Genomic DNA, 288,358 nt, shown 5'->3' with positions numbered 1-288,358 from the left:
TTCATCATCAGAATCAGTAATGCCTTCCTCATCCGCTATGTAGCATGATTTGTCTCTATTTTTTCTGTACTTATACTTGTTCTAGTACTAGGGTTAGGCTTAAAAGATCTTATAACTCTTTCTTCAAATCTTGAATTCCTTTCAGGACATCTAGATGCAAAATGACCAATCTTATTACATGCAAAACATTTAAAAGGTGCTTTTCCTTCATACTTATTTCCTGCCGGTCCTTTAGGTACTCTTCTAGCAAATAGTGCTTCAAGTTGCTCAAACTCATCATCTTCTCTCTTCATATCATCCAATTCCTTTGCATATAAATCTTTCCAATCTTTCATATTGGTTGATGATGTAGATGCATGAAAAGCAGGTTCAGACTTCACAGCTCCAGAAGGTCCAAATTCTTCAAGCTCAAAAGCATATAATTTCCCAACTAATGTATCTCTATTGATAGATGTATTAGCCATTCTTCTCAACTCATTAATAGTAGTAGTCTTCATCTTGTAAGCAGGTTGTAGGGCTCTCAAAACTTTAGAAACAATTTCATCTTCACTCAAAGTTCTACCACAACATTGAATTCCCATAACAATCTCATTTACCCTTTCCATGAATGCAGTAATCCTCTCATCTTCTTCCATCTTTGGGTTTTCATATCTCACCTGGTAACCATCAAGTTTATCAATCTTCACTATAGGCTCACCTTCATTAAGAGTCTCCAACTTATCCCATATAGCCTTTCCAAATGATTTGTGAGTCAATCTCATTATTTGTTGATCAGAAAGCGCACACAAGAGGGCTTCTCTTTCTCTACAATCATTCTCAAGCTCCTTATCTAGGTTTGCCAGAGGAGGATTGCCAAATACCAGATTATGAGGTGTAACACCCATTCTGTGTGATCTCCCAAATCTCCTTGTCGAGATATATTTAGTGAGTCTCCATCTGAATCTTCCATACTGTGTAATTTATTCCATCAAGCCTAGGAATATCTCTTCGAAAGATAGCTCTAGATGAACTAGATGAACTTGAACTGTTAGTTGCCATAGGATCTTCCTTAAGAAGTTAAGATTTCTGCAAAGAGGACCAATGCTCTGATACCAATTGTTAGACAGTTCAAATAATTGAAAGACAACTGAGAGGGGGGTGTGAATTAGTTGTCACAAATTACCAAAATATTTAGCAATTAAAACTTTAATACCGGAACCCAAAACATTAATACCGGAATGCTTAAACCAAATACTTGAATAGCAGTTAAACCAATTAAGCATAAACAATAATCAGAGAAGAAATATCATCCACATGACACCAAGATTTATACAAGGAAAGCCCAGTAAAGGGAAAAACCATGGTGGGAAGCCTACCCATAGTCAGATGATACTTGCAGGAAGGCCAACAGCCTAGAGCACACTGCTCATCACAAAAGGAGCCTCACTGAATACATAGAAATACAGACTACAATCCAGAGAAGGGTTTGAACTGTAAAGATATCATCTCCTATGCCTGAGTACACTTCTAGTTAAGCTCTATACCAGAGGACTAAATCCTCTTACATAAACCCAACTCGATCTCCAATGATTGACCAAATCCTTTGCTTGAATGATATTAAATTATTCATACTACATATCCATATCCATTCCCTGACCTTTTACCTATTGTTGATCTACAATGAGATCTTATATTATATATATACAAACCCTTGACCATAAACAATCAGGTCGGCTACTAGAAAATAAACCAATTACATAATTACAAAGCATGTTGGCCTTAGACTAAACAAATAATATCCAACACATAAGACATCCTGGAAACACATCGAGAGGTCCAATCCACATGTTACATTAAGTCGGTCCATAGCCTAGATCAACTGGGATCCAATATAGGTCCACACGCTAAGGCAATGATCTCCATCCACCAAGTCTCAAACATGATCACCAACAGCATCTTGAATCTCCACCAAAAGCTGCACCAACACCACTTATGCATATCACCAAAGATCTTCAATAATGCTCTATCGGTGAAACCCTAACCAAAACCACAAGCCAAGCTTCCAAGCAAGCATGATAGCTTTCAATCACTAGACCAAAACCAACTTACTGAATATGAACATGAGTATCATGAATAAGACAATTCCATTACCAAATCATACCGGAGCCTACCGGATCATGTCGAATCCAAACTAACCAGAAACTACTCAACCTACCGGGACCAAAAGGGTGTCGGTAAAGCATCCAAATAGCTAGTGTTGACATCAATGACAAAACATCAATCCAACACATAATCAATTCCTCCAAATGGCCAACAAATGGCACTTGTATTGTTACAAAAAATAGAAATAGGCTTACCATACTCATTTTTTATGTCCTTGAGGATCTATTTCATCCAAAATACTTGAGCATAACATGAAACTATTGTAACATACTTCACTTTTGTTCTAGTAGAAACAAATATTGAGTTATGCTTTCTTGCTAAAATATGGTACAAGATTGTCACCAAGAAATAATGCACAACCACTAGTTCTCTTCTGGTCATCAACACTTATGGTCCAATATGCATCCGTATATGTTGTCAAACTAAAATTCCTTCATTTAGGGTACGACAAACTAAAATCCAAGGTAGCTTTTAGAAATTTGAAAAATATTTTTATTGTATTCATGTGGTTCCATAGGTGCTACTTCAAATTTTACCACCATATATACTACTTGCTTTGTATTTGATTTGGAAGCAATCACATATAACAAACTACCAATAATTGATCTATATGATTTGTTGGAGAATATTCATCATCTTTGCTCAACTTGCATCTTGTAACTTTAGGTGTGCTTATTGGTTTGCAATTTTCTATTTTCAAGTTCTTCAACATCTCCTTTACATACTTTGTGATATGAATATGCCTTTATCCAACTGAGAGATTTGTAAGTTGCCAAGAAATGAAGATAACTCACTAAGCATCAACATCTCAAATTATTTTTCCATTTCATATATAAAATTCTTCCACATTTTATCTCTACTATGGCCAAAGATAATATCATCAACATAGACGAAGATAGATATTGATGATGAACTTTAATTTTGATATAGAGGTTACTATCTGCAATACCTTTTTTGAATCCTTCTTGTTGTAGATACTTTTCCAATCTCAAATACCATGTCTTGGGGGATTGATTGAGTCCATAAAGGGATTTCTTCATTCTGCATACAAAGTTTGGATTCTTTAACAATTGAAACCCTTCTAGTTGCTCAATGTATACCTCTTCTTCTAGCTCACGATTTAGAATTGCTAAATTTGCATCCATCTGATATACTTAGAATTATTTGAATGCTAATAAGCCTAAAAAAGTTTTAATTGTCTCCAACCTTTCTACTGGAACAAATATCACTTCAAAATCAAATCCTTCCACCTATGCATGGTCTTTGCATACTAGTCCAGCCTTGCTTCTAATTACTTTTCCATCTCCATCCATTTTATTTTTGAAAGCTCATTTTGTGATAATGACATTCTTATTTTATGTCTTGGAACAAGTTCCCAAGTTTCATTCTTCTCAATTTGATTTAGCTCTTATTATGTTGCCTCTAACCAATTCTCATATTTTCTATCTTCTACAAATTTACTTGGTTGATTTTTTTATAATAAAGCAAAGTGTGCATGTTCATCTACTCTTGCTAACCTTCTCTTGGTTTGGAGTCAAATATTTTTGTCTCTAAGAATATGGTTTTTAGATTGATTTTTCTAAACATAGTTAGTCGATGTGATTGTAACTATCTTATCCAGTTTACTTTCAATGGACTCTTCATTATTGCAATATGATCCATCATTATCATCATCATCATCATCTAAAAATTCTTCATTTTTCATATTACTATTTTCACAATCATCTACAACCTCTTGTTATAACATCTATATGCCTTAATTATAGTGGAATAACCAAGAAATATACCTGAACATCAAATCTTGAGTCAAACTTACCCAAGTTGTCTTCATCACTTTTGATGCAACATTCGCTTCCAAATATCTTGAAGTGTGTGACTAATGTTAATCTATCTTTACACAATTCATATGGTGTCTTGGTGTGTTTTATTATAATATGTCCTTTATTTAGAATGTAGATTATAATATGAGTTCAACTTCTCTCCAATATAAGTCAGGTAGCTTAGCTTGGATCAATATTATTCTTGCCATCTCTTGTATTTTTATGTTCTTCCTTTTCACAACTCCATTTTGTTAAGGAGTCCTTGTACCAGAGTATTGTATCTAAATTTCATGCTTCTCATGAAATTATTCAAATTCATCAGAAGCAAAATCTCCACCTCTATCAGATCTTAGACATTTGATAGTATGACCAATCTCATTCTTAATCAAATCTTTAAATATTTTGAACTTCTCTAAAGCTTCACATTTCTTTTAAGAAAGTAGCCCATGATATTATAGTAAAATCGTCAACAAGTATCATGATATACCTATCACCTCATAGACTTTTTTTCCTCATTGGTCCCCTACATATGTATGAACCAGCTCCAATAGCCTTGTCGTTGAATACTCCTTTGTTGGAAAATTTGCTCATGTCTACCTTTCTTCTTGACATTCCTTGAAAATTGTGCATAGAGTTTTGTGATTTTAGGTATGTCTCTTACTACCTCCTTCGTACTAATCTTCAAAAGATGATTAAAATTTATATGTCTCGTCACTTGTTTCCATAGCTAACTCTCTTATTTTTGTACAAAAATCTATTTCTTTCCATTTACTTCACTAAGATTATATACATCACTTTTTGTCCTTATTTCTTTGCAACTAGCTTAATAATGCTTGCTTTTCTAATCTTGCAACCATTTGCATTGAATGGAATACTATACCCCTTGTCAAACATTTGACTTACACTCATAATATTGTGTTTCAAACCTTCCATATACAAGACATCATTGATCTTAGTTTTCTCACCATGAAGACAAGTAAGATACCTTTTCCAAAAATCTTTGCAACTAATTTATTATCGAGTCTTATTGTTCCACTTATTCAAATTGTTGAACTTGTTTTTATCTCTATTCATATGACTAGAAAATTCACTATTAATTATCCATAAGCTCTTCTCACTTTGTGCATGAATGTAGTTTTTACAATCATTAAACTTTCTAACCTATATTCATTTTCTTTTCTTTTCCACAATTTCTCAATTTCACTCTTATGATTTGTTAAAATATTAGTATTTATCTCTGACTTACGTGGATTCATAAAGTCACTTCTACAATGTGTTGAAATATATCCAAAATTATTGTACTTATAACAAACAAAATTGAAATCAAACAAAGGTGCAAATGTATTTTTCCCCACAAATTTATTCCTTCTTCTAGGTAACCTTCTACAATCTACTGCCTTGTGAATAAATTGATTGTAATTAAAATAGTACATAGAAAAAAAGAATAATTGAACCTGGTATTATATGTTTGTCCTCCTAGATTTTGTCTTTAATATCTCCCTTTTTGTCTATGAACTTAGATGAAACCATCATCTTCTTTCTTGTTGTCTACAACCATCTTGAACTACTCAGATCTTGAACTTTTGAAACCTTTCTCATTTTGAGTTTCATTAAATACAATATTAGTCTCAATGTGTGGTGATATCTGACTGTTTATAATCTCATCTAGAATGTTTTTCCCAAACTTCAAATTATTGCCTAGTTGATTATTTACTTTCCCCAAATCCTTTTTCAAGGATATCACTTCTACTTCAAGATTTTCACAATCCTTCTCTTTTTCCTTTAATCTTTTTGTCATGAGAGCCTCCATCTTCTTTGCTTCTTCTATTTGAACTTTTAGATCTATGATTAGCTTCTTATATCTTTTAATATTTTGTGATAGTTTATCTTTGGCTTTTATGTTCACAACTCTTTTCTTAAGTCCCTTGATTTCCTTTATTTATAATATAGTTCTTTCTCAAAATCCACTTCTTGATAATTGTTGCAAGATTCGGCATTTATAAGAGACTAGAGAGAGGAAGAGATCAACATGACATATCTAGAGCACTATGTGGAAGAAGGAAAATGATATTTACTTTATAAGTTAAAAAAGTCTTCATATGGTCTCAAATAATCTTCAAGGGTGTGGTATGAGAAGTATGATTTTTTTTGTGTTGAGTTTGGGATTTTTTAGACCAAAATCAAATCATCATATATTATAAGATGGGTGATTTGTAATTCCCTGCCAAGGAACCCCCAAGGATGTGAGATAAAATAACATAATAATACATGGAATATATATTTTAAACATTTAAGGATAAAACATGCATCTTCTGGAAGAACAATATCCCATATCTCGAACTTACAACAACTTGTTGACATGCACAATGCACAAGCAAAAGACTTAAACACATTAAATACCAACCAAGCACAAAGATAGGTCTCCAAACACATGCTAAGGTCAACAAGGTGATTAGATTCCCACAAGACCCTCACAAAATTTAAAAGTGTCAACTCGACAAACTAGACCTTCTACTAGGTCCTAGGTGTCATCGATGGGCTTAACAAGAACTGAATCGCACCTAAATGCCATCGACACCATCAAAATCACTCTATAAACCTTAGAGACATTTTATAGGTTCTCTTGACACTACAAATCATGAAAGACACCTTTGATGAGGTCAAATTGACCATTTAATCTTCTGGAAACACTATTAGACAAGCAAACTAAACAAGGGTGCCAATGAATGATCCAAGAATCTTGTCAAGACACTAGTGCACTCGGAGGATACTAGCATGAGGTTCCATATTCCTCCATATGCACAAGTGTCTTCAACTTGTGTTGGTGTCCACTTTCTTTGTAAATATCCTCTAATGACTAGTAAACCCAGAATATTGTCCTCCAGATGAGCATTTGTCTAAGGCAATGAGTGAACAAACTCAATGGTATGACATGTCATTGTGGTCTAAATAAATAAATGACACTCGAGGATGGATAAATTTATAGAAAAGGTGTGGGGATGGAGTGTAAAATACACCTCTGATCACTATGTGACACCCTCAAGCAAAGTTGAAGATCGAACGAACCCAAACCATATCCAATCCATCCTAGACTCCCAATAAAGTCTGAAAAGAATTAAGGAACATAAATAACCATGAGAAAAATCACTTGTACACTTAAAAAGCCTTCACAAGGCACATCTAGTGGGCCCCAAATAAACTCAATCAACTTGAATCTACTCAAGTCTAATCAAGATCACTAAATGACACCCTTTGTGATGGCATGAGACACTAATAGATTCCTTTTAATCCTAATTGAAATATTCCTAACATGTCTTCATGATACCACTTGAAATACAAAGAATAAAAGCATATAATCTCGCATCTAATATCAACATGAACACACATAAAGCTACTCTATTTATTACATAACAACATGATATCATCCCCCATGAGGAGTGTCCAATTTACATATACATCATTAAATAATTTGGATTTAAACATCCATATAAATATATCTTCATCAACTATGAAAGTACATTAAGGAATAAGAAGGGAGGAGAATAGGATGAGCTTGATGCCATTCTTGAAGCCATGACCTCTTGTCCCTAATGGTGGAACTAGCAATGCCACCCAACCATGTGGAAGTTGAAGGTCCATCCCACCATGCTCATGGAGATAGAGATACAACATAGGCACTCAAATAAAGTATGCAAATAAGGATATAGGCTTGCATAGATGCCATATATAAAATATACACATCAACATGATAGAAAACAACAATCCCAACTGGGAGAAATATTGTACATCTCAATTGCAACCCAATAAGAAAGAGAATGATATAAACACCAATACAAGTATGCAACACATGAGCATCAAAGTAAGGAAACCACTTAGCATCCAAGTACAAGTAATATATGACATCATAGGCCAACTCTCATGGAAATCACATGATCATCAAAGAATTAACACCAACAAAGAAGGTGGAATAACTTCCAAGTTATACTCAATTCTATAGGGTTAGATGTTAGAGAGCAATATTGGGAAGTGTCATAGTGCATCTCAAAGGGATGGCTCACACAAAACCGAGATGTCCTCTCATACAAACAAGGAGACTTGATCATGCCAGTTCAATGCCCCATATATGGGCAAGCCTTCCCAACTCATTCTTAGCCTTTACGACAACTTAAGGCATGAAAGGGGAATCCATATTATCTTGGTTCATTTTAATTAGGTGTCATTAGTTTTCACTTATTAAAAAAAATGTCCCAATGAGTTACCCTAGTGCCCCTTTGTGTCTTGACCCCCATTGGATGCCACTTCCATCATTTTACCTAATACCTACCCTAGGATCTGTTGGAAATATGGATGAATTGATTATGTGTTGCATTGATGTTTTGTCATTGATGTCAACACTAGTTGTTATGATCGGTTACCGACAGACAGTTTTTGGTTACTGGTAGAAGATCTAGTGTTATCGGTAGAAGAGACTATCTGTTGGACACTTCCAACATGTTAAGATCAGTGAAGTATGTTTGATTTCATGTGTTATATGCTCCATGAGCATGTTTTGGTTAGTTGGTATTGGTTTGGTAATTGGATACTATCATACACTCTGGTAAACCCTTACCGACATTGGTTTAAGGCTTTACCGACAGAGCTTTCATTGAGGAATCGTGATAGGATGCATAATTGGTGTTGGTGCAACTTCTTCATGGATTTCAAGATGTTGAAGATGTTCTTTAATTGTGCTTCAACTACTTGAAGACATTGCTTTGGTGTGGTGGACCTAGAATAGGTCTAGTACCTATCTAGGTTATGGACTAGTATCATGCTAACGTGTACTCTACATGTTACCGGGATGCTTCGAGAGGATTTATGGATTTGTTATTATTGTTTTGGTCTTAAGCCGACATGACATATCATTGTAATGTGGAATTATGTAATGATCTTATTGTAATATCTTTTAGGTGGCCAACCTAATTGGTTTAGGCCTTAGGGTTTGTATAAATAAGAGATAGAAACTCTTTGTAGAGTATCATGTTTATGAAAAAGGTCAGGTCAAGGAATGTAATGAGATAATATTGTAATATCATTCAAGCAGAGGAGTTGGTCAATCATTAGTGATCGAATTGTATTAAGAAGAGGATTTTAGACCTCTGGCACTGAGCTTAACAGGGATAGTAATCAGACGTGGTAGATGTTATTTTTGGCAGTTCACTCTATTGGATTGTTGTCCATTTATCTTGAGATGGTTGTAGCCTCTTTGTAGTTAGTGAGACTCTTTAGTAATGAGCAGTACACTCTAGGTAGTGTGCCTTCCTGCAAGTGCAGGCCCCTCATTGTATCACATACTTTTTGCAAAAGTATCATCTAACTGTGGGTAGGCTTCCCACCATGGTTTTTCCCTTTCTGGGTTTTCCACATACAAATCATGGTGTTATGTGATATGGTTTCTTTGCATTGATTATCTGGTTAATTGTTAAGTTGTATTGTTTACCGGTATCTCATCCTATTAGCATTTGTATGTGCTTTACTGGTACTTGATTTGTTTAAGGTTGTATTGTGGATTAAAATTTATAATCTGTTAACAACTAATTCACCCCCCCCCCCTTAGTTGTTCACCGGTTATCCTAACAATTGGTATCAGAGCTTTGGCCCTCTTTTGCAGAAGCTTAACCACTTGAGGTAGATCCTATGGCAACTAACAATTCTAATCCACCAATAACTATTTTCAGAAGAGAAATCCCTAAGCTTAATGGAATAAATTATGGGATATGGAAAATTCGAATGGAGACTCATCTTATATGTCTTGGCAAGGATATTTGGGAGATCACTAAGAAAGGATACACACCTTATGATCCTGCATTTGGCAATCTTGCTCCTGCATACTTGGATAAGAATATTGAAAATGATTGCAGAGCTAGAGAAGCTCTCTTATATGCACTTATTGATCAACAGATCATGGGATTGATTGATAAATCATCAACTAAGATTATGTGGGAAAAATTGCAAACTTTGAATGAAGGTGATCCTTCTATCAAAATTGCTAAACTTGATGGTTACCGGGTAAGATATGAAAACTTGAAAATGGAAGATAATGAAAGAATTGTTGTGTTTATGGAGAGAGTAAATGAGATTGTTATGGGAATTCAATGTTCTGGAGGATTTCTAAGTAAAGATGAAATAGTTTCCAAAGTCTTGAGAGCCCTTCCACAGGCTTACAAGATGAAGGCAACTGCAATTAATGAGTTAAGAACAATTGCAAACACTTCAGTTAACAGAGACATTCTGATTGGGAAATTATATGCTTTTGAGCTTGAAGAATTTGGATCTTCTGGATTTGTAAAGACTGAACCTACTTTTCATGCATCATCATCATCATCTACCAGCAAAAGTGATTGGAAAGCCCTATATGCAAAAGAATTGGAAGACACGAGAAAAGAAGATGAAGAACTTGAGCAACTTGAAGCCTTCTTTGCTAGAAGAGTACCTAAAGGACCAATTGGAAGTAAGTATGAAGGAAAAACACCTTTTAAATGTTTTGCATGTAATAAGATTGGTCATTTGTATTTAGATGTCCTGAAAGGAATGCAAGGTTTGAGGAAAGAGTTAACAAATCTTTTAAGCCTAACCAGAAAAGATATAGATTCAAGAAAAGTAAACAATGCTACATAGCAGATGAGGAAGGAGTAACTGATGACTCTGAAGATGAACCGGCAGAAGACTCTACTAGTGGATCCGGCAATGGAAAATAATGGGTGTTCTATGCTTTGAAGGAAGATGAACCGGAACTGGCTATCAAAAATGAAGAAAAAGCCCTAGCAGAAAAAGTTGAAGATAAGGATGAATGGGTAATTGATAGTGGGTGTTCACATCATATGACTAGAGATAAAAGGAAATTATTGTCCTTGCAAGAATACAATGGCGGTCAATTCAAATTTGGAGATGAAAATGCATGTATGATCAAAGGTAGAGGTATTATTTCTTTGGATGGAAAGCATAATACTGATAATGTATTATGTAGAAGGTTTAAAGCATAATCTTTTGAGTGTTGGTCAATTGGTTTTCTAAGGGTTTTCAACTTCGGTTTAAAGATAGGAAATGCAAAATCATTAACAAGACTGGTTTGGAGATTGCAACCGGTATTCAGACAGGAAGTAATATCTTTCACTTGAACACTGGTAATAAGACATGCTTGATTCCTCATATTGATGAGAGTTGGCTATGGTATAAGAGGTTGTGTCATGTTAATTTTGATTGTATTGTTAAGATCAGTTCAACTAAGGCAGTTAGAGATATACCTAAGATTATGAAGCCTCATAATTTGGTATGTAAGGAATGTCAATTGGGTAAGCATGTCAGAAGTTCTTTTAAGAGCATACATGATAAATCTAATGATGTACTTGATTTGATTCACACTTACTTATGTGGTACAGCAAGGACTAGAAGCTTTCAAGGTGATAGGTATTTCATGTTTATTATTAATGACTATTCTAGAATGATGTGGGTGAATTTTCTAAGGGAGAAGTCTGAAGCTTTTGAGAAATTCAAGATCTTTAAAGTGAAGGTTGAAATAGAAACTGGCTTGAAAATCAAATGTCTAAGATCAGATCATGGCGGTGAGTTCACTTCTCAAGAATTTAACAGTTATTGTGAGACAAATGGAATTAGGAGACAGTTATCTGCACCTAGGACTCCTTAGCAAAATGGAGTAGTTGAAAGGAAGAAAAAAACCATTTTGGATGCAACAAGATCTATGATGATGGAAGCCAAATTGCCTCTTATCTGCTGGAGAGAAGTAGTGAGTACAGCAGTCTACACATTCAACAGAGTTCACATCAAAGGTGAAACCGGTAAGACCCCTTATGAACTATGGTTTGAACATACACCTATTGTTAAGTATCTCATAGTTTTTGGAATTAAATTCTATATAAAAAGAGATGATTCAATTGGAAAGTTTGATCCTAGATGTGATGAAGGGATATTTCTTGGTTATTCAATTCAGAGCAAGGCATATAGATGTTATAACAAAAGATTGTAGAAAATTATGGAGAGTGCTAATGTGAAAGTGGATGAATAGTACATAAATCATTCTATATCATATGATAGGAAACCGATAGTGGAAATGATCATAACTAAACTGGCAATGCCTCAACTGGTACAAGAAGTTGAAACAGTTACACTGGCTCAATCAAAAAATTCAACTATGACTTATGATTAGAGCACTGAACTTGAAGTTCAAAAGACACCAAGGTATGTAAGATTAAATCATTCTAAAGATCAAATTATTGGAGATAGGAACAAGGGAGTTATGACAAGAAGAAAACTAGAAAATGAAGAGGTATGTCTTATTTCTCAAGTTGAACTGGCAACTATTATTGAAGCTTGTAAGGATAAACATTGGTTAAAGGCTACGGAAGATGAATTAGATCAGATAGAGAAAAATGAGACTTAGTCTTTAGTTCCTCGGCCTAAAAATAAGAATGTTATTGGAACTAAATGGTTTTAGGAATAAACTGAATGAGGATGGTCAAGTTGTAAGGAACAAAGCTAGATTGGTTTGTAAAGGATATTATCAAATGGAAGGAATTGATTATGGTGAGACATTTGCACATGTAGCTAGAATTGAAGCTATTAGACTATTTCTTGCCTATGAAGCTTATAAGAACTATAAGGTTTATCAAATGAATGTTAAATGTGCATTTTTGAATGGTGAGCTTGAGGAAGAAGTTTAGATTGAGCAACCTGATGCATTTTCACTGACAGATGATAAAGGTATGGTTTCCAGATTGAACAAAGCTTTATATGGATTGAAACAGGCTCCTAGAGCTTGGTATACAAGGTTGGATAAATATCTTTTGAAGCTTGGTTTTACTAAAGGTAGTGTTGATAGTAACTTATATTATAAGATCACTGATAATGATATTCTGATTATTGAAGTATTTGTTGATGATATCATTTTTGGAGGAGAAGATAAATTGTGCATGGAATTTGCTAACAACATGAAGAATGAATTTGAAATGTCCATGATTGGTGAGATGAAATTTTTCTTAGGTTTGTAGATTAATCAAACTAACAAAGGCATTTTTATCTATCAAACTAAGTATCTAAAGGAATTGTTGAAGAAGTTTGGTATGGATAATTACAAACCGGTAAGTACTCCTATGATGACAAGTGAGAAATTATCTATCAAGGATACTTCTACACCAGTAAATCTGACAAGGTATAAGTCTATGATTGGTGATCTGTTATATCTAACTTAGACTAGACCTGATATTATGAATGCAGTAAGTATTGTTTAAATATATCAAAGTGATCCTAAAGAAAATCATGAATGTGCAGTAAAGAGGATATTTCGGTATTTGCAAGGAACAATAGAATATGGCTTATGGTATTCCAAAAATGATGATTTCACTTTATGTGCATATACTGACTTAGATTGGGAAGGTGATACTAATGAGAGCACTTCTGGTGGAGATTTCTTTCTTGGAAAGAAACTGGTTTCATGGATAACCAAAAAATAGTCATCCATTTCTTTATCTACTGCAGAAGCTGAGTATGTTGCAGCAACAACTAATTGCACTCAAGTCTTGTGGATGAAGCAAATGTTGAAAGATATCAGGGTAAATTGTGGTGAATTGGTAGTTATCTACTATGATAACTCTGTAGCTATTGACATGTCTAAAAATCCGATATTTCACTCTAAAAATATTTAAATAAAGTATAACTTTCTGAAGGACAAGGTAGAAGCAAAGGAAGTCAAATTGGTTTATGTGAACACTAAAGATCAGATTGCAGATATATTCACTAAACCACTATCTAAGGAATCATTTGAGCATTTGAGAGATAGGTTAGGGGTTTTTGTCCCTCCAGATAAGACTTAATTGATGAAGTTTGTCATCAGTTTGACATGCATTATCAGAGACATTATTCATTTCAGCACTGATGAGTTGTGCTTCTACTCAGGGGGAGTAGTTTGATTTGAGATTCAGAGGTTTTTGCTTTGATATTTTTGTCAGATTTTTGGCATTGATGTCAAAGGGGGAGTGATAGTAATGTGAAAAATCATTCAGAACCTTATAGAGATATCATTCACAGGGGGAGAGATATTGATATTCAGGAGATTGTTGGTTTTCTTACACAGGGGGAAACTTGTTTGGCACTTCTTGGTACTTAGATGTTTTTCACATCTAGTGTTGCCATCAATGCCAAAGGGGGAGATTGTTGGCATTATGGATGAATTTATTAGGTGTTGCATTGATGTTTTGTCACTTATGTCAACACTAGCTGTTATGATTGCTTACTGGCAAACAGATTTTGGTTACCAGTAGAAGATCTAGTGTTACCGGCAGAAGAGATTATCTGTTGGACACTTTCGACATGTTTGGATCAGTGAAGTATGTTTGATTTCATGTGTTATATGCTCCATGAGCATTTTTTGGTTAGTTGGTATTGGTTTGGTAATTGGATACTATCATATACACTGGTAAACCCTTACCAGCATTGGTTTAAGGCTTTATCGGCAGAGCTTTCATTGAGGAATCATGACAGGATGCATAATTGGTGTTGGTGCAACTTCTTCATGGATTTCAGGATGTTGAAGATGTTTTGATCGTGCTTCAACTGCTTGAAGACATTGCTTTGGTGTGGTGGACCTAGAATAGGTCTAATACCTATCTAGGTTACGGACCAGTATCATGCTAACGTGTACTCTACACGTTACTGGGATGCTTCGAGAGGATTTTTTATTATTGTTTTGGTCTTAAGATGACATGGCATATCATTGTAATATGGAATTATGTAATGATCTTATTGTAATATCTTTTAGGTGGCCGACCTAATTGGTTTAGGCCTTAGGGTTTGTATAAATAAGAGGTAGAAATTCTTTGTAGAGTATCATGGTTATGGAAAAGGTCATGGTAAAGGAATGTAATGAGAAAATATTGTTATATCATTCAGGTAGAGGAGTTGGTTGATCATTGGTGATTAAATTGGATTCAGAACAGGATTTTCATCCTCTGGCACTAAGCTTAATCAGGACTGTAATCAGGCATGGTAGATGTTACTTATGGTAGTTCACTCTATTGGATTGTTGCCCATTTATCTTGAGATGGTTGTAGCCTCTCTATAGTCAGTGAGACTCTTTTGTAATGAGTAGTACACTCTAGGAAGTGTGCCTTCCTGCAAGTGCAGGCCCCTCATTGTATCACATACTTTCTACAGAAGTATCATCTGACTATGCGTAGGCTTCCCATCATGGTTTTTCCCTTTCCAGGTTTTCCACGTACAAATCATGGTGTTATGTGGTATGGTTGATTTGCATTGATTATCTAGTTAATTGTTAAGTTATATTGTTTACTGGTATCTGATTCTACCAGCATCTGTATGTGCTTTACCAATACTTGATTTGTTTAAGGTTGTATTGTGGATTAAAAGTTATAATGTGTTAACAATTGATTCACCCCCCCCCCCCCACTCTTAGTTGTTTTCCAGTTATCCTAATAGGATCAATGAAATACAAATCAAATGCAACATCCAATGATATCAACTTTCCAAATCATAATTTTCACCAAAAGAGACAACTTCAAAACAATGTAACAATTCACATAATATGCAATTTGTCATAATAACATGAAAATGATTCCAAATCAACCCAAATTTGAAACATCATATCCAATTTCCATCATTCCACATAATAATATCCCATCAAAATAATAAAAATCCACTATTAAATCATATCACAAAATTTCCCAAAAACTAGTGAATAGTAATATCCACCATTAAAGAGGCTTCCAAAACTCATATAAATTCAAATTTTGAAAAAATCCAAGAATACCCTTTTGAAATGTAAGTGCCTTGCACCACTCTTCCACAATAAAATCATTAATTATCCATTCAATTAAAAATTGGGCATGGTAGGTTTTTATATATATGGTGGATGGAAATGGTGTCGTGAAGGAGACTGGGCCTGCATCCCAGGGAGTTTAGGGATTTCAGACAAAATGACAGACCAAATTTTTTCTTGAATCTAGGATTCAGAACATGATTGAAACCGAAGTGGCATGATAGAACAGATCTGTAGGATTTGGGCTCGATGTCAGAAATATGGATCGATGGAGGAGAGATTTTTCTAGACCTAGAGGGGATCATCGTCCTAACCTAGGTGATTGCAATACCTTTACGGCTAATGCCAAGACAGACTGGCAAAGGGTACGGGAAAAAAATGGAGACCTAAGAAGATCCCAAGATCTGGGTCGGCTGAGAAGTCTAAACCCACTCTTGATGACAATCACAAGCTGTCGTTCTTTCTGGATAGTAAAAGTTGGAATGATTCAGTGGCTTTTTACAAAGATAGAGGCTTTTTCCTGAAATGTTTTGGAGATTGGCCAACATTTTCCCATGTTAAAAAGTGGTGTGAAGAAACATGGCCCTTTAAGGTTGAGATTAAGTCTATGCCAAATGGTTATTTTCTTGTCATAATAGAAAATAATAGAGACAAGAATTGGGTCCTACAAAATGGGCCCTTTTTCCTGGGAGGAAAGGGAGTTTCAATAAGAGACTGGGAACCAAATTTTAACCCTATCAAAGCCTCAGTGGAGGAGGTTCCAATCTGGCTATGTTTATATAACCTACCTAGGGAATACTGGAATGAGGATGTCTTTCAGATGATTGGAAACAAATTAGGATTTTACCTTAAATTGGATGAAGCCATTTCAAAGGAAGATTTTAGCTCGTATGTGAGGATTTGTGTTAGCTGGAAACCCAATTTCCATCTCCCGACATGGATAGAGATCAACACAAATGCGGGGAGTTGGGTGTAGTAGGTTGAAGTTGAGGAGCTTTTGGAGAAATGTTTGGTCTGTAACAAGGATGGTCATTCGAAAGAGGTTTGTTTGAATGTCCTGAAAGGAAAGCGAATTGAGGACCCATTAGAAGCTAGAGTGGAGCATTTTGCCAAGTTACAACAAGAAGATGGGCATTCAAATTCTCAGAAGGCAGGGAAGTTTCCTCTTTCAATGCCAGAGTTGGTGAAACTTGGGCCTCCACTAGAGGACCCAAAGATGGATGATAAAGCTGGAGGGACCTATCCATCATCCCATTTCTATGCCACATGGTTAGTGGAGGAAGCACTCAATAAGATGGAGTTTTCTATGAATGTTATAGATGCGAGTATGGGGGGCTCCCAGGGGATTCACCCCGCAAAGGGAGAGGAGTTTCATGCTCAAGAGAAATGTGATAATCTGAACACTGGTGCGGAAACCAAGTCGAGAAAAGAGGATGGTGATAGTCCTTGAGAGGTGGAAGAGGAAGATTGGGGTGTTTTTGATGAAGAGGACATATTAGAATACCAAACTATTTTGCAGTCGGATTCTCAAACTAACAAAGCGACTATTAGAGAAAAGAAATCCAGGGGTCGTAAACCCAATAGAATCTAGATAGCAATGGTAGGGAATGCAAAAGGTCAGTCTAAACTATCAATAGGGAAGGGATTCCCCCTTCCTGAAGGACAATGAAAATCCTTAGTTGGAATGTCAAGGGTTGCAATGCTCTTGACAAGCGTTGACTGATCAAATGAGGGCTTCACTAGGTGAAACCAGACATTGCTTGTTTGCAAGAAACTAAGCTTAGTAGGGAAGATATGGCGGTTTGGTTGGGTGATGGGAGGTTTTGGGAAGGAGTTTTTTCAAGTGCAGAAGGTTCATCAGGTGGGTTGGGGATAATCTGGAACCCCAATCTCATCAAGGTTGAAGAAAACATTAACTTGCATGCATGGCAGGTATGTAAAGTCCATTCTTTTGGTATTAATTATGATTTTTTAATGATCAACGTTTATGGACCTACGAGAGGTAATCTACACTTGGATACTTGGAATCAAATATCTACTATTCTAAGTAATTTTATTTAGGACCTGGTTGTTCTTGGAGGAGATTTTAATGCCATCTTGGATTCTGGTGATAAGAAAGGTGGTAGATGGGGTATTACTGCATCCCAACTAGGCTCCCAAAACTTTATTTCTGATAATGGCCTACGGGAAATTAAAACCAACAAAGGGTCTTACACTTGGTCGAATCAGAGGGCTGGTAGGGAACACATAGCTGAGAAGTTGGACATATTTTTCCTGAGGGGTAATTAGGCTTCTAAACCCCTTTTGTTTGAATTAGAGGTCCTACCCTTGGCAACTTCTGATTATTTTCCTATTGAGCTCCTCATTTGTCTAGATTGTGCTCTGATTCGATGTCCTTTTAAGTTCAAGAAAATATGGTTTCGGGACTCGTCTTTGAAGGATTTTGTCTCTTTAACATGGAAGGAGGCCCCTGTGAGAACTGGTTTGTGGGCTTTTATATTCTTCAAAAATTTGCAATATCTCAAAGGTAAATTAAAGGAATGGAATAGGGTTAAGTTTGGAAATGTCTTTGATAATAGAAGCAGGGTTGAAGCGGAGCTTAAGGACTTAGAGTGGTTTATTTTGAATCATGGTATGACTTTGGATGCTTTTAACAAGGAGAATCTTTATAAAACAAGGCTTATTAAACTGTTGACTAGGGAAGAAGTTTACTGGAAGCAAAAATCAAGGGAAGGCTAGTTAAAGGAAGGTGATAATAATACAATGTTCTTTCACAATTCAGTTAAAATTAAAAGATCTTGGAATAAGGTGATGAGTATCAAGAACGGGGATAATGATGTTTTGTATGACTTAGAGGAGATAAACAAAGAAGTGGTGCAATTCTTTATGGAGCTGCTATTTAAGAACCACAACTTGGACTCTTGACACCAAGAAACTCTTCTGAGTAATATTCCAAAATTAATTTCAAAGAATCAGAACCACTTTTTGTGTAAACCTGTTTCAATGGATGAAGTGAAACAAGTTGTTTTCTCGATGGTGGGCGACAAGGCTCCAGGACCAGATGGTTTCCCTGCCCTCTTTTATCAACAATTCTGGGAAGTTGTGGGGCACGAATTATGGCAAGTGGTGGAAGAAGTGAGAGTAAATCTAAAGGTGGAGAAAGAACTAAATTGCACATTCCTTACTCTAGTCCCTAAAGTGGAGAAGCCATCCTCTTTTGGAGATTTTAGGTCCATTGCTCTGTGTAATGTGATCTATAAGGTGATCACCAAAGTTATAATGAAATGATTGAAACCCTTAGTCAAATATATAATCTCGGAGGAGCAAAGTGGTTTTGTATCGGGAAGATCAATTATGGAAGGAATTATAATAGCCCATGAAGCTATTCACTATATCGAGCAAGAAAAGGTGGAACGAATGCTTATCAAATTAGATATCAAGAAAGCATATGATATGGTAGATCGGGAGTTCTTGTTCTGTGTCCTGGAAAAGTTTGGTTTCTCAACTCACTAGATAAATTGGGTGAAAGCATGCATAAATGGACCGTGGTTCTCAGTGTTAGTCATTGGTAGTCCTCAAGGTTTTTTCCAAGCTTCTAGGGGACTAAGACAGGGGGGTCCTCTTTCTCCATTTCTTTTCATTATCCTAGCTAAAGTTTTGGGAAGATACATCCAGAAACTGAAAAAATGAGGATAGATGGAAGGGTGTCCGGGTAGCCAATGGTGTGGATCCGATTATACATCAACAGTTTGCAGATGATATAGTACTGTTTGGGGACTCTTTTTTAAAAGAATCCTCGACATTTTTTGTGAGGCATCTGGGAAACAAGTAAATTGGAAGAAATCTGATATTTTCTTTTTTTAATACTGATGTTAGAAAGCAAAGAGAAATTCTTATGATATTGGGTGTGAAATCTGGCACCCTCCCTGGGAAATTTTTGGGAACACCCTTGTTTAAGGGCCCCAATAGGACTCATTTGTGGCAGAGATTATTTCACAATTGTGTGAATAAGTTAGAGGACTGGAAATGCAAATGGTTCACCTCTGCGGGTAGGTGGTTATTATTGAAATCAGTCATGTCGGCAATGCCCATCTACTCTATGATGTGCTTTAAAATCACAGACAAGATTTCCAGTAGCATCAACCAGTTTATGAGGAAATGTTTTTGGAATGGGAAGGGTGGTCAAAATAAAATCCCCCTAGTTGCATGGGATAAAGTATGTCAACCTTGTCAAGTGGGAGGTGCTTTCTAAACGAAGCCATGGGAGTGAAACTTATATGACAATTTATGTAAAATCGAATCATAAGTGGGTTCAAATCCTCAAACATAAGTATCTAGATTCATTAGATGATGAGAGGATTCTTACTATTCATGAACCTCCTCGAGGTTCAGCAATCTAGAATTTTCTGTTATCTTGCAAGAAACTGATCACAAAACACATTACTTGGCAAGTAGGAAATGGGGAGAAAGCCAAGTTTTGGACAAACTCTTGGGATGGCAGACCAACTTTATATTTGAGGGAGAATATTGATATTATTAAACAAGTTACTGAGGACGTTTGGGGCATAAAAGTTAAGGATTATGTACATGCGGAGGGCTCCAATGGAATTGAGGTTTGGCAATGGAAAAACATGGATGAGTTGCCTTTATCTCCACAACAGAAGAGATGCTTTAAAAATATTCTGGATGACTACTCCCCAGCTCTTAACATGAAGGAAGATGTCATCAAATGGTGTGGGTCAAAATCAGGTGCATACTTAGTTAAAATTGGCTATAATATTATTGAGAATGCAGAACTCTAATCGAATTGGCTTTCCCAGTTATATTGGAGTTCTAAGTGTCTCCCAAAGGCGGAAGTGTTCACTTGGTTGGTCTTGAAGAGGAGGATTCTGATAGGAGATAGGATTTTGTGTTTGGGTTTCAATGGGCCTTTTCAATGTGTCATGTGCAAAAGACATGAGGAATCATTAGATCGTCTTCTTTTAAATTGTGATTTCACCCAGGGAGTGTGGAGGTTTGTTTTGAGCGAATTAGGATGGCCAGTACCCCTTCTAGACAATATCACTAATTTCCTTAAGAGTTGGTTCGCAGAGAAGAGAAAATCTATTTTTTCGAGTGCATGGATAATCTCACCTTCCACTGTGGTCTAGGAAATGTGGAAAGAGATAAATAGGAGAATCTTTCAAGATAAGTGGGAAGGGCTTCACAGAGTGTGTGGGAGAGTGGAGCAGGCTATTTCTGAAATTATTTCTTTAGCAACAGTTAATCATAATTTTGTGAAATATCTGTATAGTTTGATAGATAGTTCCATCCTTGCCATTTGGCCTCTTATCAAACTCAGACCCATTCATGGGTTCCCTAGGGTTAATCATGTGAATGTCCCTATGGATGGGGAGACGGTGAAATGGTTAAAACCAGAGAAAGGGTGGGTGCAAATAAATTTTGATGGGGCATCAAAAGGTAATCTAGGGATTTTAGGCATGGGATGTGTGGCTTGTGATGATGAAGGGAAGATCCACTGTATGGGTGCAAGAAGGCTACAAGATGGCACTAATAATGAGGCAAAGGCTCAGGAAGCCATAGTAGCAGTTGAACTAGCAATAAATATGAAGGTGATGAAGGTACACTTGGAGGGTGATTCCCAAATTATAGTCCAAGCCTTGATTAAAGGCAACACACCGTGTTGGAAATTGAATAAATATGTACATAATATAAGTGAAAAGATGAAATCTTTCCAAAATTATTGCATCTCACATGTGAAAAGAGAAGGAAATGTTATTGTGGATGGGTTGTCGAATGATGTGTGTGAGCTCGCGCTAGGGGAAGTGAGGTGGCATGACTGCAGAAAAGAAATAGGTAGTTGGAGTTAAGACTACTTGCCAAGTTTGTACGTCAAACAATTCAAATTTCTTGTCAGACAACTGGCTTTTGTTCTATGTAAGGTCGCTTTCATGATCATTTATTGTGAAATGCTCTCTAAAATGGCGGCGATGGTGGAGTTCTTTGCATTGAATACTAATTTCAAAATGCTCGTACATTTAATAAAAAGAGTTGGTAAGTTGGTGAAGACAATTTTTGGACAGAGTTCATCGGAATTATTTGCAACTATTTAGCAAGTACAAAAATGGAAGCCAATTTCACTCTGGAGTCTTCCAATCTTATGTCAGTTTTTCGAGGACCCGTCCCCCTCAAGAAGCTTGAGAAGATATTTCTCGCAAAAGATCCAATGTTCTTGAAGGCAATTCAACTGGTTTTGGGAGAAGAGGTAGCGGTTATTAGTCACCGATATAGGTGCAAAGCTTATATTTACTCGCTTATCATGGCATGGGGACTAGAGTTGGGATACACCTATGAGGAGGTGAGAAAAGTGTTGAAAAAAATCATTCCAAAAGAGTACTTGTTAAATTTAGAGTCCCTACTGAAATGGCATGTGTCGGGATGGGGTTTCCATATTGTTGAAGGCATCCCTGAGGAGAATAGGGAGTTGCGAGTGAGGCATTCGTGAATCCAATTCCTTCACCGTCGTGAGGAAGCTAGAGCCCACTTTATAGATGATGTGAAGCGAGGATGGGAAGGATTGACAATTTTTGTCTAGATTATGGATATTGAAGATGAAATTTGACAGGAGGGTGCGAAGAGAGTGGCAGAGGAGTTGAGATAAAGGAGGTTGATCATGCAAAAATTGTCTGCAGAATTGGCAAAACAGGGTGCAGTGGGTGGTGCAGAGGGTGGAAGCGGTGGTGAGTTAGAAAAACCAGCTTCATGAGGGGCAGTGGCCAAGGATGCAGAAGGAAGAACTGGAGATTCACATGCCTCTGCAGGAAGAAGAGAATCTCGCTGAATCAGGGTACCTCTGGGCACATTTTTATTTAGATGTTTTATTTTCAATCGAAAAAACTTATATCTTTAATTTTGTTAAGTGATGAACTTATCGACCAACTTTTGGCAAGATGTAATTTTGATTTCTGATAATGTGGGGGTGGGTAGGGTCTGAACAGTAAACATTTTGGAATACCATGGTATTAGATAATAGGACTGGATAGTGGTTGGGGGTGGTTTGAGGGAGTGGCTTCTCTTTTTTTGGAAGTGTGATGCATATGTATATTTTAGTTTAAAGAAATAAAATATAACTATTACCGATCAAAAAAAAAAATTGGGCATGGTATAATTTTAAAAAATAAGGGTTTTCTGAATCTACTCATAACAAATTGAATACTCAATGAAAATGTTTTATCTCAAAATGAAAAATACTCTAAATCATCCAATGGTCCATTTGAAAGCAACCAAAATAAAAAAGATAAAGTGTAGAGAAATTTATGAGGTTCTTACCCCAATAATTGAAAAGAATAATACTTAAAAAACTTCATGAAATACTTTGAACCCAAAGAGAAGCAATAAATTGGTCCCATTCCTATCCCAATGAAGCAATACCCATAAAATTTCTCTCAAGAAAACCTCCTCAGATATCCATTTCAAAAATCAAGTGTAGAGGGAGTTTTGAACTCCCAAAATGCAAAAATAAAACTAAGTATAAAAATCAACAATTTACCCATATAAAACCAATTTAACTTTTAGAAAATAAAATAATTAAATAAATTTTGATTCCCACATTCATAAACTCACCCCAATGAAATGCATAATAAAATGAACATAAAAAATCCCCATAAAAACATTCCCAAAACATCAAATAATCATTAAACCACCAAAATTCATATCAATATAAGATAAATTAATAATTAAAACTTAAATTCCCAAAAGGTTCAAATTTAACCCCAAAAATCACCCATACACTCAATTGGACAAATGCCAATTAAAATGAATACCCATAAGGTATATTTAAATCTAAAATACTAAGTTACAAGCAAAATCATAAAAAACCATTTCCACATTAAAAATTGATGACAATTACAATTATACCACATTAAGCAAACACTCTTTACTGGTCAACCACAAGAGAGTCTTATGGTAATCCAGACATTACCAACATAGTGCTTGGTTCTTTACTAGCATTCACATGGGGAATCACACTTAATTAAGTACAACAAGTAAGGTTCAGCGATTCAATGGCCAATGTGCTATCTCTTATTTAACCACCATGAGGGAAGGGTACGCTTAGACTTGTGGAGCTAAATAGAGTCAATACCTAGTACCTGCAACCACCTAGAAACAACAAGGGTACTTGTGCATACATATATATACTAGTCGAAGCACATACAATTTCCCAAACTGGGTAAAAAATATCATAATATTAATTAATTGCATTAAACTAATTTAAACACAATTATTTAACTTTAACATCAATATCAATGTCTCAAACTAAGCAATCAAACTACATCATTATTCCATCTCAAATGAATTTGGATGTCGAAATCACAATAAATTAACATTTAAGTCAATATTAAATGCGATTGCAACATGATTAATAGAAATCATATCAACACCACATGGAATAGCATACATAAAAGTATATTCGTCCATCTCAATGAATTAGGCATGGAAGAATACATACACACAATATAATGCAATCATAATGATGACTAATGGTCCAAACATATTTATTATCATCAATATTAACATTGGGTAAAATTGAGGTAACCTCCACAAATTTTTGGCTTATTTGTGGAATTCCAGCTCTTTGCATGATTTTTTAGATAATTTTTGTCATCACAAGCGTGATTGTTCTTTAGTTTTTTCCCTTTTCTCACAAAGTGTGATTCCTAGGTGTCAATTGGGTTTGTAAACCCAATTTACACCTAGTGTGCTTCCTAGGTGCAAATCGGGTTTACAAACCCAATTTTCACATCTTTTCTACCTTTTTGCCCCCATAGTGCAAATCAGGTTTGTGAACCCAAAATGCACCTTGGCAAGTGAAAATTGGGTTTATAAACCTGATTTGCACCTATTTATGGCACTTGAAGTTATTAATTACATTTTTGTGCAATTTGATTGGGAATCTATTTCTTGGTTTTTAATCTATTTTCTTTGCATTTTGGCTTCGATTTTTCATTTCAAGCCAAGCCAAAATTGTGGAGGAGAAAGTTCATTTTGGATTTGATAGATTTTTTTCCATCATTTTTCAGTTCAGATTTTTTCCTTTTTGTTCTTCCTTTTATGTATCTTTAAGGGTTTAAAACCCTTGTTCTTCATCTGTATTTTTGATTGTATAATTAAACGCATTGGTGTTTTTGTCTTACCAATCATTTAACAGTATCCCATACCCTTTTTGTGGTGTCATTCAGATTCATCAATTTGAACAATGCCACATTTGTGGTATTGCACAAATCATATCATATCATTACCAAGCTTTTTGTTTTTTTGCAATATTTTGAACTTCCAATATTGTGGTGGAGTTTGGGTTTGTGAACTCGAACTGCACCAATTTTTGGTGAATTCAGGTTCATTAATCCATTCTCCACCTTTTCCCCTTTACCATTGTTCTCTATAATGTGTAGAAGGATCATAGGCCCATCATGCACCTTGGTTCTTTGGTCCATGGTGGGTCTGCGATCCTCTCATGCATTCCACCTTGCTCTTGTGTTTGCACATTTTTGTGGAGTTCGAGCTCATGAACCTGATCTACACCAATCTTTGGTGGAGTTCAAGTACATCGACCCGCACTCCACCTCCTTTGCCTTTTTTCTATTTTGTGGATGACATGTGGCGTGGCCATAGGTCCACCATGCACCAAAAACTTTACTTGGTGCATGGTAGGTCTGTGACCCCATGTTACACCTTACCAATCTCATGCCATATCTTAAGTGTTTGATGGGTTTCTGAACCCACCTTACACCATCTTTTGTTTTAATTTTTTCCTTTCTCAAGTGTATGGCAGGTTTGCGGACCTGCTTTACACAATGATTCACTAATGTAGGTGTATGGCAAACCTATAGGTCCAATTCACACCTAATTTACACCTTTGTTTTTCCTCGAGTGCAATTTAGGGCTATGAACCTGAATTACACCTATGAGACACACTTTTCCCAAAAACGTAAATCAAGCCTAAGAACCCAAATTACGTCAAATACACACATTAATTGGGTTCATAGGCTCAATTTATTTTGAAATTATTATGATACAAGGAGAGTTTTTGGAAACCCTAATGGCTTCAAATGCATCACATTCAGGAGTTTGTTCAACTTCGAATGAACAAATGGTTGGTCAATTGCACTTCTCCAAGTACTGATTATTCTTCTTGTTATAGTGTAGCTATTGTACAAATGACAGAAGCTTCTCCAAGAAAGAAGGTGGTGAAGCTCAAAAAGAAGGACCCCCATCCAGTTTTCCTGCCTTCTTTAGTCTCATCAAATATAGACCATATAAGGGACACTAAGATAGGTCATGTTGACCTAATAGAGTTTCTCAAAAGAGGTGAGCATCCTCCTTCATATTACAAAATGGAGTCCATTATCAATAGTGGTATCCATTTAGTTGTTAATTTTCCCATGTCTGCTCAAGACCCTAAATTTGTCATGGTAGCGACAAATCACTTTGATCCTGCTAACAAGAGTGTAAAGGATACCACTAGTAAAAAGTTGATCAAACTGGATGAAGATTTCTTTAACACTGTTTTCAAGTGTCCCAGTATTGAAAAGTACTCAGACATCACCATGCAATCAACTCAAGCCTACTATGGTAGAATCTGAAAAAATGTAGGAGGAACATGAATGATAATTGGTTGAAGACTCTGAGGCCTACAATTTCCAGGTGGCTAGAGACTTTTCCTAGAAGTGATTTCATTGAAGAGGTAAATGATTTGGTAACTCTCCTAAGTAGGGTGAAAGGGCTTCCCACTTCTAACACCTACTATAAATGGATGTATTAATATATCCAAGTTATCAAACAAAATAAAGAACATATATTTTGGGGTAAGGAAATCAATGATGCTATATGTGAGTAGCTTACCAAAGTACCAACCACTCTCAAGTTCTACATGACCTATTATTTGGTATATGTAATAGCTTCAATGAGTCATTTCTCAAGAGTTTCTACCACAGGAGACAAAAGACAAGTTGTTGTGCATGAATACTACTCCCAATTGGTGTTGAAGAACAATTTCAATGATTGTTGAAGAGTAAATGATGCCTTTTCTAGGTATCATATGTGCATGTTGAATAAGGATTTATATAATAAGTGAGTATAAAATCATGCTTGGGAGGTGGTAAATTAAGGTGGATGCATGTTCCTACAATTACCAACCTTCACATATCTCAAGGTTGGGTGTTTCAATGGTGAGCCCTTCATGCTCCCAAGATACCCATGACATAAAATTATTTTCATGGAATTGGCATGCCAAATGGTGGCGGTCCATAAAGCTCAATTAGGTTCTCATAAAACAGGTTTGAAATTCTCTCTAACTATTGGTAGATATTCTATTAGCTCAATCTTCAAAGCCAGAGAAATGGGGGAAGAGATGAGAAGAGTAACTGTGAGGTTCTTCAAGGTCGGGAGAGATTTTGAGTACAGAGGAATGACAAAAAAAATTTAAAGGGCATGTGTTCACATCCATTGTATTGAAGATGTTTGGGCTGATTGTAGAAATGAACATGATGTCAAGATACTTGATTATTGTTGGTTCACAATTGATCAAATTAGGGAGTTTGATCTTGTTGATATTCCAGATGACATGGAAGAAGATGATAAATTATTGATCTTACCTATGTGATAGAAAGTTTCATCAACTCCCTTGCCCCTCATTAAATGGTCTCAGAAGGAATCAACTTTCATCAAAGATAGATTTCAAAATATTCTTGTGAATACTAATGTATGGCTCTCAAGTAAGGGCACTCAATTGAAACCCTTCTCAGTCGACTTTGATGATGATATAGTTGGACCTATTGGGAAGAGATCAAAGATCATAACAAAGAACAAATAGTATCATGCCACTCCTTCAAAGGCTCCCAAGTTGAAGTCCACAGTTGGAACCAAGAAAGGAAAATCCCAAGGAGACCCATTGGCCTCTAATGTTCATGACACACACTCCAATTTGACAAACAAGAGGAACAATTGGAAGATGGACATCCTGATACAGAACTTATTGATATTGAAGAGCATGAGGAATATGATGAGGAAGGACTGCCACAAGTAAATAAGTCTCATACAGTTTTATCCCAGGTTTCTACTTCCCCTATGGTACATGCTACTATTCTTACCTTTGAATCAAAACCTTTTGTTGTCACATGTGTCTCTCCTAGCATCGTTGTTCATATTTATTCCATAAGTGCTAGTGAATCTGCCTTAGATACTCTCCATGATAATATTGAGAATGTATTCTCTACTTTTCTCAATTTGTTTGAAGTTTTTGCTTCCATGTTAGATGATTTTGACAAGTTTATGACCTAATCTAGTCTTAGACCCAATTATTCATCCTTTGAAAATATTCCTTTGGTTATCACTACAACGTCACCTATTATGACTACTACCCCTCAAGAGACATTAAATCCTTCTCAAGATTTATCTACAGGTGATGATGGTGATGCCTCTTTTCCACCATGTTTATTCTCTAATGCACCAAAGAGGAAGAAGCAAGTGGTGTCTCCCAATGACTTTGATTTTAGTTAGCTTGTCTCCACCAAACCCAAGATCACCAAGAAAGCTAAAATCTTATCAAGGGTAAAAGTGAACAAATCAAGAAACAAGTATGTAGAGATTACCATCCCTCCTCCTAATAAAAATATTGATCAAATTCAAGAATCGGATTTTATAATCAAGAGGATTGTGTTAGGCAAACACACTCATGATTATGCTTTCGGTGATTCTATATCGGCTTTAGATGCTCTTATATCCAGATATGATGAGGACAAAATTAAAAAGGATCAACTCAAGGCACAAGTTGAACTTCTCACCATGGTGTTACTTAAAGTTATCAAATCTTCAAAGGCCATTGAGGTAATAACTTCATCATTGGATGAACAAGTTATGAAAAGAGCCAAGCAAGTAGTGTCACAAAGTAGAGCAGTGGGAGAATGGATGGACTAAATGCTAAGTCAAGGTACAAGACTCTTGAGCTCAATGTTTACTATTGTCATTAATCTTGATGTTGCAAGGATAGAGGTGAACAACACTATGGAAATCTTCTTCCAAGAATTGGAAGCACAAGCGAAATTTTTTGAGGCATGGTTTAATCTTGAAGACTTTGATTCAAATGATCTTGTATAGAATGGTGTCATTTCTTCTCACCAAATATATATTAAGCAACAATAAATGTTGGAGCATCAAATGAATATTCCAGAGTGCCTTGTTAAGTACATGCAAAAAGATCAAAAATAATATACAGACAAGAAGAAGGAGATTGTTGATAAAATCTCTGAGATCCCATGTGCTATCCTTGATTAAAATAAAAAGGTTCTTGATGTGAATGTGGTCATCAAAGAATTCAGCATGTTGGTGACTAGTGAAATTGATAGAGAAGACTTCTCCTTGTCCTCTATTGATAAATTAGTTGATCTACAATTCATCTTGGACTTTCTAGATTCTCTTATGAAGAAACACAAAAAGTGTTGCTTTGACTTAAAAGAGTCTATCACATGGGTTAAGATCATCACCAACCATACCCAGGGACCCGATGGAGCTCAGATGAAAAATATCCTGCGGAAAGTTGAAGAATTCTATAAATAGGAGTCAACATGAAGAAAATGAGACTGAGTCATTTTTGTGATTTTCTAGTGGCATTTTGTAATGTCAATTGACTCCTTAAGTGTCTTTTTGTATATACTCTAGTGCACATATAGGATTGCATGTGTTCTAAGTTAAATAGGTAGATATACTTTTGACTTAGTCGCAAATTAGTTGCATCTTTCCTAGTTTCATGTTGCACCTCTCCTCTACATATGAGGATTTTTTATTGTAATAAGGATCTTTTTCATCATTATTTTATGCAACAAAACTCTGCCAAAGTGAAGAGCAAAGTGAGACTTGGTGTTCATATTGTGAATTTTCAAACTTAATCAAAGAGAAAATAAGTTTGGCTTTCAAACTTTGTGATGGAATCAATATTGAGTATGGTATAAATGTTCTTATGTTATTTATGTTATATGTTCTTGGAAGATCTAAGTCATGTATTGTTATTGCTACAAAATATTGAGGAGTAACTTAAATTTATAGAGGTACACTTTATGTTACTTTAAGAATTCAAGAAAAGGAAATTGGTGTGGATAATATTGGAAATTCTTTGATCTTTTGTTTATTGTCTTTGAAGTTTGTATTAAGTGAATAAGGAGGTAAAGTCTTTGTGCCTTACTAAGTTGTCTTGCTGGAGTATAAAGTCTTACAATATATTTGAAAGTCTTTGAGCTAGCAATATATTAGCATTTGGGTCACAGTGGTTGATAGGACTTAGGTATTTAAGAGAAACGTTGACATCTGTGTATACATAATGCTCGTCCCTAAGTCATCTTCACAAAAAAGGAAGTAACATAAGACTTTGTTCTTTCATGGACACTTTACTTCCTAATTAGCATAGTTTTAATATTACTGCAAGTTTGAATCATTTAAATTGAAAGAAAAAAAAATATTCTAAACAAAGAATTAGATATAACTTGTTCTGAAAAAAGAGAACAAAGTTGTTGTGGCATCCTGAATTAGTGTAAAGTTAGCAAGTAGAATAGAGAAAATAGAAATTGTTGTAGAAAGGGGGAGCCTTGCCTTATAATTAGGAGAGATTGTATTTTGCCTTCTGAGAAGTATTATCTCATGTAATGTCATGAAATTCAAATATTGTAACCCTTCACTACTTTATAAATGTTTTGCCCAATAATATTATAAGTGGGAAAGAGCACCAAATGCACACTAAAGTAGATCATAGAAAAAACACTCAAGAACAAAGCATATACATAGCTCAACATCTCCAAGATAAAGGTCGAAACATAATGATAGATCCACATCTCCAAACTCCAAATGGGAAAAGTATTACATGATGATTGATTGTTTACTATTACATTAAACTTTGATGATATATATTCTTTTTGGTAATAATAAGGATGCGATTTGTGAGTTGAAGTCTTAAATTTCAACATAGTTTGAGATGGACTTAGGGGTAAACAAATCAAATCAAAGTTTTAGTTAGGCTAGATTATGTAAGTGAGCTTAGTGTTTGAGGGATTCAACATGATAACTTTAACACCATTCTATATTCCTATCTTAGTGGGAACCAAATTATCTATATAGAAGTGTTCAACTTTACCTAATGAGATAAAGAACTTGTCTTGAGTACCTTATGCTTGTGTTATTGGGAGATTGATGTATGCTATGGTATACACTAGACTAGACATTTCCCAAGTAATGGGAGTCCTTAGTCATTTGATGGATAATCTTGGATGATTTGGTTGGGATGTAGTTGAGAGGGAGACCATGTCTCGATTACATTATTCTTGTTCCATTGGGAGCTTGATGTATGCTATGGTATACAATAGACTAATCATCACCCAAGTAGTGGGAGTCCTTACTCATTTCATGGCTTATCTTGGATGATTTGATTAGGATGTAGTTGAGAGGGCCTTTAGATATTTGTGAGGTAGATATGAGTGTATATTTTTTATCATGGTGATTCAACATGAGATTAATACTAAGTAGATATTTATGGATTCATTTTAGATGGGTAATATATTGATAGTAATAAATCCATTAATGGTTAAATTTCACTTTTTTAGTGGTATTTTTAGTTTGATGAGTAAGAAACAAGTTGTGGTTGCTTTGTCCACTTCATAAGTTGAGTACATGATAATTACTTGAAATCTTGTAAAGAATCCAACTAGATTAAGAGATTGTTTTTAGATATGGGGATAAGTTAGGGAGATATTATAGTTTCATGTGATATCCAAAGTGTAATATGTTTAGCAAATAACCTATCCTTTCATTCTAGGATGAATCAAATTGATTTACAATATTTTTTTGTATGACATGGCAAAGAACATGAGGGTAATGATCAAGAATTTTGACACTCCAAAAAATGTTATAGATGATTAGCAAAGCCAATGAGCATAAAATGTTTTAGGTGGTGGTGTGAATCTATGGGCCTCTTGGCCCCTTATAATTAGTTTATAGTGTTGGTACTCCCTTTTATTTTCCCTTTTTATTTTACAAGGTGTTTAAAAAGTGGGAGAACATTAGGAAAGGTGTCTTTGTTGGCAACAACAATGTAGGAAAACTGAGAGGGGGGGGGGGTGAATAATTTTTCACCAAACTTAGAGAAATTAACCTCAACTTCAGATCTGATCAAGAAAAGAAATACCAAAGGTAAACGCCACATCAACAAAACACAAATTTTTGACATGGAAAACCCGATTAAGCGAAAAACCACGGTGGTAACCTACCCACGATATGATGATACTCTGTAGTAGTATGTGTAAATATTACAATGGGTAATGCACATGCATTAAGGCACACTTCCTAGAGCTCACCGCTCAAAACAACAAAGGGCTACAACCCTGGGAAGGCTCACTACCTTACAAAGATCAGACAACAATCCAAAATACATGAACTAAAAGAATGGCATCTCCAAATGCCTGATCATAGTTCCGGTTAAGCACAATGTCTGCACTGCAACACTTCTCTGCTCTCCTACATACTTCTGAAATATCAATTTGCTTGTTTACAAATGCAACACTCTCAAAGAACACATACTCAACTGTAGACACACATCTTACATGATTACAATACTTATTTATACAAATCATCAACCTTAACCTCAAGGTCGGCTCAACACATAAGACCTAATTATAAAATTACATCACACGATACTTAAATCAATATGCAAACCAATACAAAACCTCAAACACGCAACACCGCTGAATATCTCACCAAAATCATATTTAACACGCAAGAACCATCAGGTCGACCAGGAAAGTTGTATAACACAAAGAATACCACCAGACTAATAAAATATTCAATAACATGCACCACGATAAATGCGGACCACCAAAATGCATAGAACGTGATCAAAGAACATCAACAAGCAATGTGAATTCCTTCACAACAACTTGGATAACTAGAATCATCATTATTTCCCTTCTGAAGCTCAAGAACACCAACATAACTTACTGATAAACTAAAAGATACACTTGTGAAGTTCCAAATCATGAACAACCTGAATTGAGGACACACATGAATGCCTCAAACACTCTCCAAAATCTGTACAACATAAAGAATCAATTGCGGAGCAATACAAACCAGAAATCACAAATCTGCAATACATGACCAAAAGAAAAACCAATCATCACATCGGATTACATAACTCGATCAAATCACCTTCCAGAACACTAAAACTCATATTGAATCATCTAGAGATAAGTATCTCAAAACCCATTAATTCACATCATCATATCTACAACCAAACCAACTCTCTGCAATATCGAAGCACAAGAATAGGAATATCTTGACATCAATGACAACAACACATTCCAACAACTCTAATATCCAACAATCTCCCCCTTTGCCATTGATGGAAACATATGAATGTGAAAAACAATTAATAAAAATAAATAAATCAACTCCAACAATCTGCCCCTGAGATCATGCACACATAGCTTTCTACCTTAGATAGATAAGACAATTTTTCACATGCATCTCTCCCCCTTTGACATCAATGCTAAAGGCATATACAAATCATTAGTCTCTCTCCCTTAGAAAAAACTCACAAATCTAAACAACTGAATTACATACTGACTACTCCCCTTGAGTAGCAACACCCACTCATCAATCTGAATAACAGGATAAGACTATGAAGTCCACCATATTGATGCATCTCAATGCATCTAGTTCACATCAAGAGTGGTGATCACCCCTAACTTCTCCCTTATATATAAAAATGTATCTACAGGCAAAAGCTTCGTGAAGATATCTGCAATCTATTCCTTTGTAGATAGATACTCCAATCTGACTTCTTTCTCATTCACCTTCTCTCTCAAGAAATGAAACTTGATTGATATATGTTTTATCTTCGAATGCAACACCAGATTATTAGAAATATTGATAGCACTAGAATTATCACAATATATAATAGTAAGCTCATTATAAACAACTTTAATATCCTTAAGCATCTGCTTCATCCAAATTACCTGAGTGCAGTTGCTAGCAGAAGCAATGTATTCATCTTCTGCAGTAGATAAAGAAATAACATCTTGCTTCTTGCTTGCCCAAGAAATCAACTTCTTTCCCAAAAATAATGCTCCACCGGTTGTGCTCTTCCGGTCATCAGCATCACCTACCCAATCAACATCAGTATAAGCACTTAAAATGAAATCATCATTGTTTGGATACCACAAACCGTAATCAATTGTTCCATTCAAATATTTAAATATCCTCTTCATAGCAATAACATGACTTTCCTTAGGATCAGCCTGGAATCTTGCAACAAGAAATACACCATTCATAATGTCAGGTCTAGTTTGAGTCAAAAGCAGTCCACCAATCATAGATCTATATAGGGTCTGATTATCCTTCGAAGATTCATCATCTTTTGTCATCTTGCATCTAGTCACCATAGGAGTTCCAACAAGGTTGGAATCATCGAACCCAAAATTCTTCAACAATTCCTTCAGATACTTTGATTAAGATATAAAAATGACTCTATCAGTCTGTGTAATTTGCAATCCCAGAAATAATTTCATCTCACCTATCATAGACATCTCAAAATCTTTTTGCATATCATCAACAAACTTTGTACTCAAATCATAATCTCCTCCAAAAATAATGTCATCAATAAAAACTTCAACAATCAAAATATTATCATTGTAAATCTTGAATTATAAGTTATTATCAATAGTACCTTTATAGAATCCCAACTTCATAAAATACATGTCCAATTTGGCATACCAGGATCTAGGGGCATGTTTGCGTCCATATAATGCTTTCTTCAATCTACATAACATGTCTCCTTCATCTGTCAATGAAAATCCATCTGATTGCTCAATGTAGCCTTCCTCTTCCAATTCACCATTCAAAATGGTTGATTTCACATCCATCTGATATACCTTGAATTTTTTATGAGCAACATATGCAATAAATAATCTAACAACTTCAATTATAGGTACCAACACAAAAGTCTCATCAAAATCAATACCTTCCATTTGTGAATATCCTTTACATACCAGTCTTGCTTTGTTTCTTACAACTTCTTTATCTTCATTCAGTTTATTCCAGAACACCCATTTAGTACCAATTTACATTCTTATCTTTATGTCTCAGAATAAGTTCCCATGTATTGTTCTTCTCAATCTGATTTAACTCTTCTTCCATGGCTTTTACTCAATTTTCATCTTTACAAGCTTCAACAACATCTTTAGGCTCAATTTTGGAAATCAGACATGTCCCTTCAGTAGCAATTCTTCTCCTAGTCATCACACCTTTATTTTTATCACCAATAATATAATTCTCTAAATGATTTAATCTTACATACCTGGGGGTCTTCTAATTGTTCTGGTTTTCAGTCTCTTGAACTTCTTCACCGCCAGCAACATCTAGATTTACTGACTCTTCCAGATTACTCTATTTCATGCTCGAAGTCTACACTTTCTTTGAAGTAACATCCCGATCATCAGATTCATATCTGCATGCTCTGATTTGCTTCTCATCACACTCATCAACCTTCACATTCACACTTTCCACTATTTTTCTTAGTATTTTGTTGTAACACAGGTAGGCCTTGCTCTTAGTAAAATATCCCAAAAAGATTCCTTCATCACATCTTGCATCAAATTTTCCTATATCCTCATCTCTTTTGATATAACATTTTCTTCCAAAGATTATGAAATATCTAACTATAGGAACATGACCAAACCATAACACATAAGGGGTCTTACCAGAATCACCTTTTATATGCACCCATTGAATGTGTACACAACAGTGCTAACAACTTCTCTCCAATAGATATGCAGAACATTTCCTTCAATCATCATAGTCCTAGCAGCATCCAAAACAGTTATGTGCTTCCTTTCAAAAACTTCATTTTGTTGAGGGGTTCACGGAGCAGATAATTGTCTCCTAATTCCATGCTCTTCACAAAAGGAATTAAAGTCACTGAAAGTGAATTTTCCTCCTCTATCAGACCTTAGACACTTCAACATCAATCCTATCTTTGTCTCCACTCTAGCTTTGAATATTTTGAATTTCTCCAGTGTTTTAGATTTATCTCTTAGAAAAGTGACCCACATCATTCTAGAATAGTCATTAATCAGCAACATAAAGTATATGTCACCCTGCAAGCATCTCACTCTAGAAGGTCCACATAAATTAGTATGCACAAGATCTAACAACCCATTAAATGTATATAGTTTTCTCTTCAATGAAATTATTGTTTTCTTTTTTCCCAATTGACATCCTTTACACACCGGATTAGTAGGCTTCTCTATCTTAGGTAGATCTCTAATAGCTTGGGTAGAACTTATCTTAATCATGCAATCAAAGTTAACATGACACATCCTCCTATGCCACAACCAACTCTCATAAATCTAAGAAATCAAACAACTTTTCTCACCAGCATTCAGATGAAAGATATTACCTTTAGTTTTAGTTCCTGATGCAATTTTGATATCGGAGCTATTCAAGATCTTACACTTCCCATTCTTGAATTGTAAATCATATCCCTTATCAATCGTCTATCCAACACTCAAAATATTATGTTTCAAACCCTCAACATATAAAACATCATCACTATTATGCTTACCATCAAGAGAAATAGAACCTCTACCACATATCACACAAGCTTTGTTATCTACAAATCTTACTACACTGCCATCATACTTCTCCATATTTAAAAATTTACCTTTATCACCTGTCATGTGATGTGAACAACCATTGTTAATCACCCATTCATCTTTCTCTTCAATCTTAGTAGCCAAGGCTTTCTCTTCAACTATGTAGCTCATAGAATTAATAGGTACCAAATCATCTTCCTTGATAGCAATGAACACAAATTCATCTTTTGATTTCCCTTTCTTGAACTCATCATCTGTCACACCTTCATCAATAGCATAATAACACTTCATTTGATATCTATAGTTGTGTTTAGGCTTGTAAGGCTTATCATACTTTGACACTCTTTCCGCTCTTTCAGAACACCTAGAAGAAAAATTACCTATCTTATTGCATGAAAAACATTTCAAAGGTAACTTCCCTTCATACTTACCGGCTCCCTTAGGCAATCTTCTAAAAATAAGTGCTTCAAGCTCTTCCAATTCTCTTTCCTGTTCTTCCACCTCTCTCATTTCCCTTTCATATCTAGAAACCCTAGTTAAACTCTCTCCCAGATCATACTTCTGCTTCCCAGATACAATAGCTTTAAATGCAGTCTCATCTTTGCCATGTGATTCACCAAGTTTGCTTAATTCAAAAGAAGCAATCTTACCAATCAACATGTCTCTTGTCACAGTTGTCACAGTCTGAATCTCATCAATAGCAATAACTTTGTGTTTATAAGCAGGAGGCAAGGATCTCAGCACTTTAGCTACAATCTCATCTTATTCAATGACTCCACCGACACATCTAATGTTCAGTACAAGATCATTCACTTTAGCCATAAAGGAAGAAATATTCTCTTCTTCTCCCATTCTCAGTAACTCATACTTTCCTTTCAAGCTTTGCAATTTAGCAACTTTCACATGTTTATCTCCTTCATACAATGTTTCTAGTTTCTCCTAAAGATCATGAGAAGTTTGCAATCCCATCACATTAGTCATCTTTGCATCAGTTAGGGCACTCAGCAATGCTTCTTTAACTCGTATATTATGTGCAACATCCTTGATCTCAACTGCAATAACAAGACCATTCTAAGGAACATTGTAGACATTCTTTGTGATCTTCCAATAATCTTCTCCAAGATACTTCAAGTGACAATCCATCCAGCCCTTCCATATAGTGTAATTAGTTCCAGACTCTCCTTCTTGAAAACAATAGTTTCCATCCTAGATCTCCTCAAGCGGTCAACTTTTTTCTAGAGGATCTAGCTCTGATAGCATTTGTTGGCAACAACAAAGCAATAAAACTGAGAGGGGGGGCAGGTAAATCAGTTTTCACCAAACTTAAAGAAATTAACCTCAACTTTAGATATGATCAAGAAAAGCAATACCAAAGATAAACACCACATCAACAACACACATAACACATAATTTTTTTATGTCGAAAACCCGGTTAAGGGAAAAAACATAGTGGGAACCTAGCCACAATATGATGATCTGCAGTAGTATGTGTAAATATTATAATGGGGAATGCACATGCATCCAGGCACACTACCTAGAGCTCACTGCTCAAAACAACAAAGGGATACAACCCTGGGAAGGCTCACTGCCTTACAAAGATTGGATAACAATCCAGATTACATGAACTGAAAGAATGGCATCTCCAAATGCCTGATCACAGTTCCAGTTAAGCACACTGTCTGCATTGCAACATTTCTTTTCTCTCCTACACACTTCTGAAAGATCAATTCCCGTGTTTTCACATAAAACACTCTCAAAGAATGCAGACACACATCTTACATGATTACAATACTTATTTATACAAATCATCAACCTTAACCTCAAGGTCATCTCAACACATAAGACCTAATTACAAAATTACATGACACGATACATAAATCAATATGCAGACCAATACAATATCGACAAGAACATAGCATGGACCCAAATCAAAACCTCAAATATGCAACACGACCAAATAGCTCGCCAAGATCATCCACAACACGCAAGAACCATCGGGTTGACCAGAAAGCCATATAACACGAAGAATACCATCAGACCAATAAAATCTTCAATAACGCGCACCACGATCAATACGGACCACCAAAATGCATAGAAAATGATCGAATAACATCAACAAGCAATGGCTCCGCAACAACTCAGATAACTAGAATTATCATTATTTCCCTTTCAGAGGTCAAGAACACCAACATAAATTACTGAAAAATTACAAAGATACGCTTGTGAAATTCCAAATCATGAACCACCTGAATTGAGGACACACGTGAACATCCCAAATACTCTCCAAAATCTGCACAACATAAAGAATCAATTGCAGAGCAATACAAACCAAAAATCACAACTCTGTAATAAAGAACCAATAGAAAAACCAATCATCACACCAGATCACATAACTCGATCAGATCACCTTATGGAACACTGAAACTCATACTAAATCATTTAGAGATAAGTATCTCAAAACCCATTAATCTGCATCAACATATCTGAAACCAAACCTTCTCTCTGCAATACCGAAGCATAAGAAACACAGGAATATGTTGACATTAATGGCAACACATTCCAACAACTCTAATATCCACTAGTCTCAACCTTGCTCCTAATGTTAAGAATACAAAAAATGTATTTTTCAAATTTTATGAACTTATAAAAGTCTATTTTAGGTCTATATAGGTTGTTTCATTTCCTATAAATATTTCTAGGTTGTTTGATATTAGTTTCATAAATTCTTAGGACATAGATCTCTTTGCAATCTATAATTTTAGAAAGGGGGTCTAGTTAGCTTTGTGGATCAAAATTTATGGTCCCTAAAAGAGAGACTCCCATATTAAAATTGTAAAAACATGTATGACACATGAAAGATATTTAAGAGGAGGCTATACTTGTTCACCAACTCATAGTGTGTATTATGACATGTCAGAAGATATGTAGATGAATGGAGATAATAAAACACCCAAGTTGGTGAGTATATTATGGTGAAATTATTACAAGTGTGTTATCTCGTCATTTATCCTCCATAGCAAGAGTAAGTCACCCTACAAAATTTTATTTGAAGTCCTTACCTTTCTTGAATTTCCTTGGTTCAATCCTTAATCCATTTGTAAGTTGTCTTTTAATCTGTAGCACCAAGTTTTAATGGTCTGTTTGAACCCGGGAACTCTTTGAACCATTTTGAAGCGAGTTCATGATGTTCACTTAAGTTCTGCAGGTTCTAAGGTATCTAAAAGGTTTTCATGCTAACATTCACTCAAAGTTTTTTGTAGCGGTTCTTTTTCATGGTCATGTATGTTGTGCTATATCCTCTTTCCCCAAGTCGTGAACCCTTTGAACCTCGTTCAAATAGTTCAGTGGTGTTCAACATGTTCAATGCAGTTCAAAAGACCAGCGACACTTAACAGAGCTAATCTTTTCAAAGAGAATTTTCCTGGTGCAGTGTACACTTTGAACTACTTGAACTCTCGTGAAGTCAGTTCAGATTGTTCATGCATGTTCAAATCAAGTGGGTCCCATGGGTTAAAGACATGATGGTGCATTTATTGTGAAGTATGATGAAAAATGAACCATATCTTGGGTGACGTCAACTGGTTGAGTTTTCAAGGCAAGTAATCATTTTTGGGAATTGGCAGTTTCTCCAAAAATGTCGCCATGCATTCAATACACATGTGTGATGTCCAATCCCAACGCTCAACACATTTGAGTTGACAATTGGAATTAATGCACTAAATAAGTTCGCATCACTTCTTTTTCTATAAGGTATGAAGTGGTTAATTTCTGCAAACTTGTTCTTCATTGCTGCGAAGTTTTTGGATTGAATTTCTGTTTGCTAGTAGTCGTCTGATTCATCTCAACTATGAAGGTGAGTTTGTTTCTTGTCCTCTCCAGTGATTTTTACCTGCTTTTCCTCTCTCGTAATAAGATTTGCTTGGAAAAATAAGGGTTGTTATTTATGAATTATGAAGTCCACATTACACCTTTTCGAGAATATCTTCAGTCTTGCATGCATAGAGCCCATAGTCAGTGATACAGACTTGAAAGGAGAAAATCTGGAAGTTTTAAAGGAAAGGGTGTTCAAAGGAATTGATGGTTCATTTGGTGTAGAACTTTTGAGTAGTGGTCTCATAGAAGCGGTGGCCTTTCCTCCTGCTATCCCATGCCCAGAACTAGTTAGAGAGTGTATTGCGAGGTATGATCCTATTTCTGAAACCATCAAAAGAGATAATGGTGAAACCCTCCTTGCAATTAACTGGGAAGTTATTTCCTCTATTTTCAAATTACCTGATTATCAATTCTCAAACTTTTCTCCCGCCCAATCAATTACTGAGTTCAATGCAGATAAAACTGGACACCGGAATAATGTAGTGAAGTATCGGTTGAAGGTTCCTCAGAGGGGTGGCTCCAGATTACCCAAGTATCCCAACAAGAACCATATGCTTCCCCACATTCATGATGTCATGTTATTGCTACACCAAGTTAGAGGTTCAGCCGAGGCCTATAGTTTCGATGATTGGATTTACTACTATGTACAACTGGCACTGGAAGGAAAGCAGTACCTTGATTGGGCAGAGCTGATTGCCGATTCCATGAGGGAGTAATTGAGCATGGCCAAACAGTTCAAGCATAATTTCTTCATGTCCTCGTATCTAATATATTGCTTGGAATGTGTTAAAGAGATAGTGGGTATACCTAGGTAGCTCGCTGAGGGAGAGGTTTTTGTGTATGATTTTTACCCTATGTTATAGAAGGATAATGCTTTGCAAGACTTTAGGAGAGTGAATTATGCCTTCTTGGGAGATTTATGTTATGAGTTAAAGAACATGAAAACCAAGAGGATGTCTGAGGATGCACAGGCATTAGTGAAGAATTATGGTAGTTTCTTTGTTCAGTTTCCTCACTTTTGTTACATAAGAGTAGGCAGTATCAAGGAATATCCTTTCAGGCTTCCTCATTTTTGTTCGGATTGTTTTCTTCTGGCTAAGATCTGTAGGCAGTTGGCTACCGTGAGTTAGAAGGCTCAACCCAGGGATAAATGGGAGGATCATTTTCCTATTCAATTGGGTATTTTATCTTGTATTCAATGTCAGATACTTTAAGCATTGGAGCCGACTTGAAAAACTTCAATTTTCCAATCACACACCTGGAAGACTTCTGGGAAGATTGCAATGATGAGCTTGAGGTGTTCAAAAGGGAAAACATGAGAATGGTTTTGGAATAGGTAGTTTCATTGTAGGTGAAGCTTGACATAAGTGGGCTTGAAGAGGATTATCTAGAGCTTTTTGAACCTGGATACTTAGACCAAGATGAACCTGAAATGTCCTGCATTAATTGGGATGTAGAAGGAGAGGATGACATACAACTTAAAACAAAGAGAGTTTTTGAAAGAACTACACAATGGGTTATTAAGAGAAGAACAATGAAACTAAGCAACAAGATTGGTCCTGCAAGAGGTAGTGAGGCTGCTCTACGTTCCCCAAAACATTTTTCTAACCTCACTTCTATGCCTATTCATGAAGGTAAAGATAAGAAGCCATCTTACACCAAACACCAGTCCAATCCGGCTCTGGACTTTATTGCTCCTTGATATACCAGGTCACGGAGTGCTGCACAGAAGAGAATGGACCAGATCAAAGATACAAAGACAAAGGACAAAATTCTTGATGCTTAGATTTTCAAAGTCGAGGATCTTAATAGTGACATTGTCAACACCATGGATTCTCATGCGGTCACCGTAGCCATGACGTCGCCCCCTAAGGTGATTGGAGGAACAGCTAGTTCAAGTGCAACTCCTAAGTGGCTAACCACTTCAGTAAGCAAAAAATGGAGTTTCATTCTTGTGACCATCCCAATTCAGGATATGGTGGTTAAGTACACGGATAAGGGTCCCAAACAAAAGAAGTTCAAAACAACTACCAGATTGGATAATGATGAAGGAACTGGAAAGTGGGTTGCCGAGGTTTCTTCTTACAAGCCCAAAGATGAGAATAAGGAGGTAAATGCAGAGGACTTTGAGATCACCAAAGTGGAGCTCGGGAACATGAGTAGGGATTCGGATAACCATTTCTTCCAAGTATCGGCTAAGAAGATGCTCACCAAGTCAGAAAAAGATGGGCAGGAGAAAAGGGAGCTAAAGTGGTATATCAAAATTCTTTCTCAATTCATTGATAGCATCGGCTGCTTCAGAGCACTTCCCATATCCCATGCTTTTGAAAGCTTTGACCCTATTTCACCAGAGAACAAGAAGTTGATGGGTCAGGTCCAGCGAGCCAAAAGCATCGTGGGGGTTGTGGAGAAATGGATTGAAGGAGTGATTAGAGATGGTGAAAAGTATATCACAAGCTCAAGGAAGTTATGTAACGAGATGCAGAGCCTCATTGTAGAGATTCAGAACCAAATTTTTCCTTGAGAAAAAGAAGAACATAAATGGGAAGATGTCTTGCCCATGCTCACCAAGATAGAAGAGTACGGAGCCACCAAATTTTTGACAGAACATTCAATCAAGTTGGTAACTGATGAGTGCCAACTCTTCGTATTGAAGAAGACTATAATGTGGCAGGTACTCACATTCAAGTCTATAATTTATGATGCCAGGACTTTTGTTAATGAGCTTCATGACTTTCAGTGCAGCTTGGTTAATGACAACAAAGTGGTTAATCTAGACCACGATTGGCAACTAGGGATTTGTGGAATGAACACGCAAGATGCAATAAAGGATTTTAGGCTATACATGGAGAAAGTTAAGGCCAAAGGCAATTTCACTCCCAAAGATATAACACAAGTCACTCGGATCGAGTCCATGACTTTTATCGGTAACGATCGGTTACCTAAGCATGCCGAGAAAATGGTGAAGCACATATGGGACAAAGAAGCTGCAAAGCGAAGATCAACACCATGAAAAATCCAAGCCAGTCTATAATTTAGGAGCTCGCAACTGCCCACGATGCCTGGAAAAGTGGAGGGGAGGATAATGATGGAGAAGAAGCATAGCATGATGATAGTGCTCCATTTTTATTTTATGTGTTTATCATAATCTTGCAAATGACTTCGGGACATCTGTCCCAAAAAATACTTTGTTGGTTTTTTTAACTGTTTTGGAGGAGGTCGAGTTTTAAGGGAGACCTCCTCTATTCTAAAAGACTACTATAAATTAGATTGAGATGGATAGAAAAAGGGTTAAAATAGTTTACTTAGATTTTGGGTTTTTAGAAGTTATGTTTTTGTTGGAAGGAAGTCATCAGTTTTTCGAAATCTGAAATTGGAAAGAACATATACATGTATTGTTGTGTCTTTATTGCATGAAATATATATATATATATATATCTGTGTGTGTGTGTGTGTGTGTGTGTTTTGGAGAAGAAAAACCTTTGAGTTTTGAATCTGTGGGATGGTATTTCTTTGCAAATATTAATCTAATTAAACGACTGTGATCACCTTTCCAATGGAAAATGTTGTTATTATTCCGGACTCCTTTTTATGTGTTTTTAAAAGATTTGTGTTTTGAAAGGAGATTTTATTTCTCTTACCTATTTTTAATGAAGTGCTAAATCGGTGTTTCTGAACTTTGTTTCGATCACTTACCGATTTTCATGTAGAAACGTTTTGAAGAATAGTGTCCTCTGAAATATTTGTAAAACCTTAGCCTCTTATCCAAGAATGAAGTAGGCAGCCTTGTGTGCTTTCAAGTTAAAATCATATCAGTTTAATTTAATTAGATTATTCCTTGAATAACTAATGGAGGGAGTTGTACCTATCAAAAATTTAGAGGGAAGTGGTGTATGTCGCACTTGCCCAACTGTTTAGTTGAAATTTTGTCTTTCAAAGAAGGCAACAGAGTTTGAAATAATTTAATTTGAAGAAAAGAAAAAATATGTTCACTAACAAGGTGGAATCAATGTGCTATTTTTAGTTCATGGAGTCATCTTGAGCTTTTGGGATTGGATTTTTAACTAGGGATTTGTGTGCCACATTTAGGTGGTTTTAGCTAATGGTTTTCTAATTTACATTTAATGGTTTCATGTATAACTTATCCTATTTGTTGGGTGCTTAAGATGAGGGTTTTTATAGTGAGTTTTGAAAGTACTATTATGATACTAGAATTACTCCAAATCTTTTATTGGTAATACTCCTAGCTCTACAAGTGTATTATATCTTTTAATTATTGAATAATACACAACAAGTTTCTTTAGAGTGTGAGATTTTCTCTCAATAGAGTTTTCCCCATGTAAATCATTGTGTTTTCATTAAAGTAAAAACAGGTTTTTGAAAGGAACCCGGACCTTTTACATAGTAGGAGAGTCAAATAACTAGAAAGGACTGTGTCTGATCACTTCTGAAACAAAAAATGATGTCATTCGAACAAAAAGGGATCCCAACACACATAACATGAAGAACCAAAAAAAAGACAGCGAAAGGAAAGCAAAAAGATAGCACAAAGACAAAGATCGGGACTGAGACCGAAACCAAGACAGCTAGATATTTTTCATGATATCTTCAGTGTGGACCACCATCTATTTCATGTTGTCTATAGAGGTCTTTAAATCATCTAGCTCATGACCTTTCATGTCGCCCTTATTCCTGGTATTAGCTTTGGTCCTCTTCTCGTGACCTTTTTTGTCTAGCTGATCTTTGTCGCCTTCTTTCTCTTTGATGTTGTCAAGTCTATTAATTAAAATGTTCATGTTATCCACCGAGGCTTTGAGAATATGGAAGTTCTGTTTAGCTATCTTCTTTACAATGAGTTCCATTCTGTCAATTCTGCTGCCCAGATTTTTCATAGTAATTTCCATCCCTTTCACCTCCTTATTCTCTGCCATCCCCTTAACCTCATTTTCAGTTGCAATAATTTTACTCACCATGCTTTCAATGGCTTCAACATTATTAATTGCAACTACCAACTCTCTGAAATTTTCAATCAAGGGTTTGTTGCCTATCGTAGCTCTTTTGACAACATTCATATCTTTCTTCAGGCTGCCAATGTCTTTCACCATTGTGTTGACAGTGTCGTAGAAACCCTTAATACTCTCATTTTCTACAACACAATCCCTAGATTTACCCCTTTTGTCCTCTTGATCCTCTTTCTGCATAATTTGAGTATTCAAATCCTCTTTGTTGCCCACAGTCGGCCTCTCTTCCCCCTCCTTATCCTTCCCATCATTATTTTTATTCTCCTCAGCCTCTTCATTAGAATTAATCAAAATTTGATTAATATCTTTGTTCCCTCGCTTGCTGATGGTCTTCTTCCCCTGGGTTTTCTTGCCGGCGCCTTTCCCTTTCTTATTTTTGATGAATTTACCTTCGAAGGATTCGACCTCAAACTCTGAAATATTTGAATCCACCACAATCCTTTTCCTCTTCGCCTTATTCCTCCCCTTTTTACTTGGCTCCTCTGAATCGCCTTCAGTCTTCGAGTCGAAGTTAAAACCACTAACCTCACTCTTTGTTTCCTCATCTCTTGCATTTTTACCTTTAATAGGTTTTTCAATGCATTTACCTTTTATCACTTTATAAACAAGAGCCATAAGACCCTGGTGAAGAGCATGGTTGCCCTTGGGATCTTTCTGTATCTCTTTGATAGTATGGTCCATGGAACATGCAAGATAATATGGCAAACTCACCTTTTCCCCATGACAAAAATGATTGAGCAAGACAAAGTGGTGTCTGTAAGCTCTCGTAAACCCACCATCCAAAGTTATACAAGTAATTGTAGCAAATAAGATGAACCTCCATGGCCTACATATACGTTTTGGGGAGTGATAGGAGTTGTCAACCTTCACCATTTTCTTCTCACCTTTCGTGACAAGAAATTTGTCTACTGCCTTATCAGAGATGCTACGATCTCTATAAAATTTCATACCCTTTGTCATCATTCATGTGGCTTCAGCAATAATCTTCTCGTCCACAGTCATCATTTGGGTCCCCACCAAAATTTTGTCATTCTTCCAATTCTGGATAAAGTGTTTAGTGACCGTTGGATCCTTCCCACTAAGCCTCTCCATAAACACACTCAGGCCCCCCTCCTGAAGAATTTCCCAAACTTCCCTATTCTTCCTACATTCCAGGCAAGAGGTGGGTTTGAACCTTTTTTTGTTCCCTCCCATTTTACCTTCGCAATCCCTATATTTCCTTCTCTCGGCTCTGAGTCTTTCTCTTTGGTTTCTTTAGTTGCCCTGAAAAATAGCCCTGAATCCATGCCAAACAATTATGAAAAGACACTTAAATAAATACACATCACCTCCGTTATAAACTTGCTTTATAATGAGTGGAAGAGGTATTTAGAAATTATGGTTGATGGTGCCACGTTGCCTCATCTGGATACGGTCCAGATCAAGCAAGGATTTCGCTTCACATGCAAGTTTTCTCTCACCATTAATAATTATGATTTCCTTCGTTAAACAGGCCAGGTTGGCGGCCCAGTCAGCGCACGAGTTTGCTTCCTTGTACACGTGTGTAAAAACACACATTTCAAATGTCTCACTTATTTTCTTAGCTACTTGTATAGCATTGTTTATTGTCCATGATGGCAGTAACTTCTTGTCCAAATAGTTGATTATATTCAATGAGTCTCCTTCACACCAAACTCTGGTGCATTTAGCTTCCTTTGCTAAGACCATCCCGTGATAGGCTGGCATAGCCTCAGCAACATGATTTGTCTGATCTCCTATAGGTATGCATTTAATAATTTTGTATTTTCCCCATTCGTCCCTTAGGATCACACCACATCTCGCAATACCAGGATTACCCTTTGAGGCTCCATCAAAGTTGATTTTCATCCAATCATTAGGAGGACATTCCCATATCACACCCTCTCTAGGATTGGTCTGAACATGATCACTCCCTTTTAGTCTCCACTTCTTGAAGATAATTTGATCATTCTTATCTTGAGGCTTATCAATACCACCTATGATATTCATATTTTCCAATATACTTCCTTTTCTTTTCTCAAACACAATTTTATCCTTAGACACCTTCTCTCTGAATACTCTTTCATTTCTCTCTTTCCATATACACCAGCACATATGGGGTAAAGCCAATTTCCACAATAAAATAGTGGATTTATTCCTTGATGGATGCTGCCAAGAATTAAAAACCTCTTGAACTGACTCCAGGAAACTCCAACTGATATTCAAGAGATCCAAACATCTTCCCCATACAACATTAGAGAAGGAGCAATGGAAGAGCAGGTGGTTGATGATCTCCTCATTCTGCATACAAAGAAGACAAATACTAGGCATGCACATACCTCTTTTTCTGAGGTTATCAATAGTTAGAATTTTAGCTTGAAGGGTTGTCCAGAAGAAAATATTAATTTTAGGGGTTAGGCCTTTTACCCAAGCCTTAGCCCAACAAGGGCTCTCCATTTTAGAAAACTGTTGATAATAAAGAGAGGCCACAAAGAATTTACCATTTGTTGTGAGTTTCTAGATTAACTAATCTTCTTCTTCCACCACCACCATGGAGTTCATAATTTTGTTCAAACTTCCCAAGGAAGGATCAATTTGAGATAAATCCTTCCACTGTCCTTCTTGCCAGTAGTCACCCACCATAGATCCATATTTTTCCTTGTACTGGTTCTGAAATCTACTCCACTTAGGACTTTCACTCAAAGGGGACTCGAGTAACCAGGAGTCTTCCTAGAATTTGATAAGGTTCCCTTTCCCCATCTTCCATTTCACACCTTTGGTAATAAGATCTCTTGGTTTAGACACATTTTCCCAGATATTGGATCCAATTGGGATATCTTCCGCTTTGAGGTAACTTAAGAGAGTAGGATAATGCCTTTTGTACTTTTTATCCCATATTACTTTCCATTCTCCCTGGTTATTATACCCTCTCCAAATCTACTTGGCCATAAGGAATTCATTCATGTCTCTTATTCTTCTTAGACCCAAACCTCCCTTTCTTATAGGCTTACAAACCTTGTCCCATGCAATCAGATTCATTCTCTTCTTCTCCTTAACCCTAGTCCACAAAAAAGTTATTTGGATCTTTTCAATAGCCTCCACATACTTGGCATGAATTCTAAAAAGACTGATGGCATAAAGAGGAATAGTTTGAAGAGTTGATTTTAGCAGCTGAACCTTACCAGCTTGGCTAAGAAGAGAGCCCTTCCAACTAGCTAACTTCTTGTGGAATTTGTCCACCAGAGCTCCCCAAAAAGTTTCAAGAGGATCTTGGCATAAGGGGAGCCCCAAATAGGAAGTAGGAAGACTCCCCAGTTGGCACCCCAAAATATTTCTTATTTTTATCTTTCTTCTCTTTAGAGTATTGATGAAACAAACAAAGCTTTTAGACCATTTAATAAGTTGCCCAGTAGCTGACCCATAACTGTCCAATGCTTTCTTTAAACTCCTAGAATCCTACATTGAAGCCTTCCCCATAATTATAGAGTCATCCACAAACTGCTGATGGGAGCAAACTTGATCCACTGAAGATGGTTTCAATCCACAGAACTCCCCCTTCTCAACCAACTTTCCAATGTATCTCCCCAGACACTCCGCCATGATAATAAAAATAACCAGAGATAGAGGATCTCCTTGTCTAAGTCCCCTTGAGGACTTGAAAAAAGGAGAAGGAGACCCATTAATTAAGACAAAAAAAGAAGCCGAAGAGACTAATTTCCTAACAAGACTAATACTTCTAGAGCAAAAACCAAAAGCCGAGAGAACTTTCATCTTTAAATCCCAATCCACTCTATCGTAGGCTTTGGATAAATTGAGCTTCAAAAGAAAGCCTTCTTTTTTAGCACTGGATAAAGAATGAATGTTTTCATGGACCGAAATTATTGAATCCAAGATTTGTCTTCTAGGGACAAAACCACTTTGCTAAGGAGAAATGATAGAAGGAAGCAACTTTAGGATTCTAGAGGTCAGAACCTTAGATATTATCTTGTATAGAGAATTGCACAGGCTTATGGGTTTGAAAAGATCCATGGAATCAACTCCCATCTTTTTGGGGATTAGAGCAATAAAAGTCCCATTTATCTCTTTCAAAAAAAATTTAGCACCAAAGAACTCTTTCACAACTCTAGAAACATCATCGCCAACAATATGCCAATAGATTTGAAAAAAGAACATGGGAAAACCATCGAGGCCTGGCGCCTTATTACCTTCAAAGGAGTTGACAACTTTTAGAATCTCATTATTGGAAGGGATAGCAATTAGGTAAGAGTTTTGATCAGCCTCCAGAATAGATGGAATACACTCCATTAGGTTCTTTTGAGACTGCAAATCCAAATTTTGGTCCTTAGCAAGGAGATTAGAGAAGAACTCCATGGCTTTCTCATAGATTCTTCCTCTTCAACACTTCTACCATTAACTTTAATCTATGATATTCTATTGATGGCCTTATGTTTTAAAGTAGACATATGAAAGTATTTAGTGTTTATGTCCCCTTCCTTCAACCATACATTTCTAGACCTTTGTTTCCTAAAAGTTTCTTATTTTGCAATAATATCATGATATCTCATAAGGATTTCATCTTCAACTTCTCTAGAAGTATTAGTATATCCATTATTTTGAATCTCATCCTGAATATCTTTAAGCTCATAGAGAATAGTTGCTTTTGAAGCAAAGATATTCCTGAAGCATTCCTTATTCCACCTTTTTACATTTTCTTTCACAAATTTCAACTTTTTAACCACTCTATACATAGTGTTACCTTCAATTCTGACCTACCACCATTCCTTGATTCTGCTTTCCATATCCGGGTGTTTAGTCCAGATTCTCTCAATTCTGTAAGGGAAGTGTCTTCTTCTATTCTTGGCATCAGTCATGAAGCATATAGTGTAGTGATCCGATCCTGCCCTTATGTGAGCAGATAAAGAACAAAAGTAAAGATTAAACCAATCCATAGATATAAGAGCTCTATCAAGTCTGACCTGAATTAAGTCCTCACCGCTCCTTCTATTAGTCCAGGTATATTTAACTCCTTGCAAATCCAAGTCATGGAGTGCGTTATTATTGATAAAGTCCATTAAATCCAATATGTTGTCCAGATTGGTTTGACTCCCTCCCTTTTTCTCACTTTCCTTCAAAGGGGTATTGAAACCCCCCATAATCATCCAACCTGTTAGGGTTTCAAGAAAATCTGAAGCAAATATGAACTAGCAATCATATGCAGATTTAAATACAAAAGATAAAGAAATAAAATAGGACACAAATAACACTGAGATTTAATGTGGTTCACCCAGAATGGGTTACGTCCACCATACACAGCCGTCCAATCTTTCTTATTATCCAACAAAAATAGTACATCAACCTTGCAATGCCTTAAGCATCCCAACCGCTTATAACATGCATTTTTAGGGCAAAAACAAAGTCGGCCTTTTTAGGGTTTTATTACAATGTCGGTTTTCATCAACAAAAAAAATACCCAAAAAAAATTTTCCCCGAGCCCTGGCAAGGATACGTGCTGAGTGTACAGTACTTTGTTGATCAGTCGCCACATTTCAACACAACCATCTTCAACAAACCTACTTCTTAACAAGGTTAATTTTTTCCAAAAATCAATTCTGCCAGTCTTTGTGTTAGGAGCATACACATTAGTTAAGACCGATGATGTTCCATATTTCAAATGCTTAAATCTGATACAAGCCAGATTGTTGTCCTGAATCAATACTTCTCCCTCTATAGTATTTTTATTATAGAAAGTAACAATACCTCCCGAGGCACCTTCTGAACTACCACCACTAACTCCTCCATTACTAAACATTTTCAATCCCTCTACCTTATCTTTTGGCATTTTGGTTTCTTGAATCAAAAAAATATCTGGATTTTTGTCTCTAATCATACTTTTTATTAAATCATGTTTGTGAGGATTGTTCAATCCTCTCATATTCCAAGAGATGATCTTCATGGTTTTTTAGAAATACCTACCTCAAAGATGGTTCTTTGAGTCCCATCTACTATGTTCTTGCTTGTTTCCATAGTCCTCTTCTTTACATTTGAATATCTTCCTGGAGAAGTATGTTGAGCTCCCACATCCCCAAGTCGCTTCTGGTATTTTTGGTTGATGTACTATTGTTGTTGTTGTTGTTGTTATTCTTTTTATTGTTCTTAATCCTCCTTTTATCCTCCATTGCTTCTTCTTCTTCTTGCTTTCATTCACTCTTTCCCGGTGCTTTTTTATGTCTTCCTCATCTCCCCATTTTGGCTCATTTTCCTCCGAAAAGATCAACTTTACCTTAGCTGGAGAATCTAATGAAATCTCTGATAGCCATTGATCTAGGATGTTATTAGGTTGTGCATCTCGGATCCAGTTTGCTTCCTTATCTGACTCAAATGAATTTGATTCTAAATTAAAATTGTCTCCTTCCTCTTTATTGTCTTTGGATTGATTAGCTCCCTTTTCCTTATGACCGTTATTGCTCTTCTCACTATTGTCTGAGTTTTGGTCTATCTTATCCTTTTCCTTTTCCTCTTTTTGGCTACTGACTTGTGACTCTCTTTCTCCATCATCTGACTCCTTGCCATTCTGCTCCTTTTCCTGATGGGCGACATTTTCATTATCTCCTTTCTTTGTTTCATTTCCTAACTCTATGACTAACACTTCCTCTATCCTTCCAACCTAAGATTGTTTTTCCTGATTCAGATCATCAGAATGCGAATCTTTCACAGAGTTGTCAACCTTTTTCCATACTTTAGCTTAGTATTGAGGTTTGACCACATTACTTGGGCATTTTTTAGCCCAGTGTTCGACTTTCTTACAGTGAAAGCAAGCAAAAGGGATTGTTTCGTAAACAATATTCTGCTTCCATTTCCCAAGCTTTGATTCTATCTCTTTTTCCTCTGGCATATCCATTTTGGGCCCCATTCCTATGCAGATTCTGGCATAGATAAGTCTTCTTCTAGATGTCGTTACTGGATCAATGGCAATAAGCTCCCCAAAGGCGTTGGCTATTCCTACAAACACATCTTTCTCCCAATATTCCATTGGGAGTCCAGGTAACTTTATCCAAACTGGAACTTGGACCACAATTTTTTTTCTCTTCCCGCATTAGGGTACCATTTTTGGATATACATTAAATATTTACCTATCGCCCAAGTACCGTTGCAGAGGATGTTCCTGCGGTCCTCCTCACAAGAGAAAGAAAAGGACAGGCATCCTTTGTTCATCGCAACCACATCCACCTGCCCTTTCAAGTTTCATTTCCTCTTGACAAACCCACAAACAACTTCAATGTTCGGTCTTGTCCCATAAAACTTGCCTATCAAGGTATTTTCCATTCTAGCAATATTATGATCTATAATTTGGTCAGGAATAGAAATGGAGAACTTACCCTGAGACACATTTGAGGTGTTTTTGACTGGGGGCAGGGATGACTTACCTTTAGGTTTGACCCCAAACAAAGAGGACCATTTCCCAATGTGTCCAATCAATCTGGGTCCCCCCTTTATCTCCCCCTAATTCGGCAGTTCTCGAGATCCTTCCCATTAGGTTCTTTACCTTCCACTGTGTCCTCTGAACCGCTTGCCACATGTTGTCCTGAAATTGCTTCAGGTTTACTGCCTCCCAAGTTTGAATTTTGAACCTGATCATTCCCCTTACCTCCTACTATCTACTCCTCACGTGATCTGGGGCCCCCACCTAGGTCCCCCGAGTCCAAAGGAACATCAGGTTACTTACCATCTAAACTCTCCCCTTCTACAGGACTCCCTGAATCTCCTTCTGCATTCTGTCCTGCTGCCGAACTAGTGCTCCCACCCCAAAAAATTGAATTTTGGGCCCGACCGCTCCCCTTCTCCTCTCCGCTCCTCATCCTTCAATTTTATTAAAGTTGTAAATCATTGTGTTATGGCCTTATTAATCTTGTATTTTTTCCTTTTAATTGTATGGTTAATTTAAATTTTGCACATATCCCCTCTCATAAATTAGTGTAAGAAATGTATTATGCATCTTTGCTTCCTTTCAACATAAAACACTTATAACATTTTATTTACTACTTGGCCCAATATATGGTAGTTGTATGGAGATTGATTAAAACTTACACCTACTTTTGATAATTTCTTAGTTGATGATTTTCCACTTTTAGTTGTAAACAATATGGCAATTCCTTAGTTGATCATTTTCCACTTGAAGTTGTAAACAATATTACAAAGAATTATCATCCTCCTCTTGTTACTTCTATAAAGATCACCTCTTCTTCGAAGGATTCTAAAGGATCTCTTTGGTAGGATCAATAATGTCTAATAAATACACATCATTGGAATGGATATTGTAGACACCTAAAATTGTCTCATTAATCATGTGCTAATTAATGGTCCTATTAGTTAAATAAATTCTTTAATAAATTAAATAAGCTAATTATTCTTCTGAACTAAACCAATCATCACCTTCACATTATTAATTATTCAATTTATATCTTTTCCATTAATTCATCATTTAACCCTTTCTCAAATATTAATTATGATTGATTTCCTTAATTAAATAATCGTTATTATTTAATTAATGCTATTTCTAATGATTGAATAATTTCATTTAAATTATTTAATTAACTAATTCATCCTCTAAATCCCCAAATTCTAATTTTAATTAATTTCATCAAATTCACATAACACCCAAATTCGAATTTCACTAAATTCTAATTTGGTCTAATTTCATCTAATTCCCAAATTCCCAAATTCGCATTTCACCACATTTCATTTTCATCAAATTTTAGATGAATTTGCATTTCAATTTCAACATTCAAAAATCATAATTCATGTTAAAAAAAAATGAAAATGAATTTCAATTCAAAAGTCCTGCAACACATGTTGAAAATCAGGACTGATCAATCATATCGGTTAACTAATTAATTAACTCTCCAATCTTCCCTTTTCACTCTTAATCACCTTTTTCTAGTAGATCCATCAATTCAATCATCTAATCAATTAATCGAATCGATAGATTAATTTATCTTGTTAACATATCAATCAATAGAGTTAACTGATCAATCAAATCAGTTAACTATCAATCAACACTTTAGTTCCAAATCTCACCCATCTCCCAAAAAATCTATAAAAGCAAGATCATTTCCTCTTTTTGAACAATCACAATCTTTGAAATTATTGTGTCTAATCTATACAGGAATCCCAGTGCAATATTTGAGAGCCACACACAACACAATTTTGGAGAGGGACAATGGAAGCCATGATGCAAAATAGGGAGTTTTATATAGTTTGATCATTTGAATTGCATCTATTTCATTGATTTATGTTTAGGATTTGCTAGATTAGTTTAGGAATCTGTGATTTTCCTATTAATCTAATTAGCTCTATTTCCTGTAATGATTTTAAGAATAAAAATAACGGTGAACCCAATGTGAACAACAACTTTTCTAACCTTATGGTATGACTTTTTGTGTTTTGTAGGATCTATACAAATGCATAGGAAAACACTACGCATTTGATTACACAGTAATCCACAATCACTCACAATGCTACACAATTGTCTATACAAAAATTTGCAATCGCTCATAACAATTTCCAAACACCTTAATCTATCATTTCTCTGATTTCTTTTGTCATTCTGATTTCCAATCTGATTCCGTAGTTAACCCATCATTCTTTCTTAATTCTAGAAATTTTTATTTCTCTACATAAAATGCATCTAATATCATGGCAGGGAAGGTAAGATTCAAAATTTCAGGTACAAGGAAGAGATCATAATATAGAAGACAACAAAGAGCTCATCGACAAATGCTCAAAGCAGAAAAAAGACTCCAAAACCTAGAAGAATTGGTTGCTCTATCCAAATACTATCATCTTGTGCATAAATATATGGAGAAATTTGACATATTCAACGACATCGAGGTCATAGGCAATATCATTATGGATGAATCCTCTATCTTGTAAATTCTTATTTTGTCTTTTAAATTTTTTCTTATAATTGATTCCCATTCAACCAGACATTCCACCGTATTCACTCAGACAGTGAGCTGCAATCGCTATGACATAAATTCACATTTGATGTTACATAAATCCGTAATTGACTTGATGGTGATTCACATTCGCTAAATGTTTTCAAAAGATTTTTGTTATATCATTTTATTTATTTCATTTTGATATTCTGGTCTTTAGTGTTCTGTTTCTAGCAGATCATTGACAGATAGCGAGCAGATTCTTGTAACCCAAAAGAAAATCTAGGCTTGTCAGCCCACAATGGTCAACTAATATTTTAATGGGTTTTGCAGGTATCGATGGACTTAGAATAGCTTACATTTCTTTTGGTGCTATATAAAATGAACAAGACACATTTTCTCATTACAATTTATTGGGTTTAAAAAGAACACTCACATATTGCTATCTGGACTAAAAAGAACACCACGTTTGATTGGAGCAATATCTCCAAATAGCAATTAGATCACATTGCAATGATGGGTTAAAAAGAACAATCTTTGTCTACCATGTTTTGAAAGTGATAGGAATATGCTCTCCTCTTAATTGGGTGATCAAAAAGCCAAACTCACTCTTTAAGCTTTCTTCATTTATTGCAATTAGGCTAAAACCTTTAGCAGGCCTGCCCTCCCAAGAAGCCCATAAGGTCGGTGAGAGGGGAACGACCTAGGTGGCAATGACTAAAGCCAAGTAATCTAAGCCACTATAAATAAATGTGTTTGTGATGAAAGTTGCAAGCGACGAGTGTGATGAAAGTTGCAAGCGACGAGTGTTACCTGTTGTCATAACGACGTTATGTCTTCCTTAGTGCCTATATGGTGCATGAAAACTTGTAGAGTGTAACCTCTACAAGCTGGGAGACCTCCTTTAACAGAGTGGAAAACGTTGTTGATTATGACCACTCAAACAAAACCATTACTAAAAGCTTTAAGAATTAGCGGCCAAGCTGAGTCAATATCCAGACACTTGTAATATTATAGTGCATTGGAAAGGTTCTCTCATTTGCCACCAAAGATAACCTCATGGGGAGAACTAGTAGAGTTGTTAATCATAAATTTTTCTCATAACATTGACAACCCAGTAACCCTGATAGACTTATGTAGTACAAAATAAAGGGAAAGTGAAACCTTTGCATCATTTTTGCGTATCATCGATACCCGAGTCACATCCCAGAGGTAGAGCAAGTGAATATTTTCAGTGAAAATTTGATTCCTCAAGTAAAGTACTCATTATAAATGCAATTCTTAAGTACTTTCAAACAAATCACTAAAAAGGGGTTGAAATGTGAGAAAGGGTTATTAGAACAAGGCATTCTCAAGAATAGTAAAGATAATGGTGTACCTAACACGACAAGTGTAGAAAAACCAAAGTTCTTGTCTAGAAACAAGAATGTCACTAATGATGGAGTTGTACATGCTCGTGTTGTCAACAAAGCTCAACTAGCAATATCACTACAAGGACCAGTGAATTCTCCTTCACCAAATACAAATTAGTTTCAGGCTAGTAATGCACTGTCGACTAGCACAAATGCAGTTCAATCCAATAACTTCAGAACTCAAAGGAATACTGCACCAAGAAGGAATTACACACCCTTGGGAGAACCAATTGATTCAACGTTAAAGAAGCTAGTGCAAAGTAATGTGATAGCATTTCCTAAGGTATGACTGTATGAACCAGGTTCGTTTAAACTAATTTGGTGGAATGACAATGACTTTTGCGAGTACCATTGCACAAAAGACCATAAAACATAGAGTTGTTATAAACTCAAGAACCTAAATCAAGATTTGATAAACCAAGGGGATGTCACAGTGGATGCCAACAAAGGAACTACGAATCAAACTCATACCATCTTCAAGGACCCTTTTGTTAAGCATTATCAAGGTCAAGCTTATGGTTCTAGAACACAAGATAATATTGTTAACTACACAAAAGTTGCCTATGATTACACAATCAATACACAAGCTGCCTATGATTACACGATCAATACAATTAGTGAAGGAGAAATAGTAGTGGCTACTATCAATATCGATCCCAAGAACATAGATTGTGCGGTTGTGACCCAGCGATCTAAGGTCACATTATAGGGAGTACCTTTTAATACACATTTCACAACAAGCAACTTCAATGTGGTAGACTAGTTGAAGAGGATGCTGACACAAATATCACTCTTTGAATTGCTTCGTATTTCACCAAATCATAGACCAATCTTAGACAAGGAGCTACAAGACTCTGTTGTCTCTAGAATTATTGATGAGAATACATTTCAGGCAATGGTGGGAAATATAACTGCTTCATCTTAGGTTTCTTTCACAGAAAGAGATGTCCCCATAGATAGATTCATGCATAATGATCCCTTGCACCTAGAAGAATATATACATAAGAAAAGAATTAGAAGGGTGTTTATAGATGGAAGAGAAGGATTCAATGTATGTACGCTCAAACTAATTAGTGCACTAGGTTATTCACACCTTCACATATATCCTACAAAGAAGATCAATATCAAGGCTTATGATGATGAGGAGCATCCTTCAAAAGGAGTGGTCATGTTGCCAGTACAAATTGGACCTGTCACCACCAATGTCAACTTTCAAATATTAGACAAGGAACTGGGATACAATATGCTATTGGGTCATCCATGGATACATGCTATGCAAGCCATGCCCTCGACATTTCATCAATGTATCAAGTTTCCATTTAATGGCATTGCGATCACAATACAAGGTGATTTAAACCCCTTTCAACATTGCAACTATCTTAGAGCAAGCACAAAGAATCAAGTCCCAATCAATCTTATAGCTCCACTCACCATGCTGATGGAATCTTTGAATATTTTAGATACACCAGCATCATCCTCTCGCACACCTACAACACCACCCCTCCAAATCAGAGATGAAGGATGCGGTGAATATTCATGTTATGGAATAGTATTTGCACGCCAATTGTCTCCTAGATCCTTTGGGAGAGCTTTACCAGATCCCACGAGTAAAAATAAAGGGAAAAAATAGCTCAATTTTCAGATAATTGTTCCTTAATAATATGGGGAGAGCTAAATGAGGAATTATTAGAGGAAGATACAACAAATGGCTCTATAAAAAAGAAAATGAACATCCAAATGTCAAACTCCCTTTAGACCAATACGGTAACATATTCAAATTGCTACAACAACATGGCTATGATGGCACAACAGGATTGGGGGCACATGCTCAAGGCATTATAGAACCTATTTCACCATTAGAAAATCCAAAGAATTGGAGCTTGGGATATACATGCCTAATAAGAGGAAGGAGAAGATCTTGACCAGATACTCCGATCATCCAAAATTTGCCAATAACAACACAACTCACAAACGAAGATGAAAATCTTAGGTCACCAAGATAGAGAAACACATCAATGATGGTCTTTGCACCAAGATCACATGTCAATACAATAGCAAAAACATGTATTGCACCAACACCTCATATCAATGCAGTAATAGAAACAAGAATTGCATCGACATATGAATCAAGTAATGTTTCTACATCATCATTATCAATCAGTACATTAAGGGAAACAAGAATAATGCTAGCTAGAGATGACAATTCTATATTACCTCTATCTCTCATTCCCCTAAATGAAGCCTCTATCACAGAATAAGGGTCTACAAGTCATGGAACTCTCCCATTCATCGTCAACACTACTAAAAATTCTCTCTCCAATTGAAGAAGGTGATGAAAATGAATCTGACAAAGAGACATATATTGAGAGTATAATCGATTCCCATGACTATGAATTCTTATCTATTCAAAGTTGTAGCATATTTTTCAACATTTAGAGCCTATGACAACCAACCACTTGTGGATGATGACATTAAATATGAGGACATACCAGTTGATCCAAAGTCAGTCAAGTATGTATTTGACAACAAAATCTGCATGATATCAACAACATCTCCTCCTAATGAAGACATATACCTTTATCTTATGTATCCTCACCTGATAGACTAGGGCCAAGATGACAAACCACATTTAGATTGGCTCCAAAATGATGAGGCTATAGCTGAATTTTTAGGTGCTAGGGATGGATTTCCCTATGATGATCACAAAGTCGGTTTTGATATAGATCTGGACAAAACTGCCTACTTTGGAGAACCAAGCTCCTCTTCTAATCCAGGAGATGCCAAAGAAATGGTTAATACAACTAAAAATAGACTAGATACTCTCCCCATAGATAAAGAACAATCAAAATTATTGGTAGAGGAAACTGAAGAAATCAACATTGAAGAAGCTGAAACAATACACAAGATACACCTAGCTAAATCCCTAAATCCCATGGAAAAAGAAAAGTTTATTCAATTTTTTACATAATGACCAATCAATTTTGCATGGTCATATGTTGACATGCCAGGATTGGACCCAAAATTGATCCTACATCATCTACCATTGCTACCAAGAACAAAGCGTTTCAAGCAAAAGTCAAGAAAGATGCATCTACAAATAGCCATTTTAGTCAAGATTGAACTATATAAATTATTAGACGTGGGTTCTATAAGACCCATAGACTATGCAAAATGGATCTCAAACTTAGTACCAATGACCAAACACATTGGGGGCATCAAATTTTGCACTGACTTCAAGGACCTCAATAAGGCTTGTCCCAAAGATAATTTTCCACTTCCCAATATTGATATGATTGTAGATCTGACAACGAGAAATGAAATGCCTTCACTCATGGATGGTTTCTCTAGTTATAATTAAATTAGGATTGCACCAGAAGATCAAGCTAAGACAACATTCACGTGTCCTTGGGGAATGTTTTGTTGGAATGTCATGCCATTTGGTTTGAATAATGTAGGTACAATATATCAACAAGCTATGACAACATTATTCCATGACATGACATGATACGGGATACCATGGAGGATTATGTTGATGACATACTAGCTAAGTAAAAAACTAGAGAGATCACTTGGAAGTTCTGGCCAAAATCTTTGACAGATTAGAACAATATAAGGTAAGGTTTAACCCAAAATAGTGCGTATTTGGTGTAACAACTAGAAAGCTTTTGGGCTTCATTGTATCAAACTGAGACATTGAGGTAGATCCTACAAAGGTGAAAACCATCTTAGAAATGCCAACACCAACCACACTCAAGCAACTGAGAAGTCTACAAGGCAGACTACAATCCATAAGACGCTTTAAGATAATATATGTTGACCACACTAGTCTTAGTGCCACCAATCCATGTGAGACCTTTATTATTATATATATCAACAACAAACTCATCTTTGGGAGCTTTGTTGGCAAAACATGATGAACAAGGTAAAGATAGAGTTATATATTATATCAATAGAACACTCATAAGATATGAGATTAACTATATTTCCATTGAACGATCATGCTTGGTAGTGATCTTTGCATACCAAAAGCTTAGACACTATATGTTGAGTCATAAAGTTCATCTTATTGGACACTTTGATCTTCTCAAGTACCTTTTAAGCAAAGCAACATTAACTAGAAGGTTAGAAAAATGAGTCAAGATATTGAGTGAATTTGACATTAAATAAACAAAATACATATCAAAGGTCAAATAATAGCATATCAGTTAGCAGAGGCACCGATACAAGACAATCATCCAATGTTGATAGACTTTCCCGATGAATTTGTGTTTACACTCACAACATCCACAAGTTGGAAATTGTAATTTGATGGGTCACACACTATTCATGGAGCAAGAGCGGGGATCCTCTTTATCACCCCTCAAGGTGACTCTATTCCCAAATCATTTAGGATAAGCTTCCCATGTACCAATAATATAGCTAATTATGAAGCAGTAGTCATAAGACTTCGGACTGCTATATAATGAAAAATCAAGGAACTACAAGTCTATGGTGATTCCCAAGTCATCATCAACCAAGTGAATGATGATTATACCACCAAGGATGAAAATTTCACACCTTACAAGCAAGTGGTAGAAGAACTCAAGCAACACTTCTCTAATATCACTTTCGAGCAGATCCCCAGAGTACAGAAGAGAGCATTCGACACAATGACTACTGTGGGATCTCTCCTTGATATGCCCAATAATGGAACTCAGTTTGAGTTCATAGTAGAGCAGTTGATGGTGCCATCCTATGAAATACCCACTTCTAAATATGTCTATGTTATAGCAGGACCTAATTTCCCATGGTATCAAGAAATACATGCATATCTACATGATCAATATATGCCTCCTGACCTTTCCTCAAATCAATGAAAGAATATCATACGTCAGGCATCCAAATACACACTCATTGCAGACACCTTGTACAAAAGAAGTTTGGATACCACCCTGCTTAGATGTCTTAATTCCGAAGAGGCGCATATGGTACTAAAATAAGTTCATGATGGGATCTGTGGTGCTCATGTCAGTGGACCAACACTAGCCAAGAAACTATTGAGAACATGATATTACTGGCCAACGATGGAAAATGATGCTTACAAGTATGTTCAGAAATACAGATAGTGCTAGATATACAAAGATCTAATTCACACACCTGCACTAGACCTTCAATCCATCACATCACCATGGTCATTCTCATAGTGGAGACTTGATCTAGTAGAGAAAATCAACCCTACCTCCTCTAATGGACACAAGTGCATTATCACTACCACTGAATGTTTTACAAAGTGGGTTGAGGCAATCCCTATGACCTACACTACTATCAAACAAATAGAAAAATTCGTCCTAAATTATATTATTTATAGATATAGAGTCACAATGTGTATTGTGATAGATAACGAGTGTCCCTTTAAAAACCAAGAGGTCATGAAACTTTATGAGCAGTTCCACATCCAACAGTGCTTTGCAACCCCATATTATCCTTAAACTAATCATCAAGTAGAGGCAACACATAAAACAATCTTAAAAATCTTGAAACAACTTGTCAATGAAGAAGGATGTGATTGGCACATTCGGCTCAATCTCGCTATTTGGGTCTATAGAACTAGTGTATGCACAACAACAATCGCTACACCGTATTTGTTGGTGTATGTTGTTGAAGCTATCTTACCTATTGAGGTAGAATTGGCGTACCTACGAGTATCTCTAAATAACATCATATTTGAAGAAGATTATAGAGTTGCAAGATTGCAAGAGCTAAAATTATTGGATGAAAAGAGACAAACTGCTCTAAATCACCTACAAGGTTACCAAAACCGAATGTGAAAAAGAAATAACAAAATGGTGAGGCCATGTTGCTTTGAACTAGGGGATCTTGTCCTTAAAGAAAATCAGAGAAACCTAGAAGAATGAGAACGACCAGGGAAATTCGAACCTAACTGGTTGGGACCTTTCGTGGTAACAAGGGTTGTTGGTAGTGGAGCCTACTATTTAAGCACAATGGAGGGAGACCCACTCACTGGCCTTATAAACAACATGCACCTAAAAAGATATTATACCTAAGGTATGGGTTCGTTTTTAAATTTTAAAACTGCATTTGCATATTTCTTTATAGCATTGCATCGCATATCTACATTTCAAGTCACATAACTTGTAGCTACATATCATTACCGCATTCTCATATAGTTACATCAATAAAATGAGGCAATTCTCAAAATTGATCATATGTTTGCATTCAAGAGAAGAAAGGGTCATTTCCTTTCTTAGATATTCAGACATGAAGTTGTAGAGATCTTTAGGTCAATCATTTTCAATATCACCCTATGATGATGCTTTGTCTTTGGCTGGGAAGAGGTTTCACTATGTGTGCTTTGTTAACCAAAAGTCTATCAATTGCTATATCTTGCATATAAATCAATTGCTCTAATTCATTCTAGACACCTAGTTGATCATATGGCTAGTGAAAAATCTAAAATTCTGCTTCAACATCATTGTTATTATCTCACCCAAGCAGGTTTCATCACTTACAAGCCAATGAAAATAAAAAATGAAAGAAAATAAAAATAGCTATGCCTAATCACGACATCAAGGCAAATATAGAAAAATGATATATAATTGAAATATCATGCACACAAGTGCGATAAAGCTTGGCTATGGGAACATACGAGTAACTCCATCAGAGCTATAAATGTCTGGCTGCCAATGGAGCAATATTCGAGAGATTACAATGCATAACCTCATCGGAGCCATTAAAGCATGCTGGTAATGAGGATCTATCCAGGATGCTTTTGAAGTTAGAATAATCCACATAGCTATTCATATAGGATGCCAAGTATCTTCAATGAACACAAGAGTCAAAATTAACTCACTTGCACGCACATGGACAAAAGAAGACCAAAGTTTCAAGAATCAATGGGGAAGTTTCCCGCATCTCCATTTACAAATCCTAGTCACTAAGTGTGTTAAGTTGAATGTTCCAAGGGATCTTGAGGATCAAATGATCGCTTATCTCTGAAATGTTTTGCACCTACAATTCAATTGGTGTATTATAATTTGATAAACAAACACAATTGTCCTTGTTCAAATCAGGAATCACACATTCATTTTGAATATTGCATTAGCCTAAGTTCATGCCTAATATCATTGTATTCATGAGCATTCTGTTAATCATCATATCATAATACGTCTGCATAATGGGGGCATAGCTGAAAAAATCTAAACATCATAAAAAGTCCTGAAAAAATCTAAACATTGTAAAAAGTCCTGAAAAAATCTAAACATCGTAAAAAGTCTTGAAAAAATCTAAACATCGTAAAAGGTCTTGAAAAAATCAAAATATTAAAAAATGGCATAAAAAACTTAAACATCAGAAAACAACAAAATCAAAACAAAAGCATCCAAAAACAATCCTGAGAAAATCAATAAAAAATATTCAGATATGATCCACAAAATCCAAAAACATAAAAAAAAAATCAATCAATCAAAAAACTTGCAATAAAATGTCTCACAAAAAACAAACACCCAAGCAAATATCCAACAAACACGTTGCACGAAGTTAAACAAAGGATATGACTATCTTAACAAACATCTACAACCGAACTGATCAAACTATCTTATCACTCTAATCAATATCAACGTGATCAATATCATGTCTTACATAGAAGAGGATACACTCGAAATCAGACAGGTCAGTCTTAAACGGGGTCCAATATTTTATGAGATTAGACATTATCAACCATCACATAAAATAATCAAAGCAAAGGAACAGTCAGTATAACTGCTAAGTTTTGTCTAATTTGGTTTTTATCTTTTATCAATTGGTGAAGATCATGTTTCTATGCTACTCAAGGATGTCCAAAAGTGACTAGAGGAATCGTGATGAACATGATCCTTTTCTTTGCTTGTTGTTTGCGGTCTAAACCAATGAAGTTCTAGGGCAATGATGTTATGAGTGTCTGTGATAAGTACGTTCACTTTATGAATGCCGCACATACCTCGACTCCTAGCATCATTCCTAGAATGGAGGGTTCACTCCTTGTTTGCTACATGTTTGTTTCTTGGAATGAGATATCTTTACATCTTGGTTCCTTATACCTAGATGTATAGAGCTTCATTGTTACATAATAAGACTCAGAGATGAATATGTATTGCACTATGAATAAAGACACAAAATATCATGTATCGTTATCAATCATATCTTTTTATCTTATCGAGTTGATTCCATCTTATCGCTCAATGTCTCATCTAACATTTCTTTCATCAAATCTGATCTTTCATTCTTACTAACATTTCTTCTTAATTGAATCAAGGGGTAAAAAAATTGAAGTAATCTGGCATGTTTCAATAAAAAATATTCATAATCATATAGTTGCATTATTATGTAAGTTCATATAAACTTATTTTAGTTGCATTCATTATAAGTTGCATTGTCATATAGTATCTGTAGACGTATAAAAATGACCATATTCCTAAATGAATATTTTATGTTCATTTCTCTATTTAATTAAATCCAATTTAATTAAATTACCCGCATTCCTCTATTTAATTAAGTAAATTATTCAATTTATTTAAATTAAATTCACTATACCCATTTTATGAATAAATTATTTTATTCAATTAAATTCCCCGTATCCACTTTTAATTAAATTCAAATTTAATTAAATAGTTATCCTAAATTGAATAAATCTAATTTATTTAATTTCCCCAAATTACAACCAAATTGAATAAATCATTTAATTCAATTAAATCCTATTATCCCTCCATCCACTTGCAAAATCCTACATCTCCCACTTGCCTTCCTAAACCCCTTTCTAATCCCTTCTAGACTCTTCTAATCGCTTCTAATTAGCCTAACCCATCTTCTAAACTTTGTCACATCCCTGAGCAAGGGGAGGTCACTTTTCAAATCCTCAAAGTCTTTGATAACCATTAAAGGCTTCAAGCCTTCAACCACTTAAATCCTCAAAGTCTTTGATAACCATTAAAGGCTCCAAGCCTTCAACTGCTTAATTCCCCAAAGTCTTCATAACCATTAATGGTTAACTCAAACCCTATTACATGGTTAAAGAATTTCTTTTAACTCAACCTTTATCCAACCCAAGGGTCTCATCAAGCATTTAATGCTTTGACCATGATTATCTCTTAATCATTTGCACAAGGGTTTATCCTTGGATTAACTCTTAATCCAATGGGTAATCTTAATTTAGACTTGACCCTTACCTTCTAGATAACCCTAAGGTCTTCTCAGGCATTTAATGCCTCCAACCCCTTCTCTTAACCCAACCCTATGTTGACACTTGTCACCATTTCATTGGTACAAATTGCAAACATGGATCTCCAACTTTCAAACTTAACCCTTGATCAACTCTTTCAATCCTGACCATCCATTGCCCTGTTTTTGTTATAAATAGAGCTCTCATTCCTCTGTTTTAATCATCCTCAAAATTTGTAGTATCACACTTATGCTCAAATACATTCAAGCTTTCATATCATTTTTATTTTCATCATTTTAGCCTCTTTGAAATCAGGAATTAGTTTAAATATGCCTATTTAGAATAATTTCTTTATTATATAGCTTAAATCATTAAACTAATATAGTATGTTAGGATAGTATTTATACTAATCTTGTCATCTTATAGTTAGTTTATTGCATTTCTAGCATCATGCATAGCTTAGGATGCATTTCATTCTAAAATCTATCAAAGCATCCCTCATTCTTGCATTTGCCATCCCTAAACCATTTTGCTCAGTGATCTTAGAGCAAAAACATTGGTTTAAGGGACATTGTAAGATAGAGAACCATGGGACCAACCTTGGGAAGCTGAGTAATACTTCATTACTCCATAGCTTGCATCAAGAAGTCCTCTCTGTGTGTGTGGACAAGTATTCTAGAACATTTTCACATATTAAGTTCTATCGACCCGCTTTTCCCGCATACATTTCTAGCGCCCATCGTGGGGCTCAACCCCATATATCAAATCGGTTTTTAAAATTAACCACTTTTGCAGGTCCGCGGGAAACAAGAATCAGCGCATGGGAAACATTCCCTAGCACATCTGGTTAACAGTCTAGCGCATCCCGCTTATTGTTTAGTGCGTGGGGTCTCTACTTTGGCGCGTAAAGTCCTTTTTTTAGCGCATGACTTCCACTAATTTTTTCCTATAGGTATCAACGCGGAAGAAAAATAGAGTAGCGTGTGTGAAAACTAGTTTGGCACGTCGGGTCTGTCAAATAGTGCATTCAGTTCACAGTCTAGTGCATGAAGTCCATCTTTTAGCGCATCCAATCTTTACTTTTCCTGTAGGTTTCAGCGCGGGAGAAAAACAGAGCAGCGCTTCCGACGCACAGAGTAGCGCATCCAACAAAAGAGTGTAGCGCATTTAGACATAATTTTAGCGCATCTAGGTTATATTGTAGCGCATACAGTCCTTTTTGTAGCGCATCACAGACAGAAGGCAAAAATTAAAATTGTAACCGAAATTAAACTTAGACTTGTAGAAGTCCACCAAAATCCAGATTTTTCTAACTATTTGATTGGAATTTTGCAGGACTCTGACAATTTCTTGCAGGTAGAGCTGGAAATTTTCTTTTATCGATTTCTTTTGTTGACCACCAAAGATCGAAATTTTGCTTTGTTGATCAAATTATTTTCTTAGATTAGAAAATCATCGCTATGAAGGGTTAAAAAGAACATCATGTTTGTTGGAGCAACATCTCCAAATAAAAATTAGCAAATCATTGTCTTAAAGGCTAAAACGAACAACTTGATTGCCTTGTCTCGAAAGTGGAAGGAATATGCTCTCCCCTTAATTGGGTGATCAAAAATCCAGACCACTCTTAAAGCTTTCTTTACTTCAAGCATAAATCCTTTAGCAGGCTTGCCTTCCCGAGGAGTTGAAATCAACTCTTAAAGTCGTTTATGGCCGGTGTGAAGGGAACGACCTAAGTGGGGAACGACTTTGACGTCAAGAGTTCCAACCCACTATAATCAAAAGTAGAAAGTGACGAAAGTCCTTTTCAACGGTTGCGCACAGCTATTAGCCTTCCCCTAGTATCCTCGAGATACGTAAAGCCTTTGTTCTAAAGGTTGGGAAGCCTCCTGAGGGAGTTTATCACTGACGACCAAATAGGAAGTCTGATTACGAACCATAGAAATAGAAGCTTTGAACCGAGTCAGTAACTAGACATTTATAACATCATAGTGCAAGGGTCGGGAAGAATCCACCCCCAAGATTACTCACCATATATCTCCCAAGATAACTACTCAACTATGAAGCAATTCACTTTGGGTTAATTTCTGGCAAAAGGCAAAAAAACGGGCCCCCTCTAAGGGGTGACACGGCTGTTTGACTGACGGAGTATCGAGACTAGTGGGCTATGATGTTATTTATGACCCTTGACTAAAAAGTCATTCTGAAGTGTATTATTCGTATCAAAACCTGTTAAAACATTGGGGATTTGAACACATCCTCGCAGAACATACACTTTTTGTTAGATTAGGTAAAATGGTTGTGCTTTTTGTGTTGTGCTTGCATTTACTACTTCAGAAAATCATTCATCAAACTTAAAAAATTTCACAACAAAAGTTCAAAATTTGAAAAAAAATCAACTAAAAGAAAAATCATGGCAGTTTAGCGCATAAGAGCAACTTCTTAGCGCATGTAGACTTTTTGTTAGCGCATCAAAACATCAAAATAGCGTGTCGGTTCCAAACAGTAGCGTTTCATCTCAAGACAAAATAGTGTGAAATAATTTAGCGCATCAAAGAAACAGTCTAGCGCGTGGAAGCATCAACTTAGCGTGTAGAGGCTAAAAATTAGCGCATCTGGTTCACAGGTTAGCGCGTTGTAGGCCCAGGGTAGCGCATAGATTTTTCAAAACAAATACAAAAAAATTTGACCATTCAAAACTTTAGCGCATGTCTGGGGGCAGCCTAGCGCGTGTGGTCATTGTTTTAGCGCTTGAGGTAAATTTTGTAGCGCATATAGTCTCTGTTTTAGCGTGTGATCCAAAACACAAAAACAAAGGGCAAAACAGTGAGGAATTTTAAAAATTTCAAAAACATTTTCAAAAGCCTTCTCCATCAAACATCATTTTTTATCCAAAAGAGTAGCGAAAATAAACCGTTAAGACTATTTCTTAAGCTAATTTGTGTCGAAACAAACATTGTAAAATCCTAAACAAATCGCACGATAAAACATGTCTATGTTATCATAATCTGGAAACCTCATCATTAGTATCAACAGAATCTTTTACTGTCTTACAGATTTTATCTCACAAAAATACTTGTTTAAAATTTTCAAGTTGTCAAATCAAGTTTCCATATCGGGAGGCTTTTATCCATATCATTTGACACACTTTGTCGTGAAGGGGCATCTAAACCTTCACTTTGATAAAGTAAGATTTGAAATTTTTCAAACAAGATCAACTAAATCCAAACAAATTAAAAGGAAACCATTGATTACTCATGCATGACTAATCCTCATATTCTGAGAAGAAAGAACCTTTATCGTAACATCATGTTGAAGAAACAACAACCTAGTTTTTCCAAATTTCTCAAGAAAAACAAGTTCTTATGCATCAATCGTCAACTCTTCAAATCTCATCAGGTATTCCTTCATCGCGTCAAACGTTATATCCAAAACAAATCCAACGAATTTGACAAGGAACCCTTGAAGACAAGAGCCTACTGTCAAAAGTCTGCTTTTAATCAAACCATAAACCACAGCAGAAAAATCAATCCAACATTCTTGCCCGACGAGTGTATCACTTATAACATATCTCGACCAGAACCACCCACCCCCGAGCAACATATCAACGAGGCTTTTGTCCCTTTCATCACTAAGAGTTTCTACTAAAATGCCTGTTAGTCGCTCTCAAAGAAACAAACAAAGTGAGACACACACTGAGTGTAGTATGAATCGAAGATTGTCAAATCCTTTTGAAGTTCCACCCTTAGAAGAACCTGAAATTACTGAAGCACTTCTTCAGGAATGTCAGGAAAACCCCTCATTTCAAAATCTTGTAGAAAGGTTCATGGAAAATGACAAAGAAAAATATTTGCTCATGCTTACAAGTAAAGGCGTTAAACTTCCCGAAGATTTAGACTCAAACATCTTTAAAACTGGATCTCGACAATATACATATCAAGAGCACAAAGAGAAGGCGAAACTCATAACTTTGAACAACACATACCTGAGCAACACATTCCAAAACAACACATACCAGAAATGCGTATACCCGAACTAGAAACACTAGAGCAAAATATACCATTTACCACACCTTTTCAGCTGAGAACAAATACAAGGGAAGAACTTTTCTCTCAACAAGACAACATACCTTTGGCTTCCCTTACTCAACAAATGCAAATGTTGCAAAGGCAAATACATGATATGCAACAAGGAATAACAATGTGGTACTCTTTAAATGAAATCTGTCCTTATCCATTTGACAGAAGATTAAACATGGTGCCTTTTCCTCCAAACTCAGACGCTCCCAAATTTGATAAATATGATGGAAAAAGTGATCCTCGAGATCATGTTCTAGAATTTTGCACAATGAGCCTTGAATTTGCTCATGATGACACCTATTTGATGAGGTTATTCCCAAGAAGCTTGGGAGGGCAAACCATGGAATGGTTATCCAAAATTACACCACCTATCAGATCATTTGATGAATTGGTTAACAAATTCATAACTCAATATTCCTACAACATCCAACATGCCATAACCATGCTAGATGTTTGCAATACCAAACAAAAGAACAATGAAACATTCATGATATTCCTTCAACGTTGGCGATGTATGGTATCCAGATATCCTTGAGATATTCCCGAGAAGGAGAAAATGGAAATCTTCATCAATAACTTGAATAGTGAAATGAGTTACAGACTAAAACTTCAATGCATACCATCTTTCACTAAATTAATTGAGAATGACATTCAAGTAGAGGAAGCATGTGTCAAAAAGGGAACACTCAAATTCTACAAGGAAGGAACAAATTCATCAAACTACAATAACCAGAACAACACCAACCTTGACAAATCTCGATTTTGGACTCGAAACAAAAACAAAGGCAATAATGAATCATATGATCCCAAATCTAAACAACCAATGCTCGCATTATCCGGAAATCTTCAAAACATGAAAAATCCTAAAACTGCTAATCCAAATGCTCACACATATGCACCAAACATCGATCAAGGACAACTCAACACAAACAACACCAATGATACTCAAAGCAAAAAAATGAATCCAGGACCTAGCAACAATTCACACAACAACACAAATAATTTTCAAAAGCGTATCTTCACACCACTGGGGCAATCACTAGAATCAGCATTCAAAGAACTTTTGGCACACAAGATTCTTTCTTTGCCTCCAATCAGCAACTATGAACCCCAAATCAAACCACCTTGGTGGAATGATTCACACTATTATGATTACCATCGTAACAAGGGTCATCAGAAGAACGATTGCATGAGGTTAAAACACATGGTACAAGATATGATTGATCGAGGTGACTTAACCATAGATGGTCTCAAAATAAATAGTGATCATGGAGCCTTTAAAAATCCTCTTCCAAATTACAAAGATGGAGCTTCAACCTCGAACGATACACGCGGAGCTCGTATCAACCATATCTACAACAACACCATAAATCACATATCAGCTGAAGATCATCAAGTAAATGTCATCACCATTAGAGATAAGCGTGATCATGAATCTATCAATGTAACAACCTGAACTCATAAATATGTCTTGAAAGGACACACTGCACCTACAACTATCACACCAAAAATCCAATATGACTTGGTTAGCCAACTACGTAAAACTCCAACACAGATATCTATACTAGAATTGCTGAAACTATCACCAAAGCACAAAGACATATTAGAACAAGCGTTATTGGAAACCAATGTACCTCAAAATTTGGATACAGACAAATTTCAAGCCATGGTTGCCCATATGACTAGACCTCATAACCTCACCTTCTCAGAGCATGACAATGCTTCCTTAAGCTATCCGCATAATACTCCTCTCCATATCGAAGTCATTGTTTGCAAACACCGAGTAAAAAGAGTCCTAATAGATGGAGGAGTCGGACTTAATATATGTACTTTAAAGCTTATCCGTGCATTAGGCTTCTCAGAAGAATCTATTGATCCCTGCAAGAAGATTACCATAAAGGCATATGATGATGAGGAAAGGTCCTCTAAAGGAACTATGATATTACCCATTCAAGTAGGACCAGTGCAAAAAGCTACTATATGTCAAGTCTTAGATATTGATCTCACCTACAATATTTTGTTAGGACGACCCTAGATACATGAAATGCAAGCAGTACCTTCCACATATCACCAGTGTGTCAAATTTCCTTATGACGGACATGAAGTCTCCATATCTGCTGATCACAATCCATTTCAACATTGCAACGCAATGGGGGCAGCCCAAGACAGTTTGGTTCCTCATAATAGAGAAAAGCAGCGATCTTCAAAATCAGATCAACAAACAGCAAAATCCAACTCCTTATGGGGAGATTTCAAACAAAAAATGTAAATCAAAGACCAAGGCATAGGAGAATACTCTTTGGAGCCTTTATGTTTGGCCAAATTGCCAACATCACCTAGATCTCATGGATTGCCTACTACATCAACACATCTGGTCACTCAGCCCATCACCAAATTTGATGGTACCTTCATCCAATTGGGCACTCTGGCACATGAATCAGAAGACAAGGATATTCTTAGCTGGTTATTCAAAGATGAGAAAGAGGATAATAGAGCAGCTGCTCTGGACATTGTTCTACCTACACACCTATATGGAAAAGGATACTTAATCATGCAGCAAATGGGATATGATGGTAAAGGACCTATTGGGAAACGCAAGGAAGGAGTCACTGAACCTATAAATCTTCCTTCACAACCCAATAGAAACAAAGTAGGCTTGGGTTGTGAGCTCACCTTCCTATTAAAAAGGCCACCCCACCTAACTACAAAACCTCAATGGAAAGTAAAGATGAAGTACAAAGAAGAATCCTGGCAAGAAGCACTCTTTGAATCAACGGAAACAATCCGCAAGGCACGGGAACATCAGGATCGGAAGTTACATCAAGAAAAGTTTCTAAAACACAAAAGGGCCATGTCTATAGCAGTAGCTCACATTCAAACACCAATATCTCAAGAACAAATAAAATCATCTCTGGATACCTTTGTTTCTCCCCGAAGAAGCACAGTCTATGAACAAATATAGAAAATAGAAGACAGATCTGACACAAAATCAACAAAAACTATCAAAATGGTATCTATCATCAAAGATTCATTTTCACCATACAACATACCAGTTTACAACACTAATAGAATCTGGGATGATGCCTCGGAGACTGATTCAAATGAATATGAATGGGGTACCTGCTCCAATACTACTACAGATATCCCTAATGATACTGATTCTATATCTCTTTATCAAGAAGAACATAACACAAGAGATAGACTTCTTGAATTTGGACCGCAGAATATCTATGATGCCAAGGAAAGCGAACAGAAATATTATGAACAAGTCCATGCAGAAGATAATACCATCAAAGACCTCGACGAAATCCTGAACTTTTTTTTAAAACCAAGAACAATCATGATGAAAACTCTATCCTAACACTCACAGTAGCCGAACTTAATCCACCTAACGATTCCTTACCGCTTGTCTTTCCTGACCTCATCGACTGGGATGAACCGGAAATCCATGATCTACCAATTTTCCCAGATGATGATTCTATTATCCATTACCTATGTACCATAAATCCAGAAACAGACTCTACTAGTGAACAAAGTAACGATGTCTGCAAACCAGGGAGTGCCAAGTCTCTCAGTCGCAAAAATGAACCAAATAAAGGATCTGATGCTGAAAACCAGTTAATGGCAGCTCTAGATCACAAAAAAGTAAAAATAAAGGATGCATCTGAGGGTGAAAACCTTTTTAAGGCACCTAACGATGGGAGACTTGACACTCTTCCTGAGCACTTTCATGAGCGATCACCCATATTGATTGAGCCCACTCAATCAATCAACATTGGTACCACGAAAGCAGTCAGAAACCTACACCTTGCAGAATCTCTGACAAAGGAAGAAAGATCAACATTCATCATTTTCTTTAAAGAATAGCAAATTAACTTTGCTTGGTCATATGTTGATATGCCTGGAGTGGATCCACACTTAATCATGCATCACGTGTCCATCTCTTCAGGAGTTAAACCAGTCAAGCAAAAGCTACGAAAAATGAATCCACAAGTGGCACTCATGGTCAAAACTGAACTAAAGAAATTATTAGACGTCGGATTCATCCGACCCATTGACTATGCAGAATGGATTTCCAACATCGTTCCAGTATCAAAACCAGATGGTAGTATCAGAATATGCACTGACTTCAGAGACGTCAACAAAGCTTGTCCAAAGGACGACTTTCCTCTGCCCAGTATCGACATAATTGTGGATCTCACAACAGGCCATGCAATGCTATCACTAATGGACGGTTTCTCAGGCTATAATCAAATCAAAATAGCCCCAGAAGATCAAGATAAAACCGCGTTCACTTGTCCTTGGGGAACGTATTGTTGGAATGTTATGCCTTTTGGCTTAAAGAATGCAGGAGCCACTTATCAAAGAGCAATGACCACAATATTCCATGACATGATGCATACATTTATGGAAGACTATGTGGATGATTTACTCATTAAATCCTTCACCAGGGAAGAACATCTCAGCATCCTAACAAAGATCTTTGATCGATTGGAGAAATTCCAAGTCAGGCTCAACCCTAAGAAGTGTGTCTTCGGGGTTACATCAGGCAAGTTACTAGGCTACATTGTCTCAGCTAAAGGGATTGAAGTAGATCCAGCAAAGGTACAAGCCATTATGGACATGCCACCACCAAAGAATATCAGTCAACTCAGATCTCTACAAGGACGACTTCAATCAATTAGGCGATTCATTGCTCAACTAGCAGATAAAAGTCTACCATTTAACCATTTACTACACAAAAATGTACCATTCAAATGGGAGACCAAGTGCGCAAAATCTTTTTACCAAATCAAACAGTACCTGATGAATCCACCAGTTCTAGTACCACTAGTCGCAGGAAAGCCTCTTATCCTATATATCTCAACAACAGATATATCGTTGGGGGCCCTATTGGCACAAGAAGATCAACAAGGGAAGGAATGTGCCATATATTACATCAGTAGGACATTGAATGGCTATGAACTTAACTATACATTCATTGAAAAGACTTGCCTAACAGTGGTCTTCGCATCTCAGAAGTTCTGACATTATATGCTAGCACACACCATTAAGCTAGTCGCAAAAATTGATCCTCTCAAATATCTACTCAGTAAAGCAGCTCTTAGAGGCCGATTGACTAAATGGGTCATGATTCTCAGTGAATTTGACATCCAATACATAGAAAGACGAACAATCAAAGGACAAGCAATTGCAGATCAGTTGGCTAAAGCACCGCTACCAGGCAAACACACCATGGAGATTGAATTTCCAAACAAGGACGTTCTTGTTCTTTCTACTAGACAATGGACCCTATATTTTGACGGATCCTATACGCAACATGGTTCAGGTGCTGGCATTCTATTCATCACTCCTGAAGGACACACTATACCAAGATCATATAGGCTTATGTTTCCATGCACAAATAATGTGGCTGAATATGAGGCATTGGTTATAGGCATCAAAATGGCCGTAGAATGGAAAATCATAGAGTTAAAGGTCTATGGAGACTTGCAACTGGTCATCCATCAAATCAACAACAAATATCAGACAAAGGATGACAAGCTACTACCCTACAAACGAATGGTGGATGACTTCAAACAATATTTTGTACACATCACCATCGAGCAAATACCGAGATTGAACAACAAAGCAGCCGATGCAATGGCTACTATCGCTTCATTACTACAAATTCCAGAACAATAGAGTCGTTACGAGTTCTTGGTAGAGCAATTGTTCTCCCCAGCCTATGACCACTCTGAATCCCAGGTTATCTATGCCTTGACTGGTTCAGATTCTCCGTTATATGGACCGATATATGACTACCTCAAGCACAATATCTTACCAATTGACCAATCCCGTAACCAAAAACTTAACTTTATCCGACAAGCTACCCGTTACACCCTTATCGTTGATACTTTGTATCGTCTAGATCTAGATGGTACTCTTCTTCGTTGCCTTGATCGTAATGATTTCAATTCTGCTTTACACGAGCTTCACGAAGGTATTTGTGGCACACATTCAAGTGGCACTACTCTTGCTAAAAAGCTTCTAAGGATGGGATACTACTGGCCTACAATGGAGAAAGACTCATATCACTTCGCTAAGAAATGTCCTAAATGCCAGATCCATGGTAATCTCATACATGCCCCAACACAGGTTCTGTAGCCATTTACAACATCCTGGCCCTTTTGTTAGTGGGGACTGGACTTAGTAGGAAAAATTCATCCTTCATCTTCAAATGGACACAAGTTCATTATAACAGCAACAAAATACTTTACCAAATGGATAGAAGCAGTTCCCATGACCACAGTGACAGGGAAACAAATTGCCTCTTTTATCCTCAATTATTTGATCTGCAGATATGGTATTCCAAGTTCAATCATCACAGATAATGGACGGCCTTTCAAAAATCAAGATGTCCAAGAACTATGTGAAAAATTCAAAATCCAACATAGGTTTTCTACACCATACTACCCATAGGGAAATGGTCAAGCGGAAGCGTCTAACAAGACAATACTGAAAATCCTCAAGAAAATAGTGAATGATGCAGGCAAAGATTGGCACGAACAACTCAATCTAGCACTTTGGGCATACAGAACCAGCATCCGCACACCTACAGGAGCAACACCATACTCATTGGTATATGGATCAGAAGCCATTTTACCCCTGGAAGTAGAAATCCCATCTCTTAGAGTCTCTTTGAAAGGCTTAATCCCAGATGAAGAGTATCGAGTTAACCGACTCCAAGAACTTGAACTATTAGATGAAAGATGTCAGCATGCTTATACTCATCTCAAAGCATATCAACAACGCATGTCCAGGAGCTACAATCACAAGGCCATTCCCCGCAACTTCAAAGTTGGTGACCTAGTCCTCAAAGAAAATCCAAGAAATCAGCAAGATCGGGAAAAAAAAGGGAAATTTGAACCTAATTGGTTGGGTCCCTATGTCATCATATCAGTCTATGGATCAGGTGCCTATCAGCTAACAACTTCAGAAGGAGATGTGCTCGACGAACCAACTAACAACATCCATCTAAAGAAGTACTACACTTAAGTAGCCTAGTACACGGAAAAAGCCAAAAAAAGCAAAAAAATAAAAAAAATCCAGAAAAGGCAAAAACATAAAGTACAATAAAAACAAATGGTGAAAACCTGATAAACAGGCGCTCTTGTGAGAGAATGGCTCCTCTATCTATCTTCATACCATTTTATCCGTACAAACACTATCGGCCATCGCCCGACACTTAGCAAATATCCATTCAGGACATACTTAGTGTAGTCACTATCCTGGTTATCCATATATATACTCTTACCACAATCCACCATGGCTTGGAAATCCCTGTACATATTCACATCAAGAGGCACACTCAGCTAGGGGCATTCAAATCGTCTAAAAAGTGCAAACATTCAAGACATCAAGGCTATTTGCAAAACTCAAAAGCATGACATCCAACAACCAAAAACTACGCTTCATCGCAAAACAAAACAAAACAATTCACAAAAATACCAAGGATGGATGATTTTCTGAAGTACTAAATGTTGCATTATCGCATAAAAATCTTAACTAGTTTTGCATTTTGAACTTTTTGAATTATTGGATTCTCTTCCTTGTCTCACTAAGTGCTTCAAAGCTGGAGATCATGAGGAACTTCCAATATTTTCTTAGTCTTCTGTCTGGGAGGCGATCACTTGTACTGTGTGAATCCTTGCCTCGAGACGTGATACATCGAATATCACTGAAGGCCTGATTCCACTTCATGCATACAAATGATTCAATCTTGTCTGTTCACGCAATACGCACTCAGGTTGTCCTGGTTCAATTATACCTTGACGCTTGTGCTATCTTGCAAAATCAAATATCATGTAAATTTTTCTCAGGTCATTATGGTTCAATTATACCATTATGCTTGTATAAAATTTCAACATTTCCTAAAAATCAATGCTCAAATGATGATATCTACAAAGAAAGCAAACAAATGGCTATATCAGATGGCAAATACAGCATGAGGATGCTACCAAAAACATAGTTGTATATCATTTTAACATAGTTGCATATCATTTTACAATTAGTTGCATATCATTTAACATGTTTGCATATCATTTTACATTTAGTTGCATATCAAATCATACATCTCATTTTCAAGATACATCTCACAGCATAAAAAAACATACATCCTGCATCATACATTATATCATATATTTAAAGCATTGCATCATCATAAAGAAATAACCCACATAACATGCATCAATATAAACACACCACATGATCAAAGAAAATGGTGTCGTATATATATATATATATATATATATATATATATATATATATATATATATATATATATATATATATATATATATATATATATATATATATATATATATATATATATATATATATATATATATATATATCTCAAAAATGATCAAAAGGTACAAAATGTATCAACACTGTGTCCAGTACAAAGAATAACAAATACAACAGAGAACCACGTCTTTCAAGTATGACTATCCCCTGACGGAGATGGTCTAGCTCCAGATGCACCCGCCCCTGGATCCTCAGGAGGGTCCTATCTCGGTGGCCCTGTCACACCTCGGCTCTCAGACCGCGACCCAGTATCTCAAGATCGACTAGATCTCGACTGCGAAAAGCTCTATACTCGCCGGTCCCTGGGTACCGCCGCCTCATAGTGTCGCAGATAGTACTCCGCCTCCTAAGCTCTCAGTGTTAGCTCTCCCAGGGTGTCTCTCATCGGACCACCCGCAGCTGCTCTCTGCATGCTGGATACCGGCTCCTCCGCTCGCCCCCTTCGCTCTATCTCGGTATCTCGCTCAGTGGTCAACTATGAGATCTGTCACTGATATGTCAAAATCTGTGCCTACAGCTGCTGTACAGTCACCTGTAGGGTCTGGATCTATGCATCCTCAACATGTGTAGGGACCCAAACTCGTAGTGGTACCTATGCAGGGGCAACCCCTCCAACCCTGCCTGTCCTCGGTGCTGGAGGTGGGAGTACATCCATCCTCCTCCTTTGTGTTGGTCGCCTCGCCTCATCAACACCCCCCACCACAGCTAACACCTCCCCCACTCTCCCCTCTCCACCAGCTCCAATCGCCAATCCACCTCTCCCCCTGTCTATCATCCCCTGTCTCACCGCTCTCTCCACACCCCTATCTCCTCTCCTAGCTCTACCTCCCCGCCTCCCTCTAGCTCCTCTCCCTCGTCCATCTCCTCCATCCTCTCCATCATCATCATCATCATCATCTCCCTCTCCCTCCTCCTCATCGGAATCAAAAGTTGGCCTCATCTCCTCAGGATCAGATATCCTGGCCACCGCTCGCGTAGCAAACAATCCGGCAAACTCATCGATCATGCCCGCATCCTGAATCTCCGGGGCATAATCCCATATCTACCCCGCCAACCCGACAAACTCCTCCACTGCCACTACGCTATCAATAGTCAGACCCCAATCAGCTACATCCTGCCGCCGCCGTGCATATAGGCGCGCTCCCTGTGGAATACCCTGCTGGCGCCCAAACTGCCTCAAAACTCGGGTCACCACAAACCTCTATATCACAAACGAGGTCCTCCCGATCAGGTATCTAGTCATAAAAACAAAGGACATCTCCAACCCATCCTCTGCCCACACCTTGCATCCTGTATACGGTCACCAGGTGACCGTATCTATATCATCAAGCACTCTCCTCCAATACTCTAGTTTGCCCAGCTTACATTGGACAACTAGACCCCTGTATCCATACGCATATGCGCATCCCACGGGCCTGTCCCTGTCTGCTAGTGGCCTCGCCGCTGGAATGTGCTCCCAGCACCATACCTGTAACAGTGTCACGCAAGCTGACAAACTACCGTAACCAAGGTACACTACCTCATGTAGCCCCCTATACAGATGGGCTAGCATAACTAATCCCCATGAAAATCTTCACCCCTGTGTGACCATCTCCTCCAATACCAGCCCCCATCCCACAGAGAATCCCTTTGACCTGCGATCAGGACAAAGGAATCCACCAATAAACCCTGCTAGTACAGATGGCAGTGGCGCATAATCCAGGTCCAAAAACTCCTGCCATGGGATCTCATAGCCACAAACCGTCTCATCATGGAAGATATGGTGCAGTGCCTCTGTCCCACCCACCTCCGACTGCTCATACGGTAGTAGTGCACCTACTACGGAAATCTGCAGGATCCTGTAACAGTCCTCTGGTGTGACTATCATCTCTTCAGTAGCAAAATGGAAGGTGTTTGTGTCGCTATGCCACCTCTCTACAAGTGTTGTCAGTAGCCCTCGGTTCACAGTGAATCGAGGCATATCCAAAAGGGAGGTCAACCCACATCTCTCAATGATGTCAAGATCGGCCTGAGACAACCGCGGTATCAATGTCCACGGTCTCAAAAATCTCTCTCGCGACTGCACCACACTCAATCGCTCCTGTCAACAAACAAAACAAATCCAATATCAGTTTCCACATCAAAACAACGATATCAAAATCAAACTCACATCAACAACATGCAACAATTTGCTCATCTACATCAAGTTCAAAATCCTATCATTTCATATCAACTTGTAAAACAACTCAAGTTATCAAAAACCATATCAAAACTTGTAACACAACTCAAGTCTCCACAATCACATAAACTTGTAAAACAACTCAAGTTTTCCACCCATATTAGCTTGTAACACAACTCAAGTTTCCAACCCATACCAGCTTGTAACACAAATCAGGCTTCACACATTGAACTTGAAACAGGGTACGCAAATAAATCATATTTTGATCAAAACACCACATTGATATCAATACATAACTTGAAATATCGCACATCAAAACAAGTTATATCAACACTCATATTGGACAAATCCATAAAATCATGACAACAGACAAAACAAATTTACAAAACATCTCATCTTGCAAAAATTTTCCAGATGCGCTAAAACAGACTCTCGCTATGCTAAACTTTACCCACGCGCTAATCTATTTACCCTATGCACTGACCGCCTCTACACGCTAACCTTTTCCCCCCATGTGCCACCTAATCTACCTTATGCGCTAAAACCTACCCACACGCTAATCTATACCTCCCGAGCGCTACCTGTTTGACCCTATGCACTAGGTTAGCCCTACGCGCTAAACCCCCTTACCCATGGGAACCCCTGTGACCCCTATGCGCTAGGTTAACCCTATGCGCTAACCTGTTGACCTAAAGCGCTACCCGACATTCGCTATGCGCTATTTTCACTATATGCGCTAACCTATATTTCCTATGCGCTACCCTATTTTATTTCGGACGCACCCCTAAAATAAACTTGATGCGTTACTTCATTTTTCGTATGCGCTACTTTGCGACTTTGACGCGCTAAAACGCTAAAACTGAGTTTCAAAAATAAAAAAAATGACTAAAAACGACCAAATCAAAAATCAAAAGAGGGTCAAAAACATTGACTTACTGGTGGTCCATACGCTGCAGGTCTCCGGTACCTCCGAACGCGCTCAAAACGGTGTCTGGAATATAGAATAGGCATTTTCTCTTCAGACCAAATTCTTTTTCTCCAAAGTCAACAAGGCACAAATGAATCAAATCAAAGCTATTTTCCCCTTTTTATAGAAGGAAAATGAAATTAGGGTTAGCTAAACAGACCTGTAATATGGTCGCGATCTCCCCTATACCCTACACGTTGTACATTATCGGGAGATGAATCAATTTACACACATTTGACATCGACGAAATCCTACACATCACACGCAACTCATCAAATCAAATCAAAAAATTTCAAAAAAAAAAAAAATTGATTCATCTCCCGAGGGGGCATCACTATCAAATATCAAATCTGGGGCATCACGCATCAAATCAAATCTAGGGCACGACTTGCAAATCAAAAGAGCGACACAAAAATTGCATTTGATCATAAATCATGATAACGCATCATTTTCTTTGAAATAACATGTGCACACACGTCACTTCAAAGAGGGGCAAAATGTAGACGTATAAAAATGACCATATTCCTAAATGAATATTTTATGTTCATTTCTCTATTTAATTAAATTACCCGCATTCCTCTATTTAATTAAGTAAATTATTCAATTTATTTAAATTAAATTCACTATACCCATTTTATGAATAAATTATTTTATTCAATTAAATTCCTCGTATCCACTTTTAATTAAATTCAAATTTAATTAAATAATTATCCTAAATTGAATAAATCTAATTTATTTAATTTCCCCAAATTACAACCAAATTGAATAAATCATTTAATTCAATTAAATCCTATTATCCCTCCATCCACTTGCAAAATCCTACATCTCCCACTTGCCTTCCTAAACCCCTTTCTAATCCCTTCTAGACTCTTCTAATCACTTCTAATTAGCCTAACCCATCTTCTAAACTTTGTCACATCCCTGAGCAAGGGGAGGTCACTTCTCAAATCCTCAAAGTCTTTGATAACCATTAAAGGCTTCAAGCCTTCAACCACTTAAATCCTCAAAGTCTTTGATAACCATCAAAGGCTCCAAGCCTTCAACCACTTAATTCCCCAAAGTCTTCATAACCATTAATGGTTAACTCAAACCCTATTACATGGTTAAAGAATTTCTTTTAACTCAACTTTTATCCAACCCAAGGGTCTCATCAAGCATTTAATGCTTTGACCATGGTTATCTCTTAATCATTTGCACAAGGGTTTATCCTTAGATTAACTCTTAATCCAATGGGTAATCTTAATTTAGACTTGACCCTTACCTTCTAGATAACCCTAAGGTCTTCTCAGGCATTTAATGCCTCCAATCCCTTCTCTCAACCCAACCCTATGTTGACACTTGTCACCATTTCATTGGTACAAATTGCAAACATGGATCCCCAACTTTCAAACTCAACCCTTGATCAACTCTTTCAATCCTGACCATCCATTGCCCTGTTTTTGCTATAAATAGAGCTCTCATTCCTCTGTTTTAATCATCCTCAAAATTTGTAGTATCACACTTATGCTCAAATACATTCAAGCTTTCATATCATTTTTATGTTCATCATTTTAGCCTCTTTGAAATCAAGAATTAGTCTAAATATGCTTGTTTAGAATAATTTCTTTATCATATAGCTTAAATCATTGAACTAATATAGTATGTTAGGATATTATTTATACTAATCTTGTCATCTTATAGTTAGTTTATTGCATTTCTAGCATCATGCATAGCTTAGGATGCATTTCATTCTAAAATCTATCAAAGCATCCCTCGTTCTTGCATTTGCCATCCCTAAACCATTTTGCTCAGTGATCTGAGAGCAAAAACATTGGTTTGAGGGACATTGTAAGATAGAGAACCATGGGACCAACCTTGGGAAGCTGAGTAATACTTCATTACTCCATAGCTTGCATCAAGAAGTCCTGTGTGTGTGTGTGGACAAGTATTCTGGAACATTTTCACATATTAAGTTCTATCGACCTGCTTTTCCTGCATACAGTATCATTGAACCATTTTCACACATTCATTTAGTTGCATTCATACATCACATCATCATTGCATCAAAATAAAATACAAGCAAAATCATATAGAAAGCATCACATAGCACCATGCAACATAGAAATAACATAGGCATATAAATCTCTGCAAAACTGCATATCATATATATCTAAAAAATGGTAATGTGTCAAAATACAATCAAGCTCAACGACTCAAATAACATCATCATAAAGTGTCTCAATCGACACTGCCTCTGTCAGTAGGAGGATCCCGCCTACTAGATCCTGCTCCAGTATGTCTTGACGGTGCCCTAGGTGGACCCATCACCCTTCCGCTGCTAGTTTGTCGTGATGTCGATCGACTGGATCTCCTCCCAGATAAGTATGCATTATAGCTCAGACATCACTCTCCCTCTAAGACACCTCTGTCATACTCTCGCCACCAGTATAAACACTCATGAGCTAGATGAACAATATGATCCTCACGTGATCTAGTACCTGGCACTATATACTCCTGATAAGAATCATATGCCAACTGAGCCCTCCTCAACGCGTCATCTCACTCTCTTTAGAGACTATCTCTATCCACAATATCTCGATCCCTCTCACCAACAATCTGATCCCTCTCACTGGCTAATACTGCACAATCCCTCCAAAAAAAATCCCTGTCCTCGCTTTGTCTGTGCCTAACCCTAGCCACCACATCCTCTAGACTGTGGACCTATGCTCTAAGGATCTATACAGTGTCACCCTCCCCTTGCGCTTGCCACTCTCTGGCTAGCGCATCCTCCAAACTCCTGATCCGTATTCTCAGAACTTGTGGATCATCATCATCTCCACATCAATCCTAACCACCATCCCCACCTCCCTTTGCAACAGGAGCATCCTCTAGCTTAGGCATATCAATGTCTTATGCATCATCATCACCATCATCTGATCCACTATTGGATGATCCTGAAGTAGAATCATCACTCCCCTCCTCATCTCCACTACTAGACTCAGTGTCTCCACTGATGTCTACCTCCTCTACCTCATCCTCGTCCTCCTCCTCATTTATCTCCTCCTCCTCATCTGTTGTAGCGATAGCCACAAACTGACCTCCTCCTCCATCCCATCCTCCTCCTCTCCCTCTCCCTCCTCGCGACCTTTGGTGCCAAATCTACTGAGGTGATATCAGAATTGTCGAATCTGTCAAAGGCACATGCCTGCGCTGTACCCACCAAGCATCATACTGAGGAGTAGAACCTGGGTCTAGTACCTCAGCTACCCAACCCCATTGAAACCCACAAAGAGAATCAAACTCACCAACAATAACATGATACTGAATGCAAGCCCCCCAATCACCAACCTCCCGATTGATTTGAGCAAAGTATGCTGTCACATCCGGTATGCCCTGTACCTCTCCAAACTACCGAAGTACACGACTTGGAAGATAATTATCAATAATCCTATTTTGATCCACTTGTGACCAATCAGGTACCTCTGCAATACGACAAATGCTAAGCATCATTCGCCCAATTGGGGCAACCAAGATATGGTCTCCAAGTGAAATACTATATGGTATCCAACTGATGCCGCCAATATATGGTATTCCCTGAACCCCTATGTCTGATCCCTGATGTATACCTATAGACATAAGGTTTCTCATCCTCAAGATCCACATGAACAACTGGTCAAGCAATGGCTATATGCTCCCACGCCCACACCTGCAACAATGTAACGCCACAACCGATGGATCTTTGTTTCAGATAAACAATACCATGCATTTGATGATACAATGTAGCAAGAAGACATGAACCCCATGCAAACACACATCTGTGCACAATCATATTGTGGATCACTTGACCCCATCCAACCTGAAATGCACGAGTCCTCCTGTCTGGTATTAGAGGACCTACTACTATGCTGCATAATATGACAATCAAATCATCATAATCCATCACCTTCTAAAGGATCTCATAAAGACCCCTAATTTGAAACTCCTCCTCAGTACACTCGTGAAGCTCACACATTTTGACTATACCTACTTTGCGATCATATATAACTTTGGAACCATGAATAGGAATGTGCAAGATATGCTAGACATCCTCTAAAGTGATGGAAGCCTCTCCAGTGGGTAAGTGAAAGGAACAAGTCTCTGAATGCTAGTGCTCAACCAAAGCTGTGATCATGGCCCTGTTGGCCGTAACCTAAGGCAAGTGTAATACATGGTACAATCCCACATGCCTAATCAAGGCAACATCCTCAACACTCAACTCATATAAGATATTGAGACCATCAAGTCTCGTCTGTTGGCATACCAGTACAAGGAAATTCTCCTGCAAGTGAAAAATAAGAAAAAGTCAGACAAAGTATTTGCATGACAAAATTCATATCATACATGTTGAAAACCAACATACTCAACAAATGTGAATCATTAATTGCAAATGCATATTAATAAAGTTAGATGCAAATCATTTATAGCAATTGTGAATTATTTTTATGAATTGCGCATCAATTAACTCAAATGCGAATTAGTTGTATCGGTTGTGCATCACTTATATCAATTGCAAACAACATAATCAAATGTGTAACATTAAGATCAAATGTGAATTAATAAGAGCGAATACGCACAAATTCCTATTTATAGCTCAAAATTAGGGTTTTTACCACTCCGATAGGCCGTGGACCCTGTGAACTTCAAAGCACTTGTAGACCAGTCAAATGGACTCGAAATCGCACAAAACTTAACACTATTGCTCATTAGCATTGTATTGGAAAAATGGTCTCAATTCCATAATTTTTTGACCACTTTTTCAGAGGGGGCATATTTACAACCTAAAGCGTCACCATGACATATTGGGGCAATTTTTTTTTGCTTTCTTTGAAATAACATCATTTTGACATTGTATCAAAGAGGGGCAAATGTAGACACCTAAAAATGTCTCATTAATCATGTACTAATTAATCGTCCTATTAGTTTAATAATTTTTTTAATTATTTAATTAAGCTAATTATTCTTCAGAACTAAACCAATCATCACCTTCACATTATTAATTATTCAATTTCTATCTTTTCCATTAATTTATTATTTAACCCTTTCTAAAATATTAATTATTTATTTAATTATGATTAATTCTTTTAATTAAACAATCTTTATTATTTAATTTATTCTATTTCTAATGATTTAATAATTTTATTTAAATTATTTAATTAACTAATTTATCCTCCAAAACCCCAAATTCTAATTTTAATTAATTTCATCAAATTCACATAACACCCAAATTCGAATTCCACTAAATTCTAATTTGGACTAATTTCATCTAATTCCCAAATTCCCAAATTCGCATTTCATCACATTTCATTTTCATCAAATTTCAGATGAATTTGCATTTCATTATCAACTTTCAACAATCATAATTCACATTTAAACAAAAATGAAAAAATGAATTTCAATTCAAAAGTCCTATAGCACATGTTGAAAATCAGGACCGCTCAATCAAATCAATTAACTCTCCAATCTCCCCTTTCACCCTCAATCACCTTTTTCTAACAGATCCATCAATTCAATCATCTAATCATTCAATTGAATCAACAAATCAATCTATCTTGTTAACAGATCAATCAAGAGAGTTAATTGATCAATCAAATTTGTTATCTATCAATCAACACTTCAGTTCCAAATCTCAACCCATCTCACCCAAAAATCTATAAAAACAAGATCATTTCCTCTTTTTGAACAATCACAATCTTCAAAATTATTGTGTCTAATCTATGCAGGAATCCCACTGCAATAACTGAGAGCCATACACAACACAATTTTGGAGAAGGACAATGGAAGCCATGATGCAAAATAGGAAGTTTTTATATAGTTTGATCATTTGATTCACATCTATTTCATTGATTTATGCTTAGGATCTGCTAGATTAGTTTAGAAATATGTGATTTTCCTGTTAGTCTAATTAGCTCTATTTCCCCTAATGATTTTAAGCATGAAAACAAATACTTATCAAATATATTTTCATTTTTCAAATATCAACTCTAGGATTTGGATGCCACTATTGAGGACTTAGTTTTCCCTTTTTAGGACAACTCTCCTGTAGTTCTTCTCTAGCTGCATCACCTTATTTGTATGCAATGAGGGTACTTATAAAATTTCCTTTTTTTAACCTACACCATTTGGATTCTTTTATGAGGACACAACATGCAATTACCCAATTATAGTGATCAAATTGAGTCATAGCTCAACACAGGCATGGAGAAATTTGAGCATTTCGTAGATATTTTCATCTTGTTATTTTCCTTATATCCTTTACTAGATTGGCAATACCTTCAACATTTACATATGAATATATCTCTTCCCAAGGGTATAGATGTTTTTTTATACGAGTGATTATTCTTTAACATCTAAGAGTGTCCATCTACATCCGCACTTGTAGAGTAGGTTTTGAACCACACTTGTAGATTTGACCTAAGTAGGGAATGATGAATTTGGAGATCAAATTTGAATCCTCGAGATGCGATCAAGGCTATATGGGATAAAATGGGTCAAAGTGAGTTCAAAATGGAGAGGAAAAGTGCAAGGTATGCACCCTCCATTCTTTTAAGAGGATTCACTCCTACTTGGCATTTATATTAATAAATAACTATTCAAAAAACTGACATATTGAAACACATCCCAAATATATATTAACATGTATGGGTGGACAAAAATTAACATTTTTGTGCTCTTGCTTTTTTAGTTGGGAGGATCCAGTCTTATTAAGAATTTACATTAATAAAGATCTATTTAAATTAACAAATTGACATACATCCCAAACACCTAATAACATGTATGGGTGGATAGAAGTCTAATATTTGCGTATTCTTGCCTTTTTTGTGTGATGATCCACTCCCCCTAAGCACTTATGTCAATAAATAAATATTTAAAATTAACACATTAGGATACACCTCAAACATATAGTAACATGTGTATATGGATAAAAGACTAGTATTTTTGTTTTCTTGCTTTCGTTTAGAGGCTAAACATCGTAACCCTTTTAGTATCCTAACCTCATTCTTTTTAGTGTTAAGTCAATACTAAACAATAATTGATCTTTAGTGAACTTTATGCCAACCATTTAATTTCGCTAAAGAATTAAAAATTCCTTAACAATCTTTTTACTTTTCTTCTTTTTCTTCACATTAAAACTAATCACTTTTATGATTATACCCATTTTGTATATCACAATCAATTAATCAATTCATAAAAAAAATAAAAATTCTAATTTATTTAAAAACATACAACTCAACAAATTTAATAACTACCAAGAAAAGCATTCTCTCAAACTTCTAAGAAAACTAAAAATCATGACAACTCATTGTCCCAACAAAAAAATCATGTTAGAACACACTCTCACTCAAAACTTTCTTAGACAAATAAACACTAAAATCATGAAACACCTTCCCACAAAACACTTTTATTCATACTTCAATAAAAAGGAAAAATCACATAACAAACCTCCCAACCAATAACTATATCTCAATACATTTATGCTCACCATGATGGCCACCTTGCACTTCAATGATTCAAATGAAACTTCAATAATCCCCAAAAAACTTAAACAAGTCGAATGAATTGATTGCGAGGAGGATATCTGGCCCCATGGCCAACTCATAGCCTTAGTTTTTTCTATAAAAACCCCAGCAGACAGCCCTTAAATATTAAGTAATTAGACATTTATTCCGCCCATTCAGATAAAACAAACGAACGAATCGACTTATTCGGGCTTTTCACATCTCGGACAGCAAAATTCACTCCCTTAACAACGACAGGAGGAAGAAAATAATTTAACGCCATTAACAGATGCGATTCGCAATATATGTTGCAGGACAGAAACCTTTCTTACGGAGAATTTATTGAAGAATTCAAGGGTCTTAAGGCCACCAGATTTTTCAATCTGTAAGAATTGGTAATGGGGGAAGCCGGGTACGAGGAAATGGAACCGCCACAGGCTTTGGTGGAGCGTCTCAAGGATTTTCGCCAAGAACAAACCCTGGCATTATGGAAGGAGCTCAATCCCCAAGAGCGCCAGCTTTTGATTAAAGACCTTGAGGTTTTTCGATTTTTGTAAATTTTTATGTTTGCTTTCCATGAAATTTGCACGTCTCAGAATATAACGGTGGTTTGATTTTGTCTTGTTTTGATTACTATGTTTAACCCTCTTTATCGGGATTTGAACATTTTCCGGTTGTACAGTTTTTGGCAATTTTTTTTATCACTAAGAGTAGATCTAATGAAAAATGTTTTGTTACTTTTCACTAAAACGTCGTTATGAATGATCTGCGTTGTCAATTCTCGAGTTGCTGATAGCTGCAATTCGGCTGATTTGCTTCAGATTTTGACGTGCTATTTATAGTCCTTAATTTTGTCCCGGCTTTGAAATTAATGAATTGTGCTGCATTTTTATTTTGTGTTTATTTGGTACAGTTTGTTCGTGCTTTGCTTTTCAATGCAATAAACCTTGCCTTTGGATACTTTCAATTGGTCCCCTTCAGAAATTAACATCTAAAAATATTCTATAAGCTGCTGTATTGAGCTTCATTGAGTGGGAGAAAACTAGCTTTCATGTTTGTTGTGTCTCAACTGTGCCTATGCCATACTATTAATGTAGAACGTATTGTCATATACTGTCACGTTTTATGCAGAGTCTGGATCTTTCACGAGTGGATCGAATTATCAAACAATCTTTTCTTCTGCGAGGTGAGTTCTGTTGAGTTTGGCTCACATAGATTTACTACTAAGTATCGTTACAATTCATAATCTAAGATTTCAAAGTTTGAACAATTTATAAAGTTAATGGAAAATGATCCCATTGTGGAGGTGTCATACATAAAATTTGTGTGTTCCTTGGCAATGGCCCAAAAATCTACCGTCACCTTTAGCTTTACCTTTATTCGGAATTGGTGTCCTATTTCAATATGGATTTGCACTTTTGTGGATTTTATTTCTGCAGGACATTTTGTTGCACTCCTATTATTATTTAAATTTAGATAAATACTAACCATTAACTTGTTTTGTGAAGATCGACCTATACCAAGTCCAGAACCAGTTCCGGAGGCAAGTGTCTCCACTGTTCTGGAAAGAACACCGGAAGAAAGGGAAAGATGGTGGAAAATGGGACTGAAGGCCATTTGTGAGGGCAAGCTCGCAGTTGTGCTTTTGTCTGGAGGCCAGGTATCCTTTACATACATATGTGCAATTGATACAATTTCATACATGCATGGACAACATATTCACCAGGAAACTAGGGTTCAGGGCCCAGGCTGGATTACTCTTTGCCAGTTGATATACCTTGGAAACAATATTAAGCACATGGATGTTGAAATCTGTTTCGCATTCGTTGCTTTTTCTTCAGTGAATCTATCATGAATTTTATGACTTTCCATTATATACAGGGTACTCGATTAGGAAGTTCAGAGCCAAAGGGATGCTTCAGTAAGTTATGCATCTTTATCTACTAATAGTATGTAATGCGTGTATTTAATCTGTTAACATCCTATTCTGTTTGCTTGAATTTATAATTGTTATAGCAGTTAGCCTATAAATAGTAGAATGTTGAAAGTAATTTGGATAAAAGCCTGAATGTTATACCATTGGTCTTGATGATTTTGATGGTAAAATGGCATTGACATAAATACATGGAATCTGTCTATAAGATAATATTCTTTTGAACCAATCAAAGATTTGGATATTCTTTTATTTTTCAGACATTGGGCTCCCTTCTGGTAAATCTCTCTTCCAGCTTCAAGCAGAGCGCATTTTGCGTGTTCAAAGACTTGCAGCTCAGTCTGTACCTGATGGTAAGCAGTAGTTTTAATTTTTTTAGAAATATTGTCCATGGATTTATTATATTTTTTCCTTCAGATCAATGTGGAATCTATTCACATCATCAGATTTTGCAATCTTTTGGTTTTCAGGTGCAGGTCGATATATTAGAGTACACTGGTATATTATGACAAGCCCATTTACACATGATGCAACATGCAAATTCTTTGAGAGTCGGAAATATTTTGGCTTGGAGTCTGAACAAGTAAGCTTCAGTGATTTATTTTGCCATTTGTGTATTGTAAAGTGTCACGATTTATTTTTTATATTTTTGATTGGATGATTAAAAAATGGTATGTCTAGCCCAAGTGGATATGTTAAAAATACAAGGGTATAGAATAATCCAAGGCATAAACTACCTGTAGATCTTCATTAACTAGAGATTTGATGGAGAACAGAACAGTTGATTCAAAATATATTTTATTTATAATATTCATTTCAGTTTTCGGATATGACCACACATGTCAGCTATGTCCATCATACATCTAAACTGCTTACACAAGGCATACAAGACCATGGATCAGAACTAGAATGGACACTATGGCATTATAGCCAATAAATAAAGGAATGAAGATGTCTAATCAGAATCCAATCTGCATCAAAAAACTCTTGGCATTTGCAGACTACTCCATATCCAGTGCAACAGGAATAGAAGGTTGGACCCATCCACCTTCAGAAGCTTTGCTTGATGAAAAAATGGTAGATTGAACACATGATCTGCAGGAAGAAAAATATGGATCACAGAGGCAAAATCTGGCTGCCAACCTTCCTAGTCTTGCTCCCCAAGAGATGTACTTACCCAAATATAGAAAACTAGAGAGGTGCTGCACATGACAATGACAGATTTATTAAAGGTGCATGATTGCATTAGGGGTTTTTGCCCACCAATTATTAATTAGGGGTTTTTGTCTACAAATTTAGTATCTGGAAATTATGGAGTTTCCTTCCTCCAATCTCCAGGACAGAGGATTTTTGTCCTTGGTGCAATAGATTCATAGGATGCTCAATCTGTTTGGAAAGAATGTTGATTAATATCAAAAGCGTGACTCCTTTGTTCTTTTACCTTTCTTTTATAGACCTCTTAACTCTCTGGCCCTTTCCCTCCAAAAGATTCATTTTTAAATTCTTCAAGTGTCTTTTCCAATAATTCACAAAGGCCCCTGCTCTGGTTGACCTCTTTTTAATAACATTTTAAGATGTAACTTTTATGAGAACTTAAAAGCAAAACTCACTTAAAATATTATAAAGTTATTTCCCTGAGCCCATTTCTTCATTGAGTTGATGATGAGTTCTAAGTCCCTGTCCACCTCAATTCTGTACTATTCTTTTCTCTTAAAATCAACAATTTTCTTGAAATGGCTTTGCTTCAGAAACATTATTAAAACCTTCTCTAAGAGCTTTATAGAAAATTAAAATAGCCATGCCCTTGCAATCCTTGAGGATGCCTCTAGAGGCTGCTAGTGTAGAGTTGCCTCTTTAGGCACCGACAAAGTAAAAGTTTAGGGGGTGAGATTGGGCGAGGATCCCAACTTATAGCCTTCCCCTTTTCTTTTGATTAAGTCAATCTCTTTATTAGGGACAACCTTCAAGATTTCTTCCCAATTTTAACCATATTGGATAAGTGTGATGTCCATCCAGCAGTCCTATCCATCCATTGCGGAGGTTACCAGCAGATCAGAGCCTGGCTAACAGTGAGAACGATTGAATTAATGGTTAGCTATTCTCTGAGAAAGTAGGGGGCAATGCGGTTCGTAGGCCTCTTCATGTCTGATATCATTTCTCTAGTGCTCCACATAACTTTATCTGAATGTTATTCCTAAGTCTGAAAGATCCTCTGTAATGTCCCCTACTAAGTTTAGATCTGTTATAACAGTAATTATTATTTTTTAATATACTTGTGACTTAAACTAAATTGATTAGGAGAAACTCTATTTTTAGCTCTTTCCTTAACATAAATCAAATCTGTGATATTCCATAGTTTTAAATAATTTATCAATTATTCATGAACTAATTGTCAATCCACCATACTAGGCAACTAATTCTATTATTAGATAATTAATTGTATCATCCATAATTCTTAATGCAAAGTTCAATCCTTGTTACTACTCGAGTTTTAAGGAAGGCAGACATGACTATGTTGCCAAGTGCTTAGATACCAAACTCAATGGGCTCCCTCAAAGTTTACAGATCCAAGCCCTTACCATGTCTTGGGACTATGCCCTCAAGGTTTATGGGACGCTGATCCCTACCCTATCTTGGGAATCATCCTATTGGCTGGATTTAGACTGCCCCTCTTGGAAACAACTCAATCCCATCTTCTTAAATACTGACAGTAATGACATGATTCAGACTATAAGTATACTGATTTCTCATGTATTATGAATATATATGAAATTAAGTATGACTGTCATACATATTGCAGTCCATATTAATATTACTACTAAATTCTGCATAACAACATTATCAGGTTTCATATATTAAGCATACATATTCAGCACATCCCCATGCATACTGCCAAGAACAAAGATGCTACTCCCTGTAACTTAATAACAGTTCTGATCTGATCCAATCCATGGTGATGTTGCTGGATGCTTTCATTCCTTTCCTTTATATCTCTCAATGTGAGGGAGAGGTCACACCTCTTCATCATGCATGCCCTTTGGCAAGAGACACACCCTTTCACCATTAGCGCCTTTTGAAAGAGTGCAACTCTTCATTATCTCTGCCCTTTGAAAGGGACATAACCTTTCATAATCAGATTTGCACTTCTTGTTTAATTCAGATGTGCACTTCTTATTTAAATCAGATGTGCACTTCTGATTTCCAAATTATCCCCCTCTCAAATGAAATTCTCTTCTCCCTTTTATATCTCATTGTTGAGGGAGTCACAACTTTTCCTTCCATGTCTTTTGACCATTCATTAACTTAATTATATTTAATTATATTCTTTTATATTTTAATTTAATTTTTAATCCTTAAATTTTATTATTAAATTCTATTTCAAAGTGGGGACATTACATCCTCCTATTTCTTTCTAGCCATATATTCTAACCCGTGTTCCACAGTGTTTCAAGGACGAGGATAGAGAGACGATAGGGAATGCGTTTTGGGGATGGCAGTTCGAGGGCCGTTTTTGGGGATTGTGGGTGGATGGCGATATATGAATTTTTCAATCATATATTGAAGAAAAATGGCTTATGACAATGGTGCTTTGACAACGGTTACTTATATTTTAAAATATGTTATATAGAGAGAGATAAAGAGAGAGAGATATGTCAATAATTGATAACAACAATATCAAAATATAAATAAATTAGACTGTAGTATAACAATAGTATAACAGCAGTATAAACATCAGTAAAATTAATCATGAGATTCATACCAGAGGTATCAAAGCATTTTGTTGTTCAATTTATAAAATTTAAAGTAACTGAAAGTCTCAAACTTAAAAATACAACAATCTATGAGACTATGCTTCATTCAGGAAATCAATATCAAAAGAACTATTCATGTCACTGTCACTCTGTGCTTCAAGTGGATCCAATGGAAGCCTGACCATTCTTGGTTGCACCTCCTCATGAATCAGTCTAACATCTTCAAGATCAACATCCCAATGTGCTGTTGGAGTTTGTTGATACTTAGTAGTCTATTGATCTTGAAGTCTTAAGGTACTATGAACTGCAACTAGTTTTTAGCTCATTTTGAGGTAAGTCTGTTCCTTTTAATTGAGTGGATGAAGCCATAGGTGGACCAATTCCACTATCCAGTAGAGGAACTAGCATTCTGTGAGAGTAAATGAAAAGCAAGTTGTTTCAAGTCTGGTGTGTCCTTCCCATGAAATTTCCATCATTCAATGGGGTTTTTCGGTGCAATAATGGCCCTGTCCGTCCTAGCCTCTGGTTTGCCTAATGTAGGACCCTGAAGATCAGAAGATTGAAGCCACTGCTCTTTAAGTATGGTTGCCTTCTTGGTGCTATACATTTTACAAAGGGCTGCCATAAGCCCCTCCATTACCTTATCATCCTTAGAAGGATGCATTTGGCTAGGTCTAGGTGCATACCACTTCCAATTAAGAGCATAGGCAGCCATATGAAGAGGGGTGTTTATTGCGTTTCACCTCTTTATGACAATAGTGTTGGAAATATTGTCGTTGATGTCAAAAGTATAAAGACAAATGTTAGTCATTGATGTTAAAGGAAACGCCAAAGATCCAGAAGGACTAGAAGTGAAGTCATGTTTATGTTGTGTCAACAAATCAAGTGATTGCACATTTTTGTAGGGTTGAGGTTAGAGGTAGAAGGCAACTGAATTACCATTGTTAAAAATGAAATTTGTGGACATCGTTTCAGTGAAGAATTGCAAGGATAAATTCTGTGGGAGTTTAGTTGTAGCAGCAAATAATCATGGAGCATGCTATATTTGGCGGTTGTCACGTGGAAGTTAAGACAATGACTATCTTTGTGCCTTTGCATAGACTACAAACACATAACATCATAGGCTGCAAATTGGAGAGGAATAAGCCACTAGGTTAAAGTCGAAGTGAAGTCAACTTGGACAGCCCACGTGAAGGAGAATAAAGAAAGCACCATATATTATGCAGCACCAAGTAAATAAAGAAATAATTGACTATAAGTAATTAGTATTCAGCATGAAGTAAATAATAAAAGTAATGATCATATGGGCAGCAATTATATAGCAGAAAATAAAATTATTCGAGCAATGATTCTTAAGAGGCGGTCATTATAATGAAATCAAGAAGGCAGCAAAGATTGCTTTAAGTGGTCGACTCCCTCATGCTTTGGTGCCCTTGATGGAGGTTTAAATAAATAAAAAATAATTCCTAAAGGTGGCCGACCTTCTTTCATATGGTGCACGACATATAAATAAGACAAATTTTTCTTAGTCATACTTATAAAGTGGAGCGATAAATGTTTATGGAGAGGGGCGATCTGGAAATAGAAATAGGTGTGATCTGCAAGTGTGTAATAGAAAATGATTAAAAGAGCAGCGACTATTATTAAGTTTAGAAGGCAGTGCTTGATTAGAGTGAAGAAAAGATTTGGGAGTTTGTTTTAACAAAAGGACATATCCTTTTAGAAGGATATATCTCTTCTAAAAGATGCATCCTTTCATATGAAGATAAAGATATAAAAGGAAATCAGATTGTGTGGAATGAGTGTGTGTGTGTGAGGTGTGCAAAAACAAATAAATATATCAGAATATACACGCAGATTTGTGAAGATGAAAGAAATGAAGTGAATAAAGAATATTTACTCAAGAAATAAAGGTATATAAAAAGAAAGATCTTTGAGAGAGAAGTGAGTGAAGAAAAAGATCATATCAATTAAGAGCAGATTGCAAGCAGATGTAAGGCAAACAAAAACGCGGGTGATATCTTAAACAAAACATCAATCAGATATGTGAAGAATATTTTGAGCAGATTTATAAAGTGTGATTCATGAAATAAGTATGATATGTGAAGAAAACATATACCAGCCAATGTGTATATGGAATCATTCAAAGACAAATTTACAAAAGGGAATAGATGCACCTCTTGACTGAAGAGGTATGATAGAGTGGCATAAAGAGAAGGTAGAAGTGGAGGAATGAGCATGGTATTTATGTGAGAGCAATGAAGGATATGTTTGTGAGGAGAATATGCAAGTACATTTATGTCTTGGTAATTAAGAAGGGAATTGTGAAATGAAAAAACGAGTGATATCAATCATTTGTTGAAGAAGCAACATTCAAGGCAGATCTTCCGAGGGAACATGGAGCGAGGGTTTTAGGGTGGTTTTGGTAGGGTTGAAGCGGTGGCTGCTGGTTCTCCGCTGGGGTGTTTGAGAGCTGGTGTTCCATCCTCTTTACCAGTTGGTGGTTCGGTTAATCAGGATGATGCTGAATCTGAAGATGGTGGGGACTCGAATGCCGGGTTTCAGGTGGACTCAGGTGAGGGGGCCACTAGGAAGGTACCTTCTGAGGAGAGACCTTGTGATAGTGTCTACTCACGTGATCCTTGGTCGAATCAACCTGTCAAGGGGGCTACCGAGCACACTTTTCGTGCTGGCGCTACGAAGAATCGTTGGGTGTCTTTGTTTGGAGTCAAACCCACTGGGAAGTCTTCCTTCCCCCGTTTCTGTCATTTGTGATAAGGGTAGCGGTAAAGCGACTCTGTCGATTCCGAATCAAGTGATAAACCATAATATTGCTATTATGGGACTTACCCTTTTTGGGAAATTTTCTGGGCCCATACCCAACATTGATGTAGTAAGGGTATTTGCAAGTCGTAGATGGAAGCTCAAAGGATAGGTTGATATCTCTGCTCTTCTGGGGGTTTTTTTCTCCTTTGCGTTCTCCTGTGCTGAAGATATCTTGACGATCCTTTGTGGAGGACCATGGGCTATGGGAAGATCTTCCTTAACCCTAAAAAAATGAGCTCCTAATCTGGAAATGTCAGATGCCTTTTTTGAAACCGTTCTTGTATGGGTGAAACTCCCAGGGCTCCCTTTAGAATATTGGCATGAAGATATCTTTAAGGGAATTGTTGAAGTGTTTGGGGAGTTGCTTTCGATTGATCCTATGATGACTACTAGGAAAAGAATGGTTTACACTAGGATTTGCATGGGGGTTAGTAGATCCAAGGATCTTCCTTCTTCAATTGAACTCGTTTCGAAGTTGGGATCGCTGTGCGAGGTCATTGAATATGAATCGCTGCCTTTTGTTTGTTTCTTATGCAAGAAGGCTGGACATTGAGCAAAGAGATGCCCTCAGAACAATAAGAAAGAGGAAAACGGTAACAAAGGCCCTAGGGTTTGGAAGCCTAAGCAAGTGCTGAGTGGGGATCAAGGTAGTAAGAACAATAACAAGCCTGATAGGCCTAATGAGGTCCATGTGGATAGCAATGCTAGAGAAGATAACAAGCTGCCTAACAATCCTAATGAGGTCCAAAGGGATTGCAATGTCAGGGGGGATGCTCATCACTCTGAGCATATTAAGGTCACTGAAGAGAAAGGTCAGGAGGAAAACGGTACTGAAAACATACAAGAAGTGCAGAATAGTGAGACAAAGGAGAAGGACCAAGAAGATGATCGATGTATTTCCCCGGTATAGGGGGAAGAAGAAAATATTGTCAGAGTTATTGAGATGGTTGATATTGAGGAGGAAGATATGGAAGATGATCTGGAGGAGGGAGAAATGAACCCGAACGATGCTGGTTCTAGGTGCATTTCTCCTAGCATCAGAAGAAGTGAGGCTGAAGGGGAAGGGGTGAACCTTATCTGTACTTTCAAGGACCATCAATCTTCGCCGATTTTGGGCTCTTCTTTTGGAAATATTCTTTCAGGATTGATTAAGATCACCATTTTGGGCGATTCTTCATCTCAAAATTCTAATGGAGGTCATTTTGACTTGGACCGGAATATGGTCATTCCGGATTCGATGCAATCCCCCAAGGAAAAAGAGAATATACGTCTGCAGCAGATTGAGTTTGACGATGAGATGAACTATACTAAAGTGGAAAAGAAGAAGAAGAAAACGTAGTAGAAACCTGGTGCTGGTGTCACTACTCGGAACAGAGTTAGAGCGGATTGTGGGCCTTCTTGGAATGCGGGTAGGAAATCTAGTAGGTGGCAAAGAGAGCAGGAGTGTATGCAAAACGTTGCGGATGGATCACAGAAGACGATCCACGAAAGTCTTTTTAACTCTCTTGGTAAGAAATGGAGATTTTATCCTAGAATATTAGAGGCATGAATAGTTGTCATAAACAGGACATAGTTCATAATTTGGCTAGGGATCATCGACCGGATACTTTGCTTATTCAAGAGACTAAAATGTCTAAAGAAAGGGTGGAGAAAATTAAGTTTTTTAAATTTTGTGAGTCTCAAGGGAGTAGCTCTGATGGGGCTTTTGGAGGAGCTGTCACTTTGTGGAATTCTCATTTTATTCAAGGTGTTCCTCTTTGTCATGATGAAAACCATGTTGCTACATTGTTTAAACACACTAGGGATGTTTTTTCTTGGATATTATCTAATATTTATGCGCCTAACAACAAAGTCTCTAGAAGAAAATTTTGGGCCAGACTTTCTTCTTTTCGTTGTAACCATCCTAATACCCCTTGGTTGGTAATAGGAGATTTCAATACTCCTCTCCAGGAGACTGAGAAATTTGGGGGTTCTCAAATACAACTTGATAGCAAATAGGATTTGGCTGATTTTATCAATGATCAATGCCTTATTGATCTCGACTTGACTTGACTTGGGCCTGTTTTACTTGGTCAAATCATAGAGTTGGGGCTGAGTTGATTCAAGTTAGATTGGATCAGGCCTTAATTTCTATTGATTGGCTTCAACATTACTCTTGTTCTTTGAATTCTATGATTAGAGTCGGCTCGGATCATTACCCCATTAGGCTTATGGCTGAACCCAAAGGAGGGCAGCGTAGAAAGTTTCCTTTTAGATTTGAGAAGATGTGGTTATCCCATCCTAGCTTGTATAATAGTATGAAAGAGTGGTGGAGTGTTCAAATTGATGGTACAACTATGTTTTGTATAGCTAAAAAGCCGAGATTTGTGAAGGAGATGGTTAAAAAATGGAATAAGGAGATCTTTGGGGATATTTTCTTGCATCATCTCTTTAGGAGGAGTTGAACCTCATTCAGGATAAGATACAGAAAGAAGAATATGTGGGTGATAATTTTGCAAAGGAAAGTGATGTCTTGACTAAATACCATAGTATCATTGCCCGTGAAGAGATCTTTTGGAGACAAAGGTCAAGGTCTTTATGGCTTAATGATGGTGATAGAAACACAAGATTTTTTCATGTTACTACTCTCAAACATAGAGCAGCCAATAGAATTGACTACCTTGTCGGAATTGGTAGAAGGATAGAGAAGGAAGAGGAAATTAGTGAAGCTGCTGTTGAGTTTTTTAGGGAGCTGTTAAAGGCTGATCCTATGTTGGATCCGAATGCCCAAGGTATTCTGGCGGATGTTATTCCTAAGGTGCTTTCAGAAGATCAGAATCGTAACTTGGCTGCTATTCCCTCAAATGAGAAAATCAAAGCTACTGTCTTCTCCTTTGCTGGCAATAAAGCCCTTGGCCCCAATGGTTTTCCTATGTTCTTCTTTCAGCACTTCTGGGATATTGTGGATATTGATGTCTCTAATGCTGTTAAAGAGTTTTATGGAACCAGGTCTTTGCTTAAGGAATTGAATGCAACCTTCAGTGTTCTCATTCCTAAAATGCATGGAGCTAACTCTTTGGAGGCTTTCAGACCCTATCAGTTTGTGCAATTCATTTTATAAAATCATTTCTAAAGTTCTCACATCGTGGCTATTGTGAATTCTGCCCTTTCTGATCTCTCCTCAACAGATGGCTTTGTCCCAGGGAGACAAATCCTTGATTCCATCATCACTGTTCATGAGAATATTCATTCGTTGATAGAGACTAAATCTCCGCGTTTCCTGCTGAAGTTGGACATTGCAAAGGCTTATATAGGGTGGATTGGTGTTTTCTGGAAAAAGTTCTTCATGCCTTCAGATTTTCGGGTAAAGTCATTAGTTTAATTTGGGAGCTTATCTCTACTGCTTCTATTGCTATTATTGTTAATGGGTCGCCATCTCATTTCTTTAAAACTTCAAGGGGATTAAGGCAGGGTGACCCTATATCCCCGATTTTGTTTACTATCATGGCTGAAAGTTTGGGCAGATTTATTCATAAACAGGTGCTGGAAGGATCTCTAAAAGGTTTGAGGCCCTCCTCTGCTAATTTGACTTGTTCTCATCAACAGTTTGTAGATGATACAATCTTAATGGGGAGCTCCTTTTTTGGGGAGGCTAGAGTTATCAAATCCACCCTCAACCTCTATGAAAATGCCTCGAGACAGATGATTGATAGAGCTAAAAGTCTTATCTACTTTATTAATACTCCTGAGTCTAGGCAAAAGAAGATTGTTAATATTCTTGATTGTAGGATTGGCTTGCTTCCTTCTACTTACCTTGGCCTTCCTTTGGGACCTAAACCCTCTGATACTTTTTGGCTCTCTTTGATTGACCAGTTCAATAGGAAGTTGGTTGGCTGGAAGGGGACCCTCCTTAGTTAGGCTGGTAAGGTGCAGTTGCTCAAAGTCACTCTTCAGAACCTCCCGATGTATGCTCTTAGTTTGTTCAAGATTCCCTCAAAATATGTAGAGATTATTGAAAAAATTCAGAAAAGATTCCTTTGGCCTGGGGTGGAGGAAAGAAAGAGAATTCATTTGGTTGCTTGGGAGAGTGTCTGCAAACCTCGGAAGTATGGGGGTTTGGGGATTCGGAGTATCAAGACTTTTAATCTTGCTCTTTTGGCTAAACAAGTTTGGCGAACCTATGATAGTAGAAGAGAATGGAATACATTATGGCATAACAAATGCCTCTTTAATGTTCACTCCTTTCAGGATTTTTTGCATTCCCCTCATATTCCTGTTGGATAACACCTATGGAATAATATTGTCAAAGCTAGGGATGTGGCTATTCCTGGAACTGTTTGGAAGGTGGGGAATGGAAGGAGTATTCGTTTTTGGGACGACTGCTGGATTGGGAAACGTCCGCTGGCTTTTGATCCTTTGTTGGGGGCTTTTAGAGATACTTGTGTGGCTTCTATTGGACTGATGGTTGCTGATTATTGGAAGGAAGGTAAATGGGTGAACCTCATTGATGTTAACCCGTCTCTTACTCAGTTGCAGCTGTCCTTAAACTCCTTCGGGTTAGAAAATAGATCTGAAGATGAGCTAATATGGATAGTTTCATCTAATGTTATGTTTTCGGTTGCTTCTGTGGATTGTTGTACTGATCCTCCTGTTCCTTAATGGTCAAAGGTGTGGATTAAAGGTCTTTTTCCTAAGGTTAATATGTTTTTTTGGCTTCTTGTCCTAAACAAAATCCTGATTACGGATAATCTTTCTAAGAGGGGATTCTCCATACCTAATAGATGTTACTTATGTTTGAAGTAAGTGGAATTGGTTGATCATCTCTTTTTGCACTGTTCTTATGCTACTAAAATATGGTGCCAAGTGCTTTAGAAATGGGATCTTTGCTGGATCTTCCCTGGGTCCGTTAAGGAGTTTATTTATCAATGGAGATCGCCTACTAGGAATCATCTTTTGAACACTTTATGGTCCTTTGTGTTTCCTCATGTGGTGTGGGGTTTATGGAAAGAGCGTAATAATAGAATTAAAGGGAGATTTATCTTCAGCCTGAAATTGTCTTCAAGAAAGTCACCAGGGCCATTAATGAAAATCTTTCCATAGTGAGTGCCAAGAGTCAAAATTAGAATGGAATGTTAATGATTATGAGGTCAGAGTCGTCAATGCTTGGGAATTAAATCATCTCTTTCAGTCAGCCAAGCCTAAGTTAAATAAAAGAACCAACATTAGATGGAAATTACCTCCCCAAGGGTGGGCCAAAATCAACTTTGATGGGGCGACCAAAGAGAACTCTGGCCTAGTTGGTTGTGGGGGAGTGTTGCGAGATCACGATGGCAATTTTCTTTCAGCGGTGGTGCTCCCCTTGGGCATTCAGACCAACCATATTGTTGAAGCCATAGGGGCCTATCAAAGCTTTATTCTTGCTAAAAATCACAACTTTAGTTGTGTTTGGGTGGAAGGGGATTCAAAAAATATTATTAACCACTTAAGGGGTACCTCTAAACGATCTTGGAATGTTAAAATGTGGATTAAAAAAGCTAGGGATATAATTAAAACTTTTGATAAATGCATTATATCCCATGTGTATAGACCAGAGTTCCGTGACTCGCGGCGAGTCACGTGAGTCAACGGGCCGGGTGACCCCTGTCGGGTCACGGTGACCCTGACCTGGGCTCGGACGGGTCAGGGGGCGTGACTCGCCTGACCTGTCGAGTCAGCGAGTCACTCCCTGACTCGCCGAGTCTGAGGGTCATGACCCGGCCAGAGTCACTTAAAACAGTGTAGTAAAAAAAACATAACATTTTTTAATGATTTTTTGGCCTCGCGGGGTGCTGCCCCTCGACCCCGCCCTGTATCGCGACAGGGAACGCACAAGGGGCGATGCCCCTTGACCCCAACTTGGGGGCGCTGCCCCCAAACCCCCGTTGAAAAATATAGGGGGAAACCGCGCCGATAGAAGTAGGGAAAATCTAAGCTACGAGTTTGATTAGGCTCCATATAACAACACAACTTAGAAATCTTGGTAATTGGTATTTAGATTTAGTATTTTAAATTTCCTATAGTCTCATTTGACAATGTAATTCTTATACTGTAATAGTGTCATACATCTTTTCAAAACTAGTTTTTCAAGTACTATATGTATATGTATAACTATATCGGCACCACCCCCCCGTCACCGTCCCCCTGCCGTCCCCAAACTTAGGCCCTTGGTCCCCCCGTCCTGGAAACGCGTCCCCTTGTCCCCAACACCCGTGGAACACTGGAAAAATAGGAAGCCATAGTTTTGCAACCAGCTAAGAGGAAGAGGTAAAAAGCTTACACAAATCACATTGGGGCAACACTACAGTCCGATTGGCTCACTGAGTCCACCGATCCAGTCTTCACTAATGAGGACCTTGAGTGGGTTGACCAGGCAGACAGAAAGGCTGAGGCTGTGGCTATGGCAAAGGAGGAGGATAGAGCACGATCAGGCACAACACCTATGGCTGCTCAGACTGGCACATCACAGGCAGAGACTATGGCTACTCAATCATCCAGGACCTACCTTAGACGCCTTTCTAGGAGGCAGATAGATGAGGCTAAGCGAGAGCTTGAGCCATAGACTTGTTTTTGTTTACACTTTAGAGTTACATATATGTTTGGGAACATTTGAAGTCATGGATTTTATATATATTGGACAACATTTATAACTCTATATATCTATGTTTTCTAATTCCTTCAACTACAATTTACATTTCTACGCATGTGATGGATGTATGTTTATGTATGTGATCAAATTAGCTTCTATTTGATGATGTTATAGTGTCTTTAAGCTTAATTCAATAATGGGTGTATGAAACAAGTTTTAAATTGTTAAAAATCTCTAAATTTCAAGGGTTTTCTTATTTTACCGAGTCGTTGCTGAGTCATTGCCGAGTCCGAGCCGAGTCACGAGTCGAGTCAGCCTTGCCGAGTCAGAGCCGAGTCCGAGTCTGGGAACTTTGGTATAGACAAGCTAATGTGGCGGCAGACTGTCTTGCTAATAAAGGGGTCACGAGTAAGAGTCAGTTGAGCTGGACCAATGGTGACAGGTTGGACTCGGATTTTGTGATGCATTTGCTTCATGACCGAAGCAGAGGGAGTAACATTAAAGATGACCCGAGCTATAATGACTCAAGAGTGAGTCTAGAAAGATCAGAACCTTTCCGATTAAGGCAGGTAGCAAGAGAGTACATAATACTAAGTGCGATTTCATCCCGCACATTTTGTGGGCGATTATTGGCATTCTTTGAGCTCTGTTTTTTGTTCTGCAAGCCGATTGTTTTGAGAGCGACAAAGAGAATTTGAAAATGGGGGGCGCAAGAAAAAGGATTGAACCTCCTAGTTGCGTGAAGCTGAAGAAGGAACGCAAGCTGTGGAGGATTTTGGAGAAAGGGGGTTTTACCTCTTATATTGAGAGGTTGCATGGCTGTAGCAAGGATGTTACGAATTACTTTGCTAAGCATTGGAAGGACGGGACCATTGTTCTCCATGGGCGGAAAGTTCTGGTGGATGAAAGCCTCATTGCCCAAGTCACTGGGCTTTCCATGGATGGCATGAAATATTGCAGGGATGGAGCGTATACGGAGCAGGCTGTGAAGGATTTTCCCAAGAAGGAAGCAGAGAGAGCTAAAATTGTTAAAAAGACTGCCAGTTACTACTCCATCTTGGTGTTCAAGCCCTTCTGGTAGAAGGTGTTAAAGGTAATTATGGAATACCTCACTTAAAATGGTTGTTTTACTAGAGTCTATGGGCATCATTTTGTGATCATGAATCATTTTCATCACAGAGTCAAGATGTCTTTCTCGTTTTATCTTATGTCTGCCCTGAGAGCCAATTTTAAAGACCACAAGAAGAACCCCTCTAAGCTCCCTATATTGCATGAAGGATTGCTAGTCCTTATTGACTCTCATTTCCGTGCCCTTCCTGCCCCTGATGACTATATTCATACCTCTTCTGAAGAGGATACTAGTGCGGGTGATTCGGTTGATGATGAGTTTGGGTCCAATTCTGAAGATGAGTCCCATTCCCCTCTGAAAAAAGTTAAACTTGAGAAATCTATGAATACCTATCCTATGGAGGGCAAGGGTAAAAGAGGTCAAAAGAAAATTGTGGTTTCTTCCTCTTCCACCTCGGATGTAAATGATTCCCCTGCTTCTAGTGGCACCAAAGCTAGTCTTGAGGATTCTATGAGTGAGAAAAAAGATAGCAAGGAGCCAGACAACCATAATCTCCAAACCCCTCATTCCCCACCCCATGATTCTGGTAATGTGGGTGCGGTAGTTCATGAGGACCTTCAACCAAAATGTGCTGAGCTTAGTGATAAAACGAAAGATTATGAGAATGTGTTGGGTATGGCTTGGGAGCATGCAATTGACATGTTCAACATGTTTAAATGGCTGTTTCATGAGTTAAAGGAGGTTAGACTCAATCAGAGCGTTGGGCAGTAAAATGGAGGCCATCCCTGTTGGGAATGATCAAAGTAATTAGATTGATGTGGGGCAGTGGACTACGGAGGAGAAAAAGTCGGTGCTGGAATGCATTAAAAGTATAGGTGAAGGGGTTGATCAGATAAAGAAAAGGTTTGAAGACCACATCTCCAATGTTGAAGAGGGATACAATAAGACCCAGGCTATGCTTAAGGCTATAATGTCAAACAGCCACAAGATCGTGAAGAATACTGCTGATGTTATGACTGTTATGGTGCATAGTTGGGAGCAACAAGAAAGGGCTATTGTCACCATTGGAGATGAAATTGATGTGACTCAGGCTGAAGAAGGACCTAGCAAAAGGACCCATGGCAACATGAAGAAGAAGACAACTGTTCAGAAGGTGGACTACAAAGAAATAAAAGCTACTGCTGAAAATATGAGTGTCCTTGAGGCTGAGTTGGCTGAGACCCTTAAGAACTTCATATAATTGGATCTGTGGCTTTGTTGACTGTGGTCGGTGCTGTCTCTGTTTTGCTGGTTTTGTGTCTTTTTCTCTTTGCTATTTTTTGCTGCCCATCTGGGCTTTTGCTGTCTCTATGGCTGCTGTTTGTAATGTCTATCTTTTGCAGTCTGTGTTGTTTTGGATTTATGTTAATCTCCGATAAAGAAAAAGTTGGTGCTGGAATGCATTAAAAGTATAGGTGAAGGGGTTGATCAGATAAAGAAAAGGTTTGAAGACTGCATCTCCAATGTTGAAGAGGGATACAATAAAACCAGGCTATGCTTAAGGCTATCGTGTCAAACAGCCACAAGATTGTGAAGAATACTGCTGATGATATGACTGTTATGGTGCATAGTTGGGAGTAGTAGGAAAGGGCTATTGTCACCATTGGAGATGAAACTGATGTGACTCAGGCTGAAGAAGGACCTAGCAAAAGGACACATGGCAACATGAAGAAGAAGACAGCCGTTTAGAAGGTGGACTACAAAGAAATAAAAGTTGCTCCTGAAAATATGAGTGTCGTTGAGGCTGAGTTGGCTGAGACCCTCAAGAACTTCATGTAATTGGGTCTGTGGCTCTGTTGACTGTGGTCATTGCTGTCTCTGTTTTGTTGGTTTTGTGTTTTTTTCTCTTTGCTGGTTTTTGCTACCCGTTTGGGCTTTTGCTGTCTCTATGGCTGCTGTTTGTAGTGTCTATCTTTTGCAACCTGTGTTGTTTTGGATTTATGTTAATCTCCGATTCTAACTCTCCTAGAATCTTTTTGTAAAGGGTTTCGAGGCCCCTTCAAAACCTGTTTTTGCTTCAATCCAAAACATTTAAGGCGGATCTTTGCCAATAGATTAGTGCCCACAGATTCAGTTGTGGGGGTCGGTGCCTCTAGTGTGTTGGTGCTCACAAATTGAATTTAGGGAATTGGTATCTCTCGTAGGTTGGTGACTACAAAGAATGTAAGAGGTTTCTACATATAAATCAATATTTTGTTGTGGCTTTCTCCTGCAAGAGTTTCCATGTAAATCTTGTATTCTTGAGTTCTATTACTGTTACATCTTATGTTGTTGTTATTGTGCTATTAATATGCTTATGGCATTAAGTTTGAAAAGGTAGACATTGTTGTTATATTGATTTACCCCCCTGCTAGTATAATCGTGTGCTCATCAAATAGGCTGTGCTCATCAAATAGGCCTAATATGCTCCTCATAGAATTGCAATTTAGGATCCTTGTCACAAATTACTTGCTTCATTTGATCAAGCATGCTATCAAAAGTGTCATAAATCTTGCCAAGGCTAGGAGATTTTTTGTATTCGCATCCTTGATCACCCTCACACAAGGTGATATTATAGAGCAAATATATCTACAAGCAACATTTATAATTATGACATTAACACTATTAATAATGAAAACTAAAATTCTAAAATAAAATATTAAAAAAATAAAGCAAAGTACAAACTCAAACAATTTTTCTTACTTGATATTGGACCACCAAGTGTTATTAGGTACCCTTTCTCTCACCACCTTCCTTTTCGTGTCTTTAATTGAGGTCACTTTTTCCACTCTCCACAAACCACCATGGATTGTAGAGCATCTTGCACCTCCAACATCCTCTCCAACAAGATAAAATAGTTGGCATATCTAGTCTCAATTGGTTTGAAATATTTTTTCTGTGAATAAAATTGGATAAATGCAAGTAAAATGTGATGGTGACATACAAACATTTGTATGTCTCTAGCTTCGGCCACTACTACCTTCATCCAATCTGTTTTGCTAATATCTTTCAAAGCATTATTCAAAGCATGCACATAGCATGGAGTCCAAAAGATGTGTTTGTAAGTGCTTTCAACCATCAAACCAGCTAACTTACAAACACGAGCTATATTTGGCACAATTTCCACTACATTAGAAGACCCAACGATTTCTATGACCTTCAAAATGTCGAACTGTTAATCAACGTCCTTAAATTTCCCAAAACAATAAATAGCTTTGATAAAGTATGAACCAATAGGGCATGCAGCAATAATATTGATGAGTGGCTGATGTTGAATATCAGTCCACCCATCCATGACAATTGAACAACTAGTCCTAATTCATGTTTGCCTTATCTCCTCCATCAACATGTTCACCTTTGAAAATTGTTTGTCAAGGAGGGAGGTACACAATCTATGTTCTCCCTAATCTATGTTCTCAGGCCCTGAGAACATAAGAGTGTCCAACTGCCTTTGCATCTCTCAACATAGCTTTGAAACATAGCGACCTTGCTAAATGAAACGGAATAGCATGGATATAAAAAAAATTAGCACTGAATCATTGGCTTGCTCATGTTTTTGCATATTGATTAACCCTATCATTGTATTTTTTTCACTTGCAGCAGAAGAGGCCTTCCTCTTCCCTCTATTACAACTCTCTCCAATTGATACATTGGATTAGTCATGCTGATCAATAGATGACCATTTATTATTGTGACACCAATGATTTTGTCTTCACTCCAACCAAATTTTCCATTTCAACATACTCTTCCAATGTATCACAAACTCTAACCCTATGTGCACTCTCACCCAATAGATGGTATCTAACCCCGATATAGCTCCCACGGTAATCAATTTTGCAAATATGACATAGCCAATGCCTACTTCCCCTTGCATTTTTACCCTTATTGATGGTTAAACTGGTGGCAAATTGAAACAATGGTTTTTTGGGGTTGAAAGGGCCTTTTGCAAACTTTTGAAGATAGGGTGAAGGGCATTCTAACAGGATTGTGGAGTTCCAATAGAACATGTATTTGGATTTTCAGAATGAGAAGACATGTCTATTTTGTTTACTTGTTCTTTACTTGCCTCATTCACATTGTCATCATTGGAACTGCTGCAAGTTATCATTTTGTGGTATACCAAACTGAAACAAAAACATTTTTTTAAAAGTTAAAAATTAAAACTAATTAAAATTTTCGAACCTTCTCTAACAAGCTACAAAAACTTAAAAAAAGGCAAAATCACTTACCTTGACATTGTTGTACGCTTTTGAAATTTCCTCACTATTAATGGGTAGCCAAGTTCAAGTTTCCAACTGCAATGTTATTAAGGCTTAAAGTTCCGAGTTGTCTTGTCTGTAGGGGAGGCATCCCCACTTATCAAATCCCCTTATCACTGGTAAAAATTTAGAAGTGAAAGTTTGTAAAATTGGAACACCAACCTCCTTTACATATTAAAAAATCACTTTTAAAAAAAACCGAGATGGAGATTTCTTTTTTGCAAGGGATGCCTGGCTGTTTTGGGAATGGTTGACAGTCCCCTTCGTGTTCCTTGACGTCCCTGATATTGGGGACACATTCGGGGGTGTTTCCTTTGAATTGCATATCAGCGGGGATGGCTAGGGGATGTCCCTAATGTCCCGTCATTCCATACATGCGCTAGGGGATGGGGATGGGGATGAGGGTCTGAGGGTTGGGATGCATCCCTGTCTAACACAAATTCCAATAGATATTTGTTGGAAGTGAAAACCATATATGATTTATCAGTTTTTAACTTAAACTTGCAAGATCAATGCAAGCATAGAGTAGACCCTCAATCTTATTTCAAGCTACCCAAACCAATCCAGTTGTCTCAAAGATTGCATGCCAAGGATGAATGTGGAAGTAGATGGTTAGTGTCTTTTTCATTTCTTCTACATGTTGCAATCCATGAGGAGCCCTGAAAGCCTCCTTTAGAAAGGTTTGAATTGGTTAGAATTTTATCTAGAGCAACAAGACATGGAAAACATTTTCTTTTGGAAGACCATACTAGTTCTAGATGACTTGATGGGAAGTCTTGTGCTTCCTCATCATTCAGTAGAGTTTCCATCGTATACCCATTCAGACATTGTGCTTACCTGATTTTGGCCTCAACCATATCAGGTGATCATGAGCATTAGAGAAGTGGAAGGATAGCAATTTTTTCTCAAGCATATCATCAGCATCTTTAAGTTCAATACACTGACTTTCCAATCCTTTCAGCCAGATTTGTGCACCTTGATATACTTTTCCACCACCTCTTCAATCATTATTCTAAACTCTTGTTGGATATCCTTGAGTTCATGCTTGGAGGAGTGTGAAACATGGCAGATCCAAGCCTCTCCCCAAGAAGTGATTTTGTCACCAATCCCAACATCCCATCTTAGCGGTGGTCTTAGAATCTGTCAAGCCCCTGATCATGTCATAATGGATATAAGGATAAAGCTCACTACCACATTAGAAGTAAATAAACAAATTGAGAAAATTGTCTTATTTAAGACTTCACAATTTTCTGTGACTCTAAGACTGATCCCATCCTTTCAAATAAACTGCACCGATGCATATGATGATTAACACAGTTTTGGTCAAGATTTTACCCATGTGTCAGTTAAGGAACAGTGAATTAATATTTATTGAATAGCGATCTTATTTAAGCAGCAATCTTATCCCTCGTACACCTGCGATTTTAATCTTAGAGGACCAATGATTAATATTAAGAAAATAACAACAATCAATTATGAACAGCAAAACAGCGATTTAATTAACAACATATAATTGAGGTCAAGAAGCCATGATCAGTTAAGACACATCCTTATGAAATATGACATCCATTGCAAAGAGAGTTGACACTTCGCTTTATCTTAGAAGCTTTATAAGATCGATTTGCAAGAGAGAAGGAGAACCATTGAAAGGATTCAGACTCATATTTAATAAGATATTAATATTCAGCAAGTTCGATTGGCTGTGACAGTTTGGTATGAGTTCCTTTGTATATAATAGAATTAATGCTGCACTAATGAATATACTTCTGCAACCTACTGATTGAGTAATACATTGCTGTTATGATTGTATCACAGTAGGCATTAAACTGCTTCTGATTTGTGAATTCTGTAGCTTATTTATTATATGTTAAGTATATGTATGATACTGGAATCTTTCCTATTTTCTGAGTACTTCCAGCCATGGTAGAAGGAAAGTAGGCCTGCAAGAGGGGTACGGTGATGGGGCACTCCTCTAGGTATGCCACCTCTATGAGGGGACTAGATGGTTCCATGGCGCGGAGGGGGTACAGAGGGTACTGCCCTTGGGCCTAGAGGAGATGGCTTCCAGGGCACCCTGTTGTAACCTTTTTCCCCTGTCATGGTGCATCAATACAAGGAGACCAACCATAGAGAGAAGGAAAAGGTTGGCAAGATGAGGGGATAACAGAAAGGGGACACCACACTGGGTAGACCACCTCATATGGATGGCATAGGCGACATGAGGCCAAGAGGGATGGTATATCCGCTCTTAAGCCTAGAGTAGAGGATACAAGACACCCCATCGAAGTCACTCTCTCCCATACTCTCTTATGGTCGAGCCTTCCAAATATGTTAAATGTTTTATGATTGAATTGATAATTCTGCCATGGATTTACTAATGTTCAATTATTGTAATCAGCTTATTGGAATTGTTGTTGTAAATGATTTCTAATCTGTTTGTTGGGTTTCAATCTGGTAAAAGGTATTCTCTAAACCCACTTATTTATTTGAAAATTGAGAATTAGGGCAAATTTAGGGCATTTCCAATCAGGGGACATTACAGAATCAGAAGAGATTTTGGAACTAGTTTCAACTTTCAATGCATGAGATGCCTTGTGTTGGCTTGTCACTGTGAAAATTCTTTCTAGAATTGAAGAGTCCCAAGTATTCCTTCTTAGAGAGCATTTTCCTATGAGTATGCCCTCCAAATTAACTTTTGGCCTTGGAGCTAGATTTATTATTTTATTGGTTTTGACCCCAATAGACCCCCCATTCTGTTAGGGGACAGATTCTATACAAGATTACTGATAACATTTCTTTTCGTCAATTGTAGAGTAGGGGAAATATTTTGGGATCTTTTGAATTGAAGAGGTCACTTTAGATGGTAGCAGAAGAATTGACTTGATATGTAGTGGTATTTGTCAGAGAGTTGCTTTGATTAGTTGAATTATTCCCAGCAAGGAGACATTCACCTTTACAACTTGCACTCTTATTCATAATTTACTCAGTTAAGATTTTGCATAATAGACGAGAGTTCTTGTCTTCAAATAGTGGGATGCCCATGTCTGTGCAGGCAAGTTTATTTGGATTGATGTTAAAGATTCTGCGTATATCTGTCTGCATTTTATTTGTGGTGTTGCAAAAGTTGTTTTTTGGTGTCACCTTGTTTACACTTTGTCTTGAAGCATTTTCATACATTTTCTACCAAGTTGCTGGTTTTGGTACGAGATTGGGTATGGGTATAGGATATGGGTACATTGGTATATATGTACGTGTGTGTGTGTGTATGTATATAGATGTGTGTGTGTGTGTGTATATATATATATATATATATATATATGTATGTATGTATATACATATGTATGTATATACATATGTATGTATATATGTAATTTTATACCCTAGGTTTGTTAATCAGATTTATATCCTTTTGATTATGCCCTAGTTGTAATCAGATTTGTGGCATTTTAATAAGTTAACATTCAGTAAAATCAGAAATGAAGTAAGTAAACAAGAGACAAACACACATACCCTGGGAAAACCTCCAAGGAGGAAAAACCCAGCATTAAAGACCCACAGGTCAGATTATATATTCTCCTCTAAAATCACAAGTACAATACTTATCTTCTTTGTCAGATCTGATCTTTTGTATGGCAGATCTGCACTTCTAAGTTCTCCAAGTCTGTACCAAAACAGCCTATGTCCTCTTGGACAATTTCGCACAAGTCTGAATAAATTCGCTCTCCTCCTTGTGAATTCACACCTTATCCAGCAGAACTAATTCGCTTTACTTGTAATTGAATGAGTGAGTTTGACTTGCAAAGTGTCTTTCATTTATATGCACCTTTAACTCTTATTTGCAAGTCGGCCTCCTTTAATTTTGGCGCCAATATATATTATTGTGGCGTGTGTATTTAGGATAGCGTGAAGGCTGGGCATAGACTTGGGGTCACGTGGGCCCAGACCTAAAAGGGTTCAGATGTTGCCTTAAGGCAATCCGAACCCATATATAGCCCTAGTTACAAACAACAATATATACATACATATATATATATATATATATATATATATATATATATATATATATATACACACACACACACACACAAAAAGAAAAAAAACTAAAAAAATATAGAGAAGATTAAATACATTTGACAGTATATATATATACACACACAAAAAGAAAAAAAACTAAAAAAATATAGAGAAGATTAAATACATTTGACTTTATGATACTTCATCATTGATCAATGCCAAATGCTAAACTGGTAGTGATAAAGATAAATATTAAATGCTAATTGATAGTTCAAAATTTCAATATTATGTCATATGCCATATAAATCTATAATATATATCATATATGCTGGGTTCACGATTCAAATGAAAATCATTTCAATTATAGATTTGAAATAAATAGAAACAAAAATAATAATTGTCTTCAATCTCCATCAATCATCAAAAGGACCTAGATTAAGGTCATCATTTGGTTCAAGTTTAACATCATTTGAACCACAAGTAAATGCGTTGCCACTCCCACTAGGTGCATCATGTGTAAGCGTCTCATTATCATCATCTATAGTGACTCTAACAAGCTTTGTAATAGATGCATCCAAGTTGGTAAACTTAGGGGCTATGTCCTAATGCTTCGTTGACTGTTGTATGTTCTTGCTTATGTCATAGAAGACAAAAATTAGAATGGACATAAACCAAGTCTTCTGCTTTTTTTGTAGCCAATTGATTACGCTTTACTGAGTGGATAAAGGAGTATGTACTTTGATTTCGTTTAGCGTAAGAACTTGCAACATGTTGAAATGGGAGAGAAAACCAACACAACTTAAGATTAAAAATGAAAAATAAGCTAGAGAATGGTAAGTACTAAAATCTACAATACAAATTTAAAAAAAAATACTTGTGATAGAATCTTGATTGCAATAGGCAAGAGGAACAAATAATCTTGCCCATGGAGGTACCACAATGTGTGAGCATGTATAGTATATTGATCTTGAAGAGCACAAATACTATGATTTGTCTTGAGATGAACAATCCAAACTTTTTCCTAATATTTTCCACCACTTTTGGATTTGGGATGAGTCTTTTGAATGCCCGCTTGTACCCATCATCAAGTTCACTATCTCTATATGGTGGAGTTCTTGGCAAAGCATCTGTGAGCTATAGTATTTGGGAGATAGTGCATATGCAAGGAGGTGCAATGGTGTGCTCATCTTGTTCCAACAATGATGAATGATTTTTTCCACACTTCCGAAAAATGTTTCTTTTGGGTCATTCTCTTTTTGTACTATTATGACCTTTATTTTTTCTATCATGGAGTCAATGCCACCATAGATTTCCCTCAAACATGGCTGATCTATATTAGCAAACATGATCATACTCATGACAGGCTTAGTGAATTTCAAGACATTCCACATGAGCCCTTTGATTGTCGTCTAGGATCATGACATGACCTTTTGGATCCTTTCTGAATTTGATTGCTTCCAAATACTCCATTGGTTGCTAATAACCAGGGCACCCAATGCCTCTCGCACCTTCACAGCTTGTCTCAAAATGATTGTGTGATGCAAGTCGGGTCTTAACAACCGAGGATCATATAAACAATATGTTAATAACACATGAAAAAATACTATTTACATATTAAACATGGCATAAATAAAAATAGATAAATTGAATTTACCTTCAACAATTCCAAATTCGAGAAAGTCCTGAAAATGCCTTGTGACATAAGGTGGTTTGTCACAAGCATTTGGATCTCCCCACCCTCTTGTTTTATAGCTTTCACCCACTCTATTTGAGTGCCAATTGATTGTATCACCAAGTTAAGGCAGTGCATAGTGCATGGTATCCAAAAAATGTGTTCACACCTTTCCTCAACCAAAGCACATACAGCTGTGCAATTTATCGCATTGGCTGTAATGATTTGGTCAACATTTTCAGGACCCCCTCTATAGACTCAATGAGGATTTTGGAAATGAATTCTGCATTCTTGATTTGCCCCTCACAATCAACTGCCCTCAAAAACATTGCCCCTTTGGGGGACACTGCAATAACATTTATGAAAGGTCGGTTTTTGCAATCTTTCCATCCATTAGAAACAATACACTCCTATTTCAACCCAAGAATCCCTATTTGGTTTGATGATGTCCCTACAATTTTTTTTTCTCTTGCCAATAAGGTGGTGTGCACCTTTTTATACCTAGGACATGTGAAACCAGAAGGTGCACTATTGATTGCTTCCAACATTTCCCGTGAATATGGTGATCTCACCAAGTGGAAAGGAAAACCATTGGCATAAATGCAATGTGCAAAATTTTTCTTTGCAATGTCTCTTGCTTCATTTTGAAATGCCTTGTCCAATGGGCCTCTTTTGTGGGAAGGAGTGGGAAATTTTGTTTGGATAGAGGGTGTCTCCAAGAAAGGATGATGGGATCCAATTATTGAATCTTTAGGTAAATTCATTTATTTATTTTTTGCTAAAGGATGAGATCTTAGTTTTTCTCGTTTAGTCACAATATCAACTTCTTCTTGTTCTCTAATGCATGCCATAATTTTTTTGTTTGAGAATCCCTTCCTAGTTGGCCCTTCACATGCGCTAATCCCTTTCCCACTTATAGCACAAAAGTGATTTTTCACTCAACTATATAAGCTCCTAAATTGGACTCCACACTCATTACAGTTTCAAATGAATGCCCCACCTCCTGGAAGTTGTTCAAGCATTGTACTATATTTGCATAAAGGAGATGCTCTATCAATTTTAAATTTTTTGTTTGCATCAATTCCAACTGAATTTGAACTATTGGACATTCTTGTAATTTGATCTTGCTATAATAAATAATAAAATTTTAAATTAAAAATAAAAATAAAAAATGTAACCCTACAATATGTATAAACTAATGAAAGTAAAAACAAACACCAAAAACATTATATCAAATATTGAAAATTATTTTTTTCTAAAGAAATTAAAAAGAACTTGAAGAAATTCATCAAAAACTAGAAAAAGTTCATCAAAAAATTGAAATTTTGTTAAAAGACTAAAGAATCAGTTAGAGTGCTTACCTTAGATGATTAGATCTCCTTTGTTCAAGTTATCTTTGCTCCTTTGATGCTCTTTGATTGATCTCCTTTGAAAAAACCAGCTGCCCTTCAAGATGCTAAAATGAGAAAGAAATGGTTGAAGAATGTGTCATGAGAGCAAAATGATGTTTCAAATGGGCAAAATTGGGCATAAAGGGTCATTTTATGTTTTTTGCACTTTTTTATGTTTTAAAAGTAAGGTTCTTAATGCCTGCTGGAGCCCGTGGGTGTGTGTGTGGGAGTGCCCGGGAACATCTAGGGAGTTCCCTGGACATTACGGGTTCCTTATGGGTATGTGGGCATGTACCCACAGGGAACCTAATGTGTCCGTATGCACTCCCTGGACATTTTGAGCACTCCCTGAATGTGCACGAATTGGAATGCTCTTGGAATGGGCATGGGATGCAAAATAGGAGAACCCAACAACTTGGCACACCCATGGGGAATTTGGGGCGTCGAGGGCACTCCCTGGACATTCAAGGGCGCTCCCCCGCATGCACCTGAATTGGAATGCTCCTGGAATGGGCATGGGGTGCAAAACAGGAGAACCCAACAACTTAGATTTTCAATAGTTCTCTCATTGACTGAGCTTTCTGAAGTTAGCTGTTCAATCCAGAAATGTGTTACTTGTAAAGTTATAAACTGTAGGCGAGTGATTCTTTGAATATGTTTCGCAAGTTCCAATCTTTTGAGACTTTCATTCTCTTTAAGAGTTTTTTCTGACCTACCCAGAGCTTCAGCAACAATGATGAAAAGGTTAGGCAATATTAGATGACCCAGCCCAACTCTGTGAAAGCATTAAATAAACCTACTGGTTCACTGTTTATTACATCTCATTTTATAATTGTTTTTAAAAAAAAATAATTTTCTTGTATTGAGAACAGGTAAGCAGTGATACTTGAGTAAGCTTTAATTCTGATTATTAATTTTTCTTTCAGTCATTATTAGTTGTTTTAAAAAGCATATTTGTTATGCAGGTGACCTTTTTTCAGCAAGGTACATTACCTTGTATTTCAAAGGAAGGGAGGATTATTCTGGAAACCCCATATCAGGTATGACTTATCCATTTCAAGGTTTAAACATCATTATTATGGCATATGTTTCCTGGCTATGTATTTTTAATTTTTATTATGTTGATGAATTTTTGTCTATTGAAAGCTTGGTAAGACAAGGACTTAATGTTTCTGAACTGTTTTCACTTGCTCAAACTTGTTATAGTCTTACTTTTCAAGTATTAGGCAACTAAAGGTCACACAGACCTTCTTCACTAATTATCCAATAAACCTTTGCTGGACTTAAGAGACTTTTGAATGAATAGCTTCATAGTCTCACTCATTTAGATTAGTATATCTGAGTAGGAAAAGATCTAACATTGGTCATGAAAGCGATGCAATGCATGTGTTTATTTATAGGACACAGTTTGAAAGATGTATTCTTATAATAATACAACTTTCTTGATTATTATAAAATAATAAATTTTCTGAGCTTAATCTTACATAATTAGAATAAGTGGGTTAATTATATGATGCATAATTTGTTCCTGTTTTCTTCTCTTAATCAACTGTAAGTGGTAAAGCTTTTGGAGCTTACTTGTTGACAATTTCCATTGATAAATATATTTTAGTAATATCATTAAGGTGTCACACATACCTAGAAGAAACTTGAGAGTTTTTAACATTTGTGTAACTACACAAAGTATTTGATTTTTTTCCCATATCAGATTCAAACAAGTAATATTTGATTTTTGCTACTTAAATCTTTATGTCCATCATATAGCGACCTCTGGTAGTATACGTTTTGTTAATTCAAAAATTGAAAATTGAAGCCAAGATTTTTATTGAAAAATATATTACATAAAAGTGCCTCTCTGCAATACATTAGGTTTTTTGTAGTCTTGTACCTGTTGAAAGTGTTTTCGTATGATGCACAGCTTTGGCCTTGATACACAATAGTGCTATGGAAGCTTATTGCTACATCTGTCACAAATTCACAATTGTTGCTGTCCCTTTTTTAACTACCTAATTTTCAATGGACTAACAAATGATATTAGAACATCTTGTTCCTTTTTGTAATTTTGACATGTGAAATTTAGGGCTTTGATGAATTTGTTGGGTAAGTAAAGCTAAGTTGCCGGTATGGGTACGTTGGTACGGCAATTTTTTGGGGGGGGGGGGGGGGGTGGTTTGGGTAAGTACAAAAAAATATAAAAATCATAAATATATACATATATGCAGAATAAAAAGTAGAAAAAAAACTAAATTTAGAATCCCGAATATCATCCATATGCTAAACAAAACTTGGAACTATCATATATGATATAAATATAACAAATTTACTATAAGTCTAATTTGATATCCATTTTTCATAATTTGAATGTTACGATAAATATATCGAATTCATTGTTCATTGGTTCAACAATAAAATAACACAATTAATAATCAGCATCATATGGGTCACTTGGAAGATCAAGATCAACATCATCATTGACATTAGATGATGTAGCTAGATTAGTGGAACCACATGCAGGCTCACTGCCACTTGCACTAGCAGCAAATTGGCTATTGGACTCCACATAAACTAAAGATTGTGTGGCAGCTGAAAAATCCAAATCAGTTCGCTCTGGATCTACATCCCAAAACTTTGTGCTCCCATCCTTGTACTCAATTTGTTTATGAGTAAGAAGGTGCAAGTTTGAATGCACATAAACTAGCTCCTCTGCCTTACTTGCTGCCAATCGGTTGCGTTTCACTGAGTGGATAAAGGAGTATGTGCTCCAATTTCGCTCAGATGAAGAGGAACTAGCAACCTATTGAATGATTGACACAAAGCTAGAGGGCAACAATTATAAATTAACTTTAAATTTTAAATCAATAATTTTATTATTTCAAAATAAGTTTGATTGCAAGAGTTTGAAGGTGTGGTGATGTATGGCCATTGAGGTACCACCAAGCATGAGCATCCTTCTTATACTTGTCGTAGAGAGCAGAAACACTTTGACCATTGGAGGCTACAAAATCAGCAAACTCACTTGTCATTAGATTCTCCATTTCAGAATCGGGGAAGAGTTTAGTAAGTGCTGTCCTACACCCTTCACTGACTTCTGAATCTCTATATGGTGGTACCCTTGATGGCTTAGCAAGCATTTCATCACTATAAAATTTGGGAGTCAATGCAAATGCAAGAAGATGTAGTGGGGTGGTCATTTTGTTCCACTGCTCAACACAAATTGATTGAACCTCTTTGAAGAAAGTTTCTTCAGGATCTTGCTCTTTTGCATTGATGATGACTTTCATTTGCTCAATCATCGAGTCAATGCCACCGTATACCTCTCCCAAGCACGGGTGATCCATGTCAGTATAACGGATCATACTCCTGATGGGCTCAGCGAAACTTAGAAGATATTCCGCTCGTTCCCACCAAGTGTCATCTAGGATCATGTGCTTTACATTTGTTGCCCTTTCAGTATTGGATTGCCTCCATAGAGACCAACTTTGACTAATTACTAGGCTAGCAAGTGGCTCCCGCACCTTCACAAGTCGCCTCAAGACAATTGTGTTGGATGCAAATCCAGTCTCAACAACCTATTCAAAAATAAAAAATGAAAATTAAAATACAAAGAAGACATGATCAAATTTAAAAAATAAGTTAGTGATTACTAAAGCGAAATGTAAATTTTTAAAATTGAAGTGTTTCAATTACCTTTAGCAACTCCAACTGCGAAAATGATCTAAAAATGGCCCGTGACATACTATGGTTTGTGATGAACATTTGGATCTCTTCAGCCTCAACATAGATTTGTTTGATCCAATTTATTTTCTTACCCAACATTTGTAGCATGAGGTTGAGAGAGTGGACAGCACAAGGTGTCCAATATATATGTTCAAACTGTGGGTCAATCAACATACCTACAGTTTTTCAATTCTTTGCATTATCCGTTATTACTTGAACAACATTTTGAGGTCCCACATCCTGAATGCATTGTATAAGGATGTTAGCAATAAATTGTGCGTCCTTCACCTGTCCCTCACAATCCACAGCTTTCAAAAACATTGCCCCTTTAGGGTACACTGCAATTACATTAATTAGTGGCCGATTTTTGGTATCCTTCCATCCATTAGAAATGATGGACACCCCTGTTTGTTTCCATGAATTTATAATGGGAGCCAATGCATTGTCTATGCTTTTTAGCTCCTTTGCTAGTAAGGTGCTATGCACCTTCTCATAACCTGGTCCTGTGTACCCTTTGTGGAGCCTCATTTACCTTTCTCAACATATCCTGCCAATATGGTGATCGTACCACATTAAATGACAAACCGTTTGCATATAGACATCTTCCAATGGATTGATCTGCAATCTCTCTAGCATCATTCTTAAATGCTCTCTCTAATGGTCCCCTGCTTCCCTTCACAATAACAGGTTCTTCTTCATCAATTGTGCCCAATAATGGGTGGCTCTCTACCACTATATTAGGAAAATTACTATGAGATGGAGAAGTAGGGGGCCTCTTTGATCCACTTCCTCTTCCTCTCAACAAAGGATGGTTTGAGGCATTACCAACTCTTGCATCTGCTTCCTCTTGCTCTTTAATATATCTTGTTATTTGTTGAGGTGGCAACCCATTTCCATCCTTTCCTGGACATGGTTTGATTCTTTGTTGGGGAATGGCACAAAAATGGGCTTTGACACAGCTGTAGGAGCTAGTTTTTTTCACGCTACAAAAGTTGCATAGTCAATTAAATGTTCCACCACCTTTTACTTGGTCTATTATTTTGACATATTTCCATAAAGGTGAATTTGGGTCAGTTTTGAAATTCCATTGAGGAGTAGAGCTAGCAGTCATTGCCATTATGCTATCTACAACAAGTTAAAAAATAATTATTAAAATTTAATATTAAACAATAAATTATAAATGTTAAATATTTAAATTTAATTTTAAAGTGAAAATGAAAAATAAATATTTATCATTTATTATTATATAAATATAAATCATTGATTAATTAATAAAATTATATTTCAAAATTAAATTCCAACTTGCTAAACAAACTAATAAACCTAAACCATAAATGATAAACTAAACTTATTATAATAATAAACAACTAAAATAATTTAATAAATAAACAAATAAACAAATAAATATAAATTCTAAAACTATAGAGTAGTACTATAGTTTGTAACAAAATTTTTAAATTTGTGATGAAAAAAAAAACCTGCGTGCCATGTTCGAGAGCTGCATTGATCTCTTCCCATGTCGTGTCTGCCTTGTTGCGTCGAGCTCTTGCTTGTGGTCGTGCGTTGCCTGAGTCACCTTCTGTGCAGGTTGCATTTGTTCCTTTCAACTGCACAAAAAAATCCGAAGGGAAATAAGTGTATTTTGATTTAGGGTTAACCCATTTTCATTCTAAAAGGTGGAAAAAAAACCTTGAAATCCACATTCAACATTGATTCGTCAAAAAATGTCACGGAATTGGCAAAAAAACGCCACGTCATTCCAAATACGTCGGGAGTTGTGGTTGAAAATGTGGATATGTTTCAGAGGGCAAATGCAGGAACCCTTTTCGATTCCACAGGGATTCCTCTTCGAATCTGAATCTGAGTCGAATTGTAGCCGGATTCGGGGGAAAACCTAGACGTACCGGTAACCTAGAAGTAAAGAGATTTTGAGGTGGTGTTTTTTGGAGATCTTAAGTAATCATTAAGATTAGATTCAAATGGTTTTTGTTCAAACCAAAGCAGTTTTAGACTTAGGATTCACAACTTAAATCTCGTTAATTGACATGATATATCACTATATGAATTATCTACAATAAGTGGATTATTTTCAGTAAATGTACAAGTCAAGTTGAAGACATTGATATTTATTAAATGAAAATTTGGTTGGATTTCTTTTTAATTATGTGAATGCCTTTTTACCCTGTTGTTTTGTTGACAATAATCACACGTTTTTGTTGCCCCTTTGTATCATATGCATAATAATATAGAAAGATAACAAGGGAGTTGATGTACTGAACTTAGTTGTGAGAATCTCTATTGATACTAGTTCTTTTCTATTCACAAGAGGACATACATCTACATATTTTTGTATAAACTTATTCCAAATAAATTAAAATATCCACATGTATGCCCCATTTTAATTTTTCTTTATATTCTTAGTGCCTGATTAAGACTGACTGCATTTCACATTAACAGTATGGGCAAAAATCTCATGTTTCCGTGCCGTGCATGTAGACATAGGGAAGTCAATCTGAAACTGTTTTAGTACAGCCAATGTAATCCTTGAACATGGTTGAGCTGTGAGGGAAAAATTGTGTTCCATAGTGTTTGGGGATGAGGATGGTGGGATGGCATAGGATGTAGTATAACAGCAACAAAATTATTGATGGCAGCAGTATGACAGCAATGAAATTTTTGATTTCAATATTGTATTACTATGCCACATCTGGGTGTCAATATCAAAAGAGCTATCTATGTCACTCTTTGGCTGAAGTAGTGCTTTGTCCAATGGAAGCCTGACCAATCCTGGTTGCATCTCCTCATCAATCTGGCTAACATATTCAAGATCAACATCCCAACATGTTCGTCTATTGATACTCATAGTCTGTTTATCTTGAAGTTGCAAGGCACTATGAATTACAACTAACTTTTTTGCTCGTTTAGAGGTAAGCTTGATCCTCTTGATCAAGTGGATGAAGACATAGGTAGTTCGATTCCTTTCTGCAATACAGGAATTAGCAATATATGAGAGAAGTTAAATAGCAAGTTGCTTTAACTCTGACATTTCCTTCCCATTAAATTTTACAATAGTGGTCTTATCTGTCCTAGCCTTTAGTTTGCTGAATGTAGGACTATTGCTCCAAATGTATGGTTTCCTTTTAAGCGCTATACATTTTACAAAGGGCCTTCATATACCCCTCCATTATCTTATCATCCTTAGAAGGAAAAATTTCAGCTAGGTCTAGGTGCGTACCACTTGGGATTAAGAGCATAGATAGCCATATGAAGAGGGGTGTTCATTGTGTTCCACCTCTTTGTGACAATAAGCTTGAAATGCTCCTCACAGAATTGTAATCTACAAATATAAATCTAGGTCTAGGTGCGTACCACTTGGGATTAAGAGCATAGATAGCCATATGAAGAGGGGCGTTCATTGTGTTCCACCTCTTTGTGACAATAAGCTTGAAATGCTCCTCACAGAATTGTAATCTACAAATATAAATCTCTGCAAGATTAAGAGAGTCTGTATTAACATACTTGTTTACTCCCACAATAGTTGATGAGCAATTATATCTGCAAGCAACATTTAAAAAATTATAAGACATTAACAATATCAAATTTTAAATTGTAAACTAAAAATAAAATATTAAAAACAAAGAAAAAATATATTGAATATTATTATTTTTTCTTAATATTGGACCACTAGGTGTCATCAAGCACCCTCTCTCACATTCCCATCTTTTGTCTTTAATTGAGCCCACTTTTTGTTGGAAACAATTGTCATTGATGTCAAAGGGTAGAGTTAGATCATGCACTATCATCGAGATATTGTTGAGCAAAGGAGGAGGCAATTTAAATATATTAAATTGCATTATTTCAAGGTAATTTAAATTTTATGTTTATATGCTGGCCGACCTCCTTATTTGTGTCCAAGATAGAATTAAATTTATGCTGCCCGACTTGCATCAATTTAAATAAATTCATATTTCCTAGGGGCCAACCTCATGCTTAAGTGCCCTATTTGGTATGTTAATATGAAAATAAAATAAAATGTATTTAATGCTAAATGTGCCGACCTCCTTGATATGGACACCCATTTTCTTTGGAAGTAAACTAAATTAGAATAAAATACCTTGGCTGACTTGGTTTGAGGGAATGTAACCATTGGGTCAAGAGGTGTTTGAGCATTTTAGGGTTAGAATGCAAGAATTTCATTGAATATCTTTCCATTTTTCAAGAATAGTGTAATATGTAGCCCTGTCCTGCCTGGTTTTTTTCTTTTATTTTTGTTTTGTGTTTTGCAATTGTTTGTATAATAAAGAAGAGTGCAGATAATAGAAATGCTTGCAGATTTTAAACAACTCAGAAAATTGACAATATTCAAAAAATTTAAAAACCACAAGGCTGAAATATTGCAGATTTAATTTCTGAAATGAAGATACAATATTTCTCAAAAGTATGAACAACCCAATTCATGAAATGACATTACAAATGTATTTCAAAATTCAAATATACCGATAAAATGCAGTAATTAAGAAGACTGATCTGGCATTAAATCAACAAATTGGCACTTGTATTTTGAATGCCACTCCTCAATAGCTTTTCCCAAAGCCACGAAATGAAGGTGCTGATAGTAAATCAACAAACTGGCACTTGTATTTTGGATGCCACTCAATAGCTTCTCCCAAGGCCTCAAAATGAAGGTGCATGCCCAAGACGTCCTTCAACTCTAAAAAACAATACCCAATCTCCAAGAAATCTCCTTTGCAAAACCTCACACAACCTCTTGGAAAGTACAGCCAGCTAGAAGGGAAGTATGGCCAGCATAGGAAGGTACAACCATCCTCAAATAACCAAACAATGTATCATTAAGCTCAGAAATTCTCCTTAATCAACCACCATGAATGATCTCTAAAAATCCAAATCTCTGAAAATTGAAGAAGAAGATTTCAAAACATCAATGAAGCTCTGATGTGATTTTTGTATGAAACCACCAAAATCTTTCAGGTTGGGTCTCTCACCAACATGGAAGATGTTGCTTGTAAGGGATTTAGTCCTCACAAACCCTCAAGAAGAACAAGTTCTTCCAGCAAAGAAGTTTATCAAAATTATCCATTCAAGCATACAAATGAGCTCTTCAAATTTGCTTTTGCTCGTTGGAGGGTTTGTCGATTTTTCCTCAAAATCGTGTTTTCAGTTTGATTAGCTTTCTCGGTATCTTTGGCTACAAGGAGGGATAGTTTTGTTTCCCAACATCAGGTTGGAAGGATTCTGGTACTCTTGGTTATTAACAGTCTGCAGATCTAGGGAGGGTCTCAACAGTTGCAGAGTGTTTTGAACAGAAGGGGGCAGCTTGTCTTTTGTAGGGTAGTTAGATTGATGACCATAAGGTAGGGTTTATATATAATGTGATGTTTCTTTAATGGTCATCTTAGTTAGTTAGTTTCTAATTCTAGCTTCAGTTCACGATTGTTTCATATAGAAACATCGTCTTGTAATTTGTTATAAATAGAGCCTTTTGTCTCTATTGTAAATATTAGTTTATACAATTACCATTGTAACACTATTGCTCTCCGTTTCTTTGTTGTTCTTTGCTCTTTTGCAACCAAGTTTGTGTTAAATCTATTCCTGTGAGTATTGTAATGATGTGTGGAAGGTTGCTAGTCAGACCCTGACATATCATTGCATTATCATGTTGAATCCTTCAGGATGGTAGGATACATTACTCTAATACCATTGTAATATGTACCTTTATTCTGCCTTTTTTTTTTTTTTTTTTGTTGTTTTTGAATTGTTTTGTATAATAAAGAAGAGTGCAGATAGTAGAATTGCTTGCAGCAATTAAACAACTTAGAAAATTGACAATATTTAGAAAACCACAAGGCTGAAATATTCCAGATTTAATTTCTGAACTGAAGATAGAATATTATTTAAAAGTATGGACAACCTCAGTTCATGAAATGGCATTACAAATGTATTTCAAACATACCCATAAAATGGAACATTGAAAAAGACTGAATTGGTATTAAAATCAGCAAATTGACAGTTGTATTTTGAAAGCCACTCCTCAATACCTCCTCCCAAAGACACAAAATGAATAGAAATGAAGGTGCATGCCCAAGACATCCTTCAACTCCAGCAAATAATACTCAAACTCCAAGAAATCCCCTCTGCAAACCTCATGCCTCTTGGAAAGTACAGTCAGCTAGAAGGGAAGTACGACCATCATAGGAAGGTACGGCCAGCCTCAAACAACCAATTAATGTATCAATAAACTCAGAAATTCGCCTTAATCAGCCACAATAATTGATTTCTATGTCATGCCCCCTACCGTAAGAAAGTCAAGATAACCAATATAACCAATCTCAGCTTCAGTTTATACTAAACTAGGGATTTAAGATTAAGGGAGGCCGACTTCATCAAGGAACAAATATTACAGACAACCCAATATCATAAACTAAAAAATGGTAGCGATCAGGAATAACCTATATATATACAAGACCAATCTATATGAATGGCCAACCTCTCTTTGCTTATTAGCATATATACAAGACATTCTCTATCCTGGCCGACCTTAGTTTTAATACAAATTAATATTTCTAGCGGACCACCTTTGCCAAGACAAACACACATGTTAGCCGACCTATGTCTTTATTAATGTAGGCTAACCTATTTTTAGCGCCCCCATCAATGAGATGCCTTCCTTTTAAGGGTCCTCCCTGTTGAAGTATGTAGCGTCGACAAAGATCTTCTTCCTGTTTGTATGCTCAGAATGTGTGTTCGTGTTGGCGTATCCTTTCATACTTTTACGGTGTGATGACTAAGCCTAAATGATCTGGCATTTTCTTATTATCTGCTGATATCTCTTACTCTTCATGTATCGCATTGATTTCGAAGGCTTCCGTTACTCCTATTTCATCTTCTTTGCTTTGTTGGCTTCCGTTTCAAATTCGAGATGCTTCTATCGTTTATATGAATGCTCCTGGCTGTTCGTGTAATGCCTGTGTGGTTGTCGGTGGTGTATATGTGTCTATATGGTTGTCGGTGACCTTTCCTCTACCAGCGTGGAGTCTTTCCCTTTGCTATTCGATATATTATATATATTGTATTTCTATGTTCGTGTAGCTTCTTCCTTTTCAGCTGTTTGTTTTCTGTATGCAGGGTTATCGTTCTGTTTGAGCAAGTTAATTGCTATTATACATGAGTGTAGATCATTGAGATTGATCACGTACTGAGTTGTATATTTCAGACTTGTCATTATTTGAAGTGTATTGTTCAATTCCCTTGAAGTTGTGTATGTTTTCTATTGTATGGGAATCTTATGTGTTTCAGGACTTATTGATGATAATCTGAGAATTATCAATACTCGTAATTACTTCTGAGATAGAAATAAAGATCATATTTGTGTGGGCTGGGTTTTTCACCCTCAGGTGGAGGGTTTTCCCAGGATAAGTCTTTTGTGTCCTTGTTATTCTTAAATTTTGTGATTTCTTATATATATTCTGGTTCAAATTTAACATGGTATCAGAGCGGGTCTAGAAGATCAATCTAGAACCAGAATCTTGTTTTAAGTACCTTATTTCTTTCAGTTGTTTTTCTAAGTCATTCATTATGGTGAATGGATTGAAAGTAGAAGATAGACTAGATGGTTCGTCAAATTTCTCTTCTTGGAAATTTAGAATTCTAATTTCTCTAGAAGAGAATGATCTCCTTGACTATGTCTTGAAAGATGTAGAATAACCTTTTTTTGATGCAGAGAAAGTTCAATGGAGAAAGAATAGGACCATGGCTAAGAAACTTCTGATTGATTCCGCTAAGGATCATTTGGTTCCTATTATCTCTAAGTTGGATTTAGCGAAGGAAATGTTTCAGACCCTAAAGGATCTTTATGAATTCAACAACACTAGCAGAGCTCTAGGAGAATCTATTGCTTCTTATTTCATGAAAATTGCATTGTTGAAAGATCAACTTAGTGCAATTGGAGATACTTTTGCTGATAAAGACTTGGTGATGCTAGCTATGAATGGACTTCATAACTCTTGGGAATCCTTCATTCAAGGAATTAGTGGAAGAGATGAACTTCCTAAGTTTGATAGATTGAGAGCAGATTCCATTAAGGAAGAATGCAGACAAGAAGCTAGAGGCAATGGTTGCAAATCTCATCTTGAAGATGATCACGTGCTAGCTGCTCACACATCTAAGGGGAAATGAAAGAAAGGCAACTTCAAAAGATTTAGAGATAAGAATTTTGAGTTTGCTCCTGATGCCAAGAAAAAGAGGAAGGACCTTTCTAGAATTCAGTGCTTCAGATGTGACAAATTTGGCCACTTTGCCAAAGATTGTGTATCAAGGTCAAAGCCTCAAGCAGCTGCTGCAAATGTTGAGAATCCTTCTCCTCAAAGAGAGTCAAGTGAAAATTCTGAGGGATTCTTGTTTATTTCTGCACTTTCTAGTAATGTTCCTACTAACAGTGATACGTGGTTGATAGATAGTGGAGCATCTCGTCATATCACTGGTTATCGTGAGCATCTTTCAAAGTTGAAAGAAAAAGACTCTCATCTTCAAGTTCTCATTGGTGATGCTGCTTGCTATTCTGTGAGGGTGTGGGTTCTACTTCTTTTCAGTTGGACTCTTGTATTCCTCTTCATTTGAGTGATGTACTGTTTTTTCGTGGCATTAAGAGGAATCTGATTTCTATTTCTGCATTAGAAGACAAAGGTTATCATGTTGCTTTTGCTGATGGAAAAGTACTTGCATGAAAGAAGAACTCACGTATTCAATCAACTCGTGTTATTGGTGTTCATCATGATAGTCTTTACAAACTTTCAGCTCATCTCATTCAAGTCTTAACTCATAATTCTTCAAGTTCAAGCGAGTTGTGGCATAAAAGATTTGGTCATTTAAATTTCAGAACTTTGTCTTCAATGGAGAAGGTTGTCATTGGTCTTCCGAAGCTGAACCAAAATCATGAAGGTGTTTGCAAGGGGTGTGCTTTAGGTAAGAACATTAAGAGTACCTTTCACAGTAGTGAAAGTAGGGCAAAGGATATTCTAGAATTAGTTCATTTTGATTTATGTGGACCTATATCAGTTCCTTCACTTAGTGGTTTTTGGTATTATGTCAACTTCATTGATGTTTTTTCACGTAAGTGTTGGATTTACTTTCTTAAGTCTAAAGAGTCTGATGAAGTGCTGTCCAGATTTAAAGATTTCAAAGCTCTAGTTGAAAATTTATCTAACAAGAAAATAAAAGTTCTTAGATCGGATAATGGAGGAGAATATGTTTCTGGTGTTTTTCATAACTTTTGTGTTGAAGCTGGGATTAAGAGGGAGTTTTGTGTCCCTTATAATCCTCAACAAAATGGTGTGCCTGAAAGAAAGAATAGGACAATTGTTGAGGCAGCGAAGGCTATGATTCATGACCAAAGTCTTCAAACATTTCTTTGGCTCGAGGCTTGCAGGACAACAGTTCACATTCAGAATTGTAGTCCTCATCAGATTCTAGACAACTTGACTCCAGAAGAAGCTTTTACAGGTTTCAAATCAGATGTTAGTTATTTCAGAATCTTTGGATGCCCTGTTTATATTCATGTTCCAAAAGAGAAAAGAACTAAATTAGAACCTTTAGGCAAGAAAGTCATCTTTGTTGGTTATAGCAAATCTTCAAAAGCATATAGAATCTACATTCCAGGTCAAAAATAGATTGAAATCAGCAGGGATGTTTCTTTTGATGAAGATGTAGCTTGCAAGAAATCCAAAGAGTCTAACTTGGAATCTGATGAAGATTTTGAGCATTCTCAAGATATAGATATAGCTGATTTGAATCCATCTTCAAAGATTCAGAGGGAGAATTCAGATTTAGAAGATCCAACTTTTCCAGCTGATCCAATTGATCCAGTTGACTGTACAGTTACTATAGCAGGTCCCAGTAATAGTTCAACTAATAAGAAAAGACCTCTATGGGCTAGGCTCACTATGGAAGAGGCTGAAAAATATGCAGCCCCTCATGGTACTTTCAGAGAAAGTAAGAGGCCTCATAAGTTTGCTGGTTATGTATCTGTTGATGTGTTTTTCATGGACATGCGAACACAGAATAAAATACCTAAAGGTACCTTATCCTCTCTTGAGGAAAGTTTCCTGACTGCTGAAGATCTTGCCGAAGGATCAGTTGAGGCAACTCCAAGGTTCTTGTATGTAGGTTCTCTACTCGTGGATAAGCTCTCTGTGGTATGATGCGATTTTGCTGGAATCACAAGGGGACTTACACTTGATGACTGAATGTCTGATTCGCTTTGAATATTACTGGAACATAGGATTTCACTAGTCTAGATTTTGGAAAAAAAAGGAAAAGGATGAGGGCGAGGAAAGGATCTAATTCTGACACTAAGAATGTAGGAGCAATGAATAACCTTTGATGAAATTCTAACTAAGTCTTGTTTTGACATCCCAGGACCATCTCTACAAGGTTAGTGTGATCTTCGGAGGAAAGCTTTATGATGTTCATATCATCGCTACAGGCATAGACACCATCAGGTTGATGCATATCAGTGAAGAAGCGACAATTGAAGTTAAGCTTAAGCTGAATGATTCCAGTTGACTACACAAGGCAAGTCTGCAATCAACAAATTGCTATTAGTATAGATAAACAAATTTCACCATCAATCAAACACATTTCTTCCATTCATCTAATAACATGAAATCAAATCTGAGAAGTATAGAGACCATGCAAATTGTTGAATCGACCCATAGATTTCACCATTTCTTCAATGAAGTTTTACAAGTCTTTTACAACAACATCTTGGCAACAATCTTTGCCTTCTCTTTCTATTCTACTCTAATTGCTATTCTATCAACTGACTATTCACTATTTCTAACTATTCACCTTCTAACTACTAATGACTAACTATTAGCCTTTACAAATGAGGAGCTAGGGCTTATATAGTGCCCTCAATACAATTCGGTGACTCAGATCAACTTGAGATCAATGGCCGAGATTTTACAATGAAAACCCTAATTAGGGTTTGTTACAACAAACTCAATTCTGGCCAATGAAATAATTGCATTATTTGGACACATGTCTTCTTTGGAATATTCGACCAATGGATAACTGGGGTAGGTACATCGAAGTTTGTGTCATCTTTGATGAGTCAGGTGCATTGAATTTGGACACGCTAAGGTGGACCAATCCGACTGGAGGAGTGATGACTGGGACGCCACCTTGTCTGACACTTGCAACTTGGTTGATGTTCAATTTGATGATGCTGAGAAGCTAACTTTAATTAACTATCTGCTTCTCCAATGGACCCTTGCTCTGACCTCCTTTGTCTTTGATGTGCAGGGTGGATGGTGTACCTTTCCTTGAAATGCTGGACCGGAGGAGGTCGTCTTTGATGATGCTGGACCGGAGAAGGTTGTCTTTGATGATACTGGATTGGAGAAGGTCGTCCCTGCCCTGGCCTGGTCTTCTTTTAACTGCAAGACAAACCGAAAGATGATTAAGGACACATAATAAATTCATTTCAACATAGCACTTTCTACCTCAAATCATCATCAAGAAGATGTTAAAATGAAGCTTGCTCAATATTCTTTCTAGGGACAGGCCCTATAAGGATTTCGCCCTGGACCCTTTGGAAGGGTCAGGAGCGAAATTTGCATTCCTGGCTCAAATTGTTCTCACTTTGCAACAGTACTTGCGTAGATAAATGCCCAAGGATGCCCTCATTCTCAACCAACATCAATCTTGATGCAAATTTGGGGGAAAAGAGAGGTTTTTAAGAATTTCGCTCTGGACCCTTTGGAAGGGTCAGGAGCGAAATTCACTTTTTAGGACAAAATCTATCATGTTTCCTCTCCAAAATACCTTCCAAGGTGAGCACACAGTAGTTTTCCTTCCTCTAGAGCCTAGGGATCCACGCCTTGACCTCTATCATGAGCAATTTGAGTGAAATTGAGAATTTCGCTCTGGACCCTCTGGAAGGGTTAGGAGCGAAATTCACCTTTTAGGTCACAACTCTTCATTTTCTTCATTTCAATTCATCTTGTAGGGCAAATTAACATCATTTCAACCTCAACTACGCCTTAGGACTCCTAGTCTTGACTTGACACAAGGAGGAAATAGGTAGATGAAGAATTTCGCTCTGGACCCTTCGGAAGGGTCAGGAGCGAAATTCATCTTTTAGCTCAAAATTCACACTTTAGAAGGTCAAACATCTTTCCAAGGCATTCCAAATAGCTTCTCTCACCCTAGTCTAGGCTTGACTTAGCACAAAATTTGGAGAAAAGGATGGTTTTAGTGTTTTTCGCTCTGGACCCTTTGGAAGGGTCAGGAGCGAATTTCTTGTTTTGAGCATGTTCCTCCATCCTTTCAACTTCAATTCACCTCCAAGACTAAGGACACATTGCCTCACTCCTATCTAGGCCATAAAAATCAAAATTTTAACTTGTCTTGCAAAGAAAGTAGGTGATCCTAGGATTTTCGCTTTGGACCCTTTGGAAGGGTCAGGAGCGAAATCCTTGGTTTGGGCTAATTTCAATCATTTTTCAACACCAATTAACTTCAAAAGGCAAGAACATGTCTCCTCGCACCCATCCAAGCCATGAAAACCTAACGTTTGACTAGACTTGCAAGGAAAATAGGTGGTTTCAAGATTTTCGCCCTAGACCCTTTGGAAGGGTCAGGAGTGAAAATCACTTTTTGGCTCAATTCCTTCAAGTTTGATAATCATTGCCAAGTCAAAGTCATTCCTGAGGACCTCTCCCATCAAAACTCGCCCTAGTCAGCACTTGGCTTGGCACAAAATTGGGAAAAAAGGTGATTTAGGGAAAATTCGCTCTGGACCCTTTGGAAGGGTCAGGAGCGAATTTCTTAATTTAGGCTTATTCCTCCATCATTTCAAGTTGAATTCACCTCAGAAGGCTAGAAAACACTTCTCCTCTCACATCCAACCCTAGTTTGACATGATTTTGCAAGGGGAAATAGGTGGTTGAAGAATTTTCGCCCTGGACCCTTTGGAAGGGTCAGGAGCGATTTTCATCATTTGGCTCAATTCCTTCAAACTTGATAATTATTGACCATTCAAGGACATGCCTAAAGACACCTCTAATCTTGACCCACATAGACTTGGCATAAATTTGAGGGAAAAGATAGGTTTTGAGAAAATTCGCTCTGGACCCTTTGGAAGGGTCAGGAGCGAAAATCTCATTCTTGACCAAAAATAATCATTCTTTCAACTTGAAACTTCATTGCAAGGTAAAATCTCATCTCTCTTCGCCCTAGGAACAAGGTTTTAAGCTCAAGCAAGGTAAAAAATACAGGCTTGTAAGGAATTTCGCCCTGGACCCTTTGGAAGGGTCAGGAGCGAAATTTCCTTCCTTGGCTAAAACACTCATTCCTCAACTTTTTCAAATGTCCTTAAGGATTTCAATATGCCCATTCTCTCTTTCAACATGCCTTGGACATCAAAATTTGGCCAAATAAGGAAAGAAATGAGGTCTAGGAGGATTTTCGCTCTGGACCCTTTGGAAGGGTCAGGAGCGAAAATCTCATTCTTGGCTTGATTCTCCATTTCTTCAACTCCAATCCACTCTAGAAGACAACTAGACATCATTCTTCACCCAAGGGATAAGGTCTTAAGCCAAAACAAGGTCAAAAGAATAGGCTTGCAAGGAATTTCGCTCTGGACCCTTTGGAAGGGTCAGGAGCGAAATTCACCTTCTTGGCTAGAATCCTTCATTTTTTCAAAGCTCTCACACATTTCCAAAGTCCAAACACGTCCATCCTTCCTTTCAAGATGCTCTGCAAATCAAAATTTGGTCAAACTAGGGAGGAAATGAGCTTTAGGAAGATTTTCGCTCTGGACCCTTTGGAAGGGTCAAGAGCGAAAATCTCATTCTAGGCTTGATCACTCACTTTTCCAACTTCAAACCATCTCAAGAAGCAAACTTAGATCATTTTCCACCTAAGGGACAAGGTTTCAAGCTCAAACAAGGTAGCAAATGAAGTTTATGATGAATTTCGCTCTGGACCCTTTGGAAGGGTCAGGAGCGAAATTCTCTTTTAGGCTAAAATCTTGCTATTCAAAATCATCCAAATCCATCTCAAGGCAAGAACATACCAATTCATTCCCCAACATGCCCTAGAAACCAACACTTAGTCAAAATTTGAAAGGAAATGAGAGCTACAAAGATTTTCGCTTTGGACCCTTTGGAAGGGTCAGGAGCGAATTTCTTGTTTTGGGTTGGATCCTTGACTTTTCCTATTTTTATCCTCTTTGGGAGGCAAACATAGATCCTTCCTCATGCATCTCCACCTTGGTCTTGACTCTTGCTAAAGGAAAAATGAGTGTTTTCTAGAATTTCGCTCTAGACCCTTTGGAAGGGTCAGGAGCGAAATTCGCTTTGGACCCTTTGGAAGGGTTAGGAGCGAAATTTGACATTTTGGTCTCTCCGTCAGGATCATTTTATGGAATATAACATTTAAGTATAAGAATTCTTATACTTTAAGTTATATTCCATATATACTTCCAGGATGTTTGAGAGTGGTTTCGAACCTCCAAGAGTTATATTGCAAAATCTAGTTTTTGGAGGATTCTTCAGTTTTCCAGACAGTCAAATTTCAGGATCAGGACATTCCAGACAGCCAAATTTTAGGATCAAGACATTCCAAACAGCCAAATTTCAGGATCAGGACATTCCAGACTTAGCCAAATTTCAGGGCATTTGAAGATCAGGATGACATTCCAGACTTCATCACTCACCAACTTGACCTAGCTCGGACCTTCAAGAATGATACCCACTCACCAAGCAAGACACAATTAGCAACAAGGGCAAAACAAGGCCCTAAGGAAGACTCTCAAAGAAACCCTAATTCTGGGGCACCTGCTGACTCCCCTGGCTCAAGCAAAGCCTGCCATCCTATTGATCCCCTGGCGACACTCAAAATGCAAAGGCTAACAGACAAACCCTAAACACCTAGAAAGCAAACCCCAGAAAGCAAAAAGGTAGGGGTCCCCATTTGCAATGGGGCGATGTGTGAATATGTCACAACAGTATCCTTGATGGGTCACATTATAGCATCCGAGCCTTCCAGTGTTGAAGAGGCTTTAAATCAGCAAGTGTGGAAGGATGCCATGATGGAGAAATATCATTCTAATATGAAAAATGATGTATGGGACATTGTTCCTATTATGAAAAATGATGTATTAGACATTGTTCCAAGGCCTAAAAACAAATCAGTGGTTTCTTCTAAGTGGCTGTTCAAAATCAAACACACAGCTGATGGGAGTATAGAAAAGTGCAAGGCGAGATTTGTAGCCAGAGGTTTTTCACAAAAGGAAGGCATAGATTACGAAGAAACCCTTGCACCTGTAGCACACTACACTTCTATCAGGACCATCATAGCTGTTGCAACTGTTAAGGGTTGGAAGCTCCATCAAATGAATGTGAAAACAACCTTTTTGAATGGTATAATTGAAGAGGAGGTTTACATTGAGCAGCCAGAGGGCTTTTGTTATTCCTGATAGAAACTCACATGTATGTAGGCTGAAAAAGGCCTTATATAGCCTTAAACAAGCCCCTCGTGCTTCGTATGAGAGGATAGATCACCTTCTTTTGAGCTTGGGCTTCCTAAAGATTGATGCTGATCCAAATTTATACTTCAAGGTATGTGATGACAAAGTGCTGATTTTAGTGCTATATATTGATGATTTATTTCTAACTGGTAATGATGATCTCATTGTCAAATGCAAGGAGGAGTTAGCTTCAGAATTTGAAATGAAAGATCTTGGTTTGTTGCATTACTGCCTTGGAATTGAGGTATGGCAAAGTTCAAATGGAATTATATTGAGTCAAGGTAAATATGCCATTGATATTTTGAAGAGGTTTGGTATGTTAGAATGTAAATCTATGGTGACTCCTATGGAAGCAAATCTGAAAAAGTTACATGAGGTTGCAGCTACTTTAGATTTAGTAGATCCTACTATGTACCGACAATTAATTGGTTCTTTAATGTATTTGGTTAACACAAGGCCTGATATATGTTATGCTGTGAACATTTTAAGTCAGTTCATGTGTGAACCAAAACAGATTCACCTTGTGGCAGCCAAACACATACTGAGATATGTTCGTGGTACAGTGGGATATGGTTTAAAATATTCCTCATGTGTAGAGCTGAACTTACAGGGGTTCTTTGATTCAGATTGGGCAGGTTGTGTGCCTGACAGGAAGAGCACTTCAGGATGTTGTTTCAGCCTAGGTTCAGCTATGATTTCCTGGTGTAGCAGGAAACAATCTTGTGTATCTCAGAGTACAACTGAAGCAGAATATGTTGCAGCTTGTGTGGCTGCAAGAGAAGCCGTGTGGCTTCGTAAATTGCTTGCAGGATTGTTTGGGCAGCCCTTGGAACCTACAGTGATTCTTTGTGACAATCAAAGCTGTGTGAAGCTTTTGGTTAATCCAGTTTTTCATGATAGAACCAAACATGTGGAAATAAAATATCATTACTACCAAACATGTGGAAATAAAATATCATTACTTGAGAGATATGGTTCAAAGGAAAGTAGTTGAGCTCAAGTACATTTGCACAAAAGAGCAAACAACAAACATTCTCACCAAGCCGCTTCCGAGAGTGAAGTTCCGTTACTTCGGAGATAAGCTTGGCATTGTGGAGAATGAAGCTCTTGTTGAGAGAGAGTCTTAGCTTCATTGATTCTTTGCTTATTGTTAATGAGTTCTTCTCTGCGAGAGAAGTTTGAGGTGAAATCCCTTGTTAATGAGTTCTTCTCTGTGAGAGAAGTTCGAGGTGAAATCCCTTTTTAACGAGTTCTTCTTTGCGAGAGAAGTTTGAGGTGAAATCCCTTGTTCCACCCTCTGGGAGTAGCCATGTTGGAAGTCATGTGTGTGACTCCATGACTTTATTTATTTTTTTTCTGATTCACCCTCTAGGAGTAGCTATGGTGAATATTGTTATGCTGATGAGATTTTTTTGTTGACATTCTTTTGGTTGTAGCCATGTGTACTTGTTATGTGATGACATTTTGAAGATCTCTCTCTTGCTAAGAGGGAGTGTTGAAGTATGTAGCATTGACAAAGATCTTCTTCCTATTCGTATGCTTAGAATATGTGTGTTCGTGTTGGTGTATCCTTTCATACTTTTACGGTGTGATGACTAAGCCTAAATGATACTTTTACGGTGTGATGACGGTGTGATGACTAAGCCAATATCTCTTACTCTTCATGTATTGTGTTGATTTTGAAGGTTTCCGTTACTCCTATTTCATCTTCTTTGCTTCGTTGGCTTCCGTTTCAAATTCAAGATGCTTCTATCGTTTATATGAATGCTCCTGGCTGTTCGTGTAATGCCTATGTGGTTGTCGGTGGCATATATGTGTCTATATGGTTGTCGGTGACCTTTCCTCTGCCAATGTGGAGTCTTTCCCTTTGCTATTCGATATATTATATATATCGTATTTCTATGTTTGTGCAACTTCTTCCTTTTTAGCTGTTTGTTTTCTGTATGTAGGGTTATCCTTCTGTTCGAGCAAGTTAATTGCTATTATACATGAGTGTAGATCATTGAGATTGATCACATACTGGGTGTATATTTCAGACTTGTCATTATCTGAAGTGTATTGTTCGATTCCCTTGAAGTTGTGTATGTTTTCTATTGAATGGGAATCATATGTGTTTCAGGACTTATTGATGATAATCTGAGAATTATCAATACTTGTAATTACTTCTGAGATAGAAATAAAGATCATATTTGTGTGGGTTGGGTTTTTCACCCTCAGATGGAGGGTTTTCCCAGGATATGTCTTTTGTGCCCTTGTTATTCTTAAATTTTGTGATTTCTTTTATATATTCTGGTTCAAATTTAACACTCCCTCTCTATGTGGCTGCCTCTTTAGAGTTCTAAAATAAATTTAATTAATTAAGAGGTTGACCTTCAAATAGTCACATCTCTTTGGGACAAGTCGTTCTCCTTTGAGAAATCACACCCCTTGGGTATGGTATAAAAGGAGATAAAATGGTGATTGGAAAGGCAGGCCTTGCAATGAAATAATCATTCGATTTAAGAGAAGATGAAGAACAAGAGAGCAGATCAAATATACAAATTTCCAATCAGAAATCAGAAGATTGGTAAGTCTGTTGGTGTTGGAAATAAGCCACAACTGGACCGACGATGGATTGGTCCAAGAGGGGCCAGTAGGCCAGTGGTAGAGCACTCCAGCAACGTATGGAAGGTCCTAGGTTCGACCCCTAGCTGGTCCATGTCTCAACATGGTATTAGAGCTAGGTCCAGGCTAGTAGCCCCAAGCACACGAGAGGTGTGGCTTCAGGGTGGGTGTTGGTGTTGGAAATAAGCCACACCCGGACCGACGATGGACTGGTCCAAGAGGGGCCAGTAGCTCAGTGGTAGAGCACTCCAGCAGTGATGGAAGGTCCTAGGTTCGAGTCCTAGTTGGTCCATGTCTCAACATGGTATCAGAGCCAGGTTCAGGCTAGGAGCCCCAAGCACACGAGAGGTGTGGCTTAAGGGGGGTGTTGGTGTTGGAAATAAGCCACACCCGGACCGACGATGGACTGGTCCGAGAGGGGCTAGTAGCTTAGTGGTAGAGCACTCCAGCAGTGTATGGAAGGTCCTAGGTTTGAGTCCTAGTTGGTCCATGTATCAACATGGTATTAGAGCCAGGTCTAGGCTAGGAGCCCCAAGCACACGAGAGGTGTGGCTTAAGGGGGGGTGTTGGTGTTGGAAATAAGCCACACCCGGATCGACGATGGACTGGTCCAAGAGGGGCCAATAGCTCAGTGGTAGAGCACTTCAGCAGCGATGGAAGGTCCTAGGTTCGAGTCCTAGCTGGTCCATGTCTCAACATGGTATCAGAGCCAGGTCCAGGCTAGGAGCCCCAAGCACACGAGAGGTGTGGCTTAAGGGGGGGTGTTGGTATTGGAAATAAGCCACACCTGGATCGACGATGGACTGGTCCAAGAGGGGCCAGTAGCTCAGTGCTAGAGCACTTCAGCAACGATGGAAGGTCCTAGGTTCGAGTCCTAGCTGGTCCATGTCTCAACAAAGTCAACATCCGCTTTAAACGCCTGCAACAATCAATAAAAGAACACAAGATGTAGATTGGGAAAAGACTAGTATGAGCAGAAAATACGCATCAAGATCAGATCTATAACAGATCCGATCTAGATCTATTATACCAAAACAGCTAATAGCTTTAATGATTTCCTTTGTGGTATATGTTTAGCTTATGCAATATGAGTTAGCCTTTATGACATAATCTCTTATATATGTTGAATGTAAAATACATATGCCTGAATATAAATTTGTTTGTAACGTTCAAGCAACCACATAGGGAAAGGAAGGCGGTGTGAGGAAGGGGAGCGATTATAAAATCTCCATCTAAGTAGGTCACCTCGAGTAGATGTCCAATGTGCTTGCCACTAGGGCCAAGAGGGCAAAGATCTGCTCTTTGGCTTAGATAGGTGGATTAAGAGGTCCCCTATTATGATCTCCTCTCTCACTCTATGATGATTGATTATTGACCTAAATGGATGACGCATGACCTAAATGGATGAGGCATAGATAGGGAAAGCATATACAAGCACCTAACTAGGTAGACCACCCATAGTGAATGTCCAATGTGCCAGCCACTGGGGCCAAGAGGGTGAGTCTCCACTCTTGGGCTTAGTGTGAGGATGGCTTCGAGTGGACCTATCATGCTTCCTCCTCCAAACCCTAATGTGATGGAATATTGTCTATTTTATTGATTTGAGGTTATTAAATGCTATCATCTAACCCTAATGATTGAAGAGTATATATGTATATATCCTTGGTTATGGTTGCAGAGTTTAAATCGAGGTTCATCTTGTTAAAATGTTTTACTTGGTAAAAATAAACCCTATCTCATCTCTTGCTTTATTGCATTTGTGATTCTAGGGCAAATTCTGGGGTAATCCTAGGAGACATTAGACTCTAACAATTTGAAGCTCAAAAAACTGAAGAAGAAGGTATCAAAACACCAATGAAGCTCCAATGTGATTTCTGTATGAAATCGCCAAAATCCTCTAGATTTCACTAATGTGGAAAATATCCATCCAAACATACAAATGAGCTCTTCAAATTTCTTTTATAGCACTCCAAAAGGCTAATCCCCCTTTAGCATTTGTCTTATAATTTAATTAAATACCTCTTTTATTTCCCCAATGTGGTGTCCAAGTCTCAAAGGCTCCATTCATTAAATAAAAACATTTTTACTTTATAATTGGGTGCCATATAGTCCTTTTTATTTAATAAATTAAATTAATGATAAAGTTAAAACTTTAATTTAACTTTATTAACTAATAACTTATCGATATTTTATTTAAAACCACCTAAAAATGTCAAATAAGGAAATAACACCAAAAATTGAACCCACCAACTATACTAAAAATAGCAACCTGACAGCTGGTTCAATTGGTACCCAAAACTTAGTAAAAATAGTAAGTATTGGAGAATTCAACAAAATTCACTCCAGAAAAGGGCGTTTTGTACATAATAATCATCTGAGTTCAAATAATCATTTGATATTGCCAACCTGTAGGATGAATTGTCTGCAAAAGTTCCCCAACCCTAACTCATTAACCTATGAGAACAAATTGCATAGGCTAATGTTCCACCATACTGAACTGTTAGGAAGGGGACATTAGAAGCAGAATTAGACAAATTTGAGAGAAGATTTATGAGTAGAAATCAGACTATCTTAGACTTAATGAGGAGATTTTTGCAGACCTTGTGAACATGAAGTATCGAAAATTAAGAGCAGATTTTAAGGGAAAGTTATTGCAAGATCTTCAGCAGATTTCTTGATACTTTTTAGAGCAGATTTATGTGAAAGATGAGAGCAGTTATGAGCAAAGGTTAATGCAGATCCTAAAGATAAATAGAGCTGTCATCTAAGGTAGACTTGTGGCAGACTTAAGAAGACCTAATTCTTGTCTCTAGAGATTGGTGCCTCTCATTAAAAGAGATTGGTGTCTCTTATTGATTTGGTGCTCAGTTGTGGGGATTGGTGTCTTTGGTGGTTGGTGCCTATGAAATCATCTAGAGGGGATTGGTGTCTCTTGTGGGTTGGTGCCTACAAAATTTGTAAGAAGTTTTCAATACAAAATCAATATTTTGCCCTAGTTTTCCCTCGCAAGGGTTTTCATGTAAATCGTGTGTTCTTTTGTTTTCTTAAGTTTTTTGAAGTATTGCTATTGCATCTAATCAAGTTTTGAAAAGTAAAAGATTGTTGATATACTGATTCACCCACCCTCTCAATATAATCATGTGCTCTTCACCTTTTAAACTCTCCACAAACCACCATGGACCGTAGAGCATTCTGCATGTGCACCACCCTCTCCAGTAAAGTAAAATAGCTAGCATATCTAGTCTCATTTGGTTTGAGAAATTTTTGTTTGAAGAAGATTAGAATAGTGCAAGTGAAGTGTGATGGTTAAATACAAACATTTGTATGTCTCTAGTTTCAGACACTATTGTGTTCACCCAATCTATTTTTCCAGTGTCTTTTAAAGCATTATCAAAGCATGTACACAACATGGACTCCAAAAAATATGTTCGTAAGTGCTCTCAACCTTCAAACTAGCTAAATTGCAAACACAAGCTGAATTTGTCACAACCTGCACAAATTAGTAATCAACATTCTTACATTTCCTAGAACAATCAAAAGCTCTAAGAAAGTATGAACTAGTAAGACATGCAACAATAACATTAATGAGTGGCTGATGTTGAATATCAAAAATACCTGTTGTTTTGTTTTTTATGACACCTCAAACATAGAATAAAATACCAAGTATTCTATCCTTTCTTGAACAAGGAAACATCAAATGCTAAACTTTGTGATCAAAGAAGGCAGCCCAAACGTTTACTGCGAACAATTGACTTTTATGATGGATAGACTCAGTGAATTGATGTGATATTGCTGGTTAACACAAAGGGACTTACGTTTTGCCGGAACTCGAATTTGATTACTAAACTTGCTAAAAAATAAAAGACAAAAGGGACTAGGATTTAGAGAAATCTAAGCTAATACCTAACAATGGAAGAAATGATTGCTGACTTAGTGAAACCAAACCAAGCTTTGCTTTGCCATGAGGAAACAACTACACAAAGATGGTGCAATCTCCTAAGGTACACAAATGATTTTCATATCACTTTTACACATCAACACCATGAACAATGAGCATAAAGCAATTGAAGTTAAGCTTTCAATTGAGTTCAAACTAACCATGCACTACAATTTGCAATAAACAAATTGCAAATTGTAGGAACATATAGTCTTCACCATTAATCCACAATAAGATTTTCCTTTCAACTAATAAACTCCATGTAAACAATTCTAAAACTTGAGAAGTAGAAATTATGCAACATGTTGAAACAACACACATAAATCCACCATATCTTCAATGAAATCATATGTTTATTCCAACATAGCCTTGGCAACAAGTCTTGCTCTCCTCCTCCTACTCTACTCTAAATCTATTAACCTTTACAAATGAGAAGGCAAAGCCTTATATAGAGGTCTTGATTACAAATGAAGGGCCAGGATTTATTGAATCCAACGACCGAGATAATTCAAAGAAAACCCTAATTGGGGTAGTTACAACTACCACCATCTTATATTTAATGTCCTCCAATGGGAAAATTACATGTCTTGAATGTACATCCTTCGAGGAAAAAGGACCAATGAGAAAATAGGAGTTGTTACATAGAATTTAGTGCCTTCCACATGTATAGTTGTTGATGAGTCAGGTTTGATGAACTTGGACATGTTGATGTGGCATCTCCTGATTGGTTGAGATGAATAGGTGCCGCATCAGCATAGATATCTCTTGATACTCAAAATCATCACCTTGCTTGACTGATTGTGGTGGTTCATATTCCTAAATTGCATCATCTTGATCAAGTTTCTAACTTTGATTAACTCATCTGAAACTATCTTCCCTCCTTGATCATTCTTTCATTTCATTCTCATGTCTGGGGATTTACCTTGTGATGTCCCTTCATCCTTGATTTTTTCCCTTGGACATTCTTGATTTCGTTATTCCTTGGAGTAGTTCTTGACTTCATTTTGCAGTGTCTTTCCTTTGAAATATCTTGAATGTTCTTGACCTTGATTTTCTTGTTGTAGTTGAGCAATCCTTTGTCTTGATGTCATCTTGCATTGATCTTCTTGTAGAGTCCCTCATCTTGATCTTGGATTTCCTTTAGGTCAATGTAATCAGCTTTTTTTTCATCCTTCATAATAAAATGATGTCTTGAAACACCTCCTTGCATGCCTTGATGAAATGCGAGTCTTGATATTGTAAGTACCTCAATCTTGTTGCCGTCCAAGTTTCTTCATCCATTTTCTTGAACTTGAAACATCTTGATCTAGTCCTCTTTCTTGTTGTAACACTGTCCATGTATCATCCCTTGCATCTAAAATTCCTGACAAAAGAAAGAAAACACTTTAAATGATAATTGTAAATGAAACCCTTATGTAAAATACAAGGTAAAACAGTTAATGATGAATGAAAGTTCAAGTCTTGCATTACCAATTCATTCTATGTGAAACAATATAAGAAATAATGTTACTAATTCACACAAGATTTCTTCACAAAACCCTTCCTTGACCCTAAATAGATATTTCAGATCTGGAAAATGGCATCCTTCACTTGGAAATTGTGGAAGCTGACTTAAAATCCCTTGTAATGCTGGTTGCAGGTCTGGAAAATGCTCAAAATCAGGGTGTAAATCAGCTCCCCTTTGCTGGAAAATTCACTCTTTCTTAGGTCTGGTTCTGGAAATTCGCATTGCAATTCTAATTTATCTTGATCAAATTGTTTCAATCTGCTACAAAATTGGTTCTAAATCAGATGTAGTTCACAGCCCTAGGTCTGCTCCTCTAATTTGCACTTGTCTGCCTTTACTTCTTTTGAATTTGAATTGCATTTGATCTTCTGTGTCTCTCTTTTAAAGGCACTTGAAGGTACGTATTTTATCTTCTCAATAGGTCGGCCTAATTCAGACTCACTTTTGTTCTTTTCTCAAGTTTCAAATCACCCTTTACAGGTCCAAGTCGGCCAGGTCATATTTGCACTTCAAGTTTAAATTTTTTCACAAGAAGTTAGCCTCTTTTGCATTTTGATCTGCCTTTGATGTGGAGGGCTATTAATACAAGTTTGATCGCACTTCTTCAAATAAATTTCAATTTGCAATGTAATATTAATTCTGCTCAGACCTAGGTCTGAGTCACACCACAAATCTGCCTGGAACGAATCATTGGATTGTGGAAACTTAACTCTCATATAGCACTCCAAACTTTGAATTAAAACCCTTGATGGAGCCAACCTAAGGAGGATTTAATGGCATTTCAAATTTAAATTTCCTCATGTTGAGCCAACCTATTACACTAACTCTTCCTTGGCGGTATTTAGATGTGCATAAGGAGAAAGGAAAGCGCACCTTGCATGTGTAGAGGGACAAGAAGGTTGGAAATTCATGATGAAGAGGGACAAACTAAGGCGAGTTTTCCATGTTGTCAAGGACAAACATAGGCACACTTTTGTGGTGTTCATGGACAAGGACTAGCATAGGGCGGATTTGAGAGGTATTTAAGGACAAACATGGGCGAATTTCAATGTTAGACAAGGACTTTTAAGAGTGCATTTGAAGGTCAGTCAGGGACAAAGCAGGGTTCTAATCCATGGTGCTCAAGGACTAAAATGAAATGTGAGGGAATTCACTAGGCATCTAGGGACTGAGCAAGGGCAGAAATCCATGCTAGAGAAGGACAAGGAAGGCGCTCAAACAAGGATAGTGTAATGTTCCCTTCTTAGGTAGTCCTACTATTTTAGCAGGGTTGGCCTACAATCAGGGTTCTCATAGGTCAGCACCATGGTTAGGGGACCCAACTGGGGCTTGTGGAGCCTCACAAGGGGCTTTATGAGCCATTTTAGGTGTTCAGAGGCAGTCTCCTATTATTTAGGAGGGTTCCTCTTTTTCAGGAGATTGAGAGTTGGCCTACTAATTTTAGACATCACTATAGGACTAGGTGCATCATCAGCTTTCAGTTGGAGAGGTCAGGTGGATGGTTTCAGAATAAAAATTAAAATATTAAAGTATTAACTTTAATGTTTTGAATAAATAAAATAAAGTATTTTATTATAAAGTAACTTTATAATGTTTTAATGAAGTGACTTGAAAAATAAAAAGTGGGGCCACCAAGGGAGTACACCACCTAGTAGAGGGAGGTTGTTTTAAAGAAAAGATAAATAATAATATTTAAGGGCGCCCATGAAGAGGTATGGCAGTTTAGAGGAGAATAAATTTTATTTTATTTAATCATTACAAACCCTAAAAAGGGCATTAGGGTTTGAGGAGCAATAAAAAGATTTTTGGGCCTCCATTTGGGCAGTTTTTGACATCATTTTTTCTGTGGAAATTTGTTTTTTCAGACCTCTGGGACACATGGTTTGTTTTGCAGGTTGTAAGGACGAAATCCCTTGCAATTTAGAGGGCCTGTAGGAGTGAAAGACCTTCCAAGGGTCTGAATTATTATGTTCATTCAGAGAAAATTGTAGAAGGAATCCATTTTCAGGTTGCAGCAGTGACATTAGCAGGGTATCATTAATGTTTCAGCCTAAGGAGCAGATCTGAACCATTAAAAACACTATTTATCAGCAATCCTTCACACCTAAAGATAGCTGTACATCTCTTGGAGCAAACACAGCAATACAAGCTGAGGACGTGAGGGTTTGTGGCAAAAGAGGCAGATCAGACCTGGTACAGATCTGAAAAGACCAATCAGACCAAAAGAATTCCTTTGCTGGTGAAAAATTAGGTTCAATGTGGCAATATTGGCATGTGACAAGCATAATCAGACCTGTACCTGATTTTGTATGGTATGTATCTGTCAATTGATCCAAATAAAGTACAAAAATTCATCCATTGTTGCATGTAGTGGCTGTACTGTTCATTTCCAGCATTCATTATTGTTGACTCCATTCAAATTGCAAAACCCAAGCATTAACAAAAAATCAGTAAACTTAAAACACGAAAAAAAGTAAAAAAACCAAACCACAAAAATACATCATTCCAGGATGGAGCACTACAGATAGTTCAAGAGTATAGGTCCCATGGGACCATGGGACCTATAGTTCGGATCATAGGTCGCATGGGACCTATAGTTCCGGATTAGACAAGAAGTGTGTGAGCGCACCTTTAACCTATCCAAGGCAAACGTGAAAGATAATGCGAGACACATGGGTGCTAGAGAAGGGGTGTTCTGGACTCTTGGGCGCTAAAACAAGGTTTACATGGAATTCCTAGCACTTGAGAAGAGTGTGCATGGAATGCTGAGCAGTAAAGAGGCATTATCAAGGACAAATGACTGAAAAATCTGCCCATGAATTCCATGGATTTCGCTAAGGAAATTTTAATTGTGAATCCTCACTTAGACCTTGATTTTGCATCTTGACTTTGAAATTCCTTGTTTAGACTTAGGATTGCATTTTTCAATTTGGAATTCCACGCTTCACACAAGGACAGCACTTGAATTTTACTTTTGATGTAGGGTTTTCATTTTTACAAAAAATCCCTTATTTTCCCTTCCTGCCAAGGTCAGAAAATCTGACCTTAACAAGGAATTTTCCTTGTCTAGGCATCATATCCTTAGATATTTCATCATTTTTCAACACTTAATCATTTTTCAAAAAATCTCAATCCTCTTGACAACTTTTGCAACATTTTTTTGCACTTTTGACAACTATAACAACAGTTTGCAACATTGACAATTTTTTGACAACTTTAACAATCTCGCCCTTAATTCTCAATCTTGATGCTCAATCATGGATTCCAGACTCGAAACTTGAATTCCTGATTTGACCACATCCTAAGGATTAGATGTTGCACTCTATAGAATCAACAAGGATTGGTCAACACACTTAACCTGGACTTACAAGACATTGGGAAATCAAAACAAAGGTTAAGAGACTATCTTCCATCAATATGTTCACATTTGAATATTGTTTGTAGAAGAGGTACGTATGCAATCTATGCTCTCCAAGGGGAACATAAGGGGGTACAATTGCTATTGCATCTCTCAGCATACCTTTGAAATAAGGAGATCTTGCCAAATGAAATGGGATGGGATGGCCATAAGAAAACTTGGCCACTAAATCATCGCCTTGCTTACGTTTTTGCAAATCCAATAAACCTAACATTGTATTTTTTATATCTGTAGTAGAAGTAGCCTTGTCTTCCCTCTATTGTAATCCTCTCTAGCTAATATATGGCCATCTTCATCAACAGCTTGGATGAATGTTTCTTAGTAGTTCTAGTATTTTTTTTCTCACTTTCTTCAACCAACTTTGCCATTTGAACCCATTGTCCAATATTATATCTTTACAAGTCACTTCTCCACTCTCACCCAATAAATGGTGTCCAACCCTACTATAGCTCCTATGATAATCAATTTTGCAAGCATGACACAATCAATGCTAATTGCTCCCTGAATTTTTACTCTTATTAGTGCTTAAATGGGTGGCAATTGGCAAATTGCAGTGAGGGTTTTTGGAGTTGAAAAAGGCTTTTTGCAAATTGCAGTGAGTTTTTTTTGGAGTTGAAGAGGCCTTTTGCAAATTTTTGAAGAGAGGATGACTGACATGCAAAACGGTGTTGTGGAGTTCCAATATAACTTGTGTTTGGATTTTCACATTGTTATCACTAATACTAGTGCTCATTTTTTTATGTTAAAGATGTTTCAAAGGTTTGCAGTGTTGTTGAACTGTGAAACTTTTTAAGTTTTAGTGTGACTACAAACTTAAATTTTTAAAAAAATAATTACAAATCCCCCCTAACGTGTTTGGATTTTCACATTGTTATCACTAATACTAGTGCTCATTTTTTTATGTTAAAGATGTTTCAAAGGTTTGCAGTGTTGTTGAACTGTGAAACTTTTTAAGTTTTAGTGTTGACAACAAACTTAAATTTTGTAAAAAATAATTACAAATCCCCCCTAACAAGCTAATTGTTATTTATAGAAAAAAAAAGAAAAAAAAAACTAGTCAAAGAGACATACCTTAATGCCAAGTGGCTGAACCGTTCGATAACTTGATATAGAATATCTTTGTAATCAAACTGAATCATTTATCAGCTTATAGTCTTCTTTCAATTTGATCATATACTTGTCATTGATAAAAAAACCCACTTCCTTGAGCTCTTGAATTGCTGCACTTCTCAGCTAAATTATGAACTGTTAATATTTCCTGTTGCTCAACTAGAGCATGCATAAGAAATGTATTTGAAATGTAGGAATTGGTAGGGCAGGACTTTAAACTATCTGCAGCCTCCAACAATAGCGACACTAGCAACACCAAATGGAAATTATTGAAGCTTTACTTCCAGTTTGTGGGACCCCCAGAACCATTTTAAAACTAGTATGTTTTAGCTAGAAGTAAGATTTAAAAAAAAAAACATTATTAAACTTGATTTTGTTGTTGGGGACATTTGGTTGTCCTTGGGATGGTTGAGAGACATCTCAAACATGCTCAGCTACTTTGGGATGGCTAGCTGCCCCCTAGACATTTCTTTCTGTTTTCAACAATTGGTACGTGTTTCTGAAATGTTTTGGAAATTCAAAGCTTTTTGGGAATGGCCATGGGATGCCCCTTGCTATCCCACTATACTCGAAATGCCCTAGGGGACGAGGATGGGGGTTTGAGGGTTGGGGATGCATCCTTATGGAACATAGGGGGAAAATCATCTATTGTATAGGTTGTTTGAAATCTTTCCTTCCTCCCTCTTTCATTGGAAACTAATATTGAGCCCTAGTAAATTTTTATTAGTAGCCTAATTTTGTTACTATTGGAGAACTTACCTTCTTTTAAATCTTCTAGAGTTGTTATAATTTATAAAAGCTTCTAAATATCCAAGAGCATTTTCTCTCTGTGGTGGTTGACCTACCCAATTAACTAAGATTATGATTATTAAATGTTGAACAAACAAAAACAACCCCTTTCAAAGTGAACTTGGATTTTCGTCAATCCCTTTAATACCTTAGTAATACTGGGCAAAAACCATTAGTAAGTATGTCTAGGCAAATCCAAGAAAGCAAACAGTAACCTTTCATCAAAAGACTTTGATTAGATATAATACCAAGAAAAATGTTCTCGCCGATCCTTGCTAGATATAACACCAATTACAATTCATAGGACAAACAACAGAACTACAATAATACCTTACCTTATATCTTTCTTAAATAAAATGGAAAATGCCCTCACTCGCAATATCTCCTGAATAAACAAGTGAAGTTACCTTCTCACTCAAAAATTATTGAAAATAAATTCATGTACTTGTTTAGGTTACCATGTGTTAATTTTAGGTGATCAGATTATGTAGACAAAATTTTTAACAATGTATTAGCTTCACCCCTTAAAGCTAGTGTCAACACAGTTCAAACTATAAGGAATAAGTTTGATCTGTTATGAGTGCAATCCACTTGATGACCATGATATCACTGCTGTAAGAATGCATGATCTGCTGGAGATAGATATATCACGTCACAAGAAGGAACCCAATCTGATTGCTGTATGTATAATGTAAACTGCTGAAGATGATAGCAGATTTGCAGAACAAGGAACACAAACTGCTGAATGATACGTAATCTGCTTGTGTCTTCAATTCGATGTATTGCTAGAAAAATAATAGGAACTGCTGTAGGTGTTAGATGATTCGATTCACCTTGGAAGAGTAGATGAACCGAATCATATATCCGTGGATAGATGAAACCAATCATCACGACTCTTCCAAGATCAGTTCCATGTCAACAATTCTGTCCCTTCAAGAATTATGTCTTCTCATAATCATTAGTTATGTTTGATTAATACGACCTTTGGTGGCAATATAACTAACATGTCAAAGTGACGGGTCCGTATTGCATGGTCGATAAGTGACTAGTATGATTTATTAATTTTGAAGGGCCGATAGGCCACTCAAATGATTAAGTCGGTCATGAATAATCCGATCGAAGCTATATTTCAACACTCCCTCTTAGCTAGGGAGGAATCCTTCTAGATGTCTACAAGACACATCACTTCATCGTGATGTTGATCACTATGGCTACACCCATATGTGGAAGGGAAAGATATCACCTCACTGTGATATCAAGCATTATGGCTTATCCACGGATATCACCTCACGTGATATCCACCATAGATATCTCATGTAATATCCACCATTATGGCTTATCCATAGATATCACCTCACATGATATCCACCATTATGGCATATCCATAGATATCACCTCATGAGATATCAACCATTATTGTGAGATCGTCACCTCACAATGATGGTAAGATGCACACGTGTTCGTCATTGTGAGATCGTCACCTCACATTGATATTCACCATGGCTCATCCAGAGGGTAAACATACTAGTACCGGAGAAATCGCCACGGATTCTCTCACGTGGTATTGTCATGGTGTCACACATATGACATCCACCATGAACCATATCAAAGGGTGGAGATAAGGGCTTTCACCTCTAGTCTCCCTCAAAGAGAAATGCATTAATCAAGAGTTTACATTTTAAGCATATTTTGAAAATAAGAATACATTGGTATATATATATAAACAAAATATAAACAAATCAATGTTGTTGAGTTGCTGAGACTCAATCTCAGCTAGGGCTTCATTCTCTACCTTACCAAGCTTACCTCGAAAGTACACAAACTTTATCCTGGAGAGAGGCTTGGTGAGAATGTTTGTCGTTTGCTCATCAGTACTAATGTATCTCAACTGAATAGCATTCCTTTCCACCATGTCTCTAACATAGTGGTACTTGATCTCTAGAGAAACCATCTTGACATGGTCCACTCCCTTTGAACCAATATGACCAAGATCCTCGGATATCAACTCCTTCTATCACGGAAGCATCCCCGCTCACATGGTCCCAATCATGGAAGATATCTTGCTTCAGGAGATTCTCATCATCTCGTATGATCCTCATACGGTTGGAAGTGCTAGGTCCAAAGCCACCATGGATCTACTGTCATAAGATCGAGCCCTATGTAGGAATATGACCATCCTGAGATTTAGAACAAAATCTCCTTGCAGTACGCTCCCTCTCACTGGAAGAGCCTGCTTGTCTCAACTTGCTTCATAACCCTAGATGCTATCATCACCTGCACAAATGCCTCTATGGCTTTCACAAGTGAACCGTTGCACTTCTGTAGGTAAATATTTGTTTTATAAAAAAATTGGAAATGCAAAATCTCAAAATCTCCACTAAAGTCCTCTACATATTCTTCCTGAATTTCAATCTCTTCATCACAAATAGAACTTCGAAACTCTATAACCTGAAAAGCAACAGACTGTGATTCTAAAGATGTCCTGTAAGGGACAAGTTTCTCATAGTAAATTGAAGAAATTTAAGAAAACAAGATATCCAAATGCAGCTTGTCGTAAGCAGACATCTGCTGACAATGTTTTTTCACAAATAACACGCATAATGCAATTGCATGAATTAATAACTACATATGAAATTCATGAATATTATTCAACCATAAAAATTATCTTTTTCAAATCAGAATATGAATCCATCTGAATCCTTTTGTGGAAGAGTCTCACCAACATCCACAATGGAAGCTTGAGGCGTAGTCCTGGTTGGACATTTCATTGCATAGTGACCATATTTGTCACATCTAAAGCATTGGATTTATGAAATATCCTTACTTCTTTTGAAGTGTCCTTTCTTACCTTTCTTCTTTGAGGAGTGAGAGGCAAGAACATGAATATCTTCATTGTAGAACTTTGACCAATGCCTCTTGTGACCAATCTTGACTCTTCTTGAATGCAATCTATCTTCAATCGATCAAACTTAGGAAGTTTTGATCTTGCGCTTATCCCTTGAATAAATGACTCCCAAGATGAAGGGAGACCATTGAGTGCCAACATGGTTAACTCTTTGCCCTCTGTAGTGTGTCCAATGATAGAGAGTTGATCTCTCAATTCAGTAATCCTCATGAAGTATGAGGTGACGGATTCTTCTTTCGTCATTTTGATGTGGTGAAGTTGTTGCTTTAATGCAAGGGCTCGACTTGTGTTGTTAATCTCATACATTTCCTCTAATGCTTTGAACATGTCATATGCCATCTCGAACTTGGAAATAATTGGCGCAATGTGATCTTTCGCAGAGTCAACCAACATCTTCATTGCTTTGTGGCTCTTTCTCTTCCATTGAAGCTTCTCATCCTCTTTGGTTGGTTCCGGTATGGCTTTCTTCACAAATTCGTCTAATTCGTTTTCACCCAAGGCAAGCATAATTCTAAACTTCCAAGATACGAAGTTTGATGCTCCCTCAAGTCTGCCTTCAACTCTAATTCCATTCACCATCTTGATGTTTGATAGGAGTAGTCAAACTTGAAGACAACAGTGGAAGATGACCTTGCTTCTATAAATCTGATCTAATCTTTCCTTATGCCTGCTTTAATACCATGTTAATTTTAGGTGATCAGATTTTGTAGACAAAATTTTTAACATTGTATTAGCTTCACCCCTTAAAGCTAGTGTCAACGCAGTTCAAACTATAAGGAATAAGTTTGATCTGTTATGAGTGCAATCCACTTGATGACTATGATATCACTGCTGTAAGAATGCATGATCTGCTGGAGATAGATATATCACGTCACAAGAAGGAACCCAATCTGATTGATGTATGTATAATGTAAACTGCTGAAGTTGATAGCAGATTTGCATAACAAGGAACACAAACTGCTAAATGATACGTAATCTGCTTGTGTCTTCAATTCGATGTATTGCTAGAAAAATAATAGGAACTGCTGTAGGTGTTAGATGATTTGATTCACCTTGGAAGAGTAGATGAATCAAATCATATATCCGTGGATAGATGAAACCAATCATCATGACTCTTCCAAGATCGTTTCCATGTCAACAATTACATCCCTTCAAGAATTATGTCTTCTCATAATCATTAGTTATGTTTGATTAATACGATCTTTGGTGGCAATATAACTATCACATCAAAGTGATGGGTCTGTATTGCAAGGTCGATAAGTGACTAATATGATTTATTAACTGTGAAGGGCCGATAGGCCACTCAAATGATTAAGTCGGTCATGAATAATCCGACCGAAGCTATATTTCAACACCTTGCATATTACTTATCACAGGAGGGAAAGCTTTACCTTTAATTAATGCTAGACAGTGATAACAACACCAATAGGGTTCCTGTGATGTGTATGTGTAAACTAAGACTAAGCCGAGTGGACAAGGTGAAACTTAAATATGGAGATATTTATGAGGAGGGATTAATCATAAGGTGTACTCATTACCAAACTAGAAGCTTGTAGGATGATCTGCTTGTAGAAAATCTGCTCGCAAACAAAGCTTGTCAGACTGATTTAAGAGAACAACAATGCACAAACAGTGAATGTATAAAAATATCTGTACGTATGTTTGTCGTTGTGGCAAATGCTCGAGCTATTAACGCCCGCTACAAACTCCAGACTTATCCAGATCCACGGGAGGCAATTAAGCCATGTCGGGAACCCCGAAGGAGGTGCTGACCACCAAGTCAACAATCTCCCCCTTAGCACCGACTGAGGGTTCCGCACCGACTGAATGAAGGAGACCTCCCGGGATTTGAACCCATGATCCAAGGCTCTGATACCAATTGTAGGTATGTTTGCTGTTGCGCCAAAAACTCGATCTATTAACTCCCGCTACAAATGCCAGACTTACCCAGAACCACAGGAGGCGGTTAAGCCATGTCGCGAACCTTGAAGGAGGTGCTGACTACCAAGTCAACAATATCTTCATCTAGTGAATATATGAAAGTTGTTGGGTTATTGCTTGTACGGTGGGCTTTTCATGTGGTGTGATGGCTGACTAGTGGTTTTGGAAGTTCCTTCCTTGAAGGTATGGTCATGCTGCATAATGTCAGGGCTAGGTTAATATGAAGGCTATTAGGTTATGGTTTGTAAGATGGGCCTTTTAGTGATGGCTGAGTAGTGGTTATATAAGTTGTTCCTTGAAGGCATGGTTATGTTACATATTGATAGGGTCAGGTTACTGCTTGTTACACGCTTTATCAGGCAATTTATTCTATTGTTTTGTTTGAAATGGACTATGATGCTAGAAACTCACAGGGAAATTTTCTTTGTGTAGAAAAAGCACTTGTTTAATAGCATATTTGATATTTGTTTTAAAGCATGCCAACCAGATTTGAGTTATGAGGGCTATCAAATTCCTGTACTATGATTTTGCTAAAATGGTGTCTATGAGGCGAGCTTTTGAATGAGTAAGAATATTTCCCTTGTCACTTGTTTCCAATTTTAGATGTGGATTTGTGTTGATCTTCAAATACATGCAAGAGATGGTTGCCCATAGTTGTGGGGATGAATTTGAAGCTCAAGTCATTCTAATGTGTGAGGTGAACTTTAAAGTAGCTTTATTTTTTAATGGGTAGCATGTGGTAATTTTTTTCACTACCAAATATTATGTCTAGAATAAAGCAATTTTTGACTGCTAACTGAAACCTGATGCTCATGCCATGGTGCAAGAATACTAAGCACATCTTCTGTATCTCATTTCTTTTTTGAATAATTACCTTGAGGTAGATATCCAAAATAAAGCTTTTAATCCCCTTGGGAAGGTTTCTTTCTTTTGCTAATGGTCTTCATAAACTTTTGTGATCTTCTCGAAATTTCTAAGTTACAGTCAGAAGTATTGCGTTTTTGTAGTTGTATAGTTCTTAGCCATTATATCAAAAAGTTGGAGTGGTTAAATAAAGCTGACTGTTAAGATGCACAAGATTCTTGGTTATTGCTTGTAGAGGATATTTAATAGTGTATATAACTTATTAATTCAAGCTTGAGTTTCTTGAAACTGTGTCCTGCAATTGCAGATTCTAAGGGCCCCAGACGGTAATGGAGGAGTTTGTGCAGGTATCTTCGATGAAACACATTTATTGTTCGTGTTAATCGAATTAATGCGTGTTTCATGATCATATACTTATTTTTCTATCATCTATATGTTGAACTGGTCTATCAGCATTGAAGTCCTCAAAATGCTTGGAAGATATGGCGATGAAAGGCATCAAATACATTGATTGCTATGGAGTTGACAATGCTTTGGTAAGGCCTTTTATTTAAGTGAACAATAACTTCCATTTTAAAGGTGAGGTTGAAACAGTCTTGATGATAAAGGCATGTTTTTTGTGTTTTGTATTCATGGATCAGGTCCGTGTAGCAGACCCATTGTTCCTGGGCTATTTTATTGATAAAGGTGTGGCTACTGCAGCTAAAGTTGTCCGGAAGGTATTTGGCCAGCAAATTAAGAGAATTCTATCCATGCTTAGTTTTTTATCTGTCTCTCCCATTTGATCATTTCTGCAATTTATAGGTATTTAAATTTTATATAATTGACATTTTCTTGCTTTTCTAGATTGGTGGGTTACAATGAATTCAAAAATGTTTTACCAAATCGGATTGGAGATAAAAATGTCACTGTAGATACAATATATTTTTTTCTGAACCAAAATAGTTGGCTTGGAGATATTTCTTTGCTAAATTCTTCTAATGTGCGAGGCAGGCATATCCACAAGAGAAGGTTGGTGTGTTTGTTCAGCGGGGCAAAGGAGGACCTCTTGGTGTATTAGAATATAGTGAGATGGATCCTTCCATGGCATATGCTATCAATCAGGAGACAGGGCGCCTTCGATACAACTTGAGTAATGTATGTTTCAAGATATTAAATGGTTTTTATGCTGTAACATCTGAAAAATTTCATGCTATAACTTTTGAGTTTTGATGTGTATGCATATTATTATTTTTTCTCATGAAAGATATAAACTCCTTGAGTTGTACAGGCTTTTGTTTGTATTTCTTTTGCTACAGTTTGTGTTCCCTCTGTTGGGAACTTGCACAAAGAAAATTTCCAGGGCAAGGAATCAGTGCAAAATAAGAATCAAAGATTTCGAAGGGTTTGAGTGAAGGATCTGTTGTCATTTTATGACACCCTTGGTCCATCAGTGAGAACCGATCAGAGATATGTTCTATGGACCAACGCTGCCACAATTGATCAAAGAGAAAACAATGGAATCATGAAGTGTGAAGTGTTGTCTTGCCGGAACCATGGAACCCCCAGGTTCCCAGGTTCCTAAGTCTTCAACTCCGGAACTCCGGAACTCCGGAACTCCCAGGTTTGCAAGTTCCTAGTTCTTCTACCTCGAAACTCCGGAACCCCCAGGTTCCCAAGTTCCTTAGTTTTCAACCCCGAAACTCTGGAAACCCCAGGTTCCCAAGTTCCTAAGACTTCAACCCTGGAACTCCGGAACCTCCAGGTTCCCAAGTTCCTAAGTCTTCAACCTCGGAACTCCGGAACCTCCAGGTTCCCAAGTTCCTTATTCCTCAACCTCGGAACTCCGGAACCCCCAGGTTCCCAAGTTCCTAGTTCTTCTACCCCAGAACTTGGGAACCTGAAACTCTCGAACCCTCAGGTTCCCAAGTTCCTTAGTCTTCAACCCCGGAACTCGGAAACCCCTAGTTTCCCAAGTTCCTAGTTCTTCTACCCCGGAACTCCGGAACCCCCAGGTTCCCAAGTTCCTAGTTCTTCTACCTCGGAACCCTGAAGTTCCCAAGTTGCTAAGTCTTCCCAACTTCGGTGACCCAGGTCTCCGAAGCTCCCCCAACTTCGGCGTCTTAGGTCTCCGAAGTCTTCCAAACTACTTCCGGCTTGCAACACTTCCGGATGGCGTGATCGACACTCAAAACTTTAAATGCTCTGACAGCTTTAGTGACTTATGCACCTTCTTTTGTGGAGCCACAAGGGTGCATTTAATGTTTCTGGTAGGATTTCCATTAAGGGAGGTACGGGGCCATGCTTGTTATGGTGACTTATGTCATGTCTGAATACTTTGACTTTGGAAGGTCAGTCAATCCACCCTTCTCAGAGTTGCCTTTTGTGGGTATGGCTAGGTTGCTTGCATTTACAAGTCAAGTGCATGCACTTCCCTGCACTCCCAGATTGACATATAGGGGTCATGATCGCTCTTGTAATCTTTTTTCTATATAAAGGTTGTTAAGCTTCATTGTAAAGGGTTCTCTACTTGCTGCCTTGAGCTTTCCTATGCTCTTTCTCTTGTCTTGAAGATTTGTAATTATTTTTGCATTTCTGCAACTGTAAGTTTAGCCTTTGGCCTTTGAATGAATTGAAATTACTTTCTGGCCTTCCTTCAACTTATGCATGTTGTGTATGTTTCCTTACCTTCATCACAAGTGTATGTTTCGTAGCTCTTCTCTCCATATATGTTGTGTTAACTTGTTTTTCTGAGTGTGACTTGTGGGAATCCTTCTCCCCTCTTGACACTTAGCAAATTCTAACCTCCATACATGCATTTGGGTCATTCATGCAACTGAAGTTTGTGCATCTCTTGGGTATTTCAGTTGATTCCTCGTGGCATTTCGGGTGGGGAGAGGAACAATCTCTTATCTTGGTGCATCACCTCCTTTCATTTTTAGCATTTCTCTCTTCCCTTTTCCTCTGTAAGCTGTTAGGGTAGTTTAGAAGTAAGAGTTGAGGTGTTGAGTTGGTTCAATATATGCACTTGGATTGAGAAGGAAGTCGACCTTCTCCAAAGATTCAACCCCACACGCAAGGTCCCACACTTCGGGGTTGTTTCCATGTTTCACAAGGTTGCTGAGTTGATAGCTCAGCAAGGGTGCGAGCTTTTGTGATAACAGTTTTTGGCACGCCCGGTGGGACTTCTTTCGATATACATGTTAAGGATTCAGTGCTTTTCTTGGCATCTCAGCCTTTATAGGCAGTCATCTTCAAGCACTTGGCGACTCTGCTCACAAGACCAATCTCTTGTAAATGACTTGTTGCTAACTTCGGAACTCCGAGGTCTCCAGGTTCTGAAGTCACTAAGCCATCTCAACCCCGAAACCCCAGAACCCCCAGGTTTCGAAGTTCCTAGGTTTGCTACTCCGGAACCACCAAGTTCCGAAGTGCTCAACTCCGGAACCACCAGGTTCCGAAGTCTCTGCTCTCCAGTTCAGTCTGCTTGCTCATGACTGGTTGCATCTCCGGATTTCATGCCTAGATTTCATACAAGGGCATCTTCTAGAGGTAGTTTCTAGATTGAAGAACTCTCATCTTCAGGCTCTAGAAGGCGGAGAGGTAGACCTTCATTATCACCAGTTAGGGAGGTCAGGGTTGTAAACACTCCATCTCCCAGGTCTCATTTTACCCCTCCTTTTACAAGATCATTAGTATCAAGGGTTCCCACCACTCACATCAATAGACCATTGTTTCGCATTGCAAGAAATCAGGTTTTTGTTACCTTCAATGGGGGGAGTCCCCTTATTTTGACTCAATGGAATGACATACCAGTGCTTGCATTGAAGAGTATACAATACTTCACTAGTGAAACAACTACTACGCCTATTGAGCACATTCAAGACATTGCAAACATCTCCTTTGTCCATAATATCACTCAGGATGATGTTGCTGTCAGACTCTTAGCCACATCTTTGAAAGGCGAAGCTTTGCAGTGGTATAGAGGGTTGCTGTCTAGCTCCATTCACAATTGGGATGAATTGGGGGAGAGGTTGTGCAACCATTTCAAAGACAAAAGTGACCACCTATCACTTGTGGAGCAGTTGACTACGATCAAGAGGGCACCCCACGAGTTCATGAGAGATTTCAATTTCAGATTCCATAAGACATGGAATAGAATTCCTGCTCTAGTGAAGCCATCTCCAAATCATGCCTTCTTGTATTATCTTAGAGCTCTCGACAACGATATAGTTGTCATGGTACAATCAATGGGTGGAGCCTCTTTACCGGGTGCATATGACATAGCCATAAGAGTAGATAACTGTTTGATTCAGGTTGGGAAGATAGCTCCAAGGCCTCCAATGCCTCTCTTCCCGGAAGCTCCTACTCAACAACCCACCCTGGCTCCTATTCCCATGGCGCCCGCAGGACAATCATCCACACCCTCTACATCCTCCAATGAGATCCATGAGGTCAAGGCTCTATTGCAAAACTTTAGCAATGAGTTGGTGACACTAAAGAGGCAGCAAACCCAACATAGAAAACCTTATCAGGCACAAAATCAGAACTATTAGCAGAATAGGCCACCCTTTCAAGGGCAAAACCAATGGAGCAATGCTAGACCCTTGAATAGTGCGAACCCCACAGCTGCAAGTAGCTCAAAAGCAATAGTTCCAATGCAAAACAATCTCGCCCAAGAGCAAGATTGGCGTCAACCATGCAATCAGCCACACAACCAAGGTGCATGCCAAAATGGAGGGTTTGTCCAAACCTTAGTGGTGTAGGATGAGCCGACCACTTCTGGCCAACAATATGACCCAAATCAGCCTAGTGTTGGCACTCAGGCTTACTTGCAAGGGGATTCTACCTTTGTCAATTGGCAGGAGGCAAAATTCTGTAGTTTGAACCAAACAAATGGTGAGTCTATGCTGCAGTATACGAGGTCAAAGAAGAGAGCCATGGAGGCTGCCTCACCTTCAACATCAGCCCAAGCTCTAATGCCCAATGTAGTTGTCCATGATACAAGCCAAAATACCATGCAGGGGAGCTGTGATGTCCTCGATATAATTAAATAATAAATCTAATTATTTTGTTGTAAGCCCCCAAATTTAATAACAAATCTTTCGGGCCCTTTTATTTAATTAGATTGGGCAAGTTTTGGTTGGTCGTGTTGGCCCGTTTGTAACCCTTCGGAAAGTTTCCCGGAGCTCATATATATGGCCGTGTTAGTCATTGTTGTAGGTATGCAAATTTTGATATTTTTCTGTCTTGTGCGAATTCCTGTTGGATTTCTGGTTACCGCCATTTTGGAGGTGAAAGACCCTCCCTATTTGGTTTGTGCAGTTTTGGTGGGATTTCCCCCTCACCCTATTCTGTTTATTTGTACTCATTCCGGATTTAGCAAATCTTGAATCTCGTCATTGTTTATCTCTCCAGTTGCATATCTGTTAATACATACTCAAGAAATTCCAAATATTCAGAATTTATTGTTTGCAGAAGGTCAACCTTTCATTGCGCACTCACTGGAGTACCTCACATTACCACCGTACATCATACCTCCACCGTACACCCCCTTACCTCACCGTACCTCTCATCCCATCGTACATCACTCCAACCCACATTCCCATGCGGCCTCTCCACCTCCACATTACTGTACAACCCCCTTCACCGTACGACTGCTCAATCCTCTCCACCGTACGACCCTTCACCGCCACCCACCGTACGATCCTCTCCACTGTACGACCCTCTCCACTGTACGACCTTTTACCGCCACCCACCGTGCGGCCCTCTACACCGTACGGTCACTCTGTCCTCAGACCACCACCGTACGACCTCTTTATCGTACGACAACCCCTGCACTTCACTCCGTACGGCCTTGCTGGTGCACCACCGTACGGCCAGTTGTTGAACAGTCTGGGAACATTACAATGGTATCAGAGCTTGTGATCTTGCCAGCTTGTCGTGTCGTGGATGCAAGTGTACACCAGGAGGAGGTACCTTTCAACTGATCGAATGGGGGAACCACAGGACCCTACAAGAGAAGTCATGGCACTATTAAGGGAGCTAACCAAAAGCCAAGCTCAGCTCAACGACACCCTAACCAGAGGAGAGCAGCGACAACAAATCATGGAGGAAACCTTATGACAATTGGCCCTGGGAAAAACGAATGGAGAACAAAATGGACAGGGTGATGATTCGGTCACGGGAAGGTCAAACGTCCAACGCACACATTCATGGCCGCTGATGCCGACTTTTCCTAAAAAATCAGAAGCACCATAGGGGGAGCAAGATCCCACCTTTCAGGAGATACAAGCACAGTTGAGTCAAGATTGGAGGGATGCAAATCTCTAGGGGGACATATCCTTCAAGGATTATGTGGAGCTCCGGATGAAATACTCAGGTGGCAAAAGTCGAGGCCATTATGGACACTATAATAATGACATCAAGCAGAAGGTCGGTAAGATCAACCTGTCATCCTTTGATGGGGCCGGAGCGACCTCGACACGTGCCTGGGTTCAAAAAGCAGATACTTCCAACTCAACCCGATGCCTGAAGATGAAGCTATCAAGTTTGCAACACTCCACCTGGAAGGGGTCGTGCATGAATGGTGGCATCATGGAATGATCACTCTTGGCCATGACCAGATAACTTCCTATGTCAAATTTACAGAGAAGCTCATAGATTGATTTGATGAGAAGGATCCAAAACTCAATTTCAAGGAGTTGGCGCAACTAAAGCAGTCAGGATCTGTGGACAGTTACATCACAAAATTCTAGAGATTGTCCGTGTTGGTGACTAACATCTCAGAGCGGAGATTGGTGGTCTTGTTCATAGACGGATTGATGGAACCACTGAAAGGTTGGGTGAAAGGGTTCAACCCCAGCACGCTCACGGAAGCAATAAAAAAGGCCCGTAACATGGCAACATCTTCCTTTTCTAGAAGTTTCGCACATACCAAACCACCTTTCGCTCCGAGGGAAAAGGATAATAAACTCTATCCGAAGGGGTCATCGCTAGATGAAGCCACAATACAGACCGAGATTGTGAACAAATGGCTGCAGGGTTATCTTAGGAACTACGTCTCAGCACAACAGAAGGCATGGGTTCGCTGGTTACATTTGGGTGAACATTGTTACAACACCACTTACCACATGTCGATACCTTTCAAAGCACTGTACGGTTATGAACCGTCTTCATTTGTTGGCCTGGCATTGGGAGACAGTCGGGCATCGATGGCCAAAGATTGGCTTCAGGAGAGTTTAGACATCTTGACGTCTCTCAAAGACAACCTACAGAGGGCTCAGAACTAGCAAAAGATGTATGCTGACCGACACCGGATTGAGCGGAATTTTAAGGTTGGTGATCTGGTTTACCTCCGACTTCAATCGCACAGACAAACCTCCTTGAAGACAAATGGTAAGGAGAAGCTGAAGCCGCGTTTCTATGGACCCTACAGGGTGGTTCGAAGAGTGGGTGAAGTTGCCTACGAATTGGAGCTTCCTGAGGGAAGTCAGATTCACAATGTTTTTCACGTATCATGTCTGAAGAAGGCCATCGGGCAGCGCGTCACAGTGTCCAGGGATCTGCCACCCATTGACGAAGAAGGGAAACTAATTCTGGAGCTGGCGGAGATCGTCGATGTCAGAGAAAAGAGGTTGAGAACACACACAGTCAAAGAGTTCCTCATACGTTGGAAGAATCTACCCATTGAGGATGCAACCTGGGAAGGCGAGCAAATTCATTAACATCCGAGTCTGCAATTGCTTGAGGGCAAGCAATTTTTGGCTTGGGAGGACTGTGATGTCCCCAATATAATTAAATAATAAATCTAATTATTTTGTTGTAAGCCCCCAAATTTAATAACAAATCTTTCGGGCCCTTTTATTTAATTAGATCGGGCAAGTTTTGGTTGGTCATGTCGGCCCGTTTGTAACCCTTTAGGAAGTTTCCTGGAGCCCATATATATGGCCGTGTCTTGTGCGAATTCCTGTTGGAGTTCTGGTTACTGCCATTTCAGAGGTGAAAGACCCTCCCTATTTGGTTTGTGCAGTTTCGGTGGGATTTCCCCCTCACCCTATTCTGTTTATTTGTACTCATTCCGGATTTAGCAAATCTTGAATCTCGTCATTGTTTATCTCTCCAGTTGCATATTTGTTAATACATACTCAAGAAACTCCAAATATTCAGAATTTATTGTTTGCAGAAGGTCAACCTTTGATCGCGCACTCACTGGAGTACCTCACATTGCCACCGTACATCATACCTCCACCGTACATCCCCTTACCTCACCATACCTCTCATCCCATCGTACATCACTCCAACCCACATTCTCGTGCAACCTCTCCACCGTACAACCCTTCACCTCCACATTACCGTACAACCCCCCTTCTCCATACGACTGCTCAATCCTCTCCACCGTACGACCCTTCATCGCCACCCATCGTACGACCCTCTCCACCGTACGGCCTTTTACCGCCCTACCGTGCGACCCTCTACATCGTACGGTCACTCTGTCCTCACACCACCACCATATGACCTCCTTACCGTACGTTAGCCCCCTGCACTTCACTCCGTATGACCTTTTTGGTGCACCACCGTACGGCCAGTCGTTGAACAGTCTGGGAACATTACAGGAGCAAGAAGCAGGAGGAGCCCCAAGTCGTCTAAAGAGCAAAAGTAGACCTTATAGCCTCAAAGTCTGTTGGTGTTCCTTTCAACATAGTTGATGAGATGAAGAAAGCCAAACTCAACGTCACTATGTGGGAGGCCCTTTCCATCCCATCTCAAAGGGATTTGCTTAAGGAGGCACTGAAGGATGTCGATCAGTCAGGTGATGAGGCAACAACCAGCAAAAAGGCAGTCTCCACCAGTTTGGTGCAATCCAAGGAGGAGGAAGATTCAAGCAAGATCAACAAGCCTCCCCCTTCCTATCTCTCCTTAATCATAGGAGATAACTTGGTTCACAACTGCATGATAGATTTAGGAGCTAGTAGCTCAGTCATGCCTAAGAAGGTAGCTGATCTTCTTGGCATAGAATATGAACCTGTGACTAAAGGGGTGGTCCAATTGGATGACACTTCTATTAAGACAGTTGGGGTTGTAAAAAATTTGAAGTTAACCTTGCATGCATGCCCTGGTTGCATTGTCTTGCAAGACGTATCAATCATCGACCTCCCTGCCTTCTTTGCCATCTGCTTGTCTAGAGACTTCACCGGCAAGATAGGTGGGTACCTGTCTTCTGATTGGTCCCACATGCTATTTCGAACCACATAGAGCCCTACACCCCCAACCCTATAAACATGAACTGCACTTTGCATGAAGAGGGGGAGGAGTGTACTGTCCGCGAGCCTGCCACTCTTTTGCAAGAGGTTCCTGATTGCTTGCTGGACGAATGGGCCAATGCTTTTCAGTTTGATCGATTGGCTGAGACTGAAGAGACCGGGCTTGGCACCTATTGTATCCATGAAGAGGATACTCCTATCCCTAACCTCATCAAGACACAAGGAGACTCAGAGCGGTTATGGAACATGTTTTTTCATGGTTCAAGAAACAAGAATGGTGTAGGTGCCGGTGTGATGCTTGTTTCTCCTGAGCAGGAGAAATATTTCTTCTCTTTTAGGCTTCAATTTGGTTGCACCAACAATGTCGCTGAGTATGAATCCTTGATCCAAGGTCTCCAACTTGCACAAAGAAGAAAGAACAGATCTTTGCAAGTATTAGGTGATAGTGAGTTGGTTGTTAATCACATTTGAGCTCAAAGTGTAGCAAAAAACAACCTACTCAAATCATATAAACACAGGGTTTGGGATTTGATTGAGGATTTGAGGCATTCAATATCCAGAGCATTCCTAGAGGTCAAAACAAGCATGCTGATAGGCTTGCAGTGGTTGGTGCTCAATTCGATATACCATCGCATGTTGCAAGTGAGAAGGAGCAACACATCAGGCTTGTTGTGAGGCCTGCCATCCCAGACAATCAAGTAAATTGGCAAGTGTTGGAAAGCGATCAATAGATCATCAACTTCTTGCAAAATGAAGCAGAATTTTCTGCTGAAAATCAATCTAAGTTGCAAGACCAGTATGGAGATAAAATAATGCAGCTCAACTCCAACAAGTTGCCTAAAGGTCTAGTTACCTTGGAAGGCATTTTCAACTCGATGATCAGTTGAAGAAAAAGATGAACTTGGCTGCAAAGATGGGTGATTACAAGCCAGTTTCTGTCGTCGAGGGTAGGTCCTTAAACTTGGGCAAGGTGTGTTCCTCAACCAAGCAAGAGGCCTTTGTTGAGCTTTGCCAACAATATGATGACATAGTTGCTTGGACCTATGAAGATTTGAAGGGTTTTGACCCTGACTTAGCCCAACATACTATAGAGCTAAACCCAGATGCAAAGCTAGTTAGACAAAAGCAAAGGCCAATAAACCCAAGATTGAGCCACTAATGAGGAAGGAGTTGACCAAGCTCATAGAAGCCAATATCATCTTCCCTATCAAGCACTCCTCCTGGGTGGCCAACCTTGTCCCTGTAAGGAAGAAGAATGGGAAATCAGGCTATGTGTAGACTTTAGGGATCTCAATAGAGCCTCCCTCAAGGATCACTATCCCCTTCCCTCTATGGAGCAGATTCTCCAAAAGGTTAGTGGCTCGGAAAGATTTTCATTCTTGGATGGGTATTCAGGCTACAATCAGATCTTGGTCCAAGAATCATATCAATACAAGACTGCGTTTACTACTAAGTGGGGTACCTATGCTTATTGTAAAATGCCCTTTGTGCTAACCAATGTAGGTGCCATGTTCCAAACAGCAATGGACATGGCTTTCAAGGGTGTATTAGCAAAGTTTGTGCTTGTATACCTTGATGACATAATTGTTTGTTCGAAGCATGCAGCTGACCATCTTGGTCATCTTGAGCAGGTGTTCATGAAATGCAGGGAGTATGGTGTTTCCTTGAACCCTAGCAAGTGTGTATTTGCTATTGATCAAGGAAGATTGCTAGGACACATCGTATCCAAGGAGGGTTTGACCATTGACCCAGAGCGAGTGGAGGCTATACTTTCTCTTCCACTCCCTAGTCACAAAAAAGGATTGCAAAGTTTCCTTGGCAGGATCAACTTTGTGAGGAGGTTCATTCCCAACCTTGCCACCATGGTAAAACCCCTCACTTCCATGTTGAAGAAAAACTTTGCTTTCAGTTGGACCAAGGAGGGGAGAGCTGGTTTCAAAGAGATGAAACAAACAGTTGCTCAGGCCCCTACCCTTGTCAATCCTAATTATGAAAGGGATTTTATCCTCTATACCTTCAGAGGAGAATCCAGCATCTTAGTTGTCCTAACCCAGCTGAACAATGATAATTTGGAGCAACCTATTGCTTTCTTTACTGAGGGGCTAAAGGACTATGAGCTTAAGTATAGTTATGTAGAAAAAAAAGTCCTCACTGTTTTAAGGGCATTAAAAACGTTCAGATACATTTTGTCCAACAACAGGATCCAACTCTTAGTTCCACATGCAAGTGTCAAAGATTTCCTTCTAAACAAGGACATCAGTGAGCAAAGGGCTTGGTGGATAACCAAGGTCATGGAGTATGACATCAACATCAAGATCACCAAGCTTGTAAGAGGCAGGGGCCTATGTGAACAACTTGTCTCATCTTCTGAGAGTACTTCAGAGGTCGCCCTTGTGTTACAAGAGTACCAACCAATTGACAACAACACTCAATTTAGTTGGGTAAGTGACATGACCACCTTCTTAATGGAAGGTAGATACCCCCAAGGTCTGGATAGGACCAAAAGAAGGCATTTCAGGTTGTAGTCCATTCCCTATGTCTTAGTGAATGACACTCTTTTTTTGAAAAGACTCCAATGGAGTCTTACTAAGATGTATCGAGCAAAACCAAGTCAGAAGATTGTTAGAGGAATTTCATGATGGCTCTTCAGGGGGCCACTTCTCTGCAAGGACTATGGCTATCAAACTAATGAGGGCTGGTTATTACTGGCCATCCTTATTCAGTGATTCACATAGATGGGTGAAGAATTGCAAGAAATGTGCTCTCTTCTCTGGGAAGCAAAGACTAGCTCGCCTACCTCTTCATCCCATCCAAGCAGATCAACCGTTCGCCCAATGGGGTTTAGACTTCATTGGCATGATAGATCCACATTCTAGTGCCGGCCATAAGTGGATCTTGGCCGCAATAGATTACTTCACTAGGTGGATAGAGGCAGTTGCATTGAGGGATGCCACTGAGGCCTCAGTGTTGGAATTCCTTGATGGAATTATGACAAGATTCCTCTTTTGTGCTTCCTCTCTAATTGAAGTTGCCCTCCCTCTTATATCTTGAAGTGAGGAGGAGTCACATCTTCATCATGTTTGCCCTTTGCAATGGTCACAATCTTCATAATTATCACCTTTTGAAAGAGTCGCAACCCTTCCTTATTTCCTTCCCTCTATTTCTTCGCCCATTTTATCTTTCCTTAATTCCTATGCTGCATTCTTTTTTCCGTTCCTTCTTTGTCTTCTTTCAAATGAACTCTTCTCCTTTTTATATCTCATGTTGGAGGGAGTCACAACTCTTCATAGCATGCCTCTTGACTTTTCATTAAACTTAATTAACTTCATGTTGTAATTATAGTATATTATATTATATTTTATTGTTTATTTATTTATTTATATTTTAATTTAATTATTATTTATTATTAAATCCTATTTCAGAAAAGGGACATTACAAATCCAAAGTATAAATGTGATTCAACTAGTGGATTCAATTGGGAAAAAAACATCAATGTGCAGAATCTGCCGTCGCTCAAAAAGGATAAATAAATTAATGTGCCGCCAAGAATCAAAGTCTAAAACTGTCAGAGTATACAGACACCTGCAGCTGTCATACACCAAGAATAATACCATATCACCTCACTAAATTACCAAGTCTAGCAGGTGATATTTATTTCACCAAACAATATTACAAATAAAATATAATTGCCACTAATTGAGAAAATCGCTGATATCAATGACAAAATGTTGAACACATAGGTTGGTTGACCATCCATAACTAATCTACTTTAGTTTGTTTTTCCTTAATAATTCTTGTGGAGCGCTCCCTAAATATCATTGTTAAATGATTTCCTCCTAATTGCTATTCCTCTTTTCTTCATAAATGACACTTGTCTTTCCTTTCTTACTTGTGATTAGTTTAATTTATGTTTTATTCTACGGCCGTCGCTATACCGCGAGATGAAGGTGCTCGTTGGTTATCACCTGCGACATAGCGACTGGCGAGGTGGCAGTTGAGGTGGCTGTCTAGATGGATCCAAAGGCGAATCAGGACGTGCCACATGGGGCACAAGAAGAAGAACCAAGGCAGGCCCAAGTTTGGTGGCTGTCCAAGTGGCGAACAGGTGGAGTCCAAAGGGACTCACGAGCGAACCAGGAGGTGACATGTGGCCGAGATCTGCGCGGAAAAGTCAGGTTAAAATATAGTTTCAGACTATAGTGAAAAAGGAGAAATTAATGACTGACTTGCAAAGGGATTGATTCGCCTAAGGGTTAATTTTTGCCCAAATATGGAAAGCTCTCGATCCAAGGAATCTGAATCTGCAGTCAAGTGTAACCCATGGCAAAAATTTTTGGGGCAGTGACCTTGGGATCTCAGATTTTATTTCTCAGTCAGAAGGTGATGATTTTCTGCAGGCTCAGTGCGTGGGCGGTTAATGCCAGTAGTTAAGGTAAGCGGTTACGGCAGACAGCTAGTGGTAGCGGTTAAGTTTTTAACAGCTAGAGACCAAGTGGTGGGGCCTGTTTCTAAGTGGATTACTTAGAAAAGTTAAAGGGCGTGCTAGTTTTCCATGATCGGATGGCTGTTGCTATATCGCAACGGAAATACGTCCGAACGTTAAACGCCGCGACATGGCGACTAAAGGAAAGGTGCTCAAAAAGAAGGCTTCCCTGGTCAGTTGGTGCCAAATTTTAAAATATTCAAAAGAATCAATGGCAAAGATGTGCAAATCTCATCAGATATTGTTTCGAAGTGAAAAGTTGGTGAGACTTATCCAGGGAGATTTGCAGAGAACATAATGGTGCGCGGTTGTGTGTTTTCTTAGATAAGAACTCATTAATGCTCTGGCACGAGATGATCCACCGACATTATGAAGTTGACGGTGGTTTGTAACCGATTTTGGGTAATAGGAACTTACTCTTTCGACCATTCTCCAAATGAATGCCCAGTGAATTAATGAAGCACGCATCCCAGAAAGAATGTTAGGTTTCTCCCTCAACTGCAATGGCACAAAAATGTGACTTTTGGAGTGAATGACTGTTAGGGTATGATTTTTCTTCTAGGTAGTCCGAAGCTTGTTGCATCCTGATTTTCTATAAAAGGATACCAAGGCTACCTAGAAAAGAGGACACGAAATTTTTGTAGCTAAACTCTGGCAAAATTAATACAGGCCTTTGTCTTAGCAATTTCTGAGTCAGATATGAAGTACTTGTAACCTTTTTACTTAGGAATGAAATATACAGTCCAAAGAATCTAAACTCAGATTTGTATTGTCTCTATGTCATTGTACTGGTGTTCATTCCATTTAAGTAATCAAGGATTGCTTATTTGAATGATTTGCTAGGCATCTAATGAAGTTGTTTTGAGTCTTTTCCTTAAGGAGGAAAATATAAATATACTTTGAACAAAGTCATTGATATAAGTATTTTTGGTGTGGATTTGATGATGAAGTCTGGTGCAGATTAGGACTCTGTATATATCAGGCATATTCAGAGTTGGTAGATCAGGAATTTGTGATTTGTGTACTAGTTTCTCTTGTCAGGTTGCAGTCTGTTGTAGATGACTCTATTGCCCAGATAAAGCACTGGTTTACTTGTTGGGTTTTTGGGTGCATTTTGTGATCCTTTTCAAAAGTCAAATCAACTTTCCATTTAGGTTTAGTTGTACTGGTTAGTAAGGAAAGTTTGCAGGAATTTACACTGGTTTTCTGCAAATCATTTAATATTTTTGTGAGAAAATAGTCTTAAAAGGGTTCACCTGCCCAAGCTTTTATAAGCTTAAAGTGTAGGAGGTCTCCTAAATCTGGAACCTCATATTGTTGTCTTTATTTCAAACTTTTGTTGTTCTCTTCCATTGCAGCACAGAGGTAGTAGTTTTCACTTTTAAAGAGAAGAAACAAAAGTTTTCAAAATGGAGAACAACACCTACTATTGGGGAAGTTTAATCAGAATTCAAATGTGATTTATGTGCATCTCCAACCATCTCTTCTGCTTGTATATGTTCTGCAGAGGCTACTACAATTGCTTTTGCTTGGTCTTACAGGTTGTTACATCTCCAACCATCTCCAACCTGTATATGTGCTATAGGTTGTGAGGAATTTGTCAAGGGACTAAGTTTAGGTGCGAGAGGTGCCTTTTGCAACATATAATCATGATTTTTTTCATTAGTTTCTATCAATCTACATCCCCAAACTTTGGTGGATGAACACAGGACATTACATGGGATGCCCCTTGCAAGGATTTGGGGGCGGGAACACTCATGGCAAAAATTTGGAGGCAGGAATGCCCTCGCAAGAATTTGGGGTCAGGAACGCTCCTCACAAGGATTTGGAGGTGGGAACACCCTCACAAGATTTTGGGGGCAGCCTACCTGGTGAGCTCCTTGTCATGATATAGGCTAGGGTCAGTAATGGAGCTGTCACCACAAAGCGCAATTAAAAACTTTGAGACCCCATAGACCTTCATTGCGTGTGCCATTTTTTATAGTTTTATTGCTTTTAACCAAGTCCAAGAGTGCCCCAAACCCTCTAATGTTTAGCATATTCTTGTTAAATCTCCAACATTTAATATGAGTACAAAAGTGACTACAAGCACATGCATTGTTACAAAATGATGAAGAAAAATGTGGATTTGACAGTGTATCGATGTATTTAAATTAAAAAATGAGTTTTTTGGCCACGGGTTCACGCAGGTGCAGTCAGTAAGGCTCAGTTTCACCCAGGGTGTGGCTCTGTTGCTTCGTGTGCATACCAGGTCCTGCTCCCGTACTGTAATCTGTTTAATTTGGAAATGGGTGTAATACTGCAAGAACCCAGTAACATAGATTTCTATATTAATTTTTTTTAACTTTTCATTTTCAGTTCTTCAACGTCTTTAAACTGACTATTTATCTGAAATATAATTGTGCCTTGAAGATAGATTTGTCACAAAGAACATCCTGGCAGTAGAAAGAAAGAAATAAGTTATATTAATGCTATATGGGTTTCCAGTGATTTTTGTCTGCTGGGCTTTTTGGTGATGGCTAGGGAACATTGCTAGGGCTGTCCTGATCTGAAAAATCATAGGGGACATTCTAGAATGTGGGTTAATTGGAAGGGGACACCCAGCATGACAAAGTGACTTAGGTGAAAAATTAAAAAAAGTAGACAAAATAAAAGAAAAAGATGACAGAAAATTGCCTTAGGCATGCAGGTACACAAAATTAGTTGCTTGGCACAGGAGTCAAACATGCAAAAAGGAACGCTGCATTTCACCGTTGGCTGTTTGGCTTGAAACATAAACACAAAAAACACAAACACTAAAACACTACATGACTTGCACTATGCTTGGAAGAGGAGATTTTATCTAAGAGTTGGATTTGTCACCATTTCTGTCATGTGGAGCTTCAAATATCAGGAACTTGTACAGAAAAAAGCATTCACAATCATCTAGCAAATAAAGAAATCCATTGAAAAGTGATTTAAGGAAGATTTATTGCTGTTTTCAAGCTTAATACGAAGAAAGAGGTGTGTGTATCAAGGCATTTGAAAAAGGCAAATTGTGGGCAGATTGTTCTTTCCTCTTGGCAGCTTCATTGCCAAATTTGATAATGTTGCTCCATAATATAAGTTATTTTTACCTAGATTGCATTTCTATTTGCTGGTTTTGAATCTTAAAACTTGAGTTTGTAAATGGAAAGGGCTTTGGCTTTGTATTGTATCAAAAAATTGGGTAAAGGTAATTTGTGTAAATGACTAACAAGATGGTGTACCTTAAGGCCATTGAAACAAAATACCAATATCTTGGTTTCCCCCTATTTGTATTTAGAAAGATTTGGTAAATATCTAGGATATTGAAATAAGGCATAGGAAGTCACACAAGAAAAAAATGATAGCAAAAGCCCAAAAGGGGGATGAATTGGCTAAAAAAATTTGTTCCTCTTGATATTTTGGAAGCCATGACATTCCTTGGCTCCCTATAGTCTCTTGAGCTTGTTCTCATGACCACAAAATTTAATAAATACATACAAAGGATATTAGAGATTTTGATTGGGCAGGTTTTGCTTCGATTCACTCTAGAGGCCTTCAGAGATATTTTTGGTAATCGCACCCAATGTTACAAAAATTGAACTTGCCTCGGACTCGGCAAGGTAATATTTGACTCAGACTCAGACTCGACACTTAGATTCAGCATAGACTAGCAAATTGAAGAACCCGAGAAATTGAGAACATGCACCCTTTAATGAATAAAACTTAAAGACACAATAACCTCATAAAATAGAAGCTACTTTGATCACATACACAAGTATACATTGATCACATAAGTATAAACAAAATTTTTAGCTATAGGAAATAACACATTTAGATATGTAAATATTGTCAAATACATAAAAAAACTCGTGGAATATGAAATCCATTGCATCAAAACAAATATCATAACTAAAAATATAAGTCTATGGCTTAGAGGAGCCAACATTACTCATCCCAACATCACAACATGTCATGCATTGGCATCTAAGATAGGTCCTAGATGATGATGCAGCCTTGATATTCACTTGTGTCTCAATGGTTGGTGTGTATATTCAGGTGAGGACTTTATTATTTAAGTTTTCTTGAAGCCTTCAAGACTGCATGTTTTGTTGTCAAGATCATTAGCAAAGAGGAATGATTAAGTAAAAAGATAAATGGTTATGTTCTAGTTTGACCTTAGCTAGGATACTAATAGATGGGATTGTTTTATGAATTGTTTGTGCAGGGCATGATTGATATAACTATGACTTAACTTGTATTCAGTTGTATAATGATTGTAGCATGTCAACTTTGCCATGGCAATCCTTGTATACTAAACAAATTGTCCAATGTATGAAACAAGATAATCCTTGATTGTGGCTTTAGTTGTGAAGATGCAAAGATTTGCAACAATGTATATGTATTTTGTAGTTTTTATGATCATGATTCATCATTGGCCTATTACTTGCTTAGACATATAGTTTGATGGGTGTTTGGAGGCAACACCTTAACAGGGCCAAGGGGCAACGCCTCTTGCAGGGGTTTGGGGGTATTACACTATTTTCAAAACCATACAGACCTTCATGGTGCATACCTTTTTCACAAACCAAACAAGCATTGAAAGGTAGTGTTGATGTTTTTTTAATGCACCTCAAACACAAAATAAAATACCAAGGTATCTTATCCTCCCTTGAACAAAATCTTCCCAAATGCTAAACTATGTGATCAATTGGAAGACTCCAAGGTTCCTAATGTCGGGTTTGGATGTGTGGATAAGCTCAATGGTTTGATGTGATATTGTTGGAATCACAAAGGGGACTTACATTGTACATGAATGTTGCTAGAACTGGAAACCTACTTAACTTAGAAAAGAAATAACAAAAGGGGTTAAGGGTTTAAAAAGACTACACTAATCCTAGAATGTAGGATGTAGTGGATGACTTGTTGAGACTCTTACTAGACTTTTCTTTGACATCAATGAACAACTCCACAAACAACATAGACACCATCAAGGCAATGCATATCAATGTGTGAATAGCAACTGAAGTTAAGTGTGAATAAGGATTCTAGTTGACCACACAAGGCAAGTTTACAATCAGCAAACTACTAGTAGTATGGATATGCGAATTTCACCATTAATCATCCACAAGATCTTTCATTCAATTAACCAACATTAAAACAAATGAGAAGTAGAGACCATGCAACATGTTGAATCAACATATGAAATTCACCATAACATCAATGAAAAGCAATATGTCTCTTGCAAGAGGATCTTGGCAACAATCTTTACCTTCTCTCCTAATCTACTTCTACTCTAACTTCTAATTCCTAATTGCCTTAGCAACTATACTTCTACTCTTTTAACATTAGCCTTTACAAATGAGAGAGCTGAGCCCTTTTATAGAAGTCCCATTACAATGAACGGCTCAGATTGATTCACAATCAATGGCCAAGATCGAAAGATAGAGACCCTAATTAGGGTTTTGTTACAATGACCATTACATTTGCCAATAAGAGATGAGGATAGGTAAGATAAATAATATTTGATGTAGCCCCATGTGTCACTTATTCCCTCCTTTAATGAATGCTCACTTTGTTAATGCATGATAGCCTCGGTAAGATAAATGATTGAATGAGAGATAAATGAAGTCTCTCATTCAATCATCTATCTTATCGATAGACTATGATAAAGACTTCAAGTTATCGTTCCTTCATTTGATGATTATTCTTCGACTTATATATATACAACCTTACTTGCATATTCCAATCAATATCGGATTCTTAAACCAATGCTTAACTACCGATAATTATCGGTTTTAAATCTTATAGTACAGAATACCGATTGGTATCGGTTTACATTGTAAATAGTATGCACACCGATTAGTATCGGTCAAACATGTTAACTGTGTGAACACCGATTGTTATCAGGTTTTAGTTTATAACTGCATACACACCGATTAGTCTTGGTTGACTTGTTTATGATATACACGCCGATTAGTATCGGGTGATTTGTTAAGTTTTATATATATACCGATTGGTAAATGCGATGATAATTGAAAAGGTGCGATCAAGTAATATCTTGATCAGTCATCTCCAATAGACATGACCGGTCAAGGTATTGCTTGATCCTCCTTGCAGACATATATATATATATATATATATATATATATATATATATATATATATATATATATATATATATATATATATATATATATATATATATATATATATATATATCAATCGGTATTTGTGAGAAGGACATCAAAATTGATAAATGCTCTTTCTCCATCTGCAACATACCAGACAATAATCAGATTTATTATATTAAGATTTAACACATATTGAAAGAAAAGATAACCTTGAATATAACTTGCATCTTGAATTGAAAATTGAATAACATTTACACACTTTGTACCCTTTGATTGGACAAATGGTGACTAGGATGCCACCTCAGCTTGCCTTGTAGACTTGATCACTTAGCCTTGCTCTACTGAATTTTCCACCTTGAAATCTTTCATCTTGATGCTGTTTTGCTCTAGAATGTAATCCTTCATCCTCATCATCCTTGTGATTTCCTTGAAATGTTGTTCCTCCTCAAAATATATCTCTGTCAAGTCTCCTCCTTGACTTGGCAATCCTCTTCTTCAACCTTGCATTATCAAGTTTCATTCCAGTCCACCTGTAATTAGACCTGCAAAGGAGACAAAACCTGAACCAAAACTTTATCAATCAAAGAAACAATCATGAAATATATGTTGTATGCGAGTCAAGGTTTAAATTCAATCCCATGTTTCTTAGCTATTGCGGTTTTCATTCTATAAGACTTGGTGGAAATTCAATCGGGATAGGGACAAACTAGTCCCTATGAACTCTTTCCTCTTTCAGCACATTAACTTAAGTGGAAAATCGATGTGCATGGGGGCTAATCGATCCTTGAAAATTGTCCGCTCCTTAACATATTTTACCCTTGGGTGGAGAATTGATAGGCATAGGAACAGCACTTCATTCAATTCCTTTGCAAGTATTATGGAGTGGAAATTCGACTCTTATGGGGACTACTTGTCCTCAGCTAAATTAATCCTTGTTTTTTGTTCGAATTCCCCTTGATGAGTTTCATAGGGACTGATTGCACTTGATTTTACCTCTGATCCGACCTGGAAATTGATGTATTAGCCTTCCTTAATGCATTTCTGACACCTGATTTTCAACTTTATGAGGTCTGATTATAATTCTAGTAGCCCGAATATGATTGTGAATACTAAGAAATTCTGAAAAGTGCTGTGGTTTTGATCTCCACCAAGGTCTGAAATCTGTGATTTAAAGTCCTAGGTGAAGGCATTGATCCAAAGGCTCCACCTCACCCTCTGTTCTCAACAATCCGAATTTTAAGGAAAATCGCAGAAAACAAAGGTTTAATCAGTTCGCCATATCAACAAGTCTCTCTTCCCATGATTTGGGTGGTCAAACAACCTTGTAATGGTAGTCGCTAGCCTTGGAAATGTCCTGCAATGATGAACACAGATGTAACAAATGATTTAATTAGTCTTTGATTTGGATTTATGAAGTCACTGTTAACAAAACCGTCCAACAATATAGTCCTCTAGGTCTGAAAATGATATCCCAATAATAGGTGCAAGTCTGAATTGGGCTGGTAATCTACCTTGGAATGGATAAAATCTTAGTAAATGGACTTTGCACACGAGTCTTCCTTTCAAAATCATTGCCCAATGGAATGAAGAGCTGTGCCACTTTGTTGATCAATCTCCTTCAACGAATCTGCAATGAAAGCAATCCAAACTTATGTCTTATTCTCCTTGTCTCTTCCACTTTTATTCATGTTTGCTTTGTTAGCTTCCATCACATAATGAATGTGGGACTAAATCACTTTATTGCTGCCATAGGTGGAAAATCGCAGCCTATAGGGACTGTTTTAATTTAATTGTCCGCATTTTCTTCCACCAAATGAAATGGTGGGGAATTGCCACTCATAGGGACTGATTGCTCTTAGCAAATTTCACTTCATTTTGATGTCTTACTCTTGGAGTGGAGAATCTATGGGTATAGGGACAAGATCAGTCCTTAGTAAATTTTTCTTTGTAATGCCTTTCATACCCTCATAACTTTATTCACCTGTCTTCCCATTTTGTTCCACTCCATAATGAATGTGGGATAAATATTATAAAATACCAGGCTGGTGGAAAATTGAGTTCCATTGGGACACTTGATTAAATTTGATTTTCCATTATCTTGACCTTACTTGCTTCTTGCTGTGGAAATCCGATCTTCATTGGGACTCCTTGTCTTTAATAATTTGTGTTGATTTGATCATGTTTTGATGGATTGGAGATTCGAACCTCATTAGGACACTTCAGTCTTGCATCTTGTCCTTTGGTGGAAATTCCATGGTCATCGGGACTGTTATGTTTTTGACTTGCAAACTTTCTCCTTTGAGTGGAAAATTGAACTTCATCAGGACTCTCCCTTGTTCTTCACTTTTCTCCTCATTCCCGATGGGTAAAACATTCTCAAAGCCCTTGATTGGAAAATTGAAGTCCATAGGGACTTTTTAGTTTCCAATACTTGTCCGAACATTTGATAGGTAGCTTGGTGCTTGAAATGAAGGTGGAAAAACAACCTCCATTGGGACTAATGATTTTTCCATTAATTGCTCATCGACTTCCATTAGGACTTTATTGACTTTATTGATTTTCATGCTTCCTTTTGTCCAAACTTACCCAATTTGATCCATTTGTGAAGTGGAAAATCCCATTCCATCGGGACCAATGGATTTTAACCCTTCTGCACAGTGGAAAAATGATCTCCATTAGGACTCTAAGGATCTTTAACTTTGTTTTGCATTGTTTTGAGACCCGAAGTGTGGAAAATCATTGTCCATTTGGACTTTCACAAAAAAATCACGTCGATTTGCAATAATTTTATCATTTTTGCTTAAAATTTCTAAGGCAAAGTGGAAAATTGACCTCGGAAGGACAAATTGACACGTTAAAGCGACTTGACACTTAAGATCATTTCCTTGCGACTTTGAGAACCTTTTGCATTCTGACCGACACCCTCAAACTACTGCTAAACTAAGACCACCTAAGAAAAACATCTACCCTAAAAAGCGAAAAAGTGGGGGTCCCCATTTGCAATGGGGCGATGCGTGAAAATGTCACAACAAGTAGTAAGTTGTTTTTTTTCAAAAATTAATAAACTGGCCAACTCTTCCTTGTTGTACTTGCCTAGAATCAACAAGTCTAGTGAATCTCACATACTCGACAAGTTTGGTGACAATTCAGCAACCGAGACTCCTAGAGTTGTCAAGGGTCACTAGCCTCGGGTTTTCGTCAAGTCTAGGCCAGTCTTGTAACATTGATCACACCTCATATGCCATTATCAAGGCTATAATGGTTGAAATTCGAACACAATGGGTTTCGAATGAAGAGGCATGTTTGAAATAGGTTTCTCATCATTGGTTTGTTGACAAAAAGAGGGTTTCAAGGTCGTTGCATAAACCTCTTAGAAGAGATGAATTCCAAGATGGCCTTGGCGACATAATGATTAATCATGTTGTTGAATGGGAAAACATGGAGGCTAGAGAGGACATTTCATCCATGGATGTTCTATGTGATGAACATGGTTAGTACCTGTTGACGTGTATTTTGTACACAATCATACACAGAATAAAATACCCAAAGGCATGTTATCCTCTCTTGAATAAAGTCGCTAACTGCTGAAGATTTCGCAAGAAGGATCAGTTAGGATGACTCCAATGTTCTTTTTAGTAGGGTCTCTACGTGTGGATAAGCACCAGTGGTCGTTGTGATTGCTGTGTCATCAAGGGGCCTTACGTTGCCGAAAATTTTGCTAAACTAAACAAGCTTTTCAAAAAATATCAAAAGGATAGGGTTTGCAAGAGGTCTAATCTAGTCTAACCCTAAGAATGACTCAGTGTGGACAAGACTTGGTGAGATTCTACCAACTTCAATATTGCCATAAATTAACAACTCAATTGAAATTGATGCGATCTTCTAAGGTAACAAATGATTTTTCAATACATCAAAGACCAAGGACACTACCACGAAGGTACATATCCAAGATACAACAATGATTGAAGGTTTAAACGATTCAAATATCTCCAGTCGACCACGCAAGGCGTTCCTACAATCAGTAAGAAGCTAGTGGTTTGGAAAACGAATCCTACCAAAGATCAAGTCCAACACTTTGTCCTTCGAATTAACACACTACTTCGATTGAGAATGATTCAAGGAAAATGAACAACCATGAAGATAACCAAAAGAATTGCAACAAAACACCATAACTTCAATATTTCATTGATCTCAAAGCCATCATGTACAACAATTGCTTGAATTCCTTTCTCAAAGCTCAATCTTGCTACAAAAGTAAATTGCTTCTAAACTCTAATCTCTCTAATACATCAATAATTTCTAACTCTCTGGTTTTCTAGCTATTACAAAATGAAATAAAATGAGGGTATAAATAGCATCCTCAATTACAATGAACGGTCCAGATCGAAAAGAAGATCAATGGTCAAGATCATGACACCTAAACCCTAATTAGGGTTTATTAAAAATAGCCCCCTTTTTACTGAACAATATTAAATGCATAGCCAAATATTAAATTTGGCACAAAAATCTAGGAGACATAAACCAATGACAACTAAGGTGCCATGTCATCTATAATAACCTCTCATCTAGAATCTTATTCCCTTTCCAATGCTCCTTTTTAGCAATATGCAATGAATCTAGATACGATTCCTTCGATTTCAGCAATTGGAATCTCGGGAAGATTCTTCATTCTTTCTTCCAAGTGGATGACCTGATCAAATGCCTCAAGAAGAGCAGCGTCCCATCCAGGTTCAAGTTCCTTAGTCTTTTCAATCAGGAGCAAGGTAGCAAACATCTGGGCCTGTTGCTCATCTGTGATATTAGTTTCCTTGCAAAAGATAACCTTGATTCTATCCTCCAATTCCTACAAATCCACATCTGTGTCAACTTCGATCCTCCTGCCAAGAATAGTACGTAGTACCTCAAATATTCTGTCTTGGATCGGGTTGATAACCTCCTCAACATGGCTACATCTAGTACTGATGTCCTCGAAAAGAACTTCCTTCATTTGGAGTAAGGTTGACCACTGAAGTAAACTGTGAGGTCCTTCATCCATAATCTTTTCCTGTGCTAAGACCTTCCTCGATGTTTGTCTGATTACTCGCAAGACAGGAATGATAACCTCTTTGGTATGAGCAAAAGCAGCTACTGTTATCATCAAGTTGTGGATAATCTCAAGAACCTGGATAGCCCTATGAATAGTCTTCATCATCCTTGTTGTAAATTCTACGACAACTGTATGAGATTTGTCCATCCAAGTACTCATATGCTGGACCATACTCCTGAATCTCTCTGCCTCACCAATTGATTGAAGGGGAAGTCCCTGTATGGGTGATCTTGCTGGATCCTGACGTCCCAAAGGCTGATTGAGATGGCTGAAATATGTTCTCCATGCACCAACTTCTCTCTCAAGCTTTCTATTTTTCTCCATTTCTTCCTGTTGACGTGTATTTTGTACACAATCATACACAGAATAAAATACCGACAGGCATCTTATCCTCTCTTGAGAAAATAGTCTCTAACTGCTGAAGATTCGCATAAAGGATCAGTTAGGTAGACTCCAAGGTTCTTTGATGTAGGGTCTCTACGTGTGGACAAGCTCCAGTGGTATGATGTGATTTGCTGGAATCACAAGGGGACTTACATTGAACTTCCGATCTGCTTTGCTGGACACAGGCTCTTACTAACTTAGATTTAAAAAAAAATGGAAAAAGGATAAGGGCGAAGAGAGGATCTAATCTTAATACTAAGAATGTAGGAGCAATGATTTGATTTTTGACAGAACTCTAACTAGATCTTGTTTTGACATCAATGGAACATCTACACAAGACTAGTGCGATCTTCTAAGGGAGCTTTATGATGTTCAAATCATCACCGCAGGCATAGATACCATCCAGGTTGATGCATATCAATGAAGAGGCGACAAATTGAAATTGAGCTTAAGCTGAATGATTCCAGTTGACTACGCAAGGCAAGTCTGCAATCAACAAACTGCTAGTAGTATGGATGTTCGAATTCCACCATCAATCAATCACATTTCCTCCATTCATCTAATTATCTACCATCTAAGATTGAAGACTTCAACAAGAAACCATGCAAATTGCAAGAAAACGACATATTTCACCATTACTTCAATGAAAATGGAGTTTGTTTACAATCAATGGCAACAATTTCTTGCCTTGTCCTCCTATTCTACTCTAATTGCTATTCTATCAACTATATTCTAACTCTTCCAACTATTTACAACTCTCTCTAATCATCTAAAATTCCCCCTTCACAAAATGAAATGCCTGGGCTTATATAGTGCCCACAATACAATTTGATGGCTTAGATCAATTCAAGATCAATGGCCAAGATTTTACAATGAAAACCCTAATTAGGGTTTGTTACAACCATTACATAACATTTAATGCTCGACCAATGAAATAATTGTATTGCCTGGACACATGTCCCTTTTAGAAAAATCGACCAATGGATAGCCGGGGTAGGTACATCGGAGTTTGTGCCACCTTCCATGAGTTAAGTACATTGAATCTGGACATGCTGAGATGGACTTCACTGATTGGAGAAATGATGACTAGGACGCCACCTCATTTGACACTTGGAACTTGGTAGATATTCAACTTGATGTTGTTGAGAAGCTTGCTTTAATTAATTCATCTGGATCTATTTTGCTTCTTCAACGAGCCCTTGTTCTAACTCCTTGCGTCCTTGATGTGCAGGAAGATGATGTACCTCGCCTTGGAACGCTGGATTGCCCTTGATGATGTTAGTCCAAAGAAGGTCGTCCATGTCCTGGCTTGATCGTCCTGGCGAAGACCGTCCTTGATTCAGCTTGATTTTCCTTGAAGAGACCTCCATTTGATGCCTACACAACATTTCAAAATTAGTAACATGATTTTGCAATACATAACATAAATTAGAGAGCAATTTTTTAGGAAACTTAATGATAAGTCCTTTATTAATCATTTCCTAAAAAAGACTGAGCTAAGGAAAAACAAAATTTCAAAATTAAGGCAATGACAATCAAAATTTGAAATTAAAACAAGAGATCTTGCCATACCTTACTTGAGAGCTAACTCTAAAATGCAAAATGAATAAAATCGCCTAGGCAAAATTTGAAATAAGATGGTCTTGATGTGATCTTCAAAAGAACGTTCCTCTTATCAACTTCGCCACCCTTCAAGTCTTGGACGTGATCTCTAATGCCTTGGCAAATTCGCTCAAGTGGAAACTTTTAGATTCGCACCACCTTGGATAACCTTGGCACCACCTTGCTTTGTAAACTCCAAATCGCACTTTGAACACAATTTCGCACCTTCTCAAATCGCATGTGAATGAAGAATGATAATGTGAAAATGAAGATTCTCACCCTCCCTTTATAGCGCTCACCTCATACTTGCCTTAAGGCCGACTTGGTAATAATAAAGCAATTATAAATGATTTTTAATAAATAACAAAGGCCGACCTTCATAAAATAAACTCAAGCGCTCCATTTTTATTGCAAACAATAATTAATTAATTAAATTTCCTTGTTTATTAATTAATAAATTCGATTTTTTTTTACAAGGCAAAAATAATTAATTAATGTTTTGCGCAAATTTTAAATGCCATTTTAATTGAGTTTTCAAAGATTATCGATTTTTAGCATTTAAAATAAATTCAGAAATGTTTGTTTGAATGCCAAATTGTGAAGGTGAAAGATACGTACCTCATCGCCCTGGTCCCTTGGAGAGGGACAGGAGCGATCCATCAATTTTGTCCTGATTCTCGCAATTTTGACGTTCAAAGTTCTCATCTCCACGTTGATTTTGCGATGTTTGTTGGGTCCTTCAAGCTTGAATGTCTTGCATGCGTTCATGAGTGTCTTTGGATGTTCATCGCCCTGGTCCTTGTCCAAAGGACAGGAGCGATCTTCAAATTTCCACGTTCAATATGCATCCTTTTATCTTCGATCTTCATTGTGATGTCCTCCAAACGTCGTCCCTTGCCTCGCTTAACCTCACCTTGCTTTGATCTTGAAGGAATATGAGTGCTCTTGATAGGATCGCCCTGGTCCTTGTCCAAAGGACAGGAGCGATGTGAGCTTCTTAGCATGTTTGACAATGTTTGGACGTTCGAAACTTTGGCATGTGATCTTCAAAAAACGCCTTGGACCTTGTATAACCTTTTGAAGTCTTGACTTGGTATGAACTTGAAGCAAAACGAAGAGTCCAAAGCAAATCGCCCTGGTCCCTTGGAGAGGGACAGGAGCGATATGGTCTCCATGTTCAATTTGATGATCATTTTACGTTCAAAATCTTTGTGTATCGTCTTCAAAAGACGCCTTAGACCTTTTACCATCTTGCAAAACCTTGGCTTGACGTAAATTTTGAGAGACTTGGCCAATATAATCAATATCGCTCTGGTCCCTTCCTGAGGGACAGGAGCGAACTTCAAGTTTTTAAGCTTGTCCTTGCGTTCTTCAACTTGCCATTACCTTCAATGCGTGAAATGACGTCCCTTGATTCCTCTTGGTGGCTTGATACTTGTTAAACTTCCAAAATCTTGGTCTTTATGGAAATTTCGCTCTGGTCCCTTCCTGAGGGACAGGAGCGAATTAGGATATTTTAGAGCAAATCCCTCAATGTGGCGATCCTTGTAACTTTGTGCTTGATGGAGATGCTTCGAAACGTCCTTGGTACCTTGTTCTTCGCCTTGGAGTGTCCTGATCTTGGAGGGACGGCAATATAATCATCATATCGCCCTGGTCCCTTGGAGAGGGACAGGAGCGATCTTGGCTTTGTATGCTTCACTTCACTTTGCTAGCTTCCAGATTTATATTCAACGGGTTCATAATGCGTCCTTCCATTCATCCATGCCTTGGAATCGGTTGTAACTTGGCGAGAAAATCATCTATAACAAAAATCGCTCTGGTCCCTTCCTGAGGGACAGGAGCGAACTTAAGCATTTTATTGTTTTGATCAAGTCTGGATGCTCTATCATGCTCATTTCGTCCTTCACCATGCCTTTGATGTCTCGATTCGTCCGAACAAGGTCAGGAATGGCTCAACTAATCATTTTCGCTCTGGTCCTTTGGTGAGGGACACGAGCGATTCGCCTTGGTCCCTTGGAGAGGGACAGGAGCGCTTTTCGCTCTGGACCCTTGGAGAAGGACACGAGCGAAATTTGACTTTTCGCACTCTCAATCAGGACAATTTTAATGGAATATAACATTTAAGTATAAGTGACATTTCCTTCTATGTTTCTTCTTTCTTATACTTTAAGTTATATTCCATATATACTTTCAGGATGTTTGAGAGTGGTTTCAGACCTTCAGGAGTTATATTGCAAAATCTAGTTTTTGGAGGTTTTTTCAGTTTCCAGACTTAGTCAAATTTCAGGGTCAGGACATTCCAGACTTAGCCAAATTTCAGGATCAGGACCTCACTCAAGCCGGACTTGCCACCCTGTTGATCTCCCCGACAGCGCTTCAAATTATATTCATTTGATAAAATGCACCTCTTTGGACCTTTTCACATCGTCAAGACGTTAAAATCTTGCAAGGACAAAGCAAAATTGGATTTGTAGCTCCGGTCCTTCACTGAGGGACAGGAGCGATTTTGCTCCTGGAGGCATTTCTGTGCTCATGAAAATCTTCAATTTATATTCAATGGAAAGATCTCGCCTTTCTCCATCACTTCCAATTCGTAATTCATCTTGACCCTGCAGGAATAGTGAAATATTTGAAAACGAGCTCCCGTCCTTCACTGAGGGACAGGAGCGATTTTGCTCCTACAGGCCAAAATAACATGATTTTACACATTTTAACACTTCACAAGGCGAAAACAAATCATTAGAGATGCCTAGGATCAAAAATCAAAAATGTCAAAATTTGGTCAAAAATATTCAATTGGACAAAAATTCACATTTCATCTTCAACACTTAGACAAATTTAAGCTCTGCATTCAAAATTCCAATTGAAAATAGACCATTCTGGCGAATTCATTTCATTCAAAATTTGCATTCTAGAAAAGGAAACTCAAAAGCCCTCAAAAACGACTGGATTTTGGTCCGAAAAGACGGTAATTAGAACCCTAAGGCTTGACCCTAAATCCAGACAACTAACAAACTAACAAAACCCTAGAAAAAGCAAAGCGAAAACGAGCAAAACGAGCAAAAAACATGGGTCCCCATTTGCAATGGGGCGATGTGTGAAAACGTCACAACACTTCCCTAAGCTTATCTTTCAATGCCTCAAACGAATCGGTGGCATCATCTAGTGTCTGCTCGGTTGTGGATGGACCTAGCTCAAATGTCTCTATATCATATTCCTCTGCTAAGATCTCACCTTCATACTTGTCCACTGCCGGCGTAGCTATCTGCAACTTTCTGGATCCAGTCTCATCTTTAATCATCTTGGACATCCTGGTGGCTTTTCTTTTCTCTGTTACTTCCTGGGAATGTCCAACAAGGCTCTCCAAATCAATTACATTGTCCTCGTCCTCGATCACAATTACCTTCGTTAATCTTTCCTTCAACCAATCTGGGATGGCAGATCTTGTCTCTTTAACCTGTATTTCCTTGAGCAATTCTTCTTCTCTGGGAGGAGATGTTACTTCATTATCTTCCCCATCTTCATGCAACTCATTGTCTTGAAGAGATCCACCTGGTGCCTGTCCTTCTTTATCATTCTGTACCATTGACTCCATAGAATCTTCCACTTCAAGTGTCCTTTTCTCTTGTCGAGAAGATGTGCCGGATGAACGGTCTCGATTGGCCCCTTGCTTCTTCTTGGAAGATTCTCTCTTCTCAGGTCTCTCTTTTCTCTTCGAGCCTCTTGGATGGAGATCGCCTTCACTTGCACTTCGAAGGTTGCCTTCATTTGCATTTCTGGGATTAGGATTACCTTCGCTTACACTAGCTCCACCTTCGGCTGGTTTCTCTTCCAAAGTGAAAGTCATAGCTATGCCTTGCTCTCTCAACTTCTGATGCTGCACATCAACCCATCTGCGAGTACAAGACAAGACTGGAGCCATCAAAGCATCTAGATCCACGACCTCGGGCTCATTCCAATCTAACCTTACTGATTTGCTTTCTCGGTCATAGGATGACTGGAGATGTCTGCCACTGTCCTGAGCTTGGTCGGCCACTCTGTAAATCTTGCATTTCCTGATGAAATCCAAAGGCAATCTAGAATGCATCTTTCTTTTCACTTCAAGATCGTCTAGGAGATTCATCATAAAATCTTCTATCTGAAATTCATGCTTAAACTTCCTACCGACTGTCTCCTCTATATATCCATGTGGATCAAAGCTTTCTCTCAAAGCAAAGAATGAAAAAGAATACAAAGCTAACTCCTTCTCTGCGTCATCCATGGCTAAAGCGTTAGGACATACCTCAACTGAATTGCCTAAGATGATAGGTACAGGAACTCCATTTCCATGTCTGTGTCTGAATGCCTTCGCATAAGCTGCCAACTGTCTTGTTACCTCAAGTAACACTATTCTGTCTGTTGGATATCTCGGCAACATGTATGGAGGTGAAGGACATCCATGAACTCTGATATAAGTAAACTTCGGAAATTGGATAAACCAAGTACCGTACCTCTTTACTAGTTCCTGTGCATCCTGAGATAATCTGTTGTGAATCCCGCCTTGCAACGTCCTCGTGATGTTCATTGTGAAGGTATCATTAACTAACTTGTAGTTGCTTCCTGGCGGATGATGCAAGTGGACATAGGAATCACAAACTCTGACCTCGCCGGGTCCTCTTCCAATCACTCCTCTGTGAGGTAGTCCTGCGTACTCAAAGCTCCTGATTAAGGCATATATGACGTATGAACTCATGTGGAAGGACTTGGTAGCCTTGAGTCTCCTCAATTGTACGTCCAAGCAATGGCTAATCATTCTAGCCCAATGAATTGTTCCTTTTCCCTGAACTATCACCTGGATAAAGTAGAACATCCACCTCTCAAAGTAGAAGGCTTGAGGAGCTCCCGTGACTCGGTTGAGCATTGTAATCAAATCTCTGTACTCCTCCTGGAAATCGATCCTATGTGGTGTGTTCGGGATCTTGCTCAGGCGAGGACGACTCTTGAGTAACCAGTTCTTGTTGATGATGCTTAGGCAAGCATCTGGATCATCTTCGTACATGGACCTGGCCCCTTCTATGCTCTTGTAGACCATATCTCTGTGCTCTGGAAGATGGAAAGCCTCACTTATAGCCTCTTCTGAAAGATAAGCTAAAGTGTTTCCTTCCTTGGACACGATTGTTCTGGATTGAGGATCATAATGACGAGCACACTCGATCATCAACTCATGGCATTGTACTGCTGGAGGGAAGCCGGCCGCCTTAATGATGCCACTTTCGATTATCCTCTTGGCGACAGGTGATGGCTTGCCAATGTAAGGGACCTCTCGAAACTTCTTCGTGCTGAAGTTGCCCAAGTTGGTATCTCCAATGTTGCTCCACTTAGACACGATCTTGGTCTCCACTTCTTCGGTCTTTTGATCTTCCTTCATGAGAGCTGGACGACTGGTGGATGCTCCCGCCTTCGGGGTCGCCATACCTACACAACATTTCATAATAAGAAACTAGATTTTGCAATGTACAACATAGATTAGATTAATTTTAGGAAACTTCATGATAAGTCCTTGAGTTATCATTTCCTAAAAAACGATTGAGCCACTGAAATTCAAAATTTCAAAATTCAAAACTTTCAAGCAGTGACGATCAAAATTCAAATTCGAGAGAAAGGAAGATTTCGCCATACCTTGCTTGAGAGTTTAACTCTAAAATGCAAAACAAGAAATTTGCCTAGGCAACAATCGAAATTTGGTGACTTCAACGTGATCTCCCTCAAGCTAGCAACTTCGCCACCTTTGGGGTACCTTTGACGTAGTCCTTGGCAAGTTCGCCTCACTTGAAACTAAGCTCGCACTCCCCTTTGAAGATGATGTTCGCACCTTCCTTTAATGAAATTCGCACTTCTCCTTTATGAAATTCGCTCCTTGTAAATACAAATCGCACACCTCTTTGTCTTCTCCAAATCGCATATGAATGAAGGTGAAATGATGATTTGAAAATGAAATTATCACCTTCCCTTTATAGGCGCTTACCCTTACAACTACCTCAAGGCCGACTTGGTAAAAACAAAGATAATTAAAAGCAATTTTAATAAAAACCAATGGCCGACTTTGTAAATATTTAAATCCAAGCGCTCCAATTTGATTTTTTATTTAAAATAATAATTAATTCATTTAATGCCTTTACAATTAATTAATTCGATTTTTAAAATAGGCAAAATTAATTAATTAAATATCCAAGCGCAATTTTTTAAATGCTATTAATTGATTTATCGATTTTTCTAGCATTTAATAAAATTTAAAAATTGTTTTAGCGCCAAAATTTGGAGGAGGGAAAGATACAAACCCCATCGCTCTGGTCCCTGGGAGAGGGACAGGAGCGAATTGTCATTTTAGCCTGGATTCTTTTGCTTTTTACGTTCAAAATCTCCATCTTCAAGTTGAAACTGGCATATTTGCTAAGAACCTCGAGGTTGATCGTCTTGATTGTGTGAATGAGTGCCCTCTAAGGTGGATATCGCCCTTGTCCCTGACTGAGAGACAGGAGCGAACTTTATGTTTTCTCCTTGACCTTTGCATCTTCGATCCCCAATCTTCATCATGAGGGAGAAACAACGTTAGTCCTTCGTTCCATGCTTGTTTCACTTGTCTTTAACAAGACATTTTGATGCTTAAATGGATTATCGCCCTGGTCCCTTGGTGAGGGACAGGAGCGATCCCTATGTTCTAGCCAAAATTCTTCGTTCTTAACCTTAACTTCTCGTTTGTCACCTTCAAAATGATATCTTTGAGCTTGTGTAGCTTGGCTTTGACGTGATCTTGAAGGATAATGATTGATTATGTGAAAATCGCCCTGGTCCTTGCCTGAAGGACAGGAGCGATTTAGCTTCTTGGCTCAATTTGATCACCCTTTAACGTTTGGTTTCTTTGCATATCATCTTCTTAAGATCACTTTGACACTTGTGTAACCTTGTACGTTCTTTACTTGGCGTGATTTTGAAAGAACTAGCCAATCTAATGGATATCGCCCTGGTCCCTGACTAAGGGACAGGAGCGAACTTGAGCATTTTAGTGCAAATCCTTCATCTTTGTCAATCTTTGTAACTTCGTTCTTTGTCGAGACACCTCAAAACGTCCTTGCCACCTTATACTTTGACTTAGAATGACTTGAATTTGGGTGGAAGGCAATATAACCATTATTTCGCCCTGGTCCCTGGCTGAGGGACAGGAGCGATTTTTCACTTGTAGGTTCCATCACACTTTGCTAACTTCCAAAATTATCTTCAACGGTCTCGATGTGCACCCTTTCACCTATTCTTGGCATGAAATTCGTTCTAACTTGGTGAAAAATTGACCTAAGACAAAAATCGCTCTGGTCCCTGGCTGAGGGACAAGAGCGCTTAGGCCAATTTGGAGTTCACTTTGATGTCTTGCAATCTTCAATTTGTCTTCAACGAGTTCGTTACGCCACCTTTACTTGCCTCAAACTTAATGTTCACTTGATCTTCGCCCAAAACATGCCTCATGAGAAAAATCGCTCTGGTCCCTGAGAGAGGGACGGGAGCTATCACTTAAATTCGCCCTGGTCCCTGGGAGAGGGACAGGAGCGATTTTGCTTCTAGGGTCAATTTTCCTCATGATTGCGCTTTCAAGTTATATTCAACTGATAAAATGTATCTCCTTTGATCCCCTCAAATCGTCAAATTGTTCAAATCCTGCAAGGACATGGCAATGTTTGATTTTGAGCTCTGGTCCTCCACTGAGGGACAGGAGCGATTTTTACTCCTGGCACATTTCCGTGTTTGTAAAATTCTTCAAATTATATTCAATGGAAAGATCATGCCTCCCTTTATCATTTCCAGTCAAAAATTTGTCTTGATCCTGCAGAGACAGTAAAATCTTGAGAAACAAGCTCCGGTCCTTCACTGAGGGACAGGAGCGATTTTGCTCCTACAGGCCAAAATATCAAGATTTTGGGATTTTAATCACTTCACAAGGCAAAAACAAGTCATTTCCAATGCCCGGGATCAATTATCAAAATTTTCAAAATTTGGTCAAAATTACTCAATCGGACGAAAATCAAACATTCATCATCAACACTTAGACAAATTTTCAGAGCTGCACTCAAAATCCCAATTGAAACTAGACCAACTTACTCAGCCTCTGGCGAATTCACTTTATTTCCAAAATTGCATCCCTCGGGAGGAAGCTCTCAAATTCAAAATTGGACTGGACTCTTGCTTGAAAACACAGTAACAGAAACCCTAAGGCTTGACCCTGGTCCAGACAACTAACAAACTAAACCAAAACCCTAAAAAGCAAAGCGAAAGGCGAGCAAAAACGAGCAAAAAGAGGGGGTCCCCATTTAAATGGGGCGATGTGTGAAATGGTCACAACAGTACCACAACTTGAATGATTGAATGTGATTTCCTCATTACTTGGCATAGCTAGTGTTTAGTTGGCATAGCTAGTGTTTAGTTGGCATATCTAGAGTACTTTAATTGTTGTGTTGATAGGACAAATTGCAAAGGTTTGGAGAGTGCATGAAGCTTTGTGAGAACAAGGTAATATGTATTGTTTTATAGACCTAAAAAGTCGATTAATTTAGTGTTGTTTCCATATAATAGCATCATATAGTGAATGTGGTGCTATGGGCGTTGTCTTGGTGGAGTTATTTTAATCCCCTTACAGGTTTTCTCCAGGTAAAATTATGGTGTCATGTGACTGATTTTTGCATTGTTATTTATTACTGTATGTTTTTTCAGCTGTTTTGTTTATTGTTTATACAGTTTAATATTGTTACAAGCATGATATAAGCCATTGAGTAGATTGTTAGAGTATAGAGTAATGCGGACATTAAAATAGATAGTTGATGGACCACTAAGGTTATCAACCTAGTGGATAACGGATCATGAGAGGATGTTTGTGATACTATGAGAATAAGATTTTGTTGTACAGGAAGAAATGTGAGTATGCTAAAACGTCATTGCTATATGTTGGCTATGTGATAGATAATGAACAGGTTAGGATTGATCCCTCCAAGGTTGAAGCTATTGTTAACTTGCCTAAGCCTACTACCATGAGTGAAACTAGGAGCTTTGTTGGTGTGGTAGAGTGCCTTTGAAAATTTGTTAAGAACTTTTTTATGGGGCTGCTCCATTGCATAAAGTTATGCACAAGGGAAGAAAATTTTAATGGGTTAAGAAACAAAAATGATCTTTTGAGGAGTTGAAGCATAATTTGTATGGCATATGTTCTAGTGCTACCCAATTTGCATTAGACTTTTGAAGTAGTGATGGGTGCTAGTGACTATACCATGGGTGTAATGCTTTTGCAATGAGGTATTCTAAAATGTTCATTGGGGCCTGTGCTAAACTATTGTAATCTCCCTTTCCTAGATTACCTTGTAATTTGCCCTAAATTTACAAAATCCAATTGAAACAAAGAACATAACTTAGAGAGATAATCCTTACCTAAGAATAGAATGAGGGAAGTTTGTCTTGGAAACCTGCAACCAAGTTAGATAATGATGTAGACATAATACATATAATATATCCATCTCTAGGGTTAAAGGAGAAACACACTTATTACACATAAATCCAATTGATCTCATGGCTCAACCATAACGAGGATGGAGATAGGATGGTCATGATGAGGTGCCCTAAGAATCTCCGACCCGAGGCCCAAAAGTGGAAACCCTATTCCTCTTGGTCTCATGTGGTCCTTAACCATGCTCATGAGGTGGCGTACCTAGCACAGAATGTACATCGTTCCCCTCCATCATGCTATTCTTCTCTCCCCTTGTGATTGAGGATCCCCTTTCTTGTCTACCTCAATAACTAACCCTAATATGGTTTGGAGGGAAGATTGCAATAGGGTTCCCTTGACTCAACCCTAGGCCCAAGGTTAGGACCTTATCCTCCTTGGTCTCATGCGGTCCTTAATCACTGTAATGAGGTGGCCTTATGGTCCTTAACTATCTTTACGAGGCGCCATACCTAGTGAGGAATCTTTCACCATTCTCCCTATTGTGTTTCTTATCCTCCACCACAATTGGAGACATCAATAACATACAAACAATGCATCACAATACACAAACACAATGCAACATTGTCTGATGGAAAATTGTCATTGATGTCAAACAAGTATATTAATCAACAACCAGTATAATTGATAACTGGATGAACACTTTATAATCTGGACGTATAAATATGGTCCTAGTCTTAAGAATATATATATTATCTATACTTTCAGATGTGCCGCCAAGACAGTATATAGTAGTATAAAGCCTCACAATGCAAAGCAACATCATACATACACAGTCAGTCAGCAGTATACACAATCATGTCTGAAAGCTTTATCGGTTCAGTTGGAATATCCGCCTTCACAGAAAATGCATTTTCAAACAAATACATAATATCCTTTCACAAATACGTAAGTCGTGTTCGGTCAACATAAGGCTATGAAACCTTTCGAACATCTTCAGACTGTGGACAAATCATGAGTGGTCATATTTATCAACATGAATATGACAAATCATAAGCAGTTCGATTTTCAAGGGCAGAAACATTTCGTATGGGGAGACTTTGTGAAAAATCTATTAGCGGTGATTAAAACACAGAATGTAAAGATGGATCGATGGGAGCATATTTCTCTCAGCAAACCAATACGAAGGCAAAGAAATTCTTGTCATAGCCATTCCGCAATATGTTAATCGAAGTCTTCCATTTTTTCGTAAACCAATTCATAACCGTAGTTATGAAATGGTTCGTGACTAACAAAAGATGGAAATTAAGTTTGCCTAAAGTCACAACTCGTCAAGGAGAATAATACGTAACTCCTTCGAACATGTTTTAATGAATAATCTATTTAAAATTTTAGAAGAGATACGACCTTTGGTGAAAGACATTTTGATAGGTATAAAGAGGAATCTAAACACTGAGCAATTGTGTGTGTGTGTGAAAATCATGCTGAAGAAGTTATATGGAATTAATTTCTGAATATAATATATTTCTGAGTCTATACCTCTGGGAATAGAGAGTTCCCAGAAAATTAAAAAGGGAATTGTGATATGTATATGGATAATAAGAATGTGCAGAACTTGTGTATCAGACAGATTATGTAAATCCTATATAAATTTCTGAAGTATATAGGTGACTAAATACTATGTTGAATGTGTAAGTCCAAATCAGTGAAGAAAATAAGTCTGAAAATTTCTCAGACTGCAAAGAAATTGAAAGGATTACGTGGAGTTGAAGCTTCAGCCTTGTGAGTTGACCCTCACTAAATCAATTTAGGGAGTTGGAGCTTCCTGTAGATTGGAGCCTACAAAGTCAGATTAGGGGGTTGGAGCTTCCTGTAGATTGGAGCCTACAAAGTCAGATTAGGGGGTTGGTGCTTCCTGTAGGTTGGAGCCTACAAAGTCAGTTTGGGGAGTTGGATCTTCCAGTGGGTAGGTGCCCACAAATCAAGTAAGGGATTGTGTACCTCTAAATTTATTGTAAAAGAAACTTTTAAATAATTTACTGTGGTTTTCTCCCTCATTGGATTTCCATGAGAAAAAGTATTGTGTTCATTATAATTTGTATCATTTCAGCTTGGTTTAAAGAATAAAAATATATAATATACTGATTCACCCCCCCCTCTCAGTATATTTGAGTGCTCTTCAATTGGTATCAGAGCAGGTTCCTTTGACAAGAGCCTTACAGCTCAAAGGAAGATCCTCTAGAGCACCATGGCAGATAGTTATGCTTCAGTTAGAAATACAGTTTTCGATGGAACAAACTATGCTTTTTGGAGCATCAAAATGGAAGCCTTCTTGAATGCACTTGGCTTTGATGTATGGCAATCAATGGTAGATGGTTATACATCTCCATCCACTCCACCAACGGATCAAGCAGGAAAGAGAAGAAGTGAGAATAATGCAAAAGCAAAACATGCACTTCTATGTAGCCTTGCTGATTCTGAATTCACGAAGGTCATGCATTGCAAATCAGCTAAAGAGATATGGGTAAAATTGAAGAACATATATGAAGGAGATGAAAAGGTGAAGGAAGCAAAACTACAAACTCTTAGGGGGAAATTTGAAGATCTGAAAATGAAGATGAAGATGTTGCAACTTATTTTTTGCGTGTGGATGAAATAGTAAATGCAGTCCAAGGTTTGGGTGAAGAAGTTGAAGAGAAGTCCCCTGTTAGAAAATTGCTAAGATCCTTGACAATGAAATTTGACTCCAAGATTTCTGCGCTTGAAGAAATGAAAGATTTGGACAAGCTAACAAAGGATGAATTGTATGGGATTCTCACAACCTATGAAATGGGAAGAGAAGACAAACCTTCACAAAAGGAAGTATACTTCAAAGCATCAAAGAAGAAGAATAAAAATTATGCACCAAATGAAAAGTCAAGTAGTGAATCAGAAGAGGCAGAAGCTCACTTCATGAGAAAGTTCAAAAAGGGTAAAAGCAAAAACAAAGGCAAATTCAAATGCTACAATTGTGGCAAAGCTGGACACTATGCTTCAAACTGCCCCCAAAATGAGAGTGAAAGTAGTGAAGAGGAGAAGAAAACTTATTCAAAAGGGAAAGGCAAGAAAACCTACAAGAAGAATTACTTTAAACATAAGAAGAGCTTCTATTCCAAGAAAAGCTCTAGCTCATCAGATGAGAGCCTTGAGGATTGTTCCAGCAGTGATCTAGAGGAAATACATTTTATGGCCATAAAAGAAGAAAATGATGAAAGTGAAAAAGATGGAGAACAAGAAGTGACTTGTGACGAGGAAGATGTAGACCTTGAAGAGGAGTTGCATCATGCATACAAGCAAAATGAAAATTTAAAGAAAAGGGTCTCAAGATACAAGACAAAATTCCAAGAATCAAACAAGCTCATTGAAGACCTGAAAGTGCAAATGAAAGAAGCCAAAAGAGTTGAGGAAATAACAATGAATCAACTCAAGAGAAAAGAAGAAGAATGCAGCAAATTGGAGGAAGAGATTGCCCTCTTAAGGAAGAATGAAGAAAAACTTCAAAGATATGACAAGAACAATAAGAAGTTAGACATGACTCCTAATCCACAAAGATCTACAACTGTCAAAACAGATTTTGATTTCATGAAAGATCAAACAGCAAAAGCTACCAGTCCAAAGACCATGGATGCCTCATGGAAAGTAGTAAAAAATAAAAGAAAGAAAATGAATCCTCAAGGGACTAGTTCTCCTTCAAATAATTGGAGAGGGTCTCTCAAAAGGCAATCACATGTATTAACAATCTTTATCCCTTCAATGGATTTTGTTTTTCATGCTACTTGTTTGGTCATAAAGCTATTGATTGTAGAAGATATACTAATCCATTTTCTCCTTTAATGGATTATAATGTTATGTGGTACAAATGTCATAATTTTGGGCATATAGCTCGTTTTTGCAGAACTATCTTTGCTGATCCACCAAAGCAGAACACAAAAGAGAATGCACCTATCAAAAGTGAGGAGAATCCCAAAGTGACTTGTGAAAGGAAGCAGCAAGAAAAAAAGGAAGAAATGGAATCCTTGTTTGTTCAAATAGCTCTACATGCTAAGAACAAGAAGGATAGATGGTATGTGGACAGCGGTTGTTCAAGACATATGACATGTGATAAAAGCAAATTTATCACTCTTGAACCAGCAGATGAAGGAACGGTAAGATTTGGTGACAATTCAAAACAGGAAATAAAAGGTAAAGGAACACTTAGCCCAGATCATCGTAAAACCAAAACTGAAAATGTGTTGTATGTTAAGGGACTAAAAGAAAATTTACTAAGTGTAAGTCAGCTTTGTGATCAAGGACATATTGTAACATTCTTGTCCAAAGAATGTGAAATTAAGAAGGATGGAAAATTAATTGCAAATGCCTATAGGACAACAAATATTTTATATATTCTGAATGAAGCAAAAAATGAAACTTGTAATTTAGCACAAGAAGATGAAAGTTGGTTGTGGCACAAAAGACTAGGCCACCTTAATTTTGATAATCTTGTTAAAATAAGAAAATAAAAAGCAGTGAGAGATATACCAAAAAATGCAAAGCCATCAAATATCATTTGCAAGCAATGTCAACTTGGGAAACAAACCAGAACAAGTTTCAAATCTAAAGAATACTCATCCTCAAAACCTTTAGAACTTGTACATACAGATCTATGTGGACCAACTAGAACAAAAAGCATGCAAGGAGAAAGATACTTTATGTTGCTAATAGATGACTATTCTAGGATGACCTGGGTTACCTTTCTAAAAGAAAAATCGGAGGCTCTCGAAAAGTTTAAAGCTTTCAAAAAGCTAGTTGAAAATGAGATGGATGCAAAAATAAAATGCCTTAGATCAGATCGAGGAGGAGAACTCACCTCCAATGAATTTGAAAATTATTGTACAAAGCATGGGATAAGAAGACATTTTTCAGCAGCAAGAACTCCACAACAAAATGGAGTTGTGGAAAGGAAAAATAGGACTGTCCAAGAAATGGCAAGAGCCATGTTGAATGAATAAAAAATTGTTGATACCTTTTGGAAAGAAGCTGTTCACACAACTGTATACATCTTGAACAGGGCACAAATAAGGGTGAACAATGACAAGACACCTTATGAATTATGGAAAGGAAGGGCTGCAACTGTTGACTATTTTAGAATTTTTGGCAGCACATGCTATATTAGAAGGGATGAAGAAGATTTGGGCAAATTTGATGCTAGATCAGATGAAGGAATCTTCCTTGGATACTCCACAAAAAGCAAAGCATAAAAATGCTATAACAAAAGACTTCACAAAATAGTTGAAAGTGCCAACGTGAAGATTGATGAAGGCAAACAATTTGAGAAGGTTGTAGAAGAGCATCCTAAGGAACAAATTGAAGAAGAAGAGTCAAAAGAAGAGAGTGAAAATGAGGAACAAGAAAGCTTTGACACTCCATCAAAGACACCATCAAAGACACCCTCAAAGACACCATCAAAAACACCATCAAAGTTTGTTCAAATAAACCATCCAAAAGATTTGGTAATTGGAGACTTGGATACAAAAATTTAGACAAGGAGAAGTCTTGCCAACACAACAGAGCATGCCCATTTTTGTCTTCTTTCCAAAATAGAACCAAAGAACTTTGATGAAGCAAGTGAAGACAAGTGTTGGATAAAGGCGATGAATGAAGAGTTGGACTAGATTGAAAGGAATCACACATGGGAGCTTGTTCCAAGGCCCAAAAACAAAAATGTTATTGGAACCAAGTGGGTCTTTCGTAATAAAATGAATGAGGATGGTGAAATTACAAGAAATAAGGCAAGGCTTGTGTGTAAAGGTTATGCACAAGTGGAAGGGATCGATTTTGAAGAAACATTTGCTCCAGTTGCAAGATTAGAAACCATCAACATGTTTCTAGCCCTTGCAAGTCATAAAGGTTTCAAGGTCTACCAAATGGACGTAAAATCAGCCTTTTTGAATGGAGATTTAAAAGAGGAAGTGTATATTGAGCAAGCCTGAAGGATTCATTCTATCAGGACAAAAAGATTATGTGTGTTGTTAAATAAAGGCTCTCTATGGCCTCAAATAGGCCCCTAGAGCATGGTACTCCAGATTAGACAACTACCTTAAAAAACAAGGGTTCAAAAGAGGAGCCGTAGACAATAATTTGTACTTCAAAAATGAAGGTAATGATTTGCTTATTGTAGTAGTTTACGTAGATATTATTTTTGGTGGTAGCAAAAATAAGATGTGTGAAGAATTTGCCTCTAATATGCAAAAAGAGTTCGAAATGTCTATGCTTGGAGAACTTTCCTTCTTTTGGGATTGCAGCCATGGTCACAGGTTGCAAGCTTAGTAAAGAAGATGAATCTCTTGATGCAAATCAAACTCAATATAGATCTATGATTGGGAGCCTTCTCTATGTGACAGCTACAAGGCCAGACATTTTGCAAGTTGTTGGTGTAGTTGCACGGTATCAAGCAGCACCAAAGGAAACACATGTGCAAGCAGTGAAAAGAAACTTCAAGTACTTGAAAGGTACCAAGGGTGATGATTTCACTCTCAAGGCATACATAGATGCAGATTGGGCAGGTGACACGGATAATAGAAAAAGCACCAGTGGAGGGGCTTTCTTCCTTGGCAACAATCTTGTATCTTGGCTAAGCAAGAAACAAGCTTCAGTGTCTTTGTCTACTGCAGAAGCAGAGTATATTGCAGCAACAACATGTTGTACCTAAGTATTGTGGATGAAATAAACCTTGCAGGTTATTAAAGTTGAGTATGATCATCCTATCTCCATTTATTGTGATAATACAAGCGCCATCAGCATGTCAAAGAACCTAGTCATGCATTCTAGAACAAAGCACATTCCAATCAAAGTTCATTTTCTAAGGGAGAAGGTTCTTGAGCAGCAAGGTTGGAATATGTCCCAACTAAGGAGCACTTAGCAGATATTTTTACAAAGCCTCTTCCAAAAGAGACTTTTGAGTACCTAAGGGGACAATTGGGAGTAATATCACTCTCATCTTCCCATTAAATGCTTCGTATGAAGCATACTTTCAGGAGGAGCAGACCACAAGCAGCAGAAGACCCCTTGCCATTGATGTCAAAGGGGGAGAATTTGGATACACGGCTGCACCAAGATAATATTGAAGAATATGAGGCCAATATCAACCATTCGTGGTTGGATAAGCCAAGGAAGGGTGCTTCCAAGTTACCCAAGGATCTTGTGAGAGCCTATTTCAAGGAAGTATTGGAGACCTGATAGTTTTGTTAAACAAAGTCATGGGTAGTCCACAAGGCGCGCCATTTGAGCCTTGGATGTACTATTTCATCAACGAGATAACTACCGGAGCAAAGATGATTGATTGGGCAAAGATTATAAGTAATAATCTTGATGACAAACTGAAGAACTTAGAGGAGAACAGGACATTTTATATGAGTTCCTATTTGGTGTACTCTCTTGCTCGAACCTACAAATATAGAGGACTCACCTGTAGAGGAGAAGTGGGAAATAAGGAGAATCAGTTTGCAGTTAATGATTGCTACCCACAACTGCACTTGGAGAAAAAATTTCACTTCAAGAGAGTCAACAATACATTCTTGATGCACATTGCTAGGATGCTCCAAGTAGGTCTTCATCAAAGGCTATCTCAAGAATCTAAAGATTTTATCAGCAGATTCAGGCATTGGTACATCCAATACCCTAGATTTACTTATCTGAGAATTCAAGGATTCTTTGGACCTCCTTACAAGTTACCTATGTATCCCACCAACAGGGTAGTGTTGCTTGAAGTTGTTAGGCAGCTTGAAATTTATATGATTGTTCAGAGAGATAAGCAAAAGAAGGCAGAAACAACTTCTCTCACTATTGGAAATGGATTGGAGACATGTCCATCATCATAGGCTGCCGCTAGTGTTGAAAAGGAGCTTGCTTGGTACCCATTCTTCTAGTATAAGGCCAAAAAACATTTTGACCCTTTTCACTAGATGAAAAAGGTTGATGGAGAGATATTCGAGCATAGACTTGATCTCGAAGACTATTGGGCTAATGCAACTGATAGTTTTGAAGTCAAAAAGAGATTGTGGTCCAGACTTCCCCTGAATTTGATTAGAGTAACAGAAGTGTTTCGAGTAGAAGATCAACTTGAAGATGATCCCAAATTTGAGCAACCTCACTTTGATAAACTAAGAAATGAGCCCCTTGCCTTGGTCGATTGGTCAGATTTTGAGAGGTCTTATTTGAGCGACCTCATGAGACCAGTGATTGAAATTCAAAATGGTGGGCAACAGAGAAGACGAATGGTCTTAGATCCAAAGGTATCAATCTCACATATGATCTCATGGGAACCAATGAGTCAATGTCTTCAAACCATGGTGTTTCGTCAAGTGTTGGATCCAGAAAAAGGAAAGAACCCACTGAAAATTCTTTGAGGGGAAAAGGAAAGAAAATAGTTGGAGATGCAAGCAGAAAGTATAAATTTGATGAGGGTCATTCGACCTTAGTGTTGCATCCACTGCTCCAATCAGAGCTACAACTAATGAATAGAGGATGAATGCTGATATAGGGGGTAATGAAGTAAGAGTTCCTTCCCTTCTAGTGGAAGAGATAATGGAAGAACTAGCTCAAGAGCCAAATTCTGCTAGGAATGTAGAAGTTGAAGAACCTGAGCCTCCAAGGGAATTCCTAGATGGTATAGTTACAGGACCAAAGGGAATAGAGGATGAGTTTGATGAGAGTGGCATGGAGCAATCGACCATTCCAGATTGGCTGAGGGAAAGAATAAAGGCTAAGGCTACTAAGGAAGCTCATTCAGAAGAGAACACAACGGCATTCCTGGCTATGGTGAGTAAACCGGTTGAGATAAAACCGCCCAAACTAGCTGAGAGGTTCTCTTTAATTCAAAGAGATTGTGTAGGATTCAGATCAGTGCAAGTAGCTGTACCCAAAGAAGGTAAAACTCAGGATAATATTGCTCCAGAAGATTATGAGATCACTACAGTAGATTTGGGTAAGCCTACTTAGGCCCAAGAGATCCAAGATTTTGATGATTCTTGCAACGCCCTCAAGGCAAGACTAGTGAAGGAAAAGAAAAAAGAAAGAAGGTTGAGGACGAGAATCAACAATGGAAGAGATATGTTCAACATTTGACAAAACCTATAGATCGGGAGGAGGTACCTCTTGCTCTGCCCATACCTCTTCCACAAGAATCATTAAAGGATTATGAAGACATGAAGACAACTTTCAAAGAAGTTAAAGAATGGACGCAGATGCCTCAGAACGTGCTGACATACTCATTGAGAACCTGATATCAGTGCATGACTCCACATCTTCCGTACTGAGCAGAATTCAAGACGGCTGAAACTTGGGAAGATGTTGAGGATATTGAGAGAAGAATCATTCCATATCTGAAAGTAATTAGAGGACTTTCTTAGGAGGATCTTGTAGACAGACTAGTTATCCAGCTCGGTGACCTATGTTATTTCAGCACTTAGTACTTTGCCTTGGTTACAAGTCGTGAATTTTTGGGAAAGTTCAAGGCTAAGTGTTCAGAAATTGAAAAGGCCATTAGAGACATTCAAGACAAGGTCTTCGTTGTGGCAGCTGAGATATTGGAACAGGATGAGGTGCGAGAGAAGCATTTGCGTGCAGAGAATTTGAGGGCCAAAGTTCAAGGAAACTTCTTCAAAGTTTCAGGGCCAATTCTCCGAGAGGATCTCACCAGAGTTTCGAGCTTCATACGCATAGATGAAAATTTCCTGACACAAGCAACTGGCTGGGAAGACACTCTCCCCACCTGTTCTGATGACGTGGATATGGTCGACTTCCAAATTAGCAACTTGCCAAGTGTCACCATAGAGGAGGAGCGACTTCTTGTGTCCGGGTACATCGAATCTACAAAGAAGGAAACTGGACACTCACCTCAGTGAGAATAGCAGCTGCATCACTTGTCTTCTTCTTGTTCATTTTAATTGTTAGAGTTTGGGGAAACCCTAATCAGGGTTTTGATCTTTCAATTTGGGCCCTTGATCATTGTTCGATCTCGGTCGTTCAAAAATTTCTTGACTACTATATAAGTTTGCCTCCTCTCATTTGGAGAGTGTGGTGAGGTCTTTGAAATATTGTTGCATGAAGGTCATTTCTAGATAATACATTACTTGTGTGCTTTCTCTTAAGGCCTTGTAATCTCTTTTATTTGAATGATTAGCGAGGTTTTCAATTTCCTCAACATATTAGTTTAGATTTTATTTCATGTTGTTAGATTGAATGAAAGATCTGATAAGTATTGGTTTATGGTGTATCTCTGTTCATACTTTTGGTGAATGGATGATTTTCATTCGCTGTGCAAAATTAGTCTGATCTTTCCATTTTGTGCATGCTTAAACTTCCAATTATAAGCACATCCCTTGAAGATTGCATCCACTTTGTGTAAGTTGTCTTAAGTGAGGCGTAACAAAGTGTAGTGTATTGAGGTCACCGAATCAATACCGTCTCTGGAATTCATAGGATTAGAGTAGAATTCTCAACCCTTTTCCCTTTTGTCTTTTTTTTTAAAGTCTTAAATCCCGAAAATCCCAAAAAGACAGAGAGAGAGCTTTAATTGACAAATCCATCTAAATCTCAAAATCGTCGACAATTCGTCCAAGCGTAAGTCCCTTTGTTGTATTACCAGCAAATCACAAGGCCCATTGAGCTTATCCACATGTCAAGACCTGACTAAAGAAACCTTGGAATCGCCATATGATCTTTTAGCAATCTTAGCATACGCGGTGATTTTTCAAGAGAGGATAAATTATCTTTGGGTACTTTATTCTAATGGTTGGTAGATGATAAAATAGACACCGACAAGTATATAGAAAGAAGATTATGAGATGGCTCAGATTTCAGTGAGGTATATAAGGCCTCACATAGTAGGATCAGTGTGGGGTTTGAGCTTCCTCAAGGTTGCTACCTACAAGAAGGGCTACTCTACAAAGTGGGCATACTATGTGTGCCAAAGGAACATGGAATGTTTTTTATGAGACAGGCACATTTGTTGCTGATCATTTTGGAGTGACAAAAACAGTGCATAATCTCCAACAACATGCGTGTTGGCCATATTTGCATGTTGATGTAGCTTTCTTCATAATTATTGACTGTGAAGTGTAAGTAAGCCCAACAATAGGACATTGGGGGCTGTACCAACTGTTACTTGTGCAGAAGAGGCCTTGGGAGAGTGACTCCATGGACTTTGTATGAGGAATTCCAAGAACCAAGCATTGGAACAACTGCATTTATGTGGTTGTGGATTGTTTTAGTGAGATGTGTGTACTGATGGTGCAAGAAAATATTGGTTGGCTGTGACATGGTAGAATTATTGTTCTTCAAGCATGAGTGGATTAAATTTCATATTCCAGAAAATATTAGCCTTTTGCCCTAGGTTAATCCAAAAAAGACAACTTTAGTTTTGTTCAACATGAGCATATGCTATAAACCATCCTTAAAATGCTGTAAAAATTATACATATAAAGTATATAATGTTTATAGAGGTTTGTATTTGTCATAGGGAGCTTTTTTTGTGGTAGGGAGCTTCTCTTTCTAATTGAAAAACAGTTGTACTGTACACACTGTTCCATTTTGTGTTGTATTGAAAGGTGTGAATGAAAATGTTAAATAGAGTCAAAAGGTACTTGAACTTTGCTCTATTTCTCCGCTAATTTTACTCAGAGCCAACATTGTTAACAGCTTTCATGGTAAGCTGCCTCCAGTTATTTGGCTCAAGATGTATCGAGTTTCCAACAAGACCTTGCAAGAAGAATACAACAAAGAGGGAGAAAAAGGAGTGCAACAAAGATTGAAAATGGCTATGGAAGAAGGGAACCCAGACAAACTGATTGAGCAAGTCCAAAATATTCAGCTGTAGAAGAGGCTGTGCACCTACATGGGTTGAAAACTTGGAACTCAAAACTGCTTCCTACTTGGCATTCAATCAATTTAGATTCTCCTGCTTGATCAATGAAAGGTGCAATGTGCACGAGTTCAGGTGATGTGAGAGATGAGATAACATTGACATAATCAGGGTGTAGGAGATAATGGAAGGCTTGAGATAACGCTGACTTTCCCATGAAAGTGAGAGACACCCCTAATCTTCTGAGGACAAACATCAAGAGATATTTAAAAGAAACAGAAAAATCATGTCTGTAAAATTGAAAAATGGGTAGAAGTGCACGTTTTAAATGGTTTATCGGATATTTAATTATGAATTTCTGATAGCTATCAGATATTCATATTTACAATCTTCCAATTGTTCTACAGTAATTTAATTCAGTTTGAATGGGCAATGTTGAATATTCATTGTTCAGAACTTCAGTGCATAGTTTTAAAAGTTGGACTTGTAAAAAGCATGGCAGCCCAAAATTTGGACAAAAGAGTATAAGAACACACAATTACGAAAACTGGTGCAAACTCATTCAGATAACAAGAGGGGAAAAGGTTTTAAAAAGAGAATTTTCATTTTTATCTTCTGCTAGCTGTTACTTGCTAGAAGCTCAGCAAAATACTTGGCAAGTAACATGCCAAGTAGATCTGGCTAATGAGTAAAGGCAGAGTCTTAAAGCTATGGATGAGTGGTGTTCAACACTCAATGTTGTAATGTTATTGATGAGCACATGGTTATACTGAGAGGAGGGGCGGTGAATCAGTATAACAACACTCTTTTACTTTTTAAAACTCAGTTTATCACTTCAAAACTTAATCAATATTAGCACATATGCAAGATCTAATAAAAAGAAACACAAAGAAAACACAATTTGCATGGAAAACCTTGAAGGAGAAAACCACAGAAAAAATATTGCTTTATATAAACTTGTCTCTACAAATTTTGTAGGCACCAATCTATGGGAGACACCAATCTCCAATACTTGAGCACCAACTCAATAAGACATACACAAATGCCTTTCAATATGACGCACCGACCTCTATATAAATTTTTTCTCAAAATTCTGTCCACAAATTTGCTATGATATTACTCACAATTATGCTATAAAGTTTGTCTTCAAATTCTCTCAAATAGTCCCACAATTCTTTCCCAAACTCTGCAAATCAACTTCTCATGATCTGCTCTTATAATTCTTTATTCCTCATAAAGTCAGCTTATATTTGTATGATGTATCCCTTTGGCTCTACACTTCCATCTTCACGTCAACCTGCTGGTGTATATAAAATATATTTATTTATTTTGCACACCCTCTTTTCAATTGCACTTCACAATCCCTTTTATAGGTTCATCAAGAAAGGCGATTTGATGAAGAGACAACCTTTCAAAAGTTTGTCTTTTTAGACCATCGTAATTTTTCTTTATTAAAAGCAGATTGCACCCTTTGTATACTTTAATATAACAGATGTTTTCTTAATTTAACAATCAAACAAATCTTCTTTTGTAATCGCTGGTTAGTGTTTATAGTTTATAATTAATAGAAACAATTTAATCGCTTCTTAGTATCATATAAATTAATGACTTTAATCAACTTGTAATTGCTGTTCATGAATAAGCATCTCCTTTGTAAATCGCTGTCCAATGTTATTAATATCATTTGCTGCTTTCTCTTAATCATTCGCAATTATTAATCTATGCCAATCTGAAAAGGAGTTGGCCAGCATTTATATTAAATGTCTTTGTCTTCCCTCAAATGGTCGCTGCCATATTATATAAACAAATTCTTCTTGTGTAATCACTGATATTAATATATGTTTATATTAATCATAAAAATTGCTGCTCTATATGTATGCTTCTTCCATTTTTGACATCAATGACAATTTATCAACAATTGTTATTTGAATTTCACCTCTTTAGAATGCATACCAATGTTTAATGAAATATGTTTTTTAATAATTTTCTTGAAAATGTATGTGCAGTCCCTCAGTTGTCCTTAAAATTTGGGCAAAGTTTTTGCTGTCCCAGAAACTTGGAGAATGATAGAATAAATTATTGTTCATACCGCATTTTAACTCAGTGTGGTTTTATTGTGTGCATGTTTTATGTTCGGGTATTTATTAGTTATTACACATGGGTATATCTGTTTATCTGCTCCACATTAGTTAGTATTATTAATTGTCTATAAAATGTTAAAAGAAATTTTGTTATGGCATTCAAAGTTAATGTTGTCATGCAAATATGATAGGTGAATTGGCACTAATTTCCTTTTTGATAGTGTATTCTTACATGGCAACTATAGTGGGTATGGAGAGTCTTGGTTATAAGTTAAGAAAGAAAAACCAAAACTAGCAGTCTCTTATGCTCTTGTATTGTTATTATCTAGCAATTTTTGCTGAATTGGCTCTTTTGCCATTGCAGGTATGCTTGCACATGTTTACACTGGACTTTTTGACCCAGGTTACAGAAGAGCTTGAAGAGGACAGCATGTGGGTAATCTTTTGCTTGCTTAAAAATTGTATGGTAGGCCACACAAAATTCTTGATGTTCATTGGTAGCTTATTTCTGAATGATCTATTTAATGCTTTCTTATTTTCTCCAGTTTTTAAAATATTTCTAGTAAAATCGAAGGTGCGTAAATGTTAGAGAAAACAAAAATAACAGCCATGAAAATCATTGTGGTATTTTATTTCCTTGTCTTGTAGTCATAATTGCAACTAAAGATGTGGCCTACGATAAAACTTTGCTGTGGTGAAAGGATGCCGTAGAATCATGTTTTGGAAAATCAGAGGATTATGATGACCCGTTTAAGCAAAATCCTGAGATAAGATTATCCTGATTATCAATACTTTTTGTGTTATAAATGTCTTCAAATATGTTCTGATTTGGTGGCCTAAGCAGCTATAGTATATGACTGCTACCATACTTTATTGGGGTTATATCTTACTGGCATTTCAAATCTATTTCAAAACTACTTAGAGCTAAGTAATACTTCCATTTAGTCCCATGCTTTCTTAGGGTCATATCTCACAGGCTATTAAAAATCTATTTCAAAACCAGGATGGCTAAAACTAATACTTCCATAGCTGGCTTTGTTTGCCTGATTTCAAAAGACAACTTCTAAAGCTTTCTAAACAATTATTAAAAATAAGTAGGTTTTGTCTTCTTCTCTAGAGAAGTTCATTTGATTTTCACAATCTTTTCTCCACTGTTATTAGATCTGGTCAAGTCTGGTCCAAATGCTTCTAGATCCTTTTTTTTTTACCAACCGGATTTATCTAATTCAGTCTGGCTTTTCAATTTCTATAGAAATTTTACCCTTTTAAAAAAAAAATCTGGATTCCCGGTTTTTTTTGGCTTACCTAACTGTTGTGACCATTTCACACATCGCCCCATAGCAAATGGGGACCCCCTCTTTTTTGCTTGTTTTTCGCTCGTTTTCGCTTTCGTTTTTAGGGTTTTGTTAGTCAGTTAGTTGTCTGGATTTAGGGCCAAGCCTTAGGGTTTTAAATTTTGCCTTTTTAAGCCAAAATCCAGTCATTTTTGAGAGCTTCTGAGCTTCTTTTCTAGAATGCAAATTTTTTGAATGCAATGATTTCGCCAAAATGGTCTAATTTTCAATTAGAATGTTCATACAGAGCTTAAATTTGTCTAAGTGTTGACCGTCAATGTGAATTTTTGTCTGATTGAATATTTTGACCAAATTTTGACCTTTTTGAATTTTGATCCTGGGCATTGGAATTGATTTGTTTTCGCCTCGTGAAGTGTTAAAATGTGAAAAATCTTGTTATTTTGGCCCGTAGGAGCAAAATCGCTCCTGTCCCTTAGTGAAGGACGGGAGCTCATTTTCAAATATCTCTTCATCCTTGCAGAGTCCAGACAAATTTTACGTTTGAAGTGATGGAGAACGGCGAGATCTTTCCATTGAATATAAATTGAAGATTTTCATGAGCACAGAAATGCCTCCAGGAGGAAAATCGCTCCTGTCCCTCAGTGAAGGACCGGAGCTACAATTCAAATTTCGCCTTGTCCTTGCAAGATTTTGAAAGTTTAATGATTTGAGGACATCCGAAGGAAGATACTTTGCCAAATGAATATAATTGGATATGCAAAAACGAAGGAGAATGACCTATATTGACCAAATCGCTCCTGTCCCTCTCCAAGGGACCAGGGCGAAGTACCTTGTAACTCTCGTCCCTCTCCCAGGGACCAGAGCGATTTCCTTCATTTTGCAAAATCCAGACAAGGGTCAAGGCAAGTTTACGTTCGAAAACAAAGGAAAACATGAGGTGAACGCATTGAATATAATTTGAAGATTTTTTGGACGTCCATACCAGTGTTAAATGCCTAGTTCGCTCCTGTCCCTCAGGAAGGGACCAGAGCGATTTTTGATATAATTGTTTTTCTTGCAAAGTTACAAATGATGTCAAGGCATGAACGAATAGAGGGAAGAAGGACGAGTCCGTTGAATATAAACTTGGAACCAGGCAAAGTGAGATAGTGGCCACAAGGGAAGGATCGCTCCTGTCCCTCTCCAAGGGACCAGAGCGATGATGATGATAATACTCTCTACGCAAGTTCAAGGTCGTTCCTCCAAAGTTCAAGGCCGATCCAAGTCAAGAAGAAGGGTGGCGAAGACATTTTAGAGCATTTCCATCAAGCGCAAGGTTGTAAAGGTCATCACATGGAAGGAACGTGCACTCTAAAGCCCAGATCGCTCCTGTCCCATGGGAAGGGACCAGAGCGATACCTACATAATGGCATAAATTTCAAAAGGCGAACAAGTTTCGAGCAACCAAGAAGGTCGAAAGGACATCATTTCACGTAATGAAGATGATGGCAAATTGATAAAAACAAGAACAAGCACATAATAATGAACTTCGCTCCTGTCCCTCAGGAAGGGACCAGAGCGATGTTAGATGTATTGATCATTTTGAGCAAGATTTACGTAAGGACAAGATTTCGCAAGGTCTTAGATGGTCCACGGAAAGGTAGAAAGGTGATGCATGAAGATTTCAAACGTTAGATAATCACCAAAATGGACCTAGGGATCATATCGCTCGTGTCCCTCTCCAAGGGACCAGGGCGATTTGCTTTGGATCCTTCGTTTTGCTTCAAGTACGTGCTAAGTCAAGACTCCATAAGGATAAACAAGGTTCAAGCCATCATTTGAAGATAACATACAAGAGTTTTAAACGTCCAAACATTGCTATTAAACGTGAAAAAATCAAGATCGCTCCTGTCCTTTGGACAAGGACCAAGGCGATCCTATCAAAATGCTCATATTCCTCCAAAATCGAAACAAGGCGAGGTTAAGCGAGACAAGGGATGGCGTTTGGAAAACATCACAATGGAAGATCGAAGGTCAAAAATGCATATTGAACGTGAAAAAATCAAGATCGCTCCTGTCCTTTGGACAAGGACCAAGGCGATACTATCAAAACACTCGCGTTCCTTCAAAGATCAAGGCGAAGCAAGGTTAGGAAGTGCGAAGGACGACGTTTGAAGGACATTGCAAAGGAGATCGAAGTTTAAAAGTCGCCAAGATCAAGGAGAAATAATAGATCGCTCCTGTCCCTCTCCAAGGGACAAGGGCGATGGTCCCTTTAAAACGTCCAAACACATAATGAAGACAAATGGAATAAGCGCAAAGGACACAAGCAATGATATTGTTCGCCTTACAATGAAGGTTTGAAGGTCAAAGATACAAGATGAACATGAAGACATGGAGATTGCTCCTGTCCCTCTCCAAGGGACCAGGGCGATGTTAGGCAAAACACATGATATTCTTTGAAAATCACGTTAAGACAAGGACGCACAAGGTTTTAAATAGCATTTGGAAGATGATACAAGGAAAGGATCGTACCAAAATGGAGAATTTCAAGCAAAAAACTTAGGATCGCTCCTGTCCCTCTCCAAGGGACCAGGGCGATAATGGTCATAAAATGCATTTGCTCGCACAAGAAAGAAATTCAAATTCGAAGGACCACCAGATGATCGATTTGGAACGTGGAGATGAAGGAGTTGAACGTTGAAAACGCAAGAATCATGCCAAAGGTGGTAGATCGCTCCTGTCCCTCTCCAAGGGACCAGAGCGATGAGGTACGTCCCTTTATTTTCATATTTTTGGCGCCAAATTAAACAATTCAAATATCCTTAAATGCTAAATCGATTTAAAAAATTGAAAATCCTATTTAAATTGGCATTTAATATGGCGTTAATCTTTATTAATTATTTTTTTGCCTTTATTAAAATCGAAATTTGCAAATAAAAAAACGCAAGGCATTAATAATTAATTATTTAATTAATAAAAAATCGATTTCAAGCGCTCATATATGGAAGTCGGCCTTGTTATGTCATTGCAAATCATTTAAAAATCGTTTGAAATTGTTATATTTTATCAAGTCGGCCAAAGAGATAAATCGATAAGAGCGCTATATATAGGGGGGTGAAAACTATTATTTTCACATCATTATTTTACCTCTCTACATGCGAATTAAGGAAGACGAAGGAAAGTGTTAAGTGTGTTCAAAGATAGTGCGAATATTATCCAAGGTGGCGCAAGTTTCATTCATACCAAAGGTGGCGCTAATATAGAGTGCGAATTACATTGAAGACCAAGGGTGGTGCGAGTTTGAAGGTTCATTTGAAACCACGTCCAAGGCGAACTTGAAGACCACGCCAAAGTACGAATTTGAAGATCCATTTGAAACCACGTCCAAGGCGACAATTGAAGATCACGTCCTGTCCAGAGGTGGCGAAGTCAATTTTGAGGAGATCATATTGAAGATTACTTTATACCTCAATTTTGCCTAGGCGAATTTTGTTTTTGCATTCTAGAGTTAGCTCTCTATCGAGGTATGGTGATTTATTGTTATTGTTTTATTCATTCATCGTCATATTTCAAATTTTGAAATTTTGATCCTTGAATATCTCTTAGCTCAATCGTTGTATTTTAGGAAATGATAACTCTAGAGACTTATCATGAGGTTTCCTAAAATTTATCTCTCTTATTTACGTTATTTATTGCAAAATCTATTTCTTATAATGAAATGTTGTGTAGGTATGGCGACCCCAAAGGCGGGAGCATCCACCAGTCGCTCGGCTCTCATGAAAGAAGATCAGAAGACCGAAGAAGTGGAGACCAAGATCGTGTCCAAGTGGAGCAACATTGGAGATACCAACTTGGGGAACTTTAGCACGAAGAAGTTCCGAGAGGTCCCTTACATCGGCAAGCCATCACCTGTCGCCCGGAGAATAATAGAGAGTGGCATCATTAAGGCGGCCGGTTTTCCTCCAGCCATTCAGTGCCACGAGTTGATGATCGAGTGTGCCCGTCATTACAATCCACAGTCCAGGACAATTGTGTCCAATGAAGGAAACACTTTGGCGTACCTTTCAGAGGAAGCCATAAGTGAAGCCTTCCATCTTCCAGAGCACAGGGACATGATATACAAGAGCATTGAAGGAGCCAGATCAGTGTATGATGATGATCCAGATGCTTGCCTAAGCATAATCAACAAGAACTGGCTACTTAAGAGTCGTCCCCGTCTGAGCAAAGTACCGAACACACCGCACAGGATTGATTTCCAAGAGGAGTACAGAGATTTGATCACCATGCTCAACAGAGTCACAGGAGCACCTCATGCCTTCTATTTTGAGAAATGGATGTTTTACTTCATCCAGGTGATTGTTCAAGGAAAGGGTACAATACATTGGGCTAGGATAATTAGCCATTGCTTAGACGTACAGTTGAGAAGACTCAGGGCTACTAAGTCCTTCCACATGAGTTCATATGTCATCTATGCCTTAATCAGGAGCGTTGAGTACGCAGGACTACCTCACAGAGGAATGATATACAAGAGGACCCGGCGAGGTCAGAGTTTGTGAATCCTATACCTACTTGCATCATCCACCAGGGAAGAACTACAAGTTAATCAATGATACTTTCACGATGAACATCACAAGGACGTTGCAAGGAGGGATTCACAACAGATTATCTCAGGATGCCCAGGAATTCATCAAGAGGTACGGTGCTTGGTTCATTCAGTTTCCCAAGTTCACTTACATTAGAGTGTATGGATGTCCTTTACCTCCATACATGTTGCCGAGGTACCCGACAGATAGAATTGTGTTACTTGAAGTAACAAGGTAGTTGGCGGCATATGTGAAGGCATTCAAACACAGACATCAGAATGGAGTTCAGGTACCTATTATTTTGGGTAATTCAGTTGAGGTATGTCCTACTGTCTTAGCCATGGATGACGCAGAGAAGGAGTTAGCCTTGTATCCCTTTTCATCTTTTGCTTGGAGGAATAGTTTTGATCCACATGGACACTTAGAGGAGACGGTCGGTAGAAGATTTAGACATGAGTACCAAATTGAAGATTTTATGATGAATCTCCTAGATGATCTCGAAGTGAAACGAAAGATACATTCTAGATTGCCTTTGGATTTCATCAGGAAATGTAAGATTTACAGAGTAGCCGACCAAGCTCAGGACAACAGCAGGCACATCCAATCTTCATATGATAGAGAAAGCAAAACAATAAGTTTGAATTGGAATGAGCCCGAGGCCGTGGATTTAGATGATTTGATGGCACCAGTCTTGTCTTGTACTCGCAGATGGATAGACGTTCAACATCAGAAGTTGAGAGAACAAGGCATAGCTATGTCTTTTACTTTGGAAGAAAAGCCAGCCGAAGGTGGAGCCAGTGTTAGTGAAGGCAATCCTAATCCTAGGAATTCAGGTGAAGGTAACCTTCGATGTGCCAGTGAGGGCAATCTCCATTCAAGAGGTTCGAAGAGAAAGGAAAGATCAGAAAAGAAAGAGCCTTCCAAGAAAAAGCAAGGTGCCAACAAAGATCAAGCACCAGGTACTTCTTCCAGGCCAAAGGATAGAACAATTCGAGTGGAAGAATCCATGGAATCGATGGTACAGAATGATAGGCAGGAGGAAGGACAGATGCTGCATGTTTCATCCGATGGATCTCTCCAAGACTATGATTTAGATAATGATAATGAAGTAACATCTCCTCCCAGACAAGAAGAAATAGTACATAAAGAAATTCAAGTTCAAGAGACAAGATCAAATATCCTAGATTGGTTGAAGGAAAGATTGACTAAGGTGATCGTAATTGAGGACGAGGACAGTGCAATTGATTTAGAGAGCCTTGTTGGACGTTCACATATGACAACAGAGAAGAAGAAGGCTACAAAGATGTCCAAGATGGTTCGAGATGAGACTGGATCTAGAAAACTGCAGATAGCTACACCGGCAGCAGACAAATATGAGGGTGAGATCCTAGCAGAGGACTATCATATACAGACTATTGAGTTAGGACCATCCACAGCAGAGCAGACTTTAGATGATGCCACCGACACATTTGAGGCATTGAAGGACAAGTTTAGAGAGGAAGTAGAAAAGAATAGGAAGCTTGAGAAAGAGGTCGGTGCATGGAGGACATATTTCAGTCACATCAATGAACCTTTGGGACGTCAGGATCCAGTTAGATCACCATTGCAGGCATTGCCCCTTCAATCAATCAATGAAGCAGAAAGATTCAGGAATATGGTCCAGCGTACATGTAGTTGGATGGATAGATCTCATACGGTGGCCATAGAGTTTGTTACAAGGATGTCGAAGATCACCCATCAGGCTATCCAAGTTCTTGAGATTATTCACAGATTGATGGCAACAGTAGCTGCATTTGCCCATACCAAGGACGTTGTCATCCCTGTCTTGAAAGTTATAAGACACACATCCAGAAGAATTTTAGCACAAGAGAGGATCTTAGAAGGTGATTCTCACAGTTTGTTTCAGTGGTCAACCTTACTCCATATAAAGAGTGTTCTCTTTGAGGACATCAGTGTTAGATGTGGTCAAGTTGAGGAGGTGATCAATCCGATCCAGGACAGAGTATTTGAGGTACTTCGTACCATTCTTGGCAGAAGGATCGAGGTCGAGACAGATGTGGATATACAAGAATTTGAGGATAGAATCAAGATCATCTTTCGCAAGGACGCAGATGTTACAGATGAGCAGTATGATCAGATGTATGCCACCATGCTCCTGATTGATAGAACAAAGGAACTTGAACCTACTTGGGACACAGCTCTTCTAGATGCATTTGATCAGGTTATCCACTTAGAAGAGAGTATCAAGAATCTTCCCGAGATTCCAAGCACAGAAATCGAAGAAATCGTGACAAAATTCATTGCATATGCTAAGAAAGAGAATTGGAAAGGGAATAAGATTTTAGATGAAAGGTTGTTACAGATGACATGACATCTTATTTCTCATTGGTTGATACCTCCTAGATTTTTGTGCCAAATTTAATATTTGGCTATGTATTTAATGTTGTTCAGTAAAAAGGAGGTCATTTGTAACAAACCCTAATTAGGGTTTAGGTGTCATGATCTTGTCCATTGATTTACTTTCAATCTGGACCTTTCATTGTAATTGGGGATGCTATTTATACCCCATTTTTCATTTCATTTGGATATATATAGAAAAATAGTGAATAGTGTGAGAAATAATAGTTGATGTAATAGAGAGATTAGAGTTAGAAGCAATTTTTATTTTGTAGCAAGATTGAGTTTTGAAGAGAGGAATTCAAGCAATTGTTGTATATGATGACTTGGAAATCAATAAAATATTGAAGTTATGGTGTTTTGTTGCAAATTTCTTAAGTTATCTTCATGGTTGTTGGATGTACTTGAATCACGCTCAATCAAAGTAATTTGTTAATTTGAAAGGCTAAGTGTGAGATTTGATATTTGGTAGGATTCGCAATCCAAACCACTAGCTTCTTGCTGATTGTAGGAACGCCTTGCGTGGTCAACTGGAAAACATTTTGAGTCCTTAACCTTCAAGCATTTTCGCATCTAGGATATGTACCTTCGTAGTAGTGTCCTTGGTCTTTGATGCATTGAATACCATTATTACCTTAGAAGATCGCACTAATTTCAATTGAGTTGTTATCTTATGGCAAAATTGAAGTTGGTTGAGTCTTGCCAAATCTCATTCATGCTAAGTCGTTCATAGGGTTAGGCTAGATTAGACTTCCTTAAACCCTATCTCTTTTCCATTTTTTTTGAAAGTTCCTTTTAGATTAGTAAAATCTTCGAGCCTTTGGAATCCGTAAGACGCCTTGAAGGAGACAGCAAATCACATCATACCACTAAAAAAGCTTGTCCACACGTGGAGACCCCACTAAAAGAACCTTGGAGTCCATCTAACTGATCCTTTTTGCAGATCTTCAGCAGTTAGAGACTATTTTCTCAAGAGAGGATAAGATGCCTGTCGGTATTTTATTCTGTGTATGATTGTGTACAAAATACATGTCAACACTAACCGATTCAAAATTTCAAACCTATGCCTTTTTTGTCTCAAACAGAGAAAAATGTCATTGGAGTGAGACATGAAAGTATTGCTCACCCTGTAAATGGTATATAACTATTGGTATTTGTAAGATACATGTAGTCTAAGCATGTAAGTATTCTTGACAAGACAAGCACTTGTTCTCACCAATAGTTTGCATACTTGGACTCGATTGGTGCTCCTTGATGGACACAAAATTTTCAACTTGGCATTTTAAAAAAATACTTAAATTCCTCAAAAAACATAAATTTTATGTAAAAACAAAAGGTATGTGTAGGACGATTTTTTTCAGCATTTTAGGCACAAATTTTTTGTGTTGTTGGTGTTTGTTTTATCATCTACCAAAGATTAGAATAAGATACCTGTTGTGACGTTTTCACACATCGCCCCATTAAAATGGGGACCCCCTCTTTTTTGCTCGGTTTTGCCTGTTTCTCTCTCTGCTTTTTTAGGGTTTTGGATAGGTGAGTGAGTCGTCTGGACTAGGGTTAAGCCTTAGGGTTTCTATTTAGATGTTTTCAAGCCAGAGTCCAGTCAATTTTGAAGGGGATTGTTGAGCATCCTCGCGTAGGTTGCAATTTTGAAATGGGGTGAATCTGTCAGGAGGTCAAATGAATCTGTCTAGGTTCAGTCGGAATTTTGAATGCAAGTCCAAATTTTGCCTAAGTGTTAATGATGGAATTTTGAAATTTTGTTTGAGTGATTTTGACCAAATTTTGGAAATTTTGATAATTGATCCCAGGCATTGGAAATAGCTTAATTTTACCTTGTGAAGTGACTGAGGTCCTAAAATCTTGATATTTTAGCCTGTGGAAGCAAAATCGCTCCTGTCCCTCAGCCAGGGACCAGGGCAAAAATGATATTTTATGCATCTTGGTTATTAATTTATTTCATTTGTCTTGTGTAGGGTTGCCAGGAGATGCAGTTGAACACGAATCGAAAGATTTAGAAGATTTTTGAGACTCAAAATGGCGAATTTTGAAGTTTAGGGTCAAATCGCTCCTGTCCCTCAGTCATGGACCAGGGCGAAATGACTTACTTAGACCATTTTGACCTCATTTTGATCAAGTTGAAGCATCAAGGACGTAATGGAAGGTGAAATCAACATGATGGAACGCCAGGATTTAGCCGTTTGCAATAAAAAGTTGAACATTTGCCCTCAAGGACAAAAATCACTCCTGTCCCTCACTAAAGGACCGGAGCTTGAAATCCAAAATTGCCTTGTCCTTGAAAGATTTGAACGATTTCGCGATTTGAGAAGAACGAGGGAGGTACATTTTACTCATTGAATATAATTTGGTTGCACCTCGAAGGAGAAAATTGGCCCTAGAAGCAAAATAGCTCCTGTCCCTCTGCCAAGGACCAGGGCGAATTTCAATGATAGCTCCTATCCCTCTCTCAGGGACCAGAGTGATTTTCTTATAAGACAAGTTTTGGCGAAGTGAAATGAGTTTTTAAAGTTTGAGGCAAGTAAAAGGAGGCGTAACGAATCTATTGAATATAATTTTGAAGAGTACAAGACGCCAGTGAAGCCTATTTTGTCCTAGGCGCTCTTGTCCCTCTCCAAGGGACCAGAGCGATTTCTTCCTAGGACAAATTTCTCACCAATTTGAAGCAAATTCCATGTCAAAGATGAGTGAAGGGGAGCATAGCGGATCCATTGAAGATAGTTTTAAACGTTGGCAAAGAATGATTGAGCCTACAAATGAAAGTTCGCTCCTGTCCTTCAGTCAAGGACCAGGGCGAAATCTTGGTTATTTAGACTTCCCCTTCGAATTTTAATAAATCCAGGCCAAGGTACAAGGTGGTGATGATGTTTGGAACGCTTCGAAGAAGAACAAAGTTGCAAGGACCATGAAAAGTGATGAAATTACCCAAGTTCGCTCCTGTCCCTCTCCTAGGGACCAGAGCGAAATGTCCAAGTATACTTAATTTTGAGATGTCACTTCCATTTCAAACGTTCAAGAAGGAGTAAGAGACACCATTTTATACTTTGAAGACAATCGAAAGTTGATAAGAACAAGGATTAGCCCAAGGAACAAAGGTTCGCTCCTGTCCTTCAGTCAAGGACCAGAGCGATTTCTATGAAGACCATCATCCCTTCCAAAAAACCACGCCAAGGCAAAGTTATACAAGATCGAATATGTCCTTGGAAGGATGATGGACAAGGAACCAAACGTCAAAAGGTGACTAACTTAAGCAAAGATGCAAGTTCGCTCTTGTCCTTCAGTCAAGGACCAGGGCGATTTCTACTAAACTTGTCATTTCCTTCAAAAAATTACGTCAGGGCAAGGTTACACAAGGTTGAAAATATCTTTAAGAAGATGATGAACGAGAGGTTAATGACAAAAGGTTGGCAAATTTGAGCTAAATGCAAGGTTCGCTCCTGTCCTTCAGTCAAGGACCAGGGCGATAATGGTTCTAAGAGGCATTCATTTACAAAATAGAATCGATCAAGCATCAAGTTACGAATGAAGATCCCAGTTTGGACGTAGGAGATGAAGTTTCAAACGTGAAAAATGCAAGATAGAGGACCTAAATGTATAATCGGTCCTGTCCCTCTCCCAGGGACCAGAGCGATGTGGTTTGTATCCCTTACATCTCTCATGTTTTGGCGCCAATAAATGTTGAAATACATTAAATGCTAAAATTCGATAAAAACTTTGAATTATTTGATTAAAATGGCATTTGAAAAATAGCGCATAAGGCATTTAATAATTGATTGGGCCTTTTTAAAAATCGAAATTATTAAATAAAAAGGCATTTAAATTGATTAATTATTAAATTAAATAAAAAGGGAGAGCGCTTGGGGTTATATTTTTATAAAGTCGGCCTCCCTTTTATTTAAATTTACCTATTATTTGCCTTATTTCTAAAAGTTGGCCTTTGTGAAAATAAAGAGGTAAGCGCCTATATAGTGGAGGTGTGTTTAGCGATTCTAATCCCTCATTCATCCACTCACACAAGTGCGATTTGGAGAAGAACAACAAGGTGCGAAATCTGGTCTAACGAGGAGCGAATTTAATTGAAGACTAAAGAAGGAGCGAATTTTCCTCAAAGCGTTGAAGGCTAGAGGTGGTGAAGTTGATAGAAGAAGCACATTTTGAGGACTTCGATCCACATTTTGCCTAGCAAACTTGCTTAATTTTGCATCTTTTCTTAGATTTAGTTCTCAAGTGGAGGTATGGCGAGATTCTCCTAGTCTCAATTTTGAATTTTGAATTTTCAGTTTCAAGTGGCTTAGTTAAATTTAGGAAATGATAATTCAAAGATTTATCATGAGGTTTCCTAATTTAAAACTTAAATCCTCTTTCTAGTCTATATTTCCACGTTGCAAAACATGTTACTAATTTTGAAATGTTGTGTAGGTATCAAGATGGCGACTCCCAAACTCGAAGGATCTACAAGTCGGAAGACTCTCCTCAAGGAAAATCAAGCCAGATCAAGGACGATCAAGCAAGGACAAGGGCGACCTCCTCCAGCCTAGCATCGACAAGGATGACCTTCTTTGGACTAACGTCATCAAGGGCGACCTCTTCCAAATCCAGCATTCCAAGGCGAGGTACATCATCATCCTGCAAATCAAGGACACAAGAAGTCAGAACAAGGGTTCGTTGAAGAAGCAAATAGTTCCAGATGAATTAATTAAAGCTAGCTTCTCAACAACATCAAGTTGAATATCTACCAAGTTACAAGTGTCAGACGAGGTGGCATCCTAGTCATCACTTCTCCAATCAGTGTGGTCCACCTCAGCATTTCCAGATTCAATGTACCTAACTCATGGAAGGTGGCACAAACTCCGATGTACCTACCCCGGCTATCCATTGGTCGATTTTTCCATAGAGGACATGTGTCCAAGCAATACAATTTTATCATTGGTCGAGCATTAAATGTTATGTAATGCTTGTAACAAACCCTAATTAGGGTTTTCATTGTTGAATCTTGGCCATTGATCTCAAATTGATCTAAACCATCGAATTGTATTGAGGGCACTATATAAGCCCTGGCATTTCATTTTGTAAAGGGGATTAGGAATTAGAATATAGTTGGAAGCAATTAGATAGAAATTAGATAGATAAGTAATAAGATAGAATAGCAATTAGAGTAGAGTAGAGAGAGAAGGCAAAGATTGTTGCCAAGATGTTGTTGTAAAAGACTTGTAACTTCATTGAAGAAATGGTGAAATTTATGGGTCGATTCGACAATTTGCATGGTCTTTATACTTCTCATATTTGATTTCATGTTATTAGATGAGTGGAAGAAATGTGCTTGATTGATGGTGGAATTCGTATATCCATACTACTAGCAGTTTGTTGATTGCAGACTTGCCTTGTGTAGTCAACTGGAATCATTCAGCTTAAGCTTAACTTCAATTGTCACCTCTTCATTGATATGCATCAACCTGATGGTGTCTATGCCTGCAGTGATGATTTGAACATCATAAAGCTTTCCTTCGAAGATCGCACTAGCCTTGTGGAGATGGTCCTGCGATGTCAAAACAAGACTTAGTTAGAATTTCATCAAAGATCAATCATTGCTCTTACATTCTTAGTGTTAGAATTAGATCCTTTCCTCACCTTCATCTTTTTCCTTTTTTCAAATCAAAGTTAGTAAGATCCTGTGTTCCAGCAATATTCAAAGCAAATCAGAAGTTCAGGCATCAAATGTAAGTCCCCTTGTGATTCCAGCAAATCACATCATACCACAGAGAGCTTATCCACATGTAGAGACCCTACATAAAAGAACATTGGAGTCATCCTGATTGATCCTTTTTTGCGACATCTTCAGCAATCAGAGACTTTATTCAAGAGAGGATAAGGTACCCTTGGGTATTTTATTCTGTGTATGATTGTGTACAAAATACACGTCAACAATACCCAAAGGTATTCTATCCTCTCCTGAAAAATCAGTACTGATTCCAAGGTCTATATGTGTGAACAAGCGACTTTAGTGGGATAGCTACTCGGGTAGTGTTTGCTGAAAATCTCAAGGGGGCCTTATGTTAACAACTGTCTTTCAAGCTTCTGGACTTAGATAGATTTATCAATTTTAGGCTCTCTTTTTTTTTGGATTTTCCGGGATTTAGACTTTCAAAAAAAAAGGAAAAGGGGATAGGGTTTCAGAAAGCCGATCTAATCCTACGAATTCTGGACGGTATTAATTGGATGTTCTTGGGAAACTGCACTTTGCTTTGCCACACTGAGGACAACTACACAAAGCGGGTGCAATCTTCAACGTGTTGTGCTTATGATCAGAATGTTGGCGTGCACAGATTATAGGCTCACACTAACTTTGCATAGTGAGATGGAAATCATCCATTCACCAAAAGTATGAGCAGAGATACACCATCAATTAACACTTATCAAATCCTTCATTCAATTCTAACAACATGAAAGCAAATCTAAATTAACTTTAACTAATGTGTTGAGGAAATTGAAACTATGCTAATCACTCAAATAACAGAGATTACAAAGCCTTAAGAGAAAGCGCACATGCAATGTATTATTTGAAAAATGACCTTCATGCAACAATATATCAAAAACCTCACACTCTCCAAATGAGAGGAGGTAGCCTTATATAGTTTTCAGAAAATAAATGAACGACCGAGATCAAACAGTGATCAAGGGCTCAGATTGAGAGTTAAAACCCTAATTAGGGTTTCCCAAAACTAACTACCCCTCGACCAATGAGAAAATTACATTTGGGGACACTTGTCCTTCTTGCTAAATACGAACCATCAATGAAAATAGAAGGTTGTTGCATTGTGAAGTGTGCCCTTCTAGAAGCTTCTGGATAAGTCAAGTTCATTGAATCTGGGCATGTTGACTTGGAGCAATCTGATTGGTCAGAAGATGACGAGGCGCCACCGTAGCGTGAGTCACTCCTAATCTTGCTGAGGCGGCGCAGGAGCAGGTACGGGAGCTGGATCAACTCCTTGGGGCGGCAATGGATGTTGCTCTCTTCCTTGAATCTGTGCTTCAATGCGATCAGTAATCACTTCCTCCTCTTCAAGGATAAAGCACATTCGACACCAGTCAGGATTATTTCTTTTTACACTCCAAGCTAAGCTGTATAATTCTATGATGATGTTTTCCTGCTCGTTGTTGAAATTCAAGTTTGGCTGTAGTACTGGTTTAGGATCTCTTCCTGGTTTAGGAGGAATGATTGGCAGGCCCATGAAGCTCGAAAGGAAAATTGTTGGATTTCTTAGAATAATTTCTTGTTGACGACTCTATGCTTGCTTCTTCGTGGCTCCAATTTATGTTGCGCGAGAGGAGGGTGAAAGCTCTAAATAACCCCTTGCAAATATGAAATGATAGGATCAAGCTGTTCGTACATTCGCTGTGATCATGTCCTCCTTCTAGATGCCCTGAAATTTGGAGAAGAATTTCTCCATGCCTTCATCATAATTGAGGAAATTGGAATTTTCTTTGTGAAATATTTCCCATACTTAGCCAAATTTTGGCTATCTTCACGCTCGGATGAACCTTGCTCGTGAATTTGTCCTCAATCCTCTGTTTGGCTTGAAACTCCAGCTGCGCTCTCTAAGATGATCCCGCTTGTACTACCATCTGCGACCTGAAAACCCAAAGGAAATTAAGTTAGAAATCTATCTTTTAGTGCAAAGTTTCGAAGGTTAAATGGCATAGTGCTTTGATCTTCTGATTTTCCAACACTTTTAGCTTTGAAACAAGCTGCAAATGCTTGAAAGAAAGAAAGTTTAATCCAAAATGATCCTTTTATCTAAATTTTGGATAAACCCGATAACGATACCTCCAATACACTCAGAAAAAAATAGAAAATTGATAAGTTTGCCCACCAATCAACTTCACCTTTGACAGATATGAGAATATAGAAGGAACCAAACTCAGAAAAATTGAAAGTTCTGCCTTCTATTAGTTGATTGAACTTCAAAATCTGCAGATACTTGATAAGAATGAACTTGAAAAATTAAAACTCCTTCAAAATTACGCTCAATCTGCAAGAGATCTCCCTGCAACACCTCCAATTTGTAATAAACCCTCAGACCTGCAAGAAGCTTGCTTGAAAATGCTCACTCTTCATAAAATTCGAACTCTTATTGTGCAATAATGAGACGAGAGATTGTTTATTTGTATTCAAACTTAAATTCAAAGTTAGAAACACGCAAATGCACTTCCATTCTTGACTTCAATTCGACCTTGCTTATGGAAGAAGTTTCTAATTTAGTCTTTAGTTGGCTTGTCATCTCTTCAAGTTCGAAAATCTTCTTCTTGGTTCACAAAGTGCAAGTTTCTAAATTGATTTTTAGTCCATAACTTCGAACTCGATCTTGAGATATCTTCTTTCAAAACTTTCTAATTCCATCCACAGTTTGAATTCTTGCTCAATCTGCACTATATCTTCTTCCAAAACTTTCTAAATCAGTTAGCAATGACTTATTTTCGAACTTGCTGTTGACTTTGCTTGACCTCCAAGTGTAGGGTGGAGTTTTGAGTGACCTTCATCATCCTTCTTGAGTAGGGCGGAGTTTGAAGCATCTCTATGATCACCTTGGATAGGGTGGAGTTTTGAGTGATTATTTCCAAGTGACTTTTTCCTGTTCTCTTCAAATGTCTTCCTCCTAAGGCGGACTTTTGGGACTTCACCATGGGCGGACCTTTAGAGGCTTGTTTCAAGGGTGGACTTTCATGACTTGACCTTGGGCGGAGTTTTGAGAGATCACCATGCATCATCTCCTTGGGCGGAGTTTGAAGGTGCCTCTATCATCATGCTAGAGTTTTGTTTGACTTAGACTTTCTTTCATTCCATCCATAGGGCGGACTTTGAAGGTTTGGCAACTTCATGGAGGGCGGACTTTTGGAAGACCACCTCTTCATCATGCTTGGACGGAGCTTGAAGACTCTTCATCAGGAGGGCAGACTTTGAAGACACCTCCTCATCATGCTTGGGCAGAGTTTTAGGCTTCCTCTTTCATGTTTGAGTATGGCGGACTTTTGAGACATCATCAAGCATGGCAGACTTTGAAGGCATCTCTAAGGGCGGAGTTTTGGAAGACTACCTCTTGCATAGGGCAGAGTTTTGTGCTTCCTCCAAGGCGGACTTTAGAGACATTATCAAGCATGGCGGACTTTGAAGGCATCTCCAAGGGCGGAGTTTTGGAAGACCACCTCTTGCATAGGGCGGAGTTTGAAGAGATCACCAGGTAGGGTGAACTTTTAGATTACCTCCAAGGGCGGACTTTGAGAATTCACCAAGTAGGGTGGACTGTATATGAAATATACTTTAAGTTATATTTCATATATATTGTCAGGATGTTTGAGAGTGGTTTAAGATCTCTCGGACTTATATAATGCAAATTCTAGTTTTTAGGAGATCTTTCAAAATTTCAGACAGTCAAATTTCAGGCCAAATCAGGATGACATATGCGAATTTCCAAACTTAGAAGATTTTTCGAGCTGATTATCCTTTGAATGTGCCATGACCCCCTAAAATATAGGAACTTAGCTTTTTGGGTCAAAACTTGAAATTTTTTGATAGCTTTCGATGCATGCCAGTGCCACCAGTGCAAACCCCAGGGCCCCATTCCGAAAAAGCAAAAAGCAAACATCCCTAAAAAATAGGGAAAACTTTCTAAAAATAGCCATTCTGAGGATTGGGCCAAAAATGCCAAAAACAAAACTTCCTAAAAAATAGGAAAAAGCAAAAAAGAACACTTTCAAAAATAGAAAGTTGTTCAAATTCGTTCAAATCAATTTGCGTTCTTCGTCCTTTGGCCTTTCTAGGCACTTTGATGGTATCCAGACTCCGTTATCACTTGGCTTGCAAAAACTGACTTTCAATCTTTTAGACTCAAACCATTCAAAACTTGATAGAACCGAGCAGAACTGAAGCGGAAGGCCACGAGCACTAACAAAAACCCTAGAAAGTAGGAAAAAAGGGAGGGCCCCCATTTGCAATGGGGCGATGTGTGAAAAAGGTCACAACATGTGTCTTTGTGGTTTTTCTTGCATCTCACAAGTCTTGGTGTCGGACTTGTGAAATATTCATGTGTACTTGTGTGAATTTGGTGCCAACTCACTAAAACCTGCTGCTTAGGCCACACAGTAAGCATGGCAAAAACTCGCTGTCAGAAATTTTCCGAGTAATTGACGATTCACCTACATTGCCTCTTCATGCCCCCTCCCTTCATCACACTTGTTATGAACTTGTTTTAATTTTAAGTCAATGTTAGTTGTTAGGTGGTGGGTTTAGTACATCTTTTTAGTGTAACTAGGCATTTTTGGTTTGTAGGTCTAATGGGATTAGTTTAATGTGTCCACCAGATGAGGCCCTGTCTTGTGGCTTTATTTCATTTTTTGATTTATAAGATATACTTTTAATATGAAAACTATCTATCACATGCAAAATGTAAAAGGATTAAAGTGAGTAAAATGTTATAAATATTCTTAAGAGACCAGAGTAGGATTTTTTTTGAATGTTGATTGTATTGGTCCAAGGCAACGCCCATACTATCTTGGATTCAACATGAGTCAGAAATAGAACTCTCATAGGAAAGTCAGTTTTCTATTTGTACTATTTTTTAGGAACTAAGTTACTGGTTCCGGTTCGGGTTCGAGAACCCGGTTCGCTGGTTCAGCTAAATTGTTTTTGGGGGTTTGGGTTCGTTAGTACAAAAAATTGTAATAATATATATATAAATTCACCTTATATAAATTATGAAATATTAGAATATAAATATTATAAATACTAAAATATATTCAATCTAACATATTATTTAAGAATCTAAGTTAAGTTTTTTAAAATATTAAACTTTAGTATGGTAAAATTAAAACCCGACTACTCTGCATTTCATCCACCCAATTACTGCTTCAGGCGATACCATCCTCTTGCTATAGGTGATATTTTCTATCTATTTGTCTTGCCTTCTCAATGGATTTCTTGAAAGATTTTGCCGGACCCGTACACAAACCAGACTGGTACCCGGACCCGGTAACGTAGCTTAGGAAAGTCAGTTTTCTATTTGTTTTTGGTTATATAAAGTTATGTTTTTTCCCAGTTTCAACAAAATTAGTGAGTTAAGTTTTTCGAGTGTTTATAGTTTTCATGTTCATGGTATCATTCTCAGCTGGTAGATGCTATAGGAGATTCAAAAGTATGTCTAGTTTCCAGATTAGATTGTGAAGTTGTAGACCTAGAATTTGTAATAGAAAAGTTCAGCGACCTGATATTTTCAAACCAAGGGTTTGCAGCATGGCAGTCATCTAAAGCTGGGCTCTCAACAGTTGTATCATAGCTGATACAAATGTCTCTGAATCACTATTTAGTTTCAAATTTTTGTCCTTTTTCAGCTTCATGTAGTGTAATATTTAAATGAGTTGCAACAGCTATTTAGGTAGGTTCATAGAAGTGTTATTGCTCACTTTCTTGTTCTTGTGAGAGAAGTTCTAGAAATGGCAGTTTTTTTCCAAATAACTGCTGAGGCTATCATTCCTCATTGATCAATATTTGGATTTAACAGTTCTCTTAAGAGTAAAGACCTATTGTTTTTAGAATATGTCAGTCTTTATGAAGAAAATCAAGAAAAGTTGATATTGTAATTTGAAGAAATTGTTGAGATTTGAGATGACTATGATCAAGGATATAAATCGCCCTTCCCATGATCTTATTATTTAAGATCCAAAAAATTGTAAAGTTTTTTGTGAATGCAAAGATGGAAATGAAGATTAAGCTGAAAGCTTGCTCTATCTGTAATGTCCCTACTTTGAAACATAATTTAATAATAAATAATAAAAAAATTAAAATACAAAAGAATAAATATAAAAATAAAAATATAAAAGAATATAATTAAATATAATTAAAATTTGATTAAAGCTAATGAAAGGTCAAAAGGCATGAAATGATAAGTTGTGACTCCCTCAAACGTGAGATATAAAAGGGAGAAGAGAAACTCATTTGAGGGGGGGGGGGGAAGAATTCGAAAAATGAGAAGTGCAGATCTGATTATGAAAGGTTGTGTCCCTTTCAAAGGGCAGAAATAATGAAGAGTTGCACTCTTTCTAAAGGTGCTAATGGTGAGAGGGTGTGTCTCTTGCCAAAGGGCATGCATGACGAAGAGGTGTGACCTCTCCCTCACATCGAGAGATATAAAGGAAAGGAACTAAAGCATCCAATAACATCACCATGGATTGATAAGATCATAAATGTTATTAAGTTACAGGCAGTAACATCTTTGTCCTTGGTGGTATGCATGGGGATGAGCTGAGTATGTATGTTTAATATATGAAACCTGATAATGTTCTTATGCATAATTAATAGTAATATTAATATGGACTGCAATATGTATGCCAGTCATACTTAATTTCATATATATTCATAATACTTAAGAAATTTGTTTGCCCTCTCGGGTGAATAACTTAAAGTACACAGATAAAGCACGTAATGCAGAATAATAATGCCATAGATATCAGGTCAAAAATATAAGATGTTATTCCATTCGTAGTCGTCGTTCGTCACAAGTTACATTCGGAAGTATTAAAGATACTGAGGGGTGCGAGCGCCAACCGTCACACCGCAATTGCCACTCGCGGTTGCCAACTAACCAAGACAATTACAACTTAATTAACTAGTTTTATTTTCATGTACAATATTGCCGCCAACAAAATTAGTAGACTTATAGTCTAAATCATGTTATTACTGTCAGTATTTAAGAAGATGGGTTTGAGATGTTCCAAAGAACGACAGTCTAAATCCAAGCAATAGGTTAAGTCCCAAGATAGGGTGGGGATCAGCGACCCATAAGCCTTGAGGGTATAGACCCAAGATAGGTAAGGGCTTGGATCTGTAAACTTTGAGGGAATCTATTGTATTTGGTCTCTAAGCGCTTTGGTAACATACATAGACCCTTCTCCCTTAAAACTGAAGTAGTGGCAGGGTCTGATATCTACATTAAAAACTATGAATAATGAAATTAATCATCTAGTGAGGAAAATGAATAAGAACTTGTTAATAACTAATTGAAGAATATCAATCAATTTTAGTATATTGAAATAGATTAAGTAGGGTACATTACACTATCCTTGTGGTCATCATCTTCTTACAAAGGCATTTATTGGAGATGTCCTAATTAAATTCACTTCAACAAAGAAAGATGCTTTCAGCAACTTACAAGGAACAACTGCAGCTGCTTTGTCTAAAGTTTTTGTATTTTTCAAGGAAATTAGAGTTCCATGTCTAAACTCATTTTTCTCCACATTTCGCGGACTTCTTATGGGTTGAATCTATGTCCAAGCTTTGTCTAAAGCAGAAAGCAAGTTTTTTGACAGAAAGTTATTTGCAAATCATGGAAGAGATTGCCTTATGTGCTAAAGTGAAAATGCTTTTTATTGCTCTTTTTGGCAATACACTTGCTCAAGGCAATTGTGAATGACACTAATCTGATTCCGGAGACTAGCAATGTTATAGTGAATGACACTGGTGGCATTAAATCTTGAGTGGATGCATTCCACTTTTGGTCAATGCAGTTGCAATGCCTTCAATAAGGCTTTTGCATAGTGCACTGATCCAAGCCATATAAGAGAATCCAAGTTTGCATTTTGGGTGGTGTTGATGTGTTTTTTAGGCACATACGAACACAAAATAAAATACCCAAAAGTATCTCATCCTGTCTTGAACAAAGTCTCTCAAATGCTGAAGATTAGCTTAAGGATCACTTGAGACAACTCCAAGGTTCTTGTATGTTGGGTCATGACATGTGGATAAGCTCAATGGTTTGATGTGATTATGCTGAGATCACAAAAGGACTTACGTTGAATTGTTGAATGCTTGAATTGCTGGAACTTGATCATCTGATGTTGCAATCTTGTGATGCTTTTTTTGTCCTAAACTAACTTGAGTTGAAAGAAAGGACAAAAGGAAAGGGTTTAGGAAGCCTATTCTAATCCTAAGAATGCAAGAGAATGAGTGAATGATTCGACAAAATCTAAACTGGGCGAGGTCTCACCGTCAACTTGAACAATTTGACACAAGCTTAGTGCAATCTTCTAAGGTGCAGTTCAAAGATGTTCAAATCATTACCATCAAACATTGATCACCATTCAAGTTAATGCATAAACAATGGATGCATAACAATTTGAGATTAAGCTCATATCGTTCTAGTTGACCACATAAGGTGCACTTAAAATCAACAAGAGGCTAGTGGTATGGACTAAACAGATTCCACACAAATGCATTCAACAAATTCTTCCATTCCATCTAATTATTCATCATCACATGAAGATCCAGCAAGAAACCATGCACTTGTAAAGAAACAACGTATTCCACCATAACTTCAATGAAAAGGAAGTTTATTTACAACTTTGGCAACAATTTCTGCCTTCTCCTACCCTACTCTCGCTGCTATCTACTATCAAACTACTCTTGAACTACTAACTATTCTATTATTCTCTTTACTATTCTTCTAAACTATCTGTTAACCTTTACAAATGAAGAGCTTGACCTTTATATAGAGAGCTCATTACAATGAGTAGCCAAGATTGATTTGAGATTAATGGCCGAGATTTTACAATGAAACCCTAATTAGGGTTTGTATTGTAAAATCTGGGCCATCTACCTTAAATTGATTTGAGCCATTGAATTGTATTGAGAGCATTATAAAAGGCTCAAGCTCTTCGTTTGTAAAGGTTAATAGAGAAATAGTTAATAGATAGTTTAGAAGTAGTGGATAGGAAGTTAATAGCAAATAATAGATAGCAGCTAGAGTAGATTAGGAGGAGGAATTGTTGTTATGACTTGTAATTCTGTTGATGTGTTTTTCATGCACATGCGAACACAAAATAAAATACCCAAAAGTATCTTATCCTCTCTTGAACAAAGTTACTCAAATTCTGAAGATAAGCTTAAGGATCACTTGAGACAACTCCAAGGTTTTGGTATGTCGGGTCACGACGTGTGGATAAGCTCAATGGTTTGATGTGATTATGCTGGGATTACAAAGGGACTTACATTAAATTGTTGAATGCTTCAATCGCTGGAAGTTAGATCCTAACTACTTTCTTGGAGAATAAAGAAAGAGCAAAAGGCATGGGGTTTAGGGAGTCTATTCTAATCCTAAGAATGCAAGAGAATGGGTGAATGATTCGATGGAATCCTACTGGGCGAGGTCTCACCATCAAACTGAACAATTTGACACAAGCTCAGTGCAATCTTCTAAGGGATAATTCAAAGATATTAAAATCATTATCATCAAACATTGGTTACCATTCAAATTAATGCATAAACAATGGACGTATAACAATTGAAGTTAAGCTCATTCAATGCCAATTGACCACACAAGGCATACTTGCAATCAGCAAGAGGCTAGTGGTATGGACTAAACGGATTCCACATAAATGCATTCAACAAATTTTTCCATTCCATCTAATCAACATGAAAACAAAATGAGAAGTAGAACCATGAGGCTTGTTGAAATAACAAATTTCACCATAACTTCAATGAAAAGAGTATCTCATTTACAAGTCATAACAACAATTCTTCCTCCTAATCTACTCTAGCTGCTATCTATTATTTGCTATTAATTTTGTGATGTCACCATCTAAACAATCAAAACAGGATGATGTCCACTTTAAAATAGAATTTTATAATAAATAATAATACAATTAAATTATATATATATATATATATATATATATATATATATATATATATATATATATATATATATATATATATATATATATATATATATATATATATATATATATATATATGTAACACCAAATAAATGAATAGAAGGAACTATATAATTAATATTAATTTCATATTTTTATCAAATAATAATATAAATTTTACAATATTATATGATTGACAAAATAACAAATTATAATAATACATTATTGTAAAAATAATATAAATATTGTATTATTAAATCATCCTAAATAAAGTTAATTATTAAATTAAATATAATTATACTGCTGTGTCAGAGGTTGTCTCCTCACAACAGAGTGATTTATAATAATCAGATATCGATTAAGAAGGCAATCTAATCAATGACAAATAATTATGAAAAGGATTAGGGGCAGCGATCTATTATCATAGAGAGAGGCGATTGTACACTAAGCAACGTCAATCAGAACTCATAAGAGACTGAAGTTAAAGATTACAAGAAATTAATATTATCAAAGGAAAGTGTTATACGCTTACTAAGAAATATAATGTAAAGATGAATGCAATGATTCAAATTAAGCGATCAAGATAAATATAAAGAACCGCGATTTATGAGAGTCGATGAAGGGACTCAGCAGTCAAACCATAACCTTTAACTTATTAATTCAGGGCAAGAAGAATGATTGCCAATCTTAATGCCCAATACAATATTTAATAAACATTCAAGTACTGCTTAAGATAATTGAGTTAGCAATTAATTGAGTTACTTGCATAATTAAGTCAAGAAGTGCGTTCTGTTTGGAAGTATCGCTTCTCTTGAAAGGGGGCACGTCTTTTAAGGAGGAGCGTATATATGAACATGAACATGCCGACTGGAAGAAAGATATATGACAGTATTCAGATATCTATGAAAAACGAAGTTTGTCTCTTATTAGTAATCCATTTTGGATCGCTCCTTGTGAGCAATTACCTTGGGCATACTATCGATTGCATAAGGAACAAAGACACCAGTAAGGGAGAACAAGATATCTTATTATAAAGGAAGAAATACGACGTGGGGGGCCTCTGATCTGACAGAGATATCAGAATTTAAGGGAAAAGACTTCAACAAAAATTCAGGTTTATTAATATTAGAAGAAGCTTGCCCAAGTGCTTTGTGGGCCCACCCAATAATTAATCAGAATATTATAATAAAAGAATCTTCCAACAGTATTTGTAGAAAAGGTTGAAGATATCACAGCTTTTGTTGTGTTTTCAGCAGCAGCTCCACTATAGGGAATGGGGCCCACTTGTAATATTTGGAGATATTGATTGTGTTTTTAATTTCCAACACCATTTAAGTTTTTACAAAGAATTTGGGGAATTTTTGTTTGTGACTTGAGAAATTAGTATTACGGCCATAGATGGCACACTCGTAGAGTACTCGGCGAGTTGCAAAAACTTGTCGAGTTTTTGAGCTCTACGAGTTTTTCTGACTTTAACTCGCATCAAAAACTCGCCGAGTTTCTTTTAAAAACCCGGCTAGACTAAAAAAACAGGCCTAAACATGTGAAAAAATTATCAATTTTTGTTTTTTCAGGCCAGTTTCATCTCTTCATCAGAATATACACATGGAATATAACATTTAAGTATAATATAAGGAAATGTCACTTATACTTTAAGTTATATTCCATATATACTTTTAGGATGTTTGAGAGTGGTTTTGGACCTCTAGGAGTTATAATGCAAAATCTAGTTTTTGGAGGATTCTTCAATTTTCTAACTTAGTCAAATTTCAAGATCCTTCAGCGATGCCCCTTGATCCCAACCTAGGGGCACTGCCCCCAATCCCTCGTTGAAAAATATAGGGGGAAACTGTGTTGATGGAAGTAGGGAAAATTTAACCTCCGAGAACTATGAGTATGAATGATGAAATTTCAAATATGATGAAAGTTTGAAACTAGTTTTGGCTAGAGCTGGGAAGAGGAAGTTGTATTTACTTTTGGTTTTACAAAAACTATTTACTATTTTGCTTCCAGCCATCAACATTTCTCATTAGGATGCGATTTTGTAGACACTTCGCACTTAAATATATCTAGAATCAGCTTGTTTCTTTTGTGTTATCATTTATTGACTCATTGGATGCATCTTCTCATTAAATTTTGCAAAAAAAATGCATTTTTTATTAAAATTAAGCGTGTTTTTACATTGCCGAGTTTTTCCCGAGTTTTTGCCGAGTTTTTTTCTCAAGGGCTTGGTGAGTCGAGCCGAGTCGCGAGTAGTTCAACTATGGTATTACCAAAGGGTCAACAAATATTTAAGACGAGTCAACAACATGCTTGGGTAAATCAGAGAGAGTGCCAAGATAAGTTCTACTCTTTTTAAATTAATATTATAATGAAATGTGCTTAGTTTTAACAAAGTTATGTTTATTAATATATTACCATTCTCACTTTAATTTAAAATTGATGTCTCAGGACTAAATTATGATAAGTCTGAAATGGGGACATTACAAACTTCCTATTCACTACTTCTAAACTATCTATTAACTATTTCTCTATTAACCTTTACAAATGAAGAGCTTGAGCTTTTTATAATTCTCTCAATATAATTCAATGGCTCAGATCAATTTGAGATCGATGGCCGAGAATTTACAATAAAAACCCTAATTAGGGTTTGTTACAAGAAACTTAATTTTGGCCAATGAAATAATTACAACATTTGGAGACATGTCTTCTTAGGAATATCCGACCAATAGATAATAGGGGTAGGTGCCTCAAAGTTTTTGCCTTCATATGATGAGCCTGGTTCATTGAATCAAGACATGCTGATGTGGAACTTCATTGATTGGTGGAGGTAGTGACTGGGATGCCACCTCGACTTTGCACTTATGGACTTGATTTGTCATCATGAAGGGATGTTGATAGATATCTCATGAAGCTCAACATTAGTCACTTGCTCAATATGATGATGATGATAGGAAGCATTGATGTAGTTGAGTCATTCCTCCATCCTCACTTGCTTGCCTTGGGGTTATTGTATGATTTCTCCTTCGCACTCCTTTGATCTCTTCATATCTCCATGGTGTGGTGAGAGTTGAGATTCCTCTTGAGCATTCTCGTGCTTGTAAATGAAGTTTTCTACTTTGCATGGTGGTGTAGATCTTACAATCTTCCTCCTTTTGCTTTGCAATCACCATCCTTGATTTTTTTTTTGGTATTTGCTGATGAAGCTTTCTTTTGAGGATGTCTTCTTGACCTTGACATTGAAATTTCCACCTTAGAACACTTATTTTGATCCTCATCCAACCTGATCCACTTGATTTCTTTCTTCATCTCCTGCAAAACAAACAAATGAGCATCAAATACACATGATATATAACCTCTATATAACTTCTTAATTTGATATGATGTGATTTGTAGGTTTGATAAGAGCATTTAGAGAAAATTTGCTCTCATGAAGGAGCACTTGAAGTTGAAGTCGCTTCAAAGAAGGAGCACTTGAAGTTGTTTTCCAAAATGAAGTCTTGCTCACCAATGATAATTCAGATTCAGATGCACTAAATCACACTCAATCAAGTCTTTAGGGGGAAATTCGCTCCAAAGAGGGAGCACTTGAAGTTCGCTCCAAACTAGTCCAATTCTGCCCTTCATCACTTCAGGTTTGAATACTGTATCCTTTGTGCAGGTGGAGGCATCAAAATTAACTTGGAAGAGGGTTTTGTAAGCAATTTCGCTCCAAAGATGGTGCACATGAAGTTCGCTCTAGGAATAGTGCACATGAAGTTTGCTCCAACTTGGATGTACTTGAAGTTACTCTTAAGTTTCGCCTTTCATCATCATCTTAACTCAAAATCACTCTTTTATAAGCATCAAATTGGCCAAAGGCAATGATCTATAAGAAGTTTTGCATCTTCTCTTGGGCAAATAAGGCAAATTCTTTCTCAACTAAGAGCACCCAAACCTATGCACCTGAAGTTCGCTCTTAAACCCATGCACTTGAAGTTCGCTCCAACTTGCATGCACTTGAAGTGAATTTCAAATCAGAAATAAACTTGCTCTCAATCATTCCATTGCTTCATCGATTCAAACCTTAGGATTTTTAATCATTCATTCATGAAGACATGTCAAACTGACCTCATAGAAGGCCTAAACGGAAAATTTGCTCGTATTAAAGAGCACATGAAGTGAAATTCGCTTCTCAAGAGGAGCACTTGAAGTTCCTTTTAAATTGACATCTTAACTTTGCTTTGCTCACCTACACTCACCTTCTCAAATCCTAGGGGTCATACCATCCTCAACATGAGTTCTCTAGAGGAATTTTTCTCTGAGAGTGAAGCACATGAAGTTCGCTCCAAGATGGGTGCACATGAATTTCGCTCCAAGATGGGTGCACTTGAAGTTTGTTTGCCACATACGGGTAAACGATTAAATGCAGAAAGTAAATGCACAGAAGATAATGGAAATATATTAAATAACCAGTCTTTGTATTAATTCAATAGTCCATGTACATCGAGTGCTTATAACATTACACCCAAATACCACTATCATGATGATACTAAGAAGGAACGGTATGCAATATATAATACCCGAAGGGGTGCGACCAACCGTCGCGTCCAACTACCCTTCGGGACGACTAACTAACTGACCGTCGTAACTCATTATTACCGACGACAACATAAACATAAACATAACGATTATTCCCCTCAACATCATCCTCCCCAAGAAAAGAAGTCGTCTCCGAATGACTTGATACAAAATAGAGATGACATTAAACAAAACTGTTGATGCCAATCGAGCCCGAAACTTATACCCCTACTGCGTCCTCGCTTGAAAACCCTTTTCTGCTACCATCCTATGGTCAAGTGCGGATTTCACCATTAGTGCTTCCTTTGACATCATCGTCCTCCTATGACTAAACCAAACTTGTCTGCAAAACACGCTTTTCAGTCTCAGTCTCCACCAACTGTTACTCAAATGATACTGTCTCCCTAGCCAATTTGTCCTCGATAGCCACCCGTGCTGCCCTCTTGGCATCCAACTCCTGGGTACGTTGAGCGAAGTTTCACGCTAGTATTGCCTCCAACCTGGTGGTCAGCTCCTCTCGAGCCCTCTGTGCATCCACCAAGGCAACCTCTTGTTCAGTCGAGACATACTCCGAGTTCCTCAAAGCGTACCATTCATGCTTGGAAGTGGCCACAACCTTCGGGCACAAAGGCTACGAGACACCTCAAATCCTCCATCACACTCCCCAAAGTTTGATAACTGAACTGAATAACTCCCTGGTGCTGTATGACTTTGCGTTCTTGCAATGCCTCCCTCAAACTCTGTTTGTTCGCAACCTCCAAATCTGTCTCCCTCAATGCTTAGCTGCAGGCTTGTTTCTCACAGTATGGGACAACCTAACACTTACCGTGCCTTCTTTGATGCCTTCGCCCAACTCAAAAAGTGTATTGTAGCTCAAAAATAAACTGGGGTCTGGGGGCAGTGCCCCCAGCGAGGTTTGGGGCAGGGGTAGCGCCCTAGCAAGGTTGAGGGGCAGTGCCCCTCGCGGGGTCCTGGCGCACAACACCAATTTACAACCCTCAAAACCATACGAAAGTCTATGGTGCACATCATTTCTGTGATATTTTAAGATGTCAAAACCCTTCTTCTCCACTCTAATATTTTTAGCGTCCTGGCTCCAGATGTCATCGATGTCATCGAATGATTTTTCAATCTGGTCGTCGTCATTTTTTTTTTTTTTCCACTATAATGTCCCCGGTGGCACCCCAACCATACAACCTCCCTGTACGGTCAACAACACTGACACCTCCAATCGTATGACCACCTTCCCGTGCGGTCAACACCCCTCCACCGTACGGATCACCCCATACGGAATACACGACCAACCGTCTACCATACACATCGTACGGACCTCCTTCTGCATGCCGAACGCTTAACTACCTCCTGGATGGCTGTGTATGGCTGCGTATGCCTTGCGTGTGCCTACCCTGTGCTTGCGTGGGCGCTGTGTTGTTAGGCGGAGTGCATTTGTGCGGGGGCTGTGTGTTTGTGTGGGGTTGCGTTTATGTTTGCGGCGGTGGTAGCCACCGCATGGTGGTCCAACCGTCGGTGTTGCCATCACGCGGTGGTTCCATCCTGGTTATTTTCTTCTTCTTTTTTCGTACGGATTGTACGGATTTTTTTTTTCTCTAAGTGTCCAGATTTGGCTTGGGTTTCGTGCCTCTGGGATCGCCCTTTCTCGGTTTGCCTCGCCCGAGAGTCTCCCGCTTTGGTCCCGTGCCTCTCAGGTCCCCTTCCATCCTATCGGGTTCCCCTCCGGACTCTCGGGTGTCCTTCCGGCCTCTCGGGTCCCCTGCGCGCTTCTCATGGTAGGGTTTCAATTTGGACCTGTTGGTGGCAAGTTTATTTTCAATGGCCATCCGAAGACCTGGAACCACAATTTCTATAGGGACCACAGTCTCCTTCCCGTACATAAGAAGAAGAATAATAAAGATTTTGAAGGCTGCGGCCTTCCACACAAGGTTCCAATCGTTGCCGACACAAATGATCTTGGGATTATCTACATCACCGAGGTTTGGGGCGTCTCCCTTCCAATATTCTCTGTATTCTGGCAGGTACACCTCCTCTGTTGCTTGCTTTGGTTCCTCTACTTTGAGCTTGTAGCTCTAGAACATTTCGTAATCCTCCATCTACCAGTGGAAGAGCCCGTTCAATGACCCCGTCTCATCCTCGGAGCACTCTCCTAGTTTGAGGATCCCTTCGTCGTTGGGCTTCCTGCAGCCCCGTCCTTCGTCCCTCAGGTCGCCTTCTCCTTCACCCTCTGATTTCGAAGATGATGCCAATTCCTCGCTAACCAACTGTGTCCCAAGGTCTATGATAAACTTCCTTCATTCTCCATAGACAAAGTGTTCTTCTTCCAGTTGTGGGTGGCCTTGGCTGCCACCAACCACCCTCTCCCTAAGATCGCATCATACCCTTTTTTCTTTAGTGGGATTACCATGAAGTCCAGTATGAAGGGTTGTGTCCCGATGGTAACTTGCTGGCCCATCAGTGTCCCGATGGGTTTGATTCCATGTTGATCTGCTCCCAGCAAATTGAACGTAGATGGCCACAACGTCGGCTTCCCTAGCTTCCGCTAGGTCTCTTCTGGAAGAACATTCACTCCTGATCCACCATCGACGATGGTATCGGTTAGAATGGTGCCAAGGATACCCATCTCCACAATGGCTGGGTTCCTTCCAATGTTAACTATGAGAAACATGGGGTGTATTGCAGACCCCCCAGGAACATCTGTGCGGTGGTTGGTATTGGTGCGTGGTTGGGAGAGATTATTCAGCAACGTCGTTCATAATTGAGGCATCGTCTGGAGGAGGTCGTGTACCTTCACAGGCACCTCCAGTTTTAAAATTTGATTTAGTATAGCCTCCTCCGCATCCGGTCGGCTGGAAGTACCCGCCGTACCCTTCGCCTTTGCCCTTTCTCGTATCTCTTTCTCAATTTCTTCCCGTGCTTCCTGTACCCTTCGCTTCTCTGTCTCTGGGTCTGGGCACATTGTTATGGCCAACACTTCCTCGTCTTTGGTTTCCTCGATATTGAGCAAGTTGATGCTGGACTTCGGGCAGGTGGCATCTTCGTGGTCTCCTGGTCCGCACCATTTGCACAAATATTGTGTGGCCTCTCCCTTCGGGCAGTCTCGGGCGAAGTGCCCCCACTGGCTGCATGCTCTGCATTGTACCATCGGTCGACCCTTGGAGTCGTATTGGATCCGGCTCCTTGTATTGTTATTGTTGTTATTATTGTTTCGTCCTCCCCACCTATTATCTCGGTAGCCTCCCGAGGTTGCATTGTTGTTCGCTTGGGAGTTGTCTGTACCGCTCGATGTAGTTGGTTGTTCCTGCATAAGCAATACTTGTTGGCTTCATGTTTTCATGTTGTAGGGGCATTCCTTGGTGGGATGCCCCATCAACTGGCATATATCACAATAGGCCTTCTTTGAGCAGGAGCCTTTTGTGTGGCCGTCCGTCTTACAGTGCACCAAAGCTCCCCTTCATCAGTCTTGCTCGGACCTCCCTTCATAACCTTAAGCTCTTTCATCATCCTCAACATGTCCTTTTGTAGGGCTTGCACCTTTTTGCCGGACTCGTCATTGCTGCTGCTTCCCTCGGAAGAGTCATCATCCTCGGACGAGCCATCCTTCTTTTTCTTCTTGGATGTCTTGGTGTCGCTCTCGAGATCTATCGCTCTATTATATGCATCTTCGTACGAGGTTGGTGGAACAATTTTCATCTTCTTTCGGATGGAGTGTTTCAGCCCCTCCACGAACCATCTCTTTTTCAACCCATCTGTTGGTTGACTCTCCATTTTCCCCAACAGTTCTTTGAGCCGCCAACTATAGGCTCGGACCGTCTCATTCTTGTTCTGCTTTGTGCCATACATTTCGGCGACTATTTCATTGTCGTCTCTGAGGAGGCGAAACTCTATCCCGAACTCCTTCTTCAGGTTGGGCCATGTGCCGACTTTGGCCTTATCCATATCTGAGTACCAGTCGATGGCCACTCCCCTTAAGGTTGCTGGAAATTGTGTTACCCATTCGTCCTGGTCGGTAACACTGTTCGCTGACCATATGGTTTCGCAAGTGCGGCAATGGTGGATGGGATCTTCCTTCCCATCGTTGTTGAACTTCGGCAGCTTCTGCTTACTTGCCATCCCACCGCTGGGTCCCGCTCCTCTGGTGCCTTATGTGCTTGTACTTGGTGATCCTCTGCCTCCTGCACCTGACCCTCCACTCGTGGGTCCTCTAGAGAAGGTTGTTGACCCCGAACAGAACAAATTGCCTCCCATACGGTACCCTTGTGCTCCCTCGGCACTGTCGGCTGTACCGTCGCCTTCGGTTGTCTCCCTTTGGTTGTCCTCCAAAATGGACAAGTTCTTTAGTAGGTCTCTGGTAGCGTCGATCAGGTTTAGACTTCGCCTTGTTTGTTCCACCAACTCTTCACGACTTCTTACCCTACGGTGGTATTCTGGCGAACTGTAGAGTTCTCCTTCGGCACCCTCCGTGACTCCTAGGTTCCCTTCGAGCAACCCTACGACAGTGTAGAGAGTGTAATTCTCTCCGTCTATCTCTGCCTCTGCAACCTCCATGACACCTCCTGGGTTCCCTTCGAGCAACCCCTCGGCCGGTCGTCCCTCGGCAAGCTGCCTTAGCCTACGCCTTCGTTCTATTTGTTGTCTGAGATTCAACGCTCTTTGTGCCACTTCCCATTCGTCACTTTTTATCTTTTTATTTTTGTTCTTATTTACTATATTTGGCATAAATCACTTTCGTACATAGCAAGTAGACACCATGTACACACATTTTTTTAATTTTATTTTGCCTTTCGGCCACAATTTATATCAACAGTGTGCCGAGATTATTACAGGGTTCAATTTCCCCTTCGCCTCTTGCCATCACGGTCTGCGTCCCATGACGATTGTTCTGTTTGCGCGTCGTCGGCCTCTAGGTTAATCTCACCAACGGGTAGGCCCATCATCTTCATACGCCATCCGCTCCTTCCTTTCTCGAGTATGTCTAGGCAACGGCGCCAAATGTTGCCACATACGGGTAAACGATTAAACGCAGAAAGTAAATGCACAGAACATAATGGAAATATATTAAATAACCAGTCTTTGTATTAATTCAACAGTCCATGTACATCAAGTGCTTATAACATTACACCCAAATACCACTATCATGATGATACTAAGAAGGAACGATATGCAATATATAATACTCGAAGGGGTGCAACCAACCGTCGCGTCCAACTGCCCTTCGGGACGACTAACTAATTGACCGCCGTAAATTACCGACGACAACATAAACATAACATAACGATTATTCCTGGCAACAAAGTTCGCTCCAAGATGGGTGCACTTGAAGTAACCCTCTAACTTGCCCTTCATCATCTCAAATTCAAAATTGTTCTTTTCTAAGCATATGAAGACATCAAATCGTCTCAAGGCAATGATCTGTAAGCAATTTATCATCTTATCTTGGGCAAATGAGGCAAATTCGCTCAAAGGTTCATGCACATGAAGTTTGCTCCTGAGGTCATGCACCTGAAGTTTGCTCTTGAGGTCATGCACCTGAAGTGAATTTCAAATCAAAACTCTAACTCTCCTTCGCTCATTTTCACTCACTCTCTCAACTCTAATGCGTCATAGCATGCTCAACATGAGGTCTTGGGAGGAATTTCGCTCTGAGGCTTGAGCACATGCAGTTTGCTCCACAAGGGATGCACTTGAAGTGAATTTCGCTCTAAGAGTGGTGCACCCGAAGTGAAGTGAAACTTGACACTTAGTGATTTCTTGCTCATTCTCCTTCATTCCATTCATTCAAGCTTGATGAAACTAGGCTTATGGGGCATTACAATTTCTCTCTCAGCTATGGGCACTTGAAGTGAATTTCGATGTTTTTTGCCCTCAACCTTGAGCACTTGAAGTAGCTTGAAAACACACTTTGGGTTTAACCTCATGCCTTAGTTCATGTCTCTATATACTATAAGACCTCAAAACTCACCTCGAATATGATTTCTCCTTCGACTTGAGGCAATAAGAGTGAAATTCGCTGTGAGAGAGGGGCACTTGAAGTTGCCTACGCACTTGACCCAATTAATGTTTCCTTGCATTGCTTGATTGGGCTTGATCTTGAAGAGTTCCTCCATCAGACCTCTTTCTCTTTATGTTCATTTTGACCTCATTTCACCCCCAAAAGAAGAGCTATCCTCTTGACTCCTGGCCTCTTGACCATCTATACCTCTTCAATGTAAAGGCTAATAGCTAAGGATTCTAACACTACCCTGGAAAGCAAAAAAATGAGTGGGGGTCCCTATTTGCAATGGGACGATGTGTGAATACCTCACAACAGGTGGTATGACTACTATTAGAGCATGGCCATGAAGAAAGCATTCAAAGTTGCAGTAAGGATAGTGAAATTACTGATATAATTTGTCTTTGGACATTTGACCAAAGTAAATTATCAAGAAGTTGAAATGGCTCGCAAGGTTTTCATTGTCCATCTCTACAATTACTTTAACGGAGAGCAATTGCAGGAGGGGGGTTTTATCATGAATCTTTTTAATTCTATGCCAATCTTAATTGTTAGGTTGAGGTTCAGTCCACCTTTTTCTGTAACTAGACTCTTTTTGTATTTGGATTGAATGGGACTGGTTGATATATGCGCCCTGTAGAAGCAATTTCTGATGGTCACTGGGGCACAGTCTTGTAGGTTCATTCCTCTTTAGTTAATTAAATGTGCTATTGCAAAAAAGTAATTATCTTGCATGCAATATACAAAAGAGTTAAAAGTGTGGAGGGTGCTATAAATAGACTCTTAGAGAGCATTGTAAGCATATTTTATTATTTTGTGAAAACAGGTTTTTGCGCATAAGTTTAAAGATTGCTGAGCCAAGGTAATGTCCATACTTCTCTACATTTGGCTTGAATCAGTAACCAAATCCTCTTTGGAAAGTTGTTACTTTTTATGGAACTTTCCGGTTTTAACATTTATTCTATGTAGTGTTTCTATGAGCTTCTGGGATGGGCAATGGGTTTCCAGGGATGACAAAAAATTTCCAAACTTCTGGGGAGAGTGAGGGGATGGCTATATGTAATCTATATAAATTTAAAATTGGTTAGATTTAGTATTAATCCCTTCCTGGAAGAAAAACATGTGTAGCATTTTGTGCTTCCTTTTAAACCCTTAATTGAGTGAAACAAAGCAGATTTCATAGCACTTGGAACTGTAATTTGTGAAAAGAATTGTTTTCAATTAAGCAGGAGAAGGTCCTTGGTCCTTTAATCTTTCTACCTTATGCAGGTTGTACAGCCTTTGAGTCATTGACCCATCCATTTGGTTGGTTATTTCTTCTAGTTACTTAGTTGGGCCAGAGTAGCTATTGGATTGGAAAGGAAAAGCTAGAATTAAAAGGTAGATCTGGTTCTCTTGTATAAAACTACCATATTTAGTTCTATTAGGGACATTAAATACACAGGCATTTGTTTCTGGAAACAGCAATTTTTTTACCCTAACACAGAACATGATCCTATGGGACTCTGCCAGGTATGTCCCTCTGTCACTCTAATTCCTTCCCTTGGTGTTACTGTCTGATTTCTCTTCTCTTGAATTTCAAGACAATTTTTCTATTGTCAACATATATCTCTTTCCCCATATTGCAACAACAAGAATTGTTTGTGGAACCAACTCTCAGGCCGTATCCAACAAAAATATAGCCTACAAGCCCTTATCTACATGTGGACTTCAATACTATCAAATTTCCAACAATGAAAAAGTGCTATCTAAGCTATAACTATTGCATTGCTGTTTCGCCAATTTATCTTCTAACAATTACACCAATAGTTAACATGGATATTTTTTGAAGACCTGTTCACATTAAGCAATAGATGAAAGGGCATGGAATACATCACTGTGAAAGAGGACATAAATACAATATGACAAGGATGAGCTTCAGCAAAACATCAAGCTGCAGCCTTGCTTCATGATACTGCCCTTTTGTTTTACTGGCCTATTCAGCTGGAAATTACCGGGAAGCAACATGCAAAGAACTCAATGAGCATTGTTCAAGAACATTCTAAAGGTTGAAATTAAGGAAACTCTGTTCTCATTCTAACAAATAAAAGTCCCAGGTTCTGATGTGTTTCTAGCTGTACTTTATTAAAAATTATGTCCTTTAGTCAAAATGGACCATGTGGGTGTTTTAGAGGAGCCTTTGTGGTTCTAAATTTTATGAATATCACAAGATTGGCAAGATTCCAAAGGTAATGCATGCACAATTTATGGAACAATACCTAACTATTGCCTTGTGCAACATGGTCTATAAAATCCTCCTCAATTTGATATCTAGGAGAATGAAACCATTTCTTCCTGATAATATCAAAAGCACATTCTGGATTTATCCTCAATACTTAGATAACAGAAAAATGAAAACTTTCTGGCTGTTCATAAAAACTCTGTTCAAGGCCCATAAATGGCCATAAATTTTCTAGAAATTGGATATATTAAAAACTTTTAACAGGTGCAGTTGGAGTTTCATATCAATTTTTTTCTGAATTGGATGTCACTTGTAGAATTGGAGTGTCATCTTACAGGCCTGAAGAATTTGGATTCAACGAAGAGAGTATAAGCTTGGACTCATAGTTGTGTCACAACACTCATTGCATCTCTCATCTCTCTCAATGGTGAAGTTGGAGCCTCATTTCACCCTTTCTAATGTACTTAGGCAAGAATTGTTGCTTTCTGAAAGTTGGAGGCAAGTTGCATGGTTCTCCTGCAATGAAAAGAGGCTAGAGGTACTAACGTTTTCAGCTTTCCAATGACACGCTACCACTAGTATTTACATTCATTGTGCAGGAAATCAGACACATCAAACCATGGGTCAACAAATTTGAGGCAGACTCAGAACAACAAATCAACAAGGGAAAATCCAATGCCCCATTTTTTTGATGTTTTCTTATCACTAATTTGGGTTTCGACATTCATGGCTACACAATTGTAGCACACTCCCTATCCATGTTAGGCCTCATAGTAGCCGTTGTATTGTGACTAGCCATTGCCTCATTCCTAGCCATTATAGTTGATGAAGAAAGGTCTTGAAAGATCTCACATCTCCTTGCTAATGGTGCCTCTAGATCTTGCATCATAGTTGTATCATGATTTAGTAGCACCATATCCAAAATATCATTATGTGCGACCTCAATTAAGGAGTCACTTTGTTCTCGTACTTGCACATGAGCATTTCACTCCTAGCATATAGAATTCAAACCACATGTTTTCATACCCAACTCATCATCCTATCTACTAGAGACAACTTCCCCATCTTGCCTCCTATCGAGCACCATATTATTTTTATCCACATGTTGGGCCATAAGGCTTCGCTTGTTAGAGTTATTCCGTTATATATGTACGTGGAACTTGTGAGTTACAGCAATACAAGTTGTTGGAAGTGTTGTTAAGTTTGTTATGGAATAACAAACTTTATCAACTATAAATAACTAATAAGCCTATGTTATAATATGAAAATATTGCAATAAACAATAAATGTTTTCATGGTATTAGAGTCTTGGTGAAAGATAGTCAGCCAACTCGTGAAATCCAGGTGATCTTGTTGGAGATGTAGTTGATGATTCAACTGGTAATTTGGTCATAGACATTGCTGTTGGAGAAGACATAGGAATAGTTGCCATAGAAGATTTGTTTTGTAGTTCTTCTCCCTCCAGAGATGGATCTTCGTCAAGGCTTTGCAAGATGAAATTCTCAATTCCATTGGAAATGATACGCCATCTATATAATGCGCTAAGCTGAGACAATGCATGGGCAATGTAGATCATTTTGGCCCTTGATTTGGAGTGGTGGTTCCATGAGCCTCCCAACTATGAGTATTTGATGTGTTTATGGAAGGCCGTATGAGTGAGTCCCTCTAGTGGGCTTATGTCTGGGCTGTGAGGAATCAGATAGCTATAGAATGTCATGAGTATTTCAATCTCTTTGGTTGTCACAAATTTCAACCTGCCTTCAAATTCTTCTATCTCAATTGTATTGTCATTGTTGTAGGTGCTTAAAATATTTATTTGTAGTGCAGTGGGTTGTGAGTCTGGCAAACTTCCTAAAACCTTTTTTATAGATGGGTTTATTTTTCTCAATATTTTTCTCCTATGCCATCTTGGTCTTTAATCCATTTCTGCAACCAATTTTTCTTCAGCTAGAACACATGCGTTTGCTTCTGCGTTATGTTGTTGAATTAATTGGGGGAGGTGTTGAAGATGTGTTTTGAAGATCAAAGCAAGATTTAGTTAGTCTCCATTCAAAAATCTCGCATAGCATTGTGTATGTTAGCCTAGACTAATTGAATCATGCCATTCAATTTTTGACATTCATTTTTTAAGTGTTGTTGGTTGTTTGTGATTGGATGTGTTTGTCCATTCCAATCACATTTGTTCGATTATCATGATTTGATGTCTTTGTCCTCAATCATAATTGTTGTGAACAAATGTGTGTATACCATTTCATAAATTTAATTCTGGATAGATGTATTTTTCCCTATCCAAACTTGTAGACCTTGGAAGTGTCTATCTCTATTCTTGGATAAAGTCCAATAAAGTCAATCTTGTTGAAAAAGCATAGTGAGGCAAGTTCCACTATTGTTTATAATGAGTGGATGTTTCCTACTCTTACCTTGTGTTTACGATGAACTATTGAATGTGCTCAACAAGTGTTGTTAGTCCACCTAGCCCATTTGGAGAATAATTCAATATTGGGTAGTATTAGAGTAATTCTATTATGCATGTATGCGGAAGCTGTGAGTTCCAATGATACAAGTTGTTGACAAGTTTTTTATGGAATAACTAACTTTCTCAACTATAATAAGCTTGTATTATAATATGAAAAATTGCATGCGCAGATCCATTCCTCTATAAAAACATAACCAAGGAGTGAGGTCTTGCTACTAGAGCATGCTACATCAAATTTTGTGTAAGAATCTCTATGATTTGGAGGTCCATGGATCACAAGTACCATCCTCTTGACCTTTGCAATATTCACTCTTGTCCTTGTAGTTGGAGTCTCACTCTTGTCCTTAAATTGGGGCAAGTCCATTAGTGTTGTCGAATGTGGTAATCTAAACTAAGTTGGAACTTATCTATGTGATTGAGACTCCACCCAAAAGACAAAATGCCCTATAAAATTTTGTCCACTCTCTTGCTTGCATGGTAGGACAAGAAGGCCACGTGTCCATTGTCCTCGTGTATGAGATCCATACAATATTTCTTCTTTGCATTGTGTTAATCTTTGAGATCTAATCAAAGGTCCCTAAGCCCAATGCTTGACTTGCGGTAAACTTGTTTCTTTTGAGAATGATGTCTTTGTGTGTTGGTACATGGGAAACCTCACATACCTCCATATTGAAGGCATGATTGCTACTTCAATCCCCTGGTACTTCCATGCTAATATGGAAAATATACCGTGGCACAATTATACCCACACGCTCACTCCCATGCTATACATCACGTCCTTGTCCAAGACGGCTTGACACATCACAATAGGAAATAATGGGATTCCTCGTTTTGATTTGTGACACATCACTCATGCCAACGGAAACCCTATAACGGTCCCTTCGATATCTAAAATGATAAAAAAATACATATCCTTAAATCAAAGTAGGTATTATGTGAATGATAGCAATATGATGTAGTAGTCTATTGGACCAATGTTTGCCTTTTTGCCATTGTCCTTGGGATGTTGCATATTGTGGGTTTACCCTCCATAGATGCCCTAGGATATTATGCACATCCTCCAACGTAATGGCTACATCCATTTTTTCATTGTCTAGACTCTACACTCATCTAGCTTTTTTTGTAGTATGACTAGTGATTTTTAATCATCTCCATGAAAACATTAATAAGTAGATGTTGGCATAAGTTGGGTATTTTTAAACTAACTTAAAAGATTTTTGTTTAACTTGGTTAGAGATAACATTATGCAAGGAGAAATATGTCTACAATATTAAGATTATTAAAAATTTTAAAAAAGGAGAACACACATCCATACACTGTACTTCTTATGCTCTCTTGCTCTCTATCTCTATTTCTATGCATAAATAAATATTGGTGAGATAGGATATGATTGCTAGTCATGTCCTTTCCCCATTCCAAAAAATCATGTCTTTTCTCCATTTCGAGTGTATGTTCTTGCCATAAAAGTCTTGTATGGTACCACACAATTTTGGAACTCCTTTTCTCCTATTTTACTTTGTAGTTTGTTCAAAAGGTGTTGGGACATCTTTGGGGTCATCGGGGTATCAAAAAGGTGTGGAATTTCCTTCTTGAAGAACTTGCCAATAATAGTCATCACACAAATGGCAGTTTTACTCATTTTATGTTGGTAATAATTACAAGGATAGAGGACCATAGTTCCATGGAACAATCATGTCCTTTCCCCATTCCAAAAATCATATCTTTTCTCCATTGCGAGTGTATGTTCTTGCCATAAAAGTCTTGTATGATACCACACAATTTTGGAGCTCCTTTCCTCCTATTTTACTTTGTAGTTTGTTCAAAAGGCGATTCCAAGGTCTCTTTTGTTAGGTCTTGACGTGTGGATAAGCTCAATGAATGTTGTGATTTGCTGGTAATACACAAAGGGACTTACGCTTGGCTTGTTCAATTCACATGAAGGTTTAGACAATGAAGCTCTATCATTCGGGACTTGGATCATGAAAAACTGAAAAGGAGACAATGGTTTAGAAGTTCTAATCTATTCCTAAGAATTCAAGAGACGGTATTGATTCGGTGTCCTCAGTGAACCACACTTTGCTTTGCCTCAATTAAGACAACTATACAGAGTGGATGCAATCTTCAAGGGATGTTCTTATGATCGGAAGTTAAGCATACACAAAGGAAAGCTCATACTAACTTTGCACAGTGAATGAAAATCATCCATTCACCAAAAGTATGAGTGGAGAAACACCATAAATCAATACTTATCTGATCTTTCATTCATCTAACAACGTAAAATAAAATCTAAACTAATGTGTTGAGGAAATTGAAAACCTTGCTAATCATTCAGATAAAAGAGATTACAAGGCCTTAAGAGAAAGCACACAAGCAATGTATTATCTGAAAATGACCTTCTTGCAACAATATTTCAAAAACCTCACACTCTCCAAATGAGAGGAGGCAACCTTATATAGTAGTCCAGAAACTATGAACGGTTGAGATCGAACAATGATCAAGGGCTCAGATTAAAAGTTCAAAACCCTAATGAGGGTTTCTTAAAATTAACTACCCCTCGACCGATGAGAAAATTACATTTGGGGACTGTTGACGTGTATTTTGTACACTATCGAACACAGAATAAAATACCCAAGGGTATCTTATCCTCTCTTGAGTAAAGTCTCCGAATGCTGAAGATGTCGCGAAAAGGATCAATCGGGATGACTTCAAGGTTCTTTGCTGTAGGATCTCTACGTGTGGATAAGCTCTCTGTGGTATGATGTGATTTGCTGGAATCACAAGGGGACTTACACTTGTCGACCTAAACGTCTGATTTGCTTTGAATATTGTTGTAACACAGGATTTTACTAGCTTTGATTTGAAAAAAGGAAAAAAGATGAGGGCGAGGAGAGGATCTAATCCTAATACTAAGAATGTAGGAGCAATGAATGATCTTTGATGAAATTCTAACTAAGTCTTGTTTTGACATCACAGGACCATCTCCACAAGGTTAGTGCAATCTTCGAAGGAAAGCTTTATGATGTTCAAATCATCGCTACAAGCATAGACACCATCAGGCTGATGCAAATCAATGAAGAAGCGACAACTGAAGTTAAGCTTAAGCTGAATGATTCCAGTTGACTACGCAAGGCAAGTCTGCAATCAACAAACTGCTAGTAGTATGGATATACGAATTTCACCATCAATCAAGCACATTTCTTCCACTCATCTAATAACATGAAATCAAATATGAGAAGTATAGAGACCATGCAAATTGTCGAATCAACCCATAAATTTCACCATTTCTTCAATGAAGTTTTACAAGTCTTTTACAACAACATCTTGGCAACAATCTTTGCCTTCTCTCTCTACTCTACTCTAATTGCTATTCTATCAACTGACTAATTCACTATTCTAACTATTCACTCCCTACCTTCTAATTGTCTTTACAAAATGAAGAGTCGGGGCTTATATAGTGCCCTTAATACAATTCGATGGCTAAGATCAATTTGAGATCAATGGACAAGATTCAATAATGAAAACCCTAATTAGGGTTTGTTACAACCATTACATAACATTTAATGCTTGACCAATGGATAGTTGGGGTAGGTACATCGAAGTTTGTGCCACCTCCCATGAGTTAGGTACATTGAATTTGGACATGCTGAGGTGGACCACACCGACTGGAGAAGTGATGACTGGGATGCCACCTCGTCTGACACTTGGTTGATGCCAATTTGATGTTGCTGAGAAGCTAGCTTTAATTAACTCTTCTGAAACTATCTGCTTCTTCAATGAATCCTTGCTCTGACTTCTTTTGTCTTTGATGTGCAGGATGATTGATGTACCTCGCCTTGGAATGCTGGATTGGAAGAAGTTATTCCTAATGATGCTTGACCTTCTTTGATGAGACCGTCCTTGATCTGGCTTGATTTTCCTTGATGAGAGCCTTCCGACTTGTAGATCCTCCTGCCTTTGGAGTCGCCATCTTGACACCTACACAACATTTCAAAATTAGTTCTTAAGCATTATATCTTGAAGTGTAGAAATTAGACTTAAAAGGAAGATTTAAGATTTTAATTAGTAAACTTCATGATAAATCTTGAGTTATCATTTCCTAATTAACCATGTAATACTTAGATTTTTCCAAAACAAATGTCCAAAAATCAAACCTTAAACAAGGGTGTCAAGATGATTTTGCCATACCTCCTCTTGAATATTAAACTCTAAGAAATGATGTAAAAATAGATGAATTTCGCTAGACAAAGTGTAGATCAAAGCCTTCTCTTGAACAAATTGCGCCTCCTTTGGCTTGGAAAAGAATAAACTCCACTTCCTTCTAGTCTTCAATACTTGAAAGAAATTCGCTCCAAGCAAGCCAGATTTCGCTCCTCCAATTAGCTCTCCAATTTCGCACTTAAGGAAATGATTGAATGATTTGAAATGTGAAACAAACCTCTTCAATATATAGAGCGCTCACCCCTTGCTTCCCCTAGGCCGACTTGGCAAAAAGGAGGTTAAAAAATAAATAAAATCTCAAAAAAAGGGGCCGACTTGGCAAAATGAAAGCAAAATAGTGCCTTGAGCGCTTTATTTTTAATTTTAATTTGATAAAAATTAATTTTTAATGTCTCCAAAGTAAAATTTCAATTTTCTCAAGGCTTAAAATTAATTTATTAAATGCCAAAATGCTTTGAAATTAATGCGAATTTAAATCTAATTTTCCAAATGTCTCAAATTTAGCAATTTTGGCGATTTAGTGCAAACTGGAGAATATCAATTTTTAAAACAAGGCCTGATGAAACTCCATGATGATTTCGCCCTGGACCCTCTCTGAGGGTCAAGAGCGATTTTCTAATTTTAGCCTTGAATACTTCACATCTTGACTTGAAAATCTCCTGGAGGGTAAATTGATATCCAGTTAATGTGTTGCACTTCAAATTTGACATTTTGTGTGAGGAAAAATAGGTGGAAATGTCAATTTCGCCCTGGACCCTCAGCAAGGGTCAGGAGCGATTTTCTATTTTAGCTAAAATCCACCTCAACCTGATTGTTGACCCTTCAATGTCACTCCCAAAATTCATTTCCTTGCACTATAGAGTTAATTCATCAACAATTTTGGAGGAAACAATGTCCTTAAAGGCAATCTCGCCCTGGACCCTCTCTAAGGGTCAGGAGCGATTTTTCATTTGCTGACCAAAATCATCAAGTTTCAAAGGTAAAACAATATTCATCATGCTTTTGGAGGTCTCTTCGCCTTATCCTAACCTTGCCTTAGCACCATTTTGAAGAAAACATGCATTTTTTGAAAATCTCGCTCTGGACCTTCAGTGAGGGTCAGGAGCAACTTTTTGTTTTTAGGCAAATTCCTTTATCTTTTAATCTTCAAATCACCTCCAAGGCATAACATATCACGTTCTCCTCCTGTCCAAGCAAGATTTTATCTAAATTCTTCAAACAAAGGAGAGAATCCTGGAAAATCGCTATGGGCCCTCTCTGAGGGTCCGGAGCGATTTTTGTAATTGCCTTCAAAATATTGATTCTCAACGATCTCTTTTCACTTCAAGGCCTTTCAAACATCGTTTCAAACCCATGCCTAACCTTAGCTTTCCTCAAACTTGGATGAAAAGTTCCCATATTAGGTTTCTCGTTGTGGGCCCTCTCTGAGGGTCAGGAGCGATTTTTCGATTTTGGGTTGATTTCTTCTTGTGTTGATCCTCCAAATTATATTCAACGGATAGAACATGCTTTCCTTCATCCCTTCCAATCATAAAACATACTTTGATTTTGTAAGAATAATGCATATTTGAAAATCTCGCTCTGGACCCTCTCTGAGGGTCAGGAGCGATTTTTGCTACCTGGACCAAAATGCCTCACTTTTCATCTCAAAATCGCTTTGCCAAGGAAGATGTCATCTTGTTCTTTGCTATGAATAAAAATTCATGTCCAAGAAAGGTCCAAAAATGTGCACACAAAGAAAATCGCTCTGGACCCTCTCTGAGGGTCAGGAGCGATTTTACCTTTCCTGGGCAAAACTCCTTCAATTCATCATCTTCAATCAAGTCTAGATACTTTATCATGCTCACTTCATCCTCCAACATGCCTTTGACATCTCAAATTGATCAAATAAGGCTAGAAATGACCTCTATAAGATTTTTCGCTCTGGGCCCTCTTTGAGGGTCAGGAGCGACTTTTTCAATCTAGGCTAAACTACTCAATCTTCAAGTTTCAAATCACTTCACAAGGCAAGGTAAGATCGTTTTCAAGGCCAGGAACAAGGTTTCAAGCTCAAACAAGGTGGCAAATGAAGTTTATAATGAATTTCGCTCTGGACCCTCAGCAAGGGTCAGGAGCGAGATTCGCTTTGGACCTCCTGAGAGGGTTAGGAGCGAAATTTGACTTTTTTGAACTCTCTGTCAGGATAATTTTATGGAATATAACATTTAAGTATAAGAAAGACTTATACTTTAAGTTATATTCCATATATACTTTCAGGATGTTTGAGAGTGGTTTCAGACCTCCAGGAGTTATATTGCAAAATCTAGTTTTTGGAGGATTTTCAGTTTCCAGACTTAGTCAAATTTCAGGATCAGGACATTCCAGACTTAACCAAATTTCAGGATCAGGACTTTCAGACTTAACCAAATTTCAGGATCAGGACTTTTAGACTTAGCTAAATTTCAGGACATTCCAGACTTCATCACATATCAACTTGACCTCACTCAAGCAGAACCTGTTATCCAGGTGATCCCCTTGGCAACACTCAAAATGCAAAGGCTAACAGACAAAACCCTAAAAGACCTAAAAAGACAAACCCTAAAAAGCAAAAAGCAGGGGTCCCCATTTGCAATGGGGCGATGTGTGAATACGTCACAACAAGGACACTTGTCCTTCTTTCTAAATTTGAACCAATAATAAAAATAGAAGGTTGTTGCATTGTAAAGTGTGCCCTCTAGAAGCTTCTGTGGATAAGTTAGGTTCATTGAACTTGGATATGTTGAATTGGAACAATCGGATTGGTTGGAAGATGACGAAGCACCACCTCAGTGTGTTGGATGTCTTCCTTGAATTCTCCAATTTGTGTGAAGAAATTATCTAAGTATGGAAATTTGTTTCTTCTTGTCACCATCTGATTCTGATTGGGAGCTTGTCTTTGATTCCTCAGGAGATGAAATCCTTCAAGAAGAAGCTTGAAATCCCTTTCATCAAGTCTGAGGACTTTTCTTCCTTGATGCCTTGAGATTCTTTCAAGTGCCTTGAATTTGGAGAATTCCTCTATGCCTTCACCACAATGGAGGAAATTGTGAAGTATTTCCCATACTTAGCCAAATTTTGGCCATCTTCATGCTCGGATGAACCTTGCTTGTGGATTTGTCTTCAATTCTGAATTTGGCTTGAAATTCCATTTGTGTGTTTTGTGATGATTTCACCTTCAGCTGCCATTTATGATCTGCAAAACCAAAAGAAAATTAAGTTAGGATTCTTACTTTGAGTGCAAACTTTGAAGGTTTGATGGCAGAGTGTGCTCTGATTCTCCAATTCCTCGGAACTTTTAGCTTTCAACAAGCTGCAAACACTTAGAAATTTGAGAAATAAGATAAACTCTGAGAAACCTAATCTGATTTGGAGGTTTGGGAGTGAAATAACTTTGTCCCAAAATTTGTGAAATAAATGTTGAAGTCAGATTAAAATTCTGGAAAATATGTGAAAATCAGACTAAGTCCCTGAGATCTCCTCCAAAATCTGAAAACCAGATTGAAAACTCAATAAATCTGCCTTGGCTCCTGATAATTTTCGAATTATTCTTGAAGACCTTTGAAATCCTCCTGAATTCTGTACAAAAACACTCGAAACTTTTTGAAAACTCTTGAAACCTGCCAAGAAAAAACTCTTAAAATTCTCCTCAAGTTCAAACTTTCACATTGAATGAATGATTTGCTGTAAGTATAAACTCCAAAGAGTTCAATTTCTGCATTTAGAAACACGATTCATTCTTCCCAAATCGAACTTATCTTGTTTCTATTCTCGTGATCTTATTTCTTTGTCAATTTTAGTTCATTGAGAGAGTTTCTATTTTTTATTTCAGTTGAGTTTAGTCACTTGGGAAAGTTCTGATTTCGAATCAAGTCTGAGTTCAGTTCAATAAGAAAGTTTCTATTTTGAGATTGAGTTCATGAATCAAATTCTATCCTTTACTTCTCCTTCCAAATTTGAAACTTTCTAAAAACTTTCTTCTTTCCTTTTGCAGATTTTGAAACTTTCTTTCTTGAATTCTTTGTTCGAACTTAAATATTTGATAGCTGGGCGGACTTTGTGAAGTTTGTTTCTATTTGCACTTGAGGTAGGGCGGACTTCACTTGCATTGTGTACTAAAAAACCCTTTTCTAACAGCTCCAAGGCGGACTTTATTGAAATCAGGAACCATAGACTTGCAGGTTGGGCAGACTTTACTGATTTCATGACTTCTTATCACCTCCATGGCGGACTTTGCCACATTCATGACCCTTCTCTTTGGGCGGGGTTGGGGAGACTTGTGCACCATTCTTGTTATTGCTTCACACCCCAAAGCGGACTTTGTGATAGTCAAGAACCAAGGTGAGGGCGGAGTTCATTAACCTCATGCACCTTACATTCAACCAAGGGCGGACTTCATCCATCTTAGGCACCAAGGAGGGCGGACTTGGCGAAGTTCATGCTCATATCTTAGTTAGATTTCATCATTTCCTTGCACCATTCACAAGTTAATTCTTACATTCTTGGGCGGACTTTATCAAAGTTGTGCACCTTTCACATTAGTCAAGGGCGGACTTCATCATCTTTATGGTTCATTGCTTGAGGGCGGAATTTGTCATCTTATGCACCTTAGGAGGGCAGACTTGCTCAAACCTTTGCACTTCTCTCACATGCTACTTCCTTCACCTTTGGGCGGACTTGATTTGATTCTTGGCACCACTTCATACACTTAGCCATATTTTCCTTATCTCAAGGTGGACTTGGATTGATCTTTGCACTTCACTCATTACCTTGGGCAGAGTTCAATTCACTCAGGAACCTTTCATCTGCAGCATAGGGTGGACTTTGCTCTCTTCATGACTCATGGCGGACTTTACCTTGCATTGGACCCTTCAACTTTCTTCCTAAGGCGGACTTGAAGAACTTCTTTCCTTGCCGATCACATTTTTCAAGGCAGGGCTGACTTCAGCAATTGTTTTCACGGCAGGGCTGACCAGGGCAGACTTCACGTGATTTATTCCATGTTGCAAGTGATAAAGAGCGCACTTTATCAAGGTTGTGCACTCCATATACCTCTAGGCGGACTTCACTCACATTGTGCACTTCAAAACCTTTCCTAACACCTCCAAGGCGGACTTTACTTGTTTTGTTTCCCTTTTGCAAATGTTGCTGGGCGGACTTGATTTGACTTATGCACCATGGGATTGAAACTCAAAATCTTCATAACTTGTGCAATACTCCTCAGATTTCCTTGAAATTTGAAACCATACTTCAATCATCCCTTGAATTCCTCATGATCCCTAAAATTTAGGAATTTGGCTTTTTCAAACAAAACTTGAATTTCGGAGGAATTTGACAATTGTTTTTAGTGCATCTTAGTGTGAATAGTGCAAACCCTAGATCCACTTTCTAAAAACAGAAAAAAGAAAGGATCCCTAAAAAATAGGAAAAAACTTTCTAAAAATACGAAAATAGCCACTGCAGGGATCGCGCTCAAAATGCCAAAAACAAAACTTCCTAAAAAATAGGAAAAAGCAAAACTTTCCAAAAATAGAAAGTTGTCCAAAATAGCTCAAATCAATTGCAATCTTCGTCCTTTGGGCTTTCTAGATACAATGATGATGTCTAGACTTTGTTCTAACCAAAGTTCCCAAACTCAGACTCGGCTCGGACTCGGCTATGACTTGGCAACGACTCTGCAAAATTAAAAAACCCTTGAAATTTAGAGATTTTTAACGATTTAAAACTTGTTTCATGCACCCATTATTGAATAAAGCTTAAAGACACTATAACATCATCAAATAGAAGCTCTAGCTCATCCTTAGCCTCAGCCTCGGAGTAGTCTATCTGCCTCCTACAAAGGCGTCTAAGGTAGTGTTGTGACCATTTCACACATCGCCCCATCGCAAATGGGGACCCCCTCTTTTTGCTTGTTTTTCGCTCGTTTTTGCTTTCGTTTTTAGGATTTTGTTAGTTAGTTAGTCGTCTGGATTTAGGGTCAAGCCTTAGGGTTTTAAATTTTGTCCTTTCAGGCCAGAATCCAGTCGCTTTTGAGAGTTTTTGAGTTCCTTTTCTAGAATGCAAATTTTGAATGCAATGAATTCGCCAGAGTGGTCTAATTTTCAATTGGAATGTTGATGCAAAGCTTAAATTTGTCTAAGTGTTGAAAGTGAAATGTGAATTTTTGTCTGATTGAATCTTTTGACCAAATTTTGACCTTTTTTGATTTTGATCCTAGGCATTGGAATTGATTTGTTTTCACCTCGTGAAGTGTTAAAATGTGAAAAATCATGTTATTTTGGCCTGTAGGAGCAAAATCGCTCCTGTCCCTCAGTGAAGGACGGGAGCTTGTTTTCAAATATCTCATTATCCCTGCAGAGTCAAGACGAATTTCAAGTTGGAAGTGATGGAGAACGGCGAGATCTTTCCATTGAATATAAATTGAAGATTTTCATGAGCACAGAAACGCCTCCAGGAGGAAAATCGCTCGTCCCTCAGTGAAGGACCGGAGCTACAAATTCAATTCTGCCTTGTCCTTGCGAGATTTCGATGACTTGATAATTTGAAAGGGTCCAAAGGAAGATGCTTTACCAAATGAATATAATTTGAGATGCAAAAATGAAGGAGAATGACCTAGAATGCCTAAATCGCTCCTGTCCCTCTCCAAGGGACCAGGGCGAGGTACCTTGTAGCTCTCGTCCCTCTCCCAGGGACCAGAGCGATTTCCTTCATTAGGCAAGATCCGAGCTAAAATCAAGACAAGTGTACGTTCAAAAGCAAGGAAGAACATGAGATGAACGCGTTGAATATAAATTGAAGATTTTTTAGATGTCCACAAGGTCCTAAATGTCCTAGTTCGCTCCTGTCCCTCAGGGAGGGACCAGAGCGATTTTTGTTGTAGATGATTTTCTTGCTAAGTTACAACCGATCTCAAGGCATGAATCAGTGGAAAGGTACATCACGAATCCGTTGAAGATAATTTTTGAAGGATATGAAGTCAAGTGAAGCCTACAAGAGCAAGATCGCTCCTGTCCCTCTCCAAGGGACCAGGGCGATATGATGATTATATTGCCTCTTCTTCAAATTCAAATCACTCCAAGGCAAAGAACAAGGTGCCAAGGACCTTTCGAAGCATCTCCATCAAGCACAAAGTTACAAAGGTCATCACAATGAAGAGATTTACACTCTAAGACCCAGATCGCTCCTGTCCCTCAGTCAGGGACCAGGGCGATGAGGTACATCCTCTTCATTTTCAAAATTTTGGCGCCAAATTAACCTCTTTGAATTCACTTTAATGCTAAAGTTCGATAAAATTGAAAATCCTATTAAATTAGCATTTAAAAAAAAATGGCGTTTAGCATTTATTAATTATTTTGCCTTGGTTTAAAAAATCGAAATTTATTAATTAAAGTAAAAGGCATTTAATTAATTAATGAATTAATTAATTAAAAAATCGATTGGGGCGCTCATGCATGGAGGTCGGCCTTTATTATTTAATTAAAAATCGTTTGAAAGTTGTTTTATATCACCAAGTCGGCCTTGATAAATGGAGAGGTGCAAGCGCTTATATATGGAGGGTGAAATTGTCATTTTCACATCATCATTTTACCTTTCTACATGCGAATTAAGGAAGACAAAGAAAGTGCGAAGTGTGTTTGAAGAAGTGCGAATATCATCCAAAGGTGGCGCTAATACTTCCAAGGTGGTGCGATATTTGAAGATCTATATTGAGCGAATTTGCCAAGATTTAGTGGATCACGTCAAGGGCAAACTTGAAGATCACGTCAAAGTTAAAACAAAGGGGGCGAAATTTGATATCACGTTGAAGATCATTTATACCTCAATTTTGCCTAGGCGAATTTTCTTCATTTTGCATTTTAGAGTTAGCTCTCTACTGAGGTATGGCGATATTTGTTTTATTGATTTTGAATTTTGATCGTCATAGCCTTAAATTTTGAAATTTTGTTTTCCCTTAGCTCAATCGTTTTTAGGAAATGATTAATAAAGGACTTATCATTAAGTTTCCTAAAAAATGGCTCTCTAATTTATGTTATGTATTGCAAAATCATGGTACTAATTTTGAAATGTTGTGTAGGCATCAAATGGAGGTCTCTTCAAGGAAAATCAAGCCGGATCCAGGACGGTCTTCGCCAGGACGGTCTTAGCCAGGACATGGGCGACCTCTTTCAATCCAGCGTTCCAAGGCGAGGTACATCATCTTCCTGCACATCAAGGACAAAAGGAGTTAGGACAAGAGTTAATTAAAGATAGCCTCTCAACGACATCAAATTGAATATCTACCAAGTTACAAGTGTCAAATGAGGTGGCGTCCTAGTCATCATTTCTCCAATCAGTGAGGTCCACCTCAGCATGTCCAAATTCAATGTACTTAACTCATGGAAGGTGGCACAAACTCCGATGTACCTACCCCGGCTATCCATTGGTTGATTTTTCTAGAAGGGACATGTGTCCAAGCAATACAATTTTGTCATTGGTCAAGCATTAAATCTTATGTAATGGTTGTAACAAACCCTAATTAGGGTTTTCATTGTTGAATCTTGGCCATTGATCTTGAATTGATCTAAGCCATCAAATTGTATTGTGGGCACTATATAAGCCCAGACATTTCATTTGTAAAAGGAATTAGAGAGAATTAGAGAGAGATAGTTAGAAATAGTTGAAAGTAGTTAGTAGTTAGAGAGTAGAATAGGAGGACAAGGCAAGAAATTGTTGCCATTGATTGTAAACAAACTCCATTTTCATTGAAGTAATGGTGAAATATGTCGTTTTCTTGCAATTTGCATGGTTTCTTGTTGAGTCTTCAGTCTTAGATGGTAGATGATTAGATGAATGGAGGAAATGTGATTGATTGATGGTGGAATTCGTATATCCATACTACTAGCAGTTTGTTGATTGCAGACTTGCCTTGTGTAGTCAACTGGAATCGTTCAGCTTAAGCTCAATTTCAATTTGTTGCCTCTTCATTGATATGCATCAACTTGGATGGTATCTATGCCTGTGGTGATGATTTGAACATCATAAAGCTTCCCTAGAAGATCGCACTAGCCTTGTGTAGATGTTCCATTGATGTCAAAACAAGATCTAGTTAGAGTTTCATCAAAAATCAAATCATTGCTCCTACATTCTTAGTATTAGGATTAGATCCTCTCTTCGCCCTTATCCTTTTTCCATTTTTTCAAATCCAAGTTAGTAAGAGCTTGTGTTCTAGCAAAGTAGATCGGAAATTCAATCACCAAATGTAAGTCCCCTTGTGATTCCAGCAAATCACATCATACCACTGGAGCTTGTCCACACGTGGAGACCCCACTAAAAGAACCTTGGAGTCTACCTAACTGATCCTTTACGCGAATCTTCAGCAGTTAGAGACTATTTTCTCAAAAGAGGATAAGATGCCTTTAGGTATTTTATTTTGTGTATGATTGTGTATAAAATACACGTCAACAGGTAGGTCCTGGATGACGGAGTAACCATAGTCTCTGCCTGTGAGGTGCCACAATGATCAACATCAGTTGTGCCTGTGTCGGATCATGCTCTATCCTCCTCTGCCATAGCCACAGCCTCAGCCTCTTTGTCTGCCATGTCTGACATGCCGTTGCGCGAATCTTGGAGCTCGGACTCGGTGAGTTTTACCATAACTCGCTTGACTCACCCGAGTTATGAGCAAAACTCATTGAGTCTGAGTCACAAGTTGTCAAAACTCGTCGAGCTTGTCTCGACTCGCCAACTCAGCAAACTCACTTGAAACTTTGGTTCTAACCATGGCTTGCACACACTGACTTATGACTTTCAAAACCTAGACCATTCAAAACTGACAAACCTGGAATACTGATGCCAGAAGGTCACAAGGCTCTAACAAAAACCCTAGAAAGTAGGAAAAAAGGTTGGTCCCCATTTGCAATGGGGCGATGTGTGAGAAAGGTCACAACAGGACCAAGGGCCTAAATTTGGGGATGACAAGAGGATGGTGGGGGGACAACAATGGAGTGGTGGTGGGGGCGGTGACATCGTTACACAAATTGAGGTGAATTGAAATCTTCAAGTCAAAATCTGCAATATAACATCTCTGAAGTTAAAGGTTGCAATTAGTTTGTTATGGCATGTGCCATATAGCAAGCGACCTAGCAACATCCTTGGTGGAGGTGGCAAAGGTGGTGGTTTTGTGGGAGGATGTTTCCCCCAAGTCCCCAATTCTCGAAAACGTCCCCTTACAGGGAATGCATCCCTGTGGAACACTGTCTAAGAGGACTAACGTTGCACGCAATTTTCTTTAAACATTTATTAATTGGGGAGGATTAGTGGATACATTCATCACTTTGGGCTTTTCATTTCTAGTTCCTTCTCCATTAATTGACAAAGATTTTAGAGCATGTAATGTTGTCTGAGTCACTCCTGCCTTACAATTCTTACCGATGTAAGGTTAACCCAACTATAGCCCATTCATCTATTTATGTTAAGTAGGTGAAGCTTTTTATGGACATTTTGAATATTTGTGGAATTAACCCATAGGATATGATCTATGGGGAAAGTTGCTAGTTGGTGAAAGCTAGAAACCTTAAAATGGTAAGCAATGAATGTATTCATTGATCATAACTCCTAATAATAAATGCTTAAAGATACTTTTGTGCTAAATGAGCTCCCTTGCATTAAAATCATTACTGACATAAATGAGAATAAATGTCATTAGTGTAATGACACTCATTGAGGTCATCTTAGATAATTAAAAGATACACGAGTCAATTCACACAAAATCTAATTAAAAAATGCTTCTGAAATCTTTCACCTACTAAATATAAGCACATAAGTGGTTTGTAATTAGTTAATCCCACATTGGTAAGAATTGTGATACAAGGGTGGTCTGTGAGGCAGTAAAGGTTCCAAAAGCTTTGCCAATGGGAAAAATGCTAGATGGTGAAAATCCCAAAGTGGGTGATGTATTCATTGTTCCCCACCTTATAAATTCTTAAAGGTGATTGTGTGCTAAGTGGGTACCTGTAACTAATAGCTAACATAAATGAGGGAAAATGTCATTTGTTCCCCACCTTATAAATTCTTAAAGGTGATTGTGTGCTAAGTGGGTCCTTGCAACGACTAGCAAACATAGATGAGGAAAAATGTCATTAGTGTAATGATTACTCATTGTGGTAATGCTGGAGATGATTAAAAACCACATATAAAATCCTACAAGAAAATAAAAATCAAATAGAAGTGCCCGTGAAAGCATTCATCTCAATCTACTAAACATAGATTGATCTATTTGTGTTTGTTTTGGACCTTTCATTCTGTGGAGAACACTTTAATTTGCTGCTCGTCTTGATCCTCCTTTATTCCTTTTACAGTACTAGAATGCAAGGGCAAGAAAACTTAGAGAAGCCCTTGTCATTGTTTAGAACTTTAGAGTGTTTAGTATCTCCTCTATTTTGTTTGATGAGTTATGAGTTATCTTCTTTCTCTTTTTGAGTATTTTGTTGCTTGTCTTTCTGGAAAAGCAAGCTAATTAAAGCAAATGTAGCTAGAATTCTGAATAGCCTATTTTTAGGCATCCTTAAGTCAACATCTTGATTTGTGGTTGAAGTATCTGGATCTCTCTATTTCTAGTTTAAGAGGCTAGATATTTTCAGCAGCATTATCAGGATCAGCAAATAACGGCCAAAAACATGACATTTTAAGCAGTTTTAAATTTACCAATTATTTGTTTCTCTTGATTCCAATGTTTTCAGACCCTTTTTGAATAATTGCTGGTTGCAATATTGGTAGCACTGAATTTTATTATTTTGAAATGGTCCCTGTAAAGGAAGGTCTTGTTCTGTCATAACATAGGGAGATAATATTTTGAGGGTATTCTTCCTCATTCTTCACCATGTTTGGTGGAGTTAAGTGGTCTTAAAACAACAATTACTAGCAAAATTTTAATCAAAAAAAGAAAGAAGTTTTCACTCTACACCTTATGCTTTTTCTTCCCTGTTTTTAACTTATACCCTCTTATTTAAAGATTTCATTAGTTTTTTATGTAGGTTACTTAATTTTTATTCTATTCGTTTACATAAATCTAGATGATTCCATGTTGTAACCAAACATTGCAGTTGGTGGGTAAGCGTAGCGGAAGATGCTTAACATTTACTGTCATGTATATTACCTTGAAATAAACAAACTAATCTAAGTGCTATGTTTTTGTTACTGGTATGAACTTATGCTGAACTGTTTTTTGTAACTCTATTGCTCATAAGTTAGAGAGTTGAAATTTGGGATGGTAAGCATGGAAGAGTCCCATATTCTTGTCTTGTTTTCTTGTTCAATTTTCATCTGATATTTGATGTAAACTTCACATATTATAATTTGATTGGTCTTTCACTGGAATGTTTCACACAAACAGTTGTCGCCACTTTGTTATGCAATTGTAATTGCTTTTATTTCTTAAGGCAATAATGAAAATAATAATATGATTACATTTTTCTCTTACCATCATAAAGCAATTCTTACGTGTTACTGGGTTGTCAGCTATCATCTGGCAGAGAAAAAAATGAGCTGTGTCGAGGGACCTATAATGGGAATAAAGTTGGAACAATTTATATTTGATACTTTTCCTTATGCTCCGTCAATGGCTCTCTTTGAGGTTAGTTTGTGTTGGTCTCTCGTTTTAGATAACAATTTGTTCTCTTCTGGTTCACATACATTAAAAATCGTATGTCATAAGTTTACCATTATTATGCATTCAAAATGTTGATGACAATGTATTCATTCTTAACAAGTAGATTCTACGAGAAGAAGAATTTGCTCCTGTTAAAAATGCAAATGGTCATGCAACTGACACACCTGAAACTTCAAGACTTCTTGTTCTCCATCTACATACTCGCTGGGTTACTGCAGCTGGTGGCTTTGTTACGCATTCAGTTCCTTTATACTCTACTGGTAAGGCATTTTCATGTCAGAAGCTTTAATCAATTCTTTTTGGTAACTTCGTATTTTTTAGGTAATGATATTTTGAGTGCAAACTAAACATATATCATGGCTTGTTAATAGTGTTGAGAAATGAGACCTTAGCAGGTATTGAACAATTATGATAATGTGGTTGCATCTTTTGAAACAAATTGGGGCAGATTATGAAGCATCTGTCTACATGCATGGATGCATATATTTTTCAAGATGTCCACAACCAAATCATGGATAATTGACCTTTTCAATTGTCAGTTATTGAAAATCATTACATACTATTTGAATAAAAGTCTGTGGCATGGCGAAGCAGCATAGATTGTCAAACCAAGATATCCTTCTGGGCAATCATCTGAGTTAAAATGATATAAATGAAAGATAATATTCATTCTTGGTTACAGCATATAACAGAGCTATCGTATCAGAGGCAAAGAAACCATAAGAAAAGTGCCACAAGGAACAAGCATTTCTTCCATCTTGAGCAATGGTCTTGGATTCTTTGTTTTTTCATGTGGTAGCTGGAAAGGCAAAATTTGGAAGTCAAATTCACTTTTTAAGTATAGTTAGCATGTTGATCCACTTTACTAACATGTAAAGAGGCATATTTTGTCTCCTCTATGGGGGAACTAGGAGATTCTAGGAATTGAGTGTGATGGCCATGAATATTGTAATTGCTGCTGTTGCAATTATCGATTCTTAACCTAGTTGTTGTAGTGTGATGGCCATGAATCAACTTGGGTATTGTTGTGACCTAATCACACATCACCCCATTCTAGATGGGGACCCCTACATTTTAGGCCCTCTCAGTCTTTTGTTTTGTTTTTTGGGGTCTATTGGTCGCAATCTCGTCAGTCTCTTTGCTTTGCGAGTGTTTGGGGGTCAAATTGATTAAGTCTACTTTTCGTTTGGATGATTTTGGCCAAGTCTAGGGCTCGTTTTGTCAATTCTAGGGTTGCTGGCTTTAGTCCTAGATTTTAGGGGTTTTTGCTAGGGTTTTGGAAAAACTGAATGTGAAATTGGAATCAAGACCTTTCAAGGAACCTCCCAGTAAAATTTGAGCGAAATCAAAGTAACTTTCTATGTTTAGAAAATTCCTATTTTTGGGGGGCCAAAAATCAAACTTACTATTTTTAGTAAGTTTCTATTTATAGTAAGTCATCTGAGGTCCTGTTTTGGGGTCTAACACTGACATTTTGAAAAGTTTCTATTTTTGGAAAGTTCATTTGTGACAAGTCCCCGCAGGCAGATGATGAAGGTTGAACATTCCTGAAAAAGTTGTCTAAATCTAGAAGGTCAAAAAGCAGATAGAGCAGATAAAAAATGGCTAAGTGAGGTATTCATCCCAAGAATGGAGATCTTGAAAATTTTCTCTGTCTGGAAGCCAACTAAAATCCGTCAAGGTCTGGGAATTCATGAAAGATGTGAAAAGTCCATCTCCACCCCAATCCAACGTCCAAGGAAGTCTCAGGGCGGCAAACTAAGATGCTTGCGGAAATCCTTGCTAGGTGAAGATTAGCACCCAAGATTGAGGATAGGCACCAAACTTAGGAAGGCATGGAAAATGTCAAAAGTAAGAAATTCCTTGACTTGATGCAAATTCCGCCCTAGTCCTAGCAAGGGCGCCAAAAGCACATGGTCTTGGATAGAATGCTCCAGGAAGGAATTCCTTCCACATGGCAAAATAGCACCCAACTAAGTATAAAGGCGCCAAAATAGGGTGCCCTTGGAATTCATGGAAATGCAAGGAATTCCTTGCATTGGGAGAATTGTGCCAAAGGAAGGTATAAGGGCGCTAGAATTGATGCAATGTGGAATTCATAAGCAAACCTCAAATTCCTTCCTCACCAAATTTTAGTGCCCAAGGCATGAGTAGGTGCCAAAAGGAAGGAGTCATGGAAAACAAAGGAAGTGCCAAGTTCCATGCCTAAGTGCCAATAGCACCCTAGACCAAAGAAGGGCACCAAATCCCTCTTGCCTTGGAAAGATAGAAAAAGTAGATTTCCTTGCCTTAGTGAAAATTGCGCCCAAGGCATGATAAGGGCACTAAAAATGACATGCCATGGAGGATTTGTAGAATGTGGAATTCCTTGACGTGAAGGAATCAACGTCTCGGCCAAGGAAAGTATGTTGAAGTGACTAAGGCGTGGAAGAATTGAAGAAATGATGAAATTCCACCATGCAAAGTGAATTCCACACCCAAGCCGGAAAACTGAAGAAATTGTCTAAGGCATGAAAATCCAAGGGTCAAGGAGGAATGGAAAAGCTGAAATCCCCTTGGAAAAAAATTTAAAATTTCCATTTTTAACCACCAAATCTCCTCAGAATTCGAAATTTTTGTAGATTTGGAATCGTGAGAGATTTCTCTGTCAACTAAACCCGGGTCCTAAATTTTAGGAAAATCCCTAAAAAATAGGATATGGTCAAAAAAGCGTGGAAAATTTCCTCCAGGGCAAGAAAAGTCAAGCCATGTGGTTAAATAAGGTGAACCCTGAAAGAATCTTCCAATTTCCCTCCAAAATTTGAAAAAAATGAAAACTAGTGAGTTGGCAAGGAATATTCAAAGTATGATGCATGACTTAATGCATTAAGAGGAATTTCCAAATTTGAACTCAACTACAAAGGAAATCCCATTTGCATGGCGCGGTCATTGGGAAAGTATGACGCATGATGAATGCAATTGCCGAATTAGATTCCTCCCAACTTAGTATCACATAAGGGAAATTCTATATAAGCGTGAGGATGCATTTCATTTCTCACATGCAGGATTTAAGAAAGAAGAGTTGGAGAGAAGGAGAGTCATACTTAGACAAATTTTCATCATTTTCAAGAAGCTTCTCCAGGATGGTAGAATCAAGCAAGACAGCTACCATCACCAGACAGGCACAGTTAAAGGTAGAGTTGAAGGGATTCCTTCTGGAATCCAAGATGGTGTCCAGGTGGAAGGAGATCAGCGATACAAATTTGGGAACCTTCAACTTGGCCGCATTAAAGATCAGGATGTTTGAAACAGAAGGGCATAATCCATCTCCTACAACTGTCAAGTTTGTTAGAAGCAAAATTGTTGCAGCAGCTGGTTTTCGTCTTGCTATCCAATGTCTAGACTTGACTCTCGAATGTGCAAAACACTACAATCCAGAGCAGAGGATAGTTTCAACATTAGGTGGCAAGCTGTTAGCCACTTTGACTCCGGAATCAATTGGTGAAGCTTTCGGGATTCCTTCATATCACTCGATGACTATCCGAACCATGAATGGCACAAAGGCGATATATGGTGAAGGTCCCAACAGATGTGCGGAAACCATCAACAAACATTGGTTGTTGAAGCCTAGACCGCACATCTCCAAAATGCCGAAGACACTCGCTATCTTCAAATTCAAGTAGGAATATGTGGACTTGATAATGATGCTGAGCAAAATAATGGGGTGTTCACATACCATCAACTTTGAGCCATGGATGTTCTTCTATATCGGCGAGGTTATGAATTCTAATGGGTTGGTGGATTGGGTCGGACTAATCAGCCACTATGTCCATGAACAGCTGAAGGATTTAAAAGAAAAGAAGTCCTAGTCCTCTTACATGAACTCCTACGTAATTTACATGCTTACAAGGATGGGAGGCTTTGATGGTCTGCCTAGAAAGGGAGTTATGGGCTGCGAACCAGCACAATTGAAAGTTCATGAGAATTATTCTCAGCTGCACCTCCACAATATTGATTCTTTCAAGCTGGCGAATGACACTTTCACCATGTACCTGACTAGACTCATGCAAAATGAGCTCCACACGAGAGTGTCACCACAGGATAGGGCATTGGTTCAACAATTCAAAGCGAGGACGACAAGGAAGATGGATTCCAACAGGAAGCCCAATAGGATGCCCAACAGGAAGTCCATCAAGAAATTCATCAGGAAGTTCAGCAAGAGGTACAACAGGAAGAACCACCGCAAAAGAGAGTGAGGGTAGAAAGGATGCAGTCACTAGCCAGTTCTTCTAGCGTGCAGGAGGTAGAAATGTTTTTGTAGGAAAATCCAGTAAATCCACCTCCAGGTAACATCCTTGACAGTGCTCCAGCACAAGATATTCTCAGCATTAGTGCTTTGCATAGACCAAATCAGCCAAGAAGTCAAAGATAGGAAATTCCTCCTCATCAGGAAGAAATTCGCCAGGATAGTTTCATGGAAGCCATCCTTGGCGAGATGGAGGAAGTATCACAGGAGCAAGAGCAGATGGAAATCCATAGTCACTCCATTCCCGCTCTTGATTGGCTGATGGATATATTAAGAAAGGAGCTGGAAAAGGAAATTGATCCAGCGCGGGAGTTAGAAGAGTTGTCAAAAAGAATGGATCAGCCGACAAAGAAGAAGGCTCCTCGGAAATTCTCCAAGGTCGTGAGGGATGAATCTGGATCTTGGACCTTGCATATAGTTGAGCCTGCAACAGATAAAGATAGGAATAATATTATGCTAGAAGATTATGTGATTAGACAGATTTATCTAGGGCGTGCTTCTACCGAGCAAGTAATTGAAGACTTCGAAGGATCTTCCTTGGCCATGATAGAAAAGATGCAAAAAAGAAAGGCTGAAGGAGGAAAATAGGGCCTTGTGTGAATATATCAGAAGTCTCAAGTGGCCGCTCAAAGAGGCCGATCCTTCATTTCTCCCTAAGGAAGTCGTGGATGACACAAAAGTAATTAGAGTGATGGCCCAGAGTTCTAGGGAATGGGTGGAAGACGTATTTACTGTGGCTGGAAAGTTCATTGAAAATTTGGCTCAGCTTCATACCAGACTTGTGGCCCTTCTAAACAGATTGGAGATAGCGGAAGGTTTGTGGGAAGATGTCCACATTTATCAAGACTTAACCATTCCCCGACTCAGGGCTTTGATGAAGATTCTGAAGCAAACATTGATTGATGGAAAAATAATCCAAGAAAATGAAATTTATGACTTTTTCCTATGGTTCTGTGCCATTTGCTGAGGAAAGAATACCTTTGAAAAGTTTAGCATGGAGTCTTTAGCTTGAAAGACTCAATTAGAAGGGTGCAAGAGGAAGTGATCAATGTGATTGAAGCACTATTCGCAAAGAGGCTCAATGAGGATGGAGTATTGGTGAACTCCTTGAAATCCCAGTTACATGAGTTCTTCTTTGTAGGTTCCTTTTCTAAGGAAGATTTTTAGAATGTTTCCTCATTTTCTAACACAATGAAGAAGGCACAGGAAATGATTGTGGAATGGGAAAGCTTCTTTTCCAAGAGCGAGGAAGAAATCACTTTGATGGAGTTTGATATTGAAAGCGTGCCAAGTGTCTCCGTGGGAGAGCTGGAGGCTATCATCAGTAAATTCATTGCGTATGCAATTAATGAGAGGGATAATGGTTGTCCATTCTTGGACGAGAATCTTTTGACGGAATAGTGGTGACACATTTACTATTGGGATATTTTGACTTAGTGGTCGCCCGGTCAATGCATGTTGAATGCATGAGGATTTTTTTTGCATGTAGCCGTCATATTAATGATTTTATGACAGATTCCTTCTACACATAGTCATCGCATGAAGAATGATGGGCATTTATGTTTGCATGGGGAATATTTGTGGTATTTTGGGCAAATTTAATGTAATGGGGTGCATTTAATGCACAAATCGATGCCATTTTTGGGCTAATTTGAATTAATTGTATATAGGCTTAGTGGGTATTAATTGCTGATTCCCACCTTGTTGCATCTTGAGTGGAGAATCTTTTAGGGTGAAACCCTAATTAGGGTTTGCATCTAGTCAAAGCTAGAAGCCTATATAAAGGGGTGACCCCCCTCATTTGTAAGGGAGGAGAGATTGTTGTTAGAGATTGTTGCTAAGAGTTTTTCAAGTAAACATTTAATACATTGTTCAATTGTTGGTGTGTTCATGTGTTGTTTTGAAGCTCACATGGTCTCACTCTCTTCGTATAGATTAGATTTGCTTCCATGTTATTAGATGGATAGGATTTGATAGGATTACTTGCTATAAAGTTTGTGCTCATACTTTTGGTGTGCAGTTGATTGTTGCATACTGTGCAAAGTTAGCTTGAGCCTCCGTTATATGTGTATGCTTAACTTCGATTATCAGTGAAGATTGTTCGATTTGATGGTCTCCATTGGTAATTTGAAAAACCTTTACACACCCTTTGAAGATTGCACCGCCTTCGTCTAGTTGTGCTCTGCTGGCGAAGCGAAGCGTGGTTGGACTTTGCATGAGTGATCCCGTCTCCTCATTCTTAGGATTAGATTAGTCTTAAACTTAGTTTTCTAAACCCTTCACTCATTTACTTTTTGCACATTTTAATCCCAAAAAATTCCCCCAAAAAAGATCTTTCATTGCAAATCATTCGCGTAGAAATCCTTGAACCCATAAGTTTGTTAAGATCTTCTATGAGCATATGTAAGGCCCCTTGGGTTAACAACAAACCCATCAACTAACTGAGTCACGTCTATGCGCAAAAGGAACCTTGAGATTAGCTGTTTGATCTTTCTTTGCAATCTTAGCATACGGTCTGATTTTAAACAAGAGAGATTGAAGTGACCATTGGAAATTTTATTCTGTGTTTGGTGTAGTCCTAAAAAACACATCAACAAGTACGGGAACACCATAAAGTTATAAACAATGGAATGTTGGTGAAGTGGAAGCCAAATTCATATAGGTTGTCATCATAATGAGCCCCCAATTAGAGATGGTGAAGAGGAGTGTTTTGTGCGAGTGCAATGTTGACGATCTGAGTTGTGGACCTGCAAATCCCTTAAGCCTAATAATCTCGAGTGCTAGGGGTGTCAAACTTGGGATGATTACTTGGGACCAATTATTGAGGTGGGTAAGACCGCCTTGACTTCAAGCTCTGCAAGACACAAGCCATGCCCCTCACATAGTGCACCCCTATTTTGGTTGTCACTTTGCACCTGCATGTTGGTTTAAGAGACTTAAGGTTAAGTACCTTCTTAAAATAGACGATCTGCCTTATAATAGCCAATGAATATGTTTTATGATAACCCTTTAGATGTTATGGATTTTCAAACATGGCAATTGGAACACACTAAGACTAATAAAATTGAAAGATGAGTATGTTGATGTACTTTGAGTGTGTAGAGGATGACAAAGAAAAAGAGCAAATAATAGATTGTTGCCTTTATTTAGTTGGGCAACAGAGTCACTGAATTCAATCAAATAATTGAAACCAAGGTGATACCTTAATTAAAATATCACAAAGACTATGCCTTTTGAAATGCACAAGCAAGCTAGTCTCTACACATACATTTAGAGAAAAAATTGCAGACTATTGAATGAGTATACATAGCAATCCATGAACATGCCCATACTTTCCCTTCATTGTTCTGAGAAGATATCTTGAAAAATCTCTACTGGAATTTTAGAGTTGCCGGGCTGGCCAACTATTTAGAAACACATCTAGAAATGGACACCATGCACAGGGAGACAAACAAGTCGAATTTACTTTTAATCATTTGAATTATAATGGTTACATGTATTATTGCACATATAGGATAAACCCAGATAATCACAATTGCAAATTTACAATATCCAAAATTGAAAACTATGGACCCTTTGGTTCTGATGTGGAAGTTCTCTCTGCTATACTCTTCTCCAATCTAATGCTATCCTCTCTTGGAATATAACCTGCTTGTTATTTAAACCTGGATTTTTAGACCAGTCATAATTATAAGGTCTGTTATACAATCTTTGACCCTCATTGTAGTGTGTAGTAACAACATTAGACGACATACCTTTCTCATTCTTTGCAACCTTGTATGAGAAATCCTTCATGGATCCCATCAACTTGTCCAGTTTATCTTCAGCAGTGAGGGGCTTGCATGAAGTTGCTGCACTTGGTTTTTGGAGTTCCACATCAACTTTTTTAGTCTTTATCAGATGCCCTCAAGTTGCTCTCTATGTTGATTGCCATAGCATAAGCTTCTCTCAGAGTTTGAGTGATGGTTCTTGTCTCTGAAAAGAACAAGGTGAACTTTTCTCATTGTCATAATGAACCTGTTGTTGAAAGTAGTAACAGTTTCATTAATCCTTTTCTTGATAGTAGTGAGCTCGTGGATTGCAAGCCTTGGATCCATTCTTTTTCCATACTGCAGTTTGAAAACTCTCATAAATTCATCCCATGAATCTTTGCTATTATTTGGTAAGCTTCTATGCTATTTGGTGCTCTCTTCTAGTGATTGCACAAACAATTTCATCATGACATATTCATTCTCAATTTCATACTCGTCTATGACATCAATGAAGTGTCTCAAGTGGTCTCACCATAAAATTCCTACTGTCTATAACAACATAAAATTCCTACTGTTCCATAAAATTCCTAATGGGATTAGGACACCCTGTAACACCATAAGATTCCTACTGTCTATATCTTTCCAACCCTAATGGCTGGCTCATTGGGGCAAATCTATATGCTTGTCTTCTGGGATTAACCCCCATATTTTGTCCTATCCTATGTTTAGCTATTGGGGGTTTTGTTGATTTTGTTGGTTTGGAACGGCTTGTGCAACATTCTGGTTTACATTTTGATTTTGAGCAATGTTTCAATTCAAATTTTGTTGCAAGGAATCATTTTTATTTTGGTTTATTTGTTTAGCTAGTTGAACCTGTTGAGAAAGTTGACCCTTCCCTAATTCGATTTGTGCTTCTATCTCACGTTGCCTTTCTTTGAGGTTGCCAGTAAGATCTATGTGCTGATCTAATTCCCTTTCCCCATGCTCATTCTCTGATTGAGTAGCTAGATCAATGTTTTGGAATATAGTTTTTACCTCATGCTCAGTTTTCCAAGATGATGTAGGAGAATTATCATGTCGATTTCTCCTTGGATTTCTAAGGCCTGGGAGTAAAGATAAGTTCAGGTCCATGTGTTTTATGTGTAGACCTTGTGCTGCATGTTCATTTCTTATGTTAACATGTGTGACATTTCTTAGCCTGTCATAATCATGTACAAGGGTTCTCCTACTAGTCCTGATACTATTGTTAGCTGAGTACTTTGATGTATATAGGTCCATGATCTCTTAATGCCTTTTTTCTATTTGAAGTACCCATTTTCTCATTATTCCGTGGATTATGTGAAGGAGACATACCCAAATTCATAGCTTTCCATTGTTCTTGATGTCTTCTCACATTGGGAGCAATTACATCCAACATTTCCCAATTTTTGGATCATTGACCTCTTTCCTTTTTGCAACTGAATTTTGAGAGAATAATTTTTCTATAACATAGTTGCCACTCTCTAAATCAGGAGAGAATAATCTTTCTATCAGCAAGATTATAATTCTCAACTAATGACCAAATTTTTTTGGCTGCACCATCTTTATAGATTAGCCAGAGCTATCAAACTGAATTTTGAGTTTAACTACTCCTTGGCAACAACACCATGTTGGTGATTTGAGTTGTACACCCCAAATCCCTAAGGTCTGATAACCTCCCAAGTGGCATAGATGCTTGATGGGGACGGGTTCTCAAAGAGAGTTTGTCCTTACTCAATAGGAAGCTGAGTGATGTGTTAGTGGGCTCCCTTCACTCTACACTGGTCTTTCCACAAATCAAAACATTTAAACTCTCTAGGAGTGCTCCCAATCAAATTGTGCTCAATGACTGTTCAGGCATGGTTGAGATTCACAAGGGTAAATCCAACCTCAAACTAGCAATCTTCTAACCTATACTTGCAGGGGTTGTAGTAGATGTTCTTAAGATATTTCCAAGCCAATCAACTGGTTTTCATTCATTTCTTCATCGCTCCCTCTTTTGCCTATTTTCTAGGCCTAGTAGCCCTAGAGCCCCAATTAGCCCTACCTAACCGGTTTTTATGGAATTACTCAAAAATGTCTCAAAGACCCTGGCAAACACTTTTATGATCCGAGTACCCTTTTGGATTCATCAGATGGCAAAGTCAGATCTGTCCGTACAGGTACGGAACCCGAAAATGGCATTTTTTGAAGGGTTTAATGTCTTCCCTGGTCTGCCACACCTCCAATCTTCCACATAGGCTCTACCACACCCTACTTACTCATGCCAAACACTTGGCATCTTCAAAACTAATCAACCCTGCAAGCACTTGCAAATTTTCAATCATTTTCCTAACCGGGCTATGATTGAGCTTGCCTAGGAAATGATGTCAAATGGCCTTTTAATGCCTTCCAAACCAAAACGAAGCTTATATACATTGTACAAAGGTTCCATGGCTCGAGTCCCAAGGGTTATGGAGCAAAACTCAAAGGACTTCAAGCCGGAACCATGTTTGGGCTCTAAAACCCTTGCTCAGGCCGAGAGCAATATAAAATCAAATACTCAATTCAAACCTGCACTAAAAACTAACTCAAGTACCTTCTGAGCACTACAAAGACATGTATAAAGCAATCATGAAAGAACAGTAATGAAATCAATCCATGAAGTACGGATTGCTGCTCAAAATTTGAGAAAATGCAAGGTAAAATCTGGAAAAAGGTCTTCACAATGTATTCCAATTTGCTCAAGGCGTTCACCAACCTCTTTACATTCATTCTCAGAACATTTATATGCCATATGGATTCCAACCAACTCTCCATCGGTTGCCTAACCATCGATGTGCTCACATTTTCAAAAAGTTGCTCAATTGACAACTTTTGCCAAAAAGTGCATTTTTGCATTTTATGCATTGTCACTCATCCTAAACCTCCTAGTATGACTTACAAACACTAAAATGACATGTCTCAATGCCAAATGAGGCTTTTCAAGACATTTGACACCAAGATGCAAGTTTATGCCATTTTAGGCTTACAAGGGCTCATAAGCCAAAATTGAGTAAATACATGATCTAATTGACATTCATCCTCCAAATGCATATCCAACACACATGTGGACCTATGAGGAGTCCATTATTCACAAACCTAAACCAAACTAAAGATTGACACACCAAAAACTGGAAAATGCACTCAAAACTAGGTGCTCCTGTGGCTGCACCAATGCCAAACATGGGAAGATTACCACAAATCTATTTCAGGTTGGGCAACTTAGGATCAATTATTGAGGTGGGTAAGACCTCCTTCGCTTCCATATCTGCAAGACCAAGGCGGGTTTTCCTTAAGGTACTATAATAGATTATACTACAAGAGCACGGCATTCACCTTGACACAAACCATACTTCTCACATAGTGCACCCCTATTATAGCTGTCAGTATATACCTATATGCTGATTTGGGAGACTTAAGGTTAATTACCTTCTTACAACAAATAATCTGCCATATAACAGACAATCAATGTGTTTTATGATAACCCTTTTTAGATGTAATGGATTTTCAAAAATAACTGTTGGAACACACTAAGAGTAATAAAATTGAAAGATATTTAAATTGATGTATTTTGAGTGTGTAGAGGATGATGGGGAGAAAGAGCCAATAAAAAATTGGTGCCTTTGTCCAGTTGGGCATTAGCCTTTGAATTCATTCAAACATGCAATCATTGAAACCAAGGTGACACTGTAATCAAGATATTACAAAGGCTATGCCTTTCATAATGCACAAGTGAGCTAGGCTTTACACATACATTTAGAGAAGCAATTGATAGTTGTAGACTATTGAATGAGTCTACCTAGTAATCCATGAACACAACTATACATTTCCTTTATTGTTCTAACTTCTAAGAAGATATCCTGCAAAATCTTTACAAGAATTTAACAGTCGTCTGGCTTGCCAACTAATCAGAAATACGTCTAGAAATGGATACCATGGCCAAGGAGATACTCAATCAAAGTCGAATCTACCTTTAATTATTTGATCTACAATGGTTACATGTATTATTACAGATTTGGGATAAACCCAAATCATTACAATTGCAAAATTACAATACCCAGAACCAGAAAATATGAACCCTTTGGTTCTGTTATGTAAGTTATTCTCTCTACTATGCACTTCTCCAATCCAATGTTATCCTCTCTATAAAAATGAAACTTAATTTACATATATCCTTTTGCAGGTCTCCCTGAATGGGAAACGTGCAGACTTGCATGATAGAAATCTGTGATTTCTTGCAACTACAGGTTACACCTGTGCCCCTTTGTTACCAATTTCAATCATTTCTGCACTATGAAACGTGCCCAGTCATGACCCTGCTGTATTGGTGGAGTGTAGGAGCACATACTCACTTGTAGGGGTTGCTTCTGGAAGTAGTGGCTCTTAGCATAAGAGGGGCAGATTGGCGGAAGAACAATTGTGGGTAGGTGGGTGAGTTAATGCATTCAACATCACTACTTTTGGTGCTCAAGCTGTTTGAAAACTTTCTGAAATGATAGCGGTGCTCTGTCTTTTCCTACCACCAGCTTCCCCTTTGCATCTTGGTTTCCTCCGTCACATGTCAGTGAAACACCGGGTTGTGACAAACCGTTCGGCCTTTGTAGTTGGTTCTGAAACCAAGCCAAAATTCCAACAAGTATAAAACTTGCCCTTTCCTTGATCATTGAGCAGACACTGTCTGTCTATAGGCCGTTTTCTTGTTTTCTTTGGCAGGTTTTGATTTTACTTATTGCCAGTTTTAGTTTATAGTTGTCATAAACTACTGTGTTTTAACTAAAGCTGCTAATTTCATTTTCATGGTTGAGCCAGTGAAGACTCGGTGAGGTTATTGACACTTTGTGCTATTTCCAAACTCTGCTTATTATAGCTTTTTACCATTTTGGATGTGCATTATGATTAATATAACCAATTATAGGACAGACTCTAAGACAAATAGAACCATCTCTGTGTTTTTGCCTGTGCACGAGTGTGTTTTTCTGCATGTCAATCTGCATCTGTGTGTTTTCACATATGTATGTGACTGTATGTCTGGCTGTGATTGCGTAAATGAGTTGACATGCCCCTGCAGAATTTTGTTGTGTGTGTTCATGATTAAGTGCACATACTACTTTCATTACTAAATCCTTCTCATTCAGCAATACCTGTGTTCGTGTAGATAATGTATTTATGCTTTGATTTGGTAGAAGATATATTCTATATGATGATATTTGTCGGTTCTCTCAATGGGCATACACTTGATTAATATTAAATTCAAGGAGGCCAAGGTGTTATGATGTCTCTCATGTTTCAAAGCACTGGTGCTTCAGGGTGGTGAGCAAGGAAACTACCATCTAAGGTGTGACATTGGAGAAGGCCAATTCTTGTTTACACCTCATTTGGATGCCTAATATTTATAGATATTGCCAAGACATATTTCCCTTATCATTTAGCAAAACAAAATTCAAAGGAAAATGATCCCACTTAAATCAGAGCCTCTATGATGTATATGTTTGTTTCAGCATAGGGAATGCCTTTATTGGTGCCGAACCTGCAATCCAGGCTCAGATTGATCAAAAACATGAGTTATGCAGATGCTTAACGTGATATAGATTTAACTTTGATTTCATATGGCAGATTTTTTACATTTAATTTATTAAAATTTTCAATCATGAATGTCAATTTCAAAAGCAGGCTTTATTTGGTACTGGAATTAATAGAATTTATTCAATAATCGTACTTTAATTCTATTCTCTTAAATTAATAGAGCTAACTCATGCTACTTGATCTGTTATATTCCAAAGAGAACAAAAGCTATCCTAATACTCGCCTAGGCACTCTTAGTCACCAGTTTACTATATTAGTAGCTTGCTTCACTGTCATACAGCTTGGATATTATATTGTTTAATGCATCATTTGTAGTCCTCTACCCATGTGGATCTGACATTTTCTATTTCTTTATTATCTATTTTACAATTTACTGTCAGTCCTCTAATCATGTTATTGGTCCATTGTGTTGTGATGTTTTGTAACTATTTTTCCTTTTAGCCAATATATTTTCAACATAAGAAAAGAAATTTGGTTTCTGAAAAAAGATTGCTGGACATGGTTATATGCATTTAAGATACGTTTTAGATTTAACACGTTTGAATTTGGTTGAACTGGGTATGATGTTTTCATGATCTGATTTCAGTAGCTATGAAGACTTGAAAAACAAGTTTCAGTATTTTGATTATTTGACCCAAGCTTTTTCTTTCTTCACATCGAGTTTCTGCATGAGTTTTCTTTACATCCTATAAAAATTTATTACTTTGTTTATTGATTCATGTTACTTCACTTCATTTTCTATTTAGAACACTTTATAGTTTTCTTAAGAAAAATGAGATACAAATAATCTGAATCTGTGCAGGGGTAGAGGTATCACCACTCTGTTCCTATGTGGGTGAAAACTTGGAAGACATTTGCCGTGGTCGAACTTTCCATGCTCCAAGCGAGATCACAACTTAGGAGGCATTCATATTAGTAAGAGTTGGCAGTATACTAATGGAGGATATTTGATAATTCAGAAATGAATATTATTCTGAAGACGGAAGCAATTATTTATTTTTGATATAGAGGTAACATTTGTTCGAAATAATAGCTGTGAGAGATTTGCATTTTTTTCACTATTTCAATTTTATATATAAATAAATTCTATTCTTCTACGGGCAGAAACTCGTTCTTGCAGAGATAATTCTTGCCCTTTATGCCTGATAAAAAATATTTTCCCATCATTAACTTCCTATTAATTGATACCAAAGTGACTGACCATTAACACATGGAAGTTGACCGCCGACTTCTTAAGTCTTGAGAGATCACTAGAAATTTAAAGACTGCCATAGTCTAACATTACCAGACTCGGAAGAACATGCCTAAAAATAAAAAGCACAAAGCAGGCAGAGGTTGCCACTAAAAAACAGACCTGAAATGCATATAACACACAGGGTCCTGAAGAGCCAGAAAATAAAAGAACTCCAAAGTCATTTCCAAATCTAAGATATGCATTTGAAAATTTTATATCTAATAAATTTAAAGCTAGAAATTCCATAAAGAAATAGATCTTTATCAAAATCACTGGGCAAAATCCACAAGGGGACAATTGCATATTTGGAAATTCAAAGGCAAGACAACTTCTGAAAGGGATTTATTAGATGTCAATTACAACTTCTGAATGGACACTATTAAATGTAAAGTTCGCTTTTGAAATAAGTCAATTACAACCTTTCATATCATAGCATACTTTATTATCTTTTTGGCTTCAAAATTTGATATCAAACAACAAATTCTTTTGTTTTGTGTTGAATTGGCAGGTATTCTAGGCTTGCTAGCTGGGAGATCAGATCTTCTGGCTTCATCAAGCACCCTGTTCTTCGGTTGTATAAATTTAGCTCTTTAGTATAAAAAACGGGCACTGAAGTTGGACATTTGAATCAGAGGTCTTAAGTGTGCCACTGGTCTTAAATTTTCTCAGAGGCTTTATAAGTATTGTTGTTTGCCTAAGTAGCATTTTTCTACTGATATAGCAGCTGCTGCCTTATTTTGGACTGTTTAAGCAATTAATGAGTTTATTTATACACTGGCAATTAATGAGTATGCTATGGTATGATGTGACTGGTTTTAAGAGCTTAGTTTCTAAGCTATATATATTTCAAATTTATCAAAGCTTTCATAAGAAACAACAAATGCACATACAAAGTTTACATTTGAAAATTACCAAAAGGGTTACCGTGATCTTAAAAGACCCCTCCATTGAGTGGTCGGTTCTTGTTGAATTGAAACGAACAATGCAATTTTATATTTCAAATACCGTGCCCCTTCGGATGATATGATTAGTGATGGCTGAATACATAGTAATTATTGATGGGAAAACTTCTCAACAAATCATTATATTTGAACGGTTTTCTCACTTTTGGGTGCCGTATATAACATTTTATGTTAACAAAAAAATTGAATCTGCTTCTTACAAGCTGGTGCCTTTTCTGACATTTAATATCAGAGTTTCACGAGGACCTGTCCTCCCCTCCAAAATCCTGGTGTTTCTGAGATGGGATGTTCCCAAGACTTGGGGACAGGGATGAAATGTTCCCCCGCCGTGCCCTCACTGCCACCTTGATGGAAGACGTGCCTGATATTTCCCTACTGTTCACAGGATGGACAATCTAAAGGAAAACAAAATCATTTTTGGGTGAATTTTCTTATGCAATTGAGTAGATTTCTTTCTCTTAAATATATTACTTGGTTCTTTAGCTCTTGCAATGCTCATCACTTCCTTGATGCTCAAAACAACATGAATAAGGACTTAAATTTCGCTTATGCTACTATGTCAAGTTCATGAAAAATACTGTGTGCTTTTTAACAGCTATACAGAGAAGTACAACAACTTCTAAACAATTATAACGCCACAATCAAACAACTATAAATGCAAATAGCAGCAATAAAATAACGAAAATTCTCAACAATTATAACGCCAGAATCAAACAATTATAAATGCAAGTAGCAGCAATAAAATGACAATTCGATACTTAAAATGAGTGATTTTTCATGACATCCTTTCAAAATAATATATTAACAATTAACTTGATAAACCTGTCTATTTAGTGCACAACTATAAGCGAAGAGCATCTAAGTACCTTCTAAGCTTCCACACTACTTTTCTCCAATTATAAAATTGGATAGATTTAAGAGTTAGTAGGTTTATTAGTGTTGTTATTTTACATATTATGAGGTATATCTAAGAGAACCTAAGTATAAAATTGGATAGATTTAATGTATATGAGTTACCAGTTTATCATTTAAGTTTAAATATTAGAAGATATATCTATAATACAGGTAAAAATGTATAAAATGCTCATTCATCAATGTAAAAAAATATTTTTTTCAATAAAAATTTAATTAAATCATCATCATTTGGTATTTTTGGATAAGTTCTACCTATATGGGGTAGACCCCTATATTCATTCAAGAAGATATGTGTATAACATAGAAAGAAACCACTAGATATCAAGTAAAGATCACCCCTAAAACATTGCACAAAGTTCTTGTAGAAATAGGTTATGCCTCCACAGATTCATGACTCTGCAGGCTCCTCTTGTAGAGAATGGAGCTGCATCAAGATACACCATTCTATGTAGCTTCCCAAACTCATTATTCATGGCCCCGTCTTGGAATTCCTTCCACAGAATGCGCAAAAGAGTACAACCTCTACCCTCTAAAGCATTGTTGGGAGGGTCCTCAGAATCTCCCACTTCTTCTATCACATTACCAAAATAGGATGATAGGTGTTTGCTCAAATTCCCCAGTTCAATCTCAAAATTTTGATTTGCAACCTTCGGCCAAAAGGTAGCAAGCACCAATTCATTCCCTATCTGGTATCCCATGTTTGCAGACCCCATAGTTTGCACTATCAAATAGAAGAAGGCTTTAAAAATGTCACCATCATGCTCGTGCTCTCCTCTTGGGCTTGCATCAAGGATTATTTCCATGGCATTGTATACTCGATCATCACCTATTTGGAGTAGCCTCCTACACTGCTCTTCCCTTGTTTCAGGAAGACATTGACAACCAAAAGAAGCAAATGCCATTTTGTGCCGACCCTCTCGACTCTATCCTCCCTCGCCTGCTTGGCAATTCTTATATAGGCTTCATTGGAACTAAACCAAGCCCAAAATCCTCTAAAATAAACTTCAATTTTGAAAAATCTTCAAACATAATTCCCAAGATCCACGACATGTCATGTTAATCATTCCTTCGATGTCAACGTGCATGCGAACTATCTTTGGGAGATTATATTCTTGATCAACTGAAAAACAATCTTCTCCCTACCTTTGGCTCATGTACAATTTTTTGTGAAAGCTACAACCTTTACTCCTCTCTTCCACATGTAACAACAAACAAACCCTGCCTAGGCATATATTATAGTACATTTTCAAAAAGAGTAACTCCTAAAAGCACACCTCCCAAGCCATGAACCACTACTAAATTTGCAAAAACATTAGCATGTCCCTTCTCTGTCAATTTTGGAACTCCCCTTTATTTTTGAAACCACCAATTCTTCCAATTGAGGCCATAATCCATTCGGCCTTGGGATGATTTTGTCACCCCAATGATCGATCCCTTTATTTGCCAAACAGTAAGTGACCCGATTAGCTTCTCTAAAAGCATGAGATATCATGTAAGCAGATAATTGAACCAACCATGCTTTGATCCATGGGATCCATTGTTTAAGCTTCCAATTCACAATATGCCCTTTCGAGATGGCATTTTTACAAATCTATGAATCTCCTTCGATTTTAATCTTTTGAATGCCTTTTACAACATAATCGAATTCCTTTGGAAAGAGCATCCATCTCAGCGAGCTTATTCATGGCGTTGCCAATGTATCCATGAAGAGCTCATAAACAATTACTCGAGCTATCACGAATAATACATACTACCCTCACTTCGCTTGGGTTGCCTTTGGCAGCTCCATCAAAATTCAATTTTGCCCACCCTCTCTTAGGTGGATGCTATCTAATATCTTGTCTTTCCTTAGCTTTCTTAGGCCCTATACCTACTGGAGCCTTAAGGGAACTCTATAAAGCTTGAATTCACTCATTCCATTTAGAAAAATAAGAAATATTTTTTGAATGGATATTGGCAACCACCACCTCACATATTCCCTTTTTCAAATCAGCAATGATTTGACTCTTTGAATTTATATGTTCATCGAAGATTCTTTTGTTCCTTTCTTTCCAAATCTTCCAAACCACCATGGAAGGACCAACCAACCAGATGTCTCCCTAGAAAGAGTACTTGCCACTGGTGGGCGAACTACTTAGAAAGCTAAACAATCCTTCTTATCTAGTTGTATTCCAACTGATGGACTCCATGAACCAATCACAACATGCTAACGCAAAGGGACATTAAGGAGTACATGGTTCACAATTTCATCGTTCAGACATAAGGGGCATATGCTAGGTCCAAGAATACCTATTGATTTAAGTTTGTCACCTGTCAAGATCTTGCCATGCAGTGCCACCCACAAAAACGTGCATGCCCTGTGGGTGACACTCTTATGCCAACACAACATCGATGGCCACTACAATTCTCCAATATTCCTTTTGAGAAGCTCGTACCCTACTCTGACATTGTATTCCCCCATGGACGTTGCGCACCAAACAATCTCATTATCCACCCATGAAAGCACAATCGTTCGTTTGCACAAAGCTTCCTTGAGAGTACAAACTTCCACATGATGTGGGACAAATGATTCTAGTGGTTTCCAGGCAAAGGCAAGCTTCTCATCAATGTAGCTCACATTTTCAGCAACATAGACCCTAAGTTGTCTTTCCACCATTTCCAACAAATCTATATTATCAAAAAACTCAGTTAACACCTTTTCCCCATTCCATGAGTCTCTCTAGAACTTAGCTTTTTTTTTAATTAAATCGTTATCATATTATTATATAGAAGATTATTAATAAATTATATGTATAATATATGGTATGAAGGCACCTATTGTTAATAATAATAATAATAAAAAAAAAAAAAAGAAATAAAGATGATAATCATGCATGTTGGACTATATGAGTATCCTCTTTTATTAAACAATTGATTGGAACAAGTACACAATTATTCTTAAATAAAGTACATATTACTTTACATAGAACTTCAAATAAAGTTTTGAGGGAAGTTTGAATTTAACAAAGATCAATGTGAATTGATTTATTGTTATGAATAGGATGTTTACACTTAAGTTTGTCACAAATAATTTCAACATATTTCACTCTCAATCTTATGCAATGTTTCACTTGTGTACATGGTTATTGGATTTATCCAGTACAATAATATAATGAAGATGGCATATAAAATATCTCAAGATGTCCTAAAGAAAAAAATATTATTAACATACATCGAGGATGATTTGATTAAAATGAATATTTGGCTAGAACAATAATGACTCCCTCATATGGAAGATGATTTAAGAAGCCTTTCATGAAATGAATATTATACTATTAGATTATACATACAAATAAATGTGTAATTTATAAAATGGTTTGGATTTTAGAGGTAGTTTCCACCTCCTTTAAAAAAATAAAAATCTAAAAATGTCTTCATGTTTAAGTGTGTGAGATTTTTAATTTTTATTTTTTTATTTTAATCAATATATTTTAATAGCTTAATATTTTACCAATTTTGAGACAAAATGACCCTAGGTCTTGGAAAGTACAAGCCCACAATGTAACTTATGTAAAATAAATCTATGTATTAGTATAAAATTAGACAAAAAAAAACTTAGTATTTAACTATTGTTTCAAAATAAATGCCAAACTAAACAGAAATTAGCATAGTTATACAAATTTTTCCATTACAAATACTAATGCTCTTTCTTTTATTTCAATAATCATTTCTTATAGAAGAGAACAAAAATCAAATAGAAGCATGTACAAGATGCGTACATTTGAGAGTACTAAAGTTATCATCTCTTATTTGAGATTTTGTTGTGTATAAATCAATCTTCACAAAGTGTCATGAATCATCTTATTATTGGACTTACAAAAGTGAATGATCAAAATTTAAAATGAAGTCTGAATAAAAATAAAACTTCTCATATTAAGATGGTCTTGTAAAGGAGTGTTTGATTTGTATATATTTTCTCACATATTTACTTCATTGTATATGTTTGATTTGTACATATTTTCACATGTTTACTTCATTCGTATATATGATAGACAACATAGAAGGATCAAGAAATTTTGATGGTATTGTGGAAGGTAGCTTGTAGTGCTGGAGGAATTTTACTTTGGAAGGGTCGTCTTTTAGTTTGACATTTAGTAGATTGAGCCTTTTAAGAGCTTCACATTTATAGGAGGCATTGAGGATCTCCATACAAGTCTATTGAGATGAAGATTTCAACATTGGGTACTCAAGGCACTTATAGATGAGAGGAAGGCTTCAATAATGAACTAATTAAAATTTAAAAATGATACATCATGTAATGCTCCACATCTATAGAAAGCATAGATATAAAAGATTCTTTTCCTTATGTTTTTTCACTCATTTGGTAAAATCTTTAAGCATGTAGCCAAGACCCCTTTGTCTAAATTTGTCTTCAATTCTAAATGGTTTTAGATTATTTTGCTCACAACGACCAAAACCAGGCCTTTATATCCTAGTTTTTGCTCAATTTTATATTCTAAGCCATGTAATGTATCTAATGCTATAGTAATATGGGAAGTAGTAGTTCTATCTATCACATTTTTGCACAATATACACATGCAAGCTAATTTGTATCATTTGTCTTGGGAGGTGGTGTTTGATCACAAATAGATGGGTTCTTATAGAGTAATGACAAATTGCAATCTTTGTAATTAAATTTATATTAGCCAATATCATGAGGTGTGAAATTTGACATACCTTAATCATGAACATATAAAACATTAACATTGTTGGTAGGGTATTATATTGTAGGTTTCTTTTGTTTAAGTTCTTCTTCATAAGATTCAACTTGTTTTGCTATTTCTATAGTTTATTGATTTTGTTTAATAACAATCCTACATTGATCAACCTTTTGAAAATCAATATATGGATAATGGTAAGCACTTATAGAGTATTGCATATTATTAGAAGCAAATTTGAGAACTTTATGAAATGTAGATCGTATGATTCACATGACATAGATTGAGGGCTGATCCAATAATAGATCATATGCTAATCAATTATTCATCATATGAAGCATTGAATTAATACAAAGTGGATAGATTGTAATAGGAAGTCAAATAATGTCTATAGACTATTTACTATTATAATTAAAATTATCAAAACCCTTAATAGTAAGACTAGATTCTCTATTTTTGTCGCATCCACATTCTAGATTTCTAAACAATATTCACTACTTATGTTCACACTAGAACCGTAATCAATTGATACATACTTCATGCTTATATGCCCAAAAACCACAACAAAAAGTAGAGGCTAATTCTGAATAATAACCAAGGTAAATGGGAGCTCTACAAGCTAGCAAATCAAATATTGTGGCTGGGTTGGGATCCAATGAGTGTAATATAGGAAGTCACTATTTGTGGAAATGTATCAAATTAGACTTGTATCTATTTTGAATCTTTTTGCATGATTTCCTTAATTTAATAAAGGTGATGTTCACATTGGATCCCAAAGTGATATTTAACTTGTGTGTTTTGCAATTGATGGATAATATCACATTCTTTCGATTCCTTACGAGAAAGTGTAGCTTCACGAGGAAGATTATAATTAGGTGGGGGATAGTAGTTACCTTAGTTATCTTTTGATGAATATGATTTACTTTGTGATAATTCTATGGAAGGATATTTCTTTGAATTACAAGTGTATCTTGAGGAAATATAAGTTTTTTTTGCTAACAATAACTTTTAGGTTTGTAGGAGTGTAAATAATACCATTCATATGGGTATTTGATGAAGGTGATAAATATAGATCGAAATATATGTTTAGGAGTATTAAAAAGTCTAAACCATCCTGATATATGCTAGGGAAAGCAAAATGTGTAATAAAATCACAAGAAAAAGACATTTATGAATGATAAAATAATAAGAGGAACCAAATCATTGTAATGCTATATCCCTTAAAAAAAATCTAGACTCACTTAATATTAAGGTATCATCATCTAAGTAATTATTATTGGCAAGCAAGAATGACTTGACTTGCAATAAAGCATCAATAAAATTATCAAAATCCTCTTGCAATAACTTTCACCAAAGCAATAACATCATCATGCAATGTAGTACAAGGAGATGAATAATCCTGAATATTAAACATAAAAATTGTATCATACTCCTAAGTAGTAGAAGGAAAAGTTCTCAAAGGTAACATATTATTATACACACTACTAACAATTGTCTTGTGAAAAGGAGTATTCAAATGAAGTTCATGAATAAATATAGTGAGTATACATACCTAAAGAGGAGGACGATTAATCATCAATTTTAAGAAGGATATCAAATCACTAACATGGCAAAGGAAGATGTCCATGGTGAATACATCAACATCCAAAGGGCTAAAAAGGTGTAAGATAATGGAGGATGTAGTAATGCACATGTTTGATATTATCAACATTGATAAAAAATATCCAACAAACTTACATCTTTCTTTGAAGAAAATTAAATTAGAAAATTAAATTTAATTATCCCAAGGCTTTGTATGTAAAAGTCTTAACATGTGGATACCTCAACCTTGTTCATTATGAATGATTTTTACAAAAAGGGACTTACATATTGGAATTTGGAAATAGGGTTAGATTCAAAACATAAAGTCATGGCTTGTGTATTCAAACCCTAAACATTTTGTTTCATGTTATCTTCAATTGTATTGATGATGGTTCTTGATTTAGACTTTATATGTAAAGGAACAAAAAAAGAAAGGCTGAAGAGAAAAGGGGTTAAGAAATCCTAAATCTAGAAGTTCATTAGAATTATTATGTGAATATGTAGATTGATGACTAATTAACTATCCTTGATTCAACTAGACATTATCACAACATCATATAGGAAGTACAAGCTTCGATATATTTTCAAGTTACATAAAGAATCATTAAACACCCAAAAAATGATATAATGCAATGATACATACCATTACAAGAAAGGAAGAAATTTGGATTATCACATAGCACGCAATCAACAAGTTCTAAGTGACTTGAACTAGACATCTATTAGATACCATCACTAAAATTGATAATAAAAATCACCACTGAGGAAAAATTGTGAAGAAAACTTAGATTATTAACTTATTATTATAAAAAATTCACAATTATCAATAATTTCTCTTAGAAAAGTGCAACCAAAGGCCTTCTATAGATAAAAGCTCTTAACAAGTCTTAAAATCCAAAAGTTGATATTTATCCTTTATCAAAGGTCAAGATTTAATTTCATAAAAATATTCCTCCATCAAGAATATCCATAACATATTCCTTAACAAACTCGCATCCCATTTTAGTATAGGAACCTACAACAAGATCATGTTTTTCATGCATGTTGTCAACATCAAGATCCAATAACATTGTGGGAACTTCCATTTTTATTTTGTTGGATTAGGTTGTGCAATAGGATAAAAATGCTCATATTGTATCATGATATCTTGTTGGTTTGGATGCGAAAAAATGGAAGAAGTAGATTTGCATATCATGTTGATCTAGAAATTCCATTTGGGCGTTAATCTTGTAAATTATTTTTATTAGATTATGTGAATATCAAATATTCAATCAATTATGATAAATTTTTATTTTTTAAAAAAGTCTTAGTTAAAATATGACATAAGTTATAAAAATAATGAAAAATCTTCAAGATAATAGAACAAAATAAAATAGAAAAAAATTTATAATTCAATTTTATTAATAAAAAACTAATTCCAAAACAAAATTAAAGAAAGTCGTTTTGAAGTCTTCCAATTTTGAGTGTTGGTTTTCTCTTGAGAATAGTTTAAACTTTGGGTATCATTCTAAAGAAACTAATGTCCATTTCTTTTACCAAAAAATGGCAAGCTTAAAATTTTAATATTTGAAGCATTTTGCATAAATCGTGACTAGCAATTTTGTGAGGTTTTTTTGAGGTACGAGGATGTCAATTTACAAAGGTTTAGTCTCTCATCCCATGCTAATGATTGACAAGTCGAAAAGTATCAAAAGTTAAAAGATTTTGTTGTTGATTTATTTTATGCTAGTCATTGTTTCACCAAAGTGTGGAAATTATCAGGACATCTAGAAGCCAGTCTATGAAGGATTAATATCTCATAATGCTTCAACAATCTACAAACCATAAGGGATAAAACATGCAAAAACTATTAGGATGTCTAGATTTTATCTCATAAAAGATTAATATCCCATCCTTCACTAAAAACCCATAATTTTTTTAAAGATTACAATATTTATTTAAGGGCTTTTGTCTCATCTTTTGTGTTAGAAGAATGAGACTCCAAAGAAAGGTAGTTTCACCAATGATATTTTAAAATAGATTGACTTGTCTATATAGGAATGACTCAAGGGATGTGGTTCGCAATGGTGATGGCTAATCAAGAAGAGTGAAATGAAAAAAATGGTCAGCGAAGGTGGTGGATGTGAAAGCTTGTGAGAACAATACAAGAGATAGCATTTGATATTATGTTAGGTTTCCACAAACTCTTCCATTTAGAAGAAAATAAAAAGGAAAAAAAAAAGTGAGAAAAGTAGGGTCAATCGACTCAAACAAAAAACAAAAACGAGAGAATCCACTATCCTAACAAGTTTTCATGGACACGTTCTTAATATTTTACATGTAATCATGAATTTTCAATATATATTAGTAGAAAATGTAGAGGCAACTAAACATGATATAAAAAGACATATGGTGATCCAGAATCCTAACAAATTTTTGCAAACCAATTCCTAACAACTCCTACATTTTATGACATTCTAGCACACATTTACAAAAAATGTGAAGGAAACTTGACATGCTATAAAAGAAACATGAAGATTTGAATACCTAACAAGTTTTTGTAAATGCCCTTAAGAAGAATCTAATACTTTATGATGTTTTAACAGATATTTGCAAGGAAAATTAAGAAATTTGGATGTGGGAAACTAACACGTAAACCCATCCTACTACAAGGTAAAGTTCAACAAACTTTAAAAATAGAATTAAAATAATGTCCTTGAACTCTTAAAAGAAATAATACATTATATGGGTATGAGTTTTGGTCATTTGAATTGTTTTGAGCTTGACTCCTTTTTCACGCTAATATCCTACAAACACTTAAATTTTAGAAATGCCATTCAACCTTTTTGTGAAAAATGGTAAGACAAAGGGATGTTTTATTGTAACCAAAAAACATGTCCAAATTTTAAGTAGGATTTTTGCACATTTTCACCAGTGAAATATTTTAATATATTTACTTTCTATAAAAAAATGGTCCAAAGAATGGATATTTTAACAAGAATGAACTCATCTTTAGTAATTGGTCCAAGATACACAACTTCTTTATAGCATTTTGACTAGACCTTTAATGAGGATGCACAATATTTTAGGATGAAAACTACTTATTCAATCGTCTTAGGAACATTTACATACCTAATATTTAACACTCACCTTAGACATGAAAATGATAATGAATATCTTCAGAGAAAAAAGTAGCCACCCATTGATAACAAGCACTGAGACAATTGACCCAATGGGTGAACTCTAAACTAAGAAGACCCATTGGGCAAACTCTAAAGTAAGAAACATAAGCTAAAAAATGAAGATTGCCTACATTTATCTAGAAGCAAAATGGGGTGTGTTGTGATATACACAATAGGATGGAAAAATATAATGATATAAAGTGAAGAAATACACAAAAATCAATGAGGCATGCATGGAAAAAATCTCAATGTAATTGTCTCTAAGAGTCCTTAAGTAATGACCAATCAATAAATTGAAATCCAAAAGGTGGGTGAGTAGGGATCAAATACAAACCCTAATTGAAATATAGCAATGGAATAATGAAGGGTGAATTCAAATCCTAATCATATTTGTAATAAATGGAATATAATTAGTAATTTGATGTCAAACCCAATTGTAGAAGAATAAACCATTAGGTCAAACCCCTACTATAGCATAAGAGTAGATGTCTTCACAAAAACATAAAGAAATAAAATAAATATTTATATTATTACTATAATAAATTAATTAAATTAAGTATTGATCAACTAGTATTCTATAAATATGAGTTAGAATTAATAAAGATCTTGCATTCAATGCTCATAACTTATATAAATAAAATTAGGTGCTTAGTTCTTAGTTCACTGTAGAGTCATACCCTACAAGATTTCCTAAATCAATTTGTTTTAGCAATAGAAAATTATGTTATGTTAGTCAAAAATATCATATTCACCAAAAATATTGTAAGACTTCTTTGGTCACTTTTGTAAATGTATATCTATGTTGCACAACTGCATAATTGATCCCAAAGT

The 288,358-nt window shown here is 37.6% G+C and overlaps 1 protein-coding gene and 1 non-coding gene across 2 annotated transcripts; both read left to right on the top strand.

The window, feature by feature from the left end:
• The first annotated feature begins 89,077 nt into the window (after positions 1-89,077).
• On the top strand, positions 89,078-276,992 carry LOC131063567 (UDP-N-acetylglucosamine diphosphorylase 2). Its single transcript, XM_057997420.2, has 16 exons — positions 89,078-89,510; positions 90,103-90,157; positions 90,480-90,631; positions 90,853-90,892; positions 91,165-91,257; positions 91,375-91,487; positions 117,475-117,549; positions 155,159-155,198; positions 155,305-155,387; positions 155,493-155,570; positions 155,845-155,988; positions 205,569-205,636; positions 261,168-261,282; positions 261,422-261,578; positions 275,780-275,987; positions 276,720-276,992. The coding sequence occupies exons 1-15, from the start codon at positions 89,370-89,372 to the stop codon at positions 275,875-275,877; spliced, it is 1,452 nt and encodes a 483-aa protein (XP_057853403.1). The 5' UTR covers positions 89,078-89,369; the 3' UTR covers positions 275,878-275,987; positions 276,720-276,992.
• Positions 138,602-138,672, top strand: TRNAT-AGU (transfer RNA threonine (anticodon AGU)). Its single transcript has one exon. It is a non-coding gene; the product is annotated as a tRNA-Thr (tRNA).
• Positions 276,993-288,358: the final 11,366 nt, after the last annotated feature.

The sequence above is a fragment of the Cryptomeria japonica genome, chromosome 4 (genome assembly GCF_030272615.1).
Source record: "Cryptomeria japonica chromosome 4, Sugi_1.0, whole genome shotgun sequence".
NCBI lineage: Eukaryota > Viridiplantae > Streptophyta > Pinopsida > Cupressales > Cupressaceae > Cryptomeria > Cryptomeria japonica.
Note: the sequence above shows the minus strand (reverse complement) of the source record. Positions and strands in the feature narration are given on the sequence as shown.

Coding starts and splice junctions, on each gene's coding strand:
- LOC131063567 (XM_057997420.2), top strand. CDS start 89,370: ATGGGGGAAGCCGGGTACGAGGAAATGGAACCGCCACAGGCTTTGGTG. Junction 90,158..90,479: donor ACAATCTTTTCTTCTGCGAG/GTGAGTTCTGTT, acceptor TGTTTTGTGAAG/ATCGACCTATACCAAGTCCA. Junction 205,637..261,167: donor GAGCTTGAAGAGGACAGCAT/GTGGGTAATCTT, acceptor CTGGGTTGTCAG/CTATCATCTGGCAGAGAAAA.